At 47.1% G+C, this 282,779-nt stretch overlaps 10 protein-coding genes and 1 pseudogene across 18 annotated transcripts in view; 7 read left to right on the forward strand and 4 right to left on the reverse strand.

Annotated features, from left to right (window-relative positions):
* Ism2 (isthmin 2) overlaps positions 1-19,986 on the forward strand; it is a 23,286-nt gene extending 3,300 nt beyond the window's left edge. Inside the window, exons 2-6 of the mRNA XM_052186770.1 lie at positions 10,903-11,145; positions 13,723-14,083; positions 16,514-16,654; positions 16,917-17,000; positions 19,143-19,986. Coding sequence (XP_052042730.1) covers positions 10,903-11,145; positions 13,723-14,083; positions 16,514-16,654; positions 16,917-17,000; positions 19,143-19,660 — 1,347 coding nt within the window. The 3' untranslated portion in view covers positions 19,661-19,986. The remainder of the gene's footprint in view (positions 1-10,902; positions 11,146-13,722; positions 14,084-16,513; positions 16,655-16,916; positions 17,001-19,142) is intronic.
* Positions 19,987-25,505: 5,519 nt separating this feature from the next.
* On the reverse strand, positions 25,506-32,928 carry Ahsa1 (activator of HSP90 ATPase activity 1). The gene is made up of 9 exons (XM_052185329.1): positions 32,702-32,928; positions 31,234-31,424; positions 29,608-29,690; positions 29,164-29,281; positions 28,208-28,296; positions 26,924-27,052; positions 26,252-26,353; positions 25,981-26,032; positions 25,506-25,893 (listed from the first exon to the last, which is right to left on the reverse strand). The coding sequence occupies exons 1-9, from the start codon at positions 32,779-32,781 to the stop codon at positions 25,721-25,723; spliced, it is 1,017 nt and encodes a 338-aa protein (XP_052041289.1). The 5' UTR covers positions 32,782-32,928; the 3' UTR covers positions 25,506-25,720.
* Positions 32,929-33,339: 411 nt separating this feature from the next.
* Positions 33,340-61,557, forward strand: Vipas39 (VPS33B interacting protein, apical-basolateral polarity regulator, spe-39 homolog). Its single transcript, XM_052185328.1, has 20 exons — positions 33,340-33,473; positions 35,493-35,585; positions 38,494-38,596; positions 40,620-40,760; positions 42,156-42,194; positions 43,415-43,479; positions 45,900-45,956; positions 47,196-47,288; positions 47,714-47,747; positions 48,893-48,995; positions 50,163-50,190; positions 51,347-51,420; positions 53,153-53,228; positions 53,813-53,947; positions 55,159-55,200; positions 55,666-55,755; positions 58,046-58,132; positions 58,812-58,901; positions 59,288-59,392; positions 60,633-61,557. The coding sequence occupies exons 2-20, from the start codon at positions 35,493-35,495 to the stop codon at positions 60,651-60,653; spliced, it is 1,476 nt and encodes a 491-aa protein (XP_052041288.1). The 5' UTR covers positions 33,340-33,473; the 3' UTR covers positions 60,654-61,557.
* A 106-nt stretch (positions 61,558-61,663) lies between these two features.
* Noxred1 (NADP dependent oxidoreductase domain containing 1) lies at positions 61,664-80,516 on the forward strand. Its single transcript, XM_052185336.1, has 7 exons — positions 61,664-63,079; positions 65,627-65,798; positions 71,372-71,571; positions 74,974-75,154; positions 75,706-75,857; positions 76,900-77,122; positions 80,268-80,516. The coding sequence occupies exons 2-7, from the start codon at positions 65,644-65,646 to the stop codon at positions 80,455-80,457; spliced, it is 1,101 nt and encodes a 366-aa protein (XP_052041296.1). The 5' UTR covers positions 61,664-63,079; positions 65,627-65,643; the 3' UTR covers positions 80,458-80,516.
* Positions 80,517-87,112: 6,596 nt separating this feature from the next.
* Samd15 (sterile alpha motif domain containing 15) lies at positions 87,113-93,057 on the reverse strand. 2 transcript variants are annotated; one of them, XM_052185326.1, is made up of 4 exons: positions 91,553-93,057; positions 91,257-91,355; positions 88,488-88,736; positions 87,113-87,812 (listed from the first exon to the last, which is right to left on the reverse strand). In XM_052185326.1, exons 1-4 carry the CDS (start codon positions 93,053-93,055, stop codon positions 87,792-87,794), a joined length of 1,872 nt encoding a protein of 623 aa, XP_052041286.1. In that variant the 5' UTR covers positions 93,056-93,057; the 3' UTR covers positions 87,113-87,791. The 2 variants fall into 2 exon arrangements, with proteins under 2 accessions (XP_052041286.1, XP_052041287.1); XM_052185327.1 differs by lacking the exon at positions 88,488-88,736.
* A 243-nt stretch (positions 93,058-93,300) lies between these two features.
* On the forward strand, positions 93,301-128,871 carry Tmed8 (transmembrane p24 trafficking protein family member 8). 3 transcript variants are annotated; one of them, XM_052185330.1, is made up of 6 exons: positions 93,301-93,514; positions 111,842-111,923; positions 117,976-118,105; positions 120,120-120,246; positions 120,452-120,757; positions 122,503-128,871. In XM_052185330.1, exons 1-6 carry the CDS (start codon positions 93,397-93,399, stop codon positions 122,718-122,720), a joined length of 981 nt encoding a protein of 326 aa, XP_052041290.1. In that variant the 5' UTR covers positions 93,301-93,396; the 3' UTR covers positions 122,721-128,871. The 3 variants fall into 3 exon arrangements, with proteins under 3 accessions (XP_052041290.1, XP_052041292.1, XP_052041291.1); XM_052185332.1 differs by lacking the exon at positions 111,842-111,923 and having other exon boundaries at positions 93,444-93,514; XM_052185331.1 differs by lacking the exon at positions 93,301-93,514 and having other exon boundaries at positions 111,840-111,923; positions 117,974-118,105.
* Positions 128,872-130,519: 1,648 nt separating this feature from the next.
* Gstz1 (glutathione S-transferase zeta 1) lies at positions 130,520-141,017 on the reverse strand. Its single transcript, XM_052185333.1, has 9 exons — positions 140,850-141,017; positions 137,069-137,120; positions 136,081-136,148; positions 135,519-135,599; positions 135,089-135,214; positions 133,699-133,777; positions 133,164-133,216; positions 132,193-132,242; positions 130,520-131,526 (listed from the first exon to the last, which is right to left on the reverse strand). The coding sequence occupies exons 1-9, from the start codon at positions 141,015-141,017 to the stop codon at positions 131,400-131,402; spliced, it is 804 nt and encodes a 267-aa protein (XP_052041293.1). The 3' UTR covers positions 130,520-131,399.
* Pomt2 (protein O-mannosyltransferase 2) lies at positions 141,016-179,083 on the forward strand. The gene is made up of 21 exons (XM_052185325.1): positions 141,016-141,506; positions 147,497-147,581; positions 149,173-149,277; positions 151,940-152,048; positions 154,275-154,383; positions 155,132-155,291; positions 156,480-156,586; positions 157,611-157,693; positions 159,598-159,707; positions 162,138-162,204; positions 164,355-164,424; positions 167,788-167,866; positions 169,803-169,954; positions 170,575-170,666; positions 171,417-171,493; positions 176,206-176,277; positions 176,576-176,635; positions 176,721-176,826; positions 177,586-177,726; positions 177,901-178,015; positions 178,616-179,083. The coding sequence occupies exons 1-21, from the start codon at positions 141,016-141,018 to the stop codon at positions 178,719-178,721; spliced, it is 2,496 nt and encodes an 831-aa protein (XP_052041285.1). The 3' UTR covers positions 178,722-179,083.
* On the forward strand, positions 150,344-150,567 carry LOC127687076 (cytochrome c oxidase subunit 6C-2-like; annotated as a pseudogene).
* Positions 179,084-181,126: 2,043 nt separating the features above from the next.
* Ngb (neuroglobin) lies at positions 181,127-190,882 on the forward strand. 2 transcript variants are annotated; one of them, XM_052185335.1, is made up of 4 exons: positions 181,127-185,861; positions 187,308-187,419; positions 188,016-188,135; positions 189,598-190,882. In XM_052185335.1, exons 1-4 carry the CDS (start codon positions 185,698-185,700, stop codon positions 189,730-189,732), a joined length of 531 nt encoding a protein of 176 aa, XP_052041295.1. In that variant the 5' UTR covers positions 181,127-185,697; the 3' UTR covers positions 189,733-190,882. The 2 variants fall into 2 exon arrangements, 1 of the variants encoding a protein (XP_052041295.1); XR_007978318.1 differs by lacking the exons at positions 181,127-185,861; positions 189,598-190,882 and having other exon boundaries at positions 186,567-187,419; positions 187,889-188,096.
* Positions 190,883-196,715: 5,833 nt separating this feature from the next.
* On the reverse strand, positions 196,716-263,437 carry Tmem63c (transmembrane protein 63C). 5 transcript variants are annotated; one of them, XM_052185337.1, is made up of 26 exons: positions 263,341-263,436; positions 251,903-252,052; positions 250,872-250,948; positions 237,557-237,619; positions 234,268-234,475; positions 233,686-233,765; positions 233,181-233,262; positions 229,468-229,505; positions 221,477-221,619; positions 220,117-220,165; positions 218,026-218,134; positions 215,953-216,026; positions 215,248-215,328; positions 215,011-215,134; positions 214,238-214,371; positions 211,961-212,083; positions 211,398-211,551; positions 210,613-210,719; positions 209,893-209,979; positions 209,236-209,301; positions 204,853-205,015; positions 204,509-204,614; positions 203,945-204,112; positions 202,305-202,414; positions 200,814-200,882; positions 196,716-199,320 (listed from the first exon to the last, which is right to left on the reverse strand). In XM_052185337.1, exons 5-26 carry the CDS (start codon positions 234,409-234,411, stop codon positions 199,126-199,128), a joined length of 2,406 nt encoding a protein of 801 aa, XP_052041297.1. In that variant the 5' UTR covers positions 234,412-234,475; positions 237,557-237,619; positions 250,872-250,948; positions 251,903-252,052; positions 263,341-263,436; the 3' UTR covers positions 196,716-199,125. The 5 variants fall into 5 exon arrangements, with proteins under 5 accessions (XP_052041297.1, XP_052041298.1, XP_052041299.1 ...); XM_052185341.1 differs by lacking the exon at positions 196,716-199,320 and adding an exon at positions 199,332-200,508 and having other exon boundaries at positions 263,341-263,437; XM_052185338.1 differs by lacking the exon at positions 250,872-250,948.
* Positions 263,438-282,779: the final 19,342 nt, after the last annotated feature.

A 282,779-nucleotide genomic window follows, 5' to 3' on the forward strand; every position in this document is an offset into this window, starting at 1 on the left:
CTGGTTATGTGGCAAGATCCCATCTGCAACAACAACAACAACAAAAAAAAAACAAATCTGAGAGATGTTAAACATATATGGGGACACAACAGGCCAGGAAGAGCTGTCCCAGAAAGGCTAGCACATCTTTACATGTATGTCCCAGACTGCTTATCTGATGCTGACCAGATGTTGCAATGCCAGATGTTGCCAAATCGGGTTTCTGAAGAAGTGCATCAGACTCTCTGCCCGCATCAGTTTGTTTTGTTTGGTGTTGCCATTTCTGGGGATGGGGGTGGGAGGTTGCTTTTTGAGACAAGCTTTTATCCCGAAATTAAACTGGCCTGGAGCTTATTAGATTGTTGCCGGAAATATTAAAAAAGACCGCCGGCACGTTCCCACACTAGTACCGGCAAGGCAATGGCGAACCACAGACCTCACGCCGGGCCACAGGGCTCCTGCTAGCCAGTCAATGGACCTGCGAACTCTTGGCGGTTAGGCCCATGCTCCCGTGATCTGCCGGCCTGCCCACTTTCCAGGACCCCACCCTCTGGCCGGAGTCCGCGAGTTGTTCTCACCTCCACACAACGCCTCCATATCCCAGGTCTGCCAGCTCACCTCCCATTTACCCGGTAGAAGCGTGACTCTTAATGCTTAATTAGTTAGTCAATCAGATGTATGTATATTTAAAATCACAATTAGGAAATGCCAATATAGTAATTTCTGACCAATTGATAATGATAAAAGCTTTATCCCAATATGCTAACCTTTTGATAACATCAACTGGCCTCCATCCCTCCTCCTCCTGCGACCTCTCCTCTCCTTCTCTGCAACTCTTAGCTCTGCCCCCTTCCCCTGTCCAATCACAGGCCTTCTCTGCACTGATGTAATTGAACCAAAAATCCTGCAACACTGGATAGCCCATGGCTGGCCTTGAATTGATGACAATCCCCAGTTCCTAACTGCTGGGACAGCAGATGTGGGTCTTCATACCTGGTTCCCCAGCCATTGTTGAGAAACCCCGGCCCGGCAGTGGTGGCGCATGCCTTTAGTCCCAGCACTTGGGAGGCAGAGGCAGGGGGATTTCTGAGTTCGAGGCCAGCCTGGTTTACAGAATGAGTTCTAGGACAGCCAGGACCATACAGAGAAACCCTGTCTTAGAGAAAAAAGAGGGAGAGAAACCTGACTCCTGACAATTCCAGAGGCCCTAGAGGCAGATGTGGTTGGACATCTCTGTAATTTCAACACTGAGAAGAATCAGGAACTCTGTGAACCAAATGTGTCACCTTTGACTCCTGCTGGCCTGACTCTGAGTCTCAGTTTACATCTACAGTAAAATGGGTTCAAGAATCCGTTTTGTGAATTGTAGTGCTGAGTAGGAAACCTTTGGACACAAAGTTATAACCATTCCCAAGGGCAGTGGCCACAGTATGACATAGCTCTACCTCCTGTCCCATTGGGACGAAAATGTCACCCAGACACCCACTGAGCCTGGCCTCTCTTGGGTGTTATTTGATTCTCATGTAGAGGTGTAGAAATGGGTAGTGGGTCTAGTAACACACCTAGGAGCCAACCTCAACTTTGTGCCCTAGGCGCCTCACCCTGGCACCCATTGGCTATGCCTGGCAAGGTGTGAGAAGGTTAAGAGAGGACCAGAGGGCATGGTGGGGGGGGCTGGAATAAAGGAAAAGAGAAATGAGGACCTGGTCTTGTGGGCTTGGAGTCCTTGGGAGTATCCCCAGGACATGGACTCCATAAGCTAACCCAGCAGTGGGGATCTTGTCCCCCGGTTGGAAGCACTCTGAAGGGCCAGGCTGCTGAGGAGGGTCTTGGTGAAGGGCCAATGCACCAATGAAGGGGGCTTAAAAAAAAGAGAGAATGGGGGTTAAGGGAGTGTGGCACGGCAGTGTGGGGGAAGGGGGTGCCCAGGCGGGCCCGTGTCCAAGCACCTCTTCCCCCTGAGGGACCACACACACACACACACACACACACGCACACACACACACACACACACACACGGGCATGGTATAGAACAGAGTTTATTCAGGGTAGAGGTTGGGAGTTAGTAGTATCGTGGAAGTAGAGAAAGGCAGAGAGAGAGAGTAGTAGAGAGTAGAGAAGTGGAGGCCGGCCATGACCACGTGGAGAGATGGAGGAGGGGAGGGGAGCCCAAGAGGCAGAGAGATGAGAGAGAGAGAGAGAGAGAGAGAGAGAGAGAGAGAGAGAGAGAGAGAGAGAGAGAGAGAGAGAGAAATGAGAGAGAGAGAGAGAAATGAGAGAGAGAGAGAAATGAGAGAGAGAGGAGGGGCAAGTAGCCCCTTTTATAGTGGGCCAGATCTATGGGGCAGGGCATACCTGGCTATTGTGTGTGGGGTGGAGCTTAGACAGAATACCAACACTCGGGAGTCCCGACAAACCTGCAGTGTCACGCCTGGGAGGAGGCACAATCAGGAGCGTGTTCCTCATCCCTTGTCTGTAGAATTGCAGGAAAGTAAACCCGCATGTTGGGGGAGAGGACGGGAGAGGCTGGGCAGCCTGGAGATGCAGGTGTTCTCCTAGAGGTGACCCTTCTGTGGCGGGAGCCTTTCCCTCTGACCAGTCAGGGACGGAGCTACAAGGGGCCTATGAAATACCAAACCTAGGGCTCTCTTGGCCGCCTCCTCCTGCAGCCGCCCACCGCCCTGGGCCTTCTAGACCCTCCAGACTCCGCCTCCCCCTCAGTGGGGAACCAAGGAAGTGTGGTTAAGGGTGAGAAGGGGGTGCGGGCCTGGATGTAGATCTCAGCCGACTCAATAGGCTCCTTCCCCCTTCCCCATCAAGTATTCTCTCAAGAATCAGAAGCAAGCCCGGGAATGCAGCTCAGTGGGCAAAGTTCTTCCTTAGAATGCACAAAACCTCTAGATTTTATCCCCAGCACATCATAAAACCGCCCATGCTGCCAGGTGCTGCTGGTGCTTGCCTTTAAGGTAGAGACAGGTAGATCTCTGACTTCGAGGCCAACCTAGTCTACAGATCAAATTCTAGGACAGCCAGGGCTACATAGAGAAACCCTCTCTTGAAAGACCAAAAATTAATCAAACAAACAAAAAATACAGACATGGTGATGCATACTTGGTTTTTAAATTGTTTTTAATTAATTTTTTGTTTATTTTACTTATTTCATGCATGAGTGCTCTGCTGCGTGTACACCTACAGGCCAGAAGGGGGCGTCAGATCCCTTTCTAGGTAATCATGAACAACTATATGAGTGATGGGAATTGAACTCAGGACTTCTTGGAAGAGCAGCCAGTGCTCTTAACTGCTAAACTAACTCTCTAGCCTGCGGGGCATACTTGTAATCCCAGTACTCTAAAAGCAGAGGCAGGAGGATCAAAGGTTCAAAGTCTTTTTTTTTTTTTTACTACATATTGAGTTTGAGGTCTGCCGAAACTACATGAGACCCTCTCTCCAAATAATAATAACAACAATAACAACAGTTATTATTATAATGATCAAGATCAACAAGAGATATAAAAGGAGGATATGATAGTGTCCCGGTGTCTTCTTCATTCAGCATGTAACACAGCACACAGCCCACCTGAGGTACAAACCCCGCCTGGAGTTAGCAAGGCACTAAAGTTCAGTGGGCAGACTCCTGCCTGACCTGACATCTCAGACACCACTCTCCAGCCTCTTCTCTGATCACTGGCACAGGGTGATTGATGTGGGACCGGCACAAAAGGTAGTTGTGAAGATTCAGAGACACAGTCCATGGAGCTGCCCGGCAGGCCTGGCTGCATGACTGTGAGCCTTGGAATCTCCACAGCAGCTAAAGCAGAACAGTCAACGCAAGTGGGCCCTGTGAGGCCCTCCGTGAGGCCTGTCCTGTACTGGGAACAGAGCGCTTTGCCAGCAGTGCTCACGTGATTCTAAGGAGCTGCGAGGTCTCCACTGGGTGCCAGGGTAGGTGGTAGAACCCTCTGTACTAATCGGGAGGGGTGCAGAGAGGGGAATCCTAGTCCCATGCCCCTACCATCCCATGGCATCACGAATGGGTGAGTGTACGGTCACCCAGCACCTGAGTGTACAGTCAGGTTCTGTGTGCATGGCCATGGTGGGCCTTAGAAGCTGGGCTTCAAGGAGGGTCAGCAGTGACCTACACCTGCGTCTAGATTCTGGTATGGGACAAGCTCCTGATCCCTGGGGCACGGAGGAAGTCGAAGGGTGGAAACAGACCAGTGGCCAAGTTTGGCCCTGTGGTGGGGCAGGGGATCAGAATATTGATCCCATCTGGAAACACTTGGGTCAGTGCTGCCTGGCCAAGCCAGGGAGAGTGTGTGTGTGTGTGTGTGTGTGTGTGAGAGAGAGAGAGAGAGAGAGAGAGAGAGAGAGAGAGAGAGAGAGAACGAATGAACCTGCAGCATAGACAGGAAGAAAAACTTTTGACGTCTCTCAAGAGAATGGAGCTATGTATTTTGAACATGTGCTCTGAGAGCCATATAGGAACTTAGCAGATAAGAGAAACTGTCTTATAGGGAAGAGCAGGTGATTTATTTTTTATTAATTTGTTCTTTTTTTTTTTTTCCTTTGGTTTTTTGAGACAGGGCTGTGTAGCCCTGGCTGTCCTGGAATTCACTCTCTAGACCAGGCTGGCCTCGAACTCAGAAATCCGCCTGCCTCTGCCTCCCAAGTGCTGGGATTAAAGGTGTGCACCACTACTGCCCAGCTTATTTATTTGTTCTTGAGAGAGGGTCTCACTCACTATGTAGTCCAGGCTAGCCTTGAGAGCCTTGACCCTTTGGTTCCTTTACCCCAGGCTCCCAAGTGCTGGGATTACAGATGTGTGCCACCATACTTGGTGTACTGGATGGTCTTGTGTTTCAACCTGACACAAGCTGGAGTTATCACAGAGAAAGGAGCCTCCCTTGAGGAAATGTCTCCATGAGATCCATGAAAATGCTGTGGGGCATTTTCTCAACTAGTGATCAAGGTGGGAGTGCCCAATGTGGGCTGGTAGTCCTGGGTTCTATAAGACTGAGCAAGCCAGGAGAAGCAAGCCAGTAAGAAACATCCCTCCATGGCCTCTGCATCAGCTCCTGTTTCCTGCCCTGTGTGAGTTTCAGTCCTGACTTCCTTTTTGTGATGAACAGCAATGTGGAAGTGTAAGCTGAATAAACCCTTTCCTGCCCAACTTGTTTCTTGGTCATGATGTTTGTGCAGGAAGACAAACCCTAACTAGCCACCTGCTATAGACAGATATTCTTTTTTTAAAATAGAATTATTTTATGTATGTAAGTACACTGTAGCTGTCTTCAAACACACCAGAAAAAGGGCATTAGATCCCATTACAGATGGTTGTGAGTCACCATGTGGTTGCTGGGAATTGAGCTCAGGACCTCTGGAAGAGCAGTCAGTGCTCTTAATCTCTGAGCCATCTCTCCAGCCCCTGACAGATAATCTTTTCTTTTTTTAAAGACTTATTTATTTATTATATATAAGTACACTGTAGCTGTCCTCAGACACCCCAGAAGAGGGCGTCAGATCCCATTACAGATAGTTATGAGCCACCATGTGGTTGCTGGGATTTGAACTCAGGACCTTCGGAAGAGCGGTCAGTGCTCTTAACCACTGAGCTGCCTCTCCAGCCCCTGACAGATATTCTTTTAAAAAGATATTTTTAAATTCTCTTGTGTGGGTATGTGCACATGGCTGTAGATGCTGTCGAAGGCCAGACAAGGTCATAGGATCCTCTGGAGCTGGAGTTACCTGTGATTATGAACTGTCTTACGGGAGTGCTGGGAACTAAACTTAATCACCCTTTCAACTCCCTGAACAGATATTCTTAAACAAGTCAGCGCCTCAGAGGATGGGAGTATATCTGCTATGAGGGTCTGTATTGGTGGGAATGCATACTCAGACTCAGCTAAGATGTAAAGGCTGTGGTGTCACATTCCCTCAATCCCAGCACTCAGGAGGCAGCAGCAGATGGATCTATGAGTTCTGATCTACAGAACTACAGAGCAAGATCCAGGACAGCAGAGAAACCCTGTCTCAAACAAACAAACAAAAAAATACAGGACAGCCAGAGCTACCCAGAGAAACCGTATCTCAAAAAACAAACAAACAAACCAAAACAAAAGATATAAAGTACCCTACAGAAGAGTGCCCAGCTAGAGGGTACACACAGCCTGTCTTCCCTCTTCACTGGGGCCATTGTCACCACCTCTTGGTTATCAGTACAAGGTCAGCAACTCTCTGAGATGTTCCCCGCTGTTCTTTTAATTCCCAAAGTGAAGATTCAATAGCTGTCCTAGAATGAGGCTGGTAAGTGTGCATGGGAAGTGAAGCCAGATCAGGTCGACCTGGGGCTCCAGCCATATGCAACTGGCAGAGAAGGTGGTGAACATGGAAGCCCCTTGTGAATAAGAAGGGTTTGCACATACGGGTCCTTGCCATTAGCATGCATGCATGCATGCATGTGCGTGTGCATGTGTGTGCCTGTCTGTGGATGTGCATGTGCATGCCTGCCAGAGTGTGTGTGTGCTGGCACACGCACGAGTAGTCATACCTGAGTCCTGTCGTGGTTATCTGCAACCTCGGATATCTTCCAGTAGCCTCCTGCCCTCCATGAACTCTAGAACATTAACATAATGAAGGTCAAGTTTACTTCTCAAGGTTGCTGGTTCATTTATTCACTTGGCAGTGACTTACAGAGTTCCTCAGGTTATCAGTCACTATGGGAACAAAGGTGACTTTCTGCCTCTGACTGACCCAGGCAAGTAGAGTTCACCCAGGCATGGGAACTGAGGTGCTCCGGGATTACAGGTCAGGACTCCTGGGTGCTGTGGTCATGCCTGCCCTTCCAGACCTTACGTCCAGGTGCCGATCAATGTCCAGGAGTCTGAGGGGTTTTCTTTCTTACTTCATTTTTTTTCATTATTATTACCATTATTGTTTTAGGTATGTGGGTTTTTTATCTGTTTGAAGTCTGGACACTATTTATTTACCTTATTCCTTCAGAGCCAGAAGAGGGCACTGAATCTCCTGGAAGTGGAGTAACAGACAGTCACAGACAGAGCTTCTATGTGGGTGCTGGGAATTGAGTGTGGGTCCTCTGGAGGAGCTGCTGGTGCTCCTAACTGAACCAACTCTTTTTTTGTTTTGGTTTGGTTTGGTTTTTTGGATTTGTTTTTTTCAAGACAGGGTTTTTCTGTATATCCCTGGCTGTCCTGGAACTTACTCTGTAGACTAAGCTGGCCTCAGACTCAGAAATCTGCCTGCCTCCTCCTCCCAAAGTGCTGGGATTACAGGCAGGCACCACCACCACCCAGCTAACTGAACCAACGCTTAAGCTCAGTCTGGGAGTGTTTCACTAGTGGAGAGTCTATCCACAGCTGTTCATAGCTAGCCTGAGATCCACTAATACCTGATAGAATTGGTGGGTAGGCGCCCCTACCCACCTATGGAGGAAACAGGCACCACCCCGGGTCCGGAAGTTGCCAGCTAGGACGGAGAGCTCCCAGTGCCCACTGTGGTCCCAGCCCTGTGATGTTCTTTTAGCTTCCTCAGTCCTTCTCCTCTAGTCCCTGCTGTGTCTCCCGGGGTCACCTTCCAAAGAACCATTTAGCTCTTTATAGGGTGGGCACCTCAAGGACCCTCAAATAGGACTTCTCTGTTCCCCTAGAACCCCAACAGTCCCCTAGAGGCTGCTTTCCAGTCCTGGAGTGTTTGGAGGAGGATGAGCAGCTTGGGCAGTCAGAACCCAAGGTCAGGGCTTTCCCCAACTTTAGAGAAGATGGTGGGGAGGGGGTGAGAAGCAATATTCTGCGTGCCTTCAGGATAGCAGGGTCTGGGCTAGGCTCTCTGCCTGTATTGTTCCCGTGTTGAAGATAAGGGTCAAAGGTCAGAGTTCACATCAGGTAGTTACTGCTTGGCATGGGAGCATTTCTGGCTGCTGGCCACTAGGAGCCACCCCCTCCCCCAACAGCCAGTCACTCCTATCTCCAAACTTAGCAGGCCTTTCCCAGATGAAAATCACAGCTCCACCACTGTAACCCACCACCTCCTACTTGTAACAAGGGCATCCAAACCAGTCACCAAAGCCACCCAAGACTACCTGCATGTGGTGAGGCTGCAGCAGAGTGGGGTCTCTACGTAGGGAGTCAGGACAGTCAGGCGATGTGGGGTGTGCTACGGGAAGGCAGGATCAGAGGCGCTCAGGTGAGTCAGGAGAGGGGTGTCCCCTGCTCTGCACCATCCACCTGTACCCAGCAAGAAGCTGACCCCAAGGCTGAGAGGGCAGATGTGTGACCCGGGCTCAAGCGTTTGGTGTCGGAGCTTTGTAGGCAGATATCTCTGGGCCACGGAAAGGGGTATCCAAGTGGAAGAGGCAGAGTTTGAATCTCTGTTTGCAACTTGGCAAGAGAAGAGGGAATGAGAGAGAGAAAATTATCTAGATTGGTTGAGCAGCTACATTGAGGAGGGAACAGACTCAGTATTCCTAACCTGTAGCTATGTAGAATGAAAGCAAAGAGTCTAAACCAGGGCTGGAGAGATGGCTCAGCGGTTAAGAGCACTGACTGTTCTTCTGAAGGTACTGAGTTCAAATCCCAGCAACCGCATGGTGGCTCACAACGTACTTACATATAATAAATAAATAAATAAATCTTTAAAATAAAAATTAAATAAAATAAAGAGTATAAACCCTGGTTAGTACCAGAGTGCCTGGTTCAAACCCTGGCTTTACCACTCAACATCTGTGTGACCTCAGGAAGGGCATTTGTCCCTCTGCATCTACATTGCTATTATCTATAAAGGTGGAATGGGAACTAGTACGCGCCTGTAGACATTGTTGGAAGATGTATGCATAATGGAGTGTGGCTCCAATGCATAAGAAACTGGGGGTGTGGCTCGGGTAATGGAATGTTCAGCTAGCATATAAGTAGTCCTAGGATTGACCCTGGCACCTCATAAAAACAGGTATAGTCGCACACACTTGTTAGGTAGAAGCAGGAAGGTCAGGTGTTCAAGGCCAGCCTCAGCTACACAAGACCCTGTCTCACAGACAAACGAGTCTATGTAGAATAATGCCTGAGAGGCTGGCATATTAGGTCAATGGGTGAAGAACTTTATAGGGCTAGGTGTGGCGGCACAAGCCTTTAATCCCAGCACTCAGCCAGAAGCAGGCAAAACACTCATACACATATTTCTGTGTAGCCTTGGCTGTCCTGGAATTCACTCTGGAGACCAGGCTGGCTTTGAACTCATTGAGATCTGCCTGTCTCTGATTCCTGAGTGCTGGGATTGAAGATGTATGCCGCTACTGCCCTGCCTAAAAACAATTTTTTAAAGGTGGATGGTATCTGAAGAATGAGAGTCAAAGCTATACTCCAGCCTCCATGGGCATGCACACACACACACAGATAGTGCCTGCTACACAGCACATGCTGTAGACATGTCTAGTGAGAAAATTACAACTTTCCTTTTGTGTAGGGATTCTCATTCTCCTTTGGCAGGCCACTCATTTCTTTGAAGGCCTAGGTAGATAGAAAGCTGAACTGGCCTTTGGGGCCATTCTTACCTGATTCTCCAGATATTGTCCCATGCTGCACCAGAGACTAGGTGGAAAGGGGCAAGGCTGGGGCCTAGGGAGGACCCAGCAAGGTGTCCCTGGAAGGAGCTCCTCCTGCCTTGCCATGGGTACCCCGGGAACAGAAGTAGGTAGTGGGCCTGGACTGCCCAGTGTCTATCATCTGAGATGAAAGCTGAGGAGAAGCTAGGACGAGCCAGGGGCTTCTTCCCCTCACCTCAGCTGACCAGATAGTTATGGCTTGGGCACTTTGAATAAGAATGGCCCCCAAAGGCCACATATTTGAGTTCCTAGTCATCAGGGAGTGGCACTATTTGAGAAGGATTAGGAGGTGTGGCCCTGTAGGAGTAGGCCCGGCCTTGTGTGAGGAAGTATGTCACTGGAGGTGGGCTTTGAGGTTTCAAAAGTCTAAGCCAGGCCCAGCTTCGCTTTCTCTCAGCCCGTGGATTAGGATGTAAAATCTCAGCTCCTTCTCCCGCATCATGCCTGCCTTCCTGCCTGCCGCCATGCTTCCCGCCATGAGGAAAATGGACTAAGCCTCTGAAACTGTAAGCCAGCCCCCCTCCCCAGTTTATAAGAGTTGCCTTGGTCGTGGTGTCTCTTCACGGCAATGGAACAGTAACTAAGACAAACACCATGTACAACTGGAAGAGGGGCAGACTAGCTAACAGACGATCACATGAGCAGACTACAAGAAATGAGGTGTAAGGCCTAGCAGGCCAGAGGGGATGCCAAGGAATTTGCCATTGAGTAGATTCTGAAGACAAGGCCATGTGTCTGGGCTATGCAGAGGGAGTGGGAGCAGGCCTGCTGCCCACACCCCAGTATGACCAGGAGCCTTTCTGCTCTGTGTGTGTGTGTGTGTGTGTGTGTGTGTGTAGGCATATAGAGTAAGGGGGCAAAGATCTGGGGCAGGGGACTAAAAACAGCACTTTGGGTAGCTGATTCCTCCTTCTGGGTCTCTTCATCTGATGAAGTGGGCTGGGCTGTGTAGTGCATCCTGGCCTCTGCTGTCCAAAGCTTTGTGGGCTGGCAAGATGCTCAGTAGGTAAGAGCATTGCTGCTAAGCCTGAAGACCTGAGCTTCATCCCTGGAACCCACTCCCGAAAGTTCCACATGTTCACTAGAGTCCCATGTGGCACACACACACACACAAAGGTTTGAAAAAAAAAAAAAGACCACTTAGTGAACACAGTCCATTTTTTTCTGCTTAGACATACCCCACCTACCCACTTGGGCCATTAAAACTTTCTAAACATGTACTCCAGATGCTCACGGTCACAGGTGCGAGTGTGGCCCAGGCTTCCTGCCTTCAGAAGCTGACTGTGGTCACTCGGTCTTCCTTTTCTCCCTAGGCCTCACCTGCCCCCGATCTCAGCTCCCCCAAGGATAAGGAGACAACGCCAGGATTCCCTGGAGACCATCTGCAGGCAGAACCATGCCAACCCAGGTGCCTGACTGTCCCTGAGCCAGCACCTCTGACTCTGGGCACAGCCACCCCTCCCAGGACCCTGGAACACACCCCTCTGCTGCGGGAGCTGCAGAAGCTGCCAGGCTTGGCCAACACAGACTTGAGCGCACCAAACCCCAATATCCAGGTGAGATGGAGAGTGCTTGTCTAGGAGGCCTCTAAGAGGTGCTGGGCTGGCAACGGAGCCTCACCTTTCTCCTTATCCTTCTGTTGGCTGTGTGAAGACAGTGGACTACTAATGCATTGTGGGAAGACTATAGCTGCCCCTCTACTTGCCAGAAAGTGTCTTGGCTCTGGAGCCTTGACCCTGGATGTAGCAGGGGACAAAGCCAGGAGAACCACTTTGAGAACCGAGTACATGAACACCCTGCCCCTGATTCTGCCACCGGTCCTGGAATGTGCTAGAGACCTGCTAGAAAGTCCTAAGGTGTAAGCTCCTCCCACTTGGCCCGAAAACCTTACTGCATGCAGGAAAGGGATTCAGTTTGAAATGGGGAGGGCTGGCCGGGTGGTGGTGGCGCACGCCTGTAATCCCAGCACTCTGGGAGGCAGAGGCAGGCGGATTTCTTAGTTCGAGGCCAGCCTGGTCTACAGAGTGAGTTCCAGGACAGCCAGGGCTACACAGAGAAACCCTGTCTCAGGAAAAAAAACAAAGCCAAAAATGAAATGGGGAGGGCTGGAGTATGGGAGAGCCCACAAAGGGAGTTCAAGGAAAGCCAGCCAGAAGTTCTCTACTGCCTATCCTGAATCTTCAAGGATGTCAGATTTGCCTGTTCATATGCTTTTATCCAAAAGAAAGATTGCAAAAGTACAAACATTGTACAATTGTCTTAAAACCTATCTGTCTGCTTGTATTTTTTTTTTTTTTTTTTTTTTTTTTTTTTTTTTTTTTTTTTGGATTTGGTTTTTTCAAGACAGGGTTTCTCTGTATAGCCCTGGCTGTCCTGGAATTCACTCTGTAGACCAGGCTGGCCTCGAACTCAGAAATCCGCCTGCCTCTGCCTCCCAGAGTGCTGGTGAAGGATTTAGCAGGATGATGAAGGGGCTTAAAGGTGGGGGGTATAGGGGTTTAGGTGAGGACTTTCACAGCAAGATGAGGAAGGGTTAGGTGAGTGTGGCTAGGCAGCGTGGGGGAAGGTGTCCAGGCGGGCCCTTGCCTGGGCACCTCTGCCCCTGAGGGACCACACACACACAGACATGGTATAGAATAGAGTTTATTCAGAATAGGGGATGGGAGTTAGTGGTAGAGAGAGAGAGGTAGAGAGAGAGAGAGAGAGAGAGGAGAGTGGAGGCCGGCCATGACCACGTGGAGGGGGGAAGAGCCCCAGGGGCAGAGAGGTGAAAGGGTATGGGAGGGCAGAGAGCAAAGAGGGAGAGGAGGGGCAAGTAGCCCCTCTTATAGTGGGCCAGATCTCTGGGGCGGGGCATACCTGGCTATTGCCAGGTAGGTGTGGGGTGGAGCTTACACAAAACCCCAACAGCTGGGATTACAGGTGTGCGCCGCCACCACCGCCCGGCTTCTATTTTTATTTTTTAAAAGTTGCACATACACACAAGAATTACAAGTGTCCCCACTAGTGATGCCAGTCACACAGTTGATGCGCCTTCTTCGGGTGGTGGTGGTGTTATTTCAAGACAGGGTTTCTCTGTGTAGCCCTGGCTGTCCTGGAACTCACTCTGTAGACCAGGCTGGCCTAGAACTCAGAGATCTGCCTGCCTCTGCGCCCCAAGTGCTGGGATTCAAAGTCTCACCACCAAATGCAGGTCACTCTCTTCTTTGTATTTTGCTGTTTCTCCCCCCTACCCCGAACTTTGTCCTGTGCCCTCTTCTTATTTAAAAGTGCTGAGAATAATGTTGACATTCATATCCACGGCTGCTGGCTCTTTGCTAGGCTAGCCGCTCTTTGTCTCAGCTGAGAGGAGAGACCCGGGTCCAGCTGAGTCTCTCCAGGGCTGAAACCTGACAGTGAGTGTTGCAGCTCGGATCTCCTTAACCGCAGAGCTGAGCCAGGAGTCTGTCAAAGCAGGAACTCAACTTGTTTTATTGTAGCAGTCTTTTGTTTATAAAGGGCTGAGAGAAGAGGCGGGGTTTTTTGCTGAGGTGAGATGACGGAGGGGGAGGGGTGACTGCCAGAGCCAACAAAGTTATTCCAGGTCACTGTTAGGTAGGCAAAGGCGGGCTTAAGCAGGTGGTGCTGAATCACTCCAGTATGGAAGTGACTGAGACAGGTCTCTAAACTCAAGCAAAGGCTCAGGCTCCCTCACTAGGCCTCAGTATGTGGCTGAATAAGGCCCAACACATGGCAGTGGTTCTCAGTACATGGTTAGTGTAGTGGGAACCCTCCTGAGGGCGATCTGGGTATTGGACACAGGACCTTACCTCTCGTCCCCACCACCCCTGCCCCACTCTGGGCTGTTTCTAGTCTCTGAGGCCAGGCTGCCCATGGGTGATAGAGGCAGAATTCCAAACAGCTTCTCCTAAACCATTGGGTCTGGCACCTGCTAGATTTGCCTCTACACATCTACATTCAGGTGATTCTAACATGCAGAAAGCCCTACCCAGGGTCCCTTGCTCACTGAGAGGCCATGGTGAGGCAAGGCTGGTGGCATGGGTGGGATTTGACTTCCGGTTTAAACCCATCTTCTCCTGCCTGGCGTCCTCTGCTGAGCCTGCCCTCTCTGGCACATGTCTGTCCTTCCACAGGTGACCATCGAGGTGGTGCAGGACGCTCAGGCTGAGGTAGAGATGGACCTGCCTTCGGAGCCCAGCACTCTCTGGCCCCTGCGTGCCCCTAGCTGGTTGCCCGCCAGGGAACTCTTTTGGCCCCTCTTCTGGGGCTACCAGGAAGGTGAAGAAGGAGACACCAGCCTCAAAGACAGGGCTCCAGGGGAAGCAGAGGAGGAGGAAGGAAAGGACTATGCTGTGGAGTATGGCGAGGGTGAGGACCAAGGGAGCACCGAAGAAGATAAGGATGGAGAGCCTTGGTCCAGTGGGGCCATCGACAACTGGGACTATGGCTGGTTGGGTCCTCAGGGCCAGGACTTCCAGGAACCGGACAGCTATGGTGAGTAGTGTGGCTTGGCATCCCCAGCTTTGCCCTACGAGGTCCAGAGTGGGAATGAGTTGGTGGGGAGGAGGAGAGCCTCCCAGGCCGGGAGCATTGGGCAGGCCAGCAGCCTGGCCTGTGCGGATTCCATTGAAAGCCCAAAAGTGACTTTCAGCACTGAGGGTTTGTTTTTCTGAAATATTTCACTTGTCCAAAGCCCTGAGCTCCTCTAAGCAAAAACTATTAAGCAGCATAAATATTCATATTTATCAGTTCCTACAAAACTGAAAAATACCCTATATTTTGTCACTCACAACAAATCTCATTTTTATTTTATTTTTTTAAATATTTATGTGTTTATTTAATGTATGCAAGTACACTGTCTTCAGACACGCCAGAAGAGGGCATCAGATCCCATTATAGATGGTTGTGAGCCACCTTGTGGTTGCTGGGATTTGAACTCAGGACCTCTGGAAGAGTAATCGGTTCTCTTAAACGCTGAGCCATCTCTTCAGCCCCAAATCTCATTTTTAGATGATGAGTTTGAATACTCACTCACTCACCCCGCTGCTCAGCAGCTGAGTGTCCCCAGGCAGGTCACTTAACCTCTTTGTATCTCAGTTCTGCCCTTTCCTTTGTTTTTTTGTTTGTTTGTTTGTTTTTCGAGACAAGGTTTCTCTGTGTAGCCCTGGCTGTCCTGGAACTCACTCTGTAGACCAGGCTGGCCTCGAACTCAGAGATCCTCCTGCCTCTGCCTCCCAAGTGCTGGGATTAAAGGCATGCGCCACCACCACCTGGCTTTTTTTTTTTTTTTTTTTTTTAAGATTTATTTACTTATATGTAAATACACTTCAGCTGTCTTCAGACACTTCTGAAGAGGACGTCAGATCTTGTTGTGAGCCACCATGTGGTTGCTGGGAATTGAACTCAGGATGTCTGGAAGAGCAGTCAGTGCTCTTAACCACTGAGCCATCTCTCCAGCCCCAGTTCTGGCCTTTCTAAAACAGATAATAATGTTCCTAAACGGCATGGGGTTGATTGTAAATAAACAAGCTTATACACAGCTGGGCCTGGTAGTGCACAAACCGCAGCCTCAGGAGTCAAGAGGCTGAGGCCGGAGACTGGCGAGGTCAGGCTGGGCTGTGCAGTGAGTGCCAGGGAATACTCATCCCTGTGATGCAAGTGTGAGGACCAGAGTTCCACTGTCAGGCGAAGTAAATTGCCCGATGAGCAGCCGCACACCTGGAGTCCCAGCATGTTGGAGGCAGAGCCAGGTGTGGCCAAGAGCACGCTGACTGGCCGGCCACACTAGCTGAAAAGGGCAAGCTCTGGGCTTAGCAAGGGGCCCCGTGTCAATATGTAAAGTAGAAAGTTATTTAAAAACCTATCCCATCTCATCCTCTGGCCTACCCACACATGCACACATGTATTCTCAGATGTGTGTACCTCCACCTATATGAGCACAGTCATGCCACATGCACACATATGCCAAGAGTATGTGCATGAAGCATCAGCGTGTGATAAGGAACTTCCTGGCTCCTCTGTTACGCCTCCTGATGCCCACAGCCTGCTGGGATGGCTGGGATGGCTGCGTGTACTCCTCCTGGTCTACCTCCCTTCACTCTCCTGGGAGTCCTGAGGCTAAGTCACACAAGCTCTTCCCAATTTCCTAAACTGATGTTAATAGACTTTCCTGGAATTTCAGCTTTTCTCCTTTCCTTGTCTTGCTGGTGACAGCTGGCCTGAGGTCTATCTTGAGGAAGCTACGAGAGAACAGGTGTGTGGCGTCCACACTGAGCCTCAGAGTACAGGCCTGGGCCTGGGGCTTTGAGCTGCCTCAGATCAGAAGAGAGAATTGGGAGAATCTTTATTATTATTATTATTATTAAAGATTTGCTTATTTTTATGTATGTGAGTACACTCCAGTTGTCTTCAGACACACCAGAAGAGGGCATCAGATCCCATTACAGATGGTTGTGAGCCATCGTATGGTTGCTGGGAATTGAACTCAGAACCAATGGAAGAGCAGTCAGTACCCTTTCCAGTCCATCTTTCCAGTCCGACCTTGAATTTTTTATCCTTCCCTCGAGTCCCCACTGCTGGCATTGTAGGCATTCATCACTGTACCTGGTGGTCGGGGATGGAACTCAGGGCTGTATGCATGCCAGACAAGCATACTATCTACTCTTCTTTTTGGTTCTGATGGATGTGAAAACACTAACTTAGAAATGTTAGCTGACTTCCTAAGGTCACACTGATAAAGCCCTTGGGCTTCTAGACGCAAGTTTGTTCTGTCTCCATAGGGCCTCTTGACCCATTTGCACAGGCTGTCCACTGCACAAGGACATCTACAGGTGGGGCTGGAATCTATTTGTGCTGCATGCATTGACCAGGAATAAAGGGGTGCCTTCTGCCAGTTTACAACAGTATCCCCTTACTTCAACCCAGACTATGAACCCCAGGAGGAGTGGAGCACCTGGTCTCCCTGCAGCGGGAGCTGCGGCAGCGGCCACCAGCAGAGAACACGGCCTTGCGGCTATGCCTGCACTGCCACCGAGTCCCGAGTCTGCGACCTTCCCCGCTGTCCTGGTAAGATGAGCTCTGGCCCTTGCACGGGCATGGCTAATATGGCTCAAACCGTGACCACGGTTCCCCGGGAATGTGAAGATGGGAGACTTGTAGGAAGGGTGGGCTTCCAAGAGGGCTACGGGAAGCTCACGAGTATGGTGGTCCTGTCCCAGGCCTGTCTCAGCTGCTATGGGCACCGAGAGCCTAGTGAGGGCTGGGCCTCCCTGTCGGGAGCACAGAGTGCCCTGGGGCCCCACCAGCCTGGCCTCCTCTCTCCCCAAAGGCACCGCAGAGGAGAACACGTCGGGCTTTCCCAGTGAGGGGTGGCAGCCCCTTGCCCACAATGCTACGGATATGCTTGATCCAGGTTAGTTGGGGGTTAGACCTTGCTCTTGGGTCTTGGGGACCCTCTCTCTTGGGCAGATGGGGTTATCACTGTATAGTAGGAGACACTGACCACATCTTCCTGTGGGTGGGATTGGAGCCAAGAACCCTTGCCCAGCCCAGCTCCAGGTTCCTACAGGGTAGAGGGTCTTGATGGGAATGCCAGAGGAGATGCTGAGGGGAAAGGAAAGAGGGGGCTTCTTATTTATTTATTTAGTTAGTTATTTTTGGTTTTTCAAAACAGGGTTTCTCTGTGTAGTCCTGGCTGTCCTGGAACTCACTCTGTAGACCAGGCTGGCCTCGAACTCAGAAATCCACCTGCCTCTGCCTCCCAGAATGCTGGGATCAAAGGTGTGCACTACCACCGCCCAGCAAAGAGGGAGGAACTTCTACTTCTCCCTGCAGCCTCCATCTGGAGATGCGCCTATCACAATGAGCCAGGGGTCCGATTTCCCGGGCTGTTCCTTGCAGGCAGCAGGACATAGGCCTCACTTGGCCAGCACACTTCCTGTTGGTGTCCTTGGGCCTTATCTGTACCCCCTAAGGCCTGGCTCAAGAGTCTAAGTTCCACAAAACGAAGTGGAAGCTTCCTGAACCCGTGTCGTGTACCAGGGAGAGGGGGGAGGAGGCAGCAGAAATAACGAGCTACAGGAAGCCCAGAACAGCTGGGCCCTAAGAAAGGCAGTTAGGAAGAATCAATCAGACAGGTGCTGGGGGAGGGGAGTAGGGCCACGCCTTTAATCCCAACACTTGGGAGGCAGAGGCAAGTGTATCTCTGAGTTCGAGGCCAGCCTGGTCTACAGACAGAGTTCCAGGACAGCCAAGGCTACACAGAGAAAGCCTGTCTCGAAAAAGCCAAATCCAAAAACCAAAAAATAAAAATAAAAATAAAAATAAAAAATCTCTTGTTTCTTTGAGCTGGAGACATGGTTCAACTGTCAAGAGCACTGGCTGCTCTCCCAGAGAACCAAGGTTCCATTTCTAGCATCCGCATGGAGGTTTCAGTCTGAAAGAATCTGACATACTCTTCTCTCCTCCGTGGGCTCTGCACATATGTGATACAGAAACATACATGTAGGCCAACACCCATGCAGGTAAAATGAAAAACAAGACCAAAGCTGTAGTTCTCAGTTGGAGACGGAGCTAGCTAAGTGGGAGAAAGCTTGTCTAGCACTCACGGGGTCCTGGTGCAGTCCCAGTGGGGCATGTACTGGGCGTGGCAATGCCTGTCTGTCATCTTAGCACTTGGAAGTTGGAGACAGGAGAACTAAAAGTTCAAATCATCCTCAGCTACCTAGCAATTTTGAGACCAGCTTAGAAAATGTTAGACCCTGACTCATAGAACAAAAAAAAAAGCAGCAAAAACAAACAAACAAACAAACATATCCCCACGTATCCCAGCCCCCTCCCATGATCCCAGGATATTTCCCACAGTCCAGAGCCTAAAGAGATGATGTTAATGTCCCTCAGGGGGCTTCCGGTCCAAAGCCACTATTCTGAGGTATAGAAAGCTATCTGCTTCAGGTGCCTGGATGGTGTGGGTATCTCTTATCTGCTCTCTCTATTTTTTTTAATAATTTATTTTTATTTTATGTACATTAGTGTTTTGCCTGCATGTGTGCCTGTGCCAGAGTGTCAGATCTTGAAGTTACAGACAGTTGTGAGCTGTCATGTGGATGCTGGGCATTGAACCCAGGTTCTTTGGAAGAACAGTCAGTTCCTTTAACCACTGAGCCATCTCTTCAGCCCCCTCCATATCCGTCTTTTGTCAGTTGGTTGGTTGGTTGGTTGTTTTTTTTTTTTTTTTTTTTTTCTTTTTTTTTCTGAGATAGGGTTTCTCTGTGTAGCCCTGGTTGTCCTGGAACTCACTTTGTAGACCAGGCTGGCCTCAAACTCAGAGATCCTCCTGCCTCTGCCTCCCAAGTGCTGGGATTAAAGGCATGTGCGACCCCCGCCTAGCACCATGCCATTCTTGAAGGCCTTCCTAATCAGTGCCTTTGCCCCAGCTGGGGTTCCCATTTTCTCTCCACATGACTGACCTTGATCAGCCTCTTGCTTCCAAAGGCCTGGGGGCCTGGCCGGCAGCTCTGATCAGCCCTCTCCTGTGCCTCTTTACCCTCTGCAGATGTAGACAGCTGTGAGAAATGGCTGAACTGCAAGAGTGACTTCCTAGCTAAGTACCTGAGCCAAGTCCTCAGGGACCTGCCCAGTTGTCCATGTGCGTACCCCCTGGAGGCCGTGTACAGTGCTGTGATCCTGCAGGACAAACATCAGGGCCGCAGCTTCCAGTGGCGGGATGCGAGTGGCCCCCGGGAGCGCCTGGACATCTACCAGCCCACTGCGCGCTTCTGCCTGCGCTCTGTGCTGTCTGGCGAGAGCAGCACATTGGCTGCCCAGCACTGCTGCTACGACGCAGGCAGCCGGTTGCTGACCCGCGGCAAGGGGGCCGGAGCTCCGGACCTGGTCAGCACTGACTTTTCCCCTGAGCTGCACTTCAAGGTAGATAGGCTGCCCTGGATCCTGTGTAAGGGGGACTGGAGCCGCTACCACTCCGTGCGCCCCCCCAACAACGGCCGGGCCTGCGCAGACAACCCACCAGAAGAAGAGTATCTGGCTCAACTGCAAGAGGCCAAAGAGTACTGAAGAGGAACTAGAGAATGGTCCTTCTGCCCTTTACCCTGCCCCTGCCCAGACTGGGCAAGTATTAGGGCTCATCTGCGAGGCCATCAGGCATGCATACCCAACTCTTGTGATCCTGAGTCAGGAGAACCCAGGCAGGCATCTCAAGGCCTGGTGAGAAGGTTGGAGGGTGTGTCAGGCGTAAGGACCCTGGGATGTGTTGGGAAGGGCAGGAGCTATCCCAGTCTGGTCATGAGCCCTTTCCCTTCTCTCTCAGAACTGGGGCCCTTCTGCCTTTCCCTCTGTTTGGGATAGGGCCAGGGTGGTCCAGATACATCCTCGTTCCCAGGATCTGTTGTGAATCCCTTAGACCCCACCCCCACCCCCCACCCCCCACCCCCCACTGTATGGCCAGTCGCGGAAGAACACAGGGAGAGGTGGAGCAAGAAAAGACCATCCTTTCATCTGACCCTACAGCTGCTTTTTGCTGACCTAGCAGAGCTGGAGTGGCCACCCCTCCATGCGGCACACAGATTCTTCTACCCTGTCCCATGCTGTGAGGCCATCAGTGGGCTCAAGAAATCAGAGCTGAGAGGAGATTGGTTCCAGTCAGGGAACCACCAGCCGCTTCTGGTCCTTCTCCTTTGTTCCGTCCCCAGATGGTAGGCATGTGCAGGCTGCCAGTCAGAGCAGGCAGGCTTGGGATGCACTCAGTACTGTGGGTGGTATACCTCAGGAGGGTTTCATGTGCTGTAGTGAGTAACAGGGCAGACAGTCCCGATGTTGGATGTGGGCCATTTTGTGGTGTTGGTAGCCACACTAGTGGCCCACTTAATGCCCCCATGTTGGCGCCAGTGAAAGCACTGGACTTGGACTTGGAGTTGGGAGATGGGTGGTTTGGCTCCCAGCCTACCCGTGCCTCTTCCCAGGCACCTCGCATCCCCAAACCACACTTCCTTGGTTTCTGTGGAACTGAAATATTGTAGACTGTCTGATTCCATTCACAAATCTCCAAAGGGCCATGGTAGAACTTGAGTTCCAGCCCCCTCCACAGCTGTCTGGAAGCTGTCCTGGGATCCTCAGCAATAAAGCACTTTATTTTCACATACAGTCTGATAACAGCTTTGGGGCCTGGCAGGAGGGAGGATGCAGAGGCCCTTATCGGCCAGCTCAAGCTCCCATTGGCTGGCTTTGTGATCACCCAGCCCACAGCCAGCTCCTTGCCTTTTTCTGAAGCAGCTGCCCTCAGCACTCCATGAATAGAGACCAGACTCTAACCATATCCCTTTCACACCCAGAAAGGGCCACCTTTGAGCCTGTCTAGGAGCTGACTAGACCACAGAGACACAAAACTCCAAATCTTTGACACAGGTAAACTGCATTCACTCCACAGGGAAGTGGTGCCCCTTGTATACATGACTGGCTTGGAGGGAATCCAACCTGAAATGAGACTCAGTGTGTATACCCTCATCAGACCTATACCCTCATCAGACACCCTACTGTCACCTCTGCCATTTGGGGGAAGGAAAGAGTTATGTCAGGATATGTCTTAGTCTGGGTCTAAAAAACTGTCTAAACATGTTCTGCTGCAAAGAGAATATTAGTGTGTCAGGACAGCAGGAGCTTAGGTCATCAGGTAGGAAGGAGCCAGGTTCATGACATTGTTACCTAAGGAACTCAGCCTTTGGGATGCTGAAACAGGAGGGCTTTAAGGTTTTTGTTTGGATTGTTTTGTTTTTTAAGACAGGGTCTCACTGTGTGGACCTGGCTGTCCTAGAACTCACTCTGTAGACCAGGCTGGCTTCAGAAATCTTCTCAGCCTCCCAAGTGCTGGGATTAGGATTATGAGTTTTAAACCATTACCCTGTCTACACATCAAAGTAACTACCAACTGTCTGCCAGCTTGAATGGATTCAGGAACTAGAGATATTAGACCATTAAGTTCTAATAAAGTTCTCCCCTTGGGCACTAGGGTCAAGTCCACTACCCTGCAGGGAAATTGGAGCCCACCACAGAGAAAGTAGACATTGTTGTTGGGCTGGAGAGCCAGATGTGTCTGTGCTCAGAGGACCAACCCCCACACCATGGTCCTTCTGCAGGAAGGTGTGGCTTCCAGGCCTGGAAATGCTGGGAGCAGACTTTGGGGAAACAGAGCAGCTGAAAATAGAGGTGGTGGGAGAGCAGCTTGGGTTACACACTGAGACTCAATTTAGTCCCCAGGGGAGGGGGGGTAAGCGGGGGAAAAACAATGGGACTGGATGTGTAGCTCAGGGGTAGAGCACCTGCCTAGCATTTGGGAAAGCTTGATGCAAGGAAGCCTGGTAACACAGACTAACAGACACACTTTCTGACTGGGGTCTTTCATGCTTGCCCAGGCTGGCCAAGTGATCCCTTACTTCCAGACCCTGCATAGCTGGGACCACAGGCATGACTGCCCCCTTTTGCTCATTTTATTATGTTTTAGCAGACACTTTTAAAAACAAGAGAAGCATCCCAGAGTCCCTCCCGAGGCACCATGGGTTCGGCTCCTTTCTAGTAGAAAGTGTATCTTGGCACTTAAACTTCATCTTAATGCTGCACTATATCAAGTCCCAGGTGAGAGAGAGAAAGAAAGAGTAGGGAGTCAGCAGGGGAGCAGCGGCTCAGCCAGGAAACTCTGTAGTCAAGCTTCACAAGAGAGCCCTGTGCAGGTGGCTACAAGCTGATTGAACACCTGTGCAGGAGGAAAGGCACCAATGGCGGGGTCACCGAACCTCTGAAAGGGGTGCTTTAGGAGTGGCTAGTGTCAGATCCTGGGGGCAGGGAGGGCTTGAAACAGAAGAAGGCACTTCCTCTTCAGCTCCGCCTTAGTTCATGCGCCTTTCTGACCAGGCCAGCTGTGTACCAAGGAGGAGGGCTGCCCCTGTGAATACAGCTACTGCAGCCTCAGCCACCTAAGTAGTTCTGTCCCCGCCTCCCTCTGCTGCTTCATGAAGGCATATAGGCTAGGCAGGCAGGATGAAGTCCTACCAGCCAGCAGGGCAGACGGGCCGTGTCAAAGCTCTGCTCATCAGTGAGGGCCGATGGCTTGCTTCCTCCATCACAGGGAAGTTTCTCTCCATATCTGAAGAGCCTCTAAAAATGTGACCCTGACACCAATGATCTGAGACACTAAATAAAATGCCAATGTGTGGCCCCACCGCCACATAAGTAAGAAAATCTCCAAGGAGGTGAAGTCTAGGATTCTGCATTGAACATGTTCCCCCCACCATGACCCTTAGGCACAGAAACCCGTTTTTCTGGGGGTTGCAATATGAACTCAACCTTTATGTCATAATAGATTTTTGTTTTGTTCTAGATTTATTTCATTTATTTGAGTACACTGTAGCTGTCTTTGGACGCACCAGAAGAGGGCATCAGATCCTATTACAGATGGTTTTGAGCCACCATGTGGCTGCTGGGATTTGAACTCAGCAGTCAGTGCTCTTAACTGCTGAGCCATCTCTCCAGCCCTTTGGTTTGTTTTTCTTGAGAGGTTTCACTGGATAGTCCTGGCTGTCTTAGAACTCACTCTGTAGTCCAAGCTGGCCTGAACTCAGAGATCCATCTGCCTTGCCTTCCAAATGCTGGACTAAAAACTTTCTCCAGCACCACCAGGCCCATGGTATCAATTTTGATTTAAGGGAAAATACATGAGTTTGTGGATCCAGAAGTCTGCAGATACTAGGCATTACCTAGTACGTCCTTATTTATCTTTAGTTATTTTTTTAAAGATGGGGTCCCCCTCTATAGCTAGCTCAGGTTAACCTGGTGTTTGCTCTCTACATAGACCTCACAAAGACTAGTACAGCTGAGCGTGCAGTGATCCTTTGGCCTCTGCCTCCTGAGTGCCAAGCATAGGCCCACACTATCCCCTCACTGCATACCTTGGATGGCCTCAAAAGGTACCAGTTAGACCCACTTTATAGACATGGAAACTTGCCTACTTGGCTAGGAAGTGAATATCCATCATTCAAAACAAATCCATGGTTTTATTTTCACTATAGGCATGGTGGTGTCAGATGGCTAACTGAAATGTCACCAGTGACACAGCGATGGCTGACAGGAACATGCAGCTTCAGGTTTCTCTACAGTGTCATCTCTTCACATTTCTTCCTACTCTGGAACTGAGAGACAGGGAAGGCAGGGCTCCTGTTTTCAGCCTGTACTAGGATTTAAGGTAGAATCTGAGGTCCCTGTCAAAGTATATTTTAGGTCCCATACAGGCAGATAGAATGCCAAGTTAGGGGCAATCTAGTCCAGTGCTTACCTGAATAATTAAAATCAAGATGAATTGATCTTCTATATTAAAACTATAAAATTCTGCCAAGTCATGTAGGATTAGTTTGCAGGCCCCACTGCTACCTAATGAATAGATGAGTAGATGTCTTAACAGGATGCTGATTCATGCTGGGGGTGGGGGAGGGGAGAGTAAGCTGAGGCTGGCTCAGGTAGGAGTGCCTGCCTGCTCACAGTACACTTCGGCCCTGTGGAACTCACTAGAAAGGTCTCCCAGCACTTAGCCTGCAGCTCAGGACACTTTGTTTTTTTTTTTTGGGGGGGGGGGGGAGTGTTTTCGAGACAGGGTTTCTCTGTGTAGCCCTGGCTGTCCTGGAACTCACTCTGTAGACCAGGCTATCCTCGAACTCAGAAATCCGTCTGCCTCTGCCTCCTAAGTGCTAGGATTACAGGTGTGCGCCGCCATGCCTGGCGCTCAGTACACTTCTATTCCAAAACCCAAAAGGACAGAGGCATTGTCCTCTTTTGCGGGGTGGCATACTAAGAGGCCCTGAACTTTACTGCAGAAGGGATGCGCTAACATGCTGACGACGCAGTGGCTTCTGCCTGGGCTGAGCACAGCAAGGCAGTAGGTACAAGGTTAGTGCCAGTTCTGTGGTTAGTCTGTATTCCAAATGCCAGCCATGTTCAGAGTCAGCTGCTGGGTTTGGGCTCTTAACCTAAGAAGCCAGAGGCAAATATATGTCAACATGTATTAAAAGGATCACAGTACATCTCTGAAATTCATGCGTTCAAGAGGCTGAGGCAGGGGGAACCTGAGTTCAAGGCCAGCTGGGTTATATAGCAAGACATTGCCTCAAAAAACAAACAAACAAAACCCTAAGGCTTAAGTTTTTCAAGACAGACGGCAGGACTTTGTCACAGGATTCATGAGCGGGCGAGATGAGCCTGGTGTCCGAGACAGACACAGGAGCAGCTCTACAGAGCCACACCCGTCATCTTCATGTGCATGCAGCCTGTACTGTGGTCACCTCTTGGCTGAGGGGCACAGCCCAGCACCCACCTCTACCAGCTTGGTGCCCACCCCTACTTCTCAGGATGATCATTCCAGAGAGGGCAGCCATGTGAAATAAAGCAGCTCAGGAATCCTGTGCCAGCAACAGCCACACTTCATAACTGTTTCTGTGTATGAGTGTTTGCCTGTATATATGTCTATGGAGACCACATACAGAGGCCAGAAGAGGACGTCAGATCCCTGGGAAACAGGGGCTTGTGAGCTGCCATGTGGGTGCTGGGAATTGAATACAACTTCTCTCCAAGAATAGCTAGTATTCTTAACCACTGAGCCATTTCTCTAGCCCTACTTTTTTGAGTTAGGTCTCATAGCCCAGGCTAGCCTTGAACGTAGCCAGGGCTGGCCCATACTCAGAAGCTCCTGCCTCCACCTTTTAAGTATGGGATCACAGGAGTGTTCTTCAGTATTCAGCTCTCTCTGTGTGACTAATTACCTACACTTAGCCAGAGTGAAGTTTTCAAACCCCTTGTATCTGTTTAAATTCAAAACCTTCAAGGAACACCAGGCTGCCAGTCAACACAGATTCTAAGAAATGCGTGCCTTTAAAATTCTGTTTACTTAGCATATGTACACGTAAAAGAGAAATCACCCTCAGATCCCACCCAGCAGAAAACATGCACAAACCCAATTATATGTGAAAGGGAGGCCCCAGCCCCAAGTTAGCAGTTGGGATGGTGCAATCCTGGGAGTCGCAAGCCCATCAAGAGGGCTGGACTAATGTTTCAGCGCGGCCAGAAGCCCCTCTGCGGGCTCTAAAACAAGCGTGCGCCGTAGCCAAAGGTCTGTTTGATGCCCTCAAAATAGTACCGCTGCCAGCCTTGCCGCGTCCGCTCCTCCTCAGGAGCGGGGATGCCGCGGCCTTCCATGCACAACTCTGTCTCTCCGTTCTTGTCAATGAAGGTCAAGGTGATGGTAGCAAAGTGCCCTGTGGGAAGGAATGTCAGATACAGTTTCTGGACAGCTGTAGCCAGGACAGTGTCTGGGGCGTGTTATAGCAGCAGGCCTTACTTACCCTCTGGCCAGGACTTAAACCTCCACTTCATGGCAATGTGTTTCTCAGGGACCTGGAAAATTTTACTTCAGTCTGCTGAGGCTCCACAGTGCACCCAACCCCAGCCAGGTGAACCACCTGCCTTGCATTTGTGATTCTGTGAAATTTGCCAGAAAACTCAAATCCCAACACGGTTTCAAAAGTATCACAGAGGTATCAAGTTTTACCCACGGCATCGAGAAACCTCACTAAGCTGACCAATGGAGGCAACCCTGGGGAGAGGGCTACTCACCAGGTCAGTAAACTCCCCAGTGACGTTACCATCCACCATGTGGAACTTTCCACCTCTGTCGGCTTCCAAGGCGGCGGGAGCATGGGTAAAGGCCTGGACCAGCTGCACAGGACAGAAGGCAGACGGTAGACGGCTCTCAGTGGGCGCCTGGACACACACCAGCCTGCACACCCCAACTCTTCCTGGACACTCACTGCGCCCAGTGAGGGGCTTCAGTCTCCCTGTTCTGGTCCTCTACAGACTAGGCTAGGAGCTCAGCACCATTTGAACCATGATGCCATTACTTCAGACTCACACTTCCTTCCTTCCTTCCTTCCTTCCTTCCTTCCTCCCTCCCTCCCTCCCTCCCTCCCTCCCTCCCTCCCTCCCTCCCTCCCTCCCTCCCTCCCTCCCTCCCTCCCTCCCTCCCTCCCTCCCTCCCTCCCTCCCGGCGCTGCTGCTGATTCAACTTGGGGCCATGTACATAAGCTGTATCACTGAGCTACACCTCTCATAAGAATGCAGTGACTCTCGTTATACAAAAGTGTGTGTGTGTGTGTGTGTGTGTGTGTGTGTGTACTCATGCACTCGTGCACACACTAGTGAAACCCCACCCCCACTAGTGTCAGGAGGCCTTGCAGTTCCATCCATCAGCACAGCCCTGCCTGAGGAGACTCACAGCAAGCCACTCACCTCCTGCGTGGTAAACACTCTATAGAGCTCCTCTGGGGAGGTCAGGAAGGTTTCTTTAAGGGTGATCTTACAAGTGGGGATTTTGACACCAACAGGTTTGGCCTGGCTTTTTGAAGGAGCAGCCTTAGCCTGTGAAGGGGCAGGTAAAATGTCAATCAACACAACCGCACAGACAACTCACTCATGCTCACTCATGAACCTTTGAAGCCAATTATTCAATGGGGCTGAAGGGAATTTGTTCAAGTTTCAGTCATGAGAGAATTCTTCCAAAACTATCCTTCCTGAACCTCTTGGAACTTAGTCCCAGCAACACTCCTGCACTCGCTGCCGCAAGAGCCACCGAAGGGCGGGGCAGGGCTTCTGCAGCCCAGTGCTCAGTGTCCCTCTCAAACAGAACTAGCCTGGAATAACTGCACGGCTGAGCCGAGGGTATCTCTCAGCAGTGGGAGAGGTGCCCCACACAGGAGGCCACGAGATTCACCCCCAGTACAACCAAGGAAAGAAAGAAATAAAGGACAGAAAGACAAAGACAGAAAAGGAAACAAGAAAAAGAAAAGGAGAAATCTGGGGAAAAGGAGAAAAAGCAAGCAGACTAGAGGCAGCTCTCCAGAGTGTTCCCGCTGTTCACAGAAGGATGCCCGGGTTCTACACAGAGAACCCAGCCAGACCACCAAGAGCTAGCTAGAGAAAACAGCTGTTTGCTCCACAAACAGGAGAAGAACCCACTTCCTGGTGGGTAAGGTTAACGATTCACGTGACATCCTTAATAGCAAAGTATGATTGTCAATACCCCAGCTAGAAAGGAAGCTGAGAGTTGCGACTGGCATTAAGTCCAATCCGAAGTCATACTTGGATGTCTCTGATGGCTTCTCTGTGCTCTAGGGGTCCACTGCCAACCAATAAAGGACAGGTTACGGAGTGGGGGAGATGACGCAGGTGGCTCAGTGGTTAAGAACACTTGCTGCTATTGCAAAGGAGTTAGCGTTGATTCCCAGACAAGGGGGCTCACGACGGCCTGCAATGCCAGTCCCAGATCTGACACCTCCTCATCTGGCTTTCAAGGGCACTTAAAACGGAACTATGTGACCATATAGCCGTTTACACAAGTAAAACCAAATATGCAAGAATAAAACTATGCTAGATTAGATACTGACAGAAAACTAAAAAACACATGAACGGGCTCCAAACTCTGGGTTCTGAGTTGAGGACACAGAAAGGCTGATGCTGCACATGAAGGCAGCCATCTGCCACGCCTTGCGGGTGGCCCACCCCGTCACTGCTTACCTTGCAGACCTCAGTTTTTAGTGCTGGCTGGCCCACTGTGTCTACTGACTCTCCATTCACCGTGGGCAAGATCATGCCCTGAGTAAACTCTGGAAGGACAAAGCCCCCATTAGTTTCATAGTAGCCCACATAGCCCGTAAGACATTCACAGCTGCCGAAAGCCAGCATTAAGGAAAAGCCTGCATTCTCTTATCTCTACCTTTGGCTTATGCCTGACATCTAGGAACACAGCAACATTATCTTTTTTAAACCATATAAACCCCTGATGAAACTGGAAACATTACAACTTCTTCAGTTGCTTTCTTTCTTTTTTCCCTGAGTCCTGGTTCACATTAAAAATGATCAACTTCAAGGCTGGTCAGGATACAAACTTCAACACTAAGATCAGAAGGATGTGGCAGAGATGGACTCCCCAAGACATCTGGGCTCACCCCTTCAGTTATAACCATCTCCACTTCCCAGAAGAGGACCCATGACAGTCTGGGATTGTCCTCAGTCTCTAGATCAAAACTTGTCTGATCAACTCAAATGCAATTTAAGATTTCCAGTAGCCATGTTAAAAGTTAATGTAGAAAGTGAAGTTTTACCAGCATACTTAACCTAATACAATCGAAAGTTACTCTAACATAACTATCATTTTAATGGCCGTTAATCTTTAAAAGATTACTGAGGTGTTTTACACTGGCTTCTTTGGGTACTGCCTTCAAAATCCACCATGTATTCCACACTCAGCACATCTGGCTTTGGGTGGCCACATTTCAGAGGTCAACAGCCAACACTGTTAGACAACACTGCTCAAAATCTTTCTCCAACTCAGAGGTTTTAGAATAACTGCAAGATTGAACAAATACCGGCCCCCCAGATCATTCGCCATCTGCTAGGGGAGGGCAGTCGGGCCCTCAGGCAGGGTCTGGCAGTGGAAGACAGCCTCCTCAGGCAGAGTTCTAAAAGGGTACCTGTCTTGAGGGTGCTGATGTAAATTCCCACTGCTTCTCTTAGAAGTTTCACTCCGTCTTCCTTCATTAAGGCCACGAGATTTGTGTCAGGCTCATCTTTGGCAAGGCTCACACTAATCTGATTGAGAGATCAAACATAAGAGACAGATGATTTAAGGGGCGTCATCATGAGTGTACAGCTACCTGGCCATCTGCACACCCCAACCATGTTCCTTCTCAACTCCTCTGCCAGGGCAGAGACGGCTGGCATTAGAACTTAGCTAAAGCAGAGATGCTGCATGCATACAGTGCTCTGGAAGTTTCCAACAGCACCACAAAGCTACAAAAACACCCAACCGTAGACTGGTCTTTTGAATCCTCAGCCTGAGCCTGTACTGTGTGGGGAATGAATCACGTTTCTCATCTGGGACAACAGACAGAGCAGAGGACTTAAGAAACACAAACCTCCACTTCATCCACGCTATTTTCATCAGACAAATTGGGGATTTCCACGTGTCCTTTGTATTGCACTCCTGACTTAGAGGTACCTGTCAAAGCAATGTGATTCCATTAGCTCCCTCCCTTTCAGGGAAGGCCCTGCCAGAGCAGTGTCCTACTCAGGTTCCTGTGACCCTCCACTCTCAGAGAATGCCACAAGCCGGAAGCAATCAATGGCACCCCTAATGTCTTTCCTCACCCCACTACTGAAGAGACAGATAGTATGACTTACTATATAGTATGGCCTTGGAAGCTACACAGACCGTGCAGTGGCTCAGGGCCCCAGAGCCTGTCCGGGTAACCACTAGCATTGGCTGTTAGAACACCTCTGAGGGAGAATTTAATTGTGGCGACTTCACACTTACGTCTGTGTGAGTTCAACATTGAGAAATAAGATGAGAATACAGAAAACTATCCCCAGGTGAAGAAAGAAGGACAAAACTAAACAAAAGTTCCTCCTGACATCTGTGCCTTTGGTATGTGCTGATCTTCTGCCTCAGAAGCACCCCTCTGTGCTCTCACAGGGTCCTCAAGCTACAACCCCATGACGCCCAAAACACAACCCTGCAAGCTTCTTTCAGAGAAAAAAACCCACCATCCTGACTACAGTATGAATGCATTTCATACTCAGCACATGTATAAAACTCTGGTATCAAGTCTTAGTTTCTATATTTGACTTAATTACGTGTGTGGAGGCTGGAGGCACACATATATGCAAGTGCCCTCTGAGGCCAGATCCTTCTCAAGCTGGAGTTAGAAATGGGTGCTGGCAACTGAGCTCTACTCTCCCCTCCCCCGCTTCTTTACTTTAAAAACCCTTCTGGATGGAGGACCTTTCTCCCTTTCCTCCGAGAGTTCACAGCCATTTTCCCACCTCAGCTTCCCAAGTGCGGGGACTATAGACACGTGTTAACATCTGATGGGTGCTATAATTCAGTTCTATCCTGTCTATCAATCCTGCGGTTTTTGACTGAGTGATTATTGCATAGTGCACTAAGTTTTAGGGTGCATGTTAACTATGACAAACTGACTTTGTATCTGTATACCTCAGTTTCTTAGTGCATCATATAAGAAGGAAACTGGACGCTGGGCAGTGGTGGCACATGCCTTTAATCCCAGCACCTGGGAGGCAGACAGGCAGATTTCTGAGTTCGAGGTCAGCCTGGTCTACAGAGTGAGTTCCAGGATAGCCAAGGATATATAAATTTAAAAAAAAAAAAAAAGGAGACTGGACAAGATATAGTTCCTTCCAAGTCACAATACTTCAGTTATACTTTGAAAAAGCAAAAATTATAGACAGATCTGTCCACTTTCATCTTTACTACTCATCTGGGAAATATTCCATTTGGCCAAACTTTCCCCCCAAAGGTATTATAGAAGGGGCATTAAACTGTAAGATGGTAAAACAGCCCCAAATTATATTTATAATTAGCTATAATAGTACAGTGATCTAAGATTTACACTGGAATTAGAAAGTGATTGAAGTTAAAAGAAAACACTCCCCCACCCCTACTTCTTAAATCCTTCATTTGTGAGACAATTGATGGGACTGATAAGAGCAAACACATAACGCATGTGGCTGGCAGTCCTCACCTGTCCAGTTCAGTTTGATGGTCCACTCATAGAAGAAGATAAGTTTGCCTTTCCGATTGTTGATGGACGCCTCTCCATCAAGCTTGTTCACTTCGGTCACCTCACACTTGCCCTCCTCATTTTCTACTCGAACGGCCAGGAACAGGGTTTTCAGTTTCTCTGTGGACCAATTTGAAGCATCCCTCTCCGTCCTGCAAGACAAAAGCTGTGCTAAGGGCTGGCAGTCAAAGGGAGGAGGCACCGTTTCCCTGCAGCGAGTGACTGCAAGGTTAAAGGAGGCAGGAAACAACAACATAACCCTCTAAATTCTACCCCAGAACGTCCACAAACTGCTACTTTAAGGAAGCCAAAGGGATGGAGAGTTGTCAATAAACAGAGGTGCTGTGCAAACCAAGTTATACTTTCCAGTCTCAGCAGGATAATCCTTGACCATTAACATGGCGCCCCCACTTGGCCGAGAATAAAGATGTGACCGGACTGCTGAAGTTAGGAGAGCAAAAGACAAGCAAGCGTTTTTGCTTAAGAGCCCCAGTTTAAAACAAAAACAAACAAAAAAACCAACAATAATGCTAGCCTCGTTAACAGTGTTCTGTTCCGTTCAGTGTTCAAACTCTGCCCTACACATTCTATGTCCTCTAAACAGTGTCACAAAGTCCACAAGAAAAATTACGTCAAGTATAGTGTTAAAAGGAGACAGGTTGAGAAGAAAAAAACAAAACAAAACAAAACAAAAAAACCAAGACGGTAAAAATCAATTCTTTGCCCTTTTAGTACAGCTATGAAAAGAACGAAGGGCTGCCTACTTAGGAAAAAAAAATATATATATAGTCAGTAAAGTTCAGTAGCACTCCAAATAGCATTGCTTCCAGAAGATTTCATAGAGATGTGGCAGCTTCAAAGAACGGTTAGGCTGTAAAATCAGGACTGCCCGGCAACCTGGAGTTACAACAGAACTTAACAGTTCCGGGTAAGAGACTGCATTGCGTTCAGATTCCCGAAGCTCCAATCGCCCTGCGGATCACGTTCCAAAGCTTCTGCCGCTGGACTGAGGCAGTATCCCCCATGGCTTTTGCTTTCACTGTAACCCGCAAACTAGCAACTACCGCGCCTGGAGCTCGAGACTTCCCCAGGAGTCTCCCAACACAATCGGCAGGGGTCTGGCTCTCAAGGACGCCTGCGGCCACGTGTAGGAAGTATCACCGGGCTCAGGCTGGATGCAGCAACTAGGGCGCTCTGTTCTCGCTCTGAAATTACTCCTTGGGGACTCAGCGGTCCGTGTCGAACCCATCGCCCCTACGACTGTGATGGTGCCGAGGCATGGAGAGGACCCCCCTGCTACAGGAAGGACCCACACCCAATCCCAGACCACGGTTACTTGGGTCCCAGATCTGTACTCGCCAAGGTCCCAGGCACCTCCAAACCCTAGCCTGTTAACAGTGCTCCCGCGGCCTGTCTTGCTGGCCCATACCAGTGCCAGTTGTTGACGTTGGTGGCGTCCGCCCGCTCCTCCACGATCCAGCGTGGGTCTCCCTCACCCCACTTGGCCATCAGCTCACTTATCGCACCGCTACCAGCTCCCAAGCAGCCGCAGTCACAGCCTGAGGACCGCTCGGTCCCAGCCGCCTAGCAGCGCCTGGAAACTACTAGAAGCAGCACAGCACCTCCTGGCTTGCTTTTCCCTCCACCCCAACCCCCTCCCAGCCTTAACTTCCGGCTCCTCCTCGCTCTTACCGGGTACTTCCGTTCCAGCTCGCTTAACCGTAGGTTCCGTAACTTCTGGAGTTCCTTCGAACTCTCTCAGTTTATCTTAAAAGGACTCTAAGTCTAGGCCCTCAAACTCCTAATCTTCGCCGGCAACTACACAAAATATTCGTCTCATTGTTTCCTTGGGCCCTAAAACGACCCTGCTGAGCCTGATGGGAGTTGTAGTCTTTGAAACAATCCTTCCTTTAACTGCGGAAGGTCATGCTGAAAGTAAAGGAAATGACCTAGCACTATGCGCTAGTCTTTCTGGGAATGGTAGTCCAGACGCCTCGCGGCCCATAGGAAGAACGCAAGAATGCTAGAGGTCAAAGAACTACAACTTCCAGGATGCTTTGCGGGTATTCCTTTCACCTTCTTCAGACTCTCTCCCGGTTGTCCCCTTCGGCCCTTCTCTATGCCTCACAGCCGGTTTAGAAAGGCTGGTCCGGCGGCTGAGCCTGGCGCTGTCCTGAGAAGGAGCGCTCGGTGTGGAAGAGGTGAGGGTGTCCTAAGTCCCCGTCAAGGCCGCGTGTCTAGTTGAACCCACCCTCTCCGCACCCTTGTTCTTTCCCTGTCTTTTCCGAAGCATCCCTACACTGTCTCCCGACCTGATTCTTCTGTCGGGACCACTCTTGGGAGCCAGTGTATGCGTCGAGTTGGGGCTTCCAGTAAGATTCAAAGCATCTTATTCAACATTTGGTTCTGAACATGTCTGGGCTCAGGTGTTTGCCCTAGATGCGTGGCTTCCTGGACGTTGCTCTTGTAGTCTGGCTTCTCGTCTTTGTTCTCAAGCATCGCCTTATAAACCTAGCCTAACTTCCAGTAGCTGGTTTCTGTAGTACCCTGAAGCAAGGAACGTCTTGGACAGCTTTTGGTTTTGTCTTTTAAGACGGGTCCTGTTTTCCCTACGTCGTGTTCCTGTTCTCCGGCATCCGTCCTATCCATGTCAGACTGTCAGTGCACAGGTGAAGATAAGATCAAATCTCGGAATCATGGTCTCTTTTGTCACTAGAAATACAGATTAATACAATGTATCCACTGCTGTAATCTGGCAAGAGATTCTACGAATTCTTGGTGAAATACTAAGTTTGTTAGACATATTCTCTAGGCATTTCTAGTTACCATTGTAAAGAGCTGTCTAGTTTTCCCAAAAGTGAAAAAAGAAAAAAGTCTAGGAGCCAGAAAACCTGGATTGTAGTTTGGAGTAGAAGTGATTTAGTGAAGTTGTTTTGATGTTTAATACTTTTGAGCTTTGTTTCCCTGGTCGGTGGGAATTTCCCAGGCTTACCTTTTAGGATTGTTCTGCGGACAAATAAATGACAGTTGTTTCTGAAATTGCACACATACTAGAGACATGTATATGTTCTATACACACCTTCATTAGCTGTGGCCTGGCTTAGAATTTCTTTTACTATTTAAGATTGCTTTTTAAAATCTTTGTTGGAGGCTGGGAAAATATTTCAATGGAGACAAAGTTCTCTAGTTTTGTCTAAGGTAGCATTAAGATTCAGTCATAAAAGCTAGTCAGGCAGTAAACACTGCATAGATTATCAAGGTTATTCCTAATTCTTATGTGGCAGCCTGCCTGCTATATCAAATACTAAAGGGATGTAACCTTAAGTGTTTATTTTCTGACAAGCACTTTGTTAGGTTTTTCTGAATACTATTTATTCTTCACTGTAAGCCAGTAAGGCAAGATTGCATTTCTCCAAGGCTTAGAAATGAGCCATTTACCTTTTGACTTTGAGGCCCTGTAAGTGGTCAGGTCTTGATACTTACGGAGTTAAACCACAGTTTTTACTCTTAGTTTAGTTTGAAAAACTTGTTTGTTTTTTGTTGTTTGTTTTGTTTTTCAGAACAATACCTAATTTTAGAGCAGTCATGAGAATAATTTGGGATCTTTTAGCTAGTATATATTTTCTTGGTCATGATCTCAGAAATTGGCCTCATAATTAGCCAAGTGATTAATAAAATAATCATGAATTGATGATACAGGCAAGATAATTCTGCTTTTAATTGCTTTCCTTTCATTTGTGTCAGGCACTTAAAGAGCATGCTGGAAAAGAGGGACATTTGTTGGCTGTAGTCAACTGGAGTGTTCCCAGAGCTTAGAAGCAGGACTCCGAGGTGGCACTCAATAAATATATGTTAATGCGCAAACTTACTTATTCTGTTTGGAGTGAGCTCTGGCTGACTTTTGTGTGTTTAGCAAAATTATGATGAATCTTTACAACATTTGCCTCTCCTGTAGTATTCCCTTTGCTTGGGTACCCTAGTTCTAATGAGGTCCTTCAGGAGGGAGACAATGATGACATGCACTTTTCAGAGTTGTTATAAAGTCTGAGTACTTAAATGCAGTAGAGGATCTAGGAATGAATGTTGTGGTTAACTGGAATATCTAACATGATCTGATGAGCTGGAAACCCAAGGATCTGACTTGTATGGCCAGTGCTTTTCAGATTTGTCTCTACATCCCTTATTTCAGGGAGACTGTACTTGTCTTCCTTTCCCTCCAGATGAACCGGACAAAAGGTGATGAGGAGGAATACTGGAACAGCTCCAAGTTCAAGGCTTTCACTTTTGATGATGAAGATGATGAGCTCTCACAGGTAGGTCTCCACAAGTGCTAAGGGTCATACCTTACTCTTGGATGTGTCTCTAAGGTTCTTCTCATCTCCAGTAGGCTCGTAATGGTAGGTCAGAGCTTCAGAAAAGCAGGTGTATTAGTCAGGTTTTTATCATTATATGAAATACCCAAGGTAATCAACTGATCCAGAGAAAAGCCTACGTTGGCTCCATTTTTTAAGGTTCCAGACGGTGGTTGGTTGGCTTTGTTGTTTGGACCTGGGATAGACAGCACTTCATGGTACAATCACCGAGTAGAACAAAATAGCTTACTGCATGGGCAGAAAGCAAAGAGAGGTGGGACATAGCAGGGCCCCACAGTCTCCATTAAGAAAACCCTTCCAGTGGCCCAAGGAGTGTACTGGCTGGTTTTGTGTGTCAACTTAACACAGGCTGGAGTTATCACAGAGAAAGGAGTTTCAGTTGGGGAAGTGCCTCCATGAGATCCAACTGTGAGGCATTTTCTCAGTTAGTGATCAAGGGGGAGGGCCCCTGATGGTACCATCTCTGGGCTGGTATTCTTGGGTTCTATAAGAGAGCAGGCTGAGTAAGCCAGGGGACGCAAGCCAGTAAGAAACATCCCTCCATGGCCTCTGCATCAGCTCCTGCTTCCTAACCTGCTTGAGTTCCAGTCCTGATTTCCTTTAGTGATGAACTGCAAGTGGAACTATAAGCTGAATAAACCCTTTCCTCCCCAACTTGCTTCTTGGTCATGATGTTTGTGCAGGAATAGAAACCCTGACTAAGACAAGGAGCTCCCACTGGCCTCTCTTCTCAGGGTCTACAGCCTCCTTATAGGGCTGCCCTGAAGCCTGAAGTTTGAACATAGCCCTTTAGGGGACATCCCAAATCCAAACTATATAGTGGCCTATGAAATGGCTCAACAGTAAAGGTTCTTGCCATGATCCCGGTGACCTGAATTTAGTCTCCTGAACAGACTCCATAAAGTTGTCTTGCTTAGTTAGGTTTCTGTTGCTGAGACAAATATGATGACCAACACGGATTTGGGGAGTAAATGGTTTATTTCATCTTACAACTCTCTGGTTACATTCCATCACTGAGGGAAGTCAGAGTAGGACCTAGAGGCAGAAACTAAAGCAGAGGAGTTCTGCTTACTGGTTTGCCCATCCTGCTTTCTTACAGCACCCAGGACCTCCAGGCAGAGGATAGTACTGCCCACAGGCCAGTCTGGTGAGGACATTTTCTCAATTAAGGTTTCCATTTCCCAAGCACCTTTACCTTGTGTCAAATTGACATAAAACTAACCAGCACCACCTGTGGCCTCCCCTCGTGTGCAGTGGAATGGGCACATGTGTACATAAGCATGATACATGTTATACATACATGCATGCCCAATAAATTAAAATTAGAAATAGATAAGAACTGTAGCAACCTTCATTGAGAGAAACCCTTAAAAAAAGAGCCAGAAAGATTATAAAAACTAACTTTACCCCTACTTTTACCTTTAAAAAAATGACAAATATTTTATTCATGTGATATAATTTATCATTGTTGTTAGTACTGTTTACTTTTTTTGATGTTGTTGAGACAGGGTCTCATGTGGCCAAGACTAGCCTCAAAATTGATAGTGTATGAAGATCGTGAACTTCTGATATTCCTGCTTCTGTCTCGTTTTTTTATTTTTAAAGAATTTTTATTTTCTTTATGTGTGAGGTGAACATGTGCCATTGTTTGTATGTGAAGGCCAAAGAACAGCTTGCAGAAGTCAGTTCTCTTCTACCCCGTGGGTCGTGAGGATTGAAATCCTTGGCGGCAAATGTCTTTACCTACTGTACTGATTGGTTTTATGCGTCAACTTGACATAAGTTAGAGTCATCAAACAGGACTCCTGTTTGATGACTCTGTCTCAACTGAGATTGAAGAAATGCCTCCATGAGATCCATCTATAATTCATTATCTTGATTAGTGGTCAGTGGGGGAGGGCCCAGCACGTGGTGGGTAGGGCCATCCTTGAATTGGTGGCCCTGGGTTCTATAAGAAAGCAGGCCGAGCAAGCCATGGGAAGCAAACCAGTAAGCAGCACTCCCCCGTGGCTTCTGCATCATCTGCCTTCAGGCCTCAGCCCTGCTCCCGTTCCTGTCCTGACTTTCCTTGGTGATGAACAGCAATGTGGACGTGTAAATCGAATAAACCCTTTACTCCCCAACTTGTTTTCTGGTCACAGTGTTTCATCACAGCTGTAGAAACACTGACTAAGACACCTGCTGAGCCATCTTGTAGGTTCCTGTTTTGTTTATTTTTTTCATTTTCTCCCCTATTTTTATCTCCATCTTTCTTTCACAGGGTCTCACCATGTAGTCCCATGTAGTCAAAACTCACAGAGGTCTGTCTCTTGAGTGCTTAAAGGTGTGTTGCTGGGTCCACCATCCCCAGGGTTTTTCCCCTAAATTTTTTTTCTTTTATTATAGCTGCCTCTATCTCATGAGTGCTGGGATTTATAGGCATGAACCACACACCTAGTTTATATCATTGTCATTTTTGAGATGGAACCTTGTATAATATTTGATTGGTCCTAGGCTCTTGGATTTTCCTGCTTTTGCCCCTAGCAGCTGGAACTGTAGGGACATTCACTGCACTGTGATAACTTGGTGTTGAAAATTGACCTGTTTATTCACTTTATTTTTAGAGAAGTGACTAAAATTCACTCAGATTTGCAAATAGTCATAGTTAGAATATGATAGAGTTCACAAGAGGCTTTGAGCCTTGAACTGGACTGCAGTGGTGTGAACAGCAGAGTTTGATTTCTAGGCTGGATTAGGACTCCAGATAGTCACTGGCAATCACTGAGACCCACCCATTCAGCCTTCTTGGTTACCAGTGAGCGAGAGGGAAGTGAGGACTGCCAGACTATTCTGCTTCATTCCTCTACAGTTAAAGGAATCCAAACGGGCCGTGAACAGTCTTCGAGACTTCGTCGATGACGACGATGACGATGACCTGGAGCGGGTCAGCTGGACTGGAGAACCTGTGGGAAGTAAGCTGAAGAGACCCTATGAAGGGCTCCTGTCAGTAATGAAAGGGTACATCTCTCTCCTCAGTGCTGGTCAGAAACAGTTCTGCTATTCTCAGATGATGCAGCCTGGAAGTTGATAGCTGGCAGAGGCACGTGGGTGGAGACACACAACAGTAATGCTTATATGACTTCCTGGAACTGCTATTCTGGAGTGAATGCTTGGAAGGCTATTTCAGACTAATGCGGTGCTTGTTAAAATTACAGGTTCCTCGGTTTTATCCTGGAGAGCCTTGTTCAGTAGGTTTTTGTAGGGGAGGGATGTGTGTGTGTATGTGTGTGTGTGTGTGTGTGTGTGTATGTTGAAAATTGAAAGTATGCTCCACCACTGAGTTACAGTCTCAGGTGTGTGTGTGTGTGTGTGTGTGTATGTAGTGCAGATAGTCTATATGTGGTCATACTTATGGGAGTTGTTAACTTAAATCCTTATAACATGTTGGCAGAACTACTACTTTAGCCCTCAATTCATTCATTCTTTCATTCTTTCTTTCTTTCTTTCTTTCTTTCTTTCTTTTCTTTTCTTTTTTTCTTTTTTTTTTTTTTTTTTGGAACTTGGCTTTTTCGAGACAGGGTTTCTCTGTATAGCCTTGGCTGTCCTGGAACTCACTTGGTAGACCAGGCTGGCCTCAAACTCATCCGCCTGCCTCTGCCTCCCAGAGTGCTGGGATTACAAGCATGCGCCACCACAGCCCAGCTAATTCATTCATTCAATCTTTCTTTCTTTCTTTCCTTCTTTCTTTCTTTTGGTTTATTTATTTATTTATTTATTTATTTATTTTCCTGAGACAGGGTTTCTCTGTGTAGCCCTGGCTGTCCTGGAACTCACTCTGTAGACCAGGCTGGCCTCTAGCCATCAATTCTTTTTTTTTTTTTTTTTTTTTTTTTTTTGTCGTTTTTTGAGACAGGGTTTCTCTGTGTAGTCCTGGCTGTCCTGGAATTCACTCTGTAGACCAGGCTGGCCTCGAACTCAGAAATCCACCTGCCTCTGCCTCCCAAGTGCTGGGATTACAGGTGTGCGCCACCACACCTGGTTTAGCCATCAATTCTTAATTATATGATCCCACTTAATTTCTTCGTAGACTCTGTCTAATTCTCTTCCCTCTCCACTTTTCCATCTGATATGTGTGTGTGTGTGTGTGTGTGTGTGTGTGTGCCAGAGTGTCAGATCTTGAAGTTACAGACAGTTGTGAGCTGTCATGTGGGTGTTGGGCATTGAACCCAGGTTCTTTGGAAGAACAGTCAGTTCCTTTAACCACTGAGCCATCTCTTCAGCCCCCTCCATATCCTTCTTTTGTTGGTTGGTTGGTTGGTTTTTTTTTTTTTTCGAGACAGGGTTTCTCTGTGTAGCCCTGGCTGTCCTGGAACTCACTCTGTAGACCAGACTGGCCTCAAACTCAGAAATCCACCTGCCTCTGCCTCCCAAGTGTTGGGATTACAGGCATGTGCCACCACTGCCTGGCTTTCATTTTTGTTTTTAAATCATGCTATACTACCTTCTAGGAAAAACTTTCAATTAAACATACTTTAAAAATCAGATGATGCCCAAAAGAAATTGGGCATGATGGTGCATACCTTTAATCTCAGCACTTGGGAGCAGGTGGATCTCTTGAGTTTGAGGGCAGCCTGGTCTACAAAGCAAGTTCCAGGTCAGCCAAGGCTTCCGGCCTCCAGAAACAAAAAACAAACAAAAGAGTGAAGTAGAAAGAGGAAAAAAAGCCAGATATTATACATGATCTGCCAAGTAAATTTTTTTAATAATTGCTTAAGAAATAGGAGAGGCAGAGCATCTTTTCATCTATTTTAAGGTTGTTTGGATTGTTTTCCATTTATTCATTCCATTGTCAGTTTCTCTAATGATTAGCCTGTTTGATGACTGGCCTCTTGCTGGCCAAGGGAATGGGGCTTCTTATATAGGCTCAAAGCTAGTGAGTGTTGGGTGTTAAGGACTGATTTGGAGGAGGCTTGCTTAGTTCTTGCCATCCTGCAGGTATCTCATGGTCCATCAAAGAGACTGCTGGGAATAGCGGGCCAGCCCCCGAGGGCCGTGAGCAGCTAAAGGGCCGGAACAGCTTCTACACACAGCTGCCCAAGCCTCCCTCTGCTTACTCCCTGAGCAGCTTCTTCAGAGGTAAACAGTGGGTAAGGGACAGGGTGGGGTTTTCTTTTTGCCTTCATCAGGAACATGCTCAGGTTGATTTATTAACTCTAAAAGAATTCTCATTTGAGCAGGCATCTTAGTGCAAGGATTTGAAGAAATGAAAATTTCCCAGATATTAGCCTGGGTTTGTAGAACATGAATGAGATTGAGAGCTGTGTGTCAAGTACTGAAGAAATTGCCTAGATCAAAATTCCTTCTTGCCTTTCATACCATCCTGTTGGGAACCTTTGTTTGTCCCTGGTGGGAATGTGTAATTGTGCAACCACTGTGGAAGATAGTTTGTCAGTTTCTAAAAAAGTTGAACAAAGGATTAGCATGTGAACTAGCATGTGAACTAGGTACTTACCAAAAACAAATGAATGCAGTGACTTGAGCCAATGATTTTATGCTGTTTGAAGAAGTATTATTCAAACCAAAAAGGTTAAGACAGTGTGTCTTCCATTGTGAGCTAAAAGAATAAGCAAAATATTGAATACACATGCAGTAGACTGCTACTTTGTCTTAAAAGGGAATGCAAGATACATGTCATAATAGTGATGGGCCACCGGGCAATGGTGGCACACGCCTTTAATCACAGCACTTAGGAGGCAGAGGCGGTTGGATTTCTGAGTTCGAAGCCAGCCTGGTCTACAGAGTGAGTTCTAGGACCGCGCCGAACTGGAGAAACCCTGTCTCGAAAAACAAAAAAACAAAATAGGGATGGGCCTTAGGGAATTATACAGGATGCAATAAACCACAAGACAAATACTGTGTGACCCCATTCAGGTGGGTAGACAGTTCATCGAGACAGCAGGTAGGACAGCAGTTTCCTCAGGGCTGGGGTAGAGGGAATGGAGAATTACTGTATGGCACAGAGTCTCAGAGATGGCACAAGTTCTGCTAGATGGACAGTATGAGTGCACTTCGTGCCACTGAGTTCTACACTAAAAGATGGAGAGTAGAAAATTGTATGTCATGTATAATTTTACCACACTTAGAATATATTTCTGACCCCTGTTTTACTAGCACATCAGATTTATGAAGTTGAATAAAGGCTTTTATTTATGTTTATGAGTATTTTGCCTACATGTATATTTGTTCACTGTTTGCATGCATGGTGCCCACAGACCCCAGAAAAGGATGTTGCAGCCCCTCAAACTGGAATTACATGTGGTTGTGAGCCACCATGTGGGCGCTGGGAATCAAATTCCAGTCCTCTGAAAGAGTAACCAGTGCTCTTAACTCTGAGCCATCTCCCCAGCCCAAAATAAAAGCTTTTTAACCCCTGTTTCTCCATATTACATAGTAAGGCTCTATGTGCCGTGTCTCCGCCATTGGTGGTCTGACCTGAACTGTTGACCTCATTCTGCTTGTTCTTTCCCTCAGGTAGAACTAGACCTGGGAGTTTCCAGTCCCTTTCTGATGGTGAGCATCCGCCCCTTTTCTTGATTGCTCTGGGAGATGTTAGTGATTTGGGTACAGCCTGGAGACTCATGGGGACAGGTGCTGATTGGTGAGTAGAGCAAGTGTCTGGTACGAAGTGGGGAGGTAGAAGCCACGCAGGCCCCTTGCCAGGGATGACTGCTAGGGCCGCAGTCAGGAACATCGATCGAACGAACGAACGAACGAACGGGCTCTGCCTCTGGCCATGTAGCCTGGGGTTTTGTTTTGTTTAAAAAAAAAAAGTTCCAGTGAGATAGCTCGGTGGGTAGAATAATTTATACACAGGCGGGTAACTTAGTCAGTGTTCTATTGCTGTGAAAAGTTACCATGATGAAGGCAACTATTATACGAGGAAGCATTTAATTGGGAGCTGGCTTACAGTGTCAGAGGTTTAGTCCATTGTCACCCTGGCAGAAAGTGTGGCAGCGTACATGGTGCCGGAAGAGTAGCTGAGAATTAGATCCTGATCTGTAGGCAGAAAGAGACTCTGGGCTTGGCATGGTCTTTTGAGACCTCAAAGCCTGCCCCAGTGATATACTTCCTCCAACAAGGCCACACCTTTTTATTCTAATCCTTTCCAATAGTGCCGCTCCCTGGTGACCCAGCATTTGCATATGGCTTATGGGGACTGGTCTTAGTCAAACCACCACAGCAAGATGCCCTGAGTATGATCCCTAATCTCAGAGTTGCCCTCTACCTACACACACACACACACACACACACACACACACACACACACGTGTACACACGTTGCTACTTTGTTTCCAACCCAATTCCCCAGTAAAAGAAATCTCAACTCAATCAGTTAACAAAACAAGCTACAAGCCTAGATTGGGCAGATCTCCCACTACACTAGTCTATTTCCATCTATATTATCCCATATAACTTGCCATTTCTCCAGGCGACGAGCTTCTCTCTCTGCAGCCTCTCAGTAGATCCTTAGCTCCTCTCTCTCCTGTTTATCCCCCGTGGCTCCTCCCCTAGACTCTTAGCTCCTCCCACTTCCTCCTGCCCAATCATTGGCTCAAGCCTTTATTTGAAAAGTTAAGGTGGGAAAAGGTTCACAAGGCAACTCCTCATTTGCAGCCCCTCTCAGGAGTAGAATTAGCATCAAAATACAGCAAATGAGAAAGAAGCAGGATGGGAAAGGGATAAGAAACAGGTTGTACAGTGCCTTCTAAACTGCCCTGTGTCCTTTTCAGCTCTGTCAGACACACCAGCCAAAAGTTATGCTCCAGAGCTGGGGAGGCCTAAAGGAGAATACAGGGTGAGTTACAGAATTTCTCTCCCCTTTTCCTCTCTGTTGCTTACTTATTTTTAAATTTACATTTCTCTTTTCTTTTCTTTCTTTTCTTTTCTTTTCTTTCTTTTTTTTTGAGACAGGGTTTCTCTGTGTAGCCCTGGCTGTCCTGGAACTCACTCTGTAGACCAGGCTGGCCTCGAACTCAGAAATCCGCCTGCCTCTGCCTTCCAAGTGCTGGGATTACAGGCGTGCGCCACCACTGCCTGGCTTGCTTGCTTTCTTTCTTTTCTTTCTTTCTTTCTTTCTTTCTTTCTTTCTTTCTTTCTTTCTTTCTTTCTTTCTTTCTCTTTCTTTCCTTAGTGTATATGTGTGTTTGTGCACGCATGTACATGTTGGCCACATGCCAGGCATAAGTGTGGCACTTGGAGGACAGTTTGTAGGAGTTGGTTCTCTCTTTCTACCATGTGGGTCTGGGAATTGAACTTGGGTCATTAGGTTTGGCAACACGTATCTTCCCCTGAAAAATCATGTCACCAGCCCTCACTTTGTTGTTTGGAAATCGGTTCTCTCCCTGTAGCCCAGGCTGGAGCCTGGCACCCACCAAGTAGTCCACTCTTGTCTAGAACTTATGGTAATTCTTTTGCCTTAGTCTTTTGAGTGATGGCATTATAGTTGTAAGCCACCATGTTCAGTCTGAGTTACATCTCCATATTGGTGTGACACTTGGACAGTATAAAGTGCTTTGCTGTTTGAGCAGTTGTTACAGTCCTTTGTCACAGAATGGCAGGGATACATTCTGAGAAATGCGTTGTTAGGTAGTTTTATCTTTGTGTAAACATAGGATGTGTTCCCACAAACCTATATGTGATAGCCTGTGTTCTGCATCTGTTACGTTGCAATGTGAGCCTGTTTGCCTCTTCATTACCCCTGGGACGTAATGACAAGTATTTGTGTATGTAAATGTAGAGAAGGTATAGCCCGGATACGGGGTAAGGGCTGGAGAGCCGGCCCAGTGGGTAGCAGTGGGCAGTGTGTGCCTGCTGCATAGGCATGAGGACCTGTGTTTGAATCCTCAGTGCACACATAAAGCAGGCATGACTGCGTGTTTCTGTGACCTCAGTGTGGCAGGGGCCACCAGCAGAGCTGAAAAACAGCAAGCTCCAGGCTCTCTGAGAGACACTGCCTCATGAGAACAGATGCAGAGTACATAGGGCAGGATAGCCTCCTGTGGCCTCCACATGCACATACATGACCGTCTGTCTCTCTCTCTCTCTCTCTCTCTCTCTCTCTCTCTCACACACACACACACACACACACACACACACACACTCACACACAGCACTAGACAGCAGGAAACTTTCAGCTCTATTAAGTCTTTGAGACTAGACTGTAGAGATGGCTCAGCATTTAAGAGCACTGACTGCCCTTCTGAAGGTCCTGAGTTCAAATCCCAGCAGCCACATCCATCCGTAATGAGATCTGATGCCCTCTTCCGGGGTGTCTGAGAACAGCGACAGTGTACTCACATAGTCTTTGGAACTGTCATATAGGCATTGGCCAGAATGTCATTATGCAGCACATGACCCCTCTTATAGGTGAGAAAACTAAACTGGCCTTGTAACAGCAGTCCTTTGTTGGGTTCTCCCAGCCAGGAAAGGAGAGAACATGGACTCAAAATGTGTGTTTTCTAACACAGGCCCCCATGCTTTCCTATTCCTGCTGCCATTTGGGAGTTTAATGTGAAACTGAGTGATTGTCACTGTGGTCTGGGAGATGGTGGAGATCAGATTTCCACAAAGCATTCTAAACAAGCAATTGACTCAAAGGGAAGAAATTATATTCTAAGATCAGAAAATGTGTCAACTATTTCCTTTTCTTGGCTAATGGTAGTAACTACTGGAGGTCTCAGACTGGTTGCATATAAAGTTTAGAATCTTGAATCAGTCTGCAGAGGGTTCTGGGCCTTGTTATTGGTCTCTCCCTCTTTGGTCTGTGTCACCCTTGCTCTGGTTCCTTAAGGAACTCAAACCAAGGCCAGGTGTGGAGGTGCACACCCTAATTCCAGCATCTGGAGGCAGAGACAGGCAAATCTCTGTGAGTTTGTGGCCAGCCTGTCTACAGAGTAAGTTCCAGGACAGCCATACAGAGAGCTATACAGAGAAACCTTCACCAAAAACTTAAAAAAAAGAAAAGAAAAAAAGAAGGAAGGAAGGAAGAAAGAAAGAAAGAAAGAAAGAAAGAAAGAAAGAAAGAAAGAAAGAAAGAAAGAAAGAAACTCAAACCAAGACCAAACTCAAAACAACCATTCCAGTTTTAGTTTTTAATCAATTCTTTCCTGCAGATTATTTCTCTTATGGGGGCAAAGACTGAATTTGAGGCATCGAGCTGGTTCACTAGCAATTCTGAGCCCATAATGTCTGATTCATCTGTTGCTAATCTTCCAGGATTACAGCAATGACTGGAGCCTCAGTGACACAGTGCGGCGCCTCCGCCAGGGCAAGGTAAGGCGGCTGAGGAGGAAACTCTTACAGGACTCTTTGGCAAGATGAGTCGTGTGTTCCCACGGGCAGGAGTTCTTGACTCCCTTTCCAGTCCCATTCCTGAAATGGAGAGTTTTCAGGAGCAAAGCAGAACCACTCCAGGTAGAGTCCAGCTGTGAGATCTTTGACTCTGGGTTTAGAGTTTCTTTGCCACAGAGGGGGAAAACAGGGGTGGGTAAGAGTTGCTATGTGTGCAAAAAAACCAAAAACAAACAAACAAAAAAACAAAACAAAAAAGCCAGGAAGTGGTGGCATATGCCTTTAATCCCAGCACTTGGGAGGCAGAGGCAGGCGGATTTCTGAGTTCGAGGCCAGCCTGGTCTACAGAGTGAGTTCCAGGACAGCCAGGGCTATAGAGAAACCCTGTCTCAAAAAAACCAAAAACAAACAAACAAAAAAAGAGTTGCTATGTGTGAAAGAGCACGCTTATAAGCCCAGCACTGGGGAGGCAGAGGCATAGAAATAGCGTGTGGAAAGCTCACCCCCCACCCCCAACCCTCGGATGCACAGCTGGTGGGCCCTCTCTCAAAGCTGCTCTAACCCCACAGAAAAAGAGTGATACTTTGTGAGCTAACTTTTGTACATGGTGTGGGATGAGTGTTGAGCTTAATTTTTTTCTGTTTTTTTTTTTTTTTTAAGATTCCAACCTTAGCACTATTGGGAAAAAAACCTCCTTTTTTATTGAAATTTGGAAGTATTTTTTTTGAAAATTGAATATTTAGTTATGATTTTCCTTGTGTAAAATTTTAGGAAAGACAGAGCTACCATGACTGAGAGCAAATGAGCAGTTGGTGGGCTAGGAACAGGAGAGCATGACCGTCAGTGTGGACAGAGTGGCTGTCTAAGGGTGACAGAAGTGTTGGTGTGTCTGTTGGAGTGGTTACTAGGATATAGGTACTTTCAAAGCTCAGCTATACACTTGCACAGGGTAGGTTTTAGTATGGATGGAAACTACAGATGAAGGAAAAATAAGTGATGTTGTGCTGGCTTGCCAAGACTTGAAGACATCAGCGTCCTACAGGACATCACATTGCTAGATAGGGTGTGGGGGCCTGCAGGCTCCCAGAGCACAGAGACCAACTGTGTGTGATACATAGGAGTTCTCTGGCTGCTTCCTTTGTTGCCTGTCCCTCACTACCCCGTGACAGGGAGTCTGGGCAGTGGTCTTCCTGACACACTCCTTGTGGTCTTACTCTGCAGGTCTGTTCACTAGAGCGCTTCCGCTCCCTCCAGGATAAGCTGCAGCTCCTGGAGGAGGCAGTGAGCATTCACGATGGAAACGTCATCACTGCAGTAAGTGGGGGGTAGCCGCCAGCCGGTCCTGACCGGAAAGTTGGCTACATGTCGAGAGCCTGGCTTTCCCTCTGAGGCATAGGTCTCACAGAAAGCTGTGCTCCCGCCTTAGGTGGAGGTGGAGGAACATCATTCTGTGTGGAACTGTTAGTTGTAACCAGGAATCAGAAGGCTAGCTGTTCTGTGCTATGTAGAGCTTCATGGCTCCCGCCCTGTGAGAATAGCTTCTCACAGACAGGAGGTAGTGTGGACACGTAGGACATGGCTCAGTCCCGAAGTCCATCCTTTCTTTCTGTCCCACAGAGGGTATGTCTGCCTCCAGTGATCCCTAACGCATTGCTGGCCTCATTCCTAGATGGGAGGTGATGAGGGGAGGGCAGCAGCCTCTGTGAGAGGATGCACAGTCTTTGTCTCTTTTCCTCAAGGTTCTGATCTTCCTGAAGCGGACCCTGAGCAAAGGTGAGCATGGCTTGAGGAAGTCTCCACGCAGCAGCACGTGGGGCTTTTATAGCAGAATTCACCAGGAGCAAGTCTGGTGCAGAGGCAGTTGGGGTGGCCTGGGCCAAAGAGCACATCACACCTGCCTCTCAGGGCATCTTGAGGTGGGGGCTCTATTAGCCTCCTGGGAGCATGCATGTGGGCCGTGTGTGAGGGGCCGTGTGTGTAGGGGGGGGAGGCATGTGTTTGTGGGAGGGGCATGTGTGTGAGGGGCCCTGTGTGTGAGGGGCCCTGTGTGTGAGGGACCCTGTGTGTGAGGATGTGAGAAGTGCTGCTGTCAGTGTTAATAAAAATTAAAAGGCGGGGCTGAAGAGATGGCTCAGTGTTAAGAGCTCTGACTGTTGAATTCAACTCCCAGCAACCACCTGGTGGCTCGCAACCATCTGTAATGGGATCCGATGTTCTCTTCTGGGGTGTCTGAAGACAGTCACAGTGTACTCGTGTATGTAAAGTAAATAAATCTTAAAGAGAAAAAAGAGCTAAAAGGCTGACTGAGTGGCTGTGCTCTGCTTCAGAGCAGAGATTCTCAACCCATGGGTCATGACCCCTTTAGGGGCCGAACGACCCTTTCACAGGGGTCACAGATCAGATAGCCTACCTATTAGATATGTACGTTACAATTAATATAATAGCAAAATTACAGTTAATGTGATTTTATATAATTTTATGAAATAAAATTTCATAACTAGTCGGGCAGTGGTGGCGCACGCCTTTAATCCCAGCACTTGGGAGGCAGAGTCAGGCAGATTTCTGGGTTCGAGGCCAGCCTGGTCTACAGAGTGAGTTCCAGGACAGCCAGGGCTACATGGACAAACCCTGACTTGAAACCCCCACCCAAAAAAAATTCATAACTAGTGAAATATTTTTATGATCAGGGGTCACCACAATAAGGAACCATATTAACAGGTTGCAGCATTAGGAAGGGTGAGAAACACTGCTCTAGAACACAGGCTGTTAAGTTAAGGATGGCGGCTGGAGCCCAGGAAGAACCAGCCTTAGCTGGTGCTGGGCTTTCAGATGATGGTGCTTGGGTTGTCTGAATGGAGAGGCCGCACTCAGACTTGAGTGCTAGGAAACTTGACTTCTTTCTCTATCTGACCTGCCAGAGATCCTCTTCCGAGAGCTGGAGGTTCGCCAGGTTGCACTGAGACATCTCATTCATTTCCTTAAAGAAATAGGGGACCAAAAGCTGCTTTTAGATCTCTTCAGGTAAGAATTGGGCTTCGGGTCTATCAAGTTGATCAGGTACATTCTCAGAGCACTCTGGGGGTGGGGTGGGGTGCAAGAAAAATTAAAGACACTCCTTTTCCAGAAACACCTAGAAAGCAAGAGTGTGTTGGGATAATTATACCACCGTGCAGTCTGGTGGAATGGTGGAATGGCAGGGTGTTAAGAACCAGGCCCCACCGGGCGGCGGTGGCGCACGCCTGTAATCCCAGCACTCTGGGAGGCAGAGGCAGGCAGATTTCTGAATTTGAGGCCAGCCTGGTCTACAGAGTGAGTTCCAGGACAGCCAGGGCTACACAGAGAAACCCACCACCGCCCGGCACTAAGCATTTTCTTATACAGCCCTTGATTAAAGGTGTCCTCCTCTTATTCAAGTGATGCCAGTAAGAGTCCAGTAGAAAAGGAGGAGGAGCTGTAGCTTTCCAGTCAGGATTCCCCAGGGAAGTCTCCTAGAAGCATTAGGATTTGGGCTGCACTGGGACTCGAGGTGAGAGGGGGCTGGGTTGTCGCTCAGTGGCCTTCTACCACCTTTGCCTTCTGTTTCATTCCAGTAAATGGGGATGACGTTTTGCCCTTGGACTAAGCTGTATGCGTGTTTTATCCTTTCCTCGGTGTCAAAGGTGTAAGACCCTCCCTTTAGGATTTGTGGCCCAGAGCAGTGATGAGCAGCTGCCCCACAGACTGATGTGGGAAGGCAGTTTACCTGGTTAGGCCAGAAGGAGTTTTCCAAAGACATCCACAAGGCCAGGCTGTTAGCTCTCTCTGGCTTTCCTTTCCAGTCAAGGAGGTCTTGCCAAGCACCCCTCTGTGCCAAGGCAGTGTTGTTAATTGTGGTCTACTCAGCATAAGAGGAAACAGAAGACAGAAAACAGTGTTTTAATTCTGAGTAAACACACACACAGGTAGGTGGCCACTGGCCAGGGCAGGCTGTGTTTATGCTCTCACTGCCCCTCTCTGCCTGCTTTACATAGAACATAGACCAGGAGACAAGTAGACATGAAAGTCAGCAGGTGTCTGAAGGGTCAAGGTGGTAGAAAGTAGGAGTAGGGTTACCTCAGTGTAGAGGCCATGAGGGGAGCTGTGTTTCCTGTGTGAGGAATACTGGGAAGTCAGTAGATTAAACTCTCCTGCTCTCTTGCTTGTCCCCAGGTTCCTAGACAGAACAGAGGAGCTGGCGGTAAGGATGTGCTTGTTTCTCTTGGGAATCTACCGACCAGACATCTAAGTCAAAGCCCTGCCCGGCAGCCAAGCCCTCCTGCTAATTGTTTTCTGTTCTTTCTGGATTAGATCTAGGAAATGAACTCTGCCTAGCTTAGTCTCCAGGCATAGACATAATAGTCTGTAGTCCAGGGGGACTCTGGAGAGTAAAATATTTCAGTGTTTAGAGCATATAAATTCTAATTAAAATCTGGGGAGAAGTGGTTCAGTGGATAGTGCTAGCATGAGACCCTTATTTTGAATCCCCAGGACCCATGTGAAAACTGAGTACTGGGTATGCTTTTGCAAGCCCAGTGCTGAGGCAGTGGAGACAAGAGGATCCCAGAGGCTTGCCAGCCAGCCAGTCTGCCTTCATTCAGGTTCAGTGAGAGACCCAGGCTCAAGACAAGGTGGATGAACTGACGAGATGGCTCAGTAGTTAAAGTGTAGTGTGGGGGCTGGAGAGAGGGCTCAGTGGTTAAGAGCACAGAGTGCTCTGCCAAAGGTCCTGAGTTCAAGTCCCAGCAACCACATGGTGGTTCACAACCATCTGTAATGAGATCTGACACCTTTTTCTGGAGTGTCTGAAGACAGCTACAGTGTACTTACATATAATAAATCTTAAAAAAAAAAAACAAAAAAACAAAAAAACAAAAACAAAAGAATATGTAGTACTCTTGCAGAGCCCTGGCATTCCATTCCCAGCGCCTCTATCACTCACCTCCTAACTGCCTGTCACTCCAGCTCCAGAGCAGCTGATGTTTTCTGGCTCCTCAGGCATCTGCTCTCAGATGCATGCACACGCAGTTATAATAGATCTATAAAGAAATAATGCAGACAACAGTGGAGAAAGAAACAGATACTTGTATACATACACAAGCTCAGGCACAGGCACACACATATACACACACACTTGCAGGCGCAACTACTTAGTATTCTCTCCTCCTCTGTCTCTCTCTGTGTGTGTGTGTGTGTGTGTGTGTGTGTGTGTGTGTGTGTGTGTGTGTATGTGTACATATATATGCCTCCTGGTGCTCAGATGTGTGCTTAGACAAGTACTATACCTCTCTTAGTGTTATCCCTCTGTCTTAAAGATATGTGATAGCTCAGATTTTTTTTTTTTTTTTTTTTTGTAGCTATCCCATTATCGAGAGCATTTGAACATTCAGGACCCTGAAAAACGAAAAGAATTTCTTAAGACTTGCATTGGGTAAGTATGGGGAAAAGTAGTTTATTGTAGATATAATAAGAGAAGAAATGAGGATGAGATGTATGGTTCAGAAGGGAAGGCTAACAATGATTCACATGAGCACTCTTCGTAGGTCATCTGCCTCAGTGCCTCCCAAATCCTAGTCTCCAGTGGTTTTCACTGACTGGAAGAAATATAAAAAAATAGGATCTTCCCTAAAGCTAAACGTATTGAATTAGAAAGACTGTCTTTGTTCTCGAACTTTGGTTCTCACATATCCTTGGTTTTGGCAATAAAATTATGATAATTTTTTAATGGCTTATTTATTTTATATACATTGGTGTTTTGTTTGCATGTATGTCATGTGAGGGTGTTAGATCCCCTGGAACTGGAGTTACAGATAACGGTGAGCTGCTGTGTGGGTGTTAGGAATTGAACTCGGATCCTTTGGAAGAGCAACCAGTGCTCTTAACCTCTGCAGCCCTGATGATAAATTATTTTATGATCTACTATAAAATGAAAATGTGAAACTGCATATGGATCTTATTATTTATGTGCCTTTGGTATAGGAAAGTGTTTCCATAGGTTGGGTGAAATGTGCATCTCAGTATCTGTCCAAGCCACATAGCCCCTCAGCACCCCTGCTTCTCAAGGTTCACTGTTCACACTTGTTTCTGCCATTCCTTAGAGAGAACCCCCAGGGTCACATTTAGAATCTGCTTGTGTATGAACCTTCGAATTGTAGTGTTACCTGATAGAGAGCTAGGGTCCGCCCTTCCTGGGTCGGCGTCGCTGATGTCAGGACTCCTTCTGTAGTGAGTAGAGGAACAGGCATCACTGTGTAGAGGACAGAGGTCTGAACTGAAGGTTAGAGGTACCTTCCACTGCCGTGGGCTCAGGTGGCTTTGAATTGGCTGTGTAACCAAGACTCCTAAACCTCCTAGCGCCTCACACGTGCAGGAATTACAGATATGTGCCCCCACATCTGGCTACTGACATTTCTGTGGATCAGTGCAATCATTGTTCATTTTCCAACCTACGCGATGCTATATAATTTAATTTGCTTTTTACTACTCTGCTCTAAAAGTAGTTAACAGGTTCAGTAGAGTTCAGCAAGTTCTGTGGGCACGTTGACAATGGGTGGTTGTTTTGGCTTTCTAGCTTTGTGACCCACTCACCAAATAGCTAACTCCCCAAACAGGCTGGTTCTTACTCACTCCACAGCAAAATCACTTACAACTGTGCATTTTGTGGACTTTGAGAAGATTCTTTTTGAGTTTTCAAAGTTTATGTCTCTTTCTCTGTCTCCCTCCTTCCCCTCTCCTCCCTTTCTCTCCCCTCCCTTCCCTCCTCTCCTTCCGCCCTCCTCCCCAAAAGAGTATCCTGTGGTCCAGGCTGAGTATGACTTTGATATGTTACTTCCCCTGCCTCCACGCTGGGAAAGCTGGGGTATGAGCATATACCGCCTCACCTGGTCTGTGCAGTGCTGGTGACTGATCCTGGGCCTCATGCGTGCTAGGCCAGCACTACCAACTGAGCTACATCCCCAGCCCCAGTCAGCAAATCTCAAATACAATATCTAGACCAAAGTCTACTCTAGCTTTCCTACCTCCTCCGTCTTAAAGGATCCTGAGAAGGTGCATTGAGATCAAACTTGTTAAAAACTGTGAGCTCGGAAGGTTTTAGTAATGATCGTTGGATTTGTTTTGCTTTTCACATAGAAAAAAGTACTAATCTTGTGGCCCTTTACCAGTTTGCCATTTTCAGCAGAAGACTCTGCACATGTCCAAGATCATTACACACTGCTGGAGCGCCAGATCATCATTGAGGTGAGCTCCCCGTCTGCTCGCTGCTTCTGTGCCCAGGCTCAGAGCCGTTCAGCATCCAGGCCTCCTAGCTCTGTTCATGTCCTTTTCTGGCCCAGCTTTCTGGCTCTCTCTCATTTTCTTGATTATCCTTAGGCATCCTTTCCTCTCTGACCTGCTGCTAGCCTGGAAGTAGTCATTGTGTCCTCTAGACCGGAGTGTTTGTGTCATTTCCACTTCCAAAATATCTTCCTCCTTCCTTCCTCCTTCCTCCTTCCTCCTTCCCTCCCTCTCACTTCTCTCTCTCCCTTCTTTCCTTTCTTTGTTTTTTTTTGGATTTTTTTCTTTGTTTTTTGTTTTGAGATAAGATATCCTAGAGCCCAGCCTGGACTGTGTAATGAGGCCGTGAACTCCTGCTCTTCCTGCTTCACCTCCCAAGTGCTGGGATTATAGGCATGCAACGCCAAGCTAAGCTGTTGAAATCATAGTAAACTTGAATATCTATAGCCCTCTCTGGGGCATCCTGAGCAGCTGCTGCACTGGTGCATGCACTTCCTGCCTCTGCCAGTGGACACTGTTCCTTTCGCCCTTGGCTGACTCCTCCGCAGGCGAATGACCGGCACCTGGAGTCTTCAGGGCAGACTGATATCTTCCGGAAGCACCCCCGTAAAGCCTCCATTCTCAACATGCCGCTAGTGACGACACTCTTCTACGCCTGCTTCTATCACTACACAGAGTCCGAGGTACAGGGGGAGTAAGAACAGAGCATTGTTCGATTGTGAGGGATTGTCAGTGGGCTTGTGCAATTTTCAGAAATCATCCAGAAACTTCTCAGCCAGAGTGAGCCAAGAGGGAAAAAGGTTTATGAGGCCTGTGTGGCCGGCCATGTGTGGCTGGCACCCCAGCAGAGCTCCTGCTGTCTTTGGTGCTGGCTCTCTTAGCAGCAGGAGATAGAGGAGAGCTGGTTATGGAAAGCTCATATTGCCAAAAAAGAATTTTTAATTTTATGTGTATGGGTGTTTTTGTTTCTTTGTTTTGCTTCGTTTTTTTTGTTTTTTTGCTTCGGTTTTTCATGACAGGATCTCTGTGTAGCCCTGTCTCTCCTGGAACTTGCTCTTTGGTTCAGGCTAGCTTCAAACTCAGAGATTCACCTGCCTCTGCCTCCTGACTGCTGGGATTAAAGACATGTGTATGGGTGTTTTGCGTGCATGTATATCTGAGTACTGGTGCATGCCTGGTACCCATGGAGACCCAACAGGGTATCTAATCCCCAGGGACTGGAGTTACAGATGGTTGTAAGCTGGCATGTGGATGCTAAGAATTGCAGCCAATAGATCCTATGAGAGAGCAGCCAGTTCTCTTAACCACTGAGTCACCTCTCCAACCCTTTTTCTTTTTTTTTAAAAAGTTTGGACTTGGTCTGGAGAGATGGCTTAGCGGATAAGAGCACCAACTGCTCTTCAAAGGTCCTGAGTTCGAATCCCAGCAACCACATGGCAGCTCACAAACATCTGTAACAAGATCTGATGCCCTCTTCTGGAGTGTCTGAAAACAGATTAATCAATCAATCAATCTTCAGAAAAATAGAAAAATTAAAAAAATAAAAGTTTGGACTTGACTTAACCCTCACAAGTATGCTTTTCTCTTACTTGTATTAGCAGAAAAACAAAAAGAAAGGAAAAAAATCTGAAAAACAAAGAGAAGGAGGGTAGGAGAGCAGAAATTTTGGAAATGGAAACGACACAAGAAATTTGGACTAGAAAACACAATGTTGTACTCACTAGTCTTCCTGATGCAGTAGGGTGTGTGGTGTTCGTCAGACCTGATGAGATTTTCTTGTAAAGTAATGTCTGGGTTTAAGTGCTTTACAATTTACATAGAGAGTATGTGTAATGAAGAAGAAAATGAGGGATTTGGGGATCTCACTGAAGTTTCTTGTCCCATTGCATCCTAGGGTACCTTCAGCAGTCCAGTCAACCTGAAGAAAACATTCAAGGTAGCATGGCAGGGGCTGGTGTGTGAAGTAGTGCTAGAGCACTGCATGGAGTGTGTGTGTGTCACTTGGTAACCTGTATACTGTGGTTCTGAAAGTTCGGAGACAGTGGAAAGTGAGAGGAAACTTCAGCCCTGGGCTGGACATAAAAAGTCTTTTGTTTTGTTTTTTGTTTTGTTTTTTTCGAGACAGGGTTTCTCTGTATAGCCCTGGCTGTCCTGGAACTCACTTTGTAGACCAGGCTGGCCTCGAACTCAGAAATCCGCCTGCCTCTGCCTCCCAGAGTGCTAGGATTACAGGCGTGCGCCACCACCACCCGGCTGACATAAAGGGTCTTTGATGACTGCAGACTTGGTTGCTTTGAAGGGTTAGGATCGGTATCAGCAAGTGCATATGCTTTCTAGAATGTTCAAACATCCATGGATGCTTTCTGTATCTTCTTACTGTTTCCTGGTTTCTGCTCTTCAGATCCCAGACAAGCAGTATGTGCTGACAGCCTTGGCTGCGCGTGCCAAGCTTAGAGCCTGGAATGATGTTGATGCCCTGTTCACCACTAAGGTGGGTGCCCTGACCCTGGGCTTCTGAGGCTGTGGAGACAAGGCCTTCCTTCACAGGCCTCATGAGTTCCTGGTGCCAGTGAGGTTTCTTCAGTCCCCATTTCCAAAGTTTTACATGGAAGGAAAATTTGAAAGAAGAGTATAGTGGCCACTGTTTTATTTACTAATCGATTAACATTCTGATGTATTATTTAGCTACTTTGGTTTTTTTTTTGTTTGTTTGTTTGGGTTTTTTTTTTTTTTTTTTTTTTTTAAGAATTATTTATCTTATGTATATGAGTATGCTGTAGCTGTCTTCAGACACACAAGAAGAGGGCATCAAATCCCATTACAGATGTTGTGAGCCACCATGTGGTTGCTGGGAATTGAACTCAGGACCTCTGGAAGAGCAGTCGGTGCTCTTAACTGCTGAGCCATCTCTCCAGCCCAGCTGCTTTGTTTTTAAATACACATTTTTTTTTCCAGAATCATTTGAAAGTACACTGTATATGTAACACTTTTTCCTTTAATATTAGCATTTGTCTCATATGTATTACATCTCAAGACATTATTTATTTATTTATTTATTTATCTTGAAGTGTTTGAATCTACAGTGATGATTTTGTTTTCTAAGATTTACTTTTATTCTATGTGCATGACATTAGCCTGCATGCCTAAGGAGGTAGGAAGAGGGAATTGAGGCTCCTAGAACTGAAATTATAGGTGGTTCTGAGTCACCGTGTGGGTGCTACGAATTGAACCTAGGTCCTCTGGAAAACCAGTAAGTGCTCTTCACTACTGAGCCATCTCTCCAGCCCCAAGAAATTTAGTATTAGTAAAATTATATTATCATCAATATCTGCTATATATACATCACTTTTAAATTAGCTCATTACTGCTTTTAGGGTTTTATTTGTTTTGTTTTTAGATTTATGTGAGTCAATGTACCATGTAAGTGAGAGTTATAGTTGTGGGCTACCATGTGAGTTCTGGGATTCGGACCCAGGGCCTCTACAAGAGCAACAGATACTCTTAATTTCTGAGCTATCTCTCCAGCCTGTGTAGCCCTGGCTGTCCTGGAACTCAGAAATCCGCCTGCCTCTGCCTCCCAGAGTGCTAGGATTACAGGCGTGTACCACCACCGCCCGGCCTAGCCCTTGTTTTTAATTTTTATATTTATATATTTTAATTTTACATTTAATTTATTGGGATTCAATATAGGAATTTTGGTGTATGTGTGTGTGTGTGTACACACATACATACACATACATACATACATACATACATACATACATACACACATTTATTTATTTATTTATTATTATATGTGCGTACACTATAGCTGTCTTCAGATGCACCAGAAGAGGGTGTCAGATCTCAGATGGTTGTGAGCCACGATATGGTTGCTGGGAACTGAACTTCGGAAGAGCAGTCAGTGTTCTTACCGGCTGAGCCATCTCTCCAGCCCTGAATTTTGGTTTATATAATGGAGTGATTACTATAATTCAAACTAATAGCATCCATCCTACATCATCCCCTGTTATGTGTATGTGTGTGTGTGCACACGCATGCATGTACACACATTGTTTTCTTTCTCAGGATTGGTTTGGTTAGTTGAGATCTTTTGTGGTTCCATACAAGTTGGTTTAAAATCTAAATATATTTTTTATTCTAGACTTGAGAATTTTCTCATTTTTCTTCTTACTTATCAATTAGTTATATTAACTACTAAAGCAAAACAGGTTCATAGAGAAATTGAACACTGTATACAAAAGTGTCTAAATGTATAAGACAGAGGGCAAGGGCTGTGCTCAGTGGTCCTGGGGTGCATAGGCAGCGTGCACAAAGCCTCCGTGCCCAGCACAGACCACTTAAGAAGAGGTTCAGTCCACACTGTCTCCGTTTTCCAACCTCAGGGAAAGTCCTGTTGTCAGTAGCCTCCCAGATCCTACTGTATAGGTTTACACATAAACAATTACATATTGTGGAAAGATGGAGAAGTAGAATTTTTTTTTGTACTTACAAACTTATGATGTCTCTGTTATTCATTACTTATCCGGTTTAGAACATTTCACAGAATGTTTTCCATGCATTATTGTCAAGACCAAAGGCCTTATTTATTTTCTAAGTCTTACTCTTTCCTACCCACTACATTCCTTGGCTTTTCTAAAACAATTGATCTCTTGCAGTCTCTCTACCCCTCACCTCTTCCTGTCTGTCTACCATGCTTCTCTGATGTGACTGAACCACACGTGAGGTGAGGCCAGGGTGTTACTGATGTCTGGCCCACCTATCGCTGCCCTTTCTTTCAGAACTGGTTGGGTTACACCAAGAAGAGAGCACCCATTGGCTTCCATCGAGTTGTGGAAATTTTGCACAAGAACAGTGCCCCTGTCCAGGTAATGGCTCTGAAAAAGAGCTAGTGGTGGGCTGTGGGCTATCCTTATGTTCTTTTTTTTTTTTTTTTAAGATTTATTTATTTATTATATGTACGTACACTGTAGCTGTCTTCGGACACACCAGAAGAGGTCATCAGATCTCATTATGGATGATTGTGAACTATCATGTGGTTGCTGGGATTTGAACTCAGGACCTTCGGAAAAGCAGTCAATGCCCTTAACCATTGAGCCATCTCACCAGCCCTATTCTCATGTTCTTATTGGTGGCACTGGCTATGTGGACCTGAGATAGAAAAGGGCAGGGAGGAACAAAGTAATTTCAGACGCTCTTTGAGGAGCAGCTACTGTGCTTAGCCGTATAGAGAACTATGTACTGTTGAGATGATCCAGAAGAGTTCCCTGTAGGCCCAGGAGCAGTCAGCATCCCCTGGGCCATCAATCGCTAGAGCACCATGGCCTGTGGGTCTGACTGCAAGGTAAGGAGGACTGCTCTTCCCTTTTCTCCGGAGGTAGCAGGGAAGTGCTACTGAGCATCATCACTCCAGTTCCCACTGCAAAACTGAAGTTCATAATGGCTTTGCAGATATTGGATGTTGAATTCTTCCTTGTTTAGAACTTACATTTTCTACCCAGAGAGCCTTGTATTTTTACCATTAATCAGAGTACCTTTTTCCTACAGATATTGCAAGAATATGTCAATCTGGTGGAAGATGTGGATACAAAGTTGAACTTAGCTACTAAGTTCAAGTGCCATGATGTTGTCATTGATGTGAGTCTCCAAGAAGTGGGAACCCTGAGTTTGGTCCTGGGTGAGGAGTCAGAGATCCAACCTTTTGCCCAGATCCTGAAATGCTTCCAGCGGCTTTGACTGAATAGACAGAATAGTCTGGCAAGAATTAGTTTGGAGACCAACACTTCTGTAATGTTTTCCCAGGCTCCTGACTTAATTCTCAGCTTTTAGATTTTTGAAGTCATTAGACCTGAATAAGCTCTGTAACCGTCTCTCTGGCATGGGGTTCTATGGGTGCTTTATAGGAATTATCTTACTCTCATCTGCTGTCTTTTTCTTGAGCTCAGGGACAAAGAATCAGTGGCAACAAGAGTGTGTTCCTTATAGAGAAGGCTGGGCAGGAATTTAATTGTTTTTTTCTACAGACTTGCCGAGACCTGAAGGATCGTCAGCAGTTGCTTGCATATAGGAGCAAAGTAGATAAAGGATCTGCTGAGGAAGAGAAAATCGACGTCATTCTCAGCAGCTCGGTAAATTACCCTCCAGTCAGCCTAGGAGAACATTCACAAAGTAGCATCAAGTGTATGCTCCCAAGACCTAGGTGGATGCACTCAGCTGAGCCACTTGGATACAAGACTCACCTGTGGGTTGAGGAACAAAGTACTAGTTTTGAACAGCAGAAGTCACTTTTGAGACTTGGCAAGTTCCAGGATAGTAAGAGACCCTGTTTCAAAAAACAAGGTAGAGAGCATCTGATCCATGAGGTTGATCTGTCCTTTGCCCATATGCATCTATACACACACACACACACACACACACACACACAGAGTTAAAAAATGCTGAAGTGAGATATGAAGACCTCAGCGTGGAGCCTAACTGTGGTGCACTGATCGTTACACCTAGTAGAGCTCAGGAATGACAGCACATGAGAGAGGCTCAGTAGGCAGGCGTATGATCCCTCTAGGACATGGCTGTAACATGGCTGTGACATGCCTACTGGAAGTAAGAAAAGAGTGACATAGAATTCCCTATTTCGGAAGTCGTGGTTCTCTGTATGAAATCACTGAGCTTTTCATTAGCACAGAACGTAATGCTATGTGTTTGATGCCTGTGCTTAGTCACCTGATGCTAGTGAATCCTATCACTAAGGAGAGTAAAGCCAGATCTGGCGTTCTGTAAGATACAGAGCAGGTATTTAATCTTTCTCTGAATAAATGAACTCCCACATACTAAAATGAAACATCTTCTCCAGGCTAGGGTGATGGTTAATCAAAAAAGGCCTTGCCATGTATACACAAGGGTGTGAGTTGGGCCCGAGCACCCACATAAAGGCTGGGCACCATGGTATGTGCTTGAATTCCCAGCACTAGGGAGGCAGAGGCAGGAGATCCCTGGGGCTCACTGGTCAGCCCAGCCTAATTGGTAAGTTCCAGGCTAGTAAAAGAACTGTTTGAAAAAATAAGGTTGATAGCATCTGCTGCATAAGGCTGACCTCTGTACTCGCACAGAGTTAAAAAATAATTCTTTGCTAGTGCATGTCACATTCCCTCACTCTTGGAGGTTAAGGTAGGGAGATTAGGGGTTTGAGGTTAGCCTGGACTAATGTTGAGTTCCAGGCTAGACTGGGCTGCATGGAGACACCCTGGCCCAAACAGACAAAAGAAGCTCCCAGCTCCCAGTTCAATTCTTATTTGCATTTCCTGTCCCTTACTGTAATCGTATATGACAACTGATCGAACCTTCCTTTTTTCTGCCTTTTTTTTTTCACAGCAAATTCGATGGAAGAACTAAAGGTCCTTTGCTACCTTGAAACCTGCCTCACGTCTTACTTTTTCTGCCTATGAAAACAGAACTCTCTTCTTGGGAGAGTCACAGCATTCTACCACGTGAGCCTGACGTTCACAGGCAGAGCCTGCTGGTTTGGGGACAGAAACCAGCCTTTGAGCACATCTATCTTGAGACTGATCTGTCCAGGGGACATTATCCACAGGCCAGTAGCTAAAGGCTTTGTCTCTCAAGAAAGGTGCTCTGCACCGGTGCTTGTGGACAGGTAGGAGCCCATCCTGGATAAGATGTCTCGTGATCAGAGAAAAGTGACCACTCCAGAAGTGCATCTGGACTAACAGCCACAGGTGTCTCAGGATGGTTGTGACATTCCTGTGTCCTTTCAGCTGTTACTCCCCAGAATCTGGTGTTGGACATGGGCATCTCTGCTCTAAGGGAGTCAGAACTAAACTGACTCTCCAGGAGCCTCAGGAAGGGATATCAGTATTTCTCAGAACCTGCTGGAATCCAGACCCAAGTTCGATGACAGACACTTCCTAGACATTGTGTACCTTCAGCCAGTATCCACCTGTTGTCCCTGTCAACTCTGTGTGGGGACGTGTGAGGAACACTGCCTGGGTGGTGAGCCATCTGCTTCAACATGTCCTCTGCTTCTGTGGCAAACACAGTCTTACATGGAATTCCCATTCACCAGTGCTGGAACGCTCTTCTTTTAGGCAAAAATTATTTCACCAGAAGCAGCCACAAGTAGCACCTGCGCTACTGTGGTAGTGCTTCCACTTAGATATCTCTGTAGAGGCCCTGTTAGCCTGCTGGGCACTTGACCAATACTCCATTCTGCCCTGTGCCTCCCTGAACCGGATTTTCCCAACATGCCTACACTCCTAATAAAACTGTTGCGTTCTTGGTGCCTCCTCTTCCCCATCTGGTTACTTAGTCCGTAATGATGACGTAAATGCACCTCTGACTGTCAGCAGCCTGTCATTGCCTCACATTATAGTGTCACAGTGTCCCAGCAAGGCAGGAGGACATGGTTAATAGCACTAGGCCAAGACACAGAACACCTGAGTTCTTGCCTCAGCAATCTTGCTGACAAACCAGTGCTAGGGAGAGGACCCTTATTCTGTGGACCCATCTTCATCTGTAGAAAAGCAGAACTGGAGTCTGTAACCGTGGCGTTCTACACACTGTGACAAGTGGATGGAGGGGAAGGAAAGCAGGTAATATACCCAGCACTTATCATGTTCTAGGCTAAGACTCTACTTAGCTAGAGGCAGTCTGAGCTGCAGGAATCATTTGACAATGTCTGAAGATACTTAACTGCCAAACTTAGGAGTATGTTGGTAAATATACTGTTGTACACAGGACAGGTCCCCACAGCAAGAATTATCCTGCTAAAAACATTAGCAACACCAGTGTTTAATCCTGCTTTAGGGATGGGTTCATGGCTTGCTACCACCATGGTAGAAATTGAGAACTGACTCATAAATTGTCTTTTGACCTTCACATGTCTGTATGTACACACTATGCATACAGATGTTAAAGATCTCTATTTTAAAGAATCTCTTGGATTTTGCAGTCATCTGCAATTCCAGGGAGCCTCATACTTGATTACTTTCCTCAGAGTCATTTCTCACTGTTGAAGAAATGGGTTAATTTGTTACTGTATCAGACTTAGTGGAGAAGCAGAACCACTGGGGGTGCAGGTGGCTATCCAAACTCCTGGTATACTTTGTTACAGGGATTTGACCTGAGTCAAGATGGTGGCTAACAGTCTGAATAAAGCCTTTACTTTTGTGTCTGGTGATAGACTGAATTTTTCAGGAAGAGAGGTGAGAGAGAGAAGATTGCTATAAAGTGAGGGACACAGGCTTGGCTAGAACTGAGAGTTACTGTCTTAGGGCTACTATTGTGATGAAACACCATGACCAAAGCAAATTGGGAAGGAAAGGATTTATTTAGATTATACTTCCATATCTCTGTTCATCAATGAAGTCAGGACAGGAATTCAAATGACAGGAACCTAGAGGCTGATGCAGAAGCACAGGTCACTTGCTGGTTTGTTCCTCATGACTTGCTCAGCCTGCTACTAGAACCAAGGACCATCAACCCAGGGACAGCACCACCCACAATGGACTGGCCATCTCCCATCAATCACTTATTTTAAAAAATGCCTTATAGCTGAATCGTACGGTTCCCTCCCTTCAGATACCTCTAACTTGTGTCAAGTTTACATAAAACCACCCAGCACAGTTACAAGCTAGGATGCATGCCTGTAATCTCAGTAGAGTAATATATTGCAGGAGCAGTTGGTGGTCTTTGTCATGGGATTGAATATGATCTGGCCCAGGAGTGAGCCCCTAAAGGAAGGTCAGGAACAGGTGGAGCAGTCACAGGTCTAGCTGCTGAACTACAGCAAGGCAGCCAACCAGGTAAGTAATGATGTGGCATTGCAACCCAAAACAGGAATTGGTTGCTATTTCATTTTGACATTCTGGATTGTTCACAACAGCTCTTGTGGTTCTCTCTAGCCAGAAACATACAAGGAAGGGATTCCAGAAAGCATTTTGGTTTCCATGTTTGGTTCCAACATAATCATGTTGCTGTGATACAAAGCTGTAATAGCGAATCCCTGTTTTTATGAGAATGTACAAATATGTGTCTAAAATTGATGTCTGCAGGATGCTGTATTAGTCATGCAGGTCTGGAAGGTTTTGAGTTCCTCTTTCCTTTAGAAGAGGAAACACCACTTGCAAGAGTAGAATGTGACATCCTGCTGTGTCCATTCCTGTAAGGGGACTAGAGAAGCCAAGCATAAAAGGTGACGATTGTACCATTCATTTTTATGAATGATGTGAAATATGTAAATCTGTATGTTGGAATCAACAGCGTTTCCAGGAGGTTGGAAGTACAGAGGAATGGGGAGTCACTGCTTAATGCAAATAGGATTTCTTTCTGTGGGTATAAAAATTGAGATAATCAGAGCTGGAGAGAGGGGTCATTGGCTTAGAGCACTAACTGCTTGTGATGGTCTGTGTGTGCTTGCCCAAGGAGTGGCACTAGTAGGTAAGGCCTTGTTGAAATAGGTGTGTCACTGTGGGTATGGGCTTTAAGACCCTTGTCCTAGCTGCCTGGGAGCCCATCTCCTCCTGTTTGCCTTTGGAATGAGATGTAGAACTCTCAGCTCTTCCTGTACCATACCTGCCTGGATGCTGCGATGCTCCTGCCTTGATGATAATGGACTGAAGCTCTGAACCTGTAAGCCAGCCCCAGCTAAACATTGTCCTTATAAGTGTTGCCTTGGTCATGATATCTGTTCACAGCAGTAAAACCCTAAGACACTGCTTCTCTGGTCTTGAGTTCAATTCCCAGCAACCACATGGTGGCTCACAGCCATCTGTAATATGATCTGATGCCCTCTTCTGGTATGTCTGAAGACAACTACAGTGTACTCATATAAATTAAATAAATCTTAGAGAAAAAAATGAGAGTCATACAGCATTCTGAACGTACTACTGAATCGTTCATTTTCAAATAATTTTATGTGAGATGAATTCACCACCTTTTTGTTAACCTGAAGAGATGTAGAAACTGAGTAGCTTTAAACTTTGATTCCAGCCTCAATTGCTACAAGACTGATTATTGAGTGTAAAGAGAAAGGGTAGTACAAAGGGCTATAGTAGAGTAACCTCGAGGCAGAGTGCTTGCCTGGCCACTGCAAGGCTTTGGATTCAGCCCTCAGCACCACAAGCTTCCTTTTGAGTGGTACAGCTCTGATATCTCAGCTTCATAGGATACTGAATCAAGGGGATCATATTGAATGAGTCACTATCTCAGAGAGGGACTGGCAGTATTGCCCAGCATGCACAGGTCCTGGTTCAGTTCTAGGTACTGGGGGGAAACATTAAATAATTGGGTTTATTGTTATGGGTGTGTGTGTGTGTGTGTGTGTGTGTGTGTGTGTGTGTGTGTGTGTGTGTGTAAGAGAGAGAGAGAGAGAGAGAGAGAGAGAGAGAGAGAGAGAGAGCACATAACAGCATCATTTATGTACCACCTTTAGGTGGGTTTTGGATTGAACCCAGGTCACTAAGCTTGCTTGTAAAGCACCTTTACCCACTTACCATCTCATGGGTTCTGTCAATTTCTATTTTAAAGCCGTGCTAAGATCTAGACGATACTCCCATCTGCAAGAGAATACAGAAATCTGCAACAGAATTCTGTAGGAAAAACAAGTCCCACCCTGGCCTGGCTTAGCATTCCTGCAGTGAAAGGCACCATGTCCTTCTGGCATCCAGGCCAGGGAAGTTTGCAGGCACGTCTTGCCCCCCTTTTTTTAAGACCAGAGACTAGAATGAACTAGTTGCTAAGGAGCTTAATGACAGCTCTTTTGGTGGCTCCTTCCTTATGTAGTTTCCACCTGCCCAGACCAGAGATCTTGAGGAGTATAGCATGACTAGTGAGAGAGGCATATAGATGGGGTTGTGTATGTCTAGACTTAGTTTCTAGGCTCAGAGTGCCCATGTAGATAAAGGGTCAGGGATACCCAGATTGAGCTCTTTTCTACCCTGCAGGGAGCATAGTTTACTGAAAATGGAGGTTTCCCATGAAATGAGATCCTGTGTGATCAACAATATTTCCGAAGTTCAAGCAATAGAAGGGAAAAGCTCCCAGCTGAGAAAACCCCTGAAACCTGTTACTCTCTTAACTCCTGCTGAAAATGTACCTATAATCAGCACCAGATAAATATTACTGTGAATTCCATTTTAGATTTCATGAATCCAGGATAGTGATAAGGAGTAATTTAGGAAACCTCTGTGACCCCATTCCAACAAGTTCAGATTCTGGAAGGAGAATGGTGCAGAAACACACCACCATGGGGACTCATGAGCTAGTCACACACACCACCATATTTAAGCACTCTGCCTGAACCCCTGCTGTCCAGAACAGGGAGTCATATTGTTTGGTATCTGTTACTGCAGGAATTGGTGCTTTGGAAATGGAAATGCTAGATGACCTTGAGTCTCTGAAGTTTGAGTTTGGGATTCCAGAGGAAGAACGGTACTGGCTGTATTTACAGGGCCGATATCGGGGATTGATGATCAAGGGCTGTGCCCATGCAGCCTTCTTTTGCAAATTGTTCTTTGCTTTAAGGTAAGCTCCTTGAAGAGAGACAAGCATCACTGCTCGGAACCCAAGGGACTTGCACTTTTTATATTGGAGGTGCAGTATGGTGGTGGTGGTGGGGGGGTTGTCTACATTCTGTCACTTCTGGCCTGAAATGACCAGCAAAATCCATACTTGTGTATACATAGTAAAGTTGGACTAGTGTGATCTCTACTAAGAGGACTGGGTGATTTATTTCATTCATTTATTCATGCATTTACTCTCCCAAAGCCAGCTTGCCTTCCTTCCACAACACTAACGACAGTTTATTATTGGCCTGTTACTTCAAAGAGAGGCAGTTACTTCTTCAGAGATTGGCCTAACTAACAGGAAAGCCACGTGGGACATTGCTATTCCTATATTCCAGATAGCTTGCTTGAAACCAAGACTATTGGGCCAGGTAGTGGTAGCTCTCCTGCCTTTAATCCCAACACTTGGGAGGCAGAGGCAGGTGGATTTCTAAATTCAAGGCTAATCTGGTCTACAGAGGAATTCTAGGATAGACACAGCTACACAGAGAAACACTATCTCAAAAACAAAAACAAAAACGAAACAAACAAACAAAAAAAAAAAACCAAGACAGAACATCAACAAGGGGCTAAAGAGGTGGCTCAGTGGTTAAGAGCACTGCCTGGTCTTTCAGAGGTTTTGAGTTCAATTCCCAGCAACCACATTGTGGCTAACAATCATTTATATTGGGATGCCTTCTGCCATGCAGGCATACATGCAAACAAAGCACTCTAAATAAAATCTTAAAAAACTAGAAACATAAACAAAACTGACAAACCCTTATCTAAACTAAGAAGAAATAAACCAAGTAACAATCAGACATGGAAAAGAAGCTGTGACAGCCAGCGGCTCAGGAAAGGATTGCCAAAAGATTGCCAAACATAAAAGCATTAGAAAATCTTAACACTTGTAAAGACTAATCATAAAGGCAAATACATATATATACATATATATATACATATGTATACATACATATATGTATGTATGTACACACACACACACACACACATATATGAATGAACAGACCTTTAACCATTAAGGAAATTTAACTGGTAATCAAAACCTCCCAACCAAGAAAGTCAACCAGATAGCTTAAACCTTGAAGAATTAACAATTTCGGCCCAGGAAGATGATTTGGCAAGTGAAGTACTGCTGGGCTATGAGTTCAGATCCCTCACAATCTAGTAAATGTAAAATACAAGTGTGCCTGGCAGCCTGCCCATTATCTCTGCTTTCTAGAGTCATAGACAATATGGTGATTGAATGATAATGAACCCAATAGGCTCACAGGAAATGGCATTATTAGAAGATAAGGTCTTGTAGGTGTGGCTTTGTTGGGTCTCTGGGGTTGGGCTTTGTGGTCTCAGATACCCAACAACTACCTTGGTGCGCAAACAAGCATCTGTATATGCAGTACACACACACACACACACACACACATTCTGCACATGCGGCACACATGAAAAAAATTAACAATTCCTTTTTTGTTGGTTTTGTTTTGTTTTTTGGTTTTTTGGAGACAGGGTTTCTCTGTGTAGCCCTGGCTGTCCTGGAACTTACTCTATAGTCCAGGCTGGCCTCGAACTCAGAAATCTGCCTGCCTCTGCCTCCCAAGTACTGGGATTACAGGCATGCGCCACCACTGCCCAGCTTTAACAATTTCTTTCAAACTCTAGCAAAAAAGTTAAAGAGGAGGGAACATTTTCAAACTTATTTTAGAGATAGCATTACCTTATTACTGAAATCAAGGATACTGTGAGAAAGGTACCAACCAGTATCCTTCATGGTTGGATATTGATGTGAGAATCTTCAACAAAATATTTGTTAGCTAAAATTACATTAAAAAGATTATGTACTGCTCAGCAGTGATGGCACGTCTCTTTAATCCCAGCACTCAGGAGATGGAAGCAGGTGGATCTCTGTGAGTCTACAGATCTAAGTTCTACAGAGAGAGCTCCAGGACAGCCAGAGTTGTTACCCCATCTCAGAAAACCAGTTGATTGATTAATAGGTAGATAGGTAGGTAGATAGATAGAATGGACCAATAAATAAATAATAGGAAAAAAGATTATGTACCACGAACAAGTAGAATTTATTCCTGGGATGCAAGGATGTTTCAATATGCAAAAATCAGTGTGTAATACATTGATGTATGGAAGGTTGACTGAGGTAAGATCCAGGTTTTTGCTTTCAATAACGAAATAATTTATACATGTAGACAAAAGATTAAGAAGCAAAGATTTTTTTTTGAAAGATGAAGTACTTGAGAAAGTGTATGGGGACCACACTGGGAGCTGTTGCCCTGCTGTTCCTTATAGACTTAAGATATCAACAAGAGGGAAATGTTTATGCAAATCATTGGACTAGGTCCACCTTTTATTATACTTAACTTATATACTCTTTCCGGAGATGTACTACTGTGCCTTCCAGCTTACCATTTTCATTATAACATACAGGAGATGGCTAATCTTGGTTGTCTGCTGGGCATTTTTATGAGGAATTATCCTAATCAAATGATTTGAAGCAGGAAGACCCATCCTACACCTGGACCACACCTGGTGGCCGTGCTCAAAGAAGAACCCAGAAGAGGGTTTTGTCTGATTGCTCTCATTCTTAATTTGTTTATCCTGGTGCTGTTGCCAGTATTTAAGTCCAACTTCTTTAGGATTCCGATGTAGACCTAAGACCTCAGCAGAAATCCTCTCCAGTGTCTGATTGGACTGTGGAGAGATCTCATGGATATCTCCTCATGGACTGAGTAGCTGTTAAATTCTCAGCCTTTCTGTTATGAGACAGCCATTGTTGGACTACCAAGACCATGTTCTGTAAACTAGTCCAATAAGTCACACATGTGCACACATTCACGCATGCATGTGCACACACACACACATACTTTATCAGTTCTGTTCCTTTAGAGAACCCTGATACAAAATTTATTAGTGATTTGAAGCCATAGGACTTACACAATGTGTCAATTTTCCTTTATTCATTGAGTACCAGCAGTGGAAGGTTCCCAGGAAAGAGTATTAGCGAACTGCACATGCTCAGGAGTTTTGTTGTTTATGGTGATTTTTAAAATCCAGGAGAACATCAGAAAGGTGAAATTTCTTTCTTTTCTATTTACATGACATGGAGAGTGGCTTTCCCTCATTTTGTGTAAAATGAGGAGGAGATAGTGTAACGGAAGAGTTAGTCACAGTCTCTGATTTCTGACTTTCTGCCTAGAGACCCTTTTGCAACATCACATTAACTGAAGGAAATATGAAGGTCACATGATTTCAGCCAATGCAGAAAACTTAGTAACAAAAGTCTGTATTTTGCCAGGATCACAATAGTCACCAGCTGGAGATAGATTACTTCTGTGTACTCACAGCCATATATAGAAAGCCCAAGGGGGCATTATATTCAAAGCTGAATACTGAAAACCAGAAACAAGACAAGGATCCCCATGTTCAGCACCTCTATACAATATAGTCCCGGGAGTCACAACCGAGGCAATTAGGTTTTTAGAAAGAAATGGGCAGTGGTGGCACATGCCTTTATTTCTAGTACTCAGAAGGCAGAAGCAGGTGGATGTCTGTGAGTTCAGGGCCAGACTGGTCTACATAGTTCCAGAACAGCCAGAGCTACACAGAGAGTCCTTGTCTTGAAAAACAAAACAAAATCAGTATATATAAAGGCCTCTGGCAACTCAGCAATAGTCAATAACCTGATTTGTTTTTGGTTTTTTTGGGGGGGGGTTGTTTTTGTTTTTGTTTTTGTTTTTTGATTTTTTGGTTTTTTCAAGACAGGGTTTCCTCTGTTTAGCCCTGGCTGTCCTGGAACTCACTCTGTAGACCAGTCTGGCCTCGAACTCAGAAATCTGCCTGCCTCTGCCTCCCAGAGTGCTGGGATTACAGGTGTGTGCCACCACCACCTGGCTAATAACCTGATTTTTAACCTAAGACTCCTTCAAAAATATATAGAAATGACCAACAAGTATATGAAAGGATGCTCAGTATTGGCAACTACCATGAAAATGCTAATCACAGCTACAGTGAGCTATTTTTCATACCTATTATGAATTTGACAGGACCAAGAATAATATAGATTATCTAGATTAGGTCGATTGTGGTGGGAAGACTCAATTTTACTGTGAGTGGTGCCATTCCAGGGGCTGGACCCAGGAGGGATAAAAACAAGAAAGTGAGCTGTGCACTAGCACTCATCACTCTGACTACCGACTGTAAACACAATGTGACAGCCTCCGCAAGCTCCTGTCTCCAAAAGTTCTTCACCATGATGGGGACTATACACCCAACTGTGGGGGGGGAAACAACCTTGTGATCTGAATGAGAATGGCCCCTATAGGCTCATACGTTTGAATGTTTGGCCTCCAGTTGGTGGAACTGTTTGAGAAGGATTAGGTGGTGTGGCCTTGCTGGAGAAGGTGTCACTGGGTGGGCTTTGAGATTTCAAAAGACTCAAGCTTCCCTGGTTAGCTCTCTTTGTCTCAGCAGCTGCTCCAGGGCCTGTTTGCCTTCCGCTGCCAAGCTCCCCACTGTGATAACACTGCACTCTAATCCTCCTGAACCATGAGCTCCAAATCAAATCCTTTCTTCTATTTCTCTATTGGCACAGCAATAGAGAAGTAGCTAAGACCCTTAAGACACTTTCACTGGGTATCACAGTAACAAGACAAACCACTAATAGAATGGATAAACCCCTGTGTCATGTCTGTCAAGAGCGGTGTCTCATACCTGTAATCTCAGCACTCAGAAAGCAGAGGTAGGGAAACCAGAAACTTAAGGCTAGCCTGGGCTACATGAGACTCTTTACAGCACAAACTGTTTTATTTACATACAATGGAATATTACTATTAGGCCTCAAGAAGGAAATTTGTTAAGGTAAGAATTGGTTGAAGCTTGGGGACTCCATTGTACCTGCAAAATGATAATGCTGCATGATTCCACTTTATACGGTGCAGCTAAAGCAGCTAGACAATGAACAGTGAAGATGGTAACTGCCAGATGTGCAGAGGGGGAGCAAGCTGTTCAGGAATAAAGTGTCTGTTTTGCAAGGATGCAAAGGGCCTAGATATCTGTTACACAGCAATATGCACAGACTCAAATATACTGTGTACTTACGTCAGTGATTATGCACTCTAGCTGACAAAACACAGACCAAAAAGTCCAGAAAGTTAGTGCACAGTGTGCCATACATAACCGTCTGATGCACAACAGCCGCAGTGATGCTTAGAGTCAGCCAAGTGCGAGCTGTGCAGACTTCGTGTATAAGGATCCAGGAAAACGTAAGAAACAAACAACAACCTTTCCGTCCAGCTTTGGCCCCTTGGAAAAGGAATGTACTTTTTCAGGACAAAGCTTTTCTTCCCTGGTAGGGCCACAGAAACAGCTTCCTACCCAGATGCCTCATTTCTTAAGTAGTATGTTGACATCAGGTTCCCCTTGGAAAAAAATTAAAGAACCTGACACACTGCTACAGAAAACTATGGCACGCACGTACATACGTACGTACGTACGTGCATTTATGTGTGTCTGTTCATTCTCCAGCAAATTACTGCAGGAACTGCCACGCACAATACATCCCCGGACTGTATCGTTTGATGCCGCCGCTATGGAGGATGAGAAGCTAACCGTGGGCATCATTGGATGTGGCCACCTTGGAAAGCAGCTGACTAATGTACTGCTGAAAGTCGTCCCTGTCCCTCCTGAGAACCTGCAGATCTCCACTAGGAGGCCAGACTCGCTGGGTGAGGACCTGAACAGTGGGTGTGGGGCTGCATAGAGTTAACAAAGCCGTCTCAAAAGGTGCCTTCAAGCAGGGTTCCCTGCTGGCTGGCCCTCAGGTATAAACTTGTTGGTTAAGATGTCTTTTCTCCACTTATTATAGCTGTCCCTCCTTGGTGCAAAGTATCTTTCTGGGTATGAGATATGGAGATGTGGAGGGGAGTTGGGTTCATATAGTATTCAAATCTAACTGGAATATTAGTCTAGAAAAAAAATTACCAAATATTTACATTCAGCCTTATATTTTTAAAAATGTCATTTGAGTACAAAAATATTTACAGTGATTCTAGGTATTGACCAATGTGATAGAAACAAGAATAGTGATTGCTTTTGAGGAAATGGAGTGAAGAAGCAGCCCAAAGAACACTCTGGGGAGAAGGAAATATTTTGCATCTGGGAGAGTGGTTCTCAACTTGTAGGTCATAATCCCTTTGGGTGTGTCAAATGACCCTTTTATACGAGTTGCCTAAGGCCATCAGAAAACACAGATACTTACAGTTCATGACAGTAGCAAAATTACAGTTAGGAAATAGCAACAAAAATAATTTTATGGCCAGATATGGTAGCACATGCTTTTAATCCCTGCACTTGGGAGGCAGAGAGAGGTGGATCCCTGTGAGTTTAAGGCCAGAGTGGTCTACAAAGTGAGTTCCAGGACAACCAGGGCTATTACACAGAGAAACCCTGTTTTGAAAAACCAAAAAATATATAACAACAACAACAACAATAATGATAAATTTTATGGTTGGGGTCACCAAAACATGAAGAACTGCATTAAAGGGTCGCATCATTAGGAAGGTTGAGAATCGAGCTATGGGCTACATGAACGTATGCCCTTGTTAAAACTATTCAAGATGGATACTTCAGAATTCCATGTGGTACCATTCTGCATGTAAATTACTCTACAATAAAATGCAAAATAACAGTGCAAAGCAGTATGCATACAGTAGAAAAATTACCCTTGGAAGAAGGAAGACTAACCACCTGTACGCTTCTTACCCAGCCTATTGTCATCCCTTAACCCCTTTTCTTGGAGTATATTGTATACTGGCTTTATACCTGATTCATTGGAAGTGCATTTTCTATCACTTAACATAACAACGATTTTTAAGCCTTTTCACTGCCCAGGTGGGCTTTGAGAGCACTCTCTCCCTGGTGTGTGTGACCTTATGGGGTGTGCTTGCTGTCCCCAGTGTCTGGGCATTCTGGAGAGAAGATGGGGCACAGCTGCAGCTGTGAGTGCTTTGTGCTCCTCCCTTCCCCCCCCCTTTTTTTGTTTTGTGTTTTAGAGACAGGGTTTCTCTGTGTAGTCCTGGGTGTCCTGGAACTCACTCTGTAGACCAGGCTGGCCTCGAACTCAGAAATCCACCTGCCTCTGCCTCCCAAGTGCTGGGATTAAAGGCGTGTGCCACTACTGCCCGGCTTTTCCCCCCTTTCTTTTCTTTTCTTTTTTTTTTTTTTTTAAGATTTATTTATTATATGTAAGTACACTGTAACTATCTTCAGATACTCCAGAAGAGGGCATCAGATCTTGTTAAGGATGGTTGTAAGCCACCATGTGGTTGCTGGGATTTGAACTCAGGACCTTCAGAAGAGCAGTCAGTGCTCTTAACCTCTGAGCCATCTCTCCAGCCCCCCTCCCTTTATTTTCTTCTCAGGATTTAATATTTATTTCTTTGAAAGATTAATCTTATTACAAAAAGGTGATTTTTTGGTTTTTCAAGACAGGGTTTCTCTGTGTGGTCCTGGCTGTCCTAGAACTCACTCTGTAGACCAGGCTGGCCTCGAACTCAGAAATCCTCTTGCCTCTGCCTCTCAAGTGCTGTGATTACAGGCTTGCACCACCACGTCCAGTCAAAAAGGTGATTTTTAAACTCATGTTACATTCCTATTATATGCACATTAGAGATAAGATTCCAAGCGAGAAGGTGGTGGCACATGCCCGGTTTCCCATCACTCAGGAGGCTGAGACAGTTAAATTTCTTAGTTTGAGGCCAGCCTGGTGTACAGAGTGACTTCCAGGACAGCCAGGGCTACCGAGAGAAACCTTGTCTCAAAAAAAAACCCCAAAACAACAACAACCAAAAAACCCCCAAAACAAACAAAAAAACCCAACAACAATGACAAAAACAAAACAAACAAACAAACAAAAAAACCCTAAAAAACAAAACCAAATTGGTTTCTAGCTGCACAAGCCCTCTATGCACAGTGCAAGGGAACAGCAATAATCGCCGTCAGCTTTTGTATCAGCGGTTCTCAGCCTTCCTTGTGACCCCCAACAGTAAAACTATTTTTGTTGCTACTTCATAGCTACTACTGTTTGCTACTGTTATGAATCAAAGTGTAAATATCTGATATGCAGGATATCTGATATTTGACCCCTGTAAAAGGGTTGTTTGATACCCCCAAAGGGTCACGACCCACAGGCTGAGAATCACGGTCACATGCATATCAAAGACTGATGGCTGCCCGTTCCCTAACCGATCTTCATCTTGTCCTGAGAAGGCATATACCTCTCTGATATCTTTCACAAGTTTTTCAGCTTGTCCTGAGAAGGCATATACCTCTCTGATATCTTTCACATGTTTTTCAGTAATACTTAAAGCATACCAGATGGAAGTATACATTTTAAACCCTTACTTTTGAAAATACAGATTCTAATAATGATAATTAAATAATTAAGCATCTGTGTGTTTAAAGCAGTTGTACAAGTTATCACATACACAGAGACTTTTGTCTTTACACTTATGAATATCTTACTCTTGTTATGAACATATTACAAAAACGGTTAAACCTTCCCCGATTCCTCCCGGTTTCTGTGACACATTCTCTCATGCTTCTGACTTTACCCACTCACTAAAGACAGTGAGCTATGTAACTTTCAGTGAGCCACATAGCATCCTGAAGCCTCACTTTGCTCATCTTTAATTACAGGAACTATCCTCAGAAGCAAGAAGCTCCTTGTGAGCGTCCCTTAAACAACACTCGGAAAGCGCTGTGTAGAGTATCTGGCAGGTGCTAACTCTTCAGTAAACCGAACCAGAATGCTTCTTAGAGATTCTTTTTCTAGCTCACATTAGGAAATAAAAAATAAACCCACCCAGTATTTGTTCTAAAATCAAGACAACAGGAAACACATAATAAGCCAAGCTCTGTCCCTTTGGCGCCAGCTGCTTTTGCAAAGGGGTTGAGGGTGGGGTGGGGCTTCTCTGCATAGTTCACTGAGGCTTCCAGGTACCAGCGTCTGGTTTCTGTGGCAACGTGACTTAGGTTGCTTACAAGAAACACAATTACCGCCATCTTCTCCTCACAGCTGCTGTGCAGGTCAGACTTCTTTGCATTCATGTGTTCTTTCTCCCTCCCAGTTGAGTTACGGAAACAAGGTATCCGGTGCGTCTATGACAACGCTGCTGTGGCAAGCTGGGCCAAAGTGTTGTTCCTCTGCTGTCTGCCGGCCCAGCTGCCTAACATCTGCCTAGAAATTCAATCCAAACTCGAGAAGTCCTGCACCGTGTACAGCTTTGTATCCGCCATTCCGCTACCCAGGTATCTTGTCAGGATGAGAAAGAACAAACAGAACTCATAGCGCTACCTCTTGGAGTTAGTCCTTCTCAGTAAAGAGGAGGAAGCAGCTTGACCTGTGGAAAGACCCACCAGCCTTTCTAGTTCTATCTCCCTCCAGTTTTACACAAACAACACTCAGGACCGGGATGATTTTCCCTGTCTAAAATGTTGATGGTCTGTTGTTTCCCAGTATTCCATTCTCACTTGGGGCATCAATGAGAAAACACCAGAGAACAACATGAAAAGCTACTAAAAATACACATCAAACATTGTTTTTTTTTTATTTTTTTATTTTTTTATTTTTTTTGTACTCTTGCATCTAGCCAAGAGCTAGGCACGTGATAACATTCCGTAAATATTAGGTGAATGGCTGAACAACCTAATTAATCAGTGCCCTGAGCACACGGTGGGCCCACATCCTGTTGGCGGAGCAGTGGCTTGCAGGGCAGGGCCTGCGGTCTGCCCGGATTCAGATGCAGTAGATTGGAGAGTCACTTATTCCAGTCTGTTCACCCTATCTTTGTGGCTTCCAGGCTGAAAAGTTTACTGAACCACACCAATATCTTGCGGCCCCAGTACCAGTTTGTTGAGGAATTTGACAACATCTGGGGAGAGAATGAGGAGGTCCCAACTACTCTCAAAGATACGACGATTATCCGGGGTACCTGCCCCTACAATAATCTCGGTAATGACACAACTGTTAACTATTTCTGAAATTCTTTTGATAGTTGCCTTCTATAACTCTCTCTCTCTTTCTCTCTCTCTCTGTCTCAGACTCTCTCTGTCTCTCTCTCTCTCTGTATGTGTGTGTGTGTATGTGTGTGTGTGTAAAGCACAAAGCAGATACATTCTTAGTCATTGGAGTTTGGAATGCAAAGAGCTTAGTAGGAAAAAGCAACCCTTCTTAGGCAGCACGGAAGGAGCCTAATTTTTGGATCCTTAAGTCTAGGCTAGAAACAACCAGGGAAAATAGTTTATGTGAGCAAGAGAATGAGCTGGGCTTGGGGTTCATGCCTCTAACTCCAGCATTGGAGAGGAGGAGACAGGAGAATCAGGGTATTGAGATTCTTCAGCTATATAACCAGTTTGAGGGCAGCTAAAGCTACATGTGAACCTATATCAAAATACAAGACCCAAACCAACCAAAACCAAACCAAGAAAAACAACAAAACAAAAAACAAAGCAACAACAACAAAACCCAGGAGAATGCAATGTCTGGGACAAAAAAAAGGGGGGGGGGGTCAGGGTTCCCTTTAATCTTGCAGTATTCCCTAGTTCCTTCCCGCTGTGGGCAGGGGCCTTTGTGCGAGCCTTCTGTCCTTAGCACTGCCTTAGTCCATTCTGCTCCCCTTTGCTGTGATCAACACAGGATGTGCTGTGAAAGGGCAAATGGGCCTCTTCGTCAAGGAGTAAAGAGTGTCACTTCGTCTCCTGTCACATCGACAACCAATTAGGAGAAAAGGTGGCAATGGTGGCACACACCTTTAATCCCAGCACTTGGGAGGCAGAGGCAGATTTCTGAGTTCGAGGCCAGCTTGGTCTACAGAGTAAGTTCCAGGAAAAAGAAAGAAAGAGAGAGAGAGAGAGAGAGAGAGAGAGAGAGAGGAGAAGGGGCTTCACAGTCACAGTCTGGGTTTCTTCTGGGTTCCCTGCAACTTACCCCCCCCACTTACCCCCCCCCCCCCCCCCCCCCCCGCTGTGCTCACTGTGACCCTCCTTCTGTCCAGGGGGAGTCATCCTCAACGTCAAGTGGCTGGAGGGGCTGTGCTATGCCCTCATCAACGTCTGTACGGCTCAGAGCGTGTTTCACTCCCAGGTGCTGAAGCTTCTAAACAAAGTGCTTCTCTCTGTGCACTTAGAAAGCTGCAAGACAGACCCAGCATCCTGCCCCAAATTTCAGTTAACAGATTTCATGAACAAAAGCTACGTCAGGAACTTGTACCATAAAAGGTAAAGAAGTGTCAAACATCTGAATCTGTCTCACAGTTTTGTTTTAACCTATGCTGTTTGTTTGTTTATGAGACAGGGTTTCTCTGTGTAGCCCAGCTATCCTGGAACTCACTCTGTAGATCAGGCTGGCTTTAAACCCAGAGATCTGCCTGCCTCTGCCTCCCAAGTGCTGGGATTAAAGGCCTACAGCACCACTGCCCAGGTAACAGATTCTTTTAAAAAACATTTCTTTGTGAAGGGACTTATGGAGAACAGAGATAAGCCTATAGGAGTCAGGTACTCTTCACCATGTGGATTCTGGGATCAAAGTCAGATTGTCAGCTTGGCCACAAGCTCCTTTACCTGTTGAGCCCTCTCGTCTACCTCACACATGCTTTCCTTTCATCCTTTCACGGTTTTCTCCTTGTCTCGGGTTTTCTTTTTGCGCTTTCTTTGTTTATTTTATGCATATGATTACACTGTCACTGTCTTCAGACACACCAGAAGAGGGCATTGGATCCCATTACAGAGGGTTGTGAGCCACCATGTGGTTGCTAGGAATTGAACTCAGGACCTCTGTAAGGGCAGTCATTGCTCTTAACCACTGAGTCATCTCTCCAGCCCTCGTTTAATTGTAGTCTGTCCCTATCTGGTCCAGAACTCAGCAGGTTTAGGCTGGCCTTGAACCCGCACCAATCCTCTTATCTGCCTCCCCCTGCGGGGTTACAGGCATATTCCACCACACCACATCTGTAACAGAACATTCTCATTTTAACTATGTTTAGCTCAGTCTCTCTTTCATGGAGCCTCCCTTTCATGTGAGTGGCAGGTGATCCATCCTGATTGGTTGGGCTAAACCACTCCCGGGATGGTAGAGCACTCTTTCAAGTGTGTCTGTGATGGGATTTCCAGAGATAATTAAATAAGGGGAGAAACCTGTCCGGAATGTGGGCAGTACCATTGGATAAACCGAAGGTCACAGCAGAAAGCTGGCCTTTGAGAGCACAGGCAGTTAGTTTCTGGCTCTGCTTTCTGACACAAGGAGGTGCACCTCCATGTTCTGCCTCAACATAGTCCCAGACTCAAAGGAACAAAAAAAAAACCGATGGATGGAAACCTTTGACACTTTGAGCCCAAATAAATCTATTCCTTTTTTATAAAAAAAAAACGATTTTATTGTTCTGTGTGTGAGATGTGTGCATATATGAGGAGGTCATTGAGCAACTAGTGGGAACTGGCTTTTTCTTCTGGGATGAGGCTTCTGTAGCAAGTGCTTTCACCTGCTTGGTCATCTTGCTGGCCTTTTTTTTTTTTTCTTCTCCTCTTTCCTCTTCTTTTTTTCTTCCTCCTCTGCTTTCTTCTTCTTCTTCTTCTTCTTCTTCTTCTTCTTCTTCTTCTTCTTCTTCTTCTTCTTCTTCTTCTTCTTCTTCTTCTTCTTCGTTTGCACATGTGTGTTTGCATCTGTGTGTTTCCATGTGTGCGTGTGTTTGTGTGTACACATGTGCAAGTCTGAAACTGATGTCAGGAATCATCGTTGACTTCTGTCTTTACTCTTCATTAAAGCTGGAGATCATGATGGGGCTGGTCTAGGTAGCCATCTTGCTCTGGTGACTCCTGCCTCGACTTTCAGAGGCTAGAACTACAGCGCTGTCAGCACACCCAACTGGAATTTGCATAACTTCTGGGGATCCAGACTCTAGCCTTTACTCTTTGGGGAGCAAGTGCTTTAACTGACGAGCCATCTCACCAGCTCATTTTCTCCTCTTTATCTGGTGATGTCAGGTATTTGGTGACAGCCCATGGAAAGTATAATGTTATGGTAAAATAAAGAGTCTCTGCTGGTGGGGTGTGGTAGCACACGCCTGTATGCCAGCGTTAGACTGAGGCAGTGACTGCCAGTTTGAGACAATGCCTCAAAGAGAGAGCAAGTTAGCCTGATGACAGTCAAGGCCAAGCCCAGGGTAATCTAGGTTTCTTCCTGTTATCTTTTAGTTTTCCCATTTTGTATTTTGCATTTAAGTCTGTGACACACTTTCCACTCAACTTTTGTGAAGGGCATCAGCTCTCCCTTTAGTTTGCCATTTTCATGTGACTATTTAGTGGCTTGAGTGCCCTTTGTCAGGGCAACTAACTGCAACTGCTTGGGTCATTTCTTCGTGCTCTGTTCTGTCTGGTTGATGTAGGTGTCTGCTCTTGCAGTTTGATCACTACAGCTTTATAATGCATCTTAAACTGGGCAGTACTGGTCTGACTCCACCCCTCTCTTTCCACAGAGTTGGCTAGTGTGAGTGTCTGGTTTCCTACATTAACTTTAGAATCAATTTGTCACTATCCGATATAACATGCTGGGACTTTGACTGGGACTACACTGAATCTACAAATCAAGTGGAGGAGAATTGACATCCTGACAGTCTTCTTATCCACGAAAATGAAATTTCTCTGCTTGTTTGGTTGTTTGGTTTCTTTCACCAGAGTTCTGCTTTCCCTGTATAGATCTTATGCATGTTCTAGATTTATATTAAAGTATTAAATTTTAGGGCATCAGTATAATTGGTTATAATTGGTGATTTCCTGTAGCTTTAGAATGTGTCTGGGTGTAGCTTTTTTAGTCATTTTATTATTGGCATTTATCCTGCTTGGTTTTCTTAGCTTGCCACCCAGACCTATAGCTTGATATATATTAATATGTGGAAACTTTCAATCATTATTTCAAGTATTCTGCTCCTTACTCTCTTCTTCTTCTGGTATTATCTGTCTTTTGGTCTGTCTATCTATCTATCTATCATCTATCGATTACCTGTGATATATATATATATATATATATATATATATATATATATATATGCCTATCAGTTTACTTGATGTATATATATGATTTATATAAATCATATGTAAGCATATATAAAACATACAAGTATATATAATATATAAGCATATATGTATATATTATGTCACACACATACATGTAAAACATCTTCTGTGCTCAGTCCATACAGCTCCACCATTGCTGTTCTTTTTTACTTTACACATCTAGAAATCTCTATAGTTATATAGTCAAGTTCAGAGGTTCTTGCCTCCATCTGGTTTTTTTTTTTTTTTACACCTAAGTTGTATGTATTAAACAGACTTGAAGAAAGTAATGTTATCTCTTTTTTTTCCCACCTAGGCCTTTCCCCTGGTTTGATCTGACAACTGTACAAACCAAGGAAACTCCCTTTAGCCAGCACATCTCAGCCACTCGTTCTCTTCAGGACCATATTAGTCTTCTGTATTGTGAATCATTTGACCTCTCCATAAGCGAAGAAGAACTGCCTTATATTTCCACAGTTATTCAACCCCTAGAAGACGACGAATGACGGAGAGCCATGAATTCTGTTTGACACCTGGGTGAAGAATAAAACTGAGATCCTCCTCTGTACATCAGTCCTCTTGGGTGATTCTAGTTCTCAGAAACAATCTAGTCCGCTGCTTCTCCCAAAGGCCTTGTTAAGACAAGCTCATTGTCTTCGACATGCTAAATCCAAGCAGTTATGCCATAATTAGACAATCAAACACCATAGCTTCTTCTCCTGGAAAATGATAAAGTTTGATTCTCCAACTTTTTCTGGATAGATAAGTAAATGTTGGGTGAGCAATCATAGTTGAATTATGATTAATTCATGCTTGTTTTAGTTATTTAGTTTGACTCTTCTAGGATGGTTATTTACAGCTATCCACATTTAAACCATTAAAACCCATAAAAATTATAGAAATAATACTGGTAAATATGTAGCTCACTGGTGTGGAGTGCTTGTGTAAGATGCTCAGAACTGTGTGTTTTTATTTGTTAGCATCCCATAAATTTGGTGACATGGCACTTGCTTTCAATCCTAGCACTTAGGAGGTAGAGGCAGGAGCATTGGACACTGAAGATTATCCTTAGCTACACAGAGAGTTTAAGGCCAGCCTTGATCACAGGAGACCACGTCACAGAAAAACCATGAAAGAAACAAAACAAATCACCAGTCCCAACAGCAACAGGAACCAACTAGAGTTGATTGTGGTGACACAGATCTACAGACCTGGTGCCAGGGGTCTGCAACGGGAAGATGGCAAGTTCCAGGCCTGTCTCGGGCCTCAGGTGAGACCATCTTAAAACAGACAGATACAGGCTGAGCAGTGGTGGCGCACGCCTTTAATCCCAGCACTTGGGAGGCAGAGGCAGGTAGATTTCTGAGTTCGAGGCCAGCCTGGTCTTCAGAGTGAGTTCCAGGACAGCCAGGGCTACACAGAGAAACCCTGTCTTGAAAAAAACAAAAACAATAACAACAACAACAAAACAGATACAAACAAAAAGAGAACAACCTGGCACTTCCACTAAATCTTAAACAAAACAAAAAACAAACCTTTTACAAAATAGTTTTTAATAGTGTACGTTTGTTTCACTAACAGGCATAAACACACATGTACACATACATCATCATGTTTTACAAAACCTTTTCGTCAAATACGAGCTGAAAACAACAGCAGTGGGCCCAATAAGGTAGGAAATGAAGTTCCCAGTTTTGCCACCAGATGCTCAAGGGTTTTGAGCAAAGCCATTCACTATACATGGAAATCACCATGGTCTCATATTGATCATTTACATTTTGTTATTTTGCATTATCATGCGCTAAGTAAATTTAATGGTTCCAGAATTCTTTTTTTTTTTTTTTTTTGGACACAGCTTTTGATCTAGAGGTGTCGGTGGATGCCTTTAATCCCAGTACACGGGAAACAGTGTATCTCTGTGAGTTTGAGGCCAGCCTGGTCTACAGAGAAAGTTCCAGAACACCTAGAACTTCACAGAGAAATCCTCTTCTGTCTAGGTAGGTGGAGGTGGTGGGAAGAAAGAAAGAAAAAATAATAAGGGAAGGGATGGTTTCTGAGAAAACTTTCCAGTTTGGAGAAAAAGTTGGTTAGTCATGCAGCACTGCTATGTAGACTGGATACGGATTTGCTGCATTCGGTGTGATTAGACAAGCACCCACTGCACTTCTGCACTCTGTAGGATTCCCACGTATAACCAAGATGCTGGGGAGACGGCTCAGTGGGTAAAGGGCTCGTTGCACAAGCAAGAAGACAAGAGTTTGGGCCAGAGCCCGAGGAAAGCTGGACTGGTGGCAGGCGTGGTGGTTGCCTGGCATCTGAGGGGGGAGATGGGAGACAGGTATTCCTCATGGAGGAAGCTGGCTACCTAGACTAACCAATGAGTCCGAGAGTCCCTGCCTGTGGAAATGAGGTGGACAGCAATGGGGAAGACACTGGATGTCCACTTCTGACCTCCAAACTGACCCACACGTGTGTCCTCACTAACAGGCATAAACACACATGTACACATACATCATCATTAACAACACACACACACACACACAATTTAAAAATGAAAAAGACAAAAATGGCTCAGGGATCACTACCCCTCTGTACAATCCAGACAACCTGAATTGATTACCCGGAATCCCATGTGAAAGTGGAAGCAGAGAGCCAGTCCCACAAAGGCATCTCTTTACCTCCATGTGCGTTTCATAGCATGTGAGCCCACACACATCATTTACAATTTTTTTTAAATTTAAAAGTAGAGTAAGAGAGAAAGCTGAGCTTGTACAACTAGACAGGAAGCAGCCAAATGTGGGAGGTGCAGGCCAGGTGTGGGAGGTGCAGGCCAAGTGTGGGAGGTGGAGGTCAGGTGTGGGAGGTGCAGGCCAGGTGTGGGAGGTGGAGGTCAGGTGTGGGAGGTGTAGGCCAGGTGTGGGAGGTGCAGGCCAGGTGTGGGAGGTGCAGGCCAGGTGTGGGAGGTGCAGGCCAGGTGTGGGAGGTAGAGGTCAGGTGTGGGAGGTGGAGGTCAGGTGTGGGAGGTGGAGGTCAGGTGTGGGAGGTGGAGGTCAGGTGTGGGAGGTAGAGGTCAGGTGTGGGAGGTAGAGGTCAGGTGTGGGAGGTGGAGGTCAGGTATGGGAGGTGCAGGCCAGATGTGGGAGGTGGAGGTCAGGTGTGGGAGGTAGAGGTCAGGTGTGGGAGGTAGAGGTCAGGTGTGGGAGGTAGAGGTCAGGTGTGGGAGGTGGAGGTCAGGTGTGGGAGGTGGAGATCAGGTGTGGGAGGTGCAGGCCAGGTGTGGGAGGTGGAGGTCAGGTGTGGGAGGTGGAGGTCAGGTGTGGGAGGTGGAGGTCAGGTGTGGGAGGTGCAGGCCAGGTGTGGGAGGTGGAGGCCAGGTGTGGGAGGTGGAGGCCAGGTGTGGGAGGTGGAGGCCAGGTGTGGGAGGTGGAGGCCAGGTGTGGGAGGTGGAGGTCAGGTGTGGGAGGTGGAGGCCAGGTGTGGGAGGTGCAGGCCAGGTGTGGGAGGTGGAGGTCAGGTGTGGGAGGTGCAGGCCAGGTGTGGGAGGTGGAGGCCAGGTGTGGGAGGTGGAGGCAGGAGAATCAGGAATTCCTGTCCTTCCTTGACTACATAGCAAGTTCCAGTCAGTCTGGGCTACACTAGATCCTGCCATAGAACAAACAAACAAAGATAGGTGCCTGAGTTATTTAAGCAACAAAAAAGATTTAATATTTTTTGAGACATCCAGTCATAAATTTATTTCAGTTCAAATTTCATTTTGTGGTTGTGAATTATTACAGAGAGTCCTCCCCATTTCTGTCAGTCTCTCTTGCCTCTGATGTCTAAAGAAAAACATTTCCCCTCTTTTTCCTGACAACTATTTCTTAGAAAATGTAATCGTTAGGGCTAGGGATATAGCTCAGTGCCTTGACACCATATCTAACTTGTCTACTTGTCCTCTCTTTGGGATTTACAGTCACCATGGAAACAAGCCTCTGGGCATTCCTGTGAGGCCTTTTGAGGCTAATAGACTTGAGAATTGAAGTGGTAAAGGTCCCTACATTAGCGCAGCACCTTGGAATGGGCTAGGGTTCTAGATGAACACAACCTCTCTCTTTCTGATTTAAGATGCACTGTGATCAGCTGCTGCGACTTGTCTGACATACTAGACTAGACCCCCTAAACTGTGAGCCAAAAAAGAACTCTTCCTTCCTCAGGCTACTTTTGTCAAGTGTTTAGTCCCAGCAATCAAAAAATTTACAGAATGATCACAGGGACCTTAGTTCAATCCCCAGAATCCACATAAAATCCCAACATGGTGGGACACACTTGTAATCCTGGTGCACGAATGACAGAAACCAGCTAGCTTAACCTATTTGGTGAGCTTCTGTCCTTAAATATAAGGTGCATATGAGGCTGGAGAGATGGCTCAGAGGTTAAAAACACTATTTGCTTGCAGAGGGCCTGGGTTTGTTTCCCAGTTCCCAAATGGTGGCTCTCAATCATTTTGAATTCCAGTTCCAGGGAATCTAATGGCCTCTTCTAGATTTGGTGGGCATTGCATACACATAGTACATAGATACAAACATACAGACACACAGACACACTGTACCATACACCCCACCCACACACCCCCTATAATCGCAGATCTTTAAGTTTTTGTCTTTTTTGTCTTTTTGGTTTTTCGAGACAGGGTTTTCCTGTGTAGTCCTGGCTGTCCTGGAACTCACTCTGTAGACCAGGCTGGCCTGGAACTCAGAAATCTGCCTGCCTTTGCCTCCCAAGTGCTGGGATTAAAGGCATGCACCACCACTGTCTGGCTAGATCTTTAGTTTTGAAGACATGTAAATCTTTCAAAAAGTTACATAAGCCTCTCACCAACTTTGCAGCTCAGGACAGACTTTTGGGGAGCCTTGGAGTCAGTGTGAGTAATGAAGTATGTGGTGTCATTTTCTTATCTGTAGGAAGTTACCCTAGGAGCTTGGTACCAATTAGCATCTTCTCCCTCCCCCACACCCCCTGCTCCCCAGACTGGGTTTCTCTGTGTAGCCCTGGCTGTCCTGGAACTCTGTAGACCAGGCTGGCCTCGAACTCAAAAACTGCCTGTCTCTGCCTCCCAAGTGCTAGGAAGTGTGGCCTTGTTGGGGGAGGTGTGTCCCTGTGGGTGTGGGCTTGAAGTCCCTTCCTCCTAGCTGCCTAGAAGCCTGACTTCTCCTAGTGGCCTTCCCATGAAGAAGTAGAACTCTCAGCTCCTCTTGTACTATGGCTGCCTGGATGCTGCCATGCTCCCACCTTGATGATAATGGACTGAAGCTCTGAACCTGTAAGTCAGCCCCAGTTAAATGTTGTCCTAATAAGAGTTGCCTTGGTCATGGTGTCTGTTCACAGCAGTAAAACCTAGGAGGTCATAAGAGTATCAGATCCTTTGGAGCTGGAGTTGTGCTTAGCCATCTCTCCAGCCCTAGAAGGTAATTGTTTTTTATGTGAGCTTTTGTATGTATGAACTGTTTGCAATACCTGTGTGTGCATATGTGCTGGCTCATAGCCTCTGGAACTGGAGATATCAATGGTTCTTAGCCACCATGTTAGTGTTGGGAACTGAACGTGGGCTCTTTGCAGAACAGCTCTTAACCACCTAGCCATCTTTCCAACCCAAGAAGGTATTTGCTTTATGAGTGCTCTGGCTTCAGATTTACAGTGACTCTTCTTTGGAAGAAGCAAGTTTTGTTTTTCTGGAGAATCTTTATGAACAATTTTTGACAGGTTTGTCATGTTTAACATTTCCTAATGCTTTTGCAAAAACAGGTGCCCTAAGTGAATATATCTTCTCTTACCAATATTTATAAATGTGTGTGTATATGTGTGATATAGACACAGTATATACACACACAAGTCAATGGACAATGAGTTCTCTCCTGCTGCCACAGCACTTGGGAGCTAGGGGGATATAACTGGGGTCACCAGGCTTACACTGAACCAGCCTTTACCCACTGACCCTCATTGCCAGGCCTCTATGCACTGTCTCTATCACCTCTCTTCTCCATCACTTATCCTATCATTGCTGGCTCTTCAGTCATTTCTTTAGAATATGAAAGTAGAAGGTTAGGGGCTGGAGAGATGGCTCAGCAGTCAAGAGCACTGACTGCTCTTCCAGAGGTCCTGGGTTCAATTCCCAGCAACCACATGGTGGCTCACAACCATCTTTAATGGGATCCGATGTTCTTTTCAGATGTGTCTGAAGACATCATAACAGTGTACATAACAGTGTACTTTAATTTATTTATATAAATTTAAAAAAAGTGGAGGATTAATTTTCCTAGCTTAATTCGCAGCTGCCCTTTCTTTTTTTGGGGGGGGGGATTTGGTTTTTTTGAGACAGGGTTTCTCTGTGTAGCACTGGCTGTCCTGGAACTCACTCTGTAGACAAGGCTGGCCTCGAACTCAGAAATCCACCTGCCTCTGCTTCCCAGAGTGCTGGGATTACAGGCGTGCGCCACCACCACCTGGCGCAGCTGCCCTTTCTGTCAGTGTGTGTATCTAGGTCTTTTGTGCTTCCCTTTTGTCTATTCCAAACCTGGCTCTGCTGATCTGAATGTTTGACATCCTTGATTCTTTGCACCTGGTTTGGAATGAGGCTGCAACAAAGGTGTTTCTTGCTCTATTCTGCAGCTTGTCTGCTTTCTTGTGATATTTCTTTTTTTTTTTTTAAATTATGTATATAAGCCGGGCGGTGGCTCACGCCTGTAATCCCAGCACTCTGGGAGGCAGAAGCAGGTGGATTTCTGAGTTTGAGGCCAGCCTGGTCTACAGAGTGAGCTCCAGGACAGCCAGGGCTATACAGAGAAACTCTGTCTCAAAAAAACCAAATCCAAAAAACAAAAAAAAATTATGTATATGAGTACGCTGTGGGTGTCTTCAGACACACAAGAAGAGTGCATCAGATCCCGTTACAAATGGTTGTGAGCCACTATGTGGTTGCTGGGAATTGAACTCAGGACCTCTGCAAGAGCAGTCTGTGCTCTTAACCGCTGAGCCATCTCTCCAACCCAGTACCATATGAAGCTGATCTTCCTCTCTCTGACTTCCAAAGGTTGAGATTAAAGGTGGGTTCCATCACACCTAGCATGGCAGCCATCTTGATATACAGACTTTTTTTTAAAATTAATTTATTTACTTTATGTATATGAGTACACTGTAGCTAGTTGTGAACCACCGTATGGTTGCTGGGAACGGAACTCAGGACCTCTGGAAGAGCGGTTTGTGTTTAACCGCTGAGTCGTCTGTCTAGCCCGCGATAGCTCATTACCTCCAGTGTAGGTAAGTGGAAGGCCCCGATCCACTCGCAGCCCCATGCTCATTCTCATCACTTCCTGGGCTCTGCTCTTCCTTCCTGGAGCTGCACACGTTCACTGTCCTCAGGCCACCTTTGTTCTTTCACCCACATCACTCGCTACCTGGTTCGCGTCCTTCTCGTCCAGTTCCTGGCTCCATTGAGCTGTCCTTACCCAGATGGTAAACCGGGGAGACAAATACTCTGGAAATTGATATTTTGGGACTGTTTTACGCTCCACTTCATAAAGTCTTAGGTATTGTGTATGCAGGCTCGTCTGCATGAGTTTGTGTGCACCACAGTTGTCAGATGTTCATGGGCATGCCGAGGGCAGAGGAGGGGGAGGCAGCACTCTGACCTGCTGAGACGGCTCTCCAGCCTCTATCTTCTTTTTTATTCTCAGGATCATTGCAATCAGACTAAGATGTGCTCTTATCTGGTGTAGGCCAGGGGTCATCGGGCCCAGGTAGTTGAACACACAGAAGTGTGGGTGACCCCAGAGCAGCAGCACTGCTGCCAAGCCACACTCCGTCTTTAAGTGGTATCATAGAAGTCCTGCAAGAGAGTTTAAAAACCAGTTTATTTATGTGGCTTTCTGAGACTTGTCATGTACCTCAGACTGGCCTCAGACTCCCAGTCATCCCCCCCTCCACATGCTTAGTGCTAGGACTAAAGGTCAGTACTATGCCTTGCTGAGACAGCATCTTCAATTATAATTTCCCCTAACAAATCTTAGTACTAGATGTATTAGAATTTAACACAAGATCTGAAAATTATCAAGGAAGGCAAATATCACTTTCTTTAACAGAGGGAAGGGAAGGTGCTCTGTGTCGGAAAGACTTAAGACTGGAGTCAGCAGTTCTAAACTCTCATCCTTAATTAAAACGAGAGAGAGAAAACTGGCAAAGACAATATCTCTACCCCAAGGGAATGTAGTTTGATCTTTCTTTTTGTAAAAAATTAACTTATTTTTATTTTATGTGTATTGGTGTTTTGCCTGCATTGATGTCTGTGTGAGGGTGTTGGATCCCCTGGAACTGGAATTATAGACAGTTGTAAACTGCCATGAGGGTGCTGGGACTTGAACCCTGGTCCTCAGGAAGAGCATGGGTGGTCTTAAGCACTGAGCCATCTCTCTAGCCGTAGTTTGATCTTCCAAGCTAAGTGACACAGCTTTCCTACTGCTCCTGGTCTAGGAATGCCTCATGTTATCAAAATCTGTTATATTGCCTCATTTTCTTCCTGGCTGTTTTCTGGCACCAGGTCTTCCTTCTTCTCCTCGACTTTTATCTCTGGAATATACTCCTGTAATCCTGCTGCTTCAACAAACTCTGACAAGGTCAAGGCATCAGACTTCACTCCGCTATGCCCCTTGCGCTCTAAGAATAAGCCCATGTTGTCCCTGTAGGGAAGGCTGATGCTGCGGCTGAACAGCGGCTCTTCAATCCCCAGCAGCTCTCGGGTGTGGTACGATATCGTCTGAAATAAAAGGAATAGATTTAGTGGGGCTAACTCGAAAATACAAGGAAGTCAAAGCTGAATTCAGTGGCCCAAGTCTCTTGAATACTAATTACTTAGATTCTTTCAATGAGAGAATAAAGTGATAAGAAAGCTTTAATAGGCTTACAGAACAGCCTTAGGAAATGAAATTCTTAAGTGCTGCATCCTCTTATGTGATGGGACAGCACATGTGCGCCACACTCAGCTTCCGTGTTTTGTAACATTTTGAAAAAAATGAAACAAAATGAATAGGGACAAACCGATTATTACCAAAATTCAGAGAATAGGAAAGGGGCTGACAGTGATGGGAACCAGGATATTTGAATTTGAGGGAACTGAATTTTTTGGTTTGTTTTTTTTGAATTTAATTTTTTTTTTTTTTTTTTTTTTTTTTTTTGCTTTTTTTGAGACAGGGTTTCTCTGTATAGCCCTGGCTGTCCTGGAACTCACTCTGTAGACCAGGCTGGCCTTGAACTCAGAAATCTGCCTGCCTCTGCCTCTCAGAGGCCTGTGCTACCACTGCCCGGCTTTTTTTTTTTTTTTTGGTTTTTTTGAGGCAGGGTTTCTCTGTATAGCCCTGGCTGTCCTGGAACTCACTCTGTAGACCAGGCTGGCCTCGAACTCAGAAATCTGCCTGCCTCTGTCTCCCAAGTGCTGGGATTACAGGCGTGTGCCACCACACCCGGCTGCCTCTAAGCATTTATTAACATCTAAAGAATCACACAGAATTCACACAGAGAATGACTGTGAAAAGTCAAGTGTTGGGCCAATAGGCTGGACTCTAGATGAGGACCATTACAAACTTACGGTATAATCACTCTGAAGTGGTAGGAAGGAGAGAGGCTAACACAGGTTACTTTACCTTTGGAGAGCAGAGCCTTGTATAGATACTGTAAGTCTTAGAGACAAATCCCGGTGCATACAAACCTTGTACTTTATTTGGTAAAATTGTCTCTTGAAAAGGCATATGGTTATCGATGGAAAGAGTCATGGTTCTCACTGTCACAGAAAGTTACAAATAGGACTTGGACTCTGGCACTAGGGACTCTGTGTGCTTATGTCCTCATTCTCACCGATGCCAAGCCCGCCAGTGTCAGTCAGTGGGCCTGGCCGAGGAGCCGGCAAGAGGTGGACAAGTGACCCCAGAGCACGCCACCTTGGTGGAGGAGGAGGAGCTGGGCAAGCGGGCCCACCCATGGGATGGCCCTGATCCAGGGAAACTCTGCACCCTGGTCCTCACAGACCTGTATGCTCCGGGCAGGAAGGACTCTAAAGTCAGGAGTGGCAGGAAATGTCCAGGTACAACCAGATGGTCTTTGGCAGAGCGAGCGAGCGCACCACCAGAGGATTTGCTTGGGCCTACACAGGCACCTTCAGCCTTCCCAGTCTTTGTGCAGCATATGTCTGCTAATGACAGTATTCCTTGCCTATACTGAATTGAACTGGTGTCCAACAAAATGCTACATCTAAAGAGTTTTAAGGAGGCTGTGATATTGTATGGCTTGCACTCTCTGTTTTTTTTTTTCTTTTTTTAAATATTTATTTATTTATTTAATGTATATGAGTACCCTGTAGCTGCTGTCAGACACACCAGAAGAGGGCACTGGATGCCACTACAGATGGTTGTGAGCCACCATGTGGTTGCTGGGATTTGAACTCAGGACCTCTGGAAGAGCAGTCAGTGCTCTTAACCACTGAGCCATTTCTCCAGCCCAGCTTGTACTCTCAATTTGTTAAAGAAATGCTAAATACTTGGACTACGCAGAACAGGGTTATCCTCCCAGATTGGAAAGGATTGGATTCAGCTATTCTAGAAGCTGTACAACAGCTGGTTGTCGTGGTGCAGGCACGAAGCCACAAAAAATAGAACAGAATACAGTGAGGGGTATAAATGCTATTAAAGACCAACGGCTTGGTGATGGGTGTTATACTGATTGACAAGAGCAAATCCAATCTGGTGATGGTGTAATTGAACAATGTCGTGTTGCGGCTTCAAGAGCCTGGGATTTGGTTGAGGAGCCAGGGTGAAAATCTACCTAATTTATGAAGGTAATAAAGGGACCTGCAGAAGCATTTACCAAATTCTTACAGAGATTCAGTTTAGCTGTAAATAGAGCAAACTTCCAGGGGACCTAGAATCCTAAACCAAGGGGGTTGGGGCTATCTTGCACCAGGGAGAACAGAGAGGGTTTCTTAACAGTGTGTAGGTAATTGGAAAGCAAGGTCCTAAAAACGGAACCTTTGAGTCCCACAGGCTTGCTGAGGAAGGCTGATGGCAGGAAGTCGGGAATCTACTGCAGTGTCTAGGCATGAGGCAGTCAACACCAGACAGTGCAAGTGCTACAGGGGTGAGTGACACTCAAGACAGAGGGAGGAAGGGACCGCAGTGAGTCTGAGGGATGAGTGTATGACAACAGAATGGACCAGAACAGGGAAAGATGGGCAGCCAGCCAGCACTGCCATAGCACACGGCACAAGGAAGCCTCAGACACAACTCACCTTCATGTCTTCAAAATCAGTTATTCCCATCTGAGGCAGGTTGGAGCAGTTGACGTGGATGAGCTTTCGGCCACTGATGAAGTTTTCAGTAAAACACTCCTGCCAATACAAGCACATCTCTTAAACATGTATCATGATCTTCACTGTCACACACAGAAGACAGAAAAAGACACGCACAATCAAAACCGACTTCCCCCACAATCTCAGACTCCTCTGTTAGAGGCAAGAGAACATGTCAGTATAGGGAAAAGGGGGATTGGTGCACGGGACTTCAAAAACATGGCTTTTGTATCTACCTTGTATTGAGGGAAGCCTAGATCACTAATCCACTCTGCAACCCTTTCTGGACTCCAGGTAAGGTGCTCAATCTGTGGGCTAAGACTTGACTTGGATTCTTTACGTCCTAGTATATCTGTCTCCTGGGATAAAGCTATAGAAGGCTCTGCCAGAGCCTCTGAAGAAGGAATGATTGGAAACAGTTCATTCATATCGGCCTGAAGGTCTTTGAGGAATTCATGGGCTTCATAAACTGTACTGAAGGATTCTACACTTTCTCTAGGAGTTCCTACTATAAACTCATTTTTAATCTTGGCAGGTTTTTTTTCTGACAACTTTGGGTGATAGTCAGAGAACATTAGCTCGTCTTTGCCTATAGGATACTTAGGTTTGCTTGATTCTGGTCTGTCTTCCTTGGGAAATTCTTTCTCCTTCTCTCCTGGCTTGGGTTCATTTGATAACTCTAGATTTTTCTCGTTGGTTGGTTCCGGTTGTGTCTTCTCTTGAATGTCTAGATTAGTTATCTGCGGTGGCTTGTCACCAGTTTTCTCAGTTGACTTTATTACTTTCTCCTTTGGAATTTCTGGCTCAGTCTGTGTTTGTGGTACTGGTTCCTTCTCCTTACTTGTCTCTGTTAATGTATCCTTTAATTTAGACTCTCCAGTTGATCTTCTCAGCCTGTGCCTTTGAGCTGATGGTTTCCTATCCCCTAATGGTTCTGGGATTTTTTCCTTAATTGGCTCTTCTTGTGTCTCGTCTTCGACATCTGGTTTTATCTCTTCTAGTAGTCCTAGAGTAATCTCTTCTAGCATCTCTGGAAAATTGTCATCAAAAGAGCTTTTATGTGCTTTCTTTGAAGCTTTTAACGTCCTCTTTTCTGATAGTTCTAGACTTGCTTCAGCAATTGATCTTCTTGATTCGTCTCCAGAATCCTCTAGAGGCCCTGAGACTCTCTTTTTAGTTGACTGTCTTAGTTTCTTGTCTGAGAACTTAATCTGCTCAGGTTGCTCTGTGGACTTGACTTGAAGGCCCTCTGGGGGTTTCAGAACTGCTTCCTCGGTAGACTTTCTTAGCTTCCGGTCTGGGGTCTTAGGTTTAGTTAGCTCATATGGCTCTGAACTTTTTCCTTTAACTGACTCACTTTGTTTCTTTTCTGATTTGGTCATCTTGGATGGAGATAGATCTTCCTCTTCAACGGATTTTCTTGGTTTTTCGCTTCGAAAATCTGGTGTCTTCTGCTCTGGATCTTTGAGTACACCAACTGAAACGTCTGGTGGTTGTAGGTCTGGCACCTTTTCCTTTTTATCTACGGGCACCTCCAAATCGTTGCCTGTCCTGGTTGGCTCTAGGAGCACATTTCCTACATTTCCTGGATCTTGGTCAGTATTTGGGGACAGCTCAGAGCTTAGCTCAAACATGGCGTCTGCTTTAGCATTATGTAATTTGCCAGATTTAGTTCTTTTAGGCTGCAGACTCAGATTCTCATCGGGGTCAGAATCATAATCTTCTGGGACTTTAGACATGTCAGTCGGTGCGCCCAAGGCCTCCTAGCAACCTCAACTTCCGACAGCGTCTCTATGGATACCACGATTTCCGGCGGCGTTTTCCAGAATCTTCCCGAGATTTTGTCGATCTTTTCAAGTGCGGACCGTAAAAACAGACGACCAAAATCACCTAGTAACCTCCCCGCCCCCGCTCCTCTGCGTGTCAGGCCAGAGCTACCCCTCTGCGGCCGAGCCGCTCCTTCCGGCCCCAGGCTCGGCTCGGCTCCGCTCGGCTCTCCTCTGCCGCGCTCGCTTCGCCTTCGGCTGTTTCCGGAGCCGCAAGCCGCTAGCTGCGGAGACGCTCCCCGCGCGGGCTGCAGATGTCGGACAAGCAGGCAGCTGAGGGGCCGGCCTTCTGGAGCCCCGCAGCTCGCCGAGGGTCGGCGGGCGGCATCGGGGACCGACGGGGAGTGGAGGAGAGCCAGGCGGCCGCCTCAGGTACGCAAGGCCCGGGCGCTGGAAGGGTGGGTGCCCCTCGGCTCGAGGCCGCGCACCTCGGGCGACCCGCGTCCCCACCGCCACGGAGACCGGGGCTGCGCTCGAGGTCGTTGTCTACTCCGTTTGGAAAAGCCCTGGTTCCAGTCCCGCTTCCTTTCTCGGCGCACCCGGGTCGGCATCCGGCTCCTTCCGCCGCGCCTCTTTGGCGTCGGTCGGGGTCCGCATCCCACCTCCATTCCCGCCGAGCTCACTCGCGCCCCTGTCTTTGGCTCCCCCGCGCGACCCCACCTCTGTCGCCTACGCCAGCCTGTCCGCGCGCTCCTACCGGCGTGTGCCGGGGCGACCGCCTTCCTCCGAACCCCGCTTTGCCCTAGCGTAGGCCCCCGCGCCCAGCCGCGGTCCCCTGCATCCTTCAGAGAGGGAGAGATAGAAAGCAGCCAGAATAGGGAGGCTTTGGGGTCTCTAAGGAGCCTTGGAGTCAAAGCAAAGGCAGAAACTAGAGGCTGCTGTAGAATTTTGGTGATTTCTCTCTCTCTTCGAGACTCAGCCTCCTCTTGCTTGGGCCAATGTCTCCATTGCAGACCACACAAGTTCCTTCGTGTGAATTTACAAGTGTCCAAAGGCTATAGGCAAGGCCATCACGCGGCTACCTTCCAGCCTAGTGAGCATCACAGGGGCGTGCGACTAAAAGGATACTTTAGAGAGGAGAGAACTGGTCTCACACCAAGTGGCAAGTGACTGGTTTCCTAGATCTCAAAGTTAATATTACATCGTACAGAGACTGAAGCACCGCTATGGATCCCGGATGCTTTGGTTGGAATGTGAATCCTCGCTTTTAGTGACCTTGGACAACTGGTTTAACTTCTCTAAAACATGTCTGAGTTTCCTCTTTTATAAGATGTGGGTACTAAAAGTACCTGTGCCTTTCAACATCGTTGGGAGGATTGTAAGCCACTGTCAGTAAAGTGCTTGATGTGAAACCCAAGATGCCCACTGTACAAAGCAGTTGTCTAGGAGGAGATTAAAGTCTGATTTAGCACATCTAAATTACTAGAAAAGGTATTCCTGGTCGGTTTTTTTTGTTTTGTTTTGTTTTGTTTTTTGTTTTGTTTTGTTTTGTTCCCCCCCTCCCCCCCCCCCCAGACAGGTTTCTCTGTGTAGCCCTGGCTGTCCTGGAACACACTTTGTAGACCAGGCTGGCCTCGAACCCAGAGATCCACCTGCCTCTGCCTCTCAAGTGCTGGAATTAAAGGTGTGTGCCACCACCCTCCGCCCAGCAATAGAAATTCTAATTAGGGTGGGATGTATGTAGCTCATAGTAGAGTGCATATGTGAGGCCCTGGGTTAGGCCCTACTGCTACTAAGAAAGAAAAGGAAAAAATTAAGTGTACTTTCTGAAAGATTATAAAGATTAAGCATATAAGCTCTTGTCTTATAAGCACCTGTCCCCTATATGTGCCAATATTTATACATTACATATACTTTAACATGTCTTTCATTTTCTCACGTGTTTGTGGTGAACATACCTGAGTGTCTTTGCTTAATCAGATCTATTTTTAAACATATTTCCGGAGTTCTCTCAACACTTTGTATTTAAAATGTTTGTTGGGCGGGAAGTTCTACAGATACCTGGCTGAATCTAAAGGTAAGGGTCACATTGTAAGGATTTGACTGAACATCTAATAATACTCAAGATAACCAAGGATTCTCCTTGGCTTAGAGAGGTGGGTCTTAACTAGGAGCAATATGACACCCCAGGGGACATCTGGCAATATCTGGGAACATTTTTGGTTATAAGAGCTGGAAGCAGCTATTCCTGCCATACTGTAAGCCACATGATATTAAAACGTCCTTGGCCTGCAGGTCTGCTTCACGTGTTAGAAATGCTGCCTTTGAGAGGAACTCAAGCCTAGACTTAAGCTTCCTCTCAGAAACTCAGTGGGAACGCTACTTTGACTTCCCAGTAGAAAATGAGCTGTGTTAACACAGACACTAAAAAGGGAGGCAACAGGAAGACATTTTTGTCATCTTAGAAAACAGCAGGGGAAGATGAGCAGATGTTCATTTGTTATTGAACTGAGGGTTCCGTGTACTTTATTCCTTCAGGAATTCATCAGTATGCAGAATAACAAGAACGTGTTTTTACCCTGCATGCTGGTATTTGTGACTGAGGTTTTGGTAAAAGGAAGGGTTTATGTTTGTGTAAGTGAAAGTCTCTAGTGGTCATGGCGTTCCTAGTGTCTGAGGAACTGTGATTGTTTTTAATAGTTTTTTTTTTTTTTTAATTTGGGGGCACCTGAGTTTTTCATTTCCCTGGAGGAGAGAGAATCATTCCTTATATTATGAAACTCTCTGAGGAATACATATTACATCACTTAAAGGCAGGTCCTCTTTGAAGTCTACAGAGCTCTGGGGTATTAGGGAATGGTTTTATGCATGTGGTTTTTTTTTTTGTTTGTTTATTTTTTTAAGGATTTATGTATTTTCTGTATGTGAATACACTGTTGCTGTCTTCAAACACACCAGAAGAGGACATCAGACCCCATTACAGATGGTTGTGAGCCACCATGTGGTTGCTGGGAATTGAACTCAGGACCTCTGGAAGAGCAGTCTGTACTCAACCACTGAGCCATCTCTCCAGCCCTGCACTGTGTGTATTAAGATGCTGATTGCAGTGCCCAGAGATCTGGTTGCAGTTTGGATGTCAGCATTGTCCTGACATTTGGAGCAACTCCTGTCTCAATGACGTATAAAAATTCTGTTCCATTGGAAAATTCTGTTCCAACCTCTGATTGATTAATCATGAGCTGATTCAGCCTATAGCTGGGCAGAAGAGTATGGAAGAGGACTGGACTTCTGATTCCAGTCGAGGGATCCCAATCGAAAAGGGAAGAATGGGAGCAGGAGAAGGGAGAAGGACCAATCAGGGACACGCAAGGACACGCGTGGAGCAGAGCGAGCCTGGGCAGGACTCAGATTGCAGGTGAAGGACCAGGTGTCTGGAACTAGGCGGCGGTCGGTCGAGGGTTAGAACAGATGAGCATCTGCCCAGCATAGGGCCTGCAGCTTGTTCATAAATTTATTAGGCCTCCATGTTATTTTTTCAGGAGCTAAAAATGGGCTAGAGCAGCGTGCAAACTCCGCCCAGTAGTTAACCTGGGAGCGGCAGGGTGAAGGACAGCCCGGGAGAGTTACAGCTACTAGGGAAATACAGGGCAGTGTTTGTTATGATCGCAGCGAGGACTCAGTTTGCTGTACATGACCAAGCGTTGGCGTTCAGGCCCGGATACGGGCAGGTGAACTTGTTTATGGTTCTAGTGTAGGACCGGGCAGTGCAGCATGTCCGTCCGCAGGGATGGAGCGTTTCAGATGTGTGACTGCTTCATGGTAAGTCAGTTAGGACCTGAAATTGAGTGACCCCCTGTTGGGTGGTGCAGAGTGCTGGCTGGAAGCTTATGCTAAGAAGACTTTTTGTTTTTATTTCTCAATTTCTCTTCTGATCTTTAAATTGACATGCTAATAATTTGTTTGCTTGTGGCTTTTGAGAAAAGAATAGTTACTACTTCTTTACTTTATTGATGGTTGATTACCCTGTTGTGCTTCAGTTCCTGAGGTATTACCCGAATGACCATTGAGGGGTGACACGCCCCACTCTTGGGTGCTGAAGAGAAGTCGGGCTTATGTTCACTGGGTCCGGTTGAAACATCACCAGTGCTTTCCTGCAGCCTCCCAGTGCTAACCACATCACCTGCTTTTGAGCCTCTACTCTGGGGAAAAAAAAAAGCTAGGCTAATTATTTCTGCAGTTGTCTGGTGAAGGGGAAGTCTTAGGAAATGAGTTCTAAAGAAACCTTGACCTAATAATCAGACACTTTGGGGAAAACCTGCCTTTTTTTTTTTTTTTTTTTGGCTTTCCTGTGAAGAGAATAGACGGTAAACTCAAATCAAATCTGTAGCATGATCAGAATGTCTGAGCCACACTCACTAACTGTAGATTGAGAAAGGTCAGGAGCTGGGTGGTGTGGCATGCATGCTCTAATCCCAGCACTTAGCAGCAGAAGTAGGTGGATCTCTGTGAATTTGAGGCCAGCCTGGTCTACAAAGCAAGCCCCAGGACAGCCAGTGCTACAACAAAGAAACTCAGTCTCAAAACAAACCAGCAAACAAAAAAAAATAACCAAACAACAAAAACCAAGAGAAAGAAAGTGGTTACTACAGAGTGACCTTTGAAGAAGGCTTTGAGGAAGGCCTTAGTTTGTGTTGAGACATGAGTTACAAATTGTTACCGTCCAGCTTCCAGTTCTCCTCCCCTCATTGTTTCCAAGATTTTGGCCAATTAGGAACCATAACAGTGATCTTGTCACAGTAAAGAATACTATATTCAAATATTATTTGGTTCCTATTTTAAATTTTTATCTCAGTCAATGGTATACATGATATTACTAGCTTGAGAAATTAAACCTTTATAATTGTACTAAGATTAACAAATACTCATTAAAAAGAATAATAAAAACCTTCCTCCGCTGTCCTCTATTTGTAAAACTTGTCCTGTTTTCTCTAGAAATACACAGAATCAGCTTGTATTTGGCTGGCCTATTAAAATCTGCACTACTGAAAAATTGGCTTTTCCTTGTTCCTAGGGGTTTGGACTTCAGAAACCTAAAAGGATGTTTTATATTTGTTTTTTCCTGTCTCTCTCACATAAGAATCCATCGTGCCACACTGTATACCTCAGGAAATAAGCTTAAGTTTTTCTTTCCTCCTTACACTTCCTGCCTATCCGAATACAGCTGCAGTTGTTTTTGCCAGCAGTTCGTGAGTAAGTTAGGGCATTCCTTTAAACTTAAAACACAAAAATCTTCCTTCCTTCCTTCCTTCCTTCCTTCCTTCCTTCCTTCCTTCCTTCCTTCCTTCCTTCCTTCCTTTCTTTCTTTCTTTCTTTCTTTCTTTCTTTCTTTCTTTCTTTCTTTCTTTCTTTCTTTCTTTCTTTCTTTCTTTCTTTTTCAGTATACATTAAGCTGTTTGGAAAAAAGATGCTCTGAGAGGTGACTCTTGCTACCTGAATTCGTGTAGCCTGACTGATGAAGAAAAATGGAAGTGACCCACTGCTGGTCCAGGTGCACAAACCCGGTCTCGCCCTACTCCAGGGGCCTAAGTTACACTGTTAACATCCTTCACAATTAGAACATATGTTCCATTGATCCATTTCTTTGCAGTGTCTATTTCATATGGGTTTACTCCTGTCTAAGAATGTAGATACAAGGTTATCATAGCATCATTTGCAGTGGTCAAAGATTTGGGAAAAAAATGTTTATCCATAGCGAACTCATAAATTTATGACTCGTTTTTTTCACCAAATGAAATATTGTGCTGTAGAAAAGAATGAGAAAGCTTTTTATGTAATGCTTTATAGGGTATCTGAGGTGTAGCTAGGAAAAAGAAAATCTGCAGTAGTGTGTCTAATGCCCCAGTAGTGTAGAAAATCGGAAAGTTCATGTATATATGTACGTTATATCCTTCCCTGTATTCACACAAACGTACACATTACCTTTTCGTACATAAAATATCTCTGGATGACTACATAGAACACAGTAGTGTTGGGGCTGGAGAGGTGGCTCAGCAGTTAAGAGCAGTGACTGCTCTTCTAAAGGTCCTGAGTTCAATTCCCAGCAACCACATGGTGGCTCACAACCATCTATAATAGGATTCGATGCCCTCTTCTGGTGTGTCTGAAGACAGCTACAATGTACTCATATAAATAAATTAAATCTTTAAAAAAAAAAACAAAACACAGTAGTGTTGATCACCTTTGGAGATGGGGGAGCTAAGATAGAAGGAAGCTTTTGTGGTTGAGTTTTGACACTTTGGAATTTTGAATCACAAGAATCTACCTATTCAGAAAAGAAATACATATACAAACACTCACATGCTAGAATGCTCACCACTGTGGGGTTTTTTTTCTCTAAAATTGGAGTCTTTCTGCATATCAGGGACAGATCTTTTCTTAAAACTCAAATTTTATTTTCATGAAATAGAGGTTAGTAATATCTTTGAGTACTAACTTTATGTTATTTTGTTTGTTTGTTTTTTCGAGACAGGGTTTCTCTGTGTAGCCCTGGCTGTCCTGGAGCTCACTCTGTAGACCAGGCTGGCCTCGAATTCAGAAACCCACCTGCCTCTGCCTCCCAAGTGCTAGGATTAAAGGCGTGCGCCGCCGCCGCCCGCCGCCGCCGTCACCGCCACCACCACCCAGCTTAACTTTATATTATAGTATGTATTTTGTCTTAAACTGATTCATTATTAAGAATACATTCAGATTTCTTTAAAAAAAAAAAAAAACAACCACCAGTTACCTGCCTTCATAATGTACCATTGCCAACAAAATCATTCAGTAGTAATTCTTTTGATATACATTTGATGATTTCATTTCTTTAATTTAATTATTTAATTTTGAGATTAGAGCCTCTCTGTGTAGTCCCGGCTGGTGTGGAACTTGCTATGTAGACTGGGCTGGCCTCAGATCCGACCGGCTTCTGCATCCCAAGTGCTGGGATCAATGGCGCGGGCCACCATGCCTAGCCAGGCTTTATTTTAACTCCATGTATGTGTGGGTGTGAGTGTGTCCGTGTGCATTGGGAGCCACTCTGTGAGCGCTGAGACCCACGGGGCCTCTCAGAGAGCAAGTGCTCCTAACAGCGGAGCCAGCTCTCCAGCCCCATGCTCTTTCAGTTTTAGAGTATTCCACTCCATTTGCTCTGCCCTCTCTCGTTGCTCCTGCCTCTTCTGCTGCTCTTTCTCCCAGAATACTCTCCATTTCGTTCATGTGTACGCATACAGGTGCAGCCTCCATGTATGAGAGAAAATGTAATCTTCTGGCTTTTCTGCCCCACTGCTTTCTACCCTCCCCCTCTGTAGCTCCTTCCTCTTCACACATAGTTCCTCTTTCATGTCATATGTGTCTGTATATGCATGCATATATGTACACCATACACATACAAAATAACAAATGTTCTCTGCCAGGCACATGGCCAGTTTGTCTGTCCATTACACTTGTAGACTTTCATCTTTCCTGTGCTGTCTGTGGTGTGCCTGTACTACACAAATGTCTGTTGTCCGTGATAGCTCACTTCACTTGAGCCTTCCTTTCTTGGAGCACGGGGCCCTTGCTGGTCCCTCGTAGCTTTGGCTTATGAACAGTCAGGATCTCTCACCCTCCTGAGAATCCCTTCTTGATGTCCTAGGCAGGCGTGTCCTCCCATGTGTGTCTGGAATCTAGGGATGCACACACGGCCTGCACATCTGTATAGAAGGACTGGTCCCTATGTTCTAAATGAGCTAAGCGTTAATAACATGTTGGAGGTATGTGGCTGTCCATTTGTCACTGGAGACCCAGAATTCTTCCCGCCCCCCCCCCACCCCCCCAAGACTGGGTTTCTCTGTGTAGCCCTGGCTGTCCTGGAACTCACTCTGTAGACCAGGCTGGCCTGGAACTCAGAAATCCACCTGCCTCTGTCTCCCAGAATGCTGGGATTACAGGTGTGCGCCACCACCGCCCGGCTGAGACCCAGAATTCTTATCTCTATAGCAGCAAACCTTATAGCAAATGTTTGACAGCAGAGTTTGATGCCCCCGACCCACAAGCTCAGACTCAAGGTTATCCAGCTCCAAAGTCGTTTTCTGATGTTGAGGTTAGCCCTAGCCATTGCCTGCAGAGGCTGCCCTCCCAGCCCCCAATCTCAGACTAAACTTCCTGGTTGGTCACAGCCTCCTGCTTGCTGAGTGCCTGGCCTCCTATTCTTCTGCTCCCCAGGACTGCCCACCCCTCCAGTTGTCTCTCAGTCTACAGCTTCCTGAACGGTTATTGTTCCCTGTACCCCAGGGTAGCTGAGTTTTAAATAACAGGTTTCCTTCCTGATCACACTCAGCAAACAGAGACACATTAAGTGACAAAAAAGAAAGTTCTTTCTACTGCTGACCTGTCCCACCAGAGGACTCACTGGGTCACCAAGACACACAGCTAGATTTGAGGCTGATGAGAGAGAGCCAGAGACTTTCTGTGGGTGGGACAGCCTGCCTTCCCAGGGACAGACTGGGACTTCCTTGCCTGTCTTTGGGATGAATGAGGCTTCTAGCTGTGAGATCTGAGCCCTGTGCGCCTAATTTCCTTTTGCTGTTTTTCTGCACTTTTCAGTGATCCTGTCATTCTCTTTGTGGGCCAGAAGCCGTTCCCATGTGCTTGTGGCAAAGAAAAGAAAACAAAAACCAAAGTGCATACCTCCCCAGATCTAGGGCTGTCCCGCTGAGCCCCACTCTGAAAGGTCCACTCACCTTCCAAGGCTTTACTCTGGGGTACAACTTCCATACGCGTGAACCCGTACACAGACATAAACATATCCATACCATGGCAGTTACCACAGTGACTGTGCATATACAAAACCTTACTCAGATAGTATCTGTTATTGAGAAGAAATAAAGAGGATCTATATAAATAGAAATATCTATATAAAGGCCTTGGCTATGTAGCGAGTGGAGGCCAGCCTGGCTTGAGTCAGTCTCTTTCTGTCATATATCAACAAGTAAACGGAAGTATGCTTCTTATTTGTAGAGTGGAAAATTAAGATTATGAAGATGTCATTTAGTCCCCAGGTCGCATATGTATGAAATATAGCATCAGGAGTAATCCCAGATGAGTTTTGGTGGTTTCTTTAGGGGTGGAAATTGACAGCCATACATATGAGTGAAAGGTTGCAAAGGCTTCAAAGTCATGTCAAGCAGAGAAAGGCTTGCAGAATAGCTGGATCCTTAGCAGTATGAGAAGGCGTACCCTATTATATCCCACTTCATTACAGTCCACGGTTAATGACAGCCTTTACAAATAGAAATCTGGGGCCATCCTAGACTGAACAAGTGTGTCAGCACCATTTCTCCAGTCCTATGAGCTCACGGCTTACTGCAGTTACACTCTGGTAATTGTCACAGTAAACCAAGAATTCATTATATGTTAGTGGTGATCTGTGATCAGGGGTCATTGCTGTTAATATGGAACTTGTTCTGGGGCAGCACAAATGGTTCTCATGTAACCTGGCAGCCCTATATAAACAGATGTCTAAGTGAGGCCAGGGGTGTGCGGTGTATGGAGATGACTCAGAAAGCAGCAACAAGTCATTAAGTCCTTGTCAGAACAATAAGGATGGTCAGATAAGGCTAGGATGTCTTGGGCGCTCTCAAGTTTAAATTCTGAATGCAGACAAATCCTATTATCTAGGGGTTTTTGTTAGATTTCTTGTTTCAAGCAACAGAAGCTAATTCTGATTACTGCAAGCAGAGAGAGCTTCCTTCCATAGAAGGATAAGGAAGACTCACTAAATCGCTGTAAAGCGAGAGAGATTGCAAAGCCCAGACAAGACCGTGCGGCCAGTGCTCTAGATGCCACTAGAATTCTGCTCATATGCTAAACCTGTTTCAGGTCCCAGGCAGGGGATGTTAGGTTATGTGCCTGACTCCTGACTTTCTGGTGCTGGGAATTGAAGCTCTTTCATTATGTCTTTACAGTGCATGAAACAGCCAGTCTCCTTTCAGGAGACGGGTATTTAGAAGCCAAAAGGCTGACAAATGACTCCTGTATCTGCTGTCCTGAGGGACCTGCAGATACAATTTATATCAGCACTGAGGCTTGTTGAGGTCAGCCAGAGATGTACCTACCAGCTATTCCACAGGGCAAGGTGGGGACTTCAGATCTGCACCATTAAACTAGATATGAGTCCTCAACAAGTCTGAGGGCTTGTCACAGGTAGTTTTTCAGCCCTTAGGAAAGAAAATAAATGGTGCTTAGAAGCAAGCATCGGTGTACCAAAAACAGATTTGGCCACCTAGTTATCGCCCATTATGGCCTCCAGAGTCTGTCTCAACTATCTTTATTAGTTACATTCTCTGTCTTCTGTGGGCTTCTGCAGAAGCCGTCAGTCTGACCTGGTATCCACCCCTACTGAAGGCTTCCACAAATTTGACCACTACACAGATAAATATATATACTAAGAAATTAAAAAAGGAAAACGAATTCAGGAAGAGGACTAGAGAGATGGCTCAGTGGTTAAGAACACTTACTGCTCTTCCAAAGGTCCTGAATTCAGTTCCCAGCACCTACATGGCATCTCACAACTGTCTGATGTTATCTTCTGTTGTGCAGATGTACATGCAGGAAAAGTACCCATATACATAAAATACACAAACAAATCTAACAATAAAATAATAAATAAAATAAACTATACTTTACTTAAAAAAAAAGAATTCAGGAAGAACTGAGTGAAATTAATGAAATGGTGGGTGGGGTTGAACCCAGGGCCTGATACAAGCTACATAGATGATCTGCCACTGAGTTATATTCCCAACTTCCTGTCTCAGTTACCTGTTGTACCTTTCTTATGGCTTCCATCTACACTGAGCTGCAGTGATAGTGAGCGAGTGTGTGTGTGTGTGTGTGTGTGTGTGTATGAGAGAGAGAGAGAGAGAGAGAGAGCATGCGTGCGTGTGTGCTCGCATGTGCTCTAGTGCACGCACACCTTGGTTTATTCTGTTTCCTTTGCATGCAGTATCCTTTCCACTTGACTTGGTTGGGCCCCATTTACTCATTAAGACAGTTAAATCATCATCTGTTTCAGGAAGCCTTTGAAACGTGTCCTCTTTGTTAAGTGTTTCCATGATAATCTAGTTAATTATTCTATCTAGATAATATCATGTATTTTCAACTACCTGCTTGCCAGTTTTCTTTATCTAGTAGACCGAGTCTTTGAAGGTACACAGTTCCTGCTTACATCATGGAACACAGTATCTGGCACGTAGCAAGGGCCTCTTGCTCCGTAGAAAAGGTCTGTTGAATGGAGGTAGTCATTAACTCAAGTTCTTTTGTTTTTAATTCAATTTTTTATGTATTATACAAATGTTTGCTGAAGTGATGTCTGAAGGACAGACTCTGCTCCCTTGTAAGTGGATGAAAGAGCAGGGCTGGCGAGGCCGGTCACTCAGTGAAGTGCTTGCTGTGTAATCAGGAGGACCTGAGTTCAGATCTCTAATACCATGGTATTAATACCAGATATGACAACATACAACTGTAACCCCAGTGCTGAGGAAGCAGAGACAGGAGGTTTGCTTGCTGGCCAGCCAATCCAGCCAAATTGTTGAACTCTGGTAAGAGCCTGTCTAAAAAAGTAGAGAGATGGCTCATGGGTAAAAGCACTGTCCCATAAGCCTGATGACAGAATCCCCAGAACCCAGGTAGAAGTGGATATGGCGGTGCACATCGGCTATCCAAGCACTTCTGCTGAGCTCAGTGGCAGAGATGGGAGAACTGCCTAGAGGCTTAGGTGCCAGCCAAGCTGGAGTACACAGCACAGCAGGAAGAAACAGCAGGAGACACCTCACCTCAAAACAAGGTGGCGGGCAAGAACTGACTCCTGAGAGATTTCCTCTGACCTCCACACCTACTCTATAGCATACATACATGTACTCACATACATATACACAAACACACACACACATACATTAAAAACTTAGGTAGAGGACTAAATGTGGTGGTGGATGTCTTTAATCCCAGCACTTGGGAGGAAGAGGCAGGTAGACCTCTATGAATTCAAGGCCAGCCTAGTCTACATAGGGAGTTCCAGGCCATCCCATAGTGCTTAAGGAGACCCTGTCTCAAAAAAATAAAAGGTGAGTGGTTGAAGATCCTTGAAGTTGACTTGTTGTTCTACACACACACACACACACACACACACACACACACACACAGACACATATACATACATGCATCTACACACATGCAAACACCTATACACATACACAAAAGGGCCACTATCATTAACTGAGTGAAAAGGCATGCTAGTGCCTATACACTGGTATGAGGTTTTTTTTTAAAGAGGCAAAATATATTTATTTTATATATATTAAGGGCTTGTTTTGATGTACCTTATCAAAAGATTATAAGTTAAAATAGTGTGTCATCATGATCTGTCTAGCAGATTGGTAAAGATTATATGCACATTATGATATGAAAAATGGTCGCATTTATTTCCTGCTAGCAGAAGTGAAACTTGGAGAGAAATTGAATCATGGATATGAAAGTCTTGATGGGCAGACCTTATGACAAGGAATTTTACTTCTGAGGATTGCTTATAAGGAAGTAAAGTAACAGATAGATACATGCATCCATGTGCTCTAACTTAATAAAATAAACACAAATGAAAAGTAATATATAAGTTATTTATTTTGTTGCTGTGATAAAAGACCCTTTTGTGAGAAAGGATTTACTTTGCTTACAATTCATCACGGTGAATTTCTTAGTTACTTTCATATTGCTGTGAAGAGACACAATGACCAAGGTAACTTCCAAAAAACAAAACAAAACATTTAATTGGAAGGCTTGCTTACAAATTGAGAAGTCCATGGCTGTCATGTTGTAGAGCATGGTAGCAGGCAGGCACTGGAGTAGTAGCTGAGAGCTTACATCTGACCCACAACTCAGAGACAGAGAAAGAGGGGTGTGGGGGTAACTGGGAGTGACATAAATCTTTTGAAACAGCAAAGCCCACCCCCAGTAACATATTTCCTCCAACAAGGTTACCCCCCCAATTCTTCCCAAACAATTCCACCAACGGTGGAGCCAGCATTCAAGCATCTCATTCAAATCACCATAGGGAGGCAGTTGTGGTGTCAGGAGTGTGAGGTGCTGGTCAAGTGGACAAGTTACATCCAGAGTCAGGAAAAAGGGCAATGGATGCTGACCCAGATCCTCTTTTTTATGCAGTCCATGACTCAGACCCAGGGGACAGTGCCACCTATTTTTAGAGTGGGTCTTCTCACTCAGTTAACACAATCAAGATAATCCTTCCTAGGCTTAACTTGATCTAGATAATTCCTCATTGCCATTCACAGATGCTTGTCTCACCGGTGATTCTAGATAAGTTTTATCAGATACAAATACATCAACTTACCAAGTTGACAATCATTAATAAGTGTCACACATGCCAAGTTGGGTTGGTGGTAAACAAATGCAGTCCCAGCAATCCTGAAAGCCAGGGACAAATGAATACTTGAGCCCAGAAGTTCAAGACCAGCCTGGGCAACATAGCAAGACCCTGTCTCACAGAAAGGAAAATAAGGAAACGGTCATCATGTGTTGAATTCTGGTTGTAATGGACTGTAAATTGGACTCCAATGTTGAATGGTGGGAAAACAGGTGTTCTCTTATTGTTGCCAGGAGAGCAAAATGATAGGTGATCCCTGCCAAAGATGGCAGCCTGCCAAAATGTGAACTATACATATGGCACTAGAGAACAGCTTGTAATAGTAGTGGTGAAAAACTGGAAATAACACTGATGTGCCTCATTAGGGATGAGAGCGAGGTATGTGCCCATTGTCTTAGAGTTTCCATTGTGGTGAACAGACACTGTGACCAAGGCAACTCTTATAAAGGACAACATTTAATTGGGGCTGCCTTACAGGTTCAGAGGTCTATTATCATCATGGTGGGAAGCTTGGCAGCAGGTAGGCAGACATGGGGCTGGAGGAGCCAAGAGTCCTACATCTTGATCCTAAGGCAGCCAGGAAGAGACTCTAATTCCACATTGGGTGGAGCCTGAGTATAGAGCCTCAAAGCCCACCCCCTAGTGGCATACTTCCTCCAACAAGGCCACACCTACTCCAACAAGGTCACACCCACTCCAACAAGGCCACACCTCCTAATAGTGCCACACCCTGGGCCAAGCATATTCAAACTACTACATTAATCAACTATTTCATTTTAAAACACACGTGAAATAATATTAGGCTCTTGAAATACTGTTATTTGTTTTGTTTTTGTGGCTTTTTGAGACAGGGTCATCCTATGACCTCAGTCCAGCTTCAAATTGTTGATTTTTCTGCCACAGTCTTCTAAGTTAGTATGTTCTCATGAGTGATTGACCACTTTATCATTAAGTATAGCCTTTGTTGTCCCTTGAGACACCTTTTGGCTTGAGATGTGTACGCATATATGTGTGTTTGATCAGTCGATTCTTGGTTTTATAGAGTTTTGTGGGTTTCTGAGGCAAGGTCTTGTCACCCAGGTTGGTGTTGGATTTACAACGTCCTCACTTTCTTAATGTGGGATTATCTGAGTTCACCACCGAGTCCAGCTTGAGTCCATTTCATCTCATACAGGTCTCGCCACCTGCACGCTCTCAGCTCTCATTTGCATGTGATATCCGTTCTTACCTTTTACCTTCAGCCTTTGCAGTCCATACATCTGGGGTGCAGCACTTGTAAACATCATGATATATGTACGTCTTCTTGTATGTCTGTCCATTTTGTGCTACTGTAACAAGGCTGGATAATTTTTACTCTCAGTTTTTCAGCATTCAAAATTTACCAGAGTTCAGGCATAAGAGGCAGGGTCTGTGTCTTTGAGCTGCATTGTTAAGCTTCATTGGATCATTGTAGCATTGAGCTTCTCCTGTCTGCCTTGTTATGCCCGAGTTAATCCAGGGTCTCCTTCACTCTAGGCAAGCATTCTACCTTCCTTAGCCCAGGATTGGATAATTTATAGTGAACAAAGCTTTATTTCCTGCAGCTCTAGAGGAAATCAAGGTCACATCCAGCAGGAGCCTTCTTGCTCATGGCCACAGGCAAAGGACAAAAGAACGGAACAGGTGACAGAGAAGTTGGGGGAAGGGAAGCTAACTCACTCTTTCACCGGCAGTGCATGCACTCCGGTGCTAATGCAGTCATCGCGTTCCTGAGCATCCCATGACAAAGATCTGGTGCTCATTGGAGCAGTGCCTGCTTCCAGGTCTGAGCAGGCCTGGGTAAGCTGAGCCTGAAGCTTCAGTGTAAGCAGGGAACACAGGAACCGCGTTAAGGAGCTATCACTGGATAGCTAGGGAAATGCAGACAGAAATATGTTAAAGGATGTGCCTTAATGATACCTAACAGTCGTTGTTTACCTATTTTTCTAATTATTTTGCCAGTCCATACAGAATTAACCTTTTGTCCTCCCCTCTTTTTCTCCCCCTTTGTTTATTTTTGTTGTTGTTTTCTCAATAATATTTTTGTCTCACTGGGTAGCCCCAGCTGGCTGTGAGTTCAAGATCCCCAGTCCCCTGTAAGCAGCCAGCATAGCTGCTTCTGCCTTTTATGACTGTCTCATGGAATTTATGAGCAGACATGTAATGCACCAGGGGAATCTTTTCTGGTAGAATTCACACTAATACACATTCAGAGTGCTAGTCTAAAAAAAGCATTTTCTGGTTTCTAATGGAATTAGGCAATTTTAGACCCTGATCATGGATATTTGCCAAAGACATTGGATGACGGTACAGCCATTTAGAGCAATGGTATGTCCCCTTTTTAATCACAAGACAAATACTAATGTTTGGTGCGTGTCTTTTAGGAGTGGACACTGAATGGCCTTTAGCAGGCCTGAGCATGGCAAATCCGTGCACATACAAACACCTGTTTATATGTATGAATACATTTCTGAAATGCTATGCATCGGATAGTTAACAGTGGTTGTCTTGGTTTAGTAGATTTATGCTTGATTTCCGTTGCTTTGTGGTTATTTTGCTTATCTGTATGTTTTAATTTTCTAAAGTGAATAATAGACTATATTAAAATGTTTTAAAGAGAATAAATTGTATAAAAATGAATGGAATTTTTATCTGTATTTTATTTATTCTACAATAAACAGTTATGAGTACAATTTAAAAATTAATTTGGAAAAAATTAATTTGGAAAAAATTAATTTGGATTAATAATATGGGTGTATAAACTCTAAATTTAAGTTTAAAATCCCACTATTTTCCAAAAGTTTACCTCAGAAATAGAGCATAAGAGGGAGTAGACTCAGAAAATTTGTGTTTAGAAGCTAAACATAAATTGATGTATTTAGAACAAATTTGTAGTTTAAAAAAAAAAGCAACTAAAGTCTGGATAGTGTTATTCTCAGAAAGGTGCAGTTAGTGAACTCCACAAGGATTAGGAGACACTGGGGGTGTGACAGAGGAAGCTGTGTGTTTTAGTTCCTTCCTTTGAGTAAAGCAGTGGGAAAGCAGACCCCCTGAGGTGAAGAAAGCAGCCTGGGGAGGGGCTGTGTGGGCAGGGTGAGGATTTAATCAGGTCCTGAGGGAGAGGGACAAGACACTGGTAAGGGGGTGGGAGTGGGAGGGGGGATACCTCAGTGGGAAGGAAGGAGCTGGGGATGGAGTCTCAGGTGTGCGCTTGCTGTCAGCTTCTTTATTGGAAGGAACGCTGGTGCTGGTGACCTGAGCTGAGCAGTTTTTCTGGGGGGTGAGATTGCCAGTCAGCATTAAGAACAGTGAGATCTGGGCCAAGGTTTAGATCATAAATACTTGCCCTTGTCTTCACTTTTATGTTTCTACAGACTCTGAGTGTTTGAGACTTTGTTACACCGTATTTTGTATTAGGAAATAGGCTTGGGGCTTCAGTTTCTTTGACCTTACGAAGAGGGGTTTAGAATAGGGAATATGTAAATGCACTGGTCTGTGTATGTAGGAAAGTCTCAAGGAGTAAGCCAGAAAGATGATTAAGAATCCTTGGGCTGGTGAGATGAATCCTCAGGCTGGAGAGATGGCTCAGGGTTAAGAGCACTGACTGCTCTTCCAGAGGTCCTGAGTTCAATTCCCAGCAACCACATGGTGGCTCACAACCATCTGTAATGAGATCTGATGCCCTCTTCTGGTGTGTCTGAAGACAGCTGCAGTGTACTCATATATAATAAATAAATCTTTAAAAAAAAAAAAAAGAATCCCCAATGAATCGTGGAGAGCAATCTAGGAAGATGCCTGATGTTAACTTAAGATGCCCACACTCATGCATACACATGCATGTGTCCACACATGTGAATACAGACAGATTCATCCATGTACCACAGACACTATCCACACATACACATGAAGAAGAAAGATCAACTGTATGTGTCTTTGTGTATCGTGTTTTCTTTATTCATCAGATGGGCATCCAGTTCTATAACTTGGGTAGTTTCGTAATAAATGTGTGTGCAGATATCCCCAGAATGTGCTGACTTAGAGTCCTGCAGGTCAGTTACCCAGTGGTGGTATGCCTAGAGCACATGGTAGTTCTGCTTTTAGTTAGTTAATTAATTAACCAATTAATTAATGTGTCTGTGTATGTATGTGTTCGTACGTGTGTGAAGGAGGCCAGAAGAGTGTAGTAGGTGTTCTTTGTCTTTCCTTGAACCTGGAGTTAGTTCTCTTTCCTGGCTAGGATGAAGCCAGCAAGTCCCAGCAATGCTCCTGTCTCCATCTTCCTTGGAGCCAGAGTTACAGGGGTATGCAGGATGCCTGGCTTGTCACTGGGGTTCTGAGGTCCAGGCTCTGGCCCTCCATCCTCCATTGTTTGGAGACTCACACTGATCCCCACGTGGCTTCACTACTTTATTCTCACCAGCCACTTGCCTCCTCACAAGCTTTTGTTATTTTGTGGGTTTTTTGATGGTGGCAATTCCAACCTAGAAGAAACCAAATCTCATTGTACTTTTGATTGGCATTTTCCTGATGGTTCCTTTTTGCCTACTTGTTAGCTATGTGTACCTCTTGTTTTGAGAACTATCTGTCCATTTACCCATGTACTGTTTAGATTATTTGTGTGTGTGTGTGTTTATATATTCTAGACACTAATCCCCTCTTGGTAGGCTGTCTCTTTACCGTGACAATTGCTTCTTTGCTATGTATGTGGAAGCCTTTTCATTCCCCGCAGCTCCATTTGTTAATTCGCGCTAGTGTCCCCTGGGCTTTGGGGCTTTCTCAGAAAACCGCTGACACGCCTGTATCTTGAACTGTTCACCCTGTGCTTCCTGTAGCAGTTTCAAATTTTTCATTCTTGAACAAAGATCTTTGAACTATTTCTAATTGATTTTTCAAAAAGATTTTACGTGTATCGGTGTTAAAGGCAGTGTGTACAGAAGTGCACCACACATGTGCCTGGCCTCAAGGAGAAGGCGCTGGATCCCCTGGAGCCGGAGTTACAGACATTTGTGAGCTGCCATGTGGGCGGGGAACCAAACCCAGGTGCTCTGGAAGAGCAGCTCGCGCTCTCCAGCCCCTTGGACTGACTTCTGTATACGGTGGATACAGATATGCGCTATACAATGGCCGTTTTAGACAGTGTCTCAGGTATCCCAGGCTGGCCTCAAACTCTTCGTGTAACTAAGGCTGGCTTTGAACTCCTGATCTTTCTGCCTCAGCCTCTCAAGAACTGAATTATAGATGTGCGCTAGTGTTTCCTCTCACATATCAAATTCTTCCTATGATTTTTCTAGAGAAGGAAGATCTGAGAAGCACCAAGGTCAGCTCTGCGCTGGCTTCTGCCTCTGATCCAGCACCCCAGTCCTCACCCTCCAGGTAGGGACAAGCAACTGCGTGGGATAAAATGTTTCTGGAAGATTTGTCCTGAGGCTGAAGGAACTGCCAAGGACAGCAGCTGTAGCTGTAGGGTGAGGCATTGTAGCTTTTTAAATGTCGTTCTCCAGGTTTGACTGGATCACCTTGAGGCTGCCGTTCTCTTTTGTACTGTGTGTCTTTACTTTATGTGTATGTGTGAGTGCCTTCGTGCATGTATGTGTACGTGTGCATATAGTGCCTACAGGAGCCAGAAGAGGGTCTCACGTTCCCTAGAGCTCGGGTTCTCGGCAGCCATGAGCTGCCTGAGCTGGGTGCTGGGAACCAAACAGATCCTGTGAAAGAGCACAAGTGTTCTTAGCTGACCCCTCTCCAGCCACGAGGTTGACGGGCTTCATTTTCCTCTCAGTCCATCTCATCTACCCACTGCCGCTGAGATGCATGTGGTAGAGTGGAAGGGTTAGACTGAGTCGTAGCATGTGAGGAAGCCATGAATCCCGAGTGGAACACACCCTCTCCCAGGGTCCTAATCCCGCTGCTCATCCCTGTGCAGTGCTGCCTGGGAGAGCCTGTGTCTCCATGCCCCGCGTAAACAAAAGAGGTGCAAAGGTAGTTTAAACATCTCAAGCTTCTAGAGCTCTACTCAGTTCTTTCCCTTCTGCATAGGAAATAACTTAGAATGTAATTGGGGATAATGTAGTAAGTGACCATGCTTTGTTCGAATGTTTCTCAATAATAATAGAAATGATGTTTTATGAAATAGTGGTTTGCTAAACACTGTGGTTTAAAATGTACTGTCTCTTCAATCCTTATAAGCCAATGAAATAGGTATCCTTCCCTGCTGTTAGAGTGAGGAGAGTGAAAAGGAGACTCTGGCCTGGCGGTGGTGGCGCACGCCTGTAATCACAGCACTCTGGGGAGACAGAGGGCAGGCGGATTTCTGAGTTCGTGGCCAGCCTGGTCTACAGAGTGAGCTCCAGGATAGCCAGGGCTATACAGAGAAACCCTATCTTGAAAAAAACCAAATCCAAAAAACCAAAAAACCAAAACCAAAACCAACCAAACAAAACCGAAAAGGAGACTCTGTACCTGGTGCTGGGTCCCCTGCTGTAGCCTCATCATGCCTGAGAGGAGAGAGTTAAGTTCTGCGGCTGGGAAGGCTGCGCTCTTACATACAGAAGTCTTCCTCAAGGCTTTCTTCTTCTGTGTGGGCGTTTTCCCTGTACGTATATCTGTGCCCCAGAAGCATGCCTGGAGCCCACAGGGGCTTGAAGAAGGTTGGAGTTACCGACAGTTGTGAGCCACCATGTGAGTTCTGGGAATCAGCAGCCAGTGCTCTTTAGCCCCTGAGCCTTCTTCTCTCCAGCCCCTGAGGTTTTAATGACATGGGTAGTTTATGCTCTTGATCTTTCCTAAGGTGAGGGACTTCTCATCTTCCTGTCACCATCTCTTAGGTGTGAGGGTCTTTAAGGATGGATCTAAAGCAGAGAACTGGTTTATCGAACGTAAGTTTCTTGAGAATCATATAACATAGATAATATGATTTAATTTTAAAGTTTTGTTCATAAATTGGGAGTAAAGAAGACCCAGTGCACATGAGGGTAGAGGGTGCACCTGTGTCTGCTGGAGGGTGGAGGGTGGGACCAGGGCAGTTTTCTGGCTTTCTAGAGCAGGCATCTGCCTGGCCAGCCCTCCCCATCCTTCAGGCTGGTCTCCCTGTTCTGGGGCAGCGTGAGCTCGAAGACTTAACTGACTTAGGTTTTTTTGTTTTTTTGGGGTTTTTTTTGGCTTTTTGGATTTGGTTTTTTTTTTTTTTTTTTCGAGACAGGGTTTCTCTGTTTAGCCCTGGCTCTCCTGGAACTCACTCTGTAGACCAGGCTGGCCTCGAACTCAGGCCTGCCTCTGCCTCCCAGAGTGCTGGGATTACAGGCGTGCACCACCTCCACCCCACCCTCCACCCCCCACCCCCATCCCAGGGCAAAGGTTTGTGTTTCAACGTGGTCTATCACTGGCATCAACTGATTGGCAACTTCTCTTTCCCAAAATAACCTTTTGCTAATTCCTTAGACCATAAAATTCTAATGTGAATATTAAATTCACATGGATATTCTAAGCCTCCTTTAAAGTATTTTTATATTGATATTAGATGGCTTAGCGGTTAAGAGCACTTGCTTGCTCTAGAGTCGTGAGGTCTGGTTGAGATCTCAGCACCCACATAACACTTTGGGCATGTCTGCCAATAAGGGGAACAGAGAGAGGAGGATCTGCCGGGCTTGCTGGCTTTTGGCCTACCTGAAATGTGAGCCACAGCTTCAGGGAGAGACTCTGCCTCAAAGGAACAGGCAGAGAGTGGTTGAGAAGGTCACACGTCACATCTGACACTCTTCTGGCCTCTGTGCACACATAAGTGTGTGCACCTGCACAGCACAGCACATGTACATGAACTTACTTAGCACACACAACAAATACACATATGTACATAAAACAAAAGCTTAAAAATATTTTTTAAGTAAAATTGTCTTTGTCCAAGGTAGCATACACATAGGCAAAGAAGAGGCTTGTTAGTTTTAGATGCAACATACAGTGACATTAGGTTAGTAATCCTGCTGAACTCTGAGAGTGTCAGTTTTCCAGATATTACAAATAATAGTATGATCCGAGGTGACTTTTGTTCTCAAACAGGAACTAACACATCCTTCCATTCTTCAACAAACAATCAAGAGATGGCCCCTATTTGTTCACTCCATAGATGTTTATTGTACACCTGAGATTCTTCTAGGTTCCCCAAACTGAAGAGTCTGGGGCACTGTTATCATGGGGCTTGCAGAAAACAAGTGTAGAGCTTGTTTCATCACCTATGAAATTCCCTATTTTATGTGTGTGTGTATGTGTGTATGTGTGTGTGTGTGTGTGTATGTGTGTGTGTGTATGTGTGTGTGTATGTGTATGTATGTGTGTGTATGTGTATGTGTGTATGTGTGTGTATGTGTGTGTGTATGTTTGTATGTATGTATGTATGTATGTATGTATGTATGTATGTATAAATCTGAGAAAGGAAAAGTCCTCCAGCTAGAGTCTAACAGGGTCCCCAACAATAGGATATCAAAAGCTTCTGTCATCACTGAGAAAATAAACAAAGCCAGAATTGTCCCCCTAGAAAAAACAACTGCAAGAAAACATGAATGTCTCCAACTTGGCACTGTGTAAGGGATGAAAAAAAGAAAACCCTGAGAATAGGAACCTCATCCTGTAAGTATCTGTTTTCTGTCCAGCGTGCTCTAGACAGAACACGTGAACAGTTTCTTCCAGCTGACAGTATTCCAAGCACAGGCCGAAGCCCCACAGAGCAGTGAGAGCTTGGTACGACCTTTGACATTATACCTTTAATAGACCCTATGTGTCAGCAGTGGCAAATTTTTTTTAAAAAGATTTATTTATTATGTGTAAGTACACTGTCACTGTCTTCAGACACATCAGAAGAGGGCATTGGATCTCATTACAGATGGTTGTGAGCCACCATGTGGTTGCTGGGATTTGAACTCAGGACCTTCAGAAGAGTAGTCAGTGCTCTTAACGGTTGAGCCGTCTCACCAGCCCCAGCTGTGGCAAATTTTAAGACAAATGTGTATCATACAATCACAAAATGAGGGGCATATTACGTCAGTTCACAGTGAGTGAAGTGAAGGGAGCTGGGAAGTCATTCGTTCAGGGACATCGAGGAACCTCCCAGAAAGTGATCCTCACTCGAAGAGCTGTGGGAAGCATGCAGAAACCAGCTGGAGGCAGCTGTGGTTGTGTCTGAGGCTGTGTGAGTGCAAAGGCTCCCAGCAGGAGTGTGCTAGAGCGCTTGGTCTGTTAAAGAGCCAAGCAGTCACTGTGGGTGAGTGACCTGGCAAAGTGGGAGTCCAGGAGACGGGGTCAGAGTTCAGAGAGCCTGGGAGATCCATCTCCAGGGTTGTTTTGAGATGCCAGGCACACAGAGGGTGTAAGGCCCAGTTCCTAGCATACATCTTGCCTTCTAGTAAAGGGACAACAAGAACCAAAAGAGTGGATTGAGGTTTCTGGGTTTCTAAGAATTGGGATCAATTCACCCATTTCCCACGTATACAAGAAGATTGAAGCAAGTGGTTCTTCGTCACCATCATTCTTGGTTGCTCTGAGGTGGGCTGCCATGACTTGGGTATTCTAAAAGTTGGCTGTCTTTATTTGAAGAAGATAGAACCTATACATTGAAAATGATTTTCTTCTTTATACTACCAAGGAAAACAGTTGTACCGATAGTCTAAAAGCTAGGGGCTCTTGGGTGTTTACATTTTGAATAATTAGTGAAAACCTCAAAAAATTATTTTTCACTATATTAGAGTTGAGTGAAGTGGTTCACACCTGCCATCCTAGCATTCAGGAGGCTGAGGCAGGAGGATCATTACAAGTTTGGGGTCAGTGTAGGCTATAGAGTAAAACAGTGTCTTAGAACACCTCCAAAGTTTTAAAAATCATATAAGAATTAAGACCTAAAATTATAATATTGTTATTTTACTCATTTAAAAACATTAATCAGCTCATTCCATAGTACTATAAATAGTATGTCTTTAATGAAAAATAATCAACTTCAAAAGCAAAGTAAGACAGTATAAATCCCTTTAATGTCTGGTTTAATAAAAGACAATTGAATTTTCACCTCCGCATCTTGATTCGCTCCACTGTACTGTCACATGTCATGTGGTCTCTGGAAAATTCTACTGCCTACTGCAGAAAATGCAGAAAAGAAAATGGCATTTTAGTAGTATTCTGAAAAGTTTTAAGATGTCAGACTGCCCCCAAAGGGTCCCAAGTTCTACAGGGGTCCCAGACCATGCTTTTATAACTCCTGCTTTTAAAAATAAAGTTCATGTCCCTCTTACTGGCAGTAGAGTCCCAGGAGGCCTGGGGAGTGTGCCACCCTGGCTGTGTACTCGTGTTCTGGTCTCTGAGCCAGCTCATCCGTTCACGACCTTTTCCTTGGGAGACAAGAGCGCGCTGTCTGCTCAGCCCAGATCCAGCACCCTGAGGACACAAGCAGCTCTGCCCAAGTATAGCATGGCAAGCCGCTGGTTTTAACTGGAACATGGGGAAGGGCAACCTACAGATGGATGGCTGTGTCAGCAGAACAGGTCTCGGTCCTCCCAGCTGTTGTTAATTTCCCATCTATCCTTGTGATTTTCCCATCTATCCTTGTGATTAATCAGCAGACACTTTTCAGTGGCCAGTCTCTGGCTCAGGTACTCTCATCTCTGTGACTTTTGTGTAGAAACGACCGGGAGTTCCATCTGTGTATAAAAATTCTGGTTAGAACAAGTAGTGAAGCCATCCCCAAGAAGAGGAGAGCAGCTGGGCTGCAGAGACGGCCAGCCCAGTGGTGAAGAGCGCCGCTCATCAGTCGTGGGGACCAGAGTTTGGTTCCCAGTGCTGCTCTAACAAGCCAGGCATCCTGCAAATGCTTCAACTTAAGTTCTCAGGGGTCTGATGCACACACACACACACACACACACACACACACACACACACACACACACACACACACACGCTTAAGGAGAAAGCAGAATGATGATTACCAGAAGTTGCACACAGTGGGTAGAATGCTCGTAGAATATAAGTCAAGAGGTCTATGCTAGCATGGTCATTAGATTTAATACATTTATACTCAAAATTACAAGGAGTAAATTAAGAATGTACTTATAATATAAAAACGGAGTAATGAGTATTGACTCATTTAATCATGTCATAGAACCTACATATATCACAGCATCATACTGTATGTCACAAACATGTACAGCAGACCCTGAGTCCGTCTTACATCTGAGCTGTGTGCTTGCTATGGCTCTGGAGCCTGGGGACTGGCTTTCTCAGTCCCTGTGACCTTAGTGTGAGCCAGTCAGTGTCAGCTAAAGTGACTTGGACTGAAGTGCAGAACTCAGGAGGGTGGGGTGTCTTTTGAATGTTGTATTTCAGAGTTCCTCCAGCACGGTTATGCCTCGTCAAAGACCCCTTGAACTGACATGTTTTCTTCCCCTGAGAGGCCACAGATGGTATCTCCAGCCAGTAAGGACACCACGGAAGACCTACAGGAAGTGCCTGGTGCCTCAGAAGTCCAGGCTCCAGGAAAGCAGGCGTCGCTGCCAGCTGGCCAGACCCAGGTTCTCAGTGAGGTAGGCATGCCAGGCTGGCTCTTGGGAAAGGCGCGCTTCTGGCACCCGCACCTTGGCACAGACTGGATAGGTTGGAAGTAGCACTTCCGAGACAGTAGCTCTCGGAATTCGCTGTCACTCCGAGCAGGCATGTCCAACCTTTGGACATTGGGACATGTCATCATCTTTAAAGTTCACACTTGAGAACTGCATTATAAGGTTAAAGAAAAAAAAAGTCTTTTAAAAAAACCTCAGTGTTTTAAGTAACTTTAGGCTTCATGCAGCCCAGGGGACATGGGTTAGACACCCCTATGATAATTGTTTGGGGAATAATTGTTTGTCTCTCACACACAGCCTGTCACACACAAAAAAATGAAGTGTCAGGACAGACATACATGTTCTCTAAGACCTTGACGTGAACATCCTGACGTTCTTGACCGTTAGCTGGACTCTGGAGGTTTACTCTATTTACGCAGAGTTCAGGGAGTGGTGATTTAACTAGTGACTCCTTTGACCTAGGCAGGGCAGGTGGGGATGGTTTGTGTTTATATTTGTATTGATAGGGATGATGTAATTAGAATTTGTATCAATAAAGACATCGAGCATTATACCTTTTGCATAATGCTTGGCAGTTTAAACTTCATTAACTGCTGACACACTTTAGTGAGATAAATACCACTGTGTTCCTATTTAGCAATTGTGGAAATAAGGCTAAAGGCTTTACTAAGACTTTGCTGCTAATTAAGTTGCAAATTAAATCCACAGTGTAAAAGGAAGGGTTCCTTTAAACGAGGTAGCCAAGGTCTGGTTCGCTTTACTTAGCTGTGTGGATGAGAAGGGGAGGGCTCAGCCTCTGAAACAGATGTTGTGAGAACACAGCCTAGGAGGATTACAGCTTGATTTACTTGCATGAGTACAATTCCAGCCTCTCTAACTGGATCGCTGACTCACTGGCGTGCTCTCCCCTGTGGGCAGTAGGTATAGATTTCTTGTTGAGTTACCTCCCAGCTGGGGAAAAGAACAGGAAATAAAGGCAAAATAACATGAAACAAGGGACACAATGTAAGAGATTTGGAGGGAAGTCCCTCTAGAGTGATCGCAGAGTTCTGTGTGGGTAGCAAGGGCTTTTTGTATCAAATGCCATTTGTATTCTTTTATGTAAGTTGGGTATCAAAGGGAATGGCCTATGGCTGGCTTAAAGGGAAATTGTAATTATTAAGAGAACATTGTGGAGCTAGAGCAACGGCTCCCTGATTCAGCAGTTAAGAGCAGCTGCTGCTTTTCTAGAGGGCCTGTGTGTGGTTCTCAACAGTCACATCAGGTGACTCACGACTGCCTGTGACTCTAGCTCTAGGGTAACTAACATCCTCTTCTGTCCTCTGCAGGTGCCCATGCATATGTGATCACACACACACACACACACAGACACACACACACACACACACACACACACACACCCCTACACATACCTTGAAGAACATTGCTAGTGAAATTCAGGGGGAGACAACTTATAGCCTGGGGAGGGGGGCGAATTAGGGAGAAATAGAAAAAGGATTCAGAGGGATGGAAAGAACATAGAAGGAAGAGAGGAAAATTTGAAACCAAATAGTCTCTGTGATGCTTTTGGTAAATATGGTGGCTGATGGCAATAATTGTTGAGTGGAGTAGCCTTTGATAGAAATGATGCTTGTAGTTGGGAATGTGTTGGAAACCCTATTGACGTAGGCCCGTAGCAAGCTGTGAGGATATTTGTGGGGAAGATTTTGTAGAGGGTCTGGAGAGAAACAAAACCAAACCAAACAACTCTTTGCTAAAGTTGCAAATACAGGGAAGAAAAGAATCTTTAGGAGACATTTTGGTAATGTTAAAAAGTAGAATTTGAGGCTAACTTGCACTTGGCAGAAAGATGTAATATTGATTACCACACTAACTTTCCGGATGTGGTATCAGGGAAGAGGTGAGGCAGCCTGCATTTGGAAAGATGCTAATTGGAACCTGACATCATAAGTTCTCTAACCAGAATTCTGTTGTGTAGATGGCCAAGTACCAGGCTCCACAGCGACCTGAAGACACAGTTATGATCCAGTCTGAGCACACCGGGGCTATAGATGTTCTCTCAGCGGATTTGGAATCTGCAGACCTTCTGGGGGACCACAGGAAAGGTGAGATCTCTGAAAGCATAGAAAATAGTTTCCTCATTTCCAGTAGATGCTTGAAGGATGGAAGCCAGAAGGAAGAAAAGAAAACGAGTTGTGGAAGGACGTGATGGAAGAAGCCCTTAGAAAGAATGTTGTGTGTTAACCTAGCCAAATGCTGGGTCAGGGGCGTTTCCCCAGCTTCTCAGGAGTAAGCTGTCTGTCCTTGCAGTCTCTCCGCCTCTGATGGCTCCTCCGTGCGTCTGGACCTTTGCCAAAGTGAAGGAGTTCAAAAGCAAGCTGGGCAAGGAGAAGAACAGCCGCCTGGTGGTGAAGCGTGGAGAAGTAGTCACCATCCGGGTCCCCACCCATCCCGAGGGGAAGCGCGTCTGCTGGGAATTCGCAACTGATGACTATGATATTGGCTTTGGAGTTTATTTTGACTGGACCCCGGTAACCAGTACCGATATAACTGTGCAGGTCAGCGATTCCAGCGAGGATGAGGATGAGGAAGACGAGGAAGAGGAAGACATTGAAGGTAAATTTCATTTTCATTCGTTTTGCTCAGCCAGCTAGCTAGTGGCTGCTTCATGAATTGTAGCATTTCTCTTCCCACTCAGAATGCAAGGCAGCATTGCAAGCTGATGGGGTCTGTAGTAATGCTTTGGTGGACCCCTCCCCTCTACTCCCTGTCTTGAAAAAACCCTCTTTTAACAAGTACCTAGTTATTTCCCCTTTTCCATGTGTGTGGATGGGCAACAGGGCTTTCCAGATCACATTGCAACCCAAGATTATGTTTTCTCTCTGTTTTGGAATATTTATTGACGTTCAGCCACACTCTGTGCCTTAAGCTACAAATACCTTCTCCTCTTTCTCCCCTCTTTCCTTCAAACTGCCATTGCTGGCAGAATACAAATTCTTTGCTTCATGTTAAGATAAGTGGTCTCTGCTGGGCGGTGGTGGCACACACCTGTAATCCCAGCACTCTGGGAGGCAGAGGCAGGCGGATCTCTGAGTTCGAGGCCAGCCTGGTCTACAGAGTGAGTTCCAGGACAGCCAGGGCTACACAGAGAAACCCTGTCTCGAAAAAAACAAATCAAAAAAAAAAAAAAAAAAAAGATTAGTGGTCTCTGCTCCATTCTTTAATTCTTTAGAAGTAACATTTTTTTTTTTTTTTGAGACAGGGTTTCTCTGTGTAGCCCTGGCTGTCCTGGAACTCCCTCTGTAGACCAGGCTGGCCTCCAACTCAGAAATCCACCTGCCTCTGCCTCCCAAGTGCTGCAGAAAAAATGTTTTTAACTATTGTATTTTATGTGCATATTTTGCCTACTTGTATTCTGTGTACACTTGTGCCTGGTGTCTGTGGAGGCCAGAAGAGGCATCAGATCCATTGGATCTGAAGTTACAGACGGTTGTGAACCACCACGTGGGTGCTGGGACGCGAGCCCCCAGGAAGAGCAGCCAGTGCTCTCAAGCACTGAACCACTGTTCAGGCCCCTCTCTGCTCCGTTCTTGTTATTTGTGGTGTCTGCTCAAGATAGGACAAATAGAGGAATCTAGGAGCATCCTCAAAGCTTCCGTTGTAGTCCTTGGCTTTGCATGACCATGAATCATTTTCTTCACTTGCTTTTTCAAGACTACCAGGAAATGCATAAGTATTTAGGGACAAGGGGGACCTTTTACCTTACCTGGTACTTTTCAGGACACTTCATAAGTGGAAGGTTTTTTGGTTTTTTTGGTTTTTTTTTTTTTGGTTTTTTCGAGACAGGGTTTCTTCTGTGTAGCTCTGGCTGTCCTGGAGCTCACTCTGTAGACCAGGCTGGCCTCGAACTCAGAAATCCGCCTGCCTCTGCCTCCCAGAGTGCTGGGATTAAAGGTGTGTGCCACCAATGCCCTGGCTTAAGTGGAAGTTTTACGGCCACATTATACCATTGTTTGCCTGCATTTCCTTTCCGTTAGCTGCTCCTTTCATGTACTGTAAGGGTTCAGGTTGTACTCAGTTGTAAGTAGCTTTTCCCCATTGGAAGCCAGACACTCCTAAGATTATCGGGCTGGATCAGGGTTTCTCAAGGGAGCCATTACTGTTTATGAGACCCCTGGACTCTGGGCTACTAGATGCAAGTTTCATTCCACAGTCGTGTTGATGACCAGTGTCTGTGAACTTTTTCTAGTGTATGTGGGAAAACAATAGAGTCCCTGTTGGAGAACCACTTTCTCACCTTCAGGCACGATGTATTCAGTCTATAAACTCATCTCTTAAACTCTGTCCTTTTGCTCCTACAGAGCCTGTCCCTGTGGGAGATGTGGAGAGAGGCTCCAGGAGTTCTCTACGGGGCCGCTACGGGGAGGTCATGCCTGTGTACCGGCGGGACAGCCACCGAGATGTGCAAGCTGGCAGCCATGACTACCCCGGGGAGGGCATCTACTTGCTCAAGTTTGATAACTCGTACTCCTTGCTCCGAAACAAGACTCTCTACTTCCATATCTACTACACTAGCTGAAGGGTGCTGGGCTAGGGCAGGCTGTGTTTGCTGGCTGAAGCAGGCTGCCAGCTGGTGCCTCTTGTGTGTGAACAAGAGCCTGAAGTTCTGTGTGGGGCTCTGAAGCGCAGGCCCTGCCTGGCATGCCTGACGACTGACCCCATATAGCTTTTCTCCTTTCTTGGCTTCTGCAGGTGGTGGTGTAGTGCTCCTGTCCTATGGTCCCCGACTCTCACTCTTGTTTCTGACTCCAGCAAGCCCTCTCAGCAGGCCCCTATGGGAGGCAGAAGCCTAAAATGAAGTAGGATGTCTTTTGAAAACCTGATTGACTCTGGTAAAGCCCATCATGCAGGTTGCCGCTCACTCTTCTCCAGAGCCTGTAATATTAGCCAGTGTCCTCCGTAACGCCTACCTTCTTTACATTCTGAGGTGCCGGAAGACGGGGAAAGCACACTGTCCATGAAAGAGCCCAATATTTCGGATGGAGAATGCTCTCCCCAGCCTCTCAGCACTGCCATATTCCTGCCCACCCGCGGGGTAGTCTCAGTCTCTAGCTCAGACTGGGAGAGAGACCTCACTGCCTTGAATGGATGTTACCATTCCTGATGATTAGACCCTTCCTCCTTCCTCTTTACCAAGTCCGCGTTTCTGCCATGTAGCAAGAACCTCTAAGCAATGCAAGCTATGGTCAGTGTCCTACGAGAAGAAAAGCAGCCTCTATCACTTCCTGTCTGCAGAGTTATCTCCCTTACTAAGGGTGCTGGTAGTTGATGAAGAAACGGTGGAAGGTAACCACAGAGTTATCTCAGACCTGCCCTTTTGGAAATCAAGTATTAGTCCCCCCACCCCATCTTAGGCCTTGTGTGTTACGTAGAAAGTTTGCTCTGGAACCAAATCATGTCTGCATTTGAAACCCAGTCATGTCTGCAGTGATTCTGGGTTTGTTTTTTTTACACTGAGGACAGAAAGCTTTTGGTGTTCATGGTCCTTAGGGAAAGTAATCATGAGATTTTGCTGTTGCTGCTGTGTGTGCATCTTACTTGACCAAAGCCTGCAGGTGTCAGCCTCTCACAGTCTGTGCCTCCTGAGGTTCTGAGTGGCGGAATGTATGTATTGTAGTGGGTGGCCACAGCAGCAGGTGCTAAGGCCTCAGGTGGAGCGGGCACACAGTGGCATGGGCCTCTGCAGCCATCCGCACCTCTGTGTTTCCCAGTCCGGCTTGTCTGTCATTTTTCTGAATTTTGAATAATTAGGTTTATTTATTACTTTATTTATGTTTTTTAAAGCACATTTCAGATTGCCTGTGAGACAGCTGCCGTCTATTTCTCATAAGGCTTCCCATCTGCTCTGAGCCACGAAGGCCATCTCTTTTATGGCGCTGAAGATGATTTTAGGGCTTGGAAAATGATCATGTGTTTATTGTAATATATCTGCCTTTCAGAGATGAAGGACTCTAACCTAGTCCGTGTTAGGTACAACTCAGTGAGATTCTAAGATGTGATGGATGCAGATAAACTTTACTGACTGACAAGTCAGAAATAACCAAGTACTATTATTTTGGGATGCCAAAGTCCTTTTCCTCCTCTGACACCCTCTTCATAATGTTTCCGTTGGCATATTCCTTTATCATGTGGTTGCCTCACACCAAGCCTCTCTGTCTTACAGGAGTGATCACCCAAAAATCGGGATCTTGCCAGTTTAGGTGTGTGGTCAGGAACAAATCCTGTAGTTCTGTCAACAGGAAGCAAAGTGTGGGCTGTCTGACCTGCCCTAGCCTCTCACGGGCCAGTCAGCAACACAGCTCCATTCTTTCATCACTGCAGATATGCTTTGTAGGGATCCTGACAGAAGTCCACATGCCCTCTAAGCAACAAGTAAACCGTTGGGGTAGTGAAACAGACCAGCTGCTCATCCTGGACTCAGATAGCTGAGGTGAAGTTGAATCATGCTTTTACTGACTGAGTGTACTCTTTATTTAAGAAAACAAAAAAACAAACAAGCACCTCTTCGGAGCTATTCCCAAGTCAGTGGCAGCCTCCACACGTCTCTTGTTTGTTGTGGGCCCCTGACCTGCTCTCAGCCTGGTAGCCAGGCCCCTGACCTGCTCTTAGCCCGGTAGCCAGGCCCCTGGGCTTCCCTGGGGATGCTCCATCCTTCCTTAGGCTTGTTTCTTGTAGTGCAGAGCAGGGAAGTTGAGGGGCTTCTCCTCTCTCTATGTACCTGTCACTTGCTGGGCATTCTGCAACAGTTATTTTTTAGTGATTTTTTTTCCTCACAGAGTTGGTTTTTTATTTTTTTGTCTCATGAACATAAAATACCTAAAGGAAGATATGTCCATAGTATGATGTATTTACTATTCGTGCACTAAATTTTTGTAATAAGAGAACTTGAGAGACAAAGTATTATTTACTGAAATGCAGATAATTATGGAGAACACAGAAGATATACTTTGAAGGTCCTAAGAAGTTTCATTTCCTTGGTCCCTCTATTTTCAAGTTTAAAGAATCAAACAATGACATGAATTATCTGCTTTTATCCTTGCCCTGCTCTCTAGAGCACAAATAAATACTATGCATTTAAAGAAGGGAGTTCTAAGAGAGCAGAGATTAGGATTCTCTTAAATTTCTTCAATTTGTCTAATTTTGCTACTTTGTTAAGAGACAAGGCTTTTTAAAAAGACATATCTAAAGTGCTATTTTTCCAACATCATATTATGAAAACTTTGAGCAAGCAAAAAAGCATTCACTTACATCCCACATATATTTTTAAATTACAAACTGCCAGTTTCTAAACAAAGACTCTAGCATTTAGTTTTCTCTGACGGTATCCACCTGGAGGATGTCCCCATACTCCGTGTCAGCTCTGTTGGAGAGCCCTGCTTACACAGATCTACTCTTTTCAACTTGGGTCTACCTAAGAGGTCTTAACAAAAATGGCCGTCAGCCTCCATCTTTCAGAAAGCTAGCTGTATGTCCCTTCCGACTGTAGCCTCTCTAATGGCCTGTCGGTGTCAAGGTAATTGTGTAGTAGAGTTGGAAACCCATCTGTGGCTCTCTGACACATCCCCCAGGACACTCACGTGCAAACACACTCCTCAGATAACGCATGAAAATAGGTAGCAGCTTGAAAGTAGACTATTCTTAGTTATTTTCCTATGAATGAATTCATGCACTTTAAAAATATTTTATTTGGTATTTAGGAGAAATGGACTTTTAAAGAAGTATATATTGTCCCATTATATGAATATAGATAAGTTAATCTGTAACTGTCATATATTCATGGGATTAGATATTTTTGTGGAGTTTATAATATATACATTTTGATTTTGATGAGTTGTACTCAGTTCCGTCTTTGTGAGGAACGGGCAAAATGCAAACCCTAAAGTTTGTGATTGTATATTTATGTTTAAAGACCACTCTGCAAAAAGTTGCCTTTAATGTCAGAGTCCATTGATTCTAAGGTGTGGGATTGAGTGACCCTAATAATTATGTAGAAGACGTTATTAGTGGACAGAGAGAAGGGGACACAAATTAAGTTTGTGCTGCTTCTAAACTGCCTTTTAAATGAACAGTAAAGGGTGTTCATTTATAAGGGAATAGAACAGAGGCTGGGAAAGGGGCCAAACCATCATCTAAGTCCCGGAATCCATTTAGTGCACTAGTGCTACTTCGTTCGTTGGAACTGTTGTAAGCCAGAGCCTTGCTTGTTCTTGTGCTCAGTGGAAACCTCTCCAGTCCTCTGTGCCATCTCAGCAGGATCAGCTAGATGCATTTTTGGGTAGGTCTTCTCTGCTACATGTAACCTTGACCTGAGGATTAGTTTCCTGTCTCTGTCCTTTGGGGCTGAAGAGAGAGTCAGTTAGTTCAGCTTGTGGTGCAGAAACCACAGTTGTGAATGTATCCTCGAAAGCATAATTAAGATGCATTTGTCCAACCCCACAAACCCTGCAGTCACATGAGTGCTTAGGTACTGTTCAAGCAGGCCTCCCTAGTCTGACAGCAGTGACATGTTATAAGCATATAGAGCACACCACAGTTTTCTCTATCAGGGCTTCTATTTCGAGTTTGTCCTGAGGCTAAACATCCACTTTAACCACTGTCCTTGGTTTTTCCATGACCAGAAGTGTAGAATGTCTACACTTTGGGAAAGGGGAATCATGTGTACCCTTCGGACTCTTCGCTGTTTGAAAAGGCAAGTTTTCATCTGAAGGAAGGGAGCTGATGTCCTTTCTGCTATGTGGGTACTTCGCTAAAGAATATGGGTTCTGTAAAAAGTAAGTCCTTATGTCCATTGTGTGCATGTGGTCAGGGAGGTGCACACTCCTTTGGGGAATAGAAAATAAGGATCGAAACTCAGGTACATGTTGGGTATCTGATTCCCAATGACCCAAGCAGAACTCTCTTTGTTCCTGGTGGCATTTTGGGTGACGCTGAGGGAAGAACTTCTGGATCTCTGTGTATCTGATGCTAGTCACTGACAGACTTGTCCTTTGTGTAACTTATCTAACACTGTAGGCATTCCTAAAGATGATCCACTTATCTAGGTGATACTGGATTAGAGTGACGGGTGATCCAAGTATGCATAGAAACACTGTAAGCACTTTGTGACCAGATTGCAGTCACTGTTCCTGCTGAGATGTAATATTGCCCTCTTGAACCAAGAAGACTAACCAGAGACTCTGAACCACTATCTCAAAGCTGACAAAACACAATCAATGACATAAAGCCTGATAGGGTATCGATAATCTGGCTCCTTTACAAATAGCCATTCCTCATGAACTAAGTACAGAGACAGCCTACTGGCTGTAAAGTTGTAGGGCTGGTCCCTGGTTTGAAGCCATGATCTGATTCTTAGCCTGTAGACTACTGGCATGGCTCTTCATTCAAAGATACAATAAAAATGGCACCCCAGAGACCTAGAGATATACCCTGCTTTATGAAATTTCAGTTTTCTGTCATTTAATTAGGAAGCTTTTTGGCTTATCTGGAATTAAAATTGTATATGTGAAATGATTTTTTAAAGTTCTGACAGAGGATCATGAACGATTCTGAAGTTTGAGTTGAATGATGTCCAGTCTTACTGAAGAGCCCCTAACTCACTGTTGGCCTCAGGGGTCCTCACCTCCTCTCACTCAGGGTTGAATGCCTGCTCTTTCATGGCTCCTTGTTATTGTCATTGTTCATTCTTAGGTTCAGGCCAGGACTCATCTAGAAAACATTATCTTAATTCCTTCCCTCATATCCTTAATAGTACATTTTATTAAGATGTTTTATGTTAGAAATACATCTGTGTTCTGTTTTGAGATTATTGTTCCATAAGTGAATTATCTTTCATCTAATCAGTCTGAGTTATTTCCATTTAGCCTTGTTAAAGAACAAGCCAGTCTGGAAAAAGCAATCCCGTGATGCAAGACATTGGTATATCTATGTTCTCTTAATGGGAAGTATTTTGAAACCCACATTAGAAATGTTTGATGCTTTGTAATACAAACCAAAAGCATTTGCAAATGCTTTGTAATCAAAGTGATAGATTCTAGAGAGCAGAATGGATGAGGACAATGGGAAGGCAGGGAGGTGCTTGGAGATTTCCTAAGCCATGCTGTGCCGTTTGCTTATACGTCCAAAGGGCTACTTTGCAGCCATTGTCTGATCCATCCCTGGTTAAAAGTGATTGTGTTTTCTTTGTAAGTGTTTAATAAGCAGCTGACAACCAGGAAGACACGCTTTCCTTACTGTTTCGTAGCATGTGCTGATGCCATCCAAGGTTACCAAAGGCCTCGAGGGGAAACTATCCCACAGTCTTGCCTTTTTTCTTCAAAATACAAATAAATCCAAACTAATAATCCATCAGAGTCAACTTGTTTCCCATGTTACCCTGTCATGAGAAGCGCTGTCCACATGTATGGTTTGCACACTAAGAACGCAGTACCAATTGTTACTTAGTTCTTCTGTTCTACTGAGTGGTTTTTCTTCTGTCAGACTATATTTTCTCACCTCAAGGCACTGAATGTGTTGCTGATACATGGATGAACCCTGAGCCATGGTTTTAACAGCTCGGTTCTGGTGTTTTTATATTATGTGACAGTTTTATGAGATGCTTTTGTGCATTTTTTGTCTTCTTTTCCATGTTTTGAAATCTGTCATGAATAAACTTTTTCACTGTGCACCTACAATATTTGAGTTCTATCTTATAAGCCGGACTGATGCCCCTTTGAAACGTCATCTTTTCTCTTCAGCTTAAGAGGAAGAGTATTCAATAAACACTTGTTAATCTTTCATAATCTAAGACTAAGAATTAAAAGTTAAGAAAAACTGAGACTAATATGAATGTCTGTCTGTAAATTCCTGTCAGAGGGGATAGAAAGATAGTTCAGCCATCAAGAGCACTTGCTGCTCTCGTAAATGACCCAGGTTCAGTTCCCAGGACCCACATAGTGCCTCACAACCATCTCTAACTCCAGTTCCAGAACTTGATAGTCTCTTCTGGCCTCCAGTGGCATTGCACATGCATGGTACACAGACACACATGCAATCAGAACACCCACACCGAATTAAATTGTAAAATCTTTGGGGTTGGGGAGATGTCCCAGTGGTTTTGAGCACTGGTTGGTCTTGCAGAGCACCTGGGTCTGGCTTCCAGAACCTACACGGTGGCTCACAAGCTATGTCATTCCTGTTCTAAGGGATCGCCTGTCTTCCTCTGACCTCTTCAGGCACCGGGCATGCACATGGTGCCCAGACATATATGCAGGCAAACACTCATGCACATAAGAATTTTAAAACATAAAAATAAATTTGTGGCAGAACATTACAAAATGGGAACTAGGTTTGGGGAAATTAGGTTTATAGCAATGATGGGTTTATTGCAAGCAGAAGGCTACTGCTGTTGATCAGGGTACTATACATACCCGGTACAAAGTACTCTGTATGGGGAGTAACAGATGATGAGCTGTCACTAGCTAGTCCAGGCTGGAGATGGTCAAGCTGTCTGCACTGCACAGGAAGGGGGCTAGTTCCCCTTCCCAGCTTCTCTCACGAGCGGCCTTCTCATGTGCGTAGTCCTGGGACTAGTTCAGGAGTAAGGCTTCTCCTTAGGATGGGGAACCGGGTGGAGAGCACCAGCAGATGTGTCTGTGCTGGTGTGGACACTAACTGGCAGTGTGGACACTTCTGGCTCTGGGAGCCCAGCTGGTCACTAAATGCTTTCCTGCTTCTTAAATCTGCCCTCCCTGGATCTTGTTCTCTCAGAAAGGCTCTGTGTTTATTTCTCTTCCTGGCCTTTGGTGTTAGAAGCCAAGCTTACCCAAGGGTGAGAAAAAGGCTAACGAGTTATTCTGCTGCGTCCAGACTCGGTGGTTTCCAGCCGGCGGGAATGCTCATCTTCTGAGACCCAGCTCAGTCTTAGCTCAACAAGTTGGAGGCCTGCCTATAACTAATGAGTAGACTCGGTGTGAATGTCTACTGGAATCAGGTTCAGTAAGGAATGACTTCCCTATTGTACTTTGGTAAATCTGCCAGGCTTGTTTTGTTTGTTTGTTGGGTTTTTTTGTTTTGTTTTGTTTTTGAGGTAGGGTTTTTTTTTATATCTAATGTTGGCTGTTCTGGAACTCACTCTGTAGACCAGGCTGGCCTCAAACTTGCAGAGATCCGCCTGTTTCAGCTTCCCTAGGGCTGGTATTATAGATGTGAGCAATGACCTCTCAGCTTTGCCAGGCATTTTAACCTGCATCCTCATGTCATCTTCGTGGCTGCCCCTTGACAGATAGCAAGTGTCTTGGTTTCTTCTCTTGCTGTGATAAAAATGTCCATGGCAAAAACAACTTAAAGGAGAGAAGGTTTATTTTAGCTCATAGTCTCAGGTTACAGGCCATAGCGGCAGGGAAGTCAAGGCAGCAGCGTGGGGAGCTGATTATAGTGCACACATGGTGACGGCTCCACTCTCTCTACTCTTCTGGGCCCCAGGATCCTCTGTCCTGGGAATGGTACCATCCATGATGGGCGAGTCTTCCCACCTCAACAGTACCAACAGTACCAACCCCCACAAGCATCCAGAAAGGCCCTTCTTCCTGGTGATTCTAGCTTTATTGACAATTAGCATTAGCAGTTAGAGCAGGTCATGTCTCTGCCTACCCCCTCCTAACACATGACGATAAAAGGATTAAGGCAGAAAGAAGATATATCCTACTGGCTTCATTTCACTAGAGAAAACTCTAATACCTGGAAGAAATATCCTGGACTCCATCAATCTGCTGCTTCCTGCAGATAGAGCTAATGTTCAAGTCCTCTGCTACAACACACTAATTTCTGGACCTGTTCTGGTTTGAATAAAAATGGCCCCCATAGTCGCATAGGAGTGGCACTAATAGGAGGTATGGCCTTCTTGGAGGAAATGTGTCACTGGGGGTGGGCTTTCAGTTTCAGGTTGCTCACACCAGGCCCAGCGTCACATTCTCTTCCTGCTGCCTTCAGATCCACATGTGAATTCTCAGCTACCCCTGCAGCACCATGTCTGCTTACATGCTGCCTTGCTTTCTACCATGATGATAATGGACTGAATTCTGAAACTGTAAGCCTGACCCAATTAAATGTTTTTCTTTTAAGACTTGCCATGGTCATGGTGTCTCCACAGCAGTAGAAACCCTAAGACACCCAGCATCTGGGCCCTACTCCCTTCAGGTACCAGTGGGGCATGGTTTGGGAGCTAAGTCCTCAGTTCGGCAGGTGTGTCAGGCTGTCGACAGGGGTGAGACACTTGGAAAGCCTCTAAGGCCAGCAGCGCCTTGTTGATGTGAATGATGGTAGGGTAGGGGCTTAGGTCCACCTTGAACCTGTGGCAGAGAAACATTTGTGAGCCAAGGCTTTCAGGGACACTGCTGTGGGCAGAGTGAAGTAGAGGCTGGGCTGGGCGAGGTTCAGGGGCTGCAGTACAAGGATAGAAAGCAGCCCTGCTGCGTAGGGACGGGAGCCTCATTCGCTGGGATGCTCTGGGCAGGTCTGGAGTGAGTATCCTCTAACGTCATACACCTTTTCTAAGAAGTGGCTGCTCTGAATTCTGGTGTCAGGCATTTGTATAGACTGATCTATCACCCATGTTGATAGCTTCTTAGAGGAGGGATGCACTATGCATGCCCATATTCTAAAGAGCAAGCAAGATGCCTTCTCGTGGGCTGATGGAGGGGAGTCACAGAGCTCACTTCTAAGCAGATATTCCACATTTGGGTATAGCAGTGTTCTTGGGAGTGGTTCCCCTAGTAAGCCACCTCCCCTAAGGAACAATGGCTGTCAATACAGGGCCACCTAGGCTATAGTGGGGATGGTAGGGTATTTCAATGATTTCTTCTGCCATGTGTATGCTAAGCCAGGGCAACTGATATGGCCTGGTGCAGTAGCTCCTTGGCAGCTAAAGAAGGGCTCACATGAGACGTTATCTCAGTAGTAGATGTGGAGGCCCTGACTGGAGGGGGAACCTGGAGGATGGCGGAGCCTCTTCTTACCTTTCAGCATTTGCCACTTGGGGCACTAAGCACACATCAGCCATGGACACCTACAGGAAGGCCAAGGGGGTTACACAGATTATCACCTAGACTCGCTGGCAAGGCTGGCTGTACCTGCTGCTGACCGTACCAGAGCGGCCATCCAACTTCCTGTATGCTTTGTTTTCCCACCATCCCTAGCATCCCCTCACTGTCTCCTCTGGAACTGCCTGTCCCTGTCACCCAGAGCTGTAGCATTTCTCCCATGTCATGTTCTAGATTCCCTGACAACCAACCTTGTGGTCGCCAGAGAAGGCCTAACTGCCTTAGTGGCTGTCACTGTGCGTGTTGAAGCCACCACGACTAGGCACTTAATGAGGAGTCCTTACAGATAAGGAACCATGGAACAGACTAGCACAGGCCCAAGACCTTATTCTACAGGCATCAAGGGCTCTGTAATCCTAGAATCTCTGGATTCTGAAGGGAGGGATAGTCTAACCCTTCAGCTGATGCCGGGACCACTTCACTGAGTCAGAAGTGTGTTTGTTCTTCTGGCCTGGACACCTCACACTACCTCTACTGCAGTAGTTCAACCTTCCTAGTGCCACAACCCTTTAATACAGCTCCTCGTGTTGTGGTGACCCCCCCCCCCCCACTATAATATTATTTCATCACTAATTCATTACTGTAATTTTGCTACTGTTAGGAATTATAATGTAAATCTGATATGCACGATATTGGGTGTGTGACCCCTGTTAAAGAGCTGTCTGACCCCCAAAGGGTCACAACCCACAGGTTGAGAACTGCTGCTTTAGAGGCAGTGTAGGAGTGAACTGAGGCATTTCCACAGACTGACTGCTCAGAGCAGAGGTTCCTACCAGGAGGCAGGCCCCGGGCATCTCCTTAGGGAAAGGACTTGACTGGCTGAGTGGGAGAAATGTTGGCTTGGGGTCAGCACGAAGGCCACCATGGGCAGGGCTGGGGTCACTTACCTCATCTCCTACACAGTACTTCCCTGCTGTGCTCTGCAGAATCTTCTCCAGGGCTGTGGGGAGGCCACATAGATAACATTTACATCAGCCTCTCAAGGGCTTGGCCTCCATAGGTGGACAGTGAAGAGCTGGGGCACTGGGCAGAGCCTGGTGTAGGGGCTATGGTGGCGAGGACCAAGAAGAATGTCCCCTCCCCTGGCTTCTCTGTCCAGTCTCAGAATAGACAAGACATGCAGTGGGCCAAGGCAACAGCTCTCTCTCACAGACAGCCTGATAGCCTCAAGACTGGCACCCATGCTTGGAGCACTCAATGGGCTGTCACCCACTCTGTGGGACCATAAGCCTCCAGCTGTGGTGGGGTTTGTGGAGGCTCTGGAGCTCGAACACACTTGCGCACCTGCCCAGCCCACCGCCCATCTGTCCACAGCTCTCTTGTCCAGTCTCCTGTCAAGATCAAAGCAGCCTGGGAAGCTGGTTCAGTTGCTTAGACCTCTAAGAGGTCACACTGGGGCAGCTCATAAGACTGAGGACTCACCAGTAAAACCGGAAGTAATAGCCTTCTGGGCCCAAGGCATCTGGTTCTCCTGTCCGACTTGCTTCAGGACAGACAGGTTCTGCACAGCTCAAGAGAGAAAAATATCTGTCATTGCACTGGAGGCCAGCCTGAGTTTGTTCCTCTGCCAAGCCTCTGCAGGGAAGCTCAGTGACCCTCTGCTCTAGCTGTGTATCTGTTCCGCTCCCCTCTGGACCACATGGGCTCTTCCTTCCTTCCACTGAAGTTGGAGTAGCCACCTTCTTGGACTTCCCCAGTGATCCCAAGGATTCTGAAAGCCATGTGAGTTTTGGAGCAATATGCAAGAATCAGTCCATAGGATGCTGGCATGACTGACAGTTCTAGGCACAAACCCAGGCTTATTTCTCTTAATACTTCTCCCTTGGTGTCTTGAAAAGAGAAGCTGTATGATATGGGTGGTGGCGGGGCAGGCCGGGTGTGTTGGATTGGCTTCTAGAGATAATGGCTATGGTGCAGTCCACATGGTTACAACAGCAAGGTGACGCAGCAGTCGGGGCACAGGTGCACAGGGTGAACTTGCTCCTTGCTCTGATACTACTTAGTTGTGTCACCCTGCAAAGTCACTGCTCCCTTTTAGAGCCATTACCCTACAAAGTAGAAGTTAGCACAGATGAGTAATTTTACTACTTGCCTTTCTATTTCACATACGAAAACTTACTTACTTTATAAAAACAAAACAAAAACTTTACAAGAATCCTCGTATTGGCATACTGTGGAAATAGGGGGTTAAGTCCAGACGAGGGAAAATAGCAGATTTGGTAATAAAGCAATTTACGTGGACTCTCTTTGCTTCTCAGTGTCAGGAAAACTTCTGTTTACACTATGCTGAGTCACTATGTTTGAAAATGTATGTATCTTCAAATAATTTATTACTTAAATATACTATGATGAAAAATCACCAGAAAAAAGACACCAATAGACCTGCCCAGTGAAAGGGCTGCCACAGCCTCTCAGTTTGTAACAAACCAAACAAAAACCTAAAACACAACCATGTGAGAAGCATCATAAAGCGAAGTGTGTAAAGCAAGGCCTGCCTGCATGGGTGCTACAGAGCAGAGGAACAGGACTGCCCTGGCTGGAGGCTGGACCTACCCCTGGCCCCTACCCCTTTCCCTGCCTCACACATCTCTATGCTCCTTGGCTTAGCAGCAGAGGTAGGGTCTCATGCTGAGAGAGGACTTCTGGGGTCCCTGCCCCCTTCTGCCATGTGATCCATGTCAAGGCCCCTGAGAGAGACTTTCTCTGTTCCCCTGCTTCCCCCACCCACAGCCGAACACCTCCCTGTGGCTCATGCATGGGTATGAAGGGCTGACCGAGAGGTATACAGGGTGCCGGGGTAACAGTGCCTAACCTGAAGGGGCTGGATACCACTAGCGATGAGGTCAGAAATCATGCGTACGATGGCTCTTTTCTGTGCGTCCTGAGGCAGGAGCCGTGGGATAGGCCGAGTCTCTTCCAGGTACTCCATGATAGCCAGCTGTTCAGAGGGAACATTGAGGCAGGGAGAGGGCTTGGGATCCCTGGACCAGAGGGGAGAGGCCAGCAACTCCCTTTCTGCAATGAATGATGCCAACACTCTCTCCCTTGCCCTCCTCAACCGGCACACTCTAAGGGTCCTTTGGGGACTTTGCTGGACTTGGGTCCCCACATGCTCAACCCTCCTCTCTTCCTTCTCTCTACCATGTACGTAATGATCCCTATTATGCTTGGTCACTTGTAGTTTAGGAAGAGATGTCAGGTCCCCTCATTCAGAACTCTGCCACCCCAAGCCCTCTACTCACTGACTGGCCAATGGTGATTCCATCAATCTTCAATGCTGGCACTTGCTTCATGGGGTTCAGGGTCTGAAAATCCTCAGAGAACTGTGGAGACATGGCTTTGGTGAGCTAGGTGGCCTAGCTTGAGTAGCTTAAGGCAGAACCAAGCAAGTAGGAAAACTGCAGACCAAGCATCCATCCATATTTCTTGTCCTTGGAGGACTTGGTTCCTAAAACCAAGATAACTTCTAGGGAATCCATGCAGTATCCTAGACTCATAAGGTGCAAGCTTTGCCTCAATGGTTTGACTTATGGTTTTCCCTCTACCCTTTAATGTGGTCACTAGGCCAGCTCCTACCTCACTCATCCATTGAGAGGGTCTAGTACAGGGAAAGGCCCCATTACCACCTACCTTCAAATAGTCAGGCCTTCCTACCCTACTACTGCTGCTCAGGAGAGCCAGCTCCAGCCTCCCAGTCATAGGAACTGTAAAAAACAGTTTTCCCTCTAGGTGTCAGCTAGTCCTCTACCTGGTACCCCCTCAAAGTCCAGTCCTCAGGTTGTGGGCCTGGGACAGCCTCCTTACCTGTTGCCCGCCATCCTTTATGAGGTTGATGGGCACTGTCTCATAGTCAATGCCCTTCAGCGCCAGAGCTAGGAGAGACCAGAGTAGAGTTAGGGAATGCCTTCTGGCTAGACTCCACTCTCAAAGGCAGTCCTCCCAGGGTGACAGCAGGAGCCTCCTCTGCTGCTCAGCTCTACCCGGAGTAAAATTTAGGCTGAGAGAGGCCAAAGCACGAAGCGGCATCCATAGTATTTTGCCTTTGGACTTAGTGGGAAGACATGAGCTTAGCATGATCAAGGCTGTGTTCAGTTGCCAGTATCAAATCAAAGCAAATGATTATAGACTTGAGCCAGACTACATGGTTCAAACTGCAGGTTTTCCTCTTAGTAGTTACACAATCAAGGGCAAATTCCTGAACCTTCCTGTGCCTTAGCTGTCTCATTTGTACCGTGGGGACTCTAACAGTCCCTCCCTCCTCTGATGGCTGAGATGGAAAGAGAGTCATGCACACAGAAGCACTGGGCACAGACTTCTTTGGTACGCACTGCAATGCGGGTAGCCTTTGCCAACAGTTGTGCTCACTGGAGAAGCAAAGGGTCAGACCTGGCCTCAAGCAGAGGGCTCTAGTTTCTACTCTCCTGAAATCTCTGTGGTCGACTCCAAACAGTTTTGTTTGATAAGCCAGATCAAATAAGATAAGAACCGAGGGAGGCCAGCTGCTTCCCTGCTGGCTACCAGGGACCTCTGGATTTTGTGAACCTGTTCCAGGCATGGTTGCTAAGGGCTTCTCGAGTGCAGAATGACAGAAGTAGCAGCCCCGAGGTAAAAAACAACCTCTCTTCCTCCCACTCCTACTGTCCTTGTGTTGGACTCTCTGGCAGGAAGTGACATGTAGAAATGGAGGCTTCAGGACAGGGGTGCTGGTTGCTGGAGGACACCATGGGACAGAAGGGGTATGAAGTCCTATGCCCCCCACCCCCAACCCCTCCGCTGGAAGCTGAGCTCTTACCAATTCGAACTCTCCACGAGCAGGAGCTTCGGAAATAGGAGTAGAGGACAGGCTGTGGAGAGAGATGAGGGTGGATATTAACGTAGGTTTGGCAGCTCTCCAGCTATAGGACTCCCCTTGCTGGAAGCAGGCAACAGGCTCTAAGCACTAGTTTCTTCCATGGCGCCCACTGGCCCTCCTTCCTCCAGCCTTCATCTTAGCAACTCAGGTCTGTCTTGGTTTCCTAGTTGGACTACTGGGTTCCTGAGGACCAAGGGCCTCTCAACAGGAAGCAGCTTTCAAGTGTTAGCCTTACCTTGTTAGCCATAGTGTAGCTTCCCAAGGAACTGTCTTTTCTCACAGAGCTGTGAGGGGCAGGGGGCAGAACCCAAGGGGTGGGTCTCAGGAGCCAATGAGAAAGCAGGCTGGATGGGCACCAGAGGATCCTGGACTCTGGTCAGAAAGGGCATCTTTTTTAACTCGTGACACTGGGGCAAACAGTGTAGCCTGGCTTTGAGGTAAGTATGTGGTGAAGTGGGCTCAGAGCAGGCAGGCTCAGGTGAGCACTGAGACAGGAAACAGCAGCCGTTTTATGACCTGAGACAAATTCCTGCCTTCTCCTGGTCTTTAGCTCCTTTGTTTATAAAACAGGCTGCTCTGAAATGCTGGCAGAAGTTCTTTTGCCCCTGGCAGAGAGCGGGGCTTCTTATTTATTGATGCTTTGGTGTCTCTCACCTTGAAGCTCCCTATTCTCAGACGGCCTCATAAAAATAAATGGCAGATATGCCCATTTGCCACAAAGGTGAGGTTGCCTGCTGGAGGTCCCCAAGCATCCCTTCTGCATTTCATAATACCAACGGTTCCTGATTTACCAGTGTTCTACGTGAGAGAAAGTGATATGCATTTGGTTTAGAAACTGTACTTCAGATTTTGAATTTTGGTCTTTTCCCAGGCTGTGTGCCATTGCAGTTAGCTACAGCTTGGTGACAGTGGGCTGGAAAAACTGGGGGGAACCCGACAATCTCTATAGTGTACCCTGCTGTGAGTGGTTTTGTTTTTAGATTTATTGTTATGGGGCTAGAGAGATGGCTTGATGGTTACAGAGCTTGCTGCTTTTCCAGGAGCTTGGGTCCCAGCACCCAAGGCACACAGCTCACAGCTGCCTGGAATCCCAGCTCCAGGAGATTCAACGCCTGGCCCCAGTGAGCATCGACCATCCAGTGAGCGTCGACACTCACCTTCACATAGCTACATGCACACACAATACAGACACATAATTAAAATAACAAAGCCAAAGCTTTGAAAATAGTTTCATCACTTTGAAAAAAAAAATTAACTGTAGATGGTTGTGAACTGTCATGTGGTTGCTGGGAATTGAATCCAGGTCCTCTGGAAGGGCAGACAGTGCTCTTAACTGCTGAGCCATCTCTCCAGCCACCCCCCTCCCCAATAAATGTATTTTTACAATCTTTTCAATTTATGATGTGTTTATCTGGATGTTTTAAACCAGGATATTTCACACACACACACAAACCTTGTCTCTCTCCCTCCCCCCACCCCCACTTTAAAACTTCACGAGACTGTGGAGTTAGCCTCTTAAATAGTAACAACTGATTGGAACACATTAATGGTATACCCCCTGATCTGCCATGAATTTTGTTACCTTTGGGCCCATAGAATGTGTGATCTAAGATTAAAGGGACCGGAAGGTAATGTCTTGGGTGCTTCCTGAGTAGCCATTTCACAGTAGGACTCAGGAATAAGCAATAAGCACTCATGGATCTTCCTACAGACAGTTTCCATAAAGACATGACAGACATTCTGATCTCCTACAGCTCCCTGGACTACAGTCACTTCATCTAAGTCCCCTCTCCTTTTGCTGTTTCCTCAGACCAAGATACCATGTGAGCCAGTTTCCCTGTCCCCTCACCACCAACACAGTAGTTGATAAGAGCAAGGCAACAGGTAGGACCCAGGTTGTCTCAGGGCGGATCCCAAGCCTGGGACTTGTGCCTCATAAGCACCTTCTGTGGGGACAGGGAAGATGGGCATGGCTAGAGGACAGGTGATACAGCCAACGTACTCGGAGGACTTGGGAGGCCACAGTGAATTTTATTTGGAGAGGTATCTCTTTCTTTATCTAAGAAGGCCAGGGGAGCGCTGGGCCCAACAGAGCTTAGACACACTGACCACGAGGGACTGCAAACACGAGTAGAACTGCTGGAGAGGGAGGATGCCTTATGTGTCACACACCTGGCTGTCCCAAGGGTGCCCAGAGTCATGCCGACTGCTCCTACCCTCCCCATGGCCCTTCTGTAGGAAACGGAAATCTTAGGTAATTTCTCTTATTTAGTAGTAACTGTACAGTATAATCTTATACTTCAGGTTATTTCTTCAAAGACCTTTAGTGGATGCCTGAAACCATGTGTTACCCAAACCCTGCATCTATTTTTTTTTTTTCTTATATATCATCTTAGTTTTCCTGTTGCTATGATAAAATGCCCCAACAAAGGCAGTCTAAAGAAGAGTGGCTTATTTTGGCTTATAATTCAATATGTAGTCCATTATTGGGGGTGGGGGTGGGGGAAGAGCAGCCTGAAACAGCTGGTAGGTAACATTGCATCCACAGCATAAACAGCACAATGCACGCGTGTTGGCACGCTGTTGACTTCCCCCTTTATGGGCCCAACCAGACCCAAGCCAGGGAATGGTGTCACTCTTCCATGTCAGTTAGCCTGATAAGACAATCCTAACCTAGAAGCGTGTCTGGAGGTATGTCTTGTGTGTGCTTTTAGGAGCATGGGAAGAGAAATCACAGCTAAACATTAACAGCAAACCACCCGGTGATTTTTGCACTTGAACAGCTACATTTTAATATCAAGTAGAATGTCCGTTTAATCAGCACATCTGGAAGGATCATGTTTCCAACTCTGTAAATATGCATTCTGGCGACTTTAAATTTGCACTTTTTCAGTTAGGAGCTACTTTAGAGTTGCATACATTCCACAGCTGTTTTAATACCACCATTTCTTACATGATTAAAATCCTGAAAAATCACATCTGTATGTGGAAAGTCTATATTAACTTGGTGCAACGTCCTTTGCATCTAATGTGCCGCCTTCCTACATAACGGCCCTCATAAGAGATTGAGTTATAAGTCCCTTCTAAAATACATTCGCAGCTCTATTCCACCAATGGCTTAAATACAAACGGCTCTAGGATGGGCTAAAGAAGTTCGACTTTAAACCCTGGAGGCTCCATATGCCGCGGCCTGGAATCCCAGCACTCGGAAGGCGAGGGCAGGAGAGTCAACGTTCAAAGTCAGGTTGGGCTGCACAGCAAGAGTGTTTCTTATCGCCAAACTGACAAAATTAAAAACCTGAGCAGACACCACAAGTGATTATTAAGGTCGCTAAAGTGTCGCATCTTTCCCTAGCCTTTGGTGCATGCTTGGACCAACAGGTCCCCTGAGGGACATACGCAGGGCGCCGCGGAACTGCAAAGTAGGGAACCATGTTTGAAAGCCCTAGAAGAAGGCTGTCTACCCGGAACAGGGAAGGGCGCTATTGGACGCCCCTCAAAAGTTGTGCAGTTTGGCAAGTTTAGCCTTCCCGGTCCAATCTACCGACACCATAAGGCTCAGCGGCCAGCGCGCAGGTGTAGAGTGACCGGGCCCGCCGCGGTGCACGCCGGGAGTCGTTGTGGAGCCACGCGTCGTGGGCGCGCTCTCAGCCCCGCCCCCCCACAGCTGGTCTCCGCGTTTCTCAGGAGCGACCCTCATCCCAGGACGTGCGGCACAGACCTTCCCGGCTTGCATCTCGCCCGTCGGCCGGCCAAGAAAGTCAGCTCTCGGGACTAGAAGATGACTGAGGCCTAGCGGGGTCCAGAGAGCGAAGGTTGGACTAGATGGCCTCCCCGCTTCGGGCTGGCCCCACCCCTGCCCCCTGAGCTGCTGGGAGTTGTAGTTCATGAGCCATCTCGGCTTCTCTCCGCCTCCCGCAATGTTCAACGCCTCAGGCCGCCTATTAGCCGCCCGGGCGGCCACCACACTTTCAGCCCCGCCCAGAGCCCGGGGCCCGGCGCTCCGCGGCAAACGGAGGGAACTACAAATCCCATGGCACCTCGAGACGCCCTCTTACGACTCCTTGACGGGGCAGCGGACAAGACCCGGCGTGCCTCCGGCCCGGAGGGTGATCCTTAGGAAAGGGAGGATGCCGCCGGCTATAGGCGGTGGCCTAGCGGGCTCCGAGCTGCGTCCCCGTAGGGGCCGCTGTGTGCCGCAGGCTGCCAGAGCCGTGAGCCGAGACGTGGTCCCCGAGGCTGCAGCACGGAAACTTAAACGGCCTGCTTGGAGCTCGCGGCGCTTCCAGGCGGCGGGCTGGTGGGCCACGCTGGCCGTGGTGACGCTGCTGTCCTTTGCCACCCGCTTTCACCGGCTGGACCAGCCGGCGCACATCTGGTAAGTGGCGGAAAGGACTTGGTGGGCACCATGGCAACTGAGAGGGAGTGACGCCACCCTCTGATTGGCCTGAGGGCATGAAGTGGGCGGGATTCATCGGAGGCGCGACAGGTCCGCGGCGGTGGAGAAACTCAGCTGTTTTTGGAGGGGTGTCGGGAGTGTGGGGAACGCTTTCCGGTGTGTCACATCTCAGAGTAGGTTTGCTCTGGTGAGCGTGCCACACTCGGGGTTTGCAAGAGTTGTTCTCGTGTCTTCTAGGCTACCTGGCTTTCAAATGGTGATACTCCGAGGTTCTTTGAACTTTGCTAAGAATATAGTAAATTCATAGTACATAATTTTCCCAAAGCGTGGTTTTCAAAGAAAATAATTCCCATAGAGTAAGGATAGTTTGGGATGGTGGCACAGATTCTGAGCAACAGGTGTTATCCTGTGAGAATTATTTTCTAGGCCTTACTTTGTAATGACAGATGCTTGCTTGAGTCTTGGTTAAATTCCATTTTCTGAGCCCACGGAATTTCTTGATCTTTAGCTGGAAGGTATGTTTTATCTTTTTTATATCACCAAACAGAAACTTAGTGTTGAAGGTGTCACAAGTGGATTTTACCCAAAAGCAAGCAAACACACTACAGGGCTGCTCCTCTAGGACATTAATAAATTAACTGTGAAGCTAATTAATAAATTATCTGTGAAGCTAATTAATAAATTAGGTACATTTTACAACTGGGAGCTGTAACTATTGGGTTAGACTCGAAGGCATTATCACAGGAAGGAGACTGAATATCAGTACCTTTAGAGTCAGGTTCCTCTACCCCTGTCAAATCCTGGTATACATGACATGCCCAAAGAGATAGGTGAACTCACAGTGGGTTACATAAGGGCCAAGGAATGACGAGTTTGGGAAATCTGTTTTACCACAAACCTTAATTAGCCCTGTTCTAGCAGGAGACATTGCCATATCTTCTGTTGCAGGCACAGCCCAAAGAAATGGCCCAGGTCAAATGCAGTCAGGGCATTCTAGGTACATTCTTGGCACCTGTGTGGTTGTCCAGGACATTGATGAAGGACTTTCTCTCCCAACTGGCTTTATTACCCCTCAATCACGCACTGCCTTGGCATCCAGCAGATGTTTCATGTTAATATACAACTCTTATTAGCTGCTCAAATCAGCATAGCTGACAGAGGCAGAGACCAAATCCGTTCAGTTTGTCTCATCTGTGATTTCATTGTGGCTACTGTCAGTGAGACTCCAAGCATCAGGGTGATGCCAGCCTTTGCTGTTTACCTCAACTATGTCCTTCAGGGCCCTGGATACAGCCTCTTACGAATAAGTCCTGATGAGGGACCAGCAGTATAGTCTAAGGACAATCTAGCAGTTATGACCTGTGCAAAGCAGTTTAGATTGATTCTGATCTTTGGTATCATTGCCAGTAATTACAATGCACATCCCATGTAACCCATTCCTTAAATACTAACACATTACCTGAAGAGATGCAGGTCATTCAGTTCAGTTTTATTTGGATCTTCATTCAGTTTGATTTAGGCCACTACTGCATTGGTTTGGTTAAGCCTCATAGGCAGTATCATTGAGTAGTTGAACCTCTGTGACTGTATGGGCATAACTCAGGTCCCTAGTACTTTAGAGAAGCATATATGATACATTCTATAGAGTGTATCAACGAGAGAAAGTTGTACCATCAGTGCATTAGCATGCGTACCACTGAGCTGTTTTTTGGAGAGTTGGTGCTGATGTCATCAGCTACCTCAGAGTATCTCCAGACTGTCCATGTCTATGCTCCTGAGTTCTGTTTGCAGCCACAGGTTGTTACTGTCATCAGCTGCCACTTGTCTTAGGTGGCCCATCTGAATCTTACCTGGCTTTGGGGTTAGACTTAGAGGATAAAGAGAGAATTAATGTTTCTAGTCACTGCATATCTCTAGAGCTCTGATGTCTTTCTTCTTTCCTACAACGCTGCCCATGATGGTAGTGTGTGCCATGCCAGTTTCTGTTTGCCTTCTCTCCCATTGTACCCTATTTCTATCCAGACTTTTTTGTTGTTGTTGTTTTTTACCATGGGCATTGTTAGGAAACTCACAGAAACCTACTATGTCTTCTTTCCAACACCGGTGGCATTGTGGGTAGCCAAGTATCATTGTGTTTATCAAACTCTAGGCAATTTGACTCCAGTAAGACAATACAGGAGATGAAACTAGAATTAAATATGAGTATTGGCATCTTCCCTTATCCTTCTCTGCTGATCTAGGGTGTCTCCAAGAAGAAAGACATCCCATGGTCACGGAACCTGTTTGTCTGAGTAACTTTGTATAGCTCCTCTCCTTTTTCCTGAGGAAACTGGAAATTTCAATACCAATTACCCAGTTTGGTAATTGTGAGGAGATGAATTTTTCTGGGGATGACTACATTAGGACAAGATTGCTTTATAAAAGTGTGCAGGCTAGGAGAAGGTGATAGAGGGAGAGTCAGAAACCCCGTTAGTTGGTTTCTGAGGAAAAGTCCAATGCTTGACAATATCAGTTGTTAATTGATGATGGGAACATGGATTATCTGTTTATTACCTTGACTGTTGGCCCAATTTTTAGATGATCATTGTGACAAAAAGGTGTACTACTGTCCGACTTAAATGGTTTGGAAAACTTATAATAGGACATTAATTTTAAAGACCACAGTGATTTATCCAGTCATGGAACTCAGCCTTTCTGTAATCCGACAAGGCAACAGCAGCAGTGAAGTACTGGTGAGAACCTCAGCTGGGGACAGAATCTGATGCACCAAGTTTCTTAGGAGCAGGGAGTCAATGCCCTATGCAATATAACTTCCTTACTACTCAAAGCAAGTAGGCTAGCTTTGGCAGGAGTCTGGTATACCATGGTGGCTTCCGCTTCAGAGACCCATGGTCCTTTAAAATTTGTGCTCAGTCAGTTCATGACACCACATTTTTTTCTACACCTGGAACAATATAAGCAGCTGGATAGTGTAGGCTTGGTTAAGGACTTCAGTCTAATCAGTCATATCAGACTACATCCTGTATGATGGGTGTCTCCATGAGTAATCCAGACTACTCCATCAGTGGGCAGACAGTTTCCACTTCCCCGAGAGCATCTTGAGTCTCTCAGAACATAGTCTTTCAATTGGTTTGTCAGACCCTTTAACTCTGATTGCAGCCAGCCAGCCAGAGTTATCTTGCTTAGGGCTACTATTGCTGAGATGAAACATGAAAACCAAATCAACTCAGGGTGGAAAGAGTTTATTTGGCTTACATGTCCACATCACTGTTCATTATCAAAGGAAGTCAGGACAGGCACTCGAGCAGGGCAGGAACCTGGAGGTGGAAGCTGATGCAGAGGCCGTGGAGGGTGCTGCTTACTGACGTCCTCCTCACAGCTTGCTCATCTGTTTTCTTATAGAACCTAAGACCACTAGCCCAGGGATGGCACCACCTACAATGGGTTGGACCCTCCCACATCAATCACTAATTAAGAAATGAGCTACAGACTTGCCTACAGCCTGATCATCTGGAGTCATTTTCTTAACTGAGGTTCTCAATTGGCTTTAGTTTGCTAAAAAGATGGCTGCACGGTTAAGAGAATTGGCTGCACTTCTGAAGGACCTAGGTTCAATTCCCAGCAACCACAAGTGTCTGTAACTCAAGTTCCAGGGCATCCCACTCCCTCACACAATCATATATACAGGACAAATACCAGCACACATTATAAAACAATGGCAACAACAATAAAACTATCCAGCACAGTTGTCTTTAGGGCAAGATGGCTTCTTAACCCCCAGAGGACTAGGTACTGGCATTGTAAGGAAGGTCTGAGTCATGGGCCCCAATAGCTGCTGGTAACTGTGTCTCAGGGAGTGGAATAGGTAATAGTTTTTCACAAAGGGATACCTGCTGCTTTAAAGAGAAACCTCCTGAGCCATTTGTTGGTTCTGAACTCCAAGATAACCTATTCCAAAGAGGATATGGAAGGAACTCAGAGTTTTGTGGGGCAATGCACTCCTTCAACAGAGGTTAGTAACTGTATTTAGTATCTGTGTTCAGCAGATGGCACTGTTATCCTAGTGACTAGCTTAGTATTCTAGCAGTCCTTAATGAGTGTGTGTTTGCCTGTTCACTTGCATCTCTCTCTGTGTGTGTGTGTGTTCACATATAGAGGTTGCTATTGAATGTCTTTCTGTGTCTATCTCCACTCATATTTTGAGAGATGAGCTCTCTGAATTTGGACCTGGCAGGCCACTGGGCTCCAGGGATCCTCTTGTCCCTGCATACTCAATGCTGTGATAAAGGGCACTCTACCACACCTGGTTTTTCCATGGTTGCTGAGGATCCAAACTCAGGTCCTCAGGCTTCTTTAATACGTACAAGAGAGGGACAGTTCCTACTCCTGTTGCCCACGGCTTCACTTGGGTAAGAACATTTACTGCCAGGTTCCAGGATGTCTTCTCTTGTATTTGTATCGGACTCAGCCCTTATCCCTTCTTGTTCAGAAAGCTAGGTAAGTCATCAGCCTATGTAGTGCCTGCCCCTCGTTGACGGGCCTTAGATATGTTTTAGCTTGTTTGTAAACTAAGAATTTAACTTGCTGCTGTTTTATGGGTGCTAGTAGAAGAGAAAGTCCTAAATCAATGACAATGGAATTTATTAGGCCTGGCACAGAAAGGCCTGAGTACAGATGAGCCAGGCCCTCACATTCTTGGCATACTCTCCAGGGCTTACAAGCCTGAGAAAGCCATGGAGAACTGCCTCTTCTGACACAAGTAGTAAAATCCAAGAAGAAATGTGTATGCTGCTACTACTGATTTTATTTGAAAAATTTTTGAAGTAAAAATCTCATTTCCCTCTGTTGGTTTGTTTTCCAAATAGACATCAAGACTAACAGAAAATATTGGGAAAGTTCAGTGTCCTGTATTTGTGATAGAACCCCTAAATCCTCTTCGTGTATTATCTGAGTTGAACCCTAATACCTCCATGGGAGGGGCATGAAGACCATGGGTGTTTCATGTCACAGCATTAGTAGCTGATGGAGCTGCGGATAGCTCTCCTTTCTGTGGTCTCTTGCTTACTCTGAATTCTCTCTTTAACATCACCATGTTACTGTTGGTACCTCATTGTGACCTTGGCTAATGCAGCAGCTTTAGTCTCCTGCCCATCTCCTGGGCCCAGTGAATTTAAAATAATAAATAAGACCTAAACATTCCTTGGGAACACGTGAATACATGTAGGGAAGTGATGACTGTTCTGGAGGCTGGCTTGGGGCATAGTTACTGGAAAGCAACCCTTCTTTTGAGCTATAGAAATTAAATAGTGAACAGCCTGGCTCTGTGATGAAGTGGCTGCTTTGTAAAGCTGGTGTGGTTGAATGGCAGAACAGGACTTCACTTTGGGTCAGAAAGTTAAGTACTAGATTCACATATGTACTTGCAAACTTAACATGAGATAGGCATAGGGTTTGGTAATGCTTTTAGTGAGGAAATTTGGCTTTTGTAGACAGCCGGTCATCATAATGGGTCAGCCAGATCAGAGTCAGCAGGTTGTTGGGCAGCACCTGACTCTGCTGTGATAATCTTGACTAAAGGCTCTAATCAGTAGCCTGGCAGTATAGCAGTGTGCACTCTAGGAACAAAGGGTCTCAGACTGAGACGTTTCCAGCCTGGGAAGAAATTGCTGTACAAACCCTTTTCATGTTCCAGGAAAACACAGCTACTTTCAAATAAACTGATAAGAACTCAAGATACAAAAGAAGAATATATTTAACTTAATATGTGGTAACTAGTGGGTAAATATTTGTTAGCCTTTTTCTTTATTGAAATCTAGGCTGATAGCCAGTTTAAAGCTTTTCCTCAAACTACTGTGTCAAAAGCTTTTATTTTTAAGCCAACTTGAATCTTACATGCTTGAAACTCATGATCTTTGGTTTTAATTGTGACTTTAACTATGGCTTATTAAAACTTTATGTTTTTCCTTTAGTTGGGATGAGACTCACTTTGGAAAAATGGGAAGTTACTATATTAACCGCACCTTTTTCTTTGATGTACATCCACCACTGGGAAAGGTAAGCAGTGTGGTAATTGACAATCTCTTATTTGGGCAGATGGCTTCTAAGAACTGGAGCCAAGGGTTAAGTTTGGACTTATTTTTTAGACTTCAGGATTTCTACTTGGATAGAACATCTTTGGTGTTTTGGGGTTCTCTGGGCTCAGAAATGGAGAGGAGCATCCATTAGCTGATGGACGGATACACAAATGCAGTCTGTCCTCACAGCAGTAGGGTGTTCACCCATATAGGAGAATTATGTTCTGATACCAGGAGCTTTCTTGTTCTAGAATGACATAGTAGTGATGATTATACAACCTCGTAGATATATTTAAAACCACTTTTAAGATCATTATGTTATTCATCTTTTTTTCAATTTTATAAAAGAAAACAGCATAATATATAAAGAAAATATGCCCTAGAGAAACTTAAACTATAAAAATTAAATTTTTCCCTCTCTTAAAATCCAATATAAACTGGGCATGGTGTTGATGCATGCCTGTAATCCCAGCACTCTGGGAGGCAGAGGCAGGCGGATTTCTGAGTTCGAGGCCAGCCTGGTCTACAGAGTGAGTTCCAGGACAGTCAGGGCTATACAGAGAAACCCTGTCTTGGAAAAACCAAATCCAAAAAACAAACAAACAAACAACCCAGTATACATACTGACCTGTTCCTCTAACATTTTATACTTAGAGATTCTACCAAATAGTTTACTATTTTAACAACTTCTGAGAAGACAAATGGATTCACAAAAGCCTTTCTTTCCTAACTAAAGACTCAGATCTTAAGATCTTCAGATCTTGGGGTAAAGGCTAGGGGATTTGAGGAAAGCTAGCCCAAGGAGGCCTGAGCACCTCCGGTAGGGATGGGGGGAGGGGACAAAATTGCTATAGGAGGAGGTGTAGGTTCTAAGCCTAGGAAAGGGTGGAAAAACCATGCTTCTTCCTATCTGCATATTAACGACAGAAACAAGCAGTTGTGTTTGGACCTGTGAAGCTAAGAGCAGCTGGGTAAAGCAGTTACTATTGAAACTATGCTGCTGGAGAGAACACTGGTCCCTCCCCCCTCCTCTCCTTTCTCCCCTCCCCTCCCCTTCCCCACTTCTTCCTCTCTGTTTCTGCATTCTCTTTCTGCTTTCAGTCGCTTCTTGCTCATGTGTAGCTCTTTGGCTAGTCCCCACCCCCACCCCCTTTGTGATGAGGAGACTCATTTCCTTTGAGTAGAAGGCCAGGCTCCAGGAGTCAGTCTGCCCAGGCTCTTTCCTAAGAAAGCTGTCAGGTTTCATTTCATAACAAAAAAAAAAAAAATTAAAAGAATGTGAGAGCCCCTTACTGACTTGGCCCTTGAAATTATGGAGTGTTTTCCTCCCTAACTGTTCAGTCTGCACTAGTCCCAAGAATTTAGCTGTGCCACAAGAGAGGGTTTGTTTCAAGCTCTTTAAACAAAAGATCCTTTTCTGGGTGACAGCTGCAGGACAGCATGCCACATTGGTACTTATGTGTCCAGTTGTCAAGGGAAACTGAAGGCTACACATACAGCTGCAGAGCACAGGGACAGAGGAGCCTTTTGCTCTAAACACTTCATCTTTTCGTTCATTCCTCTCTCCTCAGATGCTGATCGGTCTCGCTGGCTACCTGAGTGGCTATGATGGCACCTTTCTGTTCCAGAAGCCTGGGGACAGATACGAGCACCACAGCTACATGGGAATGAGAGGAGTAAGGCTTTCTGTTCACACAGACTGACTGATCCCTGGGGCCACACCCGCTCAGTGTAGATGAAGGGACTTCAGGGGAGGGAGGGTAGACGAATGATTGAACCCACCCTCTCAGATAGGAATCTGGAAGAGTTGGGAAGGAAGGAAAGACAGGAGGCCACAGATGGCATAGAGCCGGGCACACTACAACCTGTCATCCCATGCTTGGGTTGCCCACCGCTGCCAGCTTTCCCTTCAGATTATACCATCCCCACACAGTGTCCAGCTTCTTATTTCCTCCCTTACATAGGAAGCAGGGCCCTTAGACTCTCACTCTCAGGGAGGCGGCCTATTCCAGTTCCTCTGGGCCTGGTTCCCAGCATCAGCTTAATGGAACATGGCAGAACCTACGCACTCAACTCCCTGGGAACAGCCTAATGAGACCTGTGAAAGCTGGCCTCCAGCCTGGGCTGTCAGACCACTTTGCTCTCACACGTCAGATTAGTTTCTGTGCTAATCATGGGATGCTCTGTACAGTCTCTCCGACCATACTGAACAGGGAGTGTCCTGCCCTCAATCCATTCTCTCAAGTGATTTTTTTTTTTTTTTTTTTGGAGAAAGGGTCTCACTATGTAATTCTAGCTGTCCTGAAACTCACTATGTAGAGCAGGCTAGCCTCAAACTGACAGAGATCTGCCTATCTCTGTCTCTCAAGTGTTGGGATTAAAGACTTTGCCACCACTACAGGATTTCTCAAGAAATTCTTCCTAATGACTGCCGAAGACCACAGAGTATATATAATGCTCACCATGGACTTGTTATGGAAATTGAAAAGGACAGTTGGATCCGTTCTCTAGGGGACATGAACTTCCTGTTTACAAAAATGAGGGCCCAAAGGGAAGACTTTCTCCTTACCCTGGGCTTGTCTGTTTACTACTGATGGGCAGACTAAGTTGATTTAAAAAAAATTAAAAAGTAAAAATCCCCAAATCCTCCAGCTCTTAAAGTGTCAAGCAGTCATCTTTCCCAAATCAAAATGCATCCTGGGAGAACCAAGAAGGACGTTGGTATGGAGGACATCCGCTACCATGAGTTCCAATGCTTTGCCAAACCTTCAGATGCGTGGTCTTCTGGCCAAGCATCTGCAGGTTCATATTGTTGGCCCTGGGAGCTGCCACTTCCTGTAAGTTTGGCATGGCTGAACCTAGAAAGAAGGCATATGTAGATTTCTATAGAAATTATGATTCAAAATCTTTCCATGAAAGATTTCGAAGAGATGAGGAAGGCTGGTGTCTTTCAGAGTGTAAAATGATTTCAAAATGCAAAGAATTCTTTGGATTGTACTCCATAGAAGTTTATTGTTCACCTGTGTTCCTGAACTATTGTTGAGTTTGGGGTGGAAGCCAAGACAACTCACTCCAGATATGGAAGCTTCAAATTAAAAGCTTTATTTTCTCAGCACTCAGGGAGGTGGCTAGTTCTGGATCTGAACTGCATCCCTGAATGGAGATTGTATATTTTTAAAGGATGGGAACATGCGGTAGGGGAAGGAGGTACTGCAGTGTTATCCAATTGTATTTTGATATTATGGGTTAAGCAAGGGAGTACCCGCTGGAGACTGGACAGTATCCGGGACACCTGGCTTCAAGATCCTTAAATCATTCTCGTAGACATTAGGTCTGGAGCTCAGAGTGATAAGGGGACAAAGGAGCAGGTCAGCTGCATGTAGTTAATTAGGGCAGAACAGGCAGCTTTATAACTTATGCACCTTGGTTTAGATAGCAACAACTTCTGTATTCTTTACCATTTAACAGTTAGCTAAGAAAATATTTGGATTAGTGGGATAGGTGTTCATGCCTAAGCCTGGGAATATGAACTTGCTTGACCATACTAGCAAGATGGAAAAGTTGTCTCTGAGATGTTTGGGCTCAGACAGCTGTTTACAACAGAAGCTGTCCAGCTACAGGGACGTCCCCAGCTCCTCTAGGGCCTGGGACCTTGAATCTAGTTTCTCCATATGATTAAATAGAGTCTGAAAATGAGATGGTAGTACTTAGAGTGCGTTTCTTTTGCTTGTTCCCAACACTACAAAACATGAATATATGAGCTAAGTAGTAGTTCCTTTCAATAAACAATTAACAGTTATATGGAAAAAAATGTATTCTGTACATCAAAAGTAGTTTCTGGTATCCCTGAAGCAAAGACCCAGGAGAAATATTACAAGAATAACAGAAATCTCAGAAATATTAAGATGCCTCAGGAGGTTTTCCTCAGCTTATACCCATGGCTCTATACTAGACACTAGTGCTGGTCAGGCATTTTCTGTGTTAGTAGGCTTTGAACTCATTTACTCCTCAGCCTGAGTCTGCGAGGTAGGAACTCCAGCTTTCCCAGTGCACTGACGGGGGTGGGGTGGGGGGGGTTGGGGGTTAGGGGGGAGTGCAGGGGGTTTAGATAGGAGACAGCTGCCAGTGATGGGCAGCCTGCTGCTTCCTGTAAATGCCATTGGTTTCATGCCAGTTCTGAGAGCATACCAACTTTCGTAATTATGTACAATGACACTACCTTTGCAAATTCCAAGGTGATTTCAAATCACCTCGACCATGCTTTTGGCTGGGTCCTCTGTCTTCGGTATCAATATCCCAGGTGAGCTGGTTATTTGACAGCGTCTCTTCCTCCTATAGTTCTGTGCTTTCCTGGGTTCCTGGCTGATCCCCTTTGCCTACCTCACTGTACTGGATCTGTCCAAGTCCTTCCCAGCAGCACTGCTCACCGCTGCTCTTCTTACCTTTGGTAAGTTGTCTTATGCCATGTGTTTTGGGAAATGGACTGTCGCACCATGCGGGTGGTTGGAAATCAATACAGTCAAGTGTCACGTCTGTGCCTCCAGTTCTCAATTAACTTTAGGTTTGGGTAAAATATATTATGGCGAGTAACACTTAGGTGGTGTGTGTGTGTGTGTGTGTGTGTGTGTGTGGAGCATGAAGCTGACAGTTGTCTTCCTCAGCTGCTCTCTACTCTATTTATTAAAGCAGAACCAGAGCTCACCAACTCCAGTGAGTGTTATTATTACCCACCTTTCCCTGAGTAGCTCCTGTCTCTCCCTCCCGTGCTTGCCACGCCTGCCCAGCTCTTATGTGGGTTCTGAGGATCTGACATCAGTCTACATGTTTGCGACAAATGTTTTTCCAATGAGCCATCTCCCTAGTCCCTGTTATATTCTTTCTGTGGGGCATTGTAACCTGAACGTAGGTTCTCTTTAAGTTACTTATGTTTACATTTTTGTAAGTGTCTGTAATTAATGGGTTAATTTTACTTCTTTTAGGTTAATGTTGCAATTAGTTTGCATGTCTTAAATTTATTAAAACTGATGAAAAGGCATATGGCCAGAAGTATCTGTGAAGCAGCAAATAGCAATAGGATTTAGGTATTTATGTAGATCCTCACATGGATAAGCAGGGGCTGACTGTAGACATTAGTTCTGGTGCTAACTGTATTCATGAGAGTGAATTCATAACCTTGTGGCGCTTTACATGTGAAGAAGTCCAGACCAACTTAGGTGGGTATTTTAGGGACTTGTCAGGCAGATAAGCTGCCTAATGTTGATGGATATATGGGAAGGTTATAGGGTTCCCTGTAGTGAATACGTGGCTTTCTCCTTGTATCTAATTTTTTCTCTTCAGTTATTCATAATCAGTCATTTATTCATTTTCATCTGATACCTGTTTCCTAGGCACCTACCTTATACTAGGTCACCTTTCGAGGCCCCAGAAAATACCCTGATGATATGCTGGTCTCCTGGAATATACCTATAGAAGGGCAGACCAGTAAGCCAGTACATTATTAAGTCTGCAATAAAGCATGATATTCTTCTTAACATTTACATTATTGACTGTGTGTAATGGAGGGAAACACATGCACACTTGCCATGGCACTCCTGTGGGAATCAGAGGACAGCTTACGGGAGCTGATTCTTTCCTTTCACTGTGTGGGTCCCGGGAGTCACACTCAGGTCATCAGGGATGGTGGCCAGCACCCCATCTTGCTGACCCATCTCACTGGCTTTGTAATGGAGCATCTTAAGCAGTTAGTACTAGGTTAGACACAAAGCAGAGCAGGGGTGGGTTAGTGGGGATCAGTTGTATTTTAGACAGGATAAGCAGTGAAGAACTCCCTGGGAAGGTAGTCTAGCAGAGTTCTGAGGGAAGAATATTCAGGCAGGGAGAAGGGCCTGTGTAGTAGTCCTGGAATGGTGTTTCACAGACTCAAGGCGGGCGCAGCAGGAATCTGGCACAGCACGGGCGCAGTGAGTGAGGAAGGTTGGAGGTGGGCTTGGATAGATCTGGCAGCTGTCCTGAGAAGTTTTCAGTCTGAGTGAGAGGAGAAGACAGTGGAGGGTTAAGTAGGAACATGACAACTTAAGCTTTTTTAAAAGATCAGGCTGGGCAGTGGTGGTGCATGCCTTTAATCCCAGCACTTGAGAGGCAAAGGCAGGTGGGTTTCTGAGGCCAGCCTGGTCTACAGAGTGAGTTCCAGGACAGCCAGAGCTACACAGAGAAACCTGTCTCGGAAAAAAACAAAAACAAAACAAAACAAAAAACCAAAACCAAAACAAAACAAAAATCGGTGTGGTACCTATGTAGGCACCAACTCGCAATCAAGATGTCTTATAAGTGAAGACTTTCCTATACATTTGTAGTTTGCAACTGTATCAGCTTGTGGATCCTTTTTGATGGTAGAAATGAAGTGGCCTCAGGGCCGCTCGGAGTGAATGGCAAGGCTTCTTTGGGACTGAGGGCCTACAGGTAGCATAGGTAGACTTCTCAGTGTTGGGCTAATGATCATATACAGGATGATGATGATGTGCCCCAGGCTGAGTCCTCCCCTTACTGTTAGTCTAGTGGTGATCAATGACTACCTACTCCAGACTGCTAGATTGTTTCCTGTTAAGAGTGTTTTTGATTTTCAGAGATGTTTTTCATCACTCTGCATTTTGACCAGCAAGCTCTTGTCTTTCAGACACAGGATGCCTCACTCTGTCCCAGTACATCCTCCTCGACCCCATCCTGATGTTCTTCATCATGGCTGCCATGCTGAGCATGGTCAAGTACAACTCCTTTGCTAACAGGTCAGAAATACCATCTCCATTGGGGTGAGGGAGTAGGGGTCAGAAGCCCTGGAAGCCCCAGAAGGTAGATTGTGGCAGGGCCAAGTGGGTACTTACAGGACTTTGGTTCAAGCTGAGTTTAAGAGAAGCATGCTTTTCATTTGTTTGTTTTTTAGATAATGAAAAATAATTTAAAACTTTTTTTTCTAATGCATGCTTTTAGTTTTGGTTTTCACAAGACTGAGAAATTGTCAATTGTCAAGACATTGTTTAGACTGTGCCTTGATTTCCTTATATGTAAAAAGAGGATAATGAGTTCTGACTTACAGGGGTGTGATGAGAATAGGGGTATAAGACTTGGAGTGGTGCCTAATAAGTTAAGTAATGAACATTCAACAAATGCTCTTTAGCAGGCCCAGAGATTACTCAAAGAATAAGTCTGACTTGAGTCCAGAGAACTTTTCTGGGTTTTCCTCTTAGGTCTCCCTGACTTGTTGCTAGTGAAGAGTAAGTTTCCACATAGGAGGTCCTATGCTTAGCCAGGAGCAGTATGGAGCCTCCTCCACAGAACAACATACTACTTTCTTTCACACTGACTGGTTTGTAGTTTGAGGGCCTTCATGGAGCACAACCTCCTTGAAGTCTTGCCACAGTCCCCTGGGGTTAAGAACCCTCCAGGTGTAGGGTACAGCACAGCCCCTCTAGGTGGAGCTCTTGGTTTCCATTGTGATTCTAGTTGCCAAACTAAACTTGTCTTATTGGTTTCCAGGCCTTTCTCTGCCCCCTGGTGGTTCTGGCTCAGCCTGACTGGCATTAGTCTCGCTGGCGCTTTAGGGGTCAAATTTGTGGGCCTCTTTATCATCGTGCAAGTGGGATTGAACACCATTTCAGACCTCTGGCACCTCTTTGGAGACCTCAGTCTTTCACTGGTGAGAATTCAAGTGCTTGTGGAAATGTCTTTGTTTCACAGTGTTGCTCCCCATTGGCCCTTCTCTGCTTCTGTCTTAGGCAGAGGGAGTGGCTGTGCCCTGTGCTCTGTGGGCCATGGGCAGGCTGGACAGACACAGCTTTCCTTAGTAGACAGCAGGACATCGGAGAGTGGGGCTGGAGTGGTATAAAGGGAGTAATGGAGTAACAGCCTGCAGTTCTCTCTTGTCGTCGTTCCCCCACCTCCCCTCATTTCTTGTAAGTTACCCAGCCAGCCAGAGAGGCTGTCGAGCTACTCAGGACAAGGCCAGTGACGGCAAATGACTGGGTGACTCTGAACTTCTGAATTCACAGTTTCTTTTTTCTGACCCAGGGTTTCTGGATTTGGAAGCCAGTTAAACACTAATTAGGATTTTTTAAAATTATTTCATTAGTAATCAAAGATTGATTTAGTGTCAGACACTAAATCTTTTTTTATCTCATCATTAAAATCCTATGTGGTGGGTATTCATTACCATTCACTGATTAAACAAATGAATTTGAAACCCTGAGAGAATGTTCCCAAGGTCCTACAGGTGTTACAGGTAGTAAAAGGGAAATCAATGACTCAAGCTTGGGTCAGGTGAGCTCCAGAGCTCAACATGTCCACAGGTTTATTCATTCAGGAAATACATAGAGACCATTTACTAAATGCAGAATTTTGGAAATGTATGGGTGACTACAACATGATTTCTGCACTCTGGAACACATGGAGGGGTTTGTAGGAGGAGAGGAGAGAAGAGGAGAGGGCCTATTACAATCCTACTGAATAAAGGAGGTACTGACCCAAGCTTAGGCTCTCCAGAGAGCCCTGTGAGGTTAACACCAGCAACAGTTGGCCATGTGGTAGGGGGTTGGCATAGTCAGTATAAGGAACCTTGGCAAACTTTAGGGAAAGTTCAGTGATCTGGAAGCCACTGTTCAACAATAGCTTACCTTGTCAGTGGTCATGGGTTCAGTGCCTAGAAATATGGGTCAGAGAGCTGGCCCATATTTTCTCTTTGAAGTGTGTGTGTGTGTGTGTGTGTGTGTGTGTGTAAGGTAGTATAGAGAGAAAGGCCTAGGGTTTCCACTTACTACTCTTTCCAATGTAACTCATGCTGAGTATAAAGAAGATTAGTGTGCTCACCCCTGTGATGGTTCTGTTGCAGGTGACTGTGGGGAAGCACCTGACTGCTCGCATCCTGTGCCTCATAGTGCTGCCTTTGGTACTCTATGTGACCATTTTTGCTGTTCATGTCATGGTGCTGAATAAAAGGTACAGCCGGAACCTTTCCCTTCTTGTTTCTGGTCTTTCTGTGACACCTAAGCCTATGTGGGGGCTGTATGTTTTCCCAGGCCTGAGGTTAGGATGAAGGTGGGAACTTTTTCCTGCTCCCCCTGTGCTTTCTCTTCTGCATACCCTAAGCTCAGAAAACCCAGCACCCAAAGCCAAAGTTAAAGGAGCAGAGAATTCCCTAATAGCCTAACTGTTCCTACTCTATGATCAGAGGCCTTTCACTTTAGAAGATGGATACCAGGGTTGCAGTGGAACTAGAGGTGCTGATAACCAGGACACCAACAGCAACATCTCATTCAATAAGTAGCTGCTAATTGCCAAGAACTGGGTTTAGCATTATGCACAGTTTCAATTAGGTATCATTATTAATGAGTTCTTTTGACTTTTTAAATATCTCCTATTTATAAATGAAGAACTATGGGGCTGGAGAGATGGCTCAGCAGTTAAGACTGCTCTTCCAGAGGTTTTGAGTTCAATTCCCAGCAACCACATGGTGGCTCACAACCATCTGTAATGGGATCTGATGTCCTTTCTGGTGTGTCTAAGACAGCTATAGTGTGCTCATCTACATAAAAATAAATAAATTAATCTTAAAAAGAAAAGAACTAAAGCTCAATAAGGCTAGAAGCATTGCCCACGTCACCCAGCTGCTGAGGGGAAATTTAGATCGTAGGTTCTCCACCTCCATCATCCTTGTTTGTTTCATGAGATCACCCTGCCCTTCACATATTCAAGTCTCCTTTTAAAGTAACTAAGGGCTGTTGAGAAATGGCAGCTTTGTCTGTCTTTGTTTTGTTTGTTTTGTTTTTCAAGACAGGGTTTTCTCTGTAGCCCTGGATGACTTGGGACTTACTTTGTAAACCAGGCTGACCTTGAACTCACAGAGATCCTCCTGCCTCTGCCTCCTGAGTGATGGGATTAGGGGTGTGCGCTCCCACCACCCAGCTGGACACGGCACAGCTTTTACTGTTTTGACTCTCTTGTGCTTCTCCTTTCTGCACAGTGGTCCTGGTGATGGCTTTTTCAGTTCTGCCTTTCAAGCCCGGCTTTCAGGGAACAGCCTTCACAATGCTTCTATCCCTGAACGTGAGTATGCTACCGCCACAGGGCTCTCCTGGGAGTTGAGCTGGAAGTCAAGGCTGAAACTTGGGTTTTTGGATTTTGGGTGTTTGTTTGTTTGTTTGTTTGCCTATATATAGCAGACTGGGGGAGAGAAAACCCAGCATTAAAGTACAAGTACTCAAGAGTCAGTTACTATAGTATGCAAAAGAACTTTGTAGCTCTCAAAGCCAGTTCTGTAAGAAGGCCATTCTGAGAGAATGTGGTCTCAGAGCAAGGCCTTCTAGGGGTAGTTGTAGGCTGCACCAGTGTTGTAATAGTTTTGTGCATACATACATACACAATTATGTATATAGTCACAGGGAATAATTAGGTGTTCACCCTTCAGGGATAGTCTGGTGTGAAGGACATTCATTCATGTGTTAAGTACATAAAAGGGAAATACAGAGCCAGGTGTAGTGGCACATATCTTTAATTTCTCCCAGCCGAGGCAGGCAGAACTCTGAGTTTGAGGCCAGCCTGATGATCTACACAGTAAGTTCCAGGTCAGTAAGGGCTTCATAGATTGTCTCAAAGAAAGAGACTTTGAGGGGTAGAATACAGTACTCGGGATTAAAGCCCATGATTAGTCAGTGCTGGAGGAAGCTCAAGGGGATCCCATATGCATGCTTCCATATGCATGCTTCCATATGCATGCTTCCATATACACGCTTCCATATGCATGCTTCCATATGCATGCTTCCATATGCATGCTTCCATATGCATGCTTCCATATGCATGCTTCCATATACATGCTTCCATATACATGCTTCCATATGCATGCTTCCATATGCATGCTTCCATATGCATGCTTCCATATACATGCATGTAAGGTTTGCCTTGGTGTGGGGCCTGCAGGGATAAGTAAGGATCAGGGGGTATTGAGGAGTGAAAGGTCATATTAGGCAGAAGGGACGGCATGGCCAAAGACAAGGGCAGGGTAAAACTCAAGGCCCAGATTATATGCTGAGTCTGGAATCTTTTTTTTTTTTTTTTTTTTTTGATTTTTGTTTTTTTCAAGACAGGGTTTCTCTGTATAACCCTGGCTGTCTTGTCCTGAAACTCACTCTGTAGACCAGGCTGTCCTCGAACTCAGAAATCCACCTGCCTCTGCCTCCCAGAGTGCTGGGCTGAGTCTGGAATCTTAAATTAGGAAGAGAGTTGGGACTCACATAATGAGGGCATGAGATACTTAAGGTATTGGACAACATGGAAGTTTCTGAGCAGGCAGGCAGCTAGGAATGCTGTGTATTGTGGAGTTAGTATGGCTGGAAGAGAGTATAGGATGGTAGGTGCATCCACTGGAAGTCATTTTAGTGCTGTCCCTAAGGATCAGGGACAGCCAAGAGCATACCCAAGAGGGACCAGGCAAGGGAGGAAAAGAGATGGCACCAAGGCCCTCAGTGCAGGATGACCTTTCACTCTTCTGAATCTAGTGCCAGGAGCACAGTCGGCCCCGCAGTCTGAAAGGAATGAGAACTTAGGAAAGCAAGAGAAAGCACTGGTTTGGAGGGGCAGCATATGCCATTAGTCCTTAGAGAGGGAGCTTTGGACTGAAATTTGTTCAGGGGAGCTTAGGAGATGTTTCAGATGTAAGGCAATTGATGCTGTGGTAGTGACTATACAGAGGCTGGAAAAGAATGGGAAGAGAGCTGTGGAAGAGCAGTATGCAAGGGAGTGTGGAGTCTGAAGCAAAGTGCTCGTGGTGGGGTTGGGGTTAGCACAATGTGAATGTAGGAAGCTTCCTCTTGTTGCTCCCCTTGGAGTGAGAAGGCAATCAGGACTCCAGCCTTAGACTGACCTGGGCCCCATGATGTCTCTAAGAAGATTAAGAAGCTTATGGCTTGCAGGGTCAGCGTGGTATCTGTCTGATGTCTTTTTTTCCCCTCCAGACCTGGCGTATGGCTCTGTGATCACTGTGAAGAATCTCCGGATGGCCATTGGCTACCTGCACTCTCATAGGCACCTCTACCCAGAGGGCATTGGTGCTCGCCAGCAGCAGGTGGGTAGCCATGTCGAGTATAGTGGCAGCCACACTGCACTGTCCTTTGTGATTGAACCGCTCATTTATTTTCTTGCTTGTCATCCTTAGTTCACCCGTTTTCTATTGACTGAAGTATTTTCCCTTCCTTCCTTTGGTTAACCTCAGCTTCTTTAGGTTTTAGCTCAGGGGTTCCTCTCCGTCTGTCTCATGATTTCCTCCCACCCCCACCCTTCTTCCCCTTGGTGCCCTTCCCCTCTTTACCAGAACCTTTCTTGCCATTTCTGCCTGCCTCTGGGTAACTCTTTTTATAGGGATGTGAGGGATGGCTTCTCCCATCCTTTGGCCTGACCCTGGAACTCTTGTGTGCCTGGCGCAGCTCCTGCCTGGAGAGTGAAGAGAAGAGGGAATACTTCCACTGTAGGCTTGGGTCTCAGTTCTAAAATGTTTTAAGACAGTTAACTAACATCCATAAAATAAAATAGAAAAGTTTAGAAAAGTTATTTTAAAAAAGAAACAAAAGCTACTTATAATCCCAGAAGATCTGCATTTTTCAGACATTTTGGAACATTCTACTATAATTAGGTATCTGAGTTCCTAGGAGGCCTGTATAAAAACTCCACCCGTGGAAACAAACATTTCTGTGGGAATGGGGAAGGGGCTATACTTATGATAAAGAAACAGTATTTTTCCTGGGAGAAGTTTGATAATGGCTCTTATAAGAACAGAAACCATCCCTCTGTCTGTGCACGGGACCCACAGGGCCTTGACATCGGGGCACAAATCCTGGTAGATAAACTGGATCGTGTTTTGTTTCGTAAGTGTGAGCCAAAATGTTTTAGCTTTTATGTATCCTTAATCATTTGTGGTTTTTTTTTTTTGAAAAACAATGCAAATTCCATTCAAATAACTCAAATATAACCATAGTCCATGCAGAGTGATTTCCCCATACGTGCTAGGTCCCAACATTTTTTTTTTTTTTTTTTTTTTTTTTTAGTAAATTAGTCATGTTGTGTTTAATTGAAGTTAGAAGAAAAACTCAGGAAAAAAATGCCTGTATTTCTGTTGTTTCTATATTTGTTTACATGCCTAGCATAATTGTATATTTTTGTGTCTCCTCTTGGGAGCACTGGGGTTAGCTGCTCTGCTTGGAATCCTGACTCCTCACACTATCTAAGCTGCGTCATCTTGAACAAATGACCTCGCCTATTTCTTTGTAATATTGTGGGGAATAACAGCTCCTGTAGCACAGAGCTGTGGTAATGCTGGAGCAGGGTCGGACTTGTCTGCAGCTCTGGATAGCGCCTGCTGCTGAGCGCTGTGAGGGAGGGAGCATTCACGGGCCTTTTTGTATGCTGCTTTAAAACAATGCTCTACAACATCTTTACCTGTGTGTCCTTTCTATTCCATGTATACAGTACCATGTTAACTAGTCCACCTCTTCATAGATGTTTATTTTATGTCTAAGTTTTTGCTGTTAGACCAGTCACTACATTATAGACATTCATAAGTGTATACACACTTTTTTATAAATCAGTTATGGCTATCGGTTAGAACTTTAGCGTGAGATATTTATAGAGCATGTTAGTGTTATTTACCCACATATTAGGAAAAATAGTAGCTTTGTTTTTTTGTAAGTATGCATGAGATTGAGCTGTGGGTACACAGGTGTGTGTGTGCTTGTAGAGGCCAGATGTCAGCGTCAGGTGCTTTTTTTCCATAATCACTCTCCCCTTATTTTTTGAGAAAGTGTCCCTCACTGAATCTGGGGCTCACACTGTCTAGCCAGCAAAGCCCAGGTATTGTCTTGTCTCAGTACTAGGATTCTTAGAACACCAATGTTTCCTTTTGTTTTGTTCTGACATGCGTGTTGGGTATAAAACTCAGATTCTCATGTCTGTGCAGCAAGACCTTATCAATTGAGCTATCTCTCCAGTCCATCGCACTTTTTTTTTAGTGATTTATTCTTATTTTATGTGCATTGTTGTTTTGCCTACCCATGTGTCTGTGTTGGATCCCCTGGAACTGGAGTTACAGGCAGGTGTGAGCTGACATATTGGGAATTGAACCTGGGTCCTCCGCAAGAGTGCCCAGTGCTCTTTACCTCTGAGCCAATGCTCCAGCCCTGAGGCATTATTTTAATTACTTTTTAAATAGGTTAAATTTACTGCTTCTATGCTGGAGACTGTTAACACACGGTATAATGGTCCTCCCTCAAGACAGCTGAAACTTTATTGACAACATAACAAAAGAAAGAAAAAGAAATTAAAAAGTTCTTAAAGGGTAGGGCTCAAAATTCTGAAAGGTGGAGAAAATCTTATTCAGGAGTCCTATTTCTGAGTCCCACTGGGAAATGTGGCTAGCTGGGGATCCTGAGAGATGTTCAAGTGGTGTTAGTTTGCTGTGCTGATCATAATGATACCTCCTCCCTCCCTTCTGCCCTCTGATTAGGTTACCACCTATTTGCATAAGGACTACAACAACCTGTGGATTATCAAGAAATATAATACCAACACAGGTAATGTGGTGGAGACCAAGGTCCTGTGCTGCTGTGTACTGAGTCCTTTCTCTTGATGCTGGGTTCCTGGACACCTTTGGCATCTTTACTGACCTCTGGCATCTTTGGAACATCATTGAGCTCTGCTGTGCTCCAAGCACAGGTGAACGTGTAGAGGATGAGTTAATCAGAGCAGGGGCAGCATTCGGAAGGAAGAGGTTATATAAGCTCATTCCAGAGGCTGCTAGGTAGCCCTGACTGAGGAAATGCTTTCATTTCCAAACTGATACTCTAGCTGTAGTCCTGATATGATGATATGATAGAGTATTGTTCTTTCTGGTCCCTGGGCTGGCTCAGTCAGTTGATAAACCAGTGCCTGCCAGCCTGTTCCTGTAGTGCTCACTCTCTCTGTCTCTGTCTGTCTGTGTGTCTGTCTGTGTGTCTGTGTGCCTGTAGTGTTCACTCTCTCTGTCTCTGTCTGTCTGTCTGTCTGTCTGTCTGTGTGTCTGTAGTGCTCACTCTCTCTCTGTCTCTGTCTGTCTGTGTGTCTGTGTGTCTGTGTGCCTGTAGTGCTCACTCTCTCTCTGTCTCTGTCTGTCTGTGTATCTGTGTGTCTGTGTGTCTGTGTGCCTGTAGTGCTCACTCCCTCTCTCTGTCTCTGTCTGTCTGTGTGTCTGTCTCTCTGGTTTTAGGATTAAGCAGGAGGTACTTTAGGGTCCTCCTTTTCTTGGAAGGCAGCTAGCTACCTGTGGACAGGGCTCTGTGTCGCAGCTCTAAGCCAAGGACAACTGTCACCTGAGCTCGTCCTCACTGACGATATCCTGAGCCCCAAGCATTTCGTGTGACTGCTCAGAAAATACCACCACCTAAGCTGGCACTAGCCTGTGGCTTTAATCTGCAAGAGTGGTTACAGCTGTTCATCTACAGCTGCATCCTTTATTTTTCCTTGCCATCTCTTCATATTGTTGCTTCAGGCTAAATCACACACACATAACCGTCTTTCCTTCTGCCTTATTTGCATGTTCAGTAATGCAAACTGACCCCTTGAGTGATTGTGCTTTTGATACAACAGACCAAACTAAGTGGTCCATCATGATGAAGTTTGAGGGAGATCAGCTGTTACTTCTAAGTCATTTGAACTTGCCTCTCCATCCTAAGCTAAGATGGTTGCATTTCATCTAAGCAGCTAAGGTTTCCTGGGAACTTTGTTGTCTGAAATCTTAGTGTTCTTGTTGGATGTAAATGTGACAGAACCTTCCCCTGATGAATAAAGTGTGGGGCTGAGCACAAGCTGGCTGTATCATGGCAACATTTAAAGCCCCCTCGCTCCATTCCACACCAAGTAAAACTTCCTTCCCTGTTTACAAGGCAGCATAGCAACGCGTGTCTGCAGGTGAAGCTCAACAGAGCCAGAAATTTGCGTTAACAAATTTAGCTTTCCTGACCTTGATTTGTTTATAGTCTTGGCATCCCACTGTTTTTGACAGACTTTTACAAGGATGCCTTCTGCCTAACCGTGATGGCTGCTAGCTCGTTTTCCTTGCAACTAGCTGCCTTTCTAGATCATGGCCAGTTTTGACTTGTAGATGCTCAGAAAGCAGTCATTTTCTTTCAGCATTTCATTGTTAATGTTGTTTTTCATTTCATGCTTAGGAAGTCTATTAGCAAGATAAAATTTGATTTTGAGAGGAGCTGGGCAATTGCATGGATTTAATTTTGTGGAGACTGTATTTATTACCCATGAAGGAAATTTTCATTATTTAGCCTCCCACCTGAAGTTCCAGTAGAGGCTTCAGTGCCTGTCAGGCAAAGATCTTGTTGCTGGCCTGGCATGGCGGCCAGTCTGCCCACGTGCTCACGGGCTCATTTGTTCCCACGCCTTATACCCAGACACTTCGCTTCACACGTCATTTGCCATGGATGAAGCAAGTATGATTGTTTCACATGTGTTCCTTTATCCTGCCTGTTCATGTAACAGATTTCCCTGCTTCTGTGAGGGTCTTTTAAGCGTTGCTTCTGGGACACTTTAATCCTCAGGTGCCTGGAGAACTCCACCCTTTAGTCCTACAGCACAGTGAGAACTGACAGCGCATATCCAACAGGGCTGTGGTTGTCACTGGCCTAGACTGTGAGTGACTCACTTGGGACCCACACTGGCTTCTTTTTGGCAGATCCCCTAGACCCTTCATTCCCAGTGGAGTTCGTCAGACATGGAGACATCATACGACTAGAACACAAAGAGTAAGTGCTCGAGTAATGGAACCAAGTTGACTGGGGAGGAAGAAAGCCATACATGGTATGTGGCTGAGTGCCAAGCTGGGCTTTGCCTGCTGATTTCACCTTTGAGGAGCTCTGGCCTTTGTGAATCCCTTTCAGTGAGGTTTCCCCGGTAATCCCCTGGGCGAGAATAAGACCACTGCCACAAGCTTTGAGACAAATTTGAAGCAAGCTTTATTAAATATTGGCCAGAACAATGGACAGTGACCAGGTCCACACTAGGATTCTAGAGAATGGCCTCAGATTATGTTAGTCCAGTGCTTCTAAAGGCAAACCCACAAGGCTCTGTATGCACTTTCAACCTTTGTCTGTCCAGGGTAAGCACACATCCTGACATACTTTCTGTTAATGTACCTCCCACCTCCTTGTGATCAAGTACATCCTGTGCAGTTGGGACAACCAACCTTGTTTACAGGAGTGAAAACATGTGGCCTGTTATCCTACGTGAACAATACCCAGCCAGTATTCCAGGAAGTTGTCTGTCATTGGGCAAGTGGGGCTATCTGTTTTGAGACATTTTTGTTTTATAGATCTTTCTCTTTTGTTTTTAAAAAGATTTATTTATTTTACTTATATGAGTACACTATAGCTGTCTTCAGACACACACCAGAAGAGTACATTGGATCTCATTACAGATGGTTGTGAGCCACCATGTGGTTGCTGGAAATTGAACTCAGGACCTCTGGAAGAGCAGCCAGTGTGCTCTTAACCGCTGAGCCATCTCTCCAGCCCCCCTGCCCCCCCCCCAGTTTTATAGATCTCTTAAACACAGTAATTTAAACATAAAACATAACTTTAGCTCTCATCCCCACCCCAACTCTCACTCCCTACCCCTCACCAAGAAAACAATAGTTTGATAGCCCCAAAGCTGCATTTTTGGTAGATACTTTTAGGACATGTCAATATCTGTTTCTGAGACTGGCACACTAGTCTGTCTCACTGTGCATTCATTGAAATGAATGGAAACACCAAGATGATACAAAAACTGCTGAAAATCATGGAAAAAGCTGACAAGATACTAGAGTTACTAGGCCAAAATCCAAGTGAAAGAGGGAATCCAGAGAATAAGTGAAGTCCTGAAGCCATGTTTTCCCTCATCCTGTAACAGAAATAATATGAAGTGCTGTGACAAACCACTCTACACATCTAGAGATTAATGAAGGAAACTCTTTAATAGCATTTGTCAGGCTCTGGCTCATGTTCAAAGAGGACCCAGCCTTGAACAGATTTCATTAACTTATATACACTCTAGGCATCCCACAGATGCTGTCACCTTAAATCTCTGTTAGTCCCAACTTCAGGTCACATTCTGAACAATTTAAACAGAGTTGTGAGTCTATAATTCTGAACACTTGGTCAGATGGGAGATTTACACAGGAAGAATATTGCCAGAATTATTCTTAAGTATACCAATGTTGTTCTTTTCCAATAATTATTACCCTGTTCACCCTGTCTACCTGGCAGAATTTTTTTTTTTTCTGGTAAGAGTACTGAGAATTAATGATGGCTGTGCCCTTGAGCTGCCTATTAGAGGTATATATTCTTTGATATAGAGAAGGGCCTAAAGGCCGACTTTAAATGAGGACTCTCTCCTTTTGTTATGGAGTAGAGACTAATCGGTGAATAAACATGGGCAGAAACTTTCTTAGCAGTCCCAAACTTCAATTATGGTACAGACTTTCCTTTCTCTATTTCCAACAAGTCACTAGTCATTAGTACACTACTAATCTTCCTGTCACAGTGCTTCTTTGACTGAATTCTACTTTGTGTAACTTAATATTTCCTAAGCAAGTTTATTAGTAAATCCTTTATAGCATTGATTTTGCTACTTCAGGTTTCTTCTGCATCAGTTCTATAGTCTTGAGGGTGTTTTTGTTTTTTGCGTTTTGTTTTTCCTTGAGACGGGGTTTCTCTGTGTAGCTCTGAGTGACCTTGAACTTAGAAGAGATCAATCTCCTGTCTCTGCCTCTGAGTGCTGGGATTAAAAGTATACGTCATCACTGCCTGTCTCCAAGAGGAGTTTTTAAGTCACACTTGTAGGTTCCTCCAAGGTGACAAGTTTAGTATTAGGTGACTTCTCTAAGACTTGGACCCCAGAAGATTTTAGGCTTTAGCATGTATGTGTCCCACTCCCTCCCTCCCAGGAAAAGTGACTTTGTAGGAGCAGGCTGTTGGTGGTTGTGTAGGGAACCCTAGTTTCCAAGAAGAAACTTAGAATTGATCTTTCTCTGGGTCTATTCATGTCACCTAGGTGGGCTCAGCAGTTTTAAGCCATGAGTTTAAATAAACATAATCACAGACTGGTAATTTCTCATAGGTGCATGGCTAAAAGTAAGAGTTAACCCTACTTTTGGAAAGTCATTGGAATCCATTCCTAGAAATAGTTTTCAACAATAGTAAATAATGGACAAAGGTGTATTATTCAAGGAAAAGGCATAATGACCAAAACCAGGCAAAAGCAGTTGAGGGGGGGAGGCGGAGAGACGAACTGGTATGCTTTTCTAGTCAGTTGGATTTTAGATAATTTAGGCTGGGCGGTGGTGGCGCACGCCTTTAATCCCAGCACTTGGGAGGCAGAGACAGGCGGATTTCTGAGTTCGAGGCCAGCCTGGTCTACAAAGTGAGTTCCAGGACAGACAGGGCTACACAGAGAAACCCTGTCTCAAAAAAATCCGGAAAAAAAAAAAAGATACTTTAGATTCCTACTATTAAATAAATCTGATAAATTACTAGAATCATATCTAATTTTTATAAATTTCCCAAAATTGTGTCATGAACATTTTTTACATATGGATGAAAGCAAGAGTTGTTATAAAAAGCTAAGTACATCAAAAGCAAATTAAATCCCTCCTCATTCCTTGCAAATCCTCACTTAAAAAGGAGTTGGTGAGACTAGAGAGTAAGTGGAGTGGGGAAGCTTGTCCGCTCCAGTTCGTCTCTTCTCTGCAGACCTGCCATCTCTCCTCAGTCGGGAGAGCTACAGCTCCTGCTAAACATGTGTGGGCGGTACCCGGTGCCCACCCTGGGCCTGCATGCCACACAGTGCTCTGCACAGTGCTCCTGCTCCTTCCCTTCCCTCTTCCCCCTTCCCCTACTCCCTCTTTCTTTCCCTCTCCCTTCCCCTCCTCCTCTCTGCGCTCCTTTCTTCCCTAGTCCTCAGACTATTTCTCATAACTGAATAGATGCCCCATTTCCCAGTATGTCGGGATTAACAGTTCAGATTCTAATTTTTTCTAATATTAACAGATGGCTGCATATTGTTATAAAAGAAACAGCGTGCACATCTCTTTTCTTCAGATAATGGCTCTTCTCTCCTCCAACTTCTAGAACTACTCGGAACCTGCACAGTCACTATCATGAGGCTCCCCTGACCCGGAAGCACTATCAGGTCACTGGCTATGGCATAGTAAGTAAGAAACTGGAGTTTGAGCAGGGCGTATGTAAAAAGTTGTACAGCTTGGTTCAGGGCCATGTGGTAGGACACATCCTCCCCAGAAGTCTAGAATGTTCTGAGAGAATTTGGAGGCTAGACATAAGATAGTCTCTGTTGTTATTGGTGTAATTTTGTTTTTTGAGACATTATCTCACTATGTAGCCTTGGCTGGCCTGGAACTTGCTGTATTAACCAGGCTTGCTTTAAACTCACAGAGATCCACCTGCCACTGTCTCTCAAGTGCTGGGATTAATGCTGTGTGCCATCATGCCTGGTCTGCACAAAGACTTCTTTAACATTCCACAACTGTTAAGCTCAGTTCTTTCCTATGAGAAAAGAAGCCTATAAATTATGTTTTGTCTTTATCCTGCTTCTGCTGAGTAACTATATGCTTTATATAGTCTAATAACTAATAATGTCAGATATGAATACCATGTGGATCTCTTAAGTCTTATACTGGAAGGCTGGCAGGATGGCTCAGTGGGTAAAAGCAAAAAAGACCTTGAAAGTCTCCTGACTTAAGTTCAATCTCTGGAGCCCACATAAAGGTGGAAGGAGAGAAAAAACTCTGTAAAATTGTCCTTTGATGTCCACATGTGTACTGTGACATGTTCCTCCCCTTCCTGGTCATGGATGCATATATGCACACAATGACTGGGGAAAAGGGGGCTGGAGAGAGGGCTCAATGGTTAAGAGCACCAACTGCTCTTCCGAAGGTTCTGAGTTCAAATCCCAGCAACCACATGGTGGCTCACAACCATCTGTAACAATATTTAATGCCCTCTTTTGGTGTGTCTGAAGACAGCTGCAGTGTACTTACATATAATAAATAAATAAATCTTTAAAAAAATAAAAATAAACTGGGGGAAAAAAAGCCAAAGGCCTGGGTGATCCTATACTCTTCTAGATCCCGAAGTCTTACTGGTTGTATTTTATAGATCTTGTTCCTGTCAACAGAGGGCTGTTATCAACATAGCTTTGCATTTTGCTATCTCAGGGACATGCACTTAAGAGAGAAAGAGCTTTGTGGGAGCTCGTGTCCCGAGAATAACTGAAGCAGAAAGCTGGTGGGAACCGTTGCTGCTTACCCGTCACTCTTTCTTAAGGCCTCTGAGGCATCATTAAAGAGTGGATTCCATAACGTGAATTCCCTAAACCTCTTTGTATTTCCAGAGCCCATATTATACTAAAGCCAAGACTCTGAAGTCTCCATCTGTTTTCCCATGGGTCTCTCCTGAGAAGAATTAAATGCAACTACCTTGGTTTTTTTGTTTTAAAAGATTATCTTTATTTAATATTTCTTTTCTGTATCCGTTTTAAAAAAGATTTATTTATTAATAAATAATATCTAATATAATAATAAATAATATGTAAATACACCATAGCTGTTTTCAGACACCCCAGAAGAGGGATCAATGGTTTTAAGCCACCATGTGGTTGCTGGGATTTGAACTCAGGACCTTCGGAAGAGCAGCCAAGTGCTCTTAACCTCTGAGCCATCTCTCCAGCCCTAAATGCAACTACCTTAATTTCCAGGTACAGATCTACCTGGCTTGGGTGAGAGTATCCAGATGTGCAAAACAGCAAACTCAAATGGCCAAGATCTTCTTACTGGCTTAGAGTAAGGTCTTGAGTATGATTTAAAGGAAAAATCAGGTGTCTAGAACTTCACACTATGAAGTTAGCATTTAGACTTGTCCCACACAGATTCATATCCTGTCTTCTTATGATAGGGGGTTCTCAGTTAATGTCACTCTAGTGGGATACTTCCATGGCCTTCTTGTTCTCTTTGAGGTCGATTTAACCTGTGAAACATGATGGTGTTTGAAAGGGTGACCATTTTTTCCTTTTAACGCTTTGTCTCTAGCATCATATGACTTTTGTAATGTTTTCTTGGTTTATGTGGCAGAATGGGACAGGGGACTCAAATGACTTCTGGCGGATTGAAGTTGTAAATAGAAAATTTGGGAACCGGATCAAGGTACTGAGAAGTCGAATTCGCCTCATCCATTTGGTCACAGGTTGTGTCCTGGGATCTTCAGGAAAGATTCTGCCTAAGTGGTAAGTCTCTGGGGTCCTGATATTCTGAGCCAGTGCACTCTTTCTTTTTACATTACATAGGGTACCAGAGGCTTCAGTTACCCAGTGGTGAATGCTCCCTTCACTTTTCCTTATTTGGTAGTAAATGAAGAAGAAAGGGCATCAGGAACGTAATGGTGCACACAACTCCAGCTTGGCTTTGCATTTTATGTGTCTTGGTAGCTGGACATTTGTATGACTGCCTTGAGGTTAAAACTCTAGGCCTGTGTCTTTTTATAAAGTGGAAATAATGTATGCTAAGTTACTGGTAAGATAGTTGTAGATTATGAAAGTATGGGGTTAAAAGAATAATGGCCAGCCGGGGGGTGGTGACACATGCCTGTAATCCCAGCACTCTGGGAGGCAGAGGCAGGCAGATTTCTGAGTTTGAGGCCAGCCTGATCTACAGAGTGAGTTCCAGGACAGCCAGGGCTATACAGAGAAACCCTGTCTCGAAAAAACCAAATCCACCTCCCCCCCCAAAAAAAGAATTAATTGCCACTGATTTACAGAGAAGTTCCACAGATGTAAGAGTGGTAGACACTGTTATACTTGGGGGCATTCCAGATCTTCTAGAACATTTGTGACTATTTTTCTGGCAGGGGCTGGGAGCAGTTGGAAGTTACTTGTACTCCGTACCTAAAAGAAACTACTAACTCCATTTGGAACATAGAAGAACATATCAATCCCAAACGTGAGTTGAGGCCACTGCCCTGGCTGGCTTTGTCATAGAAAACACACTGCTAGTGACCTCTTACAAGCTCCCAGGCTCTGCTCCTGCGATGTTTGCTCAGACCCTTCCCAGAAAGCTGCAGTCACGCTCAGACCCTTCCCAGAAGGCCGCAGTCATGCTCAGACCCTTCCCAGAAGGCCGCAGTCATGCTCAGACCCTTCCCAGAAGGCTGCAGTCACGCTCAGCCCATATCTCTGCTTCCAGGCTCCTTTGAGCTTCCCACTTTGGTGTCAGCTTCAACTCAAACAGTCTTCAGACATTTTCCCTCCCCATACCACAGCCTAGCTTGTGTTTGATTTCTCCATACATATTTGCCATTCCATTCTTCTTAGTACCTGATCTAGACAAACAGTGGATTGATTGGTTGAACAGTTCCTTATTAAATATGTCAGGAACCACATGGGTCCTGTGGATATATCGGTAAATGAGACAAATCTGGTTCCTAGTCTTCCTAACAGGAGGCCAGCTTCTGGGCTAGTGCCACATGATGGGTGGGGGAGCCAAGGGCTGCCAGAGCCCCATGGAGGCCTGTCTGTCCCTCTGCAGTCCTTAGGTTACCTAATGAGTGCTCAGTATCAGCTCCACGAGTGACCCCCTCCCGAGAGCTGCTGTCTCAGCTGTATAGGAAGACTGCACTTGTCTCTCTAGTGTAAGACTGTGTATGGCAACGGTGTGGGTACTGAGAGGATAATGTGTGTCATTTCCCCCTAGTGCCAAACATCAGCCTGGATGTGCTGCAGCCCAGTTTTCCTGAGATCTTGCTGGAGTCTCATATGGTCATGATCCGGGTACTGTGGTCCCTTCTTATTCCTTCTAAATCTAAATCTAAAGTTCCTAGAGAAGCTCTTGGGAACCCACAGATTTAGAGCACAGAGCAGTGGCCATGGTGTAGATCCCTACCCATTGTGGAGGATGTGACAGTGTTTCACCCACTGGTTTACTACAGCTTTATGAGGATTTCCGGGAGCACAGGATGAGGTGGAGATTTGATGAGGATATTGACAGCAATGATTCCTGAGTTGTAGCTTCATTTCTATTGCTATGACAAACAACACCCTGATAAACTTCTGTCTTGATTAGGTTTTATTGCTAAAAAGAGACACTATAACCATGGCAGCTCTTATTAAGGAAAGCATTTAACCGTTTACAGTTCAGAGGTTTAATTCCTTATCATCATGGCAGAAAGCTTGGCAGCGTGCAGGCAGACATAGTGCTAGGGGAGGATCCAAGAGTCTAATGTCTGGATTGGCAGGCAGCAGGAAGAGCAAGTGACACAGGCCTGGCTTGAGTATCTGAAACCTCAACGTTCACTCTCAGTGATACATTTCCTCCATCAAGGCCATACCTACTTCAACAAAACCGCACCTTCTAATAGCACCACTCCCTGTGAGCCTATGGATATAATTTTCATTCAAATCATCACAAGCAAATTAGGGGAGAGGCGGGTTCATTTCACTTATAATCTCCTAGGCTACAGTCTGTCACTGAGAGAAATGGAGGTAGAAACTTGAAAATCTGATCTGTTTGCTATTTCACATAGCATTATGTAACCTGTCCGGCAGGTCCAGTTATTCCAGGGTCCCGAAGGGGTGCTACCTGAGGGTCAAAGGGGGGAGAGAAATAACGAGGCCAGGCAGAGAGGGGTTCAATTGTCGAGGCCTTGTTTAATGTTCTGGGGTACATAGGTTTTAAGGCTTTCAGGAGGGGCGTACCCCAAGGTAAGGACAAAGAGGGGCAGAGGTATTCCTGGCATTTATGGCAGGAGGTGAAGGAGGTCATCTGATGAAGATACCCGGAGTCGGCCGTGTTGTGTGCAGGACCATTCTGCAGTTATCTCGAAACAATGGCCAAACCAATGCCCATGGGAGAGGCTCTTGTTTGCTAATCTCAGGACCTTTGCCCTGTCAGCCGAAGTGAGGGTCTCTAATGCCTTCCCACAGCATTACTTGAAACCTTGGAGTGCACTTCACAGCCAGAGTACAGGAGGGTCCACAGAGCCTAACTGGCTCGCAGGCCGCATATACTCAGCTTTCTTAGATAGTTCAGGACCACTTGTCTGAATGGTACTACCGATGGTGAACTGAGCCCTCCTATGTCAGTTCATAGTCAAGATAATCTACAGACATACCCACTGACCAGCAAGAGCTAGATAATTGGGTTGGGGTTCCCTTCCAAGGTGATTATGGATTGTAGTAATTTGACAGTTGAAGCTACCCAGGACATCAGTGAACATTTATGCAGTACATGTATGTGTGTGTGTATTCATTACAGTCCTGGGAAGGTTATCGTCATTCCCACTTTACAGACAAGGAACCAAAGCACAGGGATATTAAGGAACTTTTTAAAGGGCATACAGCTATGTGTAAAGTAGATCCAGGCTTCCAAGGGAGGCTTTCAGGGTCAGTGTCAGTTACCCTGATACTCCTAACTCTGGCTGGCAGTGCTCCTGAAAGTCACACATTGCATCTCATGACATTAGAACCAGCTGGAACGAGAGGCTGCTTTGGGTGTGTTTATACATCTTACATCTTAGCCAAGAGCCCATTCCTGTGCTACTTAGGAGGCATGGCTTATTCTTATTTAAGGATTTCTAAGACTCACTGTTTGCCCCTGTTGTTAGTAGCTGGCAGCAATCATAGCATCAAAAGTCTAAAGTAAGCCGAGCTAGGAAATCTTTAAATGGAGAAGATTTTGCCCACAGATAGAATTTTGCGTATATAAATGGAGGAGACATTGCTGCAGTCATTGTCTGGTGGAAGACCTCTTGCTCTTGCTGTGGGAACCTGTGTCCTACAGAAATGATGTTCAGGCCACAGAGGTAGCCAGCTGTCAGCCCCCCACAGAACTGCAAGGAGCTGTGGCAGTTATTAGTGTCCCCTCAGAGACACTGTCAAGTAGACCTACCTGGAGTAATCATATAAGCAGCCCTCAGAAAACAGAGTTGACTTACTCCATCAAATTAAACTTTTAAAATCTAGCTATCTGTCAGTTTTGCACATTGGAAGGTGATAAGTTGACATTATACAATCTCTGGGTCACTTCTTCTCTTACTTTGTGCTTGTAGCTGTCACTGCGGCCTAATGACATAGCTCTTTTGAATATATGTCTGTCACTCAGAGTATCAGTCTGGGTATGAGTAGAATTTTAAGGTTAAAGTAAGTGTAGAATTTCATTCCTTGTTTTGCTAAAAAGTAGAGACAAAGGAAAGGGTGTATAAGAACTTAGTTTACCAGAATTAGAGAGAAGAGAGAGATAGGAATCCAGACTCTAGACATGCATATTGTATATGTTGTATCCATGTCTGCCTGTCTGCCTGTCTGTCTGCCTGTCTGCCTGCCTGCCTGCCTGCCTGCCTGCCTGCCTGCCAGTGAGCTGAGACCTGAATCGAGAAAGCTTATGGCCTGGTAAAGTGAGGTGGAATAAACCATATAGAGTTAGTTTATACACACATGCCATGCTGAGTAAGAATCTGCCTCCTTTAATCTCTTGATTTGTAGATATGCTGAATTTCTCTTAAGATGGTAAAGTGAATAGGATTCCTATGAACTACTGAGTGCCTGGTTTTGGACTAAATTGGGCTGGTTTTAAGGGATTGGTTTCCCGTCCATTACTCCCAGGACCAGAAGGCTCCACTCCTCAGTCTCAGGCCCTTTGGATAGCCATAGTGATTGTGGAGGTTTGAATCCGAATGGCCCCATAGGCTCATATATTTAAATGCTTAGTCACCAGAGAGTGGCTCTGTTTAAAAGGATTAAGGATTAAAAGGATTTGGAGGTGTGACTTTGTTAGAAGTATGTCACTGGGGGGTGAACTTTGAGGATCTATCTATCTATCTATCTATGGGTTTTTTGTTTGTTTTGTTTTGTTTTGTTTTGTTTTTCCGAGACAGGGTTTCTCTGTGTAGCCCTGGCTGTCCTGGAACTCACTCTGTAGACCAGGCTGGCCTCAAACTCAGAAATCCACCTGCCTCTGCCTCCCAAGTGCTGGGATTAAAGGCGTGCACCACCACTGCCAGCTATCTATGATTTTTTGAGGCAAGGTTTCTTTATGTAGTCCTATATTCACTCTATAGACCAAACTGGCCTCAAACTCAGGGATTTGCCTGCTTCTGCTTTCAGATTAAAGGTGTGCACCACAGTCAGTCGCCTAGCTTAAGGACTTTGAGATTTTAAAAGCCCATGCCAGGCTAGCATGGGCTTTTTCTTTCTTCTCTCTGTGTCTGTCTCCCCCCCCCCCCCCACCTCTCTCTTCAAATCAGAATGTAGCTCTTAGCTCCTGCTCTAGCCTGCTGCCATGCTCCCTGCTGTGATGTGATGATAATGGACTAAACCCCTGAAACTCAGCAAGCCCCCAATGAAATGTTTCCTTTTGTAAGAATTGCTGTGGTCATGGCCTTTCTGCAGCAATAGAACGGTGACTAGGACAGTGATTTAGGGGATTTGCAGCCACTCCTTTTGGGGACATACCTCCACCCACTCTTTAAGAGCAGCCCGTTGCCCATGCTGAGACTTAGAAACTAAACTGCACTGGCCGGTCCTCTGTTCAACTAGTCAGGCTCCTTGGTAGCAGGCCACTAAATAAGACCTAGATTGTTCTTGGACAAACCAGCAGCTCTCAGTTGAAGGTAGTTTTGCTTTTCCAGGGAAATCTAGCAATATATGAAGATTATTTTTTTGCTAGCAGACCTGAAAACTGAAGCATGAGCGCTTTACTGGCCTTCCAGGGAGTTAATACCAAATGCTAAACACAGAAGAGCCCCACAACAAAGTTGTCCCTCCCCAAATGTGAAACCTTACCTACACAGCAGCTACCTTGCTAGTTTTGGTTGTTATGAGGATGGCTCAGGCCTGGGAGCAGTGTCCGGGAGCCAGGCTCTTCCCTCTGCTTCAGTGAAGGCCTAGCTGTGCCATGGGAGACAAGGCATTGTATATTCCTGGCTGGGTCCAAGTCCTTCAAACTAAACTGAGTACTGGAAATGATTTCTCTCCTCAAAGAGATATATTCTTGGAGGGGAAAAATAAACAAAATTCTTAACTTCTCACAGATATTTATACATTCCACAAACAGTTATATAATATAGCTATTCTATTAAAATATTACAGAGGGCATTTAGAAAAATAATAATCTAAAAGCCTTCTCCAGGTAAAGGGTAATGAAAACCCATTGAGACACTAAGCTAAAGTAACCTTTTCTGAGTCTGTTCTTGTGTTTGAAATTAAGTACTGATTTTATCCTCCTACACACATCTTCTTAAAACTGGTCTTAGCCAGGTGGGCTGTTATTGGTAGGAGTGGAGGCTTGTTTGTCTGAAGAATTAAGGCAATTATTACAGTCAGGTAGACAATGGCTGCAAATGGAAACCTGATTGTTCTGTGCCAGGGAGGGGGATCACTGGGGTTTCTCTGGGTGCTTGGCTGGAAATCAGGTCATTGTGCCTCGTGCTTATATTAGCTGGTTAGAGTCTCTTTCTTAACTAGCTTTTCTTTGCTGCTTTTCACAGGGAAACAATGGCCTCAAACCCAAGGACAATGAGTTCACATCTAAACCTTGGCACTGGCCTATCAATTATCAGGTAGGGCCCAATTCTTGAGCTCTTCCAGGAAATAGCACCAAGAACAAGACTGTGGGGCTGGAGTACATCTGGCCAGGGGAAGCCTCACCTAGGAGGACTCACCAGGAACGACACTCTGTTTCCTACCTAATTTTGACTCCTACTTCCTAGAGAATTCATGTAGAGTGTTCAGTCTGAGCCTCCTGTCCAGCTGCTCATCTGTAAAAGATGAGTAATATGTGTAATCGTCCTTCCCCTTGACTGGGAATGACTGGGGATAAGCTGAGTCTTGGATCAGTGCGGTTCCTTTGCTCCACAGGGCCTGCGCTTCTCAGGGGCCAATGACACGGACTTCAGAGTCTATCTGCTCGGCAACCCTGTGAGTATCCCGGCTCTGAATGCTTAGGTCCAAGCACCTGCCTGCAAAAGCTGGTGCCCTCTCATCCCCAGCTCTTCTTCTGTAGGTGGTCTGGTGGCTGAACCTGGTGAGCATTGTCCTCTACCTCCTCTCAGGGAGCGGCATCGCCATCATTATGCAGAGAGGGATACAGCTGCCTGCAGAGTTGCAAGGTCAGACCCCTGGGCTTTTCCTGTTCTGTCCTTTCTTCTGGCTTGGGCCTGGGCTCTGGGGAAGAGCTGCCTGCTGTGGGACTCCCCTTACCTTTCCCACTGCATACATTTCCTCTCCTTTGCTTTGAAAGCCCATAGTCAAGAGGTGCTTTACACTGGGCTTCCTAGTAGCCTATAGCAGAGTATAATCACCCCTTTCTGTGTATTAGGAAAATAGGTACAGTGAGACAAAGTGCTTGTCACACAACACATAGACCCCAGCAGTGTGCCTTCAGAGCCTTCACTTCACACTGTAGCCAGAAAAGTCCCTCTTTCCTCATCTGCCCGCTTTGTTCCATGACCCTGTCCTCTAGCTTCAGGCTGTAGCAGCGGTTGTCCTCCTGGTTGTCTTGGCTGCTGGGCATGGATGACATAGATATCCCACAGACCCTTCTGCCATTGCCGGCTCAGTCCTAGCTGCAGACACTCCCCTACCCAGCCAACTGTCTGTGGGTGTGTGTCTCCTGTGAAATGCCCACATCTGTTGTGGCTTCTATTGGCACCCCTGCTAAGCTGGGTACTTGACCAGGGAGTCTGGAGGCCCACTGACTCCTCTTTCTAGTCACCATGGCATTCGGGTAGTCCATGTGAGGAACAGAAGGCCCAGCGAGATGATGTGACATATTCAGAGTCACGTACTAAGACATGGACGAGCTAAGCTGGAGCCCAGGCCCTGCCGCCACTGCCTCTTCATTGGGTTGTGCTGATTGGGCTACACAGGGCTCACCAAGGTGCTGCTGCGAGGAGGTGGCCAGCTGCTCCTGGGATGGATGCTCCATTACTTCCCTTTCTTCCTGATGGGCCGAATCCTCTACTTCCACCACTACTTCCCAGCCATGCTCTTTTCCAGCATGTTGACAGGTGAGCACTGCTGCCTCCCTGCCCTGGGAGATGGTGCAGTGGGAGGCAGGGTGGGAATGGAGGGTGAGGCAGCCCTGAGAAGCTGGTCTGAGGTAGACCTCCGCTCTCTACTGTGCTGCCTCCTTCCTGTAGGAGCTGTCCTGATAGGGTAGTGCATGTCCCTGCTCTCCATAGGTATCCTATGGGATACTCTCCTGCGGCTCTGTGCCTGGGGCTTGGCCCCTTCTCCCCTGGGTAGGAGAATACATGCGGTGGGAATTGTGAGCCTGCTTCTGGCAACTGCCTACAGGTATGTATCCCCTTATCTGACCCTCTAGCTTGATCTCTAGGGACATTTGAGCATCTTAAGGTCATCTCATGGATGGGCCATGTCCCTGAGAGTTCTGAATCATTTAGGCCAAGGTGACCCTAATTTGTAGTCAGGTAGGAATAGCAAGGGCTTCAGTCCACTTTCTCCCAGCTAGTAGTTCCTAGCTTGGATAACCCCGCGCCCCCCCCCCCCCCACACACACCTAGAAGGTGCTTTCAAGTTCCAATGGTTCCTTTCTAAAACAGCTGCCAGTGGGGGGAGGGGAGGAGGGAAGCATCCATCCCTGTGGATATAGGATGTGACTCAACATTGCTGCACAGAGACTGAAAAGGGTTAAATTTACATGTTGGCACTTTGGGCCACACATCCCATCTAAATGGTTACCTCTGTTAGGCCCATTGGGGAAAGCCTTTCCCTTCCTGGTTGTTCAGCCAGTAATGTCATGGAGCACTGGGCTGACTGGATGCACAGACTGGGCTGTCTTAGCGGAGCCTGTGTGATGGGCCCCAGCACAGGGCCTTACAGTTAGAGCTCCTTGGTGCCATTCTGATGCTGACCACCTTTCTCTCACTCTCATAGCTTCTACCTCTTCCACCCGCTGGCTTATGGGATGATTGGTCCCCTAGCCCAGGAACCTGACAGTCCAATGGCAGGACTGAGGTGGCTGGAATCATGGGACTTTTGAGGCCACTGCCAGGACCCCAGCCTGGATCCGGGTATTGTCCAGGGACACCCAGCTATGAAGCCAGATCCTGGGCCCTTCCAGCTTCAAGGGAGCTGCCTGAGGAGCCCAGAGGATTCTGCTGCCCTCAGGACCAAACTCTGGGAAACAGTCCTGGCTTTAACTAAACACTAAAAGAGCCACAGCCCTGTCTACAGCACCTGCTGGGGCACTTGACCTATAGCACTGCTCGGTGCCAGTTCCTGTGAAACACAAGGAAAGCCGTGTGAGTGTCAGGGGGTACACATGCCCAGTCCCTTTGGAGTGTGTAGACCATGTAACTGGCAGCCAAGTGTCATAAATTCCAAGAAATGGTCCAAGGTTAACAGGATATTCTCTGGTATCTTTTCACATTGGATTTGGTTTCATTTAGGTTTATAAGATCCATAAGAAATTTTTTAATCTTCAGGAGGGTTGAGAGTGCTGCCCCACCTCTCATGGTGGTACAGAGGCACAACAGGTGGGACCGTTAAACCTTTGCTGCCCTTCTCCTCACCTGCTTGCAGTGAGGCCAGTCAATCAGCCCAAGCTTTGGGGCTGGGCTTCTACTCCTGCCCACAGTGTCTTCTATGGATACAGTGCTGCCTGGAGTGTGTTCAACACTGAGTTCCAAGACACAAGCTGGCAGAGAACTTGTCAGCCTGTGATTGGCCTTCCTTAGACTTTTGGTTCCCTGTTCTGTGAACTGGGTGGGTGGAACCCACACCTGGCTGCTATGTGCCCAGTGTCTGTATCTCACTGTCCGTCCCCTGTCCTCTGTATCTGCCTGGCTCTGAGGACCAAGCCTGCTGCTGCCTTACAGAGCAGCTGAGTCAGAGCAGAGCCCTGTGGGGCCGAGCATCTCCTAGGACGCTGAGGTAAGGGGTGCTCAGCCTGACTGGTTCACGCTCCTGTTGCTCGCGTGGCCTTCACACCTCTAGCTGTCCTGACAACACTGCCCTCTGCTTCCTGCTCATTTCCCTAACTTTCTGCCTTAGCACTGCCTTATCGTGTCTTTTCCCCAAAGACCCAGAACACCTGAAAATGCATGACAGCTACTGTCTGTCACTTAAGCTCAGAGCTTTTCCTTCCATTTCCTTGCCCAAAGGGAGTAAAAGTTTTGTCAGAGCTAAATCAACCCAAGTCCTATCCTTTAGTCTGCCTCTTTCCTTTCAATTCAGAACAAAATATTTATTTGATCCCAGAAGATTTTGATATTTCAAGGCTTAATGATTTACCACAGTCCACTTTCCCTCTGCTGTAGCTCTCAGCGACTCTGACAGACAGGGTCAGAGTTCTTTAAAGCATCTCCAGGAGGTGGTTGCCACGGAGACTAGAAATTGGTCTCAGGGACAGGCTGTGCTACCTACAGAGTGGTGGCGAGGGAAGCTTCTGGGCTATGCTTGGACATCATTAATGTTAATAGAGGAAATGTAGCCCTGTCAAGAGCAAGGCAGGGTAACTAATTAGATCTGAGACCCACTGACTGTCCTCACCCATGGCTTCAGCCCTTTTGACTCCCCTCCTGTGCCCACACCCCAGCAGGAAGTGCAGTTTGTGCACAGTCTAGGCTGCCTGCTTAATTGCATTTCTGGCGAGGACTGAGGAGCTCTGCTCTCATTGCCCCCCCCCCTTCCCTCAGGCCCAGGCAGGGCTGGTTTCTTCTGAGCCCAGTGGGGGGACCATGTGGGTAGATTCTCCTGGAGAAGGGTATACAGTACCAGTGCTTGACTTTTAACAAGATAGCCCATGGGGCCTCTAACAGGTGGCTGATTTTCTCTTGTGCCTTATTTCTGGAGGCACTGTTAGAGGGAAGGAACCCTAGAGTAACCAGGGAGCGGCTTTTAGAGCCAGAGTGGGTAGGAGAGTTCAGTGGGATCCTACATGTCCTTCCCCTTAATGTCAACTGGGGACAGAAGGGTCTCTTCTTATTCCCAAGTATGGGGAAAAGGGTGCTCCCTCCCTCTTCTTCCATACCCAAACTGGCAAATACATCTATGGGAAAAAAGGCCACTTGGTCACATCACTAAGTGCTTGGGTTCTATTTGGAAGATGGAGGGGGCAGTGGGCTCTAGGGTGCTGATTTGCCTGTGGGCTATAGCCCTTGGGAACTGACAGAGATGTGGTCCATCTCAGCCGACTGGTGAGGAGGAAGATGCACCGGGCAGCCTAATGCAGCCAGTGTCTTGACCCACCACACTTTGTCTTTTTTTTTTTTTTTTTTTTTTTTTTTTTTAAGTTTCCAGAGATATTCAGAGACTTTTGTAATAAATAGCTCTTGTTTTCAACACTACATTGTTCTTGTGCTTGATTGGATCTGACATGTCCTTGACAAAAATGTCTAGATGGCAAAAAGCAACATGGTGTCTCATGACTGGGGCCATTCTCATCCCAGCTGAGGCTCTGGCCAGGCTGAGCCCAATGCCAGGGGAGTGTGGGCCTCCCCAGCACTTGCTGCCTTGAGAGGCAGTGGCTGTTGTTTCCATTCCTTAAGCTAAAACCAGTAACAAGCCGAGCCTACTCTTTCTTGTTGAACTTTCCCAGGCAGTATAAAAAGAAACAAGGGAACCATTTTCTCCCTAATTCTGAGATATGTGTGCCTCAGCATGGCAGCATACTTCCATTCCAGTTAACTGATGGCCCCGTCCTGCTTGCTCGTCTGTCAGGAGTACCAGCTGCAAAGGATCCACTGTGTCCCGCAGGGCGTGATCCTGCGAACCTGCCTGGGGCAATGCAAGAAGGGAGGTTCACGTACTGAAAAGCCAGGATCAGGTGGGACGTGTGAGATGCACGGCTACTTGCCTGGAACCTTGGTGTGCTTATACACACAGCATGGGGGGGGGCTAGCTAGTCTCAGCCAGAGGCCTCTGTAAGGGAACAGTTTCTGGCTGCTGGAAGAGACATCTGAAGGGGAAGGCTGGGGTCCATGTTTCTGTACACCCTGTCAGCATTCCCACAGGTATCAGAAAAAGGCTACGCCAAATCCCATGGGTCTGAGACACAGAGGTCCCTTCTGGTAATACACATTCACTTGGGACTTCATCTGCCCCATTCATTCATTCATGGTTTTCTCCTCCCCCCGCCCCAACAGGGTCTACAGAAGGTGACTGCTAACTTAGCATTGGATTAAAGGGTCAGAGGGATTTGTGCCTCTGTGAAATTGGGGGTCTCCTGGGCTACCTTTTATCCTCACCCCTCACAAGGACCATAAATCAGGAGGGAGGCTGGGGAGGAAGATAGGTCATTTTTGTCATTCTAGAGTAGAAGATGCCAGGAACAGGCAAGTCAGAAAGGGCCTAAACTGTCTGTGAGTGGATAGCTTAGTAAGTATTTTTATTTTGTCTTTTGTTGTTTTGGATTTGGGGTAGGTTTTTTGTTTGTTTGGTGTGGTGTGTGTGTGTGTACGCACTCGCGCGCGCACGTGCACATTTTGACTTGGTGTTTGCTTGCTTGTTTGTTTGAGATAGGGTTTCTCTAAAGCCCTGACTATCCAGGAACTTGTTCTGTAGACCAGACTGGCCTCAAACTCAGAGATCAGCCTGCTTCTGCTCCCCAAGTGCTGGGATTAAAGGCTAGCCAGTTAACATCATTGATACGTGTGACATTTAGTCCTCCTGAAGGCCTAAGGAAGATACTTTTCTTGTTTTCCGTTGTGCCCATGAGAGATTATATTACCTATTTAGTGATCCACAATTAGAAGTCTCACCTGCCACGCAGGAGGCTCAGATTCGATCCCCAGCCCATGCAGAGTCCAGTCCCTTTTGGGGGGCTGGAGAGACAGTTTAGTGGTTAAGAGCCCCAACTGCTCTTCCAGAGGTCCTGAATTCAATTCTCAGCAACCACATGGTGGCCCACAACCATCTGTAATGGAATGGAATCTGATACCCTCTTTTGGTGCACTCATATAAACAAACAGATAGATAGATAGATAGATAGATAGATAGATAGATAGATAGATAGAGATAGATAGATAGATAGATAGATAGATAGATAGATAGAAAATCAAGGGCAGGACTTGGTACAAAAGGGGGGGTCTTTGGGGCTCCTCCAGCCCCAGCCATGTCTGACTGGAAGCATTTGCCTGGACTGTTCTGCTAGGCCTGGACACTGAGAAGAGGCTAGAGCACCCTTGAGAAGTGTTGTAGTTTATCCTGATGTTTCGTATGTTCTGAATTGTACATTCACAGCTTAGCCAGGACCCTGGCTTTCTGGGTTCCCTCAGGGGTACCCAAACCAGTGGATGTAAATATTCAATATCAGATTTCCCATAGGGGCAAAACAAAGCCTTAGTTTATTTGCCAGTTTCCATGTGTGAACATTTCCTCTGTGGCCTGTTTCAGGCTACTCACTTGATGTCCCTGAGGGAGAAGTTTGGAAGAGATTCATAGCCAGCTCTGATGCTGTCTGGGCTCTGACTGTATGAGATCCAGTAACGTTGGGCAATCTGAGCTATGGGCGTGCCTGGTGGCTGTGGTCTGGTCATCTGAGGGAGCCACTGGGGAAAGTAAGCCAGACGGTCAGAGCTGACCCCGAACTCTGTCCCCATCATTTTTTTTAAAACTCTGTGACTGGCCAGCTAACCTCCTTGCCTCCCGTTTCCTCATCTGTAAGATGAGATAACCAGCATCTCCTTCACAGGACTGTTGGGAGGATACGGCTAATAATCACGGTATCTGGACCCATGCCCAATCTCTGCTAGCTTTTAAAGACTTTAATGATACATTGACAGCTCTGACTAGAGAACACTTGAACTATCCTAGATTTTAACCTATTGTGTATCCCACAGGGAGGAGAGAACCTCTTCAGCCCCTCAAAATAGAACTCAGAGCATCGGTGGTTGGGGTGCCTCACCTCGACTGCCTAAGCTACACCAGATCCTTAGCCTTTTCCCAAGGGGAGCAGAGATTAGAGCACACCTTAGTCCTTCTGTCACCTCTGGCTCCAGGGAAACAAAGAGCTGTGGGTTTGGGTTCCTCATAGGCATAAGTCCATTACTCCCATGAACTCTTCAGACCTCAGGTGATGTTAAGAGGCCAGGAGGGTCCCCGGTGAGGACTTCCAGGAAGTATAAGCTGGGTGGAGAGGAGGGCGTAGACCAGCCAGGTGCATTGAGAAAGCACTATCCCTTTGTGCTCTTGCTTGGGTCCTCTGGTCATTAGGACACAGGCTTTCTGCCAGGCTGCCCTAAAACCTTACATTCCTGCTGCAGTGTAGGGACTAGAGATACAGAGATGGAGAAGACCCAGATAGGTTGTGGTCAGATGTCATTCAGGAGAGGTGAGTAGAAGCTCTCATGGGGCTTGGATGGAGGAAGGGAGAAGGCCCCGAGGATAAGTTCTAGAAGTCACAGACTGAGCACTCTACATCTAACATGGGGTTGTCTGTAGGGTAACGATCTGTTCATAACTGAAAACCAAGGACACTGATTTGCATCCATTCAATAAGGACTGTGGAGGGCTTGCCACTCTAACCCTTACCATATGTCTGAGGAAACAGAAGAGACTCGGAGATAAAGGGAGTGGACCCCCAAAGCCTGGGCCCCTGAAACCGGGCTGGGGCCAAAGAACATTCATGCTTGAAAGAACAGAGGTAACAGACAGGTGGCCAGCCGCACACTCCGGGTGGCAGACGGGACCTACCTGAACTACTTTTAGAAAATAGTGTTACATGTTTCCTCCTCAGTCGTTCCAGCTAATTTTTTGAGACAGTCTCTTACTGTACCTGGAGCTCACCGTCTGGCTAGTGGAGCCCCAGAAATCCTACAGTTTTCCAACTTCTCAGTGCTCGGATTACAGTCAGGTGGCCTCTTTATTTTTTTTTTTCCCCTTTTGAGACAGTTTCTCTACAGAACCCTGGCTTTCCTGAAATACACTGAGATCCACCTGCCTCTGCCTCCCCTGTGCTGGGATTAGACAACTACTCCCAGCTGTCTGTCTGTCCGTGTGGTGTAGTGTGTGTGTGTGTTGGGAATTGAACTCCCGTCCTCACACTTGCTGGAAGGATGCCCACTGCACCACCCCCTTGTACCTCGTTTCTTTGTTTCTGCTTTGGAGGGGTTTGAGGGTTTATTTGTTTTGGGTTTATGTCACCATTTTCAGTAGATTTTGTGATGTCAGAACATGACTTTAACTCCATGGATATGTATCTAGGGCATTACTAGTTACTGTTTGGGGGCTGAAGTGATCCAACAGACCTGAGATCGGAGCCCACAGTTGGCTGGAGATGTCTGTGGTTTGGGCTCTGCCCCTTAAACTGAGAGCTTTGGTGGACCCAATGTTGTGCAAGTACCCAGGGTTTTTGAGCAGAGGACAGATAGACAGACATACAGGCAGACCAGTTTGGTGACTTAGGTTCCTCTAGCTGAACTCTAGAGAAGACCATGAGCCCAGGAGATGGCAAGCCCAAGAGTTTTCCAGTGGAGAGACTTGAACACTCGGTCTCTTCATCAGAAATAGGATGTGATCATTTACTTACTACTGGAGGGGAATGAGATAATTTATGTAGCCCAGGCTGGTAGTAATCCTTTCAATTTTCTGCCTCTCAGGGCTGAGATTACAGGCATGTGGCACAAGCCAATCCAGAGAAACAGTCGTATCATTAGTTTTCAAAAAGAAAACAAGCCCAGAGGCTCAGCAATTTCTGTTAGACTCTGAAGCCTGGACATTTCCCAGACCTCGGGCAGTACCTTCCTAAGGCGTGTGCAGAGGGAGTGCGCAAGCCTCCCTGGGCCAGAGTGGGTGGGAGCCACCGTAGCTTTAATGGGCGGTTCTCTAGGCGCTTCTGGGTGCAGGGCGCAGCTGCCCAAGCGGGGTCCCCGGAAGCGCCCGCGGCCAAGCTGGCTGTGAGCATCCTCTGGGCTGGACCAGTAAAGGCGCTGTTGCTGGGCCCCACCCGACTAAGGCACTGGGCCTGGAGTGGGGGGGGGGGGGGCTCCCCCGCGTCGCCGAGGAGATAGCGCTGCATGTGTGTAGACGGCGCCCACGCCTCGAGGGTCCCATCACTGCGTCTGTTCCCCGACTTTCCTGGAAGAGAGAGCATGGAGCGCCTGGAGTCAGAGCTGATCCGGCAGAGCTGGCGGGTGGTGAGTCGCAGTCCTCTGGAACATGGTACTGTGCTGTTTGCCAGGTGAGAGCTTCGGGGCTCTGGGGTGCGAGTGAAGGGGTGCCTGACCTCAGTGTTCTCGAGACTGCTGGACTTAATCACTGGAGGAGGAGAAACTGCCTGCCTGCCTGGTAGTGCTCCTGAGAGAGGGGTGTGTGCTCAGCGACAGGTGGTGCTGTCCCTTCTGCTCTTCCTGGATAGCAGCGGCTCCTGTCTGAACTGGTTGAGGTCCGATAGGGTCCTTTACTAGCACCCACAGGGTGGACAGCTAGATGCAATGCTCCCACTCTTCCTCCCTTTGTTATCTCGGTGTCCTGTGGCTAGTAACTGCAGGGCGGCTCCCAGGAGTCAGGCCAGGCGGGTAGGAGGAAATGAGTGACCCGATGGCCAGCTAGGGTATGCAGGTACCTGGAACTGGTAGAACAGCCCAATTCGACCATGTAGTCCTGGCCCAGGAATGCTCAAGTCCAGCTATCAGTAAGATGAAAAAGCACAGGCTTAGGACCAGAGAAGCTCTAGGAGGGAGGGGAGGCATCCACTCTCACCACTGGGGAGAGGGGGTACAGGGGTGGGGTGGGGGTGGGGAGGAAGAGAATGGGATGGGGGGAGGGAGGGAGAGGGGAGGAAAGGAGGGAGAGGGACTGAGAGGGAGGGAGGGAGGGAGGGAGGGAGGGAGGGAGAGAGAGAGAGAGAGAGAGAGAGAGAGAGAGAGAGAGAGAGAGAGAGAGAACACCCCACAGCCACAGGAGAAGGCCGGCTGTTTTTCAGCCTCACCTCAGGCTTGGTAAACCAAAGGGCTGCACTTCCTCATCACATTCCCTAGGCCAGCTCAAAACTTTCGAACAGGACTTTACAAAACCTCTCCCAGACAGAAGGGGAATAAATTCAGTGACACAAAAGAGTTACACAAAGATGCAAGCTCTCCCCAGCGAGGCTGAAGTTTTCTGGTTGTGCCGACTGTATTCTTCTAGACTCATTTCCCTGGATTCTGGTAGCTACTGTGGCTTTACTGTGTGACTTAAGGCAACTTGCTTAACAAAGTCTCTGAGCTTCTTTTCCTCCTCTGAACCCTCTGCTTAAAAGTATGGGGGGGGGGGTGTTACTCAATCACAGTTAACCACATGTGAAATACTTAGTGCCCAGCAATTCAAGGAGTGTGTTCCTGATGCTATTGTCACTTTAAGCTTCCTCAGCTACAAGGGCATTGAGATGTTTTGATCCAAAAAGGAAGGTTCCCCCTAGATTTCGGTTTGAGATTCCTACCTGTCCCAAACTCAGCTTTCAATTGTTTAGGGAGAGGCTGCTGCCTGCCAGGTAGTGGGAGAGACTGGGGACACTGAAGCATGCTCAGAGAAGAGAGGCGGGTGTTGACTGAGCTGCTAGTGCCAGGTTGGGGGTGTACTGTGGCTTTCTTCTGGCCAGCCAGGGTCACCACTCACTGTGCTGATGACCTCTGCTCCTATCTCACAGGCTCTTCGCCCTGGAACCCAGCCTACTGCCTCTCTTCCAGTACAACGGCCGCCAGTTCTCCAGCCCTGAGGACTGTCTGTCCTCTCCAGAATTCCTGGACCACATTAGGAAGGTGAGGGAAGGAGGCAGAGCCACGAGGTCTCAGATCTGCAGAACATTGTCTTAGTAAAGAAAGAGGGACTTGGGATTAGGAAAACAGCTTCTGTAGACACACACACACACACACACACACACACACACACACCATGCCCTTTCCTATGGATTGGACCCTGCCTCTTCCTGGACCCTGCCTCTTCCCTGACCCTGTCTTCAAGCTGGCTGGGCCCAGCCTAGCCCCTCGCTCTCAGCCTTGTCCTCTGACCCTGTGGATTGTATTGGTAGATCTTGACCCCTTGGGGCTACCAGCCTATGAAAACTAGGCAGGGCTTCTGATCCTCACAGCGCCTCAGGTTACCCTTGGTCCATGCAGGCAATATTGTTTCGCAGGTGTATCAGAGCTTTTAAGATCCTCAGTAAGGGAGGGTTCATAGGTGGGGTTTCAGCAATGAAGCCAGCGCATACCGAACACCTACTGTTTACAGACACTGGCTGCCTGCCACCCTCTGATCCCGGATGACAGCACTCCGAAAGCCTCCCTTGTTGAGAAGCCTGGGGTCTAGCCTGTGGTAAGCAGGTAGGACTGTGCTGGGCCCTCTGTGTCCTTGACAGGTGATGCTAGTGATCGATGCTGCAGTGACCAAGGTGGAGGACCTGTCTTCACTGCAGGAGTACCTGACCAGCCTGGGCAGGAAGCATCGGGCAGTGGGAGTGAGGCTCAGCTCCTTCTCGGTGGGTAGTGGGGGACTTTCTCACTCCAGAGCTCCAGACCTGCAGCTGCCGCTCTCTCCCAGTCCCAACCCATTGCCCCCTACCTCCCAACTGAGAGAAATAAAGGGCAGCTCTAGTCATGTGCCCGCTACGTGACTGGCACGGATTTAACCTCTCTGAGCATCGGAGTTCTCTTTAATATGGCTTCTTTAAGAACCATGCAGGCAGCTGGGTGCCGGTGGTGGTGATAGTGGTGACAGCGGCTGCTTTAGTCCCAGACAGATGAATGTCTGACTTCATGAGGCCAGCCTGGTCTGCAGAGTGAGTTCCAGGACAGTCAGGGCTACACAGAGAGACCTTGTCTCAAAAAAAAGAAAAACCAAACCAAACCAAAATGACGACGATGACAGCAACAACAACAATAACAGTAACAACCATGAAGGCTTAGCAGCCAGTGGCATCGGTTGGTTTGGTCATCCTTCTATTGGTATCAAACTAACCTGAAAGTCCTCCCTTAAAGCAGTTTCGGAGTTGTAGCTAGACTCAGCTGGGCAGATCTTTCTCTGGAGTCTGCTTGGAGTCATGTTTGTGTTGAGGTCAACTCCACTAGGGCTAGGATGTCTAAGGTGACCTGTGAGCTTTTAAACCTTCCTCATGCTAGCTAGGTCTCAGCAAGCAAGGGGTGCTCCTCAGGCTTCTACCAAGAACATGAGCCCTAGTGTTCTAAAGCCTCTGCTGGCACCGCTGGCACTAATGTTTCTCTGGTCAGAACTGCTCACAAAGTAACTCATGTCAGAGACAGCGTCCTCACTCAGTCTATAGTCCAGGCATGGCTCATGGGAGCCCCTGCCTTGATAGTGCCCAACCCCATTGTGAGAAGGCTCCCGTGAGGAGAGGGTATGGATGGTCTTGATTGGCTCTCCGTCTGGTCATTTACACAATGCCTAGTCCTTAGGGGGTATTCAATAAGATATGTGGGGTAAATAAACCTCATTTGACAAGTCCTACTGTGCGTAGCTGCTACACTAAGTGCTTTTAACAGAAGCTAGCGCTTTCTCTGTTTGGCTCATGAATCAGCGAAAGCTCAGAGGGGTAGGGTGAACTGCTGCAGGTCACTCCGGCACGAGTGTGGGCTATAATCTGACCTCACACCTAGCAGGCTCCATAGCATAGGCATTTTGAGCTCATGACTGCTACCTTGCAAACAGGGAATCTGAGATCTGCAAGCACTGAGAGGGTTGAGTCTGCGCAGACAGTTTCAAGACAGCGCATAGGCTCCTCTCACGAGGTGGTCAGAAGGATCCACTGTACATTTTCACACTTAGAGGGAAAGGGGGGACCCAGGGGGACATTCAAGGTGGCACTCAGGACCAGCTTAAGCAGCATGAGCCCTGGGTAGGGGAGAGAAAGAAAATCTGGCATAGGACTTTCTCACCTTTCTGGACTTTCTCACTAGATGACGAGGTATCTCTTGCCTCTGCAGACAGTAGGTGAGTCCCTGCTCTACATGCTGGAGAAGTGCCTGGGTCCCAGCTTCACACCAGCTACAAGGACTGCCTGGAGCCAACTCTACGGAGCTGTGGTGCAGGCCATGAGCCGAGGCTGGGATGGGGAGTGAGAGTCAAGCCAGTGCCCCTCTGTGTGTATCTGTTGAATGCCAGTGCCCTCCCTGTGTGTGTGTGTGTGTCTGTTGAACACCAGTGCCCTCCCTGTGTGTGTGTGTCTGTTGATCACCAGTGCCCCTCTGTGTGTGTCTGTTGATCGCCAGTGCCTTCCCTGTGTGTGTGTCTATTGATTGCCAGTGCCCCTCTGTGTGTGTCTGTTGAACGCCAGTGCCCTCCCTGTGTGTGTGTGTGTGTCTGTTGATCACCAGTGCCCTCCCTGTGTGTGTGTGTGTGTCTGTTGATTGCCAGTGCCCTCCCTGTGTGTGTCTGTTGATCTGCCTGTTGTAGTCTTAGCCTCTCCCCAAGGGTCGCTCTGTACCTTCGTCTTCATCCCCTTGGCCATCTTAGAGCGGTGATGGTGGAGGGCTCTGTCTCAGCTTCTGGTCAACCGCAGGGAGGTGGATTTCCTTCCCTCATCCTCACAGATGTACTGCTGCCTGGTTGGCTCTCCCCAGGAGGCAGGACAGTTTTGGTAGTGAGGTGGCATGGGGGTTCTTCTCAGAGAAGCTTTCTGCCAGGTGAGGGAAAAGTGGCTAGGCCTCTAGAATTTTCCATCTTGCCTGCCCAGTCTCCCTGATACGTCCCTGCCAGGCTGATTACTTTCCAACAATGAAGAGGAGAGGGTTTAGTGTTTCTGGGGATCTCAGGCAAGGGGAGCATGGAAGATGGTGTTCTTCAGTAGCGATGGGCACCCTGGGGCTCAGATGCCCCACATAAAGCCTCCTATGTATGTTCTTGGTTCAATATTTTTGGTGTATTCATTTGGGGGAAACATAGCTGGACAGCCAGAATGGAGAGGCCAGAAGGGCAGAAGGAATGACCTCATCCCACGTGGCCCCGAGTTCTGGGGCTCTTCCTGCCACCGTATTCTAGCAGGGCTGAATCCTGTCTCCCCACCCTCTTCTGCTTACCCACCACTCTCCAGCTGTGGACCCCCAACTCTGTACTTAACCCTTGAAGTGGACCCAGGCTTAGGCGGATGATTGCAGTGGGAGAGAATACAGTGGTAGGGGCCCTTGTTCCCATCCCCAGCCACCCACACTTTTCTTGCTCTGTGCTGTGGTTCTATAAATTCACAAGAAATAAACATGTTCTGTGTGCTGACCCTCCACGACTGGACCTTCTGTGGGCCTTGACCTGTGCCACAGGAAGCTACAAAGCACTGGGGCTCAGAACAGCAGGCCCAAGGCTTGAGTGGGTAGAAAAGGAAGGGTCTGGGAAGGGAAGGCTGGGCCAATGGTGGTAGAGGAGTGTGTATCTTGAGCCCAGACTGACTACAAGGCCACCAAGATCCAGTTCTTTTCTCTGGACGCACACCTGGACCAGCTTCCCTTGGAACAGGTGGGACAGGGGACAGTTCTAACCAGCAGTCTGTGTGGATCTTGGGACCATTTCCACACCCGTCACACCAATCTCCAGATAGCCTCATGCTCAGAAATGCACCATTAATGCAGAGTTCACGGTGACCTTGAAGGCGGTGTTCTGAACAGGAGAGAAAATAGCCCTTGCCCTAAGTCACCGCTTACAGAAGGCTCCCAGTCCCCGGCAGTATCCATTTAAAACTTAATTTGAACGGGATATAACCTTTTCTTGTGTTTGTGCTTGGGTGGTCAGTGCTGTGGCTTGAGCCTGAGTGGACTAGTTTTGAATGCCTGTTGCAGAGTCTGTAGCAATTATTTTGAAGGCTGTGGGACCTTTAGAAAGTGGGAGGGATCTGATTGGTCAAAGTGGGCACTAAGGGGTGGGCCTTTGAAGATGGGAGCCTGGGTCCTAGTTCTGGTCCCACTTTTCCTGGTCCACCATGGTACAAAGCACATCCTCTGCCATGATGGTCTGAAACCCTCCACAGTCCTGTGTTGTTTTTGTCAGTCATTTTTGTCAGAGTAACATAAAGAGAATGAGATATGACACCCGGCACTTATTCCTTGAGGGAAGCAGGTGTGAGACCCCACAGGCAAGTGGCTATAAAGACAGCCTGGGACATTGATGGAGCAGCACAGTGTGAAAAATGACCACTGTCTGAGGTAGCAGCCCTGGCTTGGGGCCTCTCTGTATGGACGGGTGGCAATCTGGTGGCAGCTGGATTTCGCCTCGGCAGTTTTTCCTGTTCAGCCAGGATTGCAGGGATTGGGGGCAGCAGGGCTGCAGACACTGGTCAGTAGCCTGCTGGGAATGCTGTTTCCACTGTTACACAGAAAGCATTTTCTCCAGCCAGCAGGCTGCAGTAGGGTGGGATATCATCCCCTCCCATTCCCACCCTCAGATATCTTAATGACAGCTCAGACTCAGTAGTCTATGCTGGCCTAAGGCTCCCAGGCATTTGAAGCCCGCTCAGGTGACTGGGGTGACCCACTTAGTAAAAAAAAAAAAAAAAAAAAAAAACAAAACCACACCCTTCTCTGGCCCATGTCTTGAGCCGCCATGTATGTATAAGTGCTTTGCCTCAAATACACTGCCATTCCGCGCGTGTGTGTGTGTGTGTGTGTGTGTGTGTGTGTGTGTTGGGGGGTGGGTGGGTGGGTGGAGGTCTGTGGGTCTGTGGGTCTGTGAAAAGACTATCCCTCCTCCTTCCCTCTCCTTTTAGGTTCCTTGGTTAGCAAAATTCTTCAAAAGAATACCCTTCCGGCTACTGAGTGGGAATCTACCATGGCCAGATTTTCTGTCTGCTCTGATTGAAGCCACCAGTGACTTCCATCTTGCTCGGATTAGGAGCCATGCCCTTCTTAGCCTTCAGCTAGCTCCTGCTTCTCAGCGGTCCTTAAAGTTGATCACTTCTTCATGTTTAAATTTCATATGGAAAATTACGACCAGCTGTGAAAAGCCAGGGAGTAGCGAGTCCACAGGGACCCACCCCATCTGGCCTCACCTCAAGGTTGGCCCTTCCCGGCTTCCTCTTTGCTACAGAGTTTCTAGGCCAGGGTCCATGGTCTTTGCCCTGCTGATCTTCCTTAGGGCGTCTAGACAGTCTCTTTACATCTGAACTCAGGAGTGAGACAGCCTCACCTCCTCCCCTCGGGCTTCCAGTTCCCTTGGCTCAGTCATTGTTCTGCCTCTGGTCCAGGTTTTGCATTTGGCTACGCCTTTTAAGTCTTCCCATCTCCGCCAGTTCCTCCCCCTTTTTCTTTTCCATTGTCTCATAGGAGAAATCAGTTGTCTGCTGACAATATGACCTGCATCCTCTACTTGGCTGTGCTTCTCTGCCACAGTTCTGCTGTGAGTGGTGAGCCCTGAGGTTCCCTCCATCCTCTCTGAGGCCCTTCTGCTACTCACTATTGCTCCTTCCATCGCTGTGTAGACGCTTCTCTCCTTGTGTTGGCTCAGCCCCCTCCCCCTCTTCTCCCCCCTCTCCTCCTCTTTCCCCTCCTCCCCCTCCCCCTCCTCCTCTGAGCCCGCCCCCTTCCCAGTCTTGGCCTTTTCCTTGCTTAAACATCATCCCAGCTGCCCCTGAGGATTAAAGGTCCCCAGCCTAACTTCCTTATCCAGCAAGTGATGTCTCAGATGTAGCATGCTCCAGGCATCTCCTTCCCAGCCTTCGTTACCCCCATGTCACTGTTGCCAAGTTATTCTGGCTAACATCTTAGAGTTGTCCTGGCTTCTGGATTTCTCTCTGAGCCACCTCTCTCCACACAGGACTCTTCAGTCCTGATGGCTGCACATTACACTACTTTTCTCTTTATTCTCGGCTCTATCCTAGTTAAGTTACTATATCTCCTCCCACAGAGTCCCAGTTGGAGGTTCTGCTCCCCACGGTCCACAGTGCTTACCTCAGTATGAGGGTGGCCTTGGTGACCTTGGAACTGGGAAAAGGAAGGGGAGATACTGTTCTGTGGGTACAGAGATGAAAGGTTGTGAATATGGCTGGGGTGATGCCTGTACGTTATGCTAGATCTATTTAACAGTGCCTGACTGTATACTTAAAGAATGATTAAGCCGGGCAGTGGTGGTGCACGCCTGTAATCCCAGCACTCAGGAGGCAGAGTCAGGTGGATTTTTGAGTTCGAGGCTAGCCTGGTCTACAGAGTGAGTTCCAGGACAGCCAGGGCTATACAGAGAAACCCTGTCTCAAAAAACCAAAAACCAAAAACCAAAAACCAAAAACCCCAAACCCCAAACCCAAAACCCAAAAACCAAAAACCAAAACCCAAAACCCAAAAAAAAAAAAAAAAAAAAAAAAAAAAAAGAATGATTAAGATAGCAGGGTTTGATGGCACACACCGGCAATCCTAGAGCTCAGAAGACTAAAGAGCTAAACTATAGAGCTGGACTCAATTTGAAAATAAAACATGTGGGCTGGGCTGGAGAGGTGGCTCAGTGGTTAAGAGCACTCTCTGCTCTTCCAGAGGTCCTGAGTTCAATTCTCAGCAACTGCATGGTAGCTCACAACCCTCTGTACCGGGGTCTGTTGCCCTCTTCTGGCATGCAGGTGAAAATGCAGATAGAGCACTCATATACATAAAAATAAACAAATCTTTTAAAAATAAAAAAATGTGTATCTTCTGTAAAAATTAAAAATTACAAAAAAACAATTATGCCACTCTTCCCAGAATCCTCAGTAGGCTCCCACATCACCAGGAGAAAGTCTGAAGTCCCACCTGAACCCCACAAGGACCCCCCTCTCCTTCCTTGCTCACTCTGCTCCAGCCCCTCTCCTGCTGCTCTTTGAGCCCTGCACTTTTTCTTTTAGACCCTCGGTTCCTCCTACACCCCATCCCCAGGAGCTTCTCCTGCGTCCCCTCCTGCATCTCCTCCATCTCCACACAGCCCCTTCTCTCATCTTGTTCTGTTCTTTCTTCAAAGCACTTATCCCTGCCTGACATCCCATTATGTAACAGGTTTGTTTATTGCGCTTGGAACCTTCTATTGCCTAGGAATGGGCAGGCTGTCATGAAAACCACTCTGGGCTGTGTTTAGAGAAGAGAGAAGAGGCGATTCCTTAAACAGTTGCTGAAGCTGACAATGTAGAAGGGGCCCTGAGGCCCAGGATAGGGCTCTTGGGACCATATAACAGTCATATTTATTGCAGAGTAAGATCTGTACGGCAGGATTTGTGCCTTTCACTCACTTCTAGCCTGGGCTGATGAAGTCTCCAAGGGAAGGTGGTGCCTGCTACACTCAACTGGGGTTTCTGTAACACAGAGGTGACCAGGGGCCACCCCCAGAACCTTTGGTCCATCTAGGAGACTCCCACTTGTAGCTTGGAACGAAGGCTTGGGTGATGCTGGACTGCAGGTTGTCAATGCCGAGGGGCTGGCAGATGGTCAGAAACAGTTTCGGTTGGGCAGAGCTGGGAGTTTGTCTTCTTGGAATCCCGGCTGCCCCTTGTCCTCCCACAGGGCCTCCCACAGAGTGACCTAGAAGCCTGCAGCTCAGCCAGCAGGGATGTTCCTCAGGACAGACCTGAGCTGCCTGCAGAGACACAGCAGGGGTAGGGTGACTGAGAGCAACTTCTACCTGTTCTGGGTTTGAAGGCTTCCAGGCAGAATTTGCAAGGAGCCTCGGTCCTTCCTGCTTCCTGACGGTGCCCAGTATGGAACTTGCCTGGGTGCTACAGTGTCCTGTGGGTATAGCCCAGTGACTGACATTCTAGGCCTTTCTGGTACCAAGCCTCCTTCCTCTTACCTTGTTCTTATTCCCACCCCTAGACAGATACACCTATTACTTAAGCCCCTGCCCACCCCCCATCCTCCTTGCCTGCTAAGTAAGAAGATCCACTCTCGCACCCTTCTGAGCATCCCCCCCACCTTGGGCTACTCATCCCTCCCCACGCAGTCTGTCTTCTGATCTTTTTGTGTCTGAGCAATGTAGCCTGAAAGGCTGGCAGACTCACCAGATGCCCCAATGTCTGCAAACTGGAGGTTTGTAGTCCCCAAGAAGAGACCCCTGAGAAACAGCTGACACCGTAGGAGTTTTGGGATGCAGGTCCCTCTCTTGCAGCAGCTCAAGCCCACGAAGCATGGTCATCAGGCCCCACCCCTCCTACCCTTGACACCCCCTTTTCCTGAAACAGCCTCTGAAGCACTTGTTACACAAGGGACAGGGACAGCAGGAGGGGACCTAGACTCATGTCCTGACTCATGCTGCCGTGGGCTTTGAACCCACACCCACAGGTGAGTCCAGTGCTTAAGGAGAGGGCTCTGTAGGGGTGGTGGCAGTGAACGGCTAACTCAAGATGGTTATGGTTGGTCCCCACAGGGAGCTGCCATGGGAGAGGCCTTCTTGCCCCAACCTGCCCCGTCCCCCACCACAGATGAGTCTGCTCTACACAGCATGTTGAACCCAGGTCTTCCTCCTCGGGATGAGGTGACAGCCTAGTGTCAGCCACATGGGAGAAGACGACCAGAACTCAGGTCTCCTAGCCCAGAAGCTTGTCACCTGGCAGGGAACTCTTTTCTTCTCGCCACAAGTGCAAGAGCTTTACTTAAGCTACTTCTTGTCCTATCTCGGCCTACATGACTGCCCCCAACTCTCCCTGAAATCCACCATCTCTGTAGATCACCTCTCTTCTGTACCCACAGTCTGAGCACTGCCTGTGGCTCTACCTGGGGATGTCCACCTGAAATCTAACCTATCTGCTGTCCCGGCTCAGCCCTCAGTCAGGTGTGCTACTGCTTCAGTGCTCTCTGGGGTGGCATTCACTTACTGCACAGGAAGGAGGCAGAGTCACTTCCTGTCTCTCCAACCAGCCAACTGGCAACAGTTATCAGCCCTTCCCCTCCTTCTACTCCCTCCCCCTTGAGCTGGGGCCAGGTAAGACCCTGGGGAGTAAAAAAGAGCCCAGAAGAGGCAGCAATAGACCAGGAGTAAGAGTTGCTCAGTGAGGTATGCTGCCTCTGCCTGGTGACTTTAGGGTTGTCCCTTAACCGTTCTGGCTCCTTCTAGGTGGAGAAGGCCCTGTTGGCCCTGAGGCAGAGGCACAGGCCAGCAGAAGTTAGGAGGACTTGTTTATTCAAGGCACAGTCATACATTAATAACAAGAAGGTTCAGCATTCTGGCACATTCCTTTAGTGGTAGTAGCTGTAGTTAGTCCACACCCCTCCAGGGCCCTCCCCCCGCCCCTCAAGATGCAATGTGTTGATAGGCACTTTGCTTCCAGGGGCAGTTTAGGGACAGGCAGGCAGGGGTGAGGCTGCTCGAAGCCCAGTAAGAGTCCCCTCTCTGGGAGGCTCTGTGTCATTCCGGTTCCGGGTCTCCTGGGAGGCATCTCCTTCCAGAAGAGATCGAAGTGGGGCCAGAGTGGGATGACGACCAGTGGGCTGGGGCAGCAGGTGCTGAGGGCCTCCAGTGGCCTTGCAAACTCAAGGCCTCGTCAAGGTGGACAGCTCCTGGAGGAGCAGAGTGGGATATACCACCTGCCCAACCTTGGCATCAGAACCAGACTGCATTTGACCCAGTGCAGAGGGGGGAAGGCCCTCCAGCCATCCTGTTCCACTGTCTATAGGGCCCCTTGTACCTGAAGCTTCCATGGGTTACAGTGGGTCAGGGTAGGAGGGAGGGCCAGCAGCAGCAGACAGGGCTGCAGGGATCTGCGGCAGGTGCCAGCCAGCAGCGCCCAGAGAAAAGGCCCTGATCTAGGTTCTGGCTGCATTCCAAATCACTACATACCACATACGCACTGTGGGGGGTGGACTGTAACTCCCCGCTTTGGGCAGAACTAGATGATGGGCCTGACCACTCTGCTATAAAGACGTCCTTTCCCTCATTGATGAAATCCCAGGGGTGAGGGCCTCAGGGTACTGGAGTGTCTACGGCTTGACTGAATAGAGTTCTACCTTTATTCCAAGCTTGACAAGGGCTGGAGGTAGCCTCTTTCCCAGCTGATTCAAGGTCTCAGCAAAGAGCACCATGCTAGCTAGCGTTCGGGACCAAGTCCTGGGGTGTGGCTCTACCTGCTCCTTGAGCAACTGTTTCTGCCCTGGAGTGAAGCTTGGAACTGTCTTACGTGGCTAGGGTGTGACAGAGATGGAGCAGAGACTAGGCCAAGTGATCTGATTTCAGGGCAGCCATAGATGGAGAGACACTTGGGGCTGAATGAGCCTGGACCTGCCTGCAGTGAACAGGCAGCAAGGAAGACCCCAGCTCTCTGGGGAGGAGCTTCAGGGGCTACGCACCCCTTGGGTCAGGAGGCTCAGGCTTCACGGTAGTCCTGACGATGCCTTGTCTTAAGAGGCAGAAGCTGGAACACCTCAGAAGGGGGCAGAGGTGGTTTTGCTCCTCCAGCCGGAGGCTTGGCCATCAGAAGGGTCTTCTCCATGGGGGAGGGGGTGTTAGCCATCACTCCCCCTCTGAGTAACCCTGGCAGGACTGGGATGACACCACCACTGTATGAAGCATCCATAACTCCTGAACCAGTATCACACTAGAGGCCAGGCAGGGCAGCTTGGAAGAGGAAGAGTCCTTCTGAGGGTAGGGGATGGCCAGTGCCTTCAGTTTGCGGCCTGAGCTGTCACCACTCTTGGCCATGCGGGGGACACAGCACTCATATACATGGGGCAGAGGGTGTCTTGGCTGTCTCTAGGCTTTGGGGATCTTATCCTTAGGATTGAGAGAGGTGTCTCTGATTTCCATGGCCTAGTTTTGGAGAGAAGACCTTGTTTCCTGAACTTTTGTGCCACCCCTACACACACACACACACACACACACACACACACACCTCTCTCTCTCTCTCTCTCTCTCTCTCTCTCTCTCTCTCTCTCTCTCTCTCAAATCAACCAGCAAGGATTTGGCATGGCTTCCTTTACCGCATGCATGTAGGTCTCCTTTAATGAGTCTGAGTAGCTGGGACAGCTACCGTCCTAAGCAGAGAGCAGAGCAGAGAAACAGGGAAGGCTTCCGTTGCTTCCCAGGCTTGACCCAGCTGCCCCTTGCCCAGAGGGTGAGGTACAGAGTTTCTAGATGCTCTGTAGTTCCGGAAACCTGTGACGAGACAGCCACTGGTGCCTTGTTCACAAGGCCAAGTACACATCCCTTTGTCTGCTCAGACTGCAGTGGAGGATGGGGGTCTGAAACAATCCTTGATGGGCAACTGGAGTGGGGTGGGGGCTGGTGAACACACCCCCCAGAAAGCTGCCAGTGGGCTTCTTCCTATCTCTTCCTTTATGCACACTCACACCAGTTTGACCCCAGCAAGACACACAGCAGACCGTCTCTTATGTACTGGACATCAGCTACCACTCCTAGAAACATGGTATAAGTCTCCTCCACCCCACCCTGCCCTTTCTGGCTGCTCAGCAGATTCAGCCACGGGGTGGCAGATGTCTCCATCAGGAGCTTCCCAAAGTCTGTGGGAGGGAGCTCCTTCCCGCCTTCCCCTGCCAGGCTCTCCCCTGGCCCCCTGACTGGAGTCCTAATCAGTGGCTCTGGCCCTCCAGTTCCAGCCCTTCCTGGAACTGGGCTGAGTCCAGATCCCTTGCAAAGCTCCTCAGACCGCTCTCTTCTTCTCCCTCTTCTGGTTGGCTGTTCATGGTGCCATAGGTGTGGCGGGCTGGGGAGGAGGCGGGGGTCAGGTTCAGCTCTGGGTCCTGTAGCACAGTGGCCACGTACAGCTGCTCGGGACAGAGAGAGGAAGGTGAGATGAGGCACAGTCAGATCAGACTCAAGGGTAGGGTAGCCCCTGCTACTCTGGAATCTGAAGTGGGAGAACCACTTGAGCTTGGAGATTGAGACCAGGCTGCCCACATGGATACCCTGTCTCAAAAAATAAATACATGCATAAATAATAAGTTCTATCATTCTTTTTAAGCTCAGATTTTATAGTCAAATGGACCTGGTCAAACTCTGACCACATCCTAGCTCAGGAGTATAGCTTCCTAGGGTGCTTATCTAATATGTACAAGACCGTGTGCTCAATCAATCTCCCACACAGCAACCACACAGAAAAATGGTAATAATTAAGTTAGGGGGATGAAAAAGAAAATCCTGAATGATGGGAGTTTATTAATCCAGAGAGGGATAAAAGCAAGGCTTCCAGCCCTCAGATCCCCCCCTGTAACAGTGAGAGTGTCCTATCAGCCAGACAAAGTCATCCCAGATTGGTTCTTCTCAGAGACAGTTTGTCACTGGCTGTAAGGGTTTCACTTTGGTTTTGGTTTAGCCTTTCAAGTGAGGCCCAACCAGGGTTCGGACACATCTAGCGTCTGTGCACATGGCCAGGGGAGGCCAAGTGTTGGACTTTGACTCAACTCTGCCCACCTAAAAAAAAAAAGGCATCTGGGCTGTGTGGGCCCTGCCCAAGGCGTACCTTAAATATCCATGGTGAACACTGTCTGCCCAGGCTCTTGCTCTCCCTCCAATGCTCCCCCACACCCTGTTTCACCTGACAACCTTGCCTCCCATCCCTCCGGTTGCATGACATAGTCCCTTCTCGGGCAAGCTTCCCCATGTGCCTAGGTCCGCTGGTACCCTGGCACCCTTCTTCAGTGTTTGTTGGAGGTGCCTAGCACTGGGGTATGAGGGACCCTGTGCCCAGCTGGTAAGGATGAGGGCAAGGGCTCCTGCCATCCAGGCAAGCCAAAGGCCACGGGAGCCTCTGCCCAGTCCACTGGTCACAGACTCTGGGTCCAGCCTTGGCTCTTGGCAGGCTGGCGGACTCATCGATCGGGTGCTGCCCCTGCCTTACCATTCACTGGGTCCGTCAATAGCTCCCTGCAGCTCTGTCTGCACGGCTCTGGCCAACACCTGTGCCCTGGAGGCAGCCTTGGGTCCTGAGGCCAAGCCCCAGCATGGCCCTGCGACTACACGATTGAGGAGTCTGAGATCTGGCTCTCACTGGATCGAGTACGACAACTCTGGCTCTTTCCTCTCTGGGTGACTTCTATTGACTGTTGGTTTCACCCCCTTCTTCAGCCAGGACCATGGAAGCATTTGGACCTGGGCCAAGTCCTGGTGTATCAGAAGAGGGAACCCAGGGGCCCCAGCTCCTCCCCAGTGCCCAGGGTAAACACTAAACACTGGTGCCCCAGCCCATGTCTTTGGAGTGAACCACCCCTGCAAGGTCCCACCCTCCTAACTTGTCCCCAGGACGGAGGCAGAAACTCACAAGGGAGGTGGGAGTAGAGGTTGTACTGCTTGGCTCCACATCAAACACAGTCTCTGCTTCTTCCTCAGGCTGATGTGGAGAGAGGGAGAGTGGTTCGTCTCAGGATGGGGGCCGCCCTTTGACCCTTCCCACCCTCTGTCTATATCATACTAGGGCCTCTGATTTACCACCATGGCCCCTCAACTTCTTCCCTTTCTTTTCTTTCTTTCTCTTTCTCTTTCCCTTCCTTCCTTCCTTTCCTTCTTTCTTTCCTTTCTCCCCCCCATCTTCTTTTTGTTTTTGGAGACAGGGTTTCTTTGTGTAGTTCTGGCTCTCACTTGATCTGTAGACTATACTATCCTCAAACTTAGAGATCTGCCTGCCTCTGCCTCCCAAGTGTGGGTGACTAAAGGTGTACGCCACCACCACCCTGGTTAACTCTTTTTCTTTCTAGACATTCAGACCAGCAGCGAGGGCAGAAAGCTCAGGAAAAAACAAAATAAAAAAAACCAAAATGGAAAGAGTTGGGATGCCAAGAATCCTTTCTGGAATGTTCTGTTCCCAAAACCATAAAGGGGGAAACAATTATAGTAGGAGTTTTAGAGATGGGCCTGCTCTGGCAGGCCTTTGTGTAAGGACCTCAATCAATCTTACCTAAGTTGCACATGTGTGTTAGAGAAAAAGTCGTCAAGGCCCTCCTCTAGCCTGGTACTACAACCAGCAATAGTGGTGGGTGTTTGTGCTCCAAGCAGGTCCCAGATCCAGAGAGAGAGGGAGAGAGAGCGAGCAAGAAGAAATGCTTCCAAGAAGGCTCCCTCTGCGGGGTGTTGTGCCTCAAACTTTTTTTTTTCTTTCTTGATATACATCATTCCAAAAGGAAACCCTTTACTGCTATAAACAACTAGCTACTATAAAAAGTCAATTGGGGAGATAAGTGTGTAATCATGAAGTACAAAAATTATGCTTTATCCACTGGAAATCATTCCAGTGTCTCTGCCTGAATGTTTACTCTGAGAAATGCTGATGCAGAAACTCAGCACTGCTGGCAGGGCTCTGCTTTGGTGTGGGGTGACTCTTGACTCCAGAGCCTGATGAGTACACTGGGTACCCCTGCCAAAAAGCCAGAGGACTCGCTAGGGGCGCCTCTAAACAGACAGCTTCCAGTGTCCCAGGCTCCATTCACGGCCATCCCTTCCCCCTCTCTGTTTCTCCCTCCTCCCCACTCTCTGAGACCTTGCAGTGGTGCTCACAGTGACTGGACCGGACTCATCTGATGGGAGAGACAGGTTAACATCAGCCTGTTATTTGGAAGAGGTATTGGGGGCAGGGGGTTGGCGGGGAGTAGCATCTTTGGATGGCATATGAGCCCATTAAGGCCGCAAACCTTGGGCTAAGGAAAAGACCAACAGGTCTTGTCCTGTGGTATTTCTGTGTTCCTCTACCAGGACAGCGCAAAGTTATGTCCTTAGAACCAGAAGCATCAGTGGTGTGAAGGGCAAACTGATGACTTACTTCATACCGATGGGCAATCCGGAGCTTCCCCAGAAAAATGCCAGCAAAGGCGATGACTGTGGAGATGATGAGGGAAGACATGGAGAATAAAGTGATGCTGTGGAAGGAACCTGCGGGGGACAAGAAAAGGCCATGGGCATGCAGCTGGGGAGCTGCGGCGTGGGTGGGGGGGTGGAGGCGGAGCAACAGAACTGCTTTACAGATGCGTGGGACCACTCGCTTTGGAACCTCCATGGGACCACTGAGCTAGGGCAGAGAAACCCCTGCCCTCCCCACAACGAGCCTGACACAAAGTCGTCCCTTGGTTCTTGTTGGCCAGTTTAGAATGTGGCTTATTGTGTGGTCTATGGAAAACAGAATTTGGGTGAATCTGAATCTAAATTACCCACACCAACATCCACTAAACAAGCCTCTCTTCATCTGTCAACTACCTGTTTCCATGGTTCCTCAAAAGAATCTTCAAGTCGCCAGTTCTGCCCCTGCCCAGACTCTGAGCCTCCCTTTCTCCTGCCGGCCCACTAGTGTGAATATGCACACTAGAAGGCAACCTAGCATTCAAAAGTCATTTGCCTATTTCATAAAGGTAACAGATTTTTAACAAGGTCAGTATGGAAAATGAACTCTCCAGTCTCAGGTGACCATCAAATGAAGCTTACTGGTGCGCGCCTGCACCAGCACAAACCGGTAGACAGTTTCAACTTCATCCACCGAAGGGCTATCGAAAGCTAGTCTTCAATGCTGCTGCTAAAGGCATGTGTTCAAACAGACTTCTGATACGTGAAGCCAGTCAGAGCATAATGCACAGAAGAAAACCCAGGATATAAGATTGCAAGTTACAATGTGGCTGGTCACGATTTTATAAATAACAATAAACTAACACACGCCCTCACTTTGCTCCTCCCCTGAGCAAATGCCTAGCTAGAGTCGGGAACAAGAAGAAAACGAAAACCAGCTCGAGATAGAATTATGGGTAACAGCTTTTGGTCCCTGCAATTTTTAATTTTTTTTTTGATATTTAGAAAAAAGGCATTCGGGGGGGGGGGGATGCCTTCCAGGTGGAAGGAACAATATTAACAAGTGAATATGCTGTGACTATAACCTATAATGGAAGGTGTCATCTGACAGAGAGCAAGGGGATACAGTAAGTTACCACAGGAGGGAAGGGCTCTGGGAACTTCTGTGAAGGAACCTCTGGGTTCCCCAAGACAGCAGGAGCATCTGCATTGAACCAAAGTGTGAGGGAAGGCTAGGCCCCATTGCAGAATTCCGATTCCCTTTCCCAGGTTCTGGCAAACCCATGAAAGCAGGCATCATCGTACGGGCTCCCGGAGGAAATGTCATGGGACTCGAGTCCTAAAAGCTGCTCTTCTATTTTCTGCCCATCTACATTTAGAATGAAGGAATGTGACATTTTATACTCGAAGCCAAATCCACATCATTTGGACTTTGCCTTTGTCTCAATGTTCTGCCAAGGCTAATGCGTGCACCGTGGCCCAGAGCAGCCACTGGCCTTGGCCCAGACCCATGAGCAACGTCCTCCTCACCCTCAGCTCTCCCCTTCTATCAGAAGTAGTCTCCAGGGAATCACAGGGCAGAGGCCAGGCAGAGGCGGGGCCAAACAGCAGGCTGGGCACACCCACCTACTCGCAGGATGGAGAAGAAGAGCATCCAAAAGAGCCCCAAGAGTGGGGCAAAAATGGCCTGGTAGACGGCGGCCATGTGGATCTGCGCGTTCAGCTTGGTGGGCGCGTAGGAGTAGTACATGTTATAGCGGTCTGTGATGTGCTTCATGCACAGATACAGCAGCCCTGGGGACCAGAAGACAGAGCTACGTTTACTGGCTGCTCTAACCTAGCAGGTCTGTGCTGCCCTCAGGTCCCCACAGAGCTTAGAGGCCAGACTCAGCGCTGTTAGGGCAACAAGGGCCCAGGATGGGCTGTGGGAGATCTATGGAGCTGGTTTCTGTCACCTCTAGAACTGATTCTTCCAGCTAGGTGACGTCATTCATTCACACGTGCCAACCAATTCCCCCTTGTTAGCAGCCATCCAAACAGTCCCATGGCTGGACGCTGTTCCTCACACCTTCCTGCCACAGTTGGTCCCAGATCTCCTCATGCTCTGGGAGGTAACCTGATGACACGGAGGGTGCTTTCTCCTCCTATTTTAGAACATGTATCCCTGGGGGTACCTTGCAGATGACTTACCAAACGGGACAATTATAGGGCAAGTGATGCTATATGCCATCACCACGCTGAAGACACTCGACATCCATGCATACTCTCGTCCAAATTGGAAATCCGTGGCCTGGTTCTAAGGCAGAAGGCAGGGGTCACCCTCAGCTTGCCCAGATTCCCTTGTCTTGCATGCTTCTGGGATTCCTCTAGAGAGCTGGCTGGCAGCTCAGTCCTAGAGGCAACATTTCTTCCAACCTTGGAGTCCAAGAAACAGCTACTTATGGTCACAGGCCTCCATCATGGGTCCTAGCACCCACAACGACTCCTTCCTTTCCCTCCCAGAAAACTATGCTTAGGGAAGGGCTGGCCCTCACCTTTCTGATGTGGACTCTTTCTGGCTCTGACTTGGATAAGAAGAGGCGAGTACAATACGTGCAGAGTGACCCCAGGCGCATCAGCTCCATGCCTGTGCCGAGCAGAGCTGCTGTGATCACGTAGTTGATAAAGAATGCACCGTTGTCTGGAAGGAACACGCACCTGGGCAGTGGAGGAAGGCGGGAGGCAGTGGAAGGATGGAGGAAAGAGATGTCAGGGGAAGAAAAGACAGAAACAGTAGAGAGAGAGAGAGACACGGAGAGAATAAAGATTCATAAACAGACAATACCAGCTATCAAAGTCTTGCCAAAATAATTCTATGCTTAAGTATTTTCACAGGACAAAAGTTGCTTAGACATAGTCATAGTTTGGACAAAGACTACAAAGATCTAAAAGAATGCTTCTCCAATCTCCGCCAAGGAATTGCCACTTATATGACAACCTCAGGAGAAAGGGGTTTCCTGTGCCAATGTCCTCCTGACCTGTGCAACTGCCACTAATTCCTGTGGAGGGAAAGCCTGTCAACATGGAGGAAGCTACCATAAAGACCCTGAGCACCCTGCCTGTATCTGCCCTGCTGGATATGCTGGAAGGTTCTGTGAGACAGATCACAGTGAGTGTGCTTCCAGCCCTTGCCACAATGGGGCGCTGTACCAGGATGGAATCAATGGCCACTCCTGCTTCTGTGTGCCTGGATACCAAGGCAGGCACTGTGACTTGGAAATGGATGAGAGTGTTTCTGATCCCTGCGTGACTGAGGCAGTATGCCTCCATGAGGTAAGATGCACATGTGTCTGTCCTCAAGAGTGCTTCAGTGGGAACTGTGGGCTGGAAATTGATGGATGTGGATCCCAGCCATGTCTAGAGGGTGCCACATGCCAGCATGCTCTTGGGGCTCCCTATGCACCTGGATTCCTTGGTGACCACTGTGAACTCAACATTGATGAGTGTGCCAATCAGCCACGTCTCCTTGGAGGTCTATGTGTGGATGGAGGAGATAACTCCTACCGTGACTGCACAGGTAGTGGATTCCCAGGGATGCACTGTGAGGCTTAAGAAAAAGTCAGATGCAGCTGGGTGGCGGTGGTGCACGCCTGTAATCCAAGCACTCTGGGAGGCAGAGGCAGGCAGATTTCTGAGTTCGAGGCCAGCCTGGTCTACAGAGTGAGTTCCAGGACAGCCAGGGCAATGCAGAGAAACCCTGTCTCGAAAAAAACAAATCCAACAAAACAAAACAAAACAAAACAAAACAAAAGAAAAAAGAAAAAAGAAAAAAGAAAAAAGAAAAAAAAGAAAAAGTCAGATGCAATTTGCTGCCTCTTTGTTGGTCAAAGCCTTGTCATGATATACAACATGTGAAGGCACTGTTGACAGCTGTATTTGTCACTGCAGGCTGGGATTCACAGGTACCCTGTGTGACATGGACATATGTAAATGCAGTAGCAAGCCCTGACAATTTGGGGGTTGGGGATGGGGAACCTGCTGAGCTGTCCTCAGAGGATCAGTAGGGACGCATCGTAGGCTTGCAACGTGAAGGAAGTTTCAATACCTTGGTGTACCAGGCTATGCTTGTATCTGTCAGCTGGATTCACACACAGACAGGAACCTAGCATAACAGTTCTCTGAAAGGCTCCGCCCAGCAGCTAACCAAAATGGATGCAGAGATCACAGCCAAACATCACACAGAGCCCGGGAAGTCTTGTGGCAGAGCTGAGGGGAAGGATTGAGGAGCCCGGAGAAGAAAGACAGACAGACAGAGGCAACGAACCTGGGGCTTTCAGAGACTGAACCACAAACCACAGAGAATGGCTAGGCTTAGGCGCCTCCTACTTTAAGTAGCAGATGTGCAGCTTGGTCTTCATGCGGATCCCCCTGCAACTGGAGTGGGGACTCACCCTGACTGTTGCCTGCCTGTGGATCCTGTTCCCCTAACTGGGCTGCCTTGTCTGGCCTCCATGGGAGAGGATGTGCCTAGACCCTCAGTGCCTTGAGGTGCCAGGGTGGGTTGAGATGCCAGGGGGCACCTCCCCCTTCTCATAGGTGAAGGGGAAGAAGGGTAAAGTGAGGTGCCACAGAGGGAGAGACTGGGGCAGGGGGCCTTCGATCTGGATGTAAAGTGAGTAAATACGTTAAATAATTAATGGGAAAAGATCCGTAAACAGCCACTCTGCATAATGGCATTTTTTTTATCAATGATGGATCACATATGAAGAGTTTGTAGACTGCACGCTCCAGTGAGGCGGTAGGCACTTCACTCTGTGCAGTTCTCATGCACACGCATGAATAGAAATGCTTAGATACCAAGAACCCAGTTTAACAAGCAGCCTATTTGAGAAGACATGGATGGACTACATAAAATGTGGTTTAGAGGTGTTGGAGAGATGATGGCTCAGTGGTTAAGAGCACTGACTGCTCTTCCAGAGGTCCTGAGTTCAAATCCTAGTAACCACATGGTGGCTCACAACCATCTGTAATGGGATCCAATGTCCTCTTCTGGTGTGTCTGAGGACAGCTACAGTGGACTCACATGCATAAAATAAAGAAATACCAAAAAAAAAATGGTTTAGATGGACCTGTTAGATGTCTAGCAGGTCCAGATAGACACAGAATTCTGAAGACATATGGTCACAGAAGAGAAAATATGACATCTTTAAAAAAACTTTTTAAAGGATTTGTTTTTATTACTTTAAGTACACATAAGGTGTATGTGTTTACACGTGGAGATATGCCCATGAGTGCAGGTGCCCACAGAGGCTAGAGGCGCCAGATTTCCGCTCCCCAGCTGGAGTGACAGGAGGCTGTGAGCCACCTAGAATAGGTGCTCAGAGCCAAACCTGTGTCCTTGGTAAGAAAGATACAAGATCACATCTTTAGTTTCACTAATCGCTAACTGAAATTTCCATTTCTTTCCTTGGAGAACATCAACAACAACAAAAAAAATCCACAGTCTTCACACAACTACACACACACACACACACACACACACACATGCACACACATGTGCATTTTTTTTAAAGGGGGAGTTAAGCATGCCTGGCATTTCTCAGCATCCTCATCTACACAATTGTGCTATTGTTCTTGTAGAGAGAACTATGAGCCTCTGGGCACATTTCAGAATTTCTTCAAACGCTATATTAAGAGGTAGAACTAACTCATTGGTACAAGATTTACCTAGAAAGCCCAAGACGGAGGTGTGGTTCCTATAGGAAGCTGAGGCAGGAGAGTCTTGAGTCTGGCAGGATCTGTGTCTAAAAGTGGCACTCTTCATGTTCCTTCTTCATGGTATTGAAGCTGACTGGCAAGCTTTGCTTTGTTATTAAGTAAACTGTATTGAAGACATGCGCCTAGCTGAAGATGAACCCACTCGTGTTAGGAAAGACAACTTTCTACAACTACACTGTCAGTTTCACTATAGAAAACTTGGAGGATCCTGGTCCTTGCCTCAAAGAGCAAACTGTGGAAATATGAAGTCATTTGCAATGTGTCTTTGAAAACTGGGGTTTTCAAATCCTATAACTGTGTGTGTGTGGGGGAACCAAAACCACAACAAGCCAGATTTTCAACATGATGCACATGTTGTCATAGATCCTGTCACCCCAATTTTAATATTCTTATTCCAGTAGCTATTCAGCCTTCACACTGATGTCTTGGAAGTAAACAAAAAATGTAATATTATATTGCTTCTGTTTAAAACATATTATCTTATTGATGGGTTAATGAAGACTGACACAAACTGTAAGGCATTTTGTTAACTGTATTTATTTTATTTTACTTTGAAATGGTGTGTGTGTGTGTGTGTGTGTGTGTGAGTTTGTACAGGGAAGTACAATGCTCAAGGAGACCAGAAAAGGGGTCCCCTCGAACTGGAGTTAACAGACAGTTTTGAACCACCTAATGGGAATTGAACTCTGGTCCTTGAGAAAATAGTATAAAACTCTGAGAATATAACCACTGAGCCATCTCTCTGGCCTCTGATAACAATGCAATCAATGTATGTTACACATTTATATATACCACTTAGTGGGTGGAAACTGGAGGCAACTTGATCAGCTTCATGTATTGTACCAACAAGAGGTTCCTGGGTCTTATATTACACTATATTCATGAAAAATATTACCAGTGAGGAAAGCTATCTGAAGACAGGTAGGGATCCCCTATCCTTCGCACTTTTGTGGTAACTTCTTGTGAAACGACAGTGATTTCAAGAAGAGTTCCCCGGTCTTTACTGGATTGCCAAAGAGGACCACAGTGCAGGTTAATGCCTTCACCTGCATGGACCTGCTCCCGGGTACCACCGATGCAGGCTTGGACTGGGGCAGGGAACACATACCCACGCCAGTGCAGACACACAGAAAACCCTGTGCACACCCAAGAATACTCACTGGAACCTGATAGTTGCATGCTCAAGGTAGTAGATGTCAAAGAGCCAGCGCAAAAAGACGTGCAGACTGGAATGAAGAACAGAACCAGACAGACCTTCAGTTAGCACGTCCGTGTGCCACAGTGTAGAGCTCGAGTCCTCTGGACAACCTCCTGCGGTCCATTCTCCCTCAACAATCCCCTGAGGCCCTGGCCTGGTGCTTGCTGGCCAGGCACCCTGTTCCCTTTCCTTGATCTTAATGCCAGGTCATCTGTCATGTGTCCTTCACTCTTGGCCTCAAGATCACTTTCTGTAACAGCTTTGCCAACTATCTCTACGAATATTCTCTCTCTCTCTCTCTCTCTCTCTCTCTCTCTCTCTCTCTCTCTCTCTCTCCATCCCTCCCTCTCTCCTCAACTTTCCATTTACATTGGCTGCATTCCTCCCCCCTGGGCTGCCAGTCCACTGGCAAGGACGTCTTGCCTTCCAAATTGGGGCAGAGTTCACATTACAGTTTGCATGATACCTGGTTCAAGCTATGCCTGTGACAGGCATGGGACTGTCATTTGAGGAGATTTTCAGCAACCATGGGAGGCCCAGGGTATCTGAAAGAAGGTGCCCGACTTCTACTCTAGGCTGAGTCTGACTGAGACGATAGGCATAACTGAGAGGGAGGTACCTGGTCAGCCCCGTGGAGGGCAGAATGACCACCATAAACACCAGGAAGATGTAGCATTTGTTCACTATGATCAGGTTCTGACTCGATCTACGAGGAAATGAAAAGAAACACTTATCCTTGTGTGAGACAGAATAGCATTGAGAGATCGGAGGTGGGTGTGGTAGCATATGTCTTTAATCCTAGCACTGGGAAGGCAGACGTTGGTGGATCTGTGTGAGTATAAGGCCAGCCTGCTCTACATAGGGAGTTCCAGGATACCCAGGACTATCTATGCAAAGACCCTGTCTCAAAAAACAAAAACAAAACCAAGCAAAGCGAGAGGAAAGCAAGCTGGATGGACAGGGATCTATGGAGTGTAGCCCAATGCCCTTTTCACAGAGTACTGTGATCTGTGCTGTATCTAAGAACAGCAGGAATGAACAGTGTGATCAACTAGTAATGTCTGTCCTGGGCACAGGAAGGAAACACAAAGCACACCATATATATTGACATCCCTGTATTTAAAACACATTACCAAGGATACTCTAATTTGGAGAATTTCAGCTTTCAACATGAGCCTTATCCTTGGCTAGAGGGACAAGTAAAGATTTCTATTATTATAAAGATTTCTATTATTTTAACCCTTAGGCTAGATAGAAGTGCCAGGCAGAAAGGAAAGGAGAAGAGTTTACGGAGAGAGGTACAGAGGGGAGGAGAGGAGCCCCGGCATCCCCAGCTCACCTTGTCCAGTGGGCCTCTAGGAAGGCGGATAAGTAGACCAACATAGGCATTATCACAGTGAAGACCCAGAGCAGTAGAGAGGGGAAGAACTGAGTCACGATTGGGCTCTGGAAGGGTAGGGAGAGTAGGAAAGACAGGAGACATCAGCACAAGATGCCCCTTCCCCATGCAGGCTGCCCTGGTTCTCCCACTAGCCCTGCATCTCCCAGCCCAGTCGCGAACTAACTTGCTTTCTCTGAGGCTATAGGGTAGGTCTGACCTTTCTTTGGTGCCTTCCTGGCCAGATGTCCACCTAGCTGGAGGAGGCAAAGGGTCATACCCCAAGGTTGAGAAAATCCACAAGGGGCGTCTATACTCAGGAGGCAGACATAACGCCGAAAGGTGCTTCTTTCTTCCCATGTCTGTGTTAGGCCTCATCCTACTCTTCTGTACCCTGTACACTTACCAAGAACCAAAGAAGCCTGGTGACAACAGAACGCTTCTTGCCTGCCGTGTCCTCCAAACCTCCTTAGAGTGAAAGGATCTAAAAGTCTTCTATAAGGCCACACTGGCTGGACCACCCATCTTCAGTCTCTCCACAGAACCTACCTACACACACTCTTTCCTCTCTAGCCTGTCCCTGAGACGGGCAATGCCCCACAATCATCCTATTTAGAACCCAGGACACGCGACCCCACCTATGACACCATTCAACCTCCAACCATGCTGTTGTTGTAAAAGCTCTAGATCCAGGAGTCCTGTCCCAGGAGACCACCCCCCAGGCCCGGCTTGAGCAGAAGAGGCACCTGCATTTTCTCAATGGGGCGGGTGACATTGTACATGTCGATGGTGTTGATGACGATGGCAGGTGTGGTGAGAAAGAAGAAGAGGAAGAATAGGAAGGTGTTGATGGCGACAAAGCGAGTCCACCAACTGAAGCGGCGGATAGACAGGTGTTTCCTGGAAAGGGAGGGAGAAGAGGGGCACACTTAGGCCAAGCCTCAGTCCACAGAAAGACTAATACTTTTTCCTGCATGCCAGTTTTGGGCCCGGGCTATGTGCAGTGCTCACTGGGCTTTATTCTTGACACCGTCTGTAAAAGCTCAGACTATGTCTCAGAGGCGAGAGGCACTATGGTGAAAACGGTCTCCAAGGTTGGCCTCTTCCATGCATAAGGGGGAGGTAGCTATGGGGTGGGGAGGTATTATGATGCTCAAGAAACCACATAGCAGAGCTGAGCAGGAGCTGGGTTTAGACAGTTCTGAGTCTAGTCCCCACGGACACTCTGTTGGGCAATAGAGAGGGGAAGTTCCATCCAGTGGCTTTCTTCAATCTCAGAAACAGAGAGGGGGACACAGAGAAAGCTTACCAGATGATGTCTTTGGGGTGAGGGGCATAAGCAACCCTCCAGTGGTTGTTTCTGATGATGGCCGTTACTGAAGACTGCTTGGGGTGTTTACCACAACAGATATACTTGTAATCATTATAGATGCTGCGGAGATGGATCAAAGAGAAGACATAGGTCAGAGAATCCAGGATCCCAGGACCACCAAAACAGCCCTGCCTTTGGGGATACTCCTCTCCTTGAGGAGTCTCAAAGCCTTTGTTAAGTCCACCAGGACCTCAGGAATGGATAGTTCCTAAAGTACAGTCTCCGGAGGGGGTATTAGAAGTGTCTACACTCTCTGGGAAGATGAGCAGGTCACGGGGTTCTGAGCTGTCCTCTCTTAGTGGCAGTACCAATGCACAGATGCACTCATCCTTTGGGGTTATAGAAGGAACTAGGTTCACCTCATGTTAGCATCCTAACTCCAGATTCTGGAGTTCTTCCTGTAAACTTGCATCTGTGCTAGCTGGTGAGATGCCTCAAATTGAATGCAGTCTAGAGATAGTCTTGAGATGCAACTATGACCTTCTACTAACACCTGCTGCTGAAATGAAGGCTCATATCTTTGCCAAGCGGTGATGTTTTAAGAAATAAACGATCTTGCTGTGTATTGCTTTATACAACATACACTGATAGCAGCAGCAGCAGCAGCAGCAACAATAGAATGTTTATGTTTGTTTCTTGACAACCCACTGGGGAGTGAACAAAGCAGACATCAGTAACCAAACTTGACACTCAGGAAATTCGAAGGGTGGAGGTGGTCTCGCCTCTTATCTCAGCACTTGGGAGGCAGAGACAGGCAAATCCCTGAGTTCAGGCCAAAGAGGTCTACAGAGGAAGTTCCAGGACAGCCAGAACCACACAGAGAAACTTGGCATCAAAAAGAAGAGAAGAGAGGAAAGAAGAAAGGAGAGGAGAGGGGAGAGGAGGGGAGGGGAGGAGAGGGAGGGAAGGGAGGGGAGAGGAGGGAAGGGAAGGGGAGGGCAGGGAAGGGCAGGGGAGGGAAGGGAAGTGGAAGGGAAGTGGAAGGGAAGTGGAAGGGGAGGGGAGGGGAGAGAAGTGGAAAGGAAGTGGAAGGGGAGAGAAGTGGAAGGGAAGTGGAAGGGGAGGGGAGGGGAGAGAAGGGGAGGGGAGGGAAGGGAAAGGGAAGGGGAGGGGAGGGAAGGGAAGTGGAAGGGGAGAGGAGGGGAAGTGGAAGGGGAGAGGAGGGGAAGGGAGGGAAGGGAAGTGGAAGGGGAGAGGAGGGGAGGGGAGGGGAGGGGAGGGGAGGGGAGGGGAGGGAAGGGAAGGGAAGGGAAGGGAAGGGTTTGTTATTTGAGGGGCTGGAGAGATGGTTCAGTAAGTAGGAACACTAGCTGCTCTTTCCGAGGACTATGGTTCAATTCCTAGCACCCACATAGCTACTCATAACCATCAGTCCTAGAAGGGCTGATGCTCTCTGCTGGCATCTTTGAGCACCAGACATGCAGATGGTGTACAAGACATACATGCAAGCAAAACACCCATGCACATGAAATAATATAAAACAAAATCTTTTTAGAAAGCAGTTTGAGGGTTAAATGACTTGGAAATTTGTGTAGCATTGTTTGCGACTAAAATTGAGGTTATAGATTCTTTTGTAGGGTTGGGTGGAAGAGGGGTACTCCACATAATACCCAAGAATTATAAGGTTTCCACCAGGGAAAGGAGGGCCCCACTGTCCTTTAGAGACCAGTACTGGAGTTCCCATACATTTTTATTTTGGTACTGAAAATCCTTCTAGAACATTCTAAATCGATTGGAATTGATTCCTTGTTGAGATGAGACTGTTAAAGGCCAAGACAGAAGAAATAGGAGGCTTTATGGGGAAGCTTACAACGGAAGAAAAGAAAGATCAAAATGGCCTTCTCTCTCTTGACTTTCTCACTTGTAGTAGGAGGGAGGGAAAGCTATGTGGGTATGGAATGAGGGGAAATGGATGCCAAGAATAATGGCAAGAGACCATTGGCTGTGCTGATACCCCCAAAAGGACATATGAAGTGAGGATAATTCCCAGAGAGCAGCTGAGACCCACAACCTGGGGAAAGAGTACAACCATGTTGGGAACAGCACCACGGAAGCTCCCAGAAAGGACAGAGCTGCCAGGGTAGAACACAGCAGCTGGAGGGAGGCTTGATCCCCCTTTCCCCTGAAGCTAGATGAGGGTAAGAGAGCGGCATCTACCCTTCCCCTTAGGCTGAGCTACACTCTGAGTTTGAACTCTGGTCATCCAGCACCCACCATCTCACTGTCTTGGCATCCTGGAAGGTGACAAAGATCAGGTCAAGCTTCTTTAGCTGGACACGATTGAGCTCGGCATGAAACTCATCTGTCAGCTGCTCCTCCAGCTCACTGTAGTATTGCTCCGCATCTACCTGGGACAAGAGGAGGCCCTCAGAGCAGGAGAGGCCAGGGCCAAGGAGGCCGGGCTGGGCCCCAGGTCTCTCCCATGCAGCCGCTCTTCACCCCCACAACAGCTCCACGCCAAGTCTGTAATTCACCCCTTGCCCTTGCATCTGGGGACACTGAGGCACAATGTGGTTAGTAGATGCTTCAGACCCAAGCGAACTTCAGAAAGACAAAAGAATGTCCATTTGTGTTGGATGCTGGGCACTCTTCTTTTAGTCTGGTTGGAACAGGAGGTCCAAGTGCCCAAGATCCTCTAGCCACAGTGGTCAGGGGACAAGGTGGATTCTGTTTCTTCAAGTCTTTCTGCCTTCATGGCTTTGGAATCCCGAGGCTTGGCTGTCTCCTGAAGCTTACCATTTCCCCCCTCTTGTGTCTTTTTAGAACCAGAAATCAGACAAGAATAAGCCTCTATGGTTGCCCTTGGAGTGGGACCCAAGAAAGGTTTTAGCTCTTTACATTTGCAAAGATAAAGTGTATGGGATACCAGGTCCGAACGACTAGGCTAGACCTGAATGGGCCCTGGAGATTTGGACTCAGGCAAGGGACCATCCTGGAACATAGCTCCCTGGCCTTTCTCTGGTGTTGCCAACAGCCTTGTCAGTTACCTCCTTAAAGCAGGTCCAACATTTGCAGAAGCACAGGCGAGAACAGGGATGTGTCTTGATCATCACCTTCCCAGTCTTCTTCGCCTTGGCCGTGTAGTAGAGCCTGCCTCGCATGGCATGACGCCTGTCATGGTGGGCAACAGAAGGAACATATCCTAGTCATAACAAACAGAAAGCACCATCCTTTTCTTGCACATCCCCCTGCCCAGATGCCAGCAGGCCCCTCCGTGGGCTCACCTTTGATCATCCAAGTCAATCAGGTGCCTGACATCATAGCAGAAATGGACTCTGGTCACCACACACCCAGGATAGGCCTCACTGCAGTCACAAACAAGGATGTTGAACCAGCCTGCAGGGCTAGGCTGAGCAACCTCACTCCCTACTTGGTATCACAGTCCACAGGAACGAGAGGCTCCACTGTCTGGGGTTTTTGCCTCTCAGAATAGCATCCATCCTTGTCCCTAAAACTGAGCTGTCCTTGGGGTTTAATTCCTGGTTGTCTGAGACTCACAACATCTTTTATAGATAATTCAGAACAGGGTATGGGGATGCTCCAAACTCTGGGGGCCTAGGAAGAAGCTACTTTTGAGAGACAAGGAGCAGCATATCTGTGTCCAGAGACTTGGGGACACCAAAGAGGTCTGGAGATAGCTGTACCTGAGATAGTTGGGAAGTAGGGTCTCCTTGGGTTGAGTAGCTAAAGCCACAAGAAAAAGTTAAATGACCCCTCTTGCCTCTTATCCATGTCATACAAGGGCCTTTACAACTTGGCTGCAAACTTGGGGGGTCCTCTCCATTCTGAAAAGCTGATTCTGAGCTGACTCTGGAGAGGCCACCACCAGGAATTCCCACAGTCCCCACATGCTGTGTCAGCTCATATGAGAACCCAGAAGGGAATCCTGGGAGAAGACAATGTTGGACGCGGCCCACCCTCCCACTTACTGGAAGTGCTTGCTGATGATCTCAGGATCCTGGATTTCAGTGGGGACATAGGTGATCATCAGTGTCCTCGTGAACTGGAGTTGGGAGAGACAAGGCTGTACTTCCACAGGAGTGGTAGATATGTGGGTCCTCAGTGGCCCAGAGGCCCTGGAGAGCAGGCCTTCTGCTCATACTAGGCGGCTTGCTACCTAAAGCCTCCCTGCTAAGTGAGCTGCTTGCCGGCTTCCTGGAGCCCAGAGATCAGCGAACCAGTTCTTGGTCATTCTCTGTGCTCCACCTAGGGGCCCCGCCAGACATCTGAGGTCAGGAAGGGAGGGCCAGAGCCAGCGTGAAGGACCACATTTCCCCTTCTAGAAAAGGTCATGACCACTTGTAGCTGGTACAACCCAACAGTGACTTCTAGTTTCCTTGAACTGTCTACCTTTCTGGCGTAAAACCTCATGGTGCCAGAGAAATCCCTAGTATTATAGGTGCCTGGAGCGGGGAGAAGGTATAATGGTCTCAATCTAGGATATTTCCTAAAGGCCCCAGTGCCTTGGGGGGAAAAGGGACTCTGAGAGGAGGCTTAGTGAGTGATCATGGGTAGCTGGCAGGGTACTGTGGCATGCCAACCTTCCTCCATCTTTATTCGTTCATCTGCCGCCTTGCGTTGAGTTACCGTCTCTAGACACCTGCTCCTGTCATTGTGAACTGTCTCACCACAGGCCCCAAAGCAATGGAGCTGACTGAATATGTAATAAAACCAAAACCGCGAGACAAAAACAAAAAACCCTTTGCTCCATTTAGGTTGATTTACCCCAGGAACATTGCTACAGTAACAGAAAGTGGGCTAACACAGCAAGACCGAGGAGAAGCTGGGGTGGCTTGCCCAAACTTCCTGTTTGATGCTGGGGGTGAATGATTGTTTTCTGATCCATTGTTTTCAAGATGATGGTATAATAAACTACAGGAGATGAGTAACAACCGAATCAGCATCTGGTAACAAGGAAAGCTAAGGAAAATGGGTGTTCCAGTCTTTGTGCTTGGGGTGGCTTCAGGGTGTGTGGGTCTACATTCTGAGCTAGGTTAAAATGAATCTATCTTGAATAGGGTAGACTCAAAGGAGTAGATCCTATTGTTCTACTAAACAATGGCAGGCTAGGGCTGAGCCCATGGGTGGTTGTTCTCATGGGTGCTCTTTCCCACAGACCACAGATAACTCAACGCAGCTGCCCCCTCATGGCTCCTCAGCTTTGAGCGCTGCACACCAGACACTATGGTCTACCTCAACCCTAAGATTGCCTGATATTCTTTCCTGGCCTTGAAGGTATGAGTAGGTCAAGAGATGAAGACCCAGGCTGTGGGAAGAGGGGCTCAATGGGTTAAGAACACTTGCTGCCCAAGAATGAAGACATGAGTTCAACTTCCTAGAACCTGCGGAAAGAGACAGTTGTGGCCAAGTCTGCCTGCAACCTCAGTGCAAGGGGAGTCAGATCCAGGAGGATCATGGGGGCTCGCTGGCAGCCAGCTTGACTCCCGGGTCAATGAGAGACCTTGTTTCAAGGGAGTAAGGTAGAGATGGAAAAACCAGGATACCTTATGTTCTGTTTTGGACTCTGTGTGAGAAGTATACATATAGGTATGCATACATGGCACACATATCACACACACACACTTAAAAACAACGAAATAATAAAAAAGGAGAGAGGAAGTCCCCAGGTGCAGCCCTCAGCCAGGGAGTCGGACAAGGGTAGAAATTATCCCCAGTTGCTCACACCCCTAGGCTGGGAAATCTTTAGGGCACACATTCTAACGCAGCTCCTAGGCCAGAGTTTCTAGGGCAGCAGAGGCAAAGGATGAGAGGCAGGGATGAGCAGCTACTTACCAGCCAGTGTGAGGGGCTCTCACGGCTTAGCAAGTGGGATACCAGGGCAGGGAAAGTAAAGCGGCTAGCACCCACCACGGGCAGGGCAAACGGGGCGGGGAGGGGGGCTTGCTCCTGCTGGAGGCAGACACCCACTCTCTGCGTGACACCCAGGATGAGCCAAGATGGTCCTGTTGTGAGGCTGTGGAGATGACCCTTCCTACACTCACATGGAGGTTCTTCTTTGGCACAAATCCCAAGCAGTGATGACCCATGAAGGCGAAGTTGATGAGGAAGTACAAGAAAGCAAAGAGGCTATGCAGCCACAGGAACTTGCTCCTGTGGAGAGAATGGAGCTCAAGACTCACGTGCTGCAGGCCTCCGGAGCTCTAGCCCCATCATGCCACCAACATTCCCGCCATCCCTTCCACTGTGACAGTGTCTCAGGACGCCACTACAACAGGACTCCCAGTAGACCAGATCCGGGGTCGGGGAGGGGGGCATTCCTAAGATCTTTTTTGAATCTTCTCACCAAACCCTGATCACCCACCCTTATTTTAGCCATAGGGAAAGGAGGGCCAGAGCAGTGGCTAACCTGCCTAAGGTCACAGAGGGAGGAGCCACAGCTGCCCATGCACATGACCGCCATCTCTCACTCATGGGTGCTCCCTAGGCTGAGTGAGGAGGTGCTGGGTCATGTGTGAGAGACAAGAGCCAGGCAATCTCACTGCCTCAGAGTAGAGGGCTGCTGACCATTGAGTTCTGCTTTTATCCTTGCACGCATCTCACAGGATGCTGTCTCAAGGTATCTGAGCACAATTACTATTTGGAAGCTTGAGTGGCAAGACTTGAGACCAAGCCAGGTCTACTCCTGTCTCGGTGCCTGACAAGCCACAGGTGTCTGCCTATCTAAATAGATGCCTAACCACTCAAATTCTGCACCAGGGCAAGAGCGGGTTCTTCAAAGACTATTTCAGCACGGTGAGGTGTGGAACTGTGTACACCGAAGGCCTTATGCTGTTCTATAGGATTCCAGTTCTTGGGAAGGGACATGAGGCACTTCAGAATGACTGGCTCAGGAAGTCCTGGGAGCTCTGATCCTACTGATAACGCTGGGGCGGGCAAAGTTCACTGGTGGAGGAGGCTTCCATGGCTACCTTCTGCTGACCAGAGAGTTCTAGCAAGGCTAGTCTGTTCTGAGGCTGAAGGCAGGGCGGGGTGGAGATAGGAGGCAGGTGGGGATGGGGTGGGATGGATCCCAATTACACCTCAGAGAACTGTTTCTGAAGTTTGCTTAGGAAGTTGGCCAAGCCACTTAGTGAACCTTAGCATAGAAAGCCAGGGCCACATCTGGCTCAGGTCAGGTTGCTGTTGCTATCAATCAGGTGGGCGGGGTCCTGGCTTGAGAATGGATATTAACTATGCTTAAGGACTGACTGTGGGGTGAGGCTTTCCCCAGATGCAGAAGCAGTAGATGACACCGTTAAAGCCTAAATCTATCCTCTGATTCTTCTGTCCTGCTGTGGACACCAGAAGTGCAGACTAATGGGTGGGTGAGTCACTCCATTATTTGAGGGATAACTTGAACCCAGGGTTGTCAAGGATACTGCATTTGAATATATTCTACTCTCACCCTGCTACAGGGTCTTCCCAGAATCAGATTCACCAAGTGCGGCTGATTCTATGTCAGTTCGACACAAGCTAGAGTCATCTGAGAGGAAGCACCCTCAATGGAGGGAGTGCATCCGTAAGATTGCGTTGTAGGGCATTTTCTTAATGATTGATGCAGGAAGGCCCAAGCCATTATGGGTGGTGCCATCCCTGGGCTGGTGATCCTGAGCAGGCCATGATGAGCTGCAAGCCAGTATGCAGCACTCCTCCATGGCCTCTGCATCAGCTCCTGCCTCCGGTTTCCTTGCCTGTCTGAGTTCCTGTCCTGACTTCCTTCAGCAATAGTCTAAAATGTGGAAGTATAAGCCAAATAAACCCTTTCCTCTCCAACTTGCTTTTTTTGCTTGTGGTCTTTCATCCCAGCAACAGAAACCCTAACTAGGGCACTATGCAACAAGGACCATTTCTACAGCCCTCGGGAACAGCCTGTATGGGTAGTTCTACTCATGACAGATGGGGAAACTAAGGCATTACAAGCCCTGCCACACCAGGAGAATGTAAATTCTGGAAACCCACTCCAGGCCCTGGATTCCACAGACACCAGGCTTGCCTCATCAACACAGAGCTACTCATGCCGGGCGCTATACCGTGGCCCTTCTTTCCCTGCTAGCACCCAGGCAGTAGAAAGGGAGTGAAAATCAGGTACCTACTCTGTAGAGACATTGACAATGGTGGTCCGGCCAAAGTGACTATTCCAGTCTGAAAGACAGAAGAAAGAGACAACCTTGATCCTTGCCTGTACACTGCTGGCGGTTATGGTGGGGACAGAATTCAAGGTTCCTGGACAAATGCCAAGGACGTAGAGAGATACTCGCCTACATCTGCTATTCCTTCTGGTCCCCAGACTTGTCCCCAACTTCCAGCAAAAACATTGTCCCTCCCTGGGGGGTGCTGACTTGGGCTCTCATCCATGGGACCAAGTGTCTGTGGGGAATCCCCACAGCACAGCTGGCTGTAACAGACACCCAGCAAACTAGCTTTGAGGGAACCAGCTGGTTGGGTTGCCACCATCAGACTGATGACATTAGCTATGCTGGCCACAGTCCTAAAGAGAGGCCTAAACTCCACAAAATGGGACATTGTCACATTCGAACAAAGCAGATCCTTTGGCCACATGTATTACTGTCTGTCCAGACAGACCCAGGCTTTATAGACCATCTAAGACTCAGAATTACACTGTCACCACCACATGTTAGTGCTTGGAATGAGAATCTGTCATGTCAAGGACACTCCCTCTGGTGTTGCAATCCGGGCCTACTCAAAATGCTACTGTGAATTCATTCAGGTCTACCTCTGGCTGAGGAGAAACGGCAAACCTGAGGAATGAGGTAAAATTGGCTTCCACCTGGACATCGAAGGAACCACTGGACACCAGCCTTCCCACAGCTCCATCCCTCCCACAGTTCTGAGGAAGACACAGTTGCTGTTCCCTGAGCTCCCACAGAGTACCAGGTACTTGGCATACCTCTTTCTCCGTGTCTTTAAATAGTGGAAGGAACAGATTCCAAAGGTAAAAACACTTGGTTAGCTTGGGAGAAGGCAGTTTTATAGGCAGTAGATATGGAGAAAGCTGTGGAACCAGGCAGGGTCTTTCTAACTTAGGACCCAAGCCCTCACGCACAATGCCACCCTGTTACATGAGTGTGGGCAGAGGTCCTAGCAGACAGATTCGATATGTACAGGGTTGTGTCCATCAGGGCACACGTGGGGAGACACAGGGGCTCAGAAGCTTCTCCAGTTAGCCTTGCATCCTCCAAAGGCACAGGGGCATGTATAGACAGTTCTAGGCTGAACTGTGAGCTTGTGCTCTCCCAGGCCTTGGACCAGACAAGCCTCCAGTCTGCACATGGGAGAACTGAAGTACGGTTTGCTTAAGGACACATGACAACTGCCTTCCCGAGAAAGAACTAAAAGCCAGATTTCTACACCCGTGGGGCCCGAGCTTTATCCACCAGCCTGCTAAGCTGTGAGTGGCTCAGGGCTGCCAGCCTGCTGAACGCTGCTGCCTACCTAGAACAGTTCCAATGTAGTTAATAGGCAAAATGATGCCCAGGGAGGGGATGCAGAGGATGAGCACGTAGATGATGAGGTGATACTGGAACGTTATGTAAATGCGCGCATCATCCCCACACTTGTTGATCAGGTCCCGGTCCCTGCGAGAGACATAAACAAGAGCATTCCTCAGGTACGGGGGAGCCCACTGCTTGGGTAGGGGGTAGACAGAGGAAATGGACGGGAGAAGACCCTCTTATTCACGAGTTTTAAAACTTCCCCTTCTTCTCAATGCCTCAAGAGTGCCTGGAGAACATGTCGGAGAACACGGGTGCATCGGAGAGAGGCCATGCTATAGGAACAGGAGGGAACCCAGAGCCCTGTGAACTCAAGAGTCAGACGGCCTTCTAATCCTTCTGCAAACATTCCTGGCTTGTGTGCTACCCACAATGTTAATGGACACAGCACTACCGACGACACAGAAGTGTCCCTTCAAAAAAGCTCTGTGATTTCTCAGTTCCTTCACCTCAAAGACAATATCTGAAAACCACACGGCCAGGCTGGCCAAAAGAAGAGGGTAGACAGGGACCAAATGTAGGTAAGGGCAAGGGTGTTGGGCACGTTCCTCTGCAGAAACTGAGGGTATACACGGGCCAGACACCCTGGAGAGCAGCTGGCCTTAGCTACTGAAAGAGAATGCACGCACACTCTAGGACCTAGCAATTTTATTCCTAGGTGACATCCAGCAAAGATACAACACACTTATCAAGAGCTATGGGTAAAAATCTATAGATCATGATTTATAACTGCCATGCCTGTCTGGATGTGATGTCAGCGCACTGTAAAAGATATTTTCTAGTCATCTCAGCAATGAGGAAGTAGAGGCAAACGGATTAGGGGTTCAAGGTTATCCTAAACTACATAGTGAGTTCAAGGCCAGCCTGGCTACAAAAGACCCGGTCTCAAAAGCAAATAGCAAGGACTAGAGAGATGGCTCTGAAGTTAAGAGCACTGGCTGCTCTTCCAGGGAGCCAAGGTTCAATTCCCAGCACACATGTGACAGCTCATAATTGTCTGGAACTCCTGTTCCAGGGGATCTGATGCTCTCATAGCAATGTACATGGAGGCAAAAATACCACATAAAAATAAATAAATCTTTTTTTTAGAAAGCAGAAGGATAAAAGTATCAAATGCTTAAGTTGGAAAATATAAAGAAAAAAAACCCTCCTACAATCTTATCAAACCTAAGATGATTTATAAAGTTTATTCTTTGTGTGTATGTGTGCATGCCTGCATGAGTTTGTGTGTGTGTGCAGGTGTCCTTGGAATCGAGAGGGGTTGGGTATCCTAAAACTAGAGTTTGAGGGGGCTGGCCGGGGTGCTGGGAACTGAACCTGGGTCCTCTATGAAAACAGCCAGTGCTATGATGTTATTTGGATAATTTTTTCCTTTGTTTCTTGTGCAAGTTTTTCTTAGTGATGGTTAAGGTTTGAAGACGGTTTGTCCCCTCAAAAGTTCCTATGGAGTTTGGTGCCCACCATGAGAATGAAGAGTGGAGATTTATAATACTGTTATAGTCAGGGCCTTTAGAGCAGGTGAGGGGTTTAGGAGATAAAACCTATGGTAAAGTGATCACAAGACACACCCATGTGGGTAGGTGCGGGCATGAACCCCCACACATGCAAACATGCTTACAACCACATGGTTTCCTTATTCATGGGTTTTCCACACCTACCTTCTAGGCAGACTCATTGGTTCCTTTCAATTTCAAACATTCTAGTTTGAAGAACATTCTAGAATATCTAGTGCAGAATGCAGATTTTTTTTCAAACATTATGGGGAAAAAAACCCATTCAAGCACCTCTTTGTGGTTTTTCAATCTCAATATAGAGACTTCTTCAGAGCGTCTGCCTTTCTATCTGTGAGTCCTTGCCCTAGACTTGAGAATTAAGTCCCAAGAATGAGGTCTTTGAGAATTGATAAAAAGCCATGGGAGAATAGGGACCTGCCTTCCTGCAGGCTTGGGATGCCAGATCTGGTCTTGTGAAAGAAAATCGTATCTGAACTGTGGACACAGTAGGGGAGGGGGAAGGGGAGTGTCCGGGGACTTTCCCCCCACCCCTACAAAGGCAGAGGGCTGGGCTGGATGGGGCTAAAGAGATTTTCCTTCCTGGGTCAGCCATCCTGCCCCAGCTCGGGTCCTCTTTCTCTCACTCCTTCTATCACTTCCCAGTATGAGCTTCCACGCCTTTCTCCCTTGCAGTTAACTTTGCTCCCCTCGTTTCCCTTGGTCTTGAAGACTTGCTGTCTCTACTGCCGTCTCCTCTGACGTTCTCCTCTCTCTACACCCACCCACACCTTGCTCCTCACACTCTGACCAGGTTCAAGCCTGTGTACGTTACTGTAAAATAAACCAAGCAACTCCCTCAAGCTCCCCATCTTGCCCCCCCCCAGGTCTCTATAATATCTTATTTCCCTCCTCCCACTCGGAGCGTAAACTCTGCTCTCCATTTCCATACCTCAAACATCTGCTTACCCTAGAAATGTCTCCTCAAGACAGACCTCGCTCACTAAGGTCAGCATCCTCCTCTGACAGTTGTCAGCCATGCCTGCATGGACCTGTGTGATGTCATACCGTACAAGAGTCCCCTTCCTCTTCCTCTCTCAGTGAGGTCTCGAGGGCCTTTGCTGATCCTGTCCCTTAGGTGACTCAGCTGTTTCTGTCACTTCAGCTTCAGTTTCTAAGCCCCCATCTGTCAAGGCAGCTCTCCTGGGCTTTACTGTTGTTTCAACAGCTGGCCGCTCACCTCACGTGCTTGCCTGGGCCATGGGCCCTTGTTTTCCTTCTCCCATCCTCTCCACACAAATAAGACCTCCAAATCTTCCTTTAAAAGCAGGCCATGGGGGCTGGAGAGATGGCGGTTAGGTGAAGAGCACTGACTGCTTTTCCAAGAGGACCTGGATTTGATTCCCAGCACCCACATCGCAGCTCACAACTGTCTGTAACTCATGCATGTGGTGCACAGATATATATATATACAGGGAAAACAGTACACATACAATAAATGGGTTTAAAAAAGAACCCTTGGCATTTTAAATTGGGTGTGGTAGTGCAGAACTTTGGTCCTAGCACTTGGGAGGCAGAGGCAGGAGGTTATCTGTGAGTTTGTGGCCAGCTTGATCTACAGAGTATCAGAACATCTAGGGCTATGGAGAGAGACCCTATAGATAGATAGATAGATAGATAGATAGATAGATAGATAGATAGATAGATAGATAGATAGATAGATGAATGAAAGAATAAATTTAAACTTGGCATTTAAGCTAGATGTGGTGGGATGTGTTCTACCTCCCGGCACTTTGGGAGGTAGAACAGAGGCAGGAGGATCTTTGTGAGTTCAAGGCCAACTTGGTGAGGTCTACATAATGAGTTCCAGAACAACCAGGGCATTGTAGAGAGACCCTACTTAAACAAACAAACAAATAAATAAAATTAATTAATTAATTGTAAAATTAAACCAGGCCGTCGCCTACTGACTGCTATCAGACGATTCCCTTCTGTGTCCCTGACCACTTTCCTAATCCAGGTCGTGGTCACCTTTTACCTGGACCACTGGAAGAGCCTCCTTAGCTTGACCGTGGACCTTGTCTGCTGCTGTTCTCCCTCACATTCCTGCCTGAGATCAGTCCCAGGAGTCTCCCTGTTCAGGCAGAGTCCCTCCGGGTCCTGTGGTTGTTCCCCACCTTCTGACTTTACCATGGAGCCCTGCTCTTAGCTGGTCCAGAAGATTCCCCGGGAACCGTCACTCTCTTCTCATCTGTGCTCGCACCTAGCTCACGCTGCACTCTCCTTCCAACCGGTCCTCCACAATTCCTTCTTCGGAGATTTATCTATCCTTCAAATCCCAGCTCAAAAGCCACACTTTTCCTGAACCCCCTGGTGGGAACACCTTCTCTTTTCCCCGAATGTCCCTTTGCCTGGCAGATCGCAAGCACCCATTGTAAAGGGGACAGAGCCTCGCTGGTCTTTGTTTCTCCGAGTAGAGTAGACTGTGTATGAGGCTGCACACAGAGACTCTGTCTGAGCTATCGATGCTCAGTGAAAGGCCTAGCGGTCATCCACGGCACTGCTCCCACGGGTGCTAGATGTAATTCAAAGCTCCACTTTCCTGCTTTCATTGATGGTGGGATCCCCATAGACCTCCCTCTGGTGGGAGCCTCAGGGTGGGGCAGGGTGGAAGACAAGATGAGCACCAGTACCCAGGGCTTGCACACTGACCCCTTCACTGCCCTGCAGGCTCAGACACTCACATATTAAAAGCTACACACAGGTGTGCAACAGCACAGGGACCTGCACACACACACACACACACACACACACACACACACAGGTGTGCAACAGCACCGAGACCTGAATCTTCTGTTCTCACTGACACCATAGCGACACTGCCTTGTGAAGTCTAGACCAATCCTCCATCTTCCCATCGCTTTCCTTTCCCTGTACCCACCCATTGTATTTTGTAATGGCCAGCTTTAATGGTCAATTTGATACAATCTACACTCCCCTGGGAAGGGAGTCCCAATGAACGACTAGATTGAATCTAGACATGAGCGTGTCTGAGGAGTTTGTCTTGATCCCATTGATTAGGCAGAGAGACACGCCCACTTTAGGTGGCACCATTCTCTGGGCAGGGGATCATGGACTGGATCAGACTGGATGAAACAAGCGATCATTACTGTGTAGCATCGATTCACTGCTTTCTGCTCTTACTGTGGACGTGATATGATTAACTGCTACGAGTTCCTGCTGGAACCTGGAATTGGGAGACAAATGAACCTTTTCTCCCTCAAGTTGCTTTTGGCAGGGTCTTTCAGGATTGTTAGGAAACAAACCCAAGATTACATGCCAGCAATGGAATAAATCCAGAAAGTCAGCTTCAAAGTCCCTCTGGGGGTTCCTGTCTCCACATCTGAGGACGTGGTCAGTTGAGTGGACCTACTCATCCCAACTCTCTTTCTCACAGTCCCATGCAAAGGCATGAAAAATGTCCCATGCTGCTCCTGCTCATGAATTTGCCAAACTTACAGACCTATATCTAGTATGCACTGCCTTCCGGGGGAACAGATGTTCAGACATGAGCTATGAATTGAATGTGGTTTGTCCTCCTGAGGGTTCCTGTGTTAGATGCCCGGACTCTACTATGTTAAGAAGTGGTAGAGCTATTAAGAGAAATCTGGGGAGTATGGCTTCCAGAAGTAACTCCCATGGGAACCCGTAAATCATTTCTTGCAAGGATCAGTTATAAAAGCTTGTCTCTGGGGCTGGAGGGGCTCAGTGGCAAAATGAACACTGCATAGGGCTCTGGGCTGGACCCCCGGAACTATTTAAAAAAAGAAGGCAAACCTTCACCAGACTCCTGCCTTGTGGTCGGGCTTCCTGCCTGAAGACTTGACCTTGCTTGTGCGTGTGACACCATCCACACAGGCGGCCATACCACGGGTGAGCTGATGCCCGCACCATGCCTTTGAATCATTAGAATTTCTAACTTAATGGGCCTCTGTTTTTTTTCTTTAAAGTTACCTGGCCTTCAGTATTTCCTTATAGTAACAAGAAACATATTGATTAAAAATTATTGATGAAAATACAAAAGTGAACAAGGCCTGATACAGGTGCAAAATTGTAATCCCAGCATTTAGGATCACTAGTTGAAGGCCAACCTGGGCTACATAGTGAGGCCTTGTCCTTAAAAAAAATACATATATATATATATATACACGTATATATATATATACATATATATATGTATATATATACGTATATATATATGTATGTATGTGTGTGTGTGTGCGCGCGCGTATCTGTGTCTGTCTATGTGTGTGTAATATATTGTATATATATTATATATGATAAAATAGTGAGGTTTGTTTCTGTGAAAGCGTTGACAGTGGACTTTAATCTTTCTAGTAATGAAAAAATGTGTATTCTGTGCATGTTTAATAAATGAACAAAATTAGAGAAGTGAAGACATCTAAAAGACTGCTCTCTACTGGCCACATGCCACTCAACATAGAGAAGTTGACACTTCCCGCCCCCCATCAGGATGGAGGAGCAGTGGAGGCCAAGGCCATGCTGAGTCCCCTCCTGTGCCCCGCCTCAACACCACAGAAGTCACAGTTCTAGGCACAGTTCAGGACTCCCACAGCCCAGCAAGAGCTTCCTGTGCCTCTGGGGTCCCGGATGGGAAGGAGCGGTGCCTTGGGGTGGGTATCAGAAAGGCCCCACTAGGAACCGTGGGTATGGAGACACTTGGGGCCCAGCAGCCTTTGCAGAAGGAAGCAGAGTGCCAAGGCCCCCCGGGCTGCTAGGACACGGTTCCTGTGATGGCTTCTTTTGGTTGTCAACCTGCTGCATTTGGAATTAACTAACACACAAGTGGCTGAGCACACCTGTGAGGGGTAGTTTTTTGCTTAATTACATCATTTGAAGTGGGAAGATCCTCTTCTAATCCAGCTCTTTGAGGTGGGAAAATCCACCTTTGATTTGAACTACAGCTTCTGCTGGCAGCCTATATGAAGGACATGGAAGACGGAAGCTCTCTGCCTGTAAGCTCTGGCGCTTATCGGCCAGCCCATCCCTTCATTCATGTTAGAGCCTACTTCTTTTTTTTTTTTTTTAAAGATTTATTTATTATATCTAAGTACACTGTCTTCAGACATTCCAGAAGAGGGCATAAGATATCATTACAGATGATTGTGAGCCACCATGTGGCTTTGAACTCAGGACCTTTGGAAGAGCAGTCAGCATTCTTAACCTCTAAGCCATCTCTCCAGCCCTAGAGCCTACTTCTTCAGGATGCCAGCAGGCACTGAGTCCAGCTGAGGGGTGCAGCCTTGTGGACTGAATAGCTACTGGGTTCTTGGACCTTCCATTCACAGGCATCCATTTTTGGATTAGCTGGACCACAATACTGTCAATTATTCCAACAAAGCCCCTTTATATAGAGGGACTCACTCTATGAGTTCTGTTACTTTAGAGAATCCTGGCTAATGCAGGAGTGGTGAGGCTATACCATGTATAGCAGGGGTCACCTGGCCAGAAAAGAAACTGGAGAAGGGTCAGCAGATGGGCAATATTTAGACAGAGACTGGAATTATATATGACTCAACACAAGCAAGGAAAGGCTGAGAACACACATGCATGTATGTATGAATGAATGTTAATGTATGTGCCTATGTGTGTGTATGAATGAGTCTTTTTTGTTTTGTTTTGTTTTTTTGATTTGGTTTTTTCGAGACAGGGTTTCTCTGTATAGCCCTGGCTGTCCTGCAACTCACTCTGTAGACCAGACTGGCCTCGAACTCAGAAATCCGCCTGCCTCTGCCTCCCAGAGTGCTGGGATTACAGGCGTGCACCACCACCACCTGGCTTATAAATGAGTCTTAATGAGTACACATACCTGTATGCATGATTGTATATGCCTGTACACATGAGATCACATATATGTGCGTCTGCATGTCGCTGCACTAAGGGTATAGCCAAGGCTAACTCTAATAAATGTCTAGTATTGGAGAAGTGAGAGAGAACATGTGTCTTGTAGGCTGGCTCTACAGAAATCCAGAAGGCAAGGTGGGCAAGGCCGTGCCTTTGTCACCCAGGCTCAGGGAGGGGACATCTGCCCTTCTGCTCAAGATATTTGATTCTTCCTGACAAATATGGTGTATGGTGAGCACAGAGACCAAGCAGGTGTACAACGATAGCTTTTCCTGGAGTAGAATCCACAGGCTTGCTTTTGTATTCATGGGAATACTAACGCTGCTTTTACATGGGTTCCTTCCCCAAGGGAGAAGACAGGTGCCAGGGGCCCAGTGCCGTGCTCCGTTCCCATATACCAGCTACAACCTGGGAAAGGAGTCTCTGCCTACACTAGGTGAGGCTGATGTCTGCAGCCCTTTCCTATCTCACTGCAACCCTGGACAACACTATCAGAATCTCCAAGAGTGGCACTTACCTCATGGTTAGGCTGTTGAAGAACCAGGAAGAGAAGCCCTGGGGGGAAAAGGAGAAAAAACTGAGAAAAGCCAACCTGGGTTACTTTGCCTGGTTATGGGGACCCAGAGAGCAAAGGAAGGATTGTGTCGGGGGTCTCCTCCCATAGAGGGAACTTTCTAGAATGGAGTAAGAACTAAGAGAGATGTCTCCCTGAAGTGAGTGGGCATCCTTGCCATTCTGATACAGGGAATGGGGCCTGGAAGGAGGGCTGGGGGCACTCCTGGATGGATGGGTGATGCTCCTTCCTGTCACTGTGGCTTCCTCCTGAGAAGTGGTCCAGTGCTGTTCATCACTGAGTTTACCTTCAATGATCAGCTGGCCAATGGGGAAATGATGTAAAAGGAGCTACTTAAAATTCTCTTAAGAGAATGATATGGGTGTTGGCAGGGTAGTCTGCAGTGTCTTAATGGCATCTCTGATGCCACATGTAGACAGTCTGAGAACAAAGCCAGTTCAGAGTGGAACTCCAGAGGGGCCCTACTGGCAATGCTAGACTTCCAGTGTCTAGCTGTGCCTGAAGCAGCTGTCTCTTCAATCTCCCTAAACTTGAGCCTTAAACGAGTCCTTTGTTGTAAGAAATAGTTTGAGTGAGCGTGGGCTCTTGTCTCAGTGTCTTGTACCACTGAAGATGCTTTTTTCTTGGATCTTGCTGTCTGGAGTTTCTAGGTATCTGGGAAAGGCAGCCTCGGCCATAGGAAGGTTGTGGGGAGCCCCAAGAGGAGAGTCAGCTGGGAAGGCTGTCTGTGAGGGTGGGCTGGGGCCTGTGGCTCTCAGTTGGTAGAGGTGATGGTTGATTAACTGCTTTCATGTGTTTAATTCCCTCCAGGGTCACAAAAGCTTGGCCAAGGTTGCATCTCTGGACTGGCCCTGGTTTGGTTGTGTTTCTTTTCTGTGAACTAGGCAGACCTGCTTGATAGGCAAATCTCTAGAACGTCAAGGGAGTGGAGAAAAGTTCTCCCTAAAAGGGAACAGCAAGGGCCGGCAAAAAGAAAGTCAATTGTTCCCCTGGCACAAGGCCCACCTTCTAAGTTTGAGTCTAAAGTGACATCCCCTCCCTTTTAAAGGTTCCCGTGTTGAAGGTCTGGTCCCAGTTGGTGGCACTACGAAGATGTGAGCGTGCTAAAATCATTCATGGCTCAGTCCATTGATGGTCATAGGTGAATGGGCTGTTACGAGGTGAGGAGAAAGTAGGTCAGTGGGGCACACTGTTGAAGAGTGTATCTTGTTCCTCTCCTCTCCATCTCCTGCTCCTCTGTAGAGCAGTCAGCTGAGCACACACTGAACCCTCCGACTCTGACAAACCTTTCCCCCCTGTAGGCTGTCAAGCTGGGACTAAGACAATGTCCTTGAATCCAACACTCCGCAGAAAAGTCAGTCACTGAATGCCAGTGGACAAGACGCTCCCTCTCTTCTTAGTCCACCCTACAGGGAAGGGCCATCAGCTGCCGTGGCCCACTCAGCTGATGAGACGGAGTGACAGCTTAGCAGAGTGGATGTGTCTCTGTCCCTGTCCTCTACATCCCATGACATAGGGGTCATAACAAATGCCTGGCTTGCCCGAGCACTCCCTGGGGATCCACTTGGCTCAGAGCCTTCGCTGCTGTAATGGCCACCTCCCTGCACCTGCCCTCCTCCTGCATACTGATTTGCCTTCTTATTTTTTTTTTCTTGTTTGTTTAAGATAAAGTCTTACTATACAGCCCAGGGTGGCTTAGAACTTACTGGGGTGTCTAGACGAATGACAAGCTTCTTCATTTTTAAGAAAGAAAAGTAACCTTTTTAGTCTTGCAAGACACAGGAGACACATAGACCTACAGGGCAGGGTGTCTGGAAATAAGCCTGCATATAATGCCAGGCCAATGTCACTCGCTGTCTTCCTTTGATCTTAAGTCCACCAAGAGCCAGAATGACTCCCCTAAGGATTCATACATTGGATAAGAGGAAGACCTGGTCTCTTGAAGGGGTGAGCCATAGAAGAAATGTGCTCCCATCTACCACGAACAATAGATCTGTGTTGTGCTTACAACATGGGCTTGACCAGGCACTGCGATGCGGGGGTCACTCGGGGAAGGAAGCAGACACAGGGAGCTGGTTATGCAGGTGAGGGGTCATTCCAGACAGGGTTAGGGATGTTAAAGGAACGCTTTCTCCTTGAGCAGAAAACACAAGTTCTGGACTCATACGGGTTGGTGAGGATCGCAGGGTGAGGAGACTCAGAAAAGGGCCACCGGGGAAGGAAAGGGAGGAAAATCATGGGAGGTTCTGAGATGGGAAAGGAGCAACATCCACTGTCAAGACACAGATCGGATATGGGGCACAGGAGCGAACCACCAGGCGGGGAAGAAAGACATCTGCAATGGATTGGAAAAGCATTAGGAAGAAACAGAAAGCAGGCACAGGAGAACCAGTGTCTCGGTTCACAGGCGTGGCTCTGGATGCAGATGGGAAACGGATGAGATGGGCAAAAGGGAGGATCTCAAGGGGTCACTTAGATCTACTGAAGCCACCCTGGCAAGAGACTAGGAGAGCCTGGGCAGGGCTGGTTGGTTCGAGATGGTAAAAGCAACACAACTCGGGAAAGGAACGGGCCATGCTCAGGTGCCTGGGTAAGAGTGAGGTGGTGGCAGGGAAGGGCTGAGATCAGGGATTAGAACTGGGTGGACGGTGTCGTGGGACGCTCTAAGCATATCGAATTCCTGCATGGTATTTGACTTTGAAGGTCACGGAGAGGAGAGGCTGGAGAGGCAGAGAACATGGAGGGGGGGTTGAGATAGTCAGGGGAGGACTCTGCAAGTCAGAGAGGTAGGAAAAATAAAACAGCACGCCAGCCACAGACCCAAGCGGATCAACCGTTGAAGGCAGAAAGATCCAGTGTGTGTGCCGACCTTTTCAACGTTGTGATATTGCACTGCCATCTACAAATCAGCTGGGCCATAGTCACAGCTATCCCGGGACACATGCGACCCTCAGCCCACAGTTTGGACACGCCTCTCTTTCTGAGAGACAGGCTAGGATGAGGACTGAAGAGAGACCACAGGACTTAGAGGCAGTGGCCTAGGGGCACTGGTGGAGTCAGGGGGTGATGACATATTTGAGGAGTTGGGGAGGGGTGAGGAGTGAGGGAAAGGCCACTGTCTAGTCAGCTGACGATGCTGAGGCACACAGACAGGATGGTGGGCATGAGGAATACAGTTGCTTTGTCTCCTCTCTTCTCCATCAGATCTCCGCACAGATGCCATGTTCTGCCCAGCACCATTCCTGACCACCAACCACAATGCTGTTCTCACCCCGCACTATGATAAGCCTCTCCTTCCCCCCCTCTCCCATCACACATTCATCCTTGTCTTCTACACTATCTACCTGCTTGTCTCCCAGCCCTGGAAGAAAGTACCATGAGGCACAACTTGGTCCATGGTGTCTATTGTCCATCTCTCGGGCCCACATACACGGGTACCCATAGAAACTGGTCAAATGAATGGCAGGGTCAGAAATCCACAGGAAAGAGGAAACAGAACACAGGCTGTGTTGGGCAGGGCCGGGCAAGGTTGAGACTCCCGGATGATGAAAGGAAGGCGTTCTAGGATCTAGGGAAGACGCAGTTACTGCTCTGTGCACCATGACTGCCTGTCCAGGGTTGGGGTCCCTCAGGGCAGAGCACTTGCCCTTACTTACCCTGTCCCTGCGTTCTGCCTCCAGGGAAATCTCTGAGGGAGACGACTTCTCACTTTGTTCTCCATAGATCAGCGAGGTCAGGCTGGCCGCCAGGAAGGGAGGCGGGGAGATAGAAAAAGAGACAAGGTTCTCAGGCACCTGCACTACTCCCTCTAGGTTCTCTAGGTGAGGGACAGAGGTTGCTCTTTCCCATAGCTGTGAGCTGCAGGCCTTAGCTCTAAGCTGGTCGGGCAGCTCTGGGGATAGACAGACCCCACCCCTGCTGTGGGGTGCATAATGAACTTTGGAAGTCAAGCCATGGGTTCCAGAAAGTCTAAGATCAGACACAAGCATGGCTTTGTGCCCAGGGATGGCTTCACATTCCCATGCCTTCATCGAGATCAATACAGGGGCAGAGGCAAGAGACAGGATGCCACTCGCTGATGAGACTCTTCCCGAGGCTTCGCCAGGAGACCAGGCAGTGTCTCCCAGGGGAGTGGGGCTCTCTGCATCCTGCTCCCTTTACCTGTCGTTGTGTATCAGCAGAGCCAGGCGCCCGTAGTCCCACGCAGCTTTCCGGAGGAAGGAGTAAAGCAAGACAACGAACTGCAGACCCAGAAAAGCAAGTGGAGCGGGAGACTTCGCATATGCCTTCTTCTGCACCAGCCCCCTTCACTCAGAGGGGAAACACCCTATCCCTGAAATCTACAGAGTCCCCCACATCAGGTGATATGTTCTGTCTTGGGAGGAGCTGTCCCTTTGAACTGGGCATCTCCTGACACAGAGATAGATGGTCAGCTTGTGGAGTGGAGGCGCTGAGGGCGTGTCTGGTGTAATTAAAATGAGAATACCCCACGACAGAACCAGCAAACGGACAGAGAAGGAAGGCCCTAGGGCAATGGACTTTTCTTTCCTGGTATAGAGAGAGCCTCAGAAATTCTGCCTGCCTTCCAACCCCAAAGGCCCTCCCCGCTGGGCCACCTAGGCTGCACCATTACTGTGGCTGGTGTGCTTTGAACTGGGATCCCCACTGCATCCCTTGTCAGAGCTGCACAGCGGATCCCGGCTAAGCCCTCCCTGTGTCTCTCCCACGGCACCCAAGACTTACCACCCATAAGATGATGTTGAGTACAAGCACAGTGGGTATCCCCCCAAAGGGCTGCCCCTGGAGGACAGTGCTCCGGGACTGGAAACACTCATGCACCGTCATGTTCCGATACTTCTGGCCCACGCTCACTGAAGAGGCAGACATCTTGGGCACACGGCTTCCCGGCCAGGCAGAAGGTCTCTGTCAGACTCTGGGACTGCTCCCCACTCTGCAAAACACATAAAACTGCTGGGAAGGATGGGGACATACACCTAGGATGCCAGTCAACTAGACTGGGGGACATGTGAAACCCAGGGCCCAACACTGCATTTAGAACTACGACATCAAGGGAGAAGAGCTGGCCTGTTCAGTGGCACCAGCCTTATACCACGAGGTTACAACAGTCTAAACTTCATGGCTGCACAAATGAGATTAGTTCCCACTCCCTGAGTGATTCCTTATGTTGTTCTGTTTGACCTAGGGGAAAAAAGACCCTAAGGATGCAGAATGCTGGATGCAGAGGATCAACTAGGCTACACAGGGTCTCTGGCACATCTGAGGGGTTTCCTGTTTCTGCCTCTCCAACCCAGGGATTACAACCACAGGTCACCACACCTGACACTCTTATGTGGGTCCTGCAGATTAAACTTGGGTCCTCACGCTTTCTAGACAAACACTTTGCTGACTGAGCCATCTCCCTAGCTGGTAAACTCCCTGTCTTACCTTGTCTTGGAACCAAGAAGACCAGCACCTGCCCAGGTCCGCACTCATTCAGTGCAGCCGGGCATCCCAGTAAAACCTTAGATACAAAGCTAGTTACAAGCAGACCTCACCCTACCCAGAGTCTTTTTGCTCTCACTCAAGAGAAGGCTCAATCAATCAATCAATCAATCAATTAACTCAAATACTTTGTGATCAACTGCTTTGTGCCATACACGTGCTGCCTGAACCTCAGTGACTGTGGAGAATAAAGAGCCCTCCTTCATCGTAGCCTAGTGGGAAGAAACATAACAGGGGGAGGATCAGTAACCACTGCAGGCACAAGCCACCTTTTGCTTGTGTTATAAAGCACTCTCCTAAACAGAGACAACGGTCTCCCAGCGTGTCGAGGGACAGAAGGGAGGACAAGGGAAGAGGAGGAGAGGTCCTACAGGCATAAGGTCACCTACGTTTTAAAGAATCCTTTTAGTTGGGGACACAGAGATCAAGTAGGGACACATAAGCAAGGAGAGGCCCCTTGGGGTCCGGACAGTGGGACTGTGGGCAGGGTTGGCTGTGGGAGGGTGGTGAAGAACAGCTGGACACTTCGAACAGGGAGCCAGTGAGAGTTCCTAGCAGACTGGGTGGGGAAGATGAAAGATGGCGAGGAGCCAGGATGCTCCTGAGGACTTTAGCTCAAGAAACCGGAAAAAGAAAATGGAGTTTCTGTCGTTGGCTGGGGAAAGATGGGGCAAGGGGGCTGATAGCAGTAACCTGGCTGGACAAGTCAAGACAGTGCGTGGGGATCCAGAAGACAACCTGGAGACATCAGCAGGAAACAAACACAGCTCTCAGAGGCAAAGGACCAGATCACTGAAGCAGAGAAGAGACAAGAGAGGGGTCAGGGCAGAAGCCAGGGACTCGGGAACAGTGGACAACTGTCCCAAGGAGAGGTACCACAACCCAAGACAGGGCTGCAGTGGGGCCAAGGAAGAGCCTGGAAGCTGTAAGGAAGAGTGCAGGGGACTGCTGTCCACCACAGGCCACCGCTGGGGAGAAACAGTTTCTCCAAGGGGATGCTCCAGGAACTCTGTGTGTGTGTGTGTGTGTGTGTGTGTGTGTGTGGCTGAGGAATCGGGTGCCGTTGCACTCTGTAGGTTCTGTGACACCGGAGCTCAGCTCTGACAATTGCTCCACGCCCAGTGATCTTGAGTAAGGCACCAGAGGTCTCTACGCCTTGGTTTCCTCGTCTGTCATATTAAAGATGGTGACAGCAGCTGCCACGCTCTGCAGGGCTGTTGGGAGTCTGGAGAGTTGAGATGTGTGGGCCCTACAAAGCAGTGACCGGAACGTGGGAAGCAGCCTATAAAGCCTGTAACAGGAGATGTGGATGTGACGTCCCTGGAGGTCCCAGGGCTGTCATCTCAGGAGCTGGGATGAATGGGAGGTTGGGATGAAGGAGAGCAGAGAGCAGAAGATGAGGTAGTCTGGGAAGTGAGCTAACTCGCAAAAGTAGCTGTCAACCCTAGATCAGTGCTGCTCTGAACCTCCGTGGAAGAAGCTTCGTCCTGCAGCAGGCAGTGCTGCTAAGTGCTGAGAGTATGCGGCCGCTAACTACTGATCCCTAACTGCGACATTTATATCACCCAACCCACCCCTCAAGGTTCAGGAAACATTGTAGAAGATGGGATGGGAAAAATAAGATGGGAAGGGGGGCTGTAAACTGTGGTCCTCTGGATGCAGGATGGCCTGTGTCCCCGTCAACACACAACAGCTATGGTTACTCTATAATACCTGCTCAAAATCAAGACAATCAACATTCCGGCGTGGCAGGCCTCACCGGTCGCTAAGGAGTTATTGGCAATTGGCGGCTCCTGGAAGAGGGGGAGTTGTCTTTTCTCAGGAGTGCAGCTCTGGTAGGCTGGCCACGCTCTGGGGAGCAGCCCCATGTTCATACATACGCAGGAGGCAGGGATAGGGCTTAGGTTTTTAAAGAGGATATGAAGGTGAAGAAGGGAGGTTTTAAGGGTCCCAGAGCGAGCTGGAGGGGATTTGGGATGAACAGGATCAAGATACAGTGTGTCCATACGCAAAATTGTCAAAGAGTAAGTAACAATATTCTTTTAAATAGCAGGGGTTGAAGGCATAATGAGATTCACCTCAAGAAAAGAAGCAAAACATAAAATTTTCACATTCCTACCCTCTGAGTTAGTGTCTAACAAAAGCCCAGTGCCCTCCGCTTTCCTCTCTATTCTAATGAGGTGTCCTGGGTTTTACTGCCTCCTCCAGCTCAGACACTAACCTACCGTAGTTGGCACTGAACATGAAGCGTGTCCATCGTAAGCCTGAACACACAGCACAGCACAGCATCCCCAGGGCGAGAGAGCAGCTGTGCAAAAACCATCCCTAGCTGGAGGTCCACTCCAGCAAGGAGCTACAGTTCTCACAATGGCCACTTGGGGGAGCCCATGTCAAAGCAGAAGGTACTGGAAGTTGAAAACACACACACACACACACACACACACACACACACACATACACACACACACACACACACACACACACACACGCCACCACTCCCCCTCCCCCAAGTCCTAGAGACATTTCCCACCTGAGGCAGCTCTCCAGGGAAGGTCCACGTCAGATCTGAGGCATCCACTCAGCTACAGCTTTGCTGTGAAAGGACAGACAAGGTGGAGAGATCACCTTAGGGCCTTCTGCTCAAACCCCTCTATCCCAGACATCCTGCACCATTCTATCGCTTGTCTTTCCAACTCTTGGTGTCTTTTATTTATTCATTTTTAAATATCTTTGTAAATTACAGGGGGTGTATTGTGCACAGGTGTTCAAGGGCCCATAGGCTAGGAGAAAGCATCAGACGCCTGAAGCAGGGTTACTGGCAGCGTGGACCACCCACTGAGACATCTCTCTAGATCCTTGCTGGTTTCTTTTAAAGGGAAAACATTTTTGACTTTTGGCAAGGTGACCCCCAAACCGAGATGTTGAGGTGCAGGAGTTAGCACTGAGCAGTGAGGCGGGATGGCTAGAGGGGACCACATTGACAAAGAGCCATGGGGGAGACTGAATATAGCATTTTCAAGAAGTTAAAATAAACTCTGTCTAGAGAGTGGGATGGGTCACTGGTTTGCCCATCAACCCATCCAACAAGAGAGATCTGGGGCTGGAGAGATGATTTAGGGGTTAAGAGCACTTGCTATTCTCCCAGAGGATCTGCACAGAAGCCCACAAGTATCTGTAATTCCAGCTCCCGGGGTTTGGGCAGCCTCTTCTGGCATCCACAAGCACCAGGCACACATGTGGTGCACAGATATACATGCAGGCAAAACACTCATACACAAGAAAATGAAAAACACATACAAGATGAATCTACTTCGTCAAACATCTGCTCTTGCCAAGCCCCAGGCAGACCCTGGAGGTTCAAACATGGCATCCTCCTCAAGGAATTTATAGCCTTTAGGGTTTGGAGAGAAGATTGCTGTTGTCTTAGGGATGGAAGACGCTCAGCTATGAGGGCCCTAGAAGGTAGGTGGGGCTCCACCCAGCCAGCTGGTCAGTTCAGGGTTTCAGCTCCATCTGGCTCTGGCCTGCAGGGCAGGTGTGGGAGGGGAGGAGAGAATGGTTTACCTCTCCCACCTTGCCACCCAAGCTCTCAAGCAGCAGGCAGAGGCAGCGAGGAGACTGTTGCCATGGAAACCTAAAGTAGCACCCAGCCTTTCTCCATATACTGTTCCATCCTAGACCTGCATTCTTACTTCATTTCATGTATAACCCAAAAGGCAATGCCCCACCCAGATGTGGCTCTAAGCTAGCTCTGGAGTGTATGGGAGAGATGCAGAAAACTGAAGGGTTAGCCAAGCATGGGCTCTGTTAAGAATGAAGCTTGAAGACGGGCAGCGGTGGTGGCGCACTCCTTTAATCCCAGCACTTGGGAGTCAGAGGCAGGCGGATTTCTGAGTTCGAGGCCAGCCTGGTATACAGAGTGAGTTCCAGAACAGCTAGGGCTATACAGAGAAACCCTGTTTTGAAAAACAAAAACCAGACAAACAAACAAAAAGAATAGAGCTTGAGGGCCTGGTGAGATGGCTCAGCAGTTAAGAGCAATAGCTACTTTCCCAAAGGTCCTGAGTTCAATTTCCAGCATCCACAGGGTGACTTACAACCATCTGTAATGGGATCTAATCCCCTCTTCTGGAGTGCATGAAGACAGCATAGTCATATACATAAGATAAATATACATAAACATAAAATAAATCATTAATAGTACAGGTTTTTTTTTAAAAAGATTGTACTATGTATACAGCCAAGACTTTTAAAAAATGAAGCTTGAGCTGGGCGGTGGTGACTCACACCTTTAATCCCAGCACTTGGGAGGCAGAGGCAGATGGGTCTCTGAGTTTGCGGCCAGCCTGGTCTACTGAGGGAGTTCTAGGTCAGCCAAGGCTACATAGGGAAACCCTGTCTTGAAAGGCAAAAGGAGGAGGAGGGGAGGGAGAGAAAGGGGAGGAGGAGGAGGGAGGAGAAGGGGAAGATGAAGAAGTAGAAGAAGAGGAGGAGGGGGGAGGAGGAGAAGGAGAAGGAGAAGGAGGAGAAGGAGAAGGAAAAAGAAGGAGAAGGAGAAAAGAAGAAGAAGAAGAAGAAGAAGAAGAAGAAGAAGAAGAAGAAGAAGAAGAAGAAGAAGAAGAAGAAGAAGAAGAAGAAGAAGAAGAAGCAGCCACTTGAGGATGCTAATATGACTGGGATATATGGAGCATACTTAGAGTAGCAGGTATTGGGGAACGTTACTCTTTGGACACTAATTTCACAGCACAGGACAAATAACTATTCAAGGGAATGGGGAGAGTTTGGCTACCTGAAGCCAGAACATCTAATTTAAGCTGGGTCTGTCATAGCAACCATCAACAGCACCTTTACCTCTCTAAGCCTCGGGTTCAGCACCTGGAAGGTGGTCCTAAGGGCAGCACAACTTCACAGAGTTACCGTGACAGTGCAGACACAGGGTTCATACATTCCCTTGTATGACAATGAAAGCCACCTCAGCCCTCAGGATTACCTAGTGCCATGGTCAAGCCATTGGCTTATCTGAGATGGTGCTGATGAGTCTCTCCTGGGGAGGGGGGACAGGAATGAGGAGAGAGATGCAGGGAAGAGAGGGTCCACTATCCCTTAAACTGAAGGCATAGGCAGCCATTATCTCTGTCTTTTCCATGAACAAAAGAACCAAATTACACCCTTGATTTGGGCCAAGGAGGGAGAGGAGGGGTGGTGAGAGCACTGGTCTGTGAGATGGGTCTCCTCTGTGGTTGCACACTTTGTCTGGTGGGAGAGGGAGTAGTTCTCGCCTGCCCATGCTCCCCTATCTCGCCTTCCATATGTCAAGAGCAGGATGTGCTGTCTTTTCTGGGTCTCCCAATTCTGAGCTATCCTCAGCAACTTAGGAACAGTGTCAAAAAGAGCTAGCTTTCCTTCAGCTCCGCCTTCCGTCCCCCTCTCCCTCCCAGGCATCCAGGCCCACTGCTACCTAAAGAGCCAGGCCAGCTCTCTGCCCTCCACTTCCAGACGATTGGAAGGCCAGGTCTCAGGGGTGATTCAAAAATGAAGGTGGTCTGGGGTGGGGGGAGAAGGGAAGGCTAGGGAGTGGCTCAGGGGTTAAGAGCTGCCCTTCTGGAGGACTAGAGTTCACACCCAAGCATCCATGTTGGGCATCTCACAACTGTTTGTAACTCTAGGGGATCCATCTCCCTCTTCTGGCCGCCACAGGACCTCAAACTCATGTTCACATACCCCTACGCAGGTACACACAAGTACATACAATTAGGAAGAAAAACAAACTTTTAAAGATGGCCTAAGGAGTTCTGTAGAGGTATCAACTTATTGTTTGCTAGCATTTACCGAGCATTAACTCTGGGCCAACCAATTCCATTTAGGCAATACTGTATTTAGCTCTCATCAGGACCCTAGGGCCTCAGAACCAGTTACTTAGGAACAGAAACATCAAAGTCCAGTGAGCTTAAACAAGTCAACCATGGTCATGGGCTATTAAGGGGCAAAGCTGGAGGTGGGGGCTGGAGAGATGGCTTAGCAGTTAAGAGCACTGACTGCTCTTCCAAAGGTCCTAAGTTCAATTCCCAGCAACCACATGGTGGCTCACAACCATCAGTAATGAGATCTGACACCCTGGGCTGGCAGAACCAGTAAAGATGGCAGAAAAGGGATGACTTTGCCTGAGTCCCAGTCTAAGGATATAAAACCTTCCCAGAGTTTCAGGATGGTACAGTTTAAGCATGGTGAATATAACCAAGGGTCTAAGCTGGACCTTGTAGCTATCTAGCTGAGTCTCCCAACACTACCCAGGGCTCAGTCACTGTCACCCTTCCCATACCCGATGAATCAGCAAGAACCAGCCTATGAGACCAGCACTTAGGTTTTGACGAGAACCACCATAGCCACAAATCAGGACACACACACACACACACACACACACACACACGCACACACATCAGCACTACCACCACTGGGTGCACAACTTTGTACCTCCTGCCTGCCCTCACCCACCACCTGGCCTTCTTGGTCTTTTCAGTAACTGGTCTTTTAGCCAACAAGAAGAAAGATTATTCCTGCTCCTTCAAAGCAAATGAGGTTTGTGCCGTGCGGACCCCTCCTAGATCCACTTGCCTATGGATTTCCTTCTCTCCCCCACCACCCTTATCCAGGAAGCCAGCCTGGTGCGGTCGGCTTGCTCTTGTTGCTAGTAGGAGCAGAACTGTAGGGGAGCTGCAGGAACGAGGGGTTCTGCTTCACAGCCCTGCACACCTGCCTTGCCAGCTGGCCATGACTCTCCCCCTGAGCCTGTCCTTGCTCCAAACTGTCCTTCATCTCCCGAGGCCTTATGACCAAGGGCGGTGTGTACAGTGTACAATGTGGTGGAGCTGAATCTCCTGAAGGCTCAGACGCTTACCCAAGCCTGCGAGCAGGTGGCTTTGAGGAGAGAGCCTGGGCCTTCTGGCACCCCATTCAGGATCCTTGGTGGCCTCTCAGTCTTGTGGAGCTGACTAGGCTCTGAATCAGCTGGGGAGGCGTCTGGAGAACACAGAGACCCCCTGACCTCACCAATAAGCCAGTTTTTGTGTGCATTACATATGGAGGGACACCCCCGAAGAGTCCCTGAGGCTGGGTTGTGTTCCTTGGTGAAGAGGGGGAGACACTTTGCAACAGATTCAATGCCAGGCTTTGCCTCCTGGGAACAGTGGGGGCGCAGAGAAAGGCAAGCACCTCAAAGAGGCTTCATGATCCTGGGTTGCCAGAGAGCAGACGGGGCGCCCAGGGCCTCAGGGACAACCCTCCCGATAGACTATACATGTGCTTTGCTGATGCCTCAGTTCTGCTCTTCAGCGCACCCAGCCTTCCATCCCAGTCATTTGGGAAGCATGGAGTGCTTAGTATTAAATCCCTGATTGGGTTTATTACGCATACACATTAAAAATACTGAACATTCTTAGGAATGTTTTTATGTCTCGCACAAAGGCCAGCTAGATTCTGTTCTGTCATCTTGAAAAGAGGAATCTTGAGCCGGAAGAGCCCAAGAGACTGGCGAGGTCAGGGAGCTAATGGCAGGGAATGGGAAATGAGCCCCAGGGGAAGGACTCAAGGTGGGGGTGGGGCTCTGAATCATGCAGCTATGGAGCCATACTGGAGACAAAACGACGCTGAAAAAACCCCAGGCTCAAGACAGAAGTTAGTGGGGAAAGGGAAAGCTATGAGGGAATCCAACTCCAGGCTTGAGTGGGCGTGGCTTCAAATGGAGAGAGGGAAGGAGAGGGCAGGGACTTGTGTGACATCGCAGGTGTGAGCTTTCCTCTAGCCACCATTCCCTCCTCCTCACAAGCAGCCTAAGAGCTACAACCTAAGCAGCAAGAGTCAGTGCTCCATTCTACAGGGAGATAAACTGAGGCTAGGTACTAGCCCACAGTTACAAAGCTGGAGGGAAAACAAGGCAGAGAGAGGGATGCAGTGGCCACTCAAGTCAAGGCTGGAAGTTATGGGAGCTGACTTTCCATCCACCTCACTCTGGGGCCCTACAGGGGTGCCTCTCCCTGGTGGAAAGGTTCTTTCTTTTGTCCTCAGACTCTTGTCAGTCCAACCAGGGGCCAAAGGCTTTCTGTCACAGAGAGCCATCACGGCCATGTCCAAGCTGGACAGGGCAGGAGGTGAAGCACTGGGGTTATCACAGACACCAGCTCTCCACAGGCTGGACAGCAGCGTGGGTGACAGCCTGCTTGTGTCTGCTTGTGTTCATATAATGTCTGCTTGTGTGTGTGTGTGTGTGTGTGTGTGTGGTGGGTGTGTGGTGTGTGGTGTGTGTGGTGTGTGTGTGTGTGTGTGTGTGTGTGTGTGTATGGAGAGAGAAGGAGGGAGGGAGAGGGAGGAAGAGGAAGAAGGTGAGAGAGAGAAAGAGAGAAGGTGAGAGAGAAAGAGAGACAGGGAGGGAGAGGGAGGGGAAGAGGGAGAGGAGTCGGATGCTTGCTGGTCATGCTGGCACACGCCTTTAATCTCAGCACTTGGGAGACAAAAGCAGGTAGATCTCTGAGTTCAAGGCCAGCCTGATCTACAGAGCATGTTCCAGGACAGGCAGGGCTACACAAAGAAACCCTGTCTCAAAAAGACGAAAAAGAAAGAAAGAAAAAACCCCCAAACCAAAACATAAACAAAACAAAACAAAACAAAACAAAGGAACAGTAGGATGTAGCGATGCTCTAAAATAGAGGGTCCTGATTTTTGTCTTTTTAAGGAACAAGGAACAACAGCAAACCCTTAAAATTACAGCACACTCTTTCAGTGATCTCTAAATCTTTTCTGGTTTAAAGAAAAACAAACCCAAGCTAATGAGCACGCCCTGTTGTCTACAGTATTTTGAAGCGAAGCCTTGGGTTTTCTAGGCACAAACACTGCTGACTTTCCTTCATCAAACTCTTTGCTGTGCCTCAGGCCCTCTAACTCCGCCAGCTCTAACTGTAACTTGTCAATGGGGAACGCGTCTCTGTGCAGGCCCTGGTGGCTTTAGGAAGTGTCCACTCAGGAAGATCAAGTCTGGTCCAGCCACCATCTCTGCTTTCCACAAGGATCCCCTCTTAGCCTGATGGCCCTCTGCTCTTACTGATTGTTCTCTGGCCTCCGGGCTCTCCATCCCCATTGAGAACGCCCTGGCCCTGTTGGAAATTAGATCAGCTCTGCGCTCCCAGGCTGCCCTCCTGGAGGCCCGCCCCCAGCCCCCCCTCCTCTATTCCTACAGCGACACTCTATCCTGAGTTCTCCCCCATGAAGTGCTAAGAAGAATATGTCATGTTCTTTCTCTCACCAAGCTCACTCCAGGAGAGGCTTGAGACAGATCTTGCTAAAAGGAGCTAGCTGTCTGCCGTGTGTACATAGCTCTCAGACGAGGGCCACCGAGTCCAATCTGGAGTGTTTGGGAGTTTTTCCTAAATAAGGCAGTGAGGGAGTCCTGTAGAAGGACTTGCTTCCCCTACTCTGGCTGCTATAGATGGCTCTGCCTGATTTACTGGATCACTTGTTTTCATCCATTGTCTCTCGCATCCTCTCTACCAGCCTCAGGGCCTTGGCATATCCTAGTCTCTCTGCCCAGATGTTCCCCATACCGGCACTAACTCATTTTGCCACTAACCTCAGTTCAATATGACACCCCATGCCTGTGCCCCTACCCCATGGCACCTTGGGAGGCAGACACAGGGCAGCGTGTAATTGTGGGTCCCTAGAGCTGGCTTCCTTGGGTCTGACCCTAGCCTCTGCTACCTATTAGCCCCATGACTTGGAGTAGATGTCTTAAGTGTACCTCAGTTTCCTTATTTACAAAATGGATGTATTAAGTTCACCTCCCCCACTGTGTACCTGTGGGACTAAGGGGACCAAGTGAACAGCTCACACACTGTCCAGCCCACTCAGTGATGCGTGATTTGCCATGTGGGGAGCTAGTGTACTGCATGGTCACTTACAAGCTGACCTTGCACAGGACTGGCTACTCCAGGGAACAGTCGATCCCTTATGACACAGTCTGAGCCCTGGCTGGACGCTTTGCTAATATTTGTTGGAGATGAGATAGTCAGGAAGCAGGGCAGAGGGACTTGTTTGGCCTTGTGATGTCAAGCCCAGAACATATGGCCTGGAAGGGATGTTAAAAAAAAACAAACAAACAAAAAAAAAAAAACCCAAAAACAACCCCCCAAAAAAGCTGGGCGGTGGTGGCACACGCCTTTAATCCCAGCACTTGGAAGGCAGAGGCAGGTGGATTTCTGAGTTTGAGGCCAGCCTGGTCTACAGAGTGAGTTCCAGGACAGCCAGGGCTACACAGAGAAACCCTGTCTCGAAAAACCAAAAAAACAAAAACAAAAAATCAAAAAACCACTGTCCTCTAAGATGCTTCTCTCACATCTGCTGGCCTGTTTGCCATAAGCTTCCTATCTCAGTCTAGGTAGCTCCTGCCTGTCCCTGTCCCCTGCGGGTTGGCTAGAACCTGTTCTTAGAGGTTTCTGTCTTGATTTAGAGAGAGAGAATTCCAGCACACCTCCCATCTGCGGGCGGGAGAGGAAATGCAGTCACAACTGGGTGAAGCTGAGCCTCCAGCACGACCCTGAGTTATCCCTGTAATTCTCATCTCCATGGCAACAGGTCTGGACTACACTTTCAGCCAGCAAGACTGGGCAGCTGCTCAATTCCTCATCAACAGGGGGGTAAAGACTCCGGGGTGGAGTTCTCTCCTCAGCCTCTACCTCATTAACTCTTCAGCAAGAGTCCAGAGGCGGGCAGCGGGGTGGGAGGGTGGGGATGGGAGGGAATCACAAACCTGCAGTGAGATAGCGCCCCCCCCCCCCCGTCCTAGACTCAGTCCTTGCTGCAGAAGGATAAAGGCTGCACACAGGTACCCACAGCAACCAGGTAAGCAGTCAGGTAGAAGCTGTTGGTGACGCCCCCACTCTACCTCCTTCTGTAGCCAAGATGAGCTCTGATCATTCAGTGTTCTACAGCCAAAGGCTGAACCCTGGTCTCACCCACACTCAACCAGCTGTTTACAACTCAGTCATATCCACATAGATCTTGCCTTACCAAACATCTGATCTGTGCCACATGGATCTAGGAATTGAGGTGCAAAGACCAGTCACATATGGGGGGGTGAAGGGAGTCTGAACCCCAAAAGTAAGCTTTCAGGCTTGAGAGTAGCCACTGTATGGTCTAGAGGGCAAAGCACAGTATAGACAGTGCACAGAAAATGCTGTGCCCGGTATGTGCCTACCTGGGTGGGGCCCACTTTTCTCTTGAAGCATGCATAAGAAACTGCTGGCAGAATTTGCCTTCAGGGAGGAGATGTAGGCAGTCTTAGAAGCAGCACAAGGGGCTCAGTGGTCAGTTTTGTCCTTGTCACTGAATATTGTTTGAAGTATTAATGAATCATTATTATTTGGGGGGGGGGTTGGCTTTTTCGAGACAGGGTTTCTCTCTATAGCCCTGGCTGTCCTAGAACTCACTCTGTAGATCAGGCTGGCCTCGAACTCAGAAATTCTCCTGCCTCTGCCTCCCAGAGTACTGGGGTTACAGGCGTGCACCACCACCGCTCAGCTAATGAATCATTATTCAATTGTCATCGAGTCACTACAGGTTCTGGAATGGCAGGTTTGGGAGTCGGCGTCTCCAACAAGTCCCTGAATGGTGCCAGTACCACTGGGCCATGCTTGAAAGTTTGCCCCATGGAGGCAAAGTCCATAGAAAGAGGTGGGAACCCTAAAGCTGAGCCTAGACAGTGGAGCAGAGAGCCTGCGGAGCTGGCCTGGTTTTCAAAGCCATTGTGTGTCTCTCAACTGCACAGCTGCCAATCATAGAATCGCCTATTGAGGCCCGGACTTGGCTCCTGAGCTTAAGGAGCTCAGGCTTGAAGTTCCCTAAAAAGGTATGGAGTAAAGGATCTGCAAGGTATAGGGATCAGAGAGGGTAACATCTGATTCTCCCAGAAAGGAAACACAAAGGCGAGGCTGGCCAAAGGTGGCTCCTAAAATCTAGATAGTCTGTCTCCTGTGAGTGGACAGCTTGCTAGCTGCCAGACACTCTGCTCAGATTCTACAAGCACAGGCATTTTAAACCACCCCCAACAATTCAAGACAGGATCCCTGCCACCAGTGAGCTCTGAGTCAATAGGACAGCCACATGTCCTTAGCATAAAGGCCTCCAACCACGGCATGACATTCCCAGAGCAGACCACTGAATGCCCAAGAGCAGAGGGGGAGGCAGGAGAGGAAGGCAGTTGTGGGTCCAGATTGTGTTCAGGCTGCCTGGGGAGCTCAGGTCCCTTAGATGGAAATATGCCAACCTTAGATGAGAGGAAGGCCAGGGTGAAGCCCGTCCCTGGGCACGGGCTCCATCTGTCTAAATAGGCCGGAAGCCATGCTGACTGCCTCGGGGGTGTTCCGCGAGCAGCTGCCTGCTCAAAGCAAGCTGCTTCAGTGATGGGTGGTGGAGGCCAGATGGTTGACGATGCTGATCTAGTTTATATGGCCTCACAGGGCCCATGGAACCTCAGAGTCAGGAACTCATGAGGGTTCCGAGACTCACATGTGAAGAAGTACTGAGGACTCTCATCCACAGACCTAGTGATAGAGCTCAGCCCTGGAGGGAAGGGACTACAGGGACTGTGGTCACATCCCACACCTCAGTCCTCCCGTACCTGTATGACTCTGCAGAGGGGGGAGGGGTCACTGACATCAGCCAGAGCTAGATGCCTGCCCGCCTCACCTGGCTTTGTTCTTCCTCCGCTTGAGGTTCAGAAAAACTACTCCAACCCAAAGATGGAACCAGAGAAAATACACTCTGCCTAAAGCTAGAGGCATTCTAATTAAACTCAAAGAAATACTAGCCTGGATTGCTGAAGGAAGTAGTAGCTATTTCTGGAGAGACCCATCCTTCTGCCTATGACGATCTGAGGAGAAGAGAGTGATTTCCTCCTCTCCTCCATGTTCCCTCCCCATCCTTTTTTTTTTTGGTCTGTTCACATTTCTCTTCTGCCTTTTGATGTCCAAGTGGATCAAAGGCTCACCCTGTTTGTCCTCCTGTTAAGGAGGCTTGTAAGCATACACACAGTTCAGCCCAGGGTTTACCGAGCCAACACCTGCTGGAGGTGGAGGAGGCAGGGCCAAGGTCTCAGCATGTACCAGGTGGCAGATCAGACAGTAATTCCAGGCCAAAGGCAGGACAAAGCTAAGTCTATGCTGAAGCTATGGCCTTGGGGACTGTAGGGATCCCCAGGCCATAGGGGCAGGCAGGGAGGGCTTCTGGAGGTGTCATTTGTAAACATGAAAAAAAATTGTCTATCATGATAGAAAACAGTAGAGAGGGAGGTGGAGAGGGAGATGTTTGAAAATGACTGTCTTGGCTACAGAGGCCCAGAGAAAGGGTCTGCTGAACTACAGGCAAACTGGACGACCACAGGTCCTAAGACAGCCTGCTTGACCCGTGCTTTATGGTGTAGGTAGTAGGGAGCCACAGAAACAGTGGAGAAAAGGTGTGATACTGTCTGGGGCTGGGTTTCTAGGTCTTGATCCTGTCCCCAGGCCTTGATTTTGAGTCCTGAGACCCACCTGGGACTCCCAAGGGAAGCAGTCTGGATCCCAGTAATCACAGTTTTGTTAAGATCTGCCCTGGTAACCCTATTTTTTAAATTATTTGTTATATTAAAAATTTTTAATTTGGATATTTTTTAAATTACATATAGGTGTGTCTGCCCACATGTGATTGTATGCTTATGTGTACAGGTGTCTGTGGACTCCAGAGGCACCAGATCCCCTGGAGCTGGGTTACATACTCGGGTCCCCTGGAAGAGCAGCTTGTGCTCTTGACTAAGGATCTCTCCAGCCCCCTGAGGCACTATTTAATGACACAGCTCTGAAGCATTCTTGAGACCCCCTTCCACTGTCTGCCTGTTTTTTGTTTGTTTTCATATTAAATTTTTCTCTTCCTAACATACTTCATATCTAGAATTTATATCCCATAATTCCAGCACTTGAGAAGCTGAGGCAGGAGCATTGACAATTTTGAGGCTAGCCTGGGCTATTTGAGTGAGACTCTGTCTCTCAATGGGTAAGACTAAATAATAGAAAAATCAAGAATGTAAGCTGCTTATGCCCGGCCCTTCCCCAGCAGTAGAACTGAGACCTAGGAGGGCAGGATTGTGTCTAGCTTATGTGTTTCTGATCTCAGTGCCCAGCCTCGAACAAGCACAAGACCCTGCTGTTGAGCTGGTTAAAGGAAAGCCTGCCCTGTGGGAACCAACACAGCGTGGTTCGCTCCTTTTCTGGCACCACACCCTCGCTTCCTGAGGCTTCGCAGTGCCTGAGCCTCCTGGTGGAAAAATCTCAGAGAGAATCAGACAGAACTGTGTCATTTCCCTCCTTGCCTCTCACCCTGCCAGGAATCTTGGAAGCTTTGGACTGATCCTCCTTCGCCCCCGTCTGATCACCACCGTCATCTGTCAACTTGGAGCGGAGCCCATAGCCTACAAGGCACATTGCACCTAGGGAACGTGAGCAGGCTGCAGGACTCGGTGCTGAGAAGAACAGCTTTGAAATGACGCTGGCCCCATGCAAGGGTGCTGGCTGACTCCCCCACTGTAGAGGCCTCTACCTTCTGTAGGGAAAAACACTCTCCGTTTTACAGGTTGACAAATAGACTCAGAGAAGCTCATGGTCGTGGCCAACCAACACCTCTACACTTGAAAAAGAACTTGGTTTTAAATGCAGGCCTTCCCTACTCCACCAAGCACCAGTCTCTTCTTGGTGTGCAGTCTCCCTTTCATGGAGACACAGGGTTAAAAAAAAGCATAGCGTGCTCTGTCCACGGTGCTGATCCTGGGTCCTTTGTGCCAACCTCCAGCAGCCCAGAGCTAAGGGAGCCAAGGACAATGACTTCATGTCTGCTGCCTGGCCTGAACTTGAAAGAGTGTTGCAATCCCTATCTGCTTTGGGCAGTGGCCATCTGATCTCTCCTCACTCTGATGTGGACAGAGCTGGAGTCTAGAAAGGACTACTGTACTTGCGATCTCATGGACATAGGTGAAACCAGAGCCACACTTATCCAGTGGACCCTGCAGTCCATATCCAGCCTTGCCCATATCCAGACTATGGCAGAACTTGAATTAAACCTTCAGTCTGGGGTGGGGAGCTTCAGGTGGCTACACCCCAACTCCTTGAGTATTAGTACACCTCCTTGCGGGTGAAAATCCTGTCTCAATAGATATTGTTTCCTTACAAGTGAATAACATAAATAAGATATATCCAGTTTCTATTTTCAAGACCCTTAAAGGCCAGGTTAGGGTATCATTATTAAGCAGGTTACCTTCAGGGAGCCAGGATGGGTAAGATGGTGGCTGAGAGAAAACAGGCTTTTGTGATGAGCAGAGCTAAGGTGATGCCCACTTACTGAATGCTAGGTGCTATTTCAAGCATTTTACGGATATTAGCCTATTTAATCCTAGGTGACCTTAGGGTTCTACTATTTCCTCCATTTTATGGGTAGAACTCGAGATGGACAGGGATGGTAAGGCTGGCAGCTTTCAACAATGTCCACAGCTGCTCTCCACAACCACCTAGACGGGAGAAAGCAGGGTTGGACAGTGAGAACTGAAGGGGACAGAAGTGCTGCCCTGGAGAGATCTCCTGGGAAAAGGAAGTCACAGGGGCAAAAAAACCAAACCAAACCAAAACAACAACAAAAACCCTAGCACTTTGCACAGAGAAAGAACTAGATCTAAGTTGACCTTAATGGATAACAACAATTGCAACTCTTGCCACATAGGACAACGATTTCTCCATGATGGAGAGGCCTTAGACGCTCTCGGAGGGAGGGAGGGCTCTTACCAAATCACAGCTTCCCTGCTCAGCCTCCAGGGCTGCACCGTCCCTTCTCCAAGATTCAACCAGTAGGGTTTTTACTTCTGAAATGAGGAAGAAAAGAGTCTTCTAGGTACTCACCTGACTTTTAACACATTCTACCTTCAAATGTTGGACAAAGGAGTGTGAGTTGCTTGGGGTGGCCAAGTCCGGTAGAGGAGAGGAAGGGTGACCCAGGGAAGAGGCTGGGCTGAAGCCAGCAGGAAGGAGGCAGCCAAAACAGAAAGCTTCCTATGCAGTGTTGATGGGATTATTCTCGATTCCTCTGAGATATTCAACACCAACATCTAGATTCTCTATTGATACTAACCAATGCTCAAGAACTAAAGGGGCAGGGGCTGGAGAGATGGCTCAGTAGTTAAGAGCACTGACCGCTCTTCTGAAGGTCCTGAGTTTAAATCCCAGAAACCACATGGTGGCTCACAACCATCCATAAAGAGATCTGACACCCTCTTCTGGTGTGTCTGAAGACAGCTACAGTGTACTAAGATATAATAATAAATAAATCTTTAAAAAAATAACTAAAGGGGCATTGAGTTAGATTAGCTTAGTTCAATAAGATTCTTCCAAGTCTCCAAAGTCTGAAGATACTATCTGTCGTAATCCTTTCCAGGGAAAAAGGGTCCCTGAGTTAGAGAGTGCTCACACCATTGTCTGTCCCTGTCCTGAGCCTGCTTCCCACACCAGAGCAGCTGGGCAAGACCCTCGGTGCGGAGGTCCCAGCTAGGAGCTCAGCCTGCAGCGTTACCGGTGACGGGAACACAAGCTACCCTCCCTCAGCTCTCAAGTTTTCCTCAAACCTCAGGGGCCTGAGCCACCCTCTGTCCTGTGCAGAGGGTTCAGGTCCCTGCTGATCCCTCCAATCAGGCTGCGGGTAAGGGCCTCAGCTGCTGACTAACTCACCCCAGGCTATGGGATAACCATCTGGCCACACTTCCCAAGGCTGGAGTGGGGAGGAGGCTAGTGCTGGAGTTGAGAGATGGTGACAGGGAACCTACCTGGGGCAGCAGGTATTGGTGAGAGTTCAGGCTGAAAGGCTATGCCCCCGGGGGCTTCCAATTCTCGACCAGTCTCTGGGAAGAGATGCTTCCAAGTGGCCCTACAGTCTCCCACCAGTTCTTGACGACTAAAGTGGCTCCTTCAAAGCTCTGTGGCATAGGGACAATAGAACACTCTCAGGATAGGCAGGCAGGGATCCCAGTCCTCTGTAAACAGCTCCTCCCCAAGCCCAAGCTGGCCAGGCCCCTCCTAGGTCTAATGTGCTTGTCAGCATCTTCGCATTGGGCCAGCCTGGGGAGCTCTGGCAGGGTGAAGGGCACCTTGGAGGCCAAAGAGTCCTCAAGACATGGCCTGAGTGAGCTCTCGCAGCTGAGCAGAGATCCGTGACAAGGAGGACAGAGATGGGACAGTATACTGGAATTTCAGGCCATTGTGGGTTTGACACTTGTCTCCTAGTGAGTTAAATTGCCTTGTTTTCCCTCATTGCGATGAGAACTTCAGCCTGGATGTAGTTAGAGCCAGCAGAGCTCAGAAGAGGGGAGGTCACACAGGGCCACAGTCATCTTCCTTTGGAGTCATCCGAGGAGACCTTACTGAAACACCTGTTGAAGGGCCCTCGCCTGACCCACTAAGAACAAATGTCTGTGAAGGTGTGCAGGGATCTGCACATCCACGTCTTTATAAAAGAGGTATGGGAAGTAATACTTAATGCATTCTCTGCGAGAAGCCAGACAAGTCCACGGATGAGGCTTGTGTTGCTCACCCAGAATCCTCAGTTTCTTTCTTAAGGGCAACTTCAGGGGAGCCCAAAGTCTGCGGAAGCGAGCAGCAGCTCCGGGGCAGCTTGTGCGACACATCTCTAGGTTTTATTTTCCTCTTGGACAAAATGAAAGGAAGGATAATCTCTCATGGACCCTTCAAGATCTGACATTTCCAATTAAATTAGAGAAGAACCCACAAAAAAGGGAACTTAAAATGGAAATTCAAATTGATGTCATTTGGTGACAGAGCACTTGCCCAGCATGCACAGGTCCTGGGTCTGATCCCCTAGCACTGGCAAAAAGGGAAAAGAAGGAAGCTTGGAGTGAGGCATCTTAAATAGTTTTCTCCCTTTGCAAGTTTTCTTCTAAAATGCTCCTTTTAGATTCTGAAAGCAGCAGGCCATGGAAAAGGCTTACTCAAGGTAATTACACAATGGAAATAGGATTGGGCACGCTGCCCCTGCCTTCCCAGTGCTCTGTTGCATTTCTGGACATAAAGATAGTTAATGCTCCTGCTGTAGCTTTCTCTGCGTTTTCCCCAAACATGGCTGAATGTGTGCTCAGCCCAGTGTCCTCAGGACCCTGCTGCTCTTTGCTTTGTTCATTAATACACGTCGCCCATCTCTGCATCCAACATCTGCAGATGTCAGTAGTGCTCCACCGAACCAAGCCCTACCCTGCACACCATGATTCCAACCTTTGCTGGAGGCTTAGGCTGTCCTCTCACCCCTTTCTGTGACTGCCTGAGCTTGGACTCCCTGTGGAGACTAGGCTGACCTGAAACTGGCCATCTTCCTATTCCAACCCCTCCAGCACTAAGATTACAGACGATGCATTCATCCATGCGTGGTTTGTTTCCCGTTTCCCTGTTTTTTATTCAGGAAGCTGCAGTAAGCATTTCTGGAGTTAACTGTAGAAAACCCTAGGATGAGGGTGATGCGGCTCTGAACTTCTAATATATATGGCCAAGCTGTGCTGCAATAATGAAGCAGCTTGCTTGTCCCAGCAACAATGCAGTAGCTGCCTTCTCTGCATCTTTAACAGCATGGCTAACTTTGTAGACCAGTCTGGCCTGGAACTTGCAGAGATCTACCTGCCTCTGCTTCCCGGGCACTAGGTTTAAAGGTGTGTACTACAACCGGGCAGTGGTGGCGCATGCCTGTAATCCCAGCACTCTGGGAGGCAGAAGCAGGCGGATTTCTGAGTTCGAGGCCAGCCTGGTCTACAGAGTGAGTTCCAGGACAGCCAGGGCTATACAGAGAAACCCTGTCTCGAAAAAACCAAATCCAAGAAAAAAAAAGGTGTGTGCTACCACACTAGGTGCATAGTGACCTTTTAAAGAACATTTTTCAACATGCTATCTATCAATTATTTTAACTAGGATATTTGAATATCCTCATTAATATGGTAACTCTTTTAGGCACACCATTTGTATCTAGCTCATTCCTATCCCCTGTTAAACTCTTCAGCTTTGGCAATATTAGTTAAAAAGCCATCGCTTCTCAGTTCAGAACTCTTCATTGCCACAAGGACAGATATCTCTTTGTCTCTCTCCCCTCCCTCTCTCCCTTTCTCACTCTTCCCTCTCCCCTCTCTCTCCTCTCTCCTCTCTCTTTTCTTCCTCCTCTCTCCTCTCTCCTCTCTCCTCATTCCACCCAGCAGCTCCTGAATACACACTTTCCAAGCACTTGTGAAGCATTCTCCAGCACAGATTACATAGTGTTTTGGGTAAACTGTGTAGAACAATGTTGGGGATGTACACCCAAACGCATGCACAAACTCTCATGCACACACACACACACACATTAAAATCAAACACATGACTATTTTTATCAAATACCCTTTAGGCCCTTGCCGGGTATGGTGGTGTATGTTGATAATCCCAGTATTCAGGCGGTAGACGCTGAATCTGAGGATCTGACGTTCAAGATCATCATGGGCTATGTAGTGAGTTAGCCTCAAAGGTCAAGAATAGGGGCTAGAGTGATGGCTCTGCAATTAAGAGCACTTGTTGCTCTTGTGCAGGGCCCGGGTTTGGTTTCCAGAACCCACATAGTGGTTCACAACCATCTGTAACTCAAGCTCCGGGCACGCCCTCCATGGATACCCGGGTATGCAGATGGTGCACACTCATACACACAGGCAAAACACTCAGATACAGAAAATAAGACAAATCTTAAAAAATTAATCAAGAGGGGGCTGGAGGGATGGCTCAGCGGTTAAGAGTACTGGCTGCTCTTCCAAAGGTCCTGAGCTCAACTCCCAGCAACCGCATGGTGGCTCACAACCATCCATAATGGGATTGGATGCCCTCTTCTGGCCTGCAGGCATACATGCAGGTAGAGCACTCATAACATATAAATAAAAATGTTAATAGAATTGTAATCAATAAGCAAATAAAAATACTTTAAATCTATTATTTAGCTTATACGTTTTATACCAATATTCACAGATGAACATTCGTTCTGGTATTTAATTTGTGAATTATGAATGTGTGCCACACTCCAGCTGTCCTGTCTTTGTTATCAGGGTGGCACTAGCCTCACAGAATGGCCTGGAATCATTCCTTCTCTAAGATCTGGAATGACTGGTGGTTTTAAACTACCTAAAGGTTCAACAGACACTGTCTAAACTTGGCTGTTTTAGGGTTTTTTTTGAGGACTTGGTTCCTTCTATAATTATTGGTTTGTTTGGGTTTGCAGCGCTTCTGAGTCAATCTGATTATTTACACTTTTCCAGAAAACTCTTGTTTCAGCTAGATTTCAGATAATCTGCGCGTGGCTGAACTCGGCGTTCTCTGAGAACTCTATTTTCTCTCTCCCAATGGCTATTTCCTTATTTTAGTAAGGAACTTCATCTGTTTGCCTCACTGCTCCGTCAACCCCTGTTAGGTTAGCTAGACTTTAAGAGGTATCAAATTAGGGATGGAGAGATTGCTCAGTGTGTACTGCTGTCCCTTGGCACCTGAGCTGGGTTCCCAGCACCTACATCAAGGGGCTCACAACTGCCTATAACTCTCATTCCAGAAGGAGCTGATAGTTTTGTACTTCACAGACATGGTATGCATGCATATATACCCCCTTACACACACACACAACACACACACACACACACACACACACACACACACACACGATTAAAAATAGTAGAAATAAACAGGCAGTGGTGGCTCATGCCTTTAATCCCAGTGCTTGGGAGGCAGAGGCAGTCAGAGCTCTGTGGGTTCAAGGCCAGCCTGGCCTATAGAGTGAATTCCACGACAACCTGGGCTACAGAGAGGAACCCTGTCTCATAACAACAACAACAACAATATAAATAAGTCTTTAAAATAAATGAATAAAAGTCCCCAGAATGACAGAAGACATTTCTCCCAGTGCCCTGCTTCCTGCGCACACAGCCCAAATACGGAAGTGCTGATATCACAGGGGAGATGGGACGGCGCTGAGGAAAGAGTCACTCAGCAAACATTCACCACAGCCGCACTTCATCATCACCCAGCTCGGGACAACCCACACTTCCTCTCCCTAGCTCCCTGCGCTGGTTACACCTGCCACTCGCTCTTCCTTCAGCCCCAGTGGTCACCTCCTCAGGACCCTACCCCGCCTCCCAGGGAGGAGATGGTGGTTTTCCTATGGGAAAAAAGTAAATTTAAACACTAAAAGGATAAAAGAATGAACTCAACCTAATTAACAGATATTAACATCCTATAATTTTCCCTTCGGATCTTGTGCGTATGCTCTTGTGTGTGTGTGTGTGTGTGTGTGTGTGTGTGTGTGTGTGTAACAAAATGTTCCTGATAAGCCAGAAATTTTTCCCCTGAAGTCTCAGCTCCACTCCTCACAGACCATCACAGGCTATGCTCCATAGACGCCGTAGCTTGCTCATCTCTGTTAATCACAAGATCTTGTTTTTATATATTTATTGACCTTATATTGTCACTAATGGTATTGTTCTGCAGTCTCCTTTTATAACGTTTTTAAGATTTATTCATGGCAATAGAGAATATATACATGCTGTAATGTATATTTATATGTGCATGTGCATGTGCATGTATATGTATATGTGGGTATATCAGTCTTATCAAGATATAATCTAAAGAAACTAAAATTTCCAGTTGGTTGTGGTAGTATACACCTATACATTTTGGCATTTGGGGGGATGGAGGCAGAAGGATCAGGAATCCAAACGCATCCTATGCCTAGTGAGTGTGAGACTTCACCCTGGGCTTTGTGGAACCCTCAAAAAACACCCATCAAAACAAAATCTTCAGACAGGAGTGAACAATGGCATATGTTTGTAATCCCAGCACTCTATAGGGATAATCTCTTGTGCACTGTGTAAATGCATCACCTGTCAATAAAAATCTGATGGCCAATAAGCTGAGGCAGGGTTAGAAGGTGGGACATCCTGAGAGAGGGGAACTCTGGGAAATAGGCTGGAAGATTTGCCACTCAAACTTGGAGAGAGTTGGATGTATGAAACTGAAGAGAGGCAACCAGCCATGTGGCAGCCATGAGTTAGTATAAACGGGTTAATGGAATTACAAGCTAGTCAGGCAGCAAGTCCAGCATGACGCCTAGGCATTTATTAGTAAACAATAAGCCTCCAAGTCGTTGTTCAGGTACTGGAGCGGTTATAGCACTCAAGAGGCTGAGGCAGGAGGATTGCTGCCGACTGACCAGAGCTACGTAACAAGACCTTATCTCAAAAAAGTTAAAATACAATAAAACAATAAATAATAAGGCAAATACCCCCCCCCCATTCTGCTTGTGTGATCTAGCAGGCGCCACAGCTTTGGTTGTCCCTTCTGATATTGTCAGTGTCAAAGCTACAGATTCAAGACCTATTTTTTACATTTGGGGTGTTGCTGCCCTAGATATCCCAGAGACTGTCAGTTTCTGCACAGGCACAAGTGTCTCTAGGTCACTGCACACCCCATGTGAAACCTCCTATCACCAAGCACAGCAACTGCTCTGACACACGCCCTTGTCAGAACCTCCCTTCCCTGGCATTCCACACTGCTGTCATTACAGAGCAAAATTGTTATCATTTCCTTCTTTGCCCATGAGTTACCGGGGACATGCATGTGTGTGTAGCATGCAGAAAATGCCAGGTGAATAAGGCAATGACCTCACTGTCTAGCAAAAGTTGTTCAGTGTGTCAGGCTTTCGAGACCTCTTCTAGCAGAGATCCAGGGAGGGCTTCGTGGAGGAGGTGGCAGGTTCATTGTGTTGTAAAGGGACAGAAAAAATAAACATGAGAATAGAATGGAGACAGGTCAGGAAGCCATGACCCAAGTCTTCTTTCTAGACTCTCTTTTGCCAAAGCTGGACTTCTTAGCTGATCTGTGAGTGGGGGTGTTGGCTGGGGGTACACACAAACACAATCACAGTACTTGGGAGGCAGAGACAGGTAAGATCACTGTGAGTTCCAGGACAGCCAGTTCTACACAGTAAAATCTTGTCTCAAAAAAGCAGAAGGGAGAGGAAGAGGAAGACATGGGGAAGAAAAACTGGGGGTATTTTGTGGAAACTTTTATGCGATCCTACGTGGAGGGGGGGACTCTGAGCCTGAGGGATGGCGCGGTGTGAGGAGTGGCTCCGACATTGGATAACTGCTCACTGGAAGGCTCTGGGACCAGTGAGGAAGGTTCAGAATAGAGATGGGTTCAAAAAAACGACTCACTCAGTAAGGAGGCAGAGCCACTGGGGTGCCCACCCTCACCAGGCCTACTCTGAAAGCCTGCTTTCCCCAACATGGGAAGGCCAGGGTTTTCCCCTCCTCCTGTCCTGCCCCTCTCAGACCTGCTACTGTCTACAGGGCCTGTAGGAGCTGGTGTGGGTAAGAGCAAAGTCTAGGTGTCCACCTCCTGTACACGTTGGGGGTGAGGCAGGAATCCTATCCTTCCACTTCCTTTGTTCTTGTGACAGGAACTGTCCTTCAACTGCCCCAGCTCTGGGCACCCTGCCCAGAGTAGAGGGGAAGGGGACAAACCAGCAGCCTTCACTTCCAAGTCCTTGGGTCTTAAGCAGCTTCAGCAAAGCCAACAGCACAACAGAGGTAATCGCTGGACATGTTTGCACGCTGGAGTCAGATGCCTGTATGTTGGAGTCAGACCCCTGTATGTTGGAGACAGACCCCTATATATAGGAGACAGACCCTGTATGCTGGAGACGGACCCTTGTATGCTAGAGACGGACCATTGTATGCTAGAGACGGACCATTGTATGCTAGAGTCAACCTTCTGTACACTAGACTCAGACCCTGTGGCCACATATGTAAGACTGGTTCACACTGCCTCCCACAGCCTCTGTTTTCTCCTCAAGTGAATGTTCATTTGGTCCACTTCTCTGGAGCCCAGGAAGGTTTCAGAAGCAATAACCAGGCACACAAAACCACAGAGCAGCAAGACCAGAGATGCTTCCCTGGTCTCATGTCTGCAGTCTTCCCAGGCTTGGCCTGGTTCATACTTGGACACACGTGACCGTGGCCTGGAAGGGTCCCTGACTTAGCATCTCCTCCCACCCTGCCCCCCATGTGCCTTCTGGTTCCTGAATGACCCCCTTCTCCTTGACTTTCAGGGACCTGATGCTCTTCTGAAGGGAATAGTTCAATTCTAATGGTGCCTTGAGGAATTTACATAGCTAGTCAATCATCACTGGACATTTCCTGGTGCCAACAAAGCATGGCCTGCCATCCCAAAGGTCCCTAGAGAATTGGTGGAAAGGGGACTTAGTCACCAAGCACCACACAGCCACCTCCCTCTACCTTCCCCTCCATCTTCCTGAGGCCTTTATGCAGGGTTTCCCAGCCCTGCAAATGAAGACTAGTCTCATGGGGATGAATAAGCAGGTAAGGATGTGGGTGGAAACCTCGCCCCAAGCAACCTCTGGACAGTGCATCACATGTGACAGGTCCTACCACACATAACTCCACAGGGCTTTGAGAACATATCCAGCTGTTCTTTGCAGCATTTCGGTGCCATGGTCAACTGTCACTTGGATCAATAACCCAACCACATCCTTGATTGGCCACAGGACTGTGCTGCTCCCCTGAATCTTCAAAGACCTTAGAGTCTCTTGCTCTTGAACCAGGGTGTGGCCTGAAACCAGTGTTCATATGGCTGGACACAATCCCCAGAAGACTCAGCTAACAGTGTGAAGGCGTCCATCTTCAGGCCAATCTACTGTAGTAGCCAGTGGCCATGGACGCCTTGGCTTCCCACTGGAAGTTGGCATAGTCTTTCTGTCTCTGACCCTCTAAGGACACCAGAGGTCCTGACTCGGCAGGAATGAAGGCACAGAGGCGCACCAACACTCATGCACTTCATTCAATAGCTCACCTCTTGAAGGGACTGGTATAAGATAGCAGCTGGGTGGGTAGGGAGAGTGTAAGCTGGGATCTGGGGAAACCCGGAGCCAGGTCCACATTGTCTAAGTGGATCTGCACTGCACTTCTGTTTCCCGAGAGAATCACCGATGACCAGACAGAAGCAGGAGGTGGTGATGGGGTGCCCCTCCCCCTTGCCTGACTTGACATGTCTCAGTCATGGGTCATGGAAGCTTGGATGTACTGCCTGCTCTAGAAACACAGCTCATGAACTTCTAGCCTCAGGATGTTCCTAAGAGTCACCCTCCGGTTGGCTCTGAGAAATCCAGATAGCTCTAAAGCAACTCATCTTCCATGCTATGACCACAGGTTCCTCTCAGTGGCCCATCTTAGCTCCCACCGTGGCTCCTGGGTGGGAGAGTAGAGTTCTGGGTACACACGCTGGTGGGCAAGAAAGCTGTTCAAACCCCAGCTCTCCCTAGAGAGGGGGAGGAGAGCATGCCGGGCCCCGGGTCAGGCAAGACAGGGCACTAAAAGCTGATCTCACACAATTGCTCAGCACTTCCCCTAAGCACTTCCATTACAGCCCTTCTCAGTGAGGGCCTGCCCACGGCCTGGATGCCACGTGGCTTCCCTTAGCCTGCCCACGGCCTGGATGCCACGTGGGTTTCCTTAGCCTGGACGTTGCAAAGAGATTCCGGCCCTTCCCTTGCATTATCTGTATGGTTTTCCAACCAGCTGATTCCCAGAAAAGGCCAACAAGAAGGTACAGGCTGGTAGGGAAGCCTACTGTGCCCCTAGACATCAGCATCTCCAGGTAGCAACCCTGCTAAATATATTATTATTAGTTACCTAAGAAGGAGGGAAGAAAAGCCCTCAAAGGCCAGAATATAATTGGAGGTAGGCTGGCGGGGGGGGGGGGGGAGGGGGCGTCTAAGACTGGAAGAGTCCCTAGACTGACCACGGGAAAAGGGGACATCCATATAAAGGGACTGGCCATAGTTCCTCCATCAAGACAGGAAACAGATGGCTTTCACACAGGCCAGAGTATCCCAGAATAATTCTTTCTGTAATAAAGACTTGACTCGTTTTCAAAGCCCTCCCACCCATCTGGAGAAGGTAACTTCGTGCCCAGCTGACAGGTAGGGTAACTTGGGACAGAGTACCAGCAAATAGGGGCTCTTGGTCCACAACAGGCCCTCGGTTCTACAGGTCCGAGTCTTCTTCCATGATCTGGGGATAAAAGGCACCTTTTGAAGCCTGGCCTTGCATGGCTAGGCTGGGAGAGAGCTTCCTAGGCTGTGAACAACTGCCTTTCTCCCGAAGAAGGGCCCCAGCGGAGGTGCCAGGGGAGGCTCCAATATAGTTTGCACCTGGCTCCAATATAGTTTTCTAGAGAGTCCACCCTTTCCCACAGATCACCCCCAGTGACCATCTAGCAGTTCAAGGACTCTGTACCAGAGGGTATCTCCAGAAAGCAGCCAGGCACATAGTAGCACCTTTTACTCCACACACACACAGAGTCAGAACCTCTTGTCCTGTTGGGCTCTCAGAGAGACAGCAGGTCCCTTGTTTACAGTTCACAGCCTTGTTCATGGTCACAGCTGCTCTTACAGTTCCACAGGCAGGACAGACATCTGTCTATCCCAGACAGTGTAACCCTGTGGGGACAACGCTGGCAAGGTAATCGTGTGATCTCAGCACCCTCCTTCCAGCGACTTCCTTACCAAGTAACTAGCAAACATTCCTTGAAGGAGGAGAACCTGTAGGGTCTGCTCAGATCAGCCCCGTCTGTCAGGGGACAGTCACACCCTCACCTCCCAGGGCTGGGGCAGTGGGGGAGAAGAAGCAAAGAATAAAAATCTCTTCAGCCTGTCCTGAGGTGTGCGTGTAGGAGAGACGCAACAGCCCTTTGTACCCGCTGTGCCTCTGTGCACAGCATGATAGCTGATTCTGGTTCTAAAATACCAATGCTTGCTCCCTGCCTCAGTTACCACAAGAAAAAGACATTTGCCCCAGGGACAAGAGGACAAGATGGCTTGAGACATTCACCTAGGACGGCAATAGATTAAATGGAGTCTTCTTTGGGGGACACGCTGATCAGAGAGGACAGTAATAAGAATGAAAGCGATGAGAAGGTATCCCCACAGACGACCCCATCACCTTCTGGGAACAAGAACCACAGCCTCTTGAAGGAAGAGTTCATCTTGATCCCTTCAGCGACATCTCATCCCCTAGGAACTTTCCTTGGGCCTCCATCAAGGCTGGCACATGGCACAGAAGCCAAGAAACTTCCTCCGCCACTAAAAGTCACCTCTCATTTTTTTCCTGAACCCACAGAACTGACCCATCACCCCTTCTACACAGCAGTTCTTAGCAGTTTCCTCCAAACTGATTCCATCCCTGCAGGTGTCTACAACTCTGGCTCCCCAAGCCTGCTGAAGTTGTAGCTCCCTGTATCCTCAGGGATGAGGAGAAGGGGGTACTGGGTGGGAATCCAGCCCAGAGAGCATCAGGGATCTAAAGAGCAAGACTAGCCCCTGTTCCTCCAGCAGAGAGACTGGGGGTTGGGGGGGGGGCGGGGCGACGGTGAAATTTTGCCTGGGAGGACAGCTCTGTGTAGCTACCAATTGACTTCTGACAAGTCAAAGCATCCCTGGACCTCAGTTTCCCCAGAATCTTCATCCAAACCCAAAGTTTCTTTCAAGTTGAGATTGGAAGCAGATCCTGTCTTTAAAAATTAATAGAGCCAAGGTGGCATCCTTGGCTCCCAGGACCCTGCCGCCTTGAAACTCAGGCTGCTCAGTTTAGAATCGGACCCACACACAATCCATCAGATGCTGTGGTCACAGAAACGGTGAAGGCAAATCTTCTCCTCCCAGCCCAGCCCATTGCGTGGGCAGCAGAGCCCTGGGGAGTCCCTAGATGGGTGGGGGTGGAACTGCCCTGAGAGGAACTCCCACCTACTCAGACAAGAGGCAGGGACAACCCCCCTTCCCCCAGGCAAGCTTCCCGCCCACCTCCACCCCGGCATCCCGTAAAGACAGGTCTCCTAAGTCAAGGCCCTTCCAGTGGGCGGCTTAGCCCACCCTTCCTTAGGTACATGCCGAGAGACAGCCAACGTGCTCCGCATGTGGCGTAGTCTCCCTTACTACCATCCCTCCAGTCCAGTCCCAGGTCGCCGCCGTAAGCTCTCAGCAAGCGATCCCTCCCCGCCCCCTCCCTGGTCCAAGACCCGGATTCCCATCCCTTCTCCCGGCAGCTCACCGCTTCTGCGCCCTTACGGCCACTGCCAAGCCCAAGCGAGGAGCTCCGGCTGCCAGAATTAGTGACAGACAACACTCTACCTGAGAGGCGACTGCGGGTGGGTCCTTCTCCTTCTTTTTAGCGGCCTGGTAAAGCCAGCTCCACCTGGCAAGGGACTGTCAGCAAATTCCCCTCTGCATCACCGCGGGAGCGGCATCCCGGCTCCTCCCAGTAGGAGTCAACCTTGGCCCCGCCCAACGCTGTTCTGACCTGTGCGGGAACCGGACTAGATAAGCAGAGACCAAGGCTCTGCCCTGGAAATCCTGTAGTTATCAGAAACCATGACCATCGAGAATGCACAAGGCTGCCGCTCCCTGGCTGCGGTTTGCAACAACTGAGGCTCTCTGGGCCTTGGCAGCTGCCTTGTCCACCCACCCTTTCCTATGCCTCAAACTCTCCTCCGAGGCCTCCTAGCCCAGCTAATCAGAAGGAAGGAAAGACATTCAATTTCACCAAGGTAGCACTGTGCCACACCCTAGGACCATATCCGGGCATGGCTCAGTACTGACTCCAACAAAAGAAAGGTCTATAAATTGACCAGACCCCACCCATGAGACCCAGGGAGTCCCCTCACCTCCACCTATCACCCTCAGTCTAGCTGTTCTGACCTAGCCACCCGCTGAGAACTCTAGACTGAGCTGCTCTAAGCTCAGCACAGGCTCAGTCAAGGTGTATACGGGCGTGTTCCCACCCATTCGTTTGTTTATCCCCGCCCAGCACAGGAAGGCTTGGACCATCTCTGATTCTACTGATGCTAGGCTCTGAGTTCTAACCCTGCCTCTGCTGCCGTCCTGCTGGACTGTGGTCAGTAACTCACTCCATCTTTTGTTTTCCCTCTGCAGGAAGACTGAGCTAACTGAGGTCTACCTTTCTCACGGGCTATAGGTTTCTCATTTGTTTGTTCGTTTTGTTTTTGTATGACCTAGCAATGGCAGGTCCAATGATGAGGGAGCAGTGGTAACAGTCACCGTTCTCAAAACATGTAATTAATCCTCATGATCGACCCTGTAAAAAATAATGTCATTATTATTTACTCCATTTTACATGTGTAACGAGGACACGCGGAGAGGCCAAGCCCTGTGTTTAGGCAGTCTAGCTGAGTTCAGACACTTAGGATTGGGGTTTGTTTTTTTTTCTTCCTTTTTTTGAGACAGCCATCCACCTGCCTCTGCATCCCAAGTGCTGGGCTCAAAGGTGTAGGCCTGCATGTTTAGCCTGGGAATTCTTATTTACCTTTTTAATATTTATTTTTTAAAAAATAATTATTTATTATTATATTTATTATTTATTTGTTATAATTATTTATTATTATTTATTATTTATTATTATAATTATTAATTATTTATCTTATGTGCAGTTATTTGCCTTCTTGCACATCTTGTGTTGGATCCCCTGTCTGAACCCCGGGATTACAGGCGGTTATGGGCATTGCAGACTTTTAGGAGCTGCTGCCGTGTATGGGAGTTGAACCCAGGTCCTCTGGAAGAACAGCTAGAGTTCTTAACTGCTGAGCTATCTCTCCAACCCCAGTTCAAGAGTCTTTGAACAAGATTCTTACACTTACCTGCTTTGTCTCCGTACCCATCAGCCCCCTCCCCGCTCCCCATCCCCAGACCCGCCCTGGCCACAGACAGAGCCTTTCTGGAGAACGTGTTTTCCTTACCACAATAGACTCCTAGTGTCTGCACTCATGAGCCAAAAACACTAAGCCTTCCTTTCTGTCAGATGCTTGGTTGCAGCTTGAGATAACTAATCAAACACATGGCCACATTGCTTCGGCAGATGCAGGAGGAATGGTTGCTATGAACAAGAGCAAGCCCTTCCCTTGTAAGCTTGCAACCTGTAGCAAGTGTGCCAGAGGCTACAAACCACAGCTGCACCACACACACACACACACACACACACACACACACACACACACGTACTCCCAACCCAGCCAGGTGCAGCTCCAGACTAAATCCTTGGCAGGCAGATAGCAGAAAGAGAACAGCCTAATGAAAAGAATGAACCAGCAAGATGGCGCTCAGTGGGTGACGCGAATCGCTATGGAGGCCTGGCGACCTGGGCTCCGCCCCAGAACCCATGTAAAGACAGGACCTTTTCACAGAGTTGTTCTCTGACTCTGCACATGCCTAATGTACCTCTCTCAGTCATAAGTGGTTTTATAAAAGGAGGAGGAGGAGGGGGAGAGGAGAGGAGAGGAGAGAGAGAGAGAATAGGGAAGTCTCCAACAACGAGAGAGGAGCTGGAACTGAGAAAGAACCTCAGAGATGTGGCTCATTCCAGGGATCTGGGAGGGCAGAACTAGGTATTGTAGGATTCTACTGGAAATGAGCTCGGAGTAACATCTGCCCCACTGAGACCAGGCTAAATCAATTGCTGGAGTATTTTCTTTTAAGAGGAGAGCAACCATCTATATCTCAGCGGGGGCAGGGAGGGGAGGGAGAGTGGGAAGAGACTGGAGGCTGATATTGGGATGTAAAATGAATAAATGAATGAATAAATAAATAAATAGAAGTAATCTCAATGAAGAGAACTTTAAATAAGGCTTGTATGTTAAAGAGAGAGAGTAACTTCGGTGTCCAGAAAAAACTCACCTAAAGCCACACCTTTCCTCGGTGGGTCACAAAACAGAGGCTTTGATTCATGACCATTCACACCAACCTTTGCAGGATGAGGACTCTCGATGTCTAGGGTCTAGAACAGTACCTGATGACCAAATCTTTCCTCTGGCTGTGAGGATGAAGCCCACATCCTCTCCTTAAGATCTATCTCCCAGTTGATCTGGGACACTAACCAGTGAAGACCCCAGCCCAGCCACAGAACCACCTCAGGAGCTCATCTTGACAGGGAAAGGGGATTTGATTTCCTGAGCAATATACTGTCTCTGTCTAGTCAGACATGGGGTTGTGGATCTGTAGAGGGCGGAAGGTTTACACAAATGGTCATATGCCCCTTGGGAACTGCATGTCCCAGGCTGGGGACCAAAGTGGAAGACACTGAGAACCACTTGGTTCTTTCTCAGTGGAGCACCTCGGCCTCTCTCTTCCTAGGGCAGCCTTGGACTCCATCCCTAGCTAATTTTTCATGATCCCCACTCACCAAGGCTTTATTAGGTGCTTGTAGCCAGCAGCCGCCTCTTGGACCTGTTCTTCTGTCCAGGGAGAAGGGAGATTCAAGACGACCACCCACAGCCACTACCAATGATCAATATTAGAAAGTCCTGGTGGCCGAAGTTAGAGGCAAGTGCTTTGACATCACAAAGGGCGTACACAGCTTCCTCGGAACTCAGAGAGGGTTCTCCGCCTGGAATGAAGGCAGCCCACGTACCAGTGAGCAGCTCTGGGGGTGAGCGCTCATCCTCCTCCCAAGTCCACTTTGACCCGCAATCAGTCATGGGATCATGCCACTAAAGAAAATGTGGGTCTGGCAGGGCAGTGGTGGCTCATGCCTTTAATCCTAGCGCTCTGGGAGGCAGAGGCAGAGGCAGGTGGATTTCTGAGTTCGAGGCCAGCCTGGTCTACAGAGTGAGTTCCAGGACAGCCAGGGCTACACAGAGAAACCCTGTATCTAAAAAACCAAATCCAAAAAACAAACAAAAAAAATGTGGGTGTGGATGCTGATATTTTATTGTCGCTAAAGAAACCCCTTCTGCGCAAGCCAATCCTCTATGGAGCAGAAATATGGCTTTTCCTTAGGGCCACCAAGCGAGGATCCCCTCCCCATGCCTCAAGCCTAGACTCTCGAGACCAGCTCTGTCATGTTTATTTCTCTGAAGGATGAATATTGTTTAGTAATGAACCTTTCCTTTGTTGTACAACCTTGTGGAAACAGTACAGACAAAAAATCATATCTGAAACCCAGGTAAACACTAGCCTGAATACTCCCAAAACAAACACTGAGAACCAGCAAGCATTCACTGCCAGGAGCCTCCCTGTGGGGTGTCTCAGCCTCATTTCTTCCTCTCCAGCCCTCCTCCTCTCAGTCACAGCTTGAGACTGACTTCCCTGATGGTACCTCCTGGCTTTGCCTTATTGTTGGACCAAATGGTTATTCATCTCCAGTTGATATGGCTTGCCCTGTGGTCTAGTTTTAAAGTATATATTAATGCAGTCAGAACACACAGAGAGAGATAGAGATAGAGAGTTAGATGGATAGATAGATAGATAGATAGATAGATAGATAGATAGATAGATAGTTCTTCTTCTTTTAGGTAATGTTATACTTTTAACCCTCATCTATATGGACCAGGTTAATCAGCAAAGTGCTTGTTGTACAAGCATGAGAACTTAAGCTTAATCTCCAGAAACCACAGTGAAGTATGCTTGCAGTCACAGAACTAAGGAGGCAGACACAGCAGATCTCTGGGTCTTACTTGTCAGCCAATCTAGCCTATTTGGTGATCTCCAGGCTAGTAAGAGAACTGTCTCCAAGAAACAAGTTGGACAGTGCCTAAGGAATAATACCTAAGGTTGTCACGTAACTTCCACACATATGTACTTTGCACACACACACACACACACACACACAGAGAGAGAGAGAGAGAGAGAGAGAGAGAGAGAGAGAGAGAGAGAGAGAGAGATGGTATAGTACACCACAGTTGTAGTTTATCCTACTGCTCTGTGGCACTCTAATTTTGCTATAAATTCTTTGACCATGATTGATGTATGTTTAGTTATTTCCAATTTCTTTTTATTGGTGTACTAGTCTTTGGCTGACCCATTTGCATACTCACCAGCAACGGAAGAGAGTTCCCATTGCTTCACACCATCACCAGCATTTGATGGTGTCAGTGCTGTAGATTTGGGAGATGCCAATAGGTGTGTCCTCTGGGCAAGTAGCAACTTACTGCTGCTTTAATTTATAACCACCTAATGTTGGAGGGCTTTCCATGTTCTCATTTGGCATTTTATTGTGTTGATGTGTCTGTGTGTATTTTGTTAATGTGTCTATTGCTTGTTTTAATTGGTTTCTTGATTTTTTTCTTATTGCTGAGTTTTAAAGATTATATATTTTGGATAACAGTACTTTATTAAATGTGGCTTTTATAACTATTTCTCTCATTCTGTGGCTTGTCTTATCCTTTTGACATTGTCTTATAGAACAGACGTTTTAAACTTTAATGAAGCCCAGCTAGTCGGTCAATTATTTCTTCCATGGATTATGTCTTTGGTGTTGTCCCTAAAATGTCATCACCATACCTAAGACCATCTTAGGCTCCCCTGAGCTGCCTTCTGGGAGATTTCTAGAGTTTCGTGTTTTACACTTAGGTTTAAGATGTGTTTTGAGTTGTTTTTGTGAAAAGTGTAAGCTGTGCTTTAATTCTGCTTTTCCCTGTGTGGATGGCCAGTCCCAGCCCGATGTGTTGGTGACCATCCTTGCTTCCTTGTGCTGCTTGTGTTTCTTTGCTCATGTGTGCTGTGGCTTGGATGAGAATGGTCTCTGTAGGCGCAGATCTGTGAATACTTGATCCTCGTTGGAGGAACTATTTAGGAAGCATTAATGAGAGTAGCCTAGCTAGATGAGGTGTGTCACAGGGATAGGCTCTGAGGCTTCGAAAGCCTCCCACACTCCCCAAGGTGTTTCCTCTCTGTTTCCTATTTGCATCTCAAGATGTGAGCTCTTAGCTGCTGTGCCAACTCCCCATTGCCACGCCTTCTCTCCGCCGTTCAAGACTCTAGCCTCCTGGGACCATAAGCCCACTTTTGGTCATCTTGGTCTTGTCACAGAAATAAAAAAAGTAATACACATATAGAAGTACATCTGAAGTCACCATTTAATTCATGTAAATGTGAATTTTCTACATAGACAATCATAGCATCTAGGGACAGAAATAGGGCTCTTTCTCTCTTCCCAGTCTGCATTACATCATTTCCTTCTCCTGTGCCGCACTAACTAGGATTTCCAGCATGGTGTCAAAAAGCCATGCTGAGGGTTTTAATTATTTTTCTTGATCTTGTGGGAAAGCTTCAAGTATCTTACTGTTAAGTTTGATATTAGACACACATTTATCAGAGACGTTATTTACAAATTATGGATGTCCCCTCTATTTCTAGTTTGCCAGGAGTCTTCATTTTTTAATTTTAAAAGGTTTTGTGTGTGTGTGTGTGTGTGTGTGTGTGTGTGTGTGTGTGTGTGTGTGTGTGGACAGCTTCTGGGAGTCAGCCCTCTCCTTCCATTTGATCTGGGGATCAAATCTAGGTCATAGAGCTTGGCACCAGGCCACCACACCTGCTGAGCCACCTCACAGGCACATGCCAAGAGTTTTTATCACGAGTGAACACTGGATTTTGCTAACTGCTTTGTTAGTTCTGCTGTGGTTGGTTCTTGAATGCCCCTAAATGTCCACATATCACAGTGTGGCTCTCAGGACAGTGTTACGGGGAAGTGGTAGGACCTTTAGTGGGTGAGGCCTAGTGGAAAAAAGTCAGGTCCTTCCGTGCAGGGATGTTGGAAGCCTAGCTCTTCCTCTTCCTTCAGTTTACGCTTCACCCACTCTCTTCCCACAGTGTGTCCCCATGTGCTGCCTCACCACAGACTGGAGAGCAATGGAGCCAACCGTGGACTGAGAGCTCTAAAACTCTAAGCTGAAATTATCCCATTTTAAAAAAAGATTTATTTTATGTATATGTATATATGTATAGACACGGTTGCAGTCTTCAGACACACCAGAAGAGGACATCGGATCCCATTGCAGATGGTTGTGAGCCACCATGTGGTTGTTGAGACTTGAACTCAGGACCTTTGGAAGAGGAGTCAGTGCTCTTAGCCACCAAGCCATCTTCCCCAGCCCCTTAGCTGTTTTTGCTTTGGTTTGTTTTTCTTTGAATGTCGAAGCACTCTTGCAAACTGGAGAACGGTTTCCCTGCAACATTTTACTGTGGTGTTTTTGTCTATAATCTTAAGTTTTATTAATATCTTTGTCTGTGCTTAAAATCAATAAAATGGTAGTCATAGAATAAGTTAGGGCGTTTTCTTAGGCTTTTATATTCTGGAATAGATAATGAAGAACATCATCTATTTCTTCCTTTACTGTTTGATGAGTTCACTGGTGAATCCATCTGGTCCTGGTGTTTCTGATTTGGAAGGAAATTGATTATTGCTTTGAAATCTCTAGCAGATATAGGACTTTCCAGATGGTCTGTTTCTTCTGGTGAGAACTTTGGCCAAGTTGTGTCTTGGTGGCACTGGCTTGTTTCGTGAAGGCTCTCAAGTTGATGGGAGTAAAATTGTCTGTAATATCCATATTCATTTGCTATCTTCTCACTCTATGAGGAATGTGTAATGTAGACTCCAGGTAGATCTTTTATCTTTGTTTGTTTGTTTGTTTGTTTTTTAGACTTGGATTTTTCGAGACAGGGTTTCTCTGTATAGCCCTGGCTGTCCTGAAACTCACTCTGTAGACCAGGCTGGCCTCAAACTCAGAAATCTGCCTGCCTCTGCCTCCCAGAGTGCTGGTATTACAGGCGTGTGCCACCAGTGCCCGGCCATGTTTTATCTTTTACTTTTGTTTTCTCTCCCTCTTTCAGCCAGAGTCTTGTCAATTTAAGATATATATATATATATATATATATATATATATATATATATATATATATATATATAATTTTATTGGGGTAAACACATATAACATAAAATTTACCATCTTAATAATTTTCATTTATTTATTTTTGTTGTTGTTGTTGTTGCTTAGTGGTGCTAGGAAATGAACCCAGGACCTCTCACAAGCCAGGCAAATGTTCTACCACTAGACTGTGTTCCTGCAGCTCCAATCTTTTGTTTTTTTAAATAACCAAGTTGGTTTTTTTTTTTTTTGAAATTGTATTTCGAATGTGATTTAGTTTGGGACCTCAGACTTTTGTAGCACATCCTTTTTATCCTTCTTTATTTTGTATTTCATGGGTATGAATGTTTGCCTACACGTGTCTGTGCCATGTATGTGCAGTGTCTGCGGGGGCCATAAGAGGGCGATAGATCCCGTGGAATTGGCGTTACGGATGGCTGTGAGCCATCATCTGGGTGCTAGGAATAGAACCCAGGACCTCTGGAAGAGGAGCTGGTGTTTTTAACTGCTGAGCCATCTATCCAGTCTCCACTCCCCCCAACACACACTTCTTAAATGTTTTTATTCAATATATATTTTGATGTTTTCCCCTCCAATTCCCCCCAGATTCTCCCACTTTCCTACTCACTCAACTTTATGCCCACAAACACATCAAAAACCCCACCACAAAGGAAAAAACAAAATAAACAAGTGAAAAGACCAATAAGACAAAAAGTACCCAAACAAAACAAAATGAAACAATTTTTTTTTAAAGATTTTTTAATTTTATGTATATGAATATATGTACACTGCAGCTGCACAGATGGTTGTGAACCATCGTGTGGTTGCTGGGAAGTGAACTCAGGACCTCTGCTCACTCTGGCCCAACGATTTATTTACTGTATGTAAGTACACTATAGCTATCTTCAGACACACCAGAAGAAAGCATCAGATCTCCTTACAGATGGTTGTGAGCCACCATGTAGTTGATTGGATTTGAACTCAGGACCTTTGGAAGAGCAGTCAGTGCTCTTAACCACTGAGCCATCTCCCCAGCCCCCAAACAATGTTGTGTTTTTTAAAAAACGCATTACCTTTGTTTACATGGAGGTTGGCACATGTGCCACTTCACACACATAGAGACCACATCATACATGTAGAGGCTGTGTCACACATGTAGAGGCTAGAGAATGACTTGAAAGTGTTACTTCTCTTCTTCTATCATGTGGTCTCTGGGACCAAACTCGGTCAGGCTTGGTAGCAAGTACCTTTACCGGCTGAGCCATCTCACTGCCCCCCTCCCACCCCACCCAGTTCTGATAGTATTTTGGAAGGAAAGGGGAGGTTGAGACAAGAAATGTAGCTCAGGCTAGCCTAGAACTCACTAGGTAGCCCAGGTTGGCCTCAGATCCCAGTGTATTCTTGACCTTTTTTAAAAAAGTAAGATAGTTTTTAAGTTCACAATATTCCACAGCCATCAGAGCCATCTACCCCTGTGTCTCTCTTCATCTTGTAAACCTGAAGCTCTAAGCCCATTAGGCAGTGATTTCTTATTGTCCCCTCCCCTCCCTCTCAACTCTGAAAACAAGGATTATACTTTATGTGTCTGATTCTAACTAACTTCTTTTAAATTGTTTAAAAACATTTTTCATGTGCATTGGTGTTCTGTCTGCACGTATAAGGATGTTGTATCCCCTAGAACTGGAGTTCTCTTCAGGAAGTTGTGAGCTGCTATGTGGGTGCTGTGGGTTGAACCCAGGTTCTCTGGAAGAGTTCAGGGCCCTGTCTTAGTTGGGGTTTCTATTCCTGCACAAACATCATGACCAAGAAGCAAGTTGGGGAGGAAAGGGTTTATTCTGCTTACACTTCCTCACAGCTGTTCATCACCAAAGGAAGTCAGGACTGGAACTCAAGCAGGTCAGGAAGCAGCAACTGATGCAGAGGCCATGGAGGGATGTTTCTTACTGGCTTGCTTCCCCTGGCTTGTTCTCTTATAGAACCCAAGACTACCAGCCCAGAGATGGCACCACCCACAAGAGGCCCTTGATCACTAATTGGATCACTAATTGAGAAAATTCCCCACAGCAGGGTCTCATGGAGGCACTTCCCCAACTGAAGCTCCTTTCTCTGTGATAACTCCAGCCTGTGTCAAGTTGACACAACAAAACCAGCCAGTACAATTGACCCCCTTGTCAACTTGACACACAAACACATCACTATTAAGCCTCAATCCTTACTTTCTTATTCACCCCCAAGATCTAAATAATTTTACAAGTCCCACAGTCTTTACATATTAAAAATTCAATCCCTTTAAAAGGTCCAATATCTTTTAAAACTCAAAGTCTTTTAAAAATTCAAAGTCTGCTAACTGTGGGCTCCACTAAAATACTTTCTTCCTTCAAGAGGGAAAAATATCAGGGTACAGTCACAATCAAAAGAAAAACTCTAACTCCAATGGTTCAATTTCTGGGATCCAACTCATGATCTTCTGGGCTCTTCCAATGGCTTGGGTCACTTCTCCCGCTCTGCTCCTCCCGCTCTGCCCTTTGTAGCACACAGCTTGTCTTCTAGGCTCCAGCTGCCTGTACTCCACTGCTGCTGCTGTTCTTGGTGGTCATCTCATGGCACTGGCATCTCCAAAACACTACAGTCTTCTGCTGTAACTAGGCTTCACCAATAGCCTCTCTTCATGGCACCAAGCCTCAACTCCTTTGCATGACCCCTTTAGTCCTGGGCCATCAATTGCAGCTAAGGTTGCACCTTCACCATTGGCTTTCTGTGACCTCTTACAGTGCCGAGCCTCGGCTGTTCTTCATGACCTCTTCATGCCTTCAAGACCAGTACTACCTGGGTGACTCTTACACAGTACCAAGTCCAACCACAGCACAAAATACAACTGTGGCTATCTCTGGAACACAGCCTCTGTGCTCTCAGAAAACACTTCCCAAAAGATTTTACCTCAGTGTTGCTGGTCTCTTCTTAATCACCACTAATTTCTTAGCTCCAGCTAACCAGCATCAACAGTCATAGTAACACAAAGGTTCACTTTGTTGGTTCTGGTATCTTCTTAATCACAGCTAATTCTTCAGCCCCAGCTAACCAAAGCCACAGAATCTACATAATCGAAACATGGCCCTGACAAGAGTCTTTAATCTTCCCTCTGAAATTTCACAAGCCAGGACTCCATCATCTGCACTGTTCTTAACATTATCTTCCAATCTCCTACAGAACTTTCCACAGAGCTCTTAACATCCTCATGGCTCTTCTAGCTCCAAGTTCCAAAGTCCTTCCACAGTCCTCCCTAAAACACAGTCAAGTTGTCACAGGAATACCCCACTCCTGGTACCAATTTGTCTTAGTCAGGGTTTCTATTTCTGCACAAACTAAAGCAAGCATCCCTCCATGGCCTCTGCATCAGTTCCCGCTTCCTGACCTGCTTGAGTTTCAGTCCTGACTTACTTTAGTGATGAACCACAGTGTAGAAGTGTAAGCTGAATAAACCCTTTCCTCCCCAACTTGCTTCTTGGTCACGATGTTTGTGCAGGAATAGAAACCCTAACAAAGACAGGCCTTTAACCTCAGAGCCATCTCTCCAGTGCCCTTCTTTAAATTATTTTTAAAATTTATTTTATTTTATCTCATTTCATAGTGTTGGCTCGTTTGTGTGTGTGTCCCACCTGTATGCAGTACCCGTGGAGGTAAGAAGGTGTCGGATCCCTTGGGACTGGAGTCACAGATACTGTGAGCAGCCGTGTGGATGCTGGGAATCAAACCTGGGTCCTCTGAAAAAGCAACCAGTGCTCTTAACCAGTGGGCCATCTCATTTGCCCCCAGACTAACGTCTTCATCTCAGTAGACTCAGATGGCGTTTTTTACTATTGTGATTGGCTTATTACATTTAACATAATGACCTAAACATACTGCTCCAGCTCGGTTCCCACAGGAGTTTCTGCCCTGTTTTGTTTTTGTATTGTTTTAGTTTTACTGGTTTTGTTTTTGTTTTTTGCCCTCCCTGTCTCTCTGTCTGGGGCAGAGAGGCTGTGGCTTGCCCAGTGACCTTATTCCTCTCTCAGATCTAAATCATGTCACTGCTTTGTCAGCTAACATGGTTTTTACGTGCTAGGACAGACTGCCTGATTCCAGGCTCCTCAACTTGCCTCAACTGGGAACTCAAGTCTTGGTATCCCTGGGGAAAGTATTTATTGAGGTCTTCCATCCATTTTTCTGTCACCTGTCTTTTCCCCATTAATGTGAAGCATCTTATTTCGTCAGTTTTAGATGCTGCGATTACCTGCCCCTGCTCTGTGGTGAGCCTCTTCATTGTCTTTACAGAGGTCCTGGATGAACCAGTTTTTGAACCTTTAATGGGTAAGACATGTTAAGATACATTTTGTCTTTTTTTGAAGGTATTCATGCATCAGGATTAAGGAATGGGGCTGGAGAGATGGCTCAGCGGTTAAGAGCATCGACTGCTCTTCCGAAGGTCCTGAGTTCAAATTCTAGCAACCACATGGTGGCTCACAACCATCTGTAAGAAGATCTGATGCCCTCGTCTGGTGTGTCTGAAAACAGCTACAGTGCACTCACATGTAATAAATAAATAAATCTAAAAAAAAAAAAAAAGATTAAGGAATGTTTCCAAACCAGGCCTGGTGACGAATTCTTTTAATCACAGAACTAAGGAGGCAGAGCCAGGTGAATCTCTATGAGTTGAAGGTTAGCCTAGACTACATAGTGAGTTCTAGAAAGCCAGACCTACATCATAAGACCTGTCTTAAGACCCCGTCTTAAAAGGAAAAAAATCCATGGCCTTGGGAGGTAACTCCTCAGTTTCCCCTCCACAAGATGCCTATCCCTCCTCCCTCCCCCTGCCTCTACGAGGGTGCTCCCCCACTGGCCCACCCACTCCTGCCTCAGCAGCCTAGCATTCCTCTGTCCTGGGTCATTGAGCCTCCACTGGACCAAAGGACTCTCTTCCCAGTGATGCCAGATAAGCCCATCCTCTGCTACATATACGGCTGGAGCCATGGGTCCCTCCATATGTACTCATTGGTTGGTGGTTTAGTCCCTGGGAGCTTTGGGAGGTCTGGTTGGTTGGTACTGTTGTTCTTCCTATGGGGTTGCAAACCCCTTCAGCTCCTACAGTCCTTGCCCTCACTTCCCCATTGGGGTCCTCATGCTCAGTCCAATGTTTGGCTGTGTACATCTGCATCTGTATGGGTCAGGATCTGGCAGAGCCTCTGAGGAGACAGCTGTATCAGCCTCCTGTCAGCAAGCACTTCTTGGCATCTGCAATAGTGTCTGGGTTTGGTGTCTGCATGTGGGATGGATCCCCAGGCAGGGCAGTCTCTGGATGACCTTTTCTTCAGTCTCTGCTCCACTCTTTGTCTCTGTATGTCCTTTAGACAGGAGCAATTCTGGGTTAAAATTTTGGAGATGGGTGGGTGGCCCCATCCCTCAATGGGGTGGGGGGAGGGGCATGCCTAACCTCTGGATATGGTCTCGACAGGTTCTCCCTCCCCTTTGTGGGGTATTTAAGCTAATGCCATCTCTGTGGGGTCCTGGGAGGCTCTTGCTTTCCTGGCATCTGGGACTTTGTCATTACTACCCCTAGTTCCCCATCCCTCATTGCCACACATCTCTGTTCAACTTCCTGACCCTCTGTCCATCTCCTCCATCTCTTTCCATACCTGAGTCTGCTCCTCTTTTCCCCCTCCTCCTCTTCTCTTCCTCCCAAGTCTCTCCCACCCTCTACTTCCTTTGATGATATTGTTCCCCCTTTTAAGTCAGACAGACGCATCCACTCCTTGGTCTTCCTTCCTCTTGAGCTTCATGTGGTCCGTGAGTTGTATCATGGGTATTCCATGCTCTTTACCTAATATCCATTTATCAGTGAGTACAAACCATGTCTGTTCTTTTGTCACTGAGTTGCCTCACTCAGGATGATATTTTCTAGATTCATCCATTTGCCTAAGAATTTATGAAGTCATTGTTTTTAATAGCTGAGTAGTATTCCATTGTGTAAATGTACCACATTTTCTGTATCCATTACTCTGTTTAAGGACATCTGAGTTCTTTCCAGCTTCTGGCTGTTATAAATAAGGCTGCTATGAACATAGTGGAGCATGTGTCTTTATTACATGTTGGAGCATCTTCTGGATATATGCCCAGGAGTGGTATAGCTGGGTCCTCAGATAGTACTATGTCCAGTTTTCTGGGGGAACCGCCAGACTGATTTCCAGAGTGTGTTTATTAGCTTGCAATCCTACCAGCAATGGAGGAGTGTTCCTCTTTCTCCACATCCTCGCTAGCATCTGCTGTCCCCTGAGTTTTTTATCTTAGCCATTCTGACTGGTATGAGGTAGAATCTCAGGGTTGTTTTGATTTGTATTTCCCTGATGACTAAGGATGTTGAACATTTCTTTAGGTGCTTATTAAGGAATAGTGATTGTTGCTTCCTGTTATTTTTGTTGTTAGAGGTGGGATTGTGTTTGTGTGGTTATATTCTGTTGGGTTTGTTGAAAGAAGATTGCTTTCTTGCTTTTTCTAGAGTGTAGTTTCCTTCCTTGTGTTGGAATTTTCCATTATCCTTGGTAGAGCTAGATTGTGGAAAGATAGTGTATAAATTTGGTTTTGTCATGAAATATCTTGTTTTCTCCATCTACGGTAATTGAGACTTTTGCTGGGTGTAGTAGCCTGAGCTGACATTTATGTTCTCTTAGGGTCTGTATGACATCTGCCAAGGATCTTCTAGCTTTCATAGTTTCTGGTGAGAAGTATGATAGGTCTGCCTTTATCTGTTACTTGACCTTTTTCCCTTACTGCTTTTAATATTCTTTGTTTTGTGCATTTGGTGTTTTTACTATTATGTGATGGGAGGAATTTCTTTTTTGGTCCAATCTATTTGGAGTTCTGTAGGCTTCTAGTATATTTATGGGCATCTCTTTCTTTAGGTTAGGGAAGTTTTCTCTTCTATAATTTTGATGAAGATATTTACTGGCCCTTTAAGTTGGGAATCTCTGCTCTCTTCTACACCTATTATCCTTAGGTTTGGTCTTCTCATTGTGTCCTGGATTTCCTGGATGTTTTGGGTTAGGAGCTTTTGCATTTTGAATTTTCTTTGACTGTTGTGTCAATGTTTTCTATGGTATCTTCTGCACCTGAGATTCTCTCTTCTATCTCTTGTATTCTGTTGGTGATGCTTGCATCCATGACTCCTGATCTCTTTCCTAGGTTTTCTATCTTCAAGGTTGTCTCCCTTTGTGATTTCTTTATTGTTTCTATTTCCACTTTTAGATTTTTGATGGTTTTATTTAATCCTTTCACTTGTTTGCTTGTGTTTTCCTGTAATTCTTTAAGGGATTTTTGTGTTTCCTCTTTAAGGGCTTCTACCTGTTTACATGTGTTCTCCGTGGTTATTTATGTCCTTCTTAAAGTCCTCTATCATCATCATGAGATGTGATTTTAAACCAGAGTCTTACTTTTCCAGTGTGTTGGGGTATCCGGGGCTCACTATGGTGGGAGAACTGGGTTCAAATGATGCCAAGTAGCCTTGGTTTCTGTTGCTTATCTTCTTGCCCTTGCCTCTGACCACCTGGCTGTCTCATGCTGTCTCTGACTGTGGCTTGTCCTCCTGCAAGCCTGTGTGTCAGCACTCCTGGGAGACCAGTTCTCTCCCAGTGGGATTTGGGTATGGAGAGCTGTAGCACAGGGTCAGATCTGGGGTGCAGACAGAAACCAGAAGGATCCTATCCCCAACATATTTGGTTTTTAATTTAAAAAGAAATATTTTGCTTTTCTGAGGGTTTAAAGATAACTTTCCCCTCACAGTCTCCTAAAAGCTATGATTTTGTTTTTGTTGCAGTTATTGTTGAGTTTTGTAGGATTTTTCTTGGTGGTAGCTGTAGTGATTGTTTGGAGGTTTTGATTTGATTATTTGATTGTTTTTTATTAAGTCAAAAATACAGCATGTGATATGTGTTGAGAACAGTGCAAGAGGTTCCCCAAAGGTCTCTTCCCAGCTGGTTGTGCTAATAAACACCAGCAGGGTATGCTGAAGAAGCTGAGGCAGGAGGACCACAAAAGACTCTTCTTTGACACGTGTGCCAAGTACACTGGAGGACCCCATCTTTGTGCAACCTCAAACGCTGGCATCAGCTGGGGCAACGCTTAACCAAAGAAAGCAAGTGGTAAAGAAACAGCTGAATATCACCCTTGGTGTTGTGAGTTCCCCAGTCCCTCCCCTGCCGGGCAGTGGTCTCAGTTGATGGTCCGCTCATAGCTTGTATCAGGTCTCAACAGAGCGGAAATGGCCACATGGTTTTTTAAATGTGATTGTCTAATCTCTTTGGTCTAGGAAAAATATTCCTCTTGTTGTTGTTTCCTGGGGGTGGGGACAGTAAACACGTGTGTCAGTGAGGAAGGGGTAGGGACAGTAAACACGTGTGTCAGTGGCTGGGGACAATAAACACGTGTGTCAATGAGGAAGGGGTAGGGACAGTAAACAAGTGTGTCAGTGAGGGAGGGATGGGGAGAGTAAACACATATGTCAGTGAGGGAGGGGTGGGAACAGTAAACATGTGTGTCAGTGGCTGGGGGTGGGGACAGTAAACACGTGTGTCAGTGAGGGAGGGGTGGGCAGGGATCATCATGGAGTCTTCCTTGATCACCCTCAACCTCATTTTTGGAACAGAGTCCTTCACTGAACCCACTTTTCACTGTTCGCTAGCCTGGCTGACAGAGCTCTGGGTCTGCCTCTCTTTGTCCCCCAGCACTGGGGCTCGTGCATGCCCCCCCCCCCACACCCTTGTTTGTTGTTATTTTATATGGATGCTGAAGACTGAGCTCAGGTTGTCATGCTCGGTGGCAGCCACTCAGCCATCTTCCCAGACTCGTCCTCTCCATTCCTCTCACGTTACCTCACTTTGCAGCCAGGCGGGTTGTGTGCTTCTCATCCTTCTGTCTTGCCTGCCACGTGCCCGCCGCATGCCCGCCGCCTGCCCGCTGCCTGCCCGCCGCCTGTGGGCCTGAGCTAGCAACCAGCTCAGGACCGAGACCCTCAGGAGCCTGGGACTGGAAGATGAGTATTTTGAACCCAACCTGGGCAATATAACAGGTATCTATCTCAAGGCTAGCAAATGAGATAGAGCTTTGAGAAAAGGTGGGTTTAAAAATGTATGTTATTTAGTATAGTATGAAAGTAACTGTTTCCTTGTGTGAAATCTTAAGATCATTCAACTCGGAGCTGTAAATGAAAATTCTCCTTGCCCCAGAACAGACAGCATTTCAACAGTTGCATAATATGTTATTGTATAGAGATGTCATAATATTAAACCAGCCCTGTTTCTTCCTTTCCTCATTTCTATTATAAAAAAATGCAATGTTGAAACTTCTTCCATATTAACACTTTCTGTTATTCCTCCAACAGAATAATGTTAATAACTTTATGACTGTATTTTTTTTTTTGGTTTTTTGTTTTTTGGTTTTTTTTTTTTTGGATTTGTTTTTTTCGAGACAGGGTTTCTCTGTATAGCCCTGGCTGTCCTGGAACTCACTCTGTAGACCAGGCTAGCCTCGAACTCAGAAATCTGCCTGCCTCTGCCTCCCAGAGTGCTGGGATTACAGGCATGCGCCACCACTGCCCGGCTGGCTGATTAATTTTTAAAATATGGTAAAATGAACACTCATTAGAGAAGAATTTTGGGTTATACCTTTTGCTTCCTAAACTGATCTGGAGAATAGAGAGAGGAATAAAATGTCTGTGTCCTTTCTGTAAACTTCTCTCTCTCTCTCTCTCTCTCTCTCTCTCTCTCTCTCTCTCTCTCTCTCTCCCCCTCCCTTTCCCTCTCTCTCCTCTCTCTCTCTCTCTTTGTGTGTGTGTGTGTGTGTGTGTGTGTGAGAGAGAGAGAGAGAGAGAGAGAGAGAGAGAGAACTTCAGGTACCCGGAGAACCCAGAAGAGAGCTTCAGATCTCCCTGAGCTGGAGTTAGAGGCATTTGCGAGCCACCAGGCATGTGTACTGGGAACCAAACTCAGGTCCCCTGCAAGAGCCGTAAAAGCCCTTAATTACTGTGCCGTCTCTCCAGACCCCATGTCTGCATCACCGTGTTTGAAGCTCACAGAACACGGAATACAATATGTAACAGTCATTTCACATATATAAAAAAACAACTCATTTACAAGCTTTTTCCCCCCATCATGGCTGCTGCCTGAGAATCTGTGCTTCAGGCAGAGTTCCTGGGCCAGAGCGGCAGGTGGCTTTGATGTATCTCTCTGGGCACAGAAGCCCGACTGGAAACACCCGATTTGGAAGCAATGCCAGGAAAACGTTTTTCTCTTCTTTATTGGGCTTTGATACAGTGTCGCAAATGTTTAAGGAAACTGTTTAGTCACTAGCTGATCCATTCAGCCAACAGGACAGAGGCTTCAGAGGCCATAAACAACAATACAATATGTAGTTTAAAAATTAGCCCAGGAAAGGCATTAAGCAAACCTACAACTATAAAAGTGAAGCAACAGACTCTGGGGTGGGGAAGAGTTGCTACATTACAATATTTAAATGTTTAGCTTATAACAACAGCAGCAGCAACTGGGATATGAAGAGAAATAAGAAAATTGGCCCATGAAAAGGATGGTAATGGCCAGGTGGTGGTGGCTCACGCCTGTAATCCCAGCACTCTGGGAGGTAGAGGCAGGCGGATCTCTGAGTTCGAGGCCAGCCTGGTCTACAGAGTGAGTTTCAGGACAGCCAGGGCTACACAGAGAAACCCTGTCTCGAAAAAAACCAAATCCAAAAAAACCAAAAAGAAAAAAAGAAAAGGATGGTAATGAATAGAGGCAGTTTGGACACTGGCCTTACTTTAAAAAGGCTGGGGCCACATTTTAAATTTTGTTCTGTGTGTTTCTAATGCTCCCCCTGGAGCTTTGAACAGTTCTGTATCCCTGCATCAGCTGCCAACCAAGTCTCTGAACTAGAGCCCCATTTTAGAGCTTTTCCTGCTGTTGTGTCAAAGGTGTAACGCTGTTGCCTTTTGGCTTCCGGTATCATCAGTGAAGTCAGAAGTCTGATCATCGGGGCTGAAGAGATGGCCCTGTGGCTTTCACAGAGGACCTGGCTTCTGTTCCCAGCCCCCACATGGCGGCTTCCAGCCATTGTAACTCCAGTCCCAGAGGATCGACCTGAGCACTGTGCAGCGCACAGTACACATGTGTACATGCAGGCAAAACACACATGTACGTAAAATACCAAGTGCAGACGTTTCTACGAAATTCAACTAACTTTTCCCCTCGTGTCTCTTCGTCCCGAGTCACACTGATTTTCTTCTTCGTGCCACTGGTTTTCAGCCATTTGAAGAGTCTTCGCTCTATGGCTTTGCACTCATTCATATTTTAGGGTCTGTGTATTTATTTTCTTTCATCAAATTGGGAAAACAATATCAACTGTTATTGTCCCCATACATCCCTCTTTCTCCAGTGTCACCCCTCTTTCATGGCGTGTGGGTTATTCCAGGTGACACCGGCGGCAGGAACTCTCCTCTTTTCAGCCTTTCTGTCTCTTTGGAAGTCATCTATGCCCTCGGGGAACCCCAAAGCCCTTCCCTGAAGAGTTCAATCTTCATAAAACACTCCCCCCTTTTCACGTTAGGATTTATCTGTACCTTTGATAAACATGAACAGTATGGAGCTATGAAGGGGGCAGGAGAGGGACGAGCAATAACTATGTGCCTAGTGTCCAAAGCTTGGGTCCAACACACACGTGCACACACACACACACACACATACACACAGAGAGAGAGACAGACAGACAGACAGACAGACAGAGACAGACACAGAGACACAGATAGACAACAGGGTTGGGGGATGTTACTCCTTATGGACAGATGGAAGAAGCAATGAGAGGCCTACTGGGAATATGTTATTTCTTAAACTGGTGGCAAGA

This window comes from Apodemus sylvaticus, chromosome 6 (assembly GCF_947179515.1).
Source record: "Apodemus sylvaticus chromosome 6, mApoSyl1.1, whole genome shotgun sequence".
Classification (NCBI taxonomy): domain Eukaryota; kingdom Metazoa; phylum Chordata; class Mammalia; order Rodentia; family Muridae; genus Apodemus; species Apodemus sylvaticus.

Coding starts and splice junctions, on each gene's coding strand:
- Ahsa1 (XM_052185329.1), bottom strand. CDS start 32,781: ATGGCCAAGTGGGGTGAGGGAGACCCACGCTGGATCGTGGAGGAGCGG. Junction 29,691..31,233: donor CATCAAACTGAACTGGACAG/GTGAGGACTGCC, acceptor TTGCTTTGACAG/GTACCTCTAAGTCAGGAGTG. Junction 27,053..28,207: donor TAAAAACTGAGGTCTGCAAG/GTAAGCAGTGAC, acceptor GCCCCTTCACAG/GCTAAGGCTGCTCCTTCAAA.
- Vipas39 (XM_052185328.1), top strand. CDS start 35,493: ATGAACCGGACAAAAGGTGATGAGGAGGAATACTGGAACAGCTCCAAG. Junction 53,229..53,812: donor AGCGCCAGATCATCATTGAG/GTGAGCTCCCCG, acceptor ACTCCTCCGCAG/GCGAATGACCGGCACCTGGA. Junction 53,948..55,158: donor ATCACTACACAGAGTCCGAG/GTACAGGGGGAG, acceptor ATTGCATCCTAG/GGTACCTTCAGCAGTCCAGT.
- Noxred1 (XM_052185336.1), top strand. CDS start 65,644: ATGGAAATGCTAGATGACCTTGAGTCTCTGAAGTTTGAGTTTGGGATT. Junction 75,155..75,705: donor TCCGCCATTCCGCTACCCAG/GTATCTTGTCAG, acceptor TGTGGCTTCCAG/GCTGAAAAGTTTACTGAACC. Junction 75,858..76,899: donor CTGCCCCTACAATAATCTCG/GTAATGACACAA, acceptor CCTTCTGTCCAG/GGGGAGTCATCCTCAACGTC.
- Samd15 (XM_052185326.1), bottom strand. CDS start 93,055: ATGTCTAAAGTCCCAGAAGATTATGATTCTGACCCCGATGAGAATCTG. Junction 88,737..91,256: donor CTGATTTTGAAGACATGAAG/GTGAGTTGTGTC, acceptor CTTTTATTTCAG/ACGATATCGTACCACACCCG. Junction 87,813..88,487: donor ACAGCCAGGAAGAAAATGAG/GCAATATAACAG, acceptor ACTCTCTTGCAG/GACTTCTATGATACCACTTA.
- Tmed8 (XM_052185330.1), top strand. CDS start 93,397: ATGTCGGACAAGCAGGCAGCTGAGGGGCCGGCCTTCTGGAGCCCCGCA. Junction 93,515..111,841: donor GAGCCAGGCGGCCGCCTCAG/GTACGCAAGGCC, acceptor TGATTTTTCTAG/AGAAGGAAGATCTGAGAAGC. Junction 111,924..117,975: donor CCCCAGTCCTCACCCTCCAG/GTAGGGACAAGC, acceptor TTCCCCTGAGAG/GCCACAGATGGTATCTCCAG.
- Pomt2 (XM_052185325.1), top strand. CDS start 141,016: ATGAGCCATCTCGGCTTCTCTCCGCCTCCCGCAATGTTCAACGCCTCA. Junction 157,694..159,597: donor CAATGCTTCTATCCCTGAAC/GTGAGTATGCTA, acceptor TTTCCCCTCCAG/ACCTGGCGTATGGCTCTGTG. Junction 171,494..176,205: donor CTCATATGGTCATGATCCGG/GTACTGTGGTCC, acceptor TGCTTTTCACAG/GGAAACAATGGCCTCAAACC.
- Gstz1 (XM_052185333.1), bottom strand. CDS start 141,017: ATGAACTACAACTCCCAGCAGCTCAGGGGGCAGGGGTGGGGCCAGCCC. Junction 135,215..135,518: donor GAATCACCATTGGCCAGTCA/GTGAGTAGAGGG, acceptor CCCTCTGAACAG/CTGGCTATCATGGAGTACCT. Junction 133,217..133,698: donor TATTACTTCCGGTTTTACTG/GTGAGTCCTCAG, acceptor GCCTCCCCACAG/CCCTGGAGAAGATTCTGCAG.
- Ngb (XM_052185335.1), top strand. CDS start 185,698: ATGTGTGTAGACGGCGCCCACGCCTCGAGGGTCCCATCACTGCGTCTG. Junction 185,862..187,307: donor GGTACTGTGCTGTTTGCCAG/GTGAGAGCTTCG, acceptor CCTATCTCACAG/GCTCTTCGCCCTGGAACCCA. Junction 188,136..189,597: donor TGAGGCTCAGCTCCTTCTCG/GTGGGTAGTGGG, acceptor TTGCCTCTGCAG/ACAGTAGGTGAGTCCCTGCT.
- Tmem63c (XM_052185340.1), bottom strand. CDS start 234,411: ATGTCTGCCTCTTCAGTGAGCGTGGGCCAGAAGTATCGGAACATGACG. Junction 233,766..234,267: donor TCAACATCATCTTATGGGTG/GTAAGTCTTGGG, acceptor CTGGGTCTGCAG/TTCGTTGTCTTGCTTTACTC. Junction 210,720..211,397: donor GCCCCATTGAGAAAATGCAG/GTGCCTCTTCTG, acceptor CTACCCTTCCAG/AGCCCAATCGTGACTCAGTT.